Source organism: Scomber scombrus, chromosome 18 (genome assembly GCF_963691925.1).
Source record: "Scomber scombrus chromosome 18, fScoSco1.1, whole genome shotgun sequence".
In the NCBI taxonomy this organism is placed as follows: Eukaryota; Metazoa; Chordata; class Actinopteri; order Scombriformes; family Scombridae; genus Scomber; species Scomber scombrus.
The window spans coordinates 7,480,032-7,724,473 of record NC_084987.1 but is presented as its reverse complement, the minus strand read 5'-3'; the positions used below and the strand labels follow the sequence as shown (position 1 = coordinate 7,724,473).

The following is a 244,442-nucleotide window of genomic DNA, read 5'->3' as shown; positions in this document are numbered from 1 at the left end:
AAATGATAATGATAGATCAGTAATTCTTTTTATTAAATAAATGTGGCCTTAATTTCCTCTGTGCCTGAGGCAGATTTTGGACATTCAGCCCCACATAATTTTGAATGTAATATTGATCTAATATTAAGCTTAATTAATTAATCATGTGTTGTAAGATTTAGCCTATTCATATTTCAGGGAGTTTTTTTTAGGGTTTGTATATTTGCTGACCACAGTATTTTGTCATGTGGCAGGAGAACACATGGCTGGAGAAAAGAGTTGAAACTGAAATAAGAACCAATCAAAACATTTGTGTTAGGTCTATCATTGTTGGCTTGTATTTCCTTTAAATATACAAATAATGAGAACAATTTTTTCATTTTGTATTTTGTGTATACTACTTGCTAACTCTAAAATGGACACTAGCATGCAAACCTACCATGAGACTTTTATTTTTTAATGTGACAAAATGTAATTTACACAACAGTCATTTCCATCAATTTGTTATAGTGGTGTAAAAGACAATGCCACTGTTGTAAATGCACTTTAAATATCAAAAGAAAAGGCGAAAAGCAAGTAAAAGCAAAAGTTCTTTCTAGTTGAATTACTACACCAGAAGTTTAGTTTGAGGATCCTGAAGTTACAGTTATGCAAAAAGGGACCTTTTTGGATTGTTGAACCAACAATTACGGAGAGCGACACACGCCTTTGTAAAATACATGCAAATCTCCATTTTATGGTGGACAGACTAACAAATTTAGTAACATCACTTAGTCTGTGGCATGCAAAATTGAACAAAAGAGTGCATGTCCAGGGACTTCCCTGACTGGAACAGTAAAGAACTGCAGACCTATGGCTTTGATGCAGGAAAGCAAATTTAGTGGTTTGAAGCAAGTTTGAGGAGAAGGAGACGAGGGGAAAGAAAAAGATGGAACAAGAGTTTAAAGTTCACTTAAGGGCAAAGGAAAAAATGCCATGGGAGTCTACAAATACTGCTGCATAATTTTTTTCCGACCAACTTAAAAAATATGGTAAAACACATAGACAACATCAGACATCAGTATTCTGCTCTCAGAACCCTAAACGAAAATATAGAGGAGGATAATATCATCTTACAAATTGAAAACAGAAAAGCTGTCTGTGTAAGTATGGGAAAGAGATCCAAGCAGTCTATTTTGGTGATTCCCACCAAACAGACCACTCTACGTGTGGCTCACACCAAAACTGGGGTGGTGTCTGTTTGTTGTGTTGGCTCAACATTGCACCATGACCCATCAGCTATCTGTGCTTGTCCCAACACAATGCTCCCCTACCTCCCCTAAGAACTTAACCCAACAGCAACCACAGAGCATGTAATCGTTGATGGGCCAACCACACAGAAGAGGTCCAAGAAAAACTTATTTTTCTTGAGCAGAACCCCCTTTCAGATGGGATGTCAGAGATCACACACAACTTTCTGGAGGCAGGAAATGGAAAAGCCCTGGCTGAAGGATCAGGCGCAGCAGATAAACAGCAGGCTCACTAGTATCAAACAGCACTGATTTTCCAAATGCAAAGTCACATCATGAGCAACTCTCAAAACAGACATCTACAGAGATTGAGGAAATAGACAGTTTCCTCTCTGATGACTTGCAGACAATCTAAGGCGCAATCAGGTTTCATCTCTAAAGTGTGTAATTTGAATACATTATGCTACTTTAGATTGTCTCTGCAAGACCAGGAGACCTTTCTAAGTGAATCCTAGGTGCTTTTGCTCAGAGCTCCATCTCTTCAAATGTTTTGTTCTCCAAACAGTAGACATGGAAGGAACAGGTGACACTGAGACTCCTTGGAAAACTGCATCCTCAAGCACACCTACCACCATAGATCAGTCCATTGTAGAACTTCATGAAAATGGAAAATGGTGTGTCCTCACACATGATGAGGATCCCTACCCTGGCCTCATACAGAGTGTTGACTCTGACAGCTTTGGTGAGAACCATGAGTATGTTAATGGGAAAATATAATAAACTAGCTTATTTTGTTCGATGTTGTGATCAGATGGCGAGGTTCCAAATCTTTATCCTGACAGAAGTAAAGGCACACAAAATAGCAAAAAGGATCTCATCTATTGATTTATGGGATGATGATGGGTGAAAAATCATACTCCAATGTCCAGGCAGACATGTGCCAACTGCCTAGAGAGTTTTTGCAGCTGCTGCTACTGCTGCTGCAGCTGCTGCCATCTGCTTCTCCAGCTGCAATTCTGTAAATCTTGTAGCACCACCTACAGGTGAAATTGTATCAAGTGTTTAGTCGTGTAGAAGTAGTATTCCCTTCTACTTTGCTGAATTTAGTTGCCATGGAATATTACATTTCAGAATTATTTAGTGCCAGAAGGTGGCACTATTGGTGCCATGTTTCAATATGTCATGCATATTCTCATGGAAAACTTGTGTACAAAGTTTAATATAGACAACAGAATTGTAGAAATATCATCTCATATACTGTGGCATCGATTATGCGTAGAATTGTATGAAATCTTACACTCTTGTGCACAAAATTCCCAAATATGGTTGCAATTTTGGAGGGTTGTGTCACCTTTTGTAAAGGAGGGCATGCCCAGAACTATTGATGTTGGAACTGAGCTGGAGTGTGTGGTTATTGAAATGGGGACAGATACGATGAACTCGGCCATTAGAAATTTCTGAAATCCACGCAGAGAATTAGAGCTCAGTAGACTTGAGGGAAAGAGAAAGAATAAATAGAGGGAACATTGTGTGGTGTGGTGACTTCAGTGTACATAATACAATACGGGGGAGTGATAAAACGGATTACAATGGCCAGGTAATGGAGGAGTTGTTGGATGAGAAACACTTTATTCAGTGATAATGGCAGAAACACAAGGATTGACGTGAATACTGGCAAGTAATCAGTGCTAGATCTGACGTCAGTAACCGATACCTTAGCACCATTGAGCAACTGGCATGTATATCAGGAAGGGACCGTTGGCAATGACCATTATCTAATATACAGTTAAATAAATGCAGACCACAGAGACCACAGGTGGAAATTGGATTTTTGGACAAGCTAACTGGGGACATTTCACAGGTGAATCTGATACACATTAGATTAGTAACAATATGAATACAGACATTTTTAACCGTAAAATAATGCAGGGTAAAATGTCAAATGCATTAAGTTTTATTCCTAAAGTCACGGGCAGAACAAAGAAGAAGTTAGTAGCATGCTGATGTGATAAGTGTAAGCAAGCTGTAAAAGAATAGAAACAAAGCATCCAATCTGGTCAAAAGATCCCATAATTTTTAGCATTTGGTTCAGTACAAACAAGGTTAAGTCATTTTTGGGAGACCAATAAGACAAAGCAAAAGAGGACACATTGGTGGAGGTTCTTAGGACACCACTCAGACAGGGGAAGTCTGGGGAATGATAAAGAAAATGGGAGGCGATAGGAGCAAATTAAACTACCCTGTTCTGAGTACTGGAAATTAAGTTGAGAGTTGAAGAGGGCAACAGGAAAAAACAGAATATGTTATATTATGATTAGAGCTGGAAGATAGCAATTATAATTCCCATCAGAAAGCCTGGGAAACATCCTTGTACGGCAATAAACTACAGACCCATTGTTCTAATGGCACATATCCGTAAACTGTAAGAGGCTTGTGCACTTTGTGGAATTTGGTGGCTGCATACCAAAGTAGATTTAGGAAAGGCAGGAGCACAGTGGACCCGCGTCGAGGTTTGAAGATGAGGTCAGAAAAGCCCAGGTTGATAAGACTGTGTCTGTAGTGTTTTCTAGATGTGGAAAAGGCATATGATATGTTACGGAGAGAAGGATCGCTAATCAAGCTTCATCAAATGGGAATTGGAGGAAACATCTTCAATTGGATTATAGATTTTCTAAGTGGAAGGACTATCCAGGTCAGAATAGGGTCACAGAGCGCTCAGAAAAACATGTTGTAGAAAATGATACGCACCCTGGGAGTGTTAGACGTTCTTTGTTATTCTCAGTTATGATAAACGATATACTTGAAAGTACACCTTTAGGCATGGGATGAGCTCTGTTTGCAGATGATGAGGCTTTGTGGAAGAGGGTTATGGTTAATACTTCATCAAGTCTTTCCACATTATTTCCATTTCTCACATAAAAAACAATATTTTGGCAGTAGGTCACAAGTTTATAACACATCTGCTGAATACCTTACATAGTACTGACCTCTGCCTGTTTTTCCACTGTCAAATTAACATTTTTAAACATAAATATTTGTTCATAATTCACTAAACCAAATTCAAAGACATTTCTGTTTCATTGAACGTATTTATTACATGTCTATACATTGTTTCCTTGTTTTGAACATAGTAAAAGCTGTATTTTAATATGGAGTCATTGTAGATATTATGGGAAATTCCATAACTGAACTGCAAAATACACTAAAATTACAGCAATTGGTTTAAATATATTTATTGTTCATGCATTTTGATGTAGCATGTTTACTGTCCATTGTACAATGAAACGTTTTTTAACATTACAATCCTCTAAAACAACTAACTAATACTTTAAATGTGCAGAAAATTAAGTTTTGTTGAATGTACGTATTCTGTATTTATGCATTGTGTGATATTTTTATCTTGGGGAAACCATAATCTTGCAGGAAATCACTGTATGTAGACAGGACACTTTCATAAATTAACTACTAAATAGTCTAAATTTACAGTGATTTACCTTAATTGTAGCTTTTTCTGATGTACTGCTTGTTATTCCTCTGTCCAATGAACTTATTAAAAGTATAATAGTTCTCTAAAATGGCTGATTAATAGGCTACTGTAAATGTACAAATATTTGACTTTTTTATTTTATGTACCTGTTGTGTTTTTATGCAGCCATTTTTAGTTATTGCACATGAATTTTGTGTTACAGCCAAATACTGCAATTTGACAGTATCCATCTGAAAACTTTGCTGCCAGACTTTTACTTTTTTTGTTTTGTTATTTTTACAGTGTGAAGAGAGTAGAATGCTTTTGTTTTTTGGGAGTACATTTTGACTCCAGACTTATATGGAGAGAACAGAGAAAAGTAAGAAAGCCATTAATGTCATGAAGTGTTTTGCTGGGCTAGAATGGGGAGCTGATATTGCGTCATTGAAATATATGTTGTGTTAATCCAGGCAAGAATAGATGGTTGTGTGATGTATGGCTCAGCAGCCAAGACTGTGCTGTCAGACTTGGATGTTATTCAAGTTTGTGCTCTGAGGATTTACAGTGAAAACAGTATTAGTAAGGCAGGGAAATGCCACTGTGACTCTGTAGAAAACATTTGATGGCTAACAATTATGTAAACTTATCAAAAGTTTATATTCATGTATATTGAACAACTCTAGGACTGGAGAGGACTAAATCTCCTGACTCGCCAATTACATTACTGGTTAAATTATGTATTTAAAAAGTCACTTAAGCATTTCATTGTGAAGTTCTTGTCAACTGGAATAATAACACAACCTATTTCATATTTTTTGTTCAATCTGTTCCCACAGGATCAAACAGACAGCCGAGTGACACTTTCTAAAGCAATCCGAGGAATGTTTTAAATTAGATTTTCTCTGCATCAGGTTATAGGCTATTGAATTATTCAATAATATGTAGACTCAGTGTTTTTTATACTGAGCTATCAACAGATTGAAATTGCGTTAGGCCCTGCTTATTCTAACAGAAATATTTAGAGTGTTAGATTGAAAAAAAAGGTCAATCCTCCTTGGGATAAGTATAGACAAGAGAAAATGTTCCCAATATTATGCCCATAAAGTGGTATATATTGCTTAAAGAAAATAAGTAGGTATGAAGGATGTGATGATTAGATATTCCAACATTTGTTTATGTATTTGTTAAAATCAGCGTAACCTCTCTGTCTGACACTGTCTGCTGTGTTTATGGTCTGGATTACAGGATAGGGTGCTGATGGTCTTTCCAGCTGTGAATCTAATAAACACTTTGGCTGCCATTTTCTCTGCCAAAGATTCTGTATTTGCTCTCAGAGCAGATAGAAATGATGAAAGCGGTGGCTGAGTGAGGTGGGAGAGTCAGCCACAGTGCTTGTAAAGCTCACTTTTTGTCAGTTTTATATGCCATAAAAAACAAGGCTTTTGCATAACAGCTGGAAATAAAAAACTGCAACAAAAATACTCCTCTGCTCCATGTGAGCTACAAAAGGATGTTGTTAGAATACAGACACAATGTTTTGGGGAGCTATAAACAGAGTTGACATGGAATGTGCAATACCATAACTAGCACTGATTTCAGGGCTGGCATTGTTAGTGTCATGATCTCCATGTATAATCTCAGATGTCAAATATTTCACTGCCCTCGCAGCTGGTTTGGACGAAGGGAGGCGCCATACAGCTGTTGTCCAGTCAAACTCCAGTGGATGGTCCTATTTATATTTTTATCATTCACACTGATGGGAAAGAGAAGGTTGGCTGTTATTCAAAGAGGATTACCACATGGGAGTGCCAAACAGAGGGAGCATTATAGATCTAGAAATTGTGAATCTGTGTTATCTAGAAAAACATTGTGTCTCTGATCACCATGGCAACGCACGAACAGTACTGAGGAGGAGAGAAGGGGTGTAGTTAGAAACAGGGTGGTGTATGGAGAGAGCAAGATTCTGAGGTAGGAAGAGCCTGACGGGTGGAAGTGGGATTCAGAGAGAACGGTTTTTGCAAAGAGAAGAAGAAGAAGAAGCAGCTGAAGGAGAAGAAGAATAAGAAGCAGCAGCAGAAGGAGAAGAAGAGGAGAGGACCAGACACAAAGCAGTGTTCTTTTTTTGCCTTTTGCTGCCGAATATGTGTTTCAGCTTGGTGATGCTGCTCCTCTGTCTCTCCCAAACAGAGTTGGCGAGAGTTTGGACTCAACAGCAAAGAGGTGAGTTGTGTGCACTTTCACTCCATCATCTTTGCTAAGTGCCTCCTGTCTGGTCACACAGGTGCAAAAACCTACAAATGAAGCAATTCTGTCTTGCAGCGTATTCATTTAAAAAAAAAAATATTTTGTTGTATTCGTACTTTTAACGAATCTTCTGAAGCCTGTGCCATTAATCTTTGCATGTAAATGTTTTTTGCTGTCACAGTGGTGTACTCAATTTTCCCAAACTTTGAAAAATGGTTAATGGTTTTACTAATTTATTTACATGTCAAATCTGTTTCAATGTTAACTTGCTGTAAACCACAGTGGTTTAGTAGGAATCTTTATGGAGCAGCAGATGGGCATGCCATGCCCTTTTCTTTTTATGCACAAAAGTGAATGACCTACTTTACAATAAAGTGTACAATAAAAATACCCGATTCCACAAGCATGCGACTGAGTCCAAACAACAACCCGCAAACAGGCTGTCTCAGTTTTAAAATTAGATTTGGACTTTGTTTTTCTTCTTGCCTCCCTGCTAGAGTCTGGCACAAACTTTTGGGAGGCTGTTGAGGTGAAGACACGGATTTAGCAGTTGTTATATGTTTCTTGATGCAAATGCAAGTTGAAGTTTGTAATACATCTTTCCCTAAAGTTCACATCCGCTGGTTCACCAGAATCCAGAAATGTAAACCATCTAGTACTCCCACTGAGTTCAGGAGAAATCTGTTGTATGAAGGTTGTGTTGCAAATGCAGGGGGTCAGGCAGTATTGACATCGCTTTCCTTTTCCTAATTTGCTCTTATCTGCCTTGTCACTCAATGTTATATACTGTTCCCTTTTAAAAATATGACTCTGTCCCAAAGAGAGCCATGTACACCATCTGAACCAGACTGTAAAAACACAGACTGCTGAGCTGAAAATGAATTGTGTACCCGGCAATGACCTCAGTGTTTGGCCTCTTGTCTCTTGTCTTACTGAGAAGTTTGCTTAACAAATAACATGAAGCTGATCCAGACATTTTGGAGCAAAGTACATGCTGGAAGAATGAGAGAGAAAGTGAAATGGATTGTTTTGTAAGATTGAAACATAGATAGGATGTTATTGTCTGTGGATCCCAGATCGACTCTTATTTTATATAAAAGTCATGTGCAATTTGACTTTTGATAGCAAAACACATGTTTTAGGAAAATTAATGTGGCAGGAATGAAAACAGTTCTCTGCCAACAGCTGAGAAGCATATCCTTTTATGTTGTATGTTGTAATTTGGAACAGCGTTTGAGTGGGAATTGGTTTTGGCCTGAACTATCTCCTTCATTAATTTCTCTTATCAGACAATGAAAAGCAGCCTCTTCCATGCAGAGATTAAGTTTCACTGTAACAGAAGAGACCTGAGGCAATCAGTGCACCCATGTTTTATTAACAAGACCTGGTCAAAATTGGAATGTCACATGCTGTAATAGTTTTATGAAATATAACTTTGTTACACCCTCTAAATTCTTATAATTTGTATTTGTCATTTTAAGATCCCCAGGGGTGTTTTAGAACATTATTACCATGATAACTGCAGTCAGCAGCTCATTTAATGGCCAGAATATATGAGGAGAAGCAACACCTTATCAGCTTTCACAATATTTAATAACTTAATAGGGATGAGAGTTCACTGAAACACGCCACATCTATACGCCCAAATACAAAGCACTATTTGATATATATTATATATAAGTGGTTTTCTATAGTTTGGCCTTATTATCTGCAATGAAAGCTACTAAAAAACAGGAATCGCACATCTGTAATTCAACCACACTCCATCAAGTCAATGATAGATATTTATGTGGGTGATGTTGAGGAATCCATGCCAACTCCTTCAGCCTCTGCTCAGGAAGGGTGTGTCCTCTCAGTCCGCTGACCGCTCACAGCAGAAAGCAGCTAAATGTCGTGGTTTGGTCATTCCTAAAAGAGCTGGCAGAGGTCAGTTTTCTGACCAAAACATCTGCATTTTCATTGACTGAATTTGAAAGAATGCTTCCTGTTTTATCTTACAAGGTGTTAATCCTTAGTCTCCGTTCTGCTCTCATTGCCTCAAAAGTGTTAAAACTTTTACACCCTGAAATAAACTCGTCATATGGTGAATTTAGCCCAAACCTCATTTGTTTTCTTGACTGAGGGTGGTTTTACCCAGTGATGTTTTTCTCACTTTGACTCACCAACATTCATAGGTTAGCACAGTGAGATCCTTAGGTATTATCTTTGAACCGAGGCACCACCCTGTTGTTTTCCTAAAAGGCATGCAGATGTAAAAAAACAAATCATGCTGACAGAAATCTTTTTGAACCACTTGTGTCAATATGAAGATGAAAAATGATGAAGATGAAGACAAAGTTGACTCATTCACTTAGAAACGGTTTTGCAATCCTTTCCCACTGGATTTTTTCTTTCTTTTTTGTTTTGGTGGGGGGTATTAAATCATCTGCACAGGAATAAATGAAAAAAAATAGGATTGGCGTTATTGTCAATGTGATTTGCATGGACCATACAACATTGTGCAACTGTTACCTTATATGACATCATACCAAAAGTTTTGAAGATTTTACAGATATATTATTGTCTATATAAAAATGCATGCATGCAGTATATTATATTATATTATATTATATTATATTATATTATATTATATTATATTATATTATATTATATATAGAAATACATTTGATCAATTATTTCATAATTTATATGACAAGGGGATTTATAGTGTTATTACTGACTTTTATCAAACCATAATGTATTTCAAGGGCATCCAAAATATTTAGAATGTCAGGTTTTAAGAAAAGATTATCAATTCTTTCACAACTTTTATTGTACTATTTAATAAAATTCCAAGAAATGTTGTAAGATACCCAGCAGTAAGACCAGAGCTCACTCTACGTGCTGTCCAGTCAATAATTCCTATGAGAATGGTTTGGTAGAGGTTTGGGTTTTTTTTTTGTTTTTTTTGTTAGTTTAGCAGTTAGACAATGTAGTCCTAACTTATTGTTTTGGTTATCTGCCACCACTTCATACTCAGCATTTGCACCCCTCCCAGCTTTTATAAACCAGAATCTGCTGCACTGCAGACCTCAAAAACTGCGCACACACCATTTCTTTTCTTACCTCATAGATGCCATAACAGGGCGGATCCAGAGCGAGGCAATCACACATCTAGGTTTAATATGTGAGCTGCCACGAACACATTGACGCACCATTTAATTGAATCAAAGGGTGGAGATAAACACTTATGAACAAGCTCAATAAACTCCCAATGAGGTCAAAGGCATTTGGATTGTCACTTCAGAGACTTTTTAAAATGACGCATTGTAGTCTTCTGTTGAAAACATCATTATTATGACTGAGTAGATGCAGAGTGATATTTAGAGCAGGCCTCACCAGCCGATGTCCCACACAGTCTGAACTCTGGGGGTTTGGCACAGGACGTGAGGGACCAACAGGCCGATTTTACCCTCCCACACCCGGGATAGAAATGCAGGCATTAACATCAACTAACATTTCACTGGCATAAGAGAAGCTGCGCTGGATGCTGGCACCCACAAAAATATGCTTAAAGCATTTTGAAATGTTGCGAAAATTCGATATGTCAGAATTAATATTATGAAATGTGTTTCCTTGTTGATTTTCCAGTTTTTTGTTAAGGCAAATGCTCTGAGCTGACTTGAGGCTCTTTGTTTTTTCTCCTTGCTCCAATCAGTCCAATATGACCTTTTCTGGTGTTGGGAATTCCCCATATTCTGTGTCCCAGTTGAGTCATGGCATTTCTCAAGGGTCAATCTTTGCGGCTGTTACTGTTCTCCATTTATATGTTGCCCTTGGGTCAGGTCATTAATAAGCATAATGCATAGTACTATTGTTATGCTGATGACACCCAGTTATATGTCCCGTTACAATGCAGTAATCATAGAAGCCTAACCCAACTTACAGCTTGCCTTTCAGATATCAATTTCTGGACAAAATTTCCCCAAACTTAACGATGACAAAAAGGAAATTACCTTGTTTGACACACCCAATTCTTTCAGTTAGATAGCCTGCAAGCTTGGAGCCCTAAGATTGTAGGCCATCTGCAAGAAATTTGGATGTTTTATTTGATTCAGGCCTTTGTTTGGATGAACAAGTAAAAAAGGTTGTTTTAATCATGTTTCTTTCAATTTAAGTTAATTTAAAAAATTTGATCCTTCTTATCCTTAGAGGAATTACACAAGGTTGTCCTTGGCTTTATATTTTTTCTCTTTCAGATTTCTGTAATGCCCTCCACACAGGTATTACTCAGGCAAAGAAAATTAGATTATATAAATCCAATTCTGGCCTCCTTTCATCAGCTTCCCGTTCATTTTCATATTGATCCCAACATTTTAATGTTGACCTTCAAGGTTTTACATGATCTTTAAAAATATAGATTATTGTTGTTCTATTGTAATTTATCTTTTTGTGAAGCATTTTGTAATTTTTTTAAGAAAGGGCTGTATACATAATATTTCTGTTTAACAATTAACATTTGCAAAACTGTAATAAAGAAGGATTAATTTCTAGTTCCTGGTTAATTTTCTCATTAACATGGCCAAGTAAAACTGGCAGTAGGAGTGGGAGGTGCTTCGGTATGCAAGACCTGTTTCCTTTTAAGCTTGAAATGGTTTAATTCAAAGCATTTATTTTCATTGTCTCATTCAGGTCTGTCAGATGGAGCACCTGGAAAATAGGCATGGTGCTTTTTATGCCCATTTTTAGACCAATATGTTTACCTTGTGCTATAATGTGGGTTTGGTGGGAGTAGGAGGGATTAGGAGTTAACTTTTTACCATCATTTCTCACACACCAGGAGCTACTAGACTATATACACCCTTCTCCTCTTGTAACTGTAATTATTTCAAACTTATAAAGTTCTGCAAACCTCAGGATCCGGTTTTATTAAAACAATTTTACTGAATGTGCACCCACACTAAATGTATTAATCTTCATTTTTAACCCAGTCTAAATGTTTCATGATGTCAAACATGCACACCCTGGTATAAAACTCTGTCATGGCAGATTTTTTAAGATGTGGACCCATCTCAACCATTTCACAAGCAAATTGTCTCAAAATTAAAAATGACCATCAATGTGCTGCATGGGATTTGGGATGTCATTATAGTTTATTTGACTCAGGTGTGCAAGAAGAGAATTACAGCAAACACTAATGGGTACATCTCAAGTAACTCCAGGTGTTCTTTCTTCTAATGAAGGTGGCAGATGATCAATCTCTCTGCAGCCTGTTACCTGCTTGACAAACACCTGTACATGAATAAAAACCTGCACTCTGTATTTATACTGTGCACTGTGTCCTGCTCAGAGGCACATTGAACATTTTAACTGGCAGATTTGGATTTTTTTTGTCTGATTTTATTGATATTCTGATTATACATTCATTATTTAACAACTCAGAATATGCTTAGGGTGCCTTTTAAACAGCAAAATTATTTATGAGGCTAAATGTTTCAGGGAAATTTGAATAACTCCAAACTTTGAATATCAAACCTGATGCTCAGGATTTTTCAGCCCCACATGTGACTAAATGGAAATGTCAAATTAATCTAAAATATAAATGATTTAAAAAAAAATGTTTTGATAGGCAAACTCTCCTAATTGGGGAAATAACAGATCATAATATAAGTTGACATTACCAAGAATATATGGTTAAATAAATCTGGGATGACATAAAAGCTTTAACTCTGTCCCCACGGAGATTATTTTGTGTGCTTCGCTTTACGAAAAAAAAACAAAAAAAAAAACTTAATTTCACTCAAATCTGCGTTTGACATTTTTCTATACAGAACTATACAATATAGCACAAGGGGAAGAGGCTAACACTAATTGTGTTTCAGTAAACTTTTTATGGACCGATAATACTTTATTTTGAATATATATTACTTTTCTAACTTACTCTGTGCATAAACTGTTAGCTACATGTGCTCTTTAAATTGAGCTATTAAAAAAAAAACCACTCCCATGTGCGATGTTTAATTCCTAGGATAGCAAAGTCACGACTGGCCATACCTTGCCTTTGATTGGCATATCGAATGTTGGTACACTAGCTTTAACCAATCAAATCAGAGAAGGCAACAACGCACTTAGCCAATCAGAGACAGAGTAAGGCGGGTCATGCCTTCGCCATCCTAGGAATTAAAAAAAAAGTGTAACCTTTGCCTGCATGGCTGAACCGACTTTGTAGTAATGCCAAACTTAAAAATGAGGTAAGAACGTGTGTCCACTTGCCTTGTTGACTTAAAATACAGCTAAGGGCCGCTATACTAGCTACGTTAGCATGAGTTAAGGAGCAATCAAACACGTTAACACACACACAAAGACAGAAGATTAACAACTTTACATCAAAATGGGTAAAAATGTGTTTGAGCTTAGGCTTCCTAACCGGGCCACTGACAGATCCGATAGAGTCACCCATGCTCAGTTAATCTGCTCAGTTGAGAATAGCCCCGACATGAAGACACCGGAGCAGCAGAGATGCTCTCTTGGTGGCAGCCGAGCTGTCCACGGTGTTCACGGTGTTTCTGACGGGACACTGAACCTGACGGAGTGATTCCCTGGACTTTTTTTTCTCCAGTAGCTCGGAAACGTTTCCCCAACGACGCTTCAATCTCCTGTAGTTCACTGAAAGCCAGAGAGAAAGAAAACAGCAAACTTTAAGTACAGGAGGACAGCCTGACCTAGGGTTAGATCAAACACCCCGCCGAAGAAATGACCGTTTACGGGGGTTTATATATGATGCGTGACGTCATCTGATATGTACCGTAATCTTCCGAAAAGAAGCTGCAACGATCACCGTAATGTCCTAAAGAGACAACCAACAAAAATCCTACAAATAAATCTTAAATCACCTATACGCTTATATATCATTTTTCTTATGTGGGTGTAGGTATGTTTACGTGTGCATGTGCCTGTGATTATATATATATATATATATATATATGAGTATGTGAGTGCATGGGTTTGTATACATTATTTTTGGTGTATTCAAATTCAATTCAAATTCAAAATTCAAAATTCAAAATTACTTTATTTATCCCAGAGGGGAAATTCAATTAGTCTGTTAGCTCTTCTGTAAATTATTGAAGAATTAGACAGCCTGATGGCTGTAGAAGCGAAGGATCTTTCAAATCTCTCTGTCCTGCAACGGAGAGAGAGGAGCCGTCCACTGCTGTTTTTTTGGTCCATAAAGGTGTTGTGTATTTCAAGATGGCCTCGAACATCTTGACAGTGCATCTCTCCACCACCTCCTCCAGTGTGTCCAACCTGGCTCCAATCACAGAGCACCTCTATAGGTTTATGAGTGTGCATGTAGCCTACATATGACTATATACAGCGTGTCCATAAAGTCTCTTTACAATTTAACAAATGAATAGACAAATCTGTGGAAAATGTAATCATTTAATACACCTCTATAGGGGCACCAGTAGTTGCACGAAGCACATCAAGCAGGTACTCGATTTCTTGCCATGTTCGCTGTAGCATAGCCTCATCAATGGCAATGGCATCAGTGATCTTTTGCTTCAGGTCGTTGATGTCTCGTATCTTTATTTGATATACGATACACAAATGCAATGTCATTAAAAACTTTGATAACCACTGAGTACATAGAACAAATCTGATTAACATATCTCATCAATTGCTTTTGTAATGAATTTTTAGGTAAAGAGTCTTTGTGGACACCCTGTATATAATTTTCTTTTTTTTCTTTCTTTCTTCTTATTTTGTTCATTCGTTTTATTGTTGGCCTTGTCCGGGGCGGTTGGGCGGTGTTGACTTCTTGTTGTTGTTCATTGTTCCGTAACCTGAAAAATATTACAAATAAAGTGCTTAAAAAATAAATAATAAAATACAGTCACCGGCCACATTGTCGAAAAGGTGATAAGTTTACTGTTTTATTACTGAGGTCATACTAAGTGGTGGTGGCATACTGGTGTGCATTATATTGACTGGTCTTCCTAATATTTTTCCCCTCTCATTCAACATAATGCATTATAGTACATCACCATCACCCAGTATGACCTCAATAATAAACATAAAGTAGAATTATCACCTTACTGACAATTTCAACATAAACTGAAAATGTATAGGCTTTATAAAAGTGGAACTTATAGCAGAGCTGTTATATTGAGTTGAACTAGATTGCACAGGTGTACCTAATAAAGAGGTCAGTGAGTGTATATTTGTAATAGATTGTTGTCACACACAAAAAACATAGTTTTAGCCACACACAAATCGTACATTTGTATATGTTTATATCACCCAATTGTGAAAATATAGGAAGTATGACTGAAAAACAATCTTTATTTTTAACAAATGTGTACACTTTTTAAAGCTGTGCTCTAAAAGCTAATTTGTTTTTCTGAAACACAGAAAGGTATATTTATTTTGTGGGAGCCAAAATATTTCTGAAATTTACCAAAATTGCTGTCATTTGTCAATTACATAGTCTTCGAGTTTGTTAAGAAAAGACCAAGGAATGTAAAAACATTGCTTACATCTCATTTTGATTTACTGCATGGTATGTTTGCCTAAAACAACAAGGAAAACATTTAATAATATTAATTATCCAGGAATCTATTTTATTTAAACTGACTTAGAGTGGTTCCACAGATGAAACTTTTGTCAGACCGTCCCACAAAAAAATCCTCACAAGGTTTCTAGGTAAACATTGTCAGTGTTTTCTGCATCATCAGCAGCAATTACTTTTGGGAACACGCTCTGTGCGGCTTTAAAATCTACAGCTGTGTCCATGACTGAGGTTGGCTGATTCCTGCAGGTTCACATCCAAATCTTAGTATAAATGTACCAGCAGTCATCCATTATTCACACTCCATAGAAAATCATAGTAGGGTGCTAAAATAAACTACCTGCATCAACTAGAACCCTCGGTGTGGCTTTGAATCCGAGAATCTGTTATGCTTTGAATATGTGGCTTGAATAAAAGACAAGTCATCAATTAAAACACCCAAAAACTTTAAAACAAAACCTACCTACCCCAGTTTGCTTACAAATACATGGTTTACATTGTTTGGATTTTACATTCCCTTTGGGCACTAGTAAATATGTATTTGGTTTGTTTTTGTCTTCATTCAACAATGGTTTAAACTGACAAGGCTCAGATTGACAATTTCAAAAGCAAATTGTAATTCCTCATTTGGCTGAGTGATTAAGCTCTGAGCCACAACTGTAAACATCATTCTTAAGAGTATGAATAAATCTGGCATCTGAAATGTTTGCCTACATTGTGTGGCACTACAGGGTTGTTTTTTTTTATATTGAAATGGGAAAGTAGGAATAAATGGATTTAGAATTAGTAATACATGAATCTAAGTAGTTATGCATCACACCCCATAATGGCTGCTTTGTATTTTTAAAATGATGACCAGCACAACGTACTAAACCCATATGCATCATTTTGAACAGACAATTGGTACAGTGTGATCTCACAGCAGCATGAAAGGTCAACTACAGATGACAGCCATGCTCACAGAACCCGGAGGTCATCTTCAGGCCATGCCAGGATAGGCGGAGCAGTCCTGGGTGGAGAGCTAATCATTGACACCCTGCCAGATAACAAGACACGCGTAGTGGTGAGTGCTGAACCGCAGTGTTTCATATGACTGTAATGGTTTGTGGCAGTGATTATGTTTTTGGCTTTTAACATGTTTGATTTGTTTTAGTTGGAGTTAAACACTGCCCTCTTTTGGGAAGTAAAATGTATTCGTTTCCACTCTCTTGGAGAAGCATATGATAACATGTGATTTAACTGTGTTCACAGTGAATTCTTGATGCCTGTATATGACACGCTCTGTGAATACAGTCACGTCATTACATGCACTGATCTTCTGTGTTTTTTCTGTCTGGAAGGAGGATTCCCGCAAGTATTACACATGGCGTAGCTTTGGCCCTGAAGACCACCGCACACAGGAACTATGGGTAGACATGAGTGACATCCGACATGGCCAAGTCAGAGTCCATGTCATTCTGTCAAATACATACCAACAGGCTGTGGTGAGTCTCATACACACACAAGCAAATGCATTCACCTTCCTACTATCATTACAAGTTATCCATAAAAAATAAAATGTATATTGTTTTTTTCTACCAGGACATGAATAAGTAGTTTGATTAGTTGTGATCAGAGACTCAGCTTCCTTGTCTGTGTCAAGATATTAGCAGTGATAAAGATGTCCTTATTGGGGGTATAGCTCAGTGTTAGAGCATTTGACTGCAGATCAAGAGGTCCCCAGTTCAACTCTGGGTGCCCCCTACTTCTAAAAATGCCCCATCTGCAGTGTACTAACAGTACTGCATTTAAAGGCTTCTTGTGTGAAGTAGTTTAAGAAAGTACAATAATACTCAAATTGCAAGGTTTGTGTTGTTTTAAGTCCATCTTTCCTTTGTCCTTGGTCAAACACCAAAGTGCTAAATTGCAATACTGCAATACATGTACACAACCTGTCTCTGACCCTTCACCTCTCAAAGGAGGGATGCCTACATTTTAAATGCATATTTTTGTGATACACATTTTATGCAGCCTATTAATAAGAATCAATGCTTAGCTGAAAATAGGGGGTATAGCTCAGTGGTAGAGCATTTGACTGCAGATCAAGAGGTCCCCAGTTCAACTCTGGGTGCCCCCTAAATAGATGTCTTTATAGTGTTTCACCATAATGTGAATTTCTCCAGATACACCAGTATGCCCACATGCTGTTTTGGAAATTGTATCATTCATTTATATGACACCAGATCAAGAGGTGTCCAGTTAGAATCTGGGTGCCCCTTTTGAGCAAGCATGCTAATACCCTACTATTTTAGTTGTCTTTCATGCATGTCCTTGGTGAGATACAGTGCTTAAGTGCCACACTGCACTGCAGGATTTATAAGTACACAGACAGATATAGATGATTTATTCATCAAAGGGAAGAAGCCTGAAATTGTATCCTTCACATTTTAACTGAGATTAAGCCTGAGTGGAATTCAATCTGAAACATGCAGTCACACTGCCAGGGGAGCAGAGGGATGGGGAAATATTGGTACATGCCAATAGTCACAGGCCTGCCAGAGGCTGTCAGCACCTGGCCAGTCTGGACCTCTATTTTCCAACACCTGGCACCTGTATAATAAATTTGGCTCCCTTTAATCCAGACAGAATTGGTGGTTTAGACACAGGGAAGAAAAAGTCCTGTACAATGAAAAAGCTACTGAGGCACAACACTGATAGGTAAAAGTCAAGATCTTCCAAGTGGAAATTGGAGTGCCTCAGCATTGTAACAACATCCAATCCAGGTTACATTGTTGGAGAAACAGCAGAACTTTGTTGAATTTTTCAGTGCTTACATCAGGTTATAAGTGGATGAAGCAAAGAAGAAAAATGTGCATGAGATAGGTGTCCATAGTATATTATGATACTCAAGCTGGACTCATGGGTAATCATCTTTATCAATGGTTACAGCACAGTAATTTGCATTACTGATCTTGATAGTGATAACATATTTATATTAAATGACTCACTGTGGTGTTGTGGATTTCAGTTATTTAGCAGATTATCTGTTTTGGAAAGTTCAAACCTGCTCATCACAGCCAAGTTGTGTCTATGCTTTAACTTGATCATTGCAAAAGAGTTACATCAGACTGTGTGTGGGGGAAAAAATGTTTATCAAACACAGGGTGCCTGCTTAAGTAGAAGCAGAATTTGCTAGTGACCATAAATGTATATCTCTGAACAAACAATAGTGATAGGCCAACCACAACAATTGTCCAGGGGGTATAGCTCAGTGGTAGAGCATTTGACTGCAGATCAAGAGGTCCCCGGTTCAAATCCGAGTGCCCCCTTCTTTAGTGTACAAAGTTTAACATCCATTTAGTGTAATAGACTGCGTTAGCTTAGTGGATTTATAGGTCTAGTGCTCAGCCTCACAACAATAAGTGTTTACAGACTGCTTAAAGTCTGTAAATATGGATGATAAAGTTAGTAAGTGTGCAAGAAATGTTGCTAATAGCATGTCATGTGTTAATAAAACAATGAAGAGCTTCTCCCAGACATGTTATTCAACCTCAAAGCAATGCCTCCTCCTCCTCCTCCTTTAGTAGCTGATTAGGATGCTTAGCACTGCAGGACAGCAACTCAAAATGCAACCTCAAAACAGGAGGCTGCAATCTGGTGTATTGTGGCTTTCATACTTCCATACAGCATCAGTGAAACAGTATTTTATTTATTTTTTGTTAAAAAATCTTTATTTGTCGTTAACTTTAAGAGCACAAACTATAAAAATAAACATGTAAGGGAAAACTATTCATAGAAATATCCAGGGGGGAAAACCTGGGAGGTTTATCAAAAAGATCCACTGTAGTGAAATACATCCTCTACACATAGAACATGAAACAGTTTTAACATATGGAGTTTAAGAGGCAGTGCAGATCCATGAAATCCAAGAATACCAAAGTTTTACTAAACATTTTGGACATTTCTTGACAAACCTTTTGAAGTATATATTTCAAAAATGCTGTGTATTAAAATATCTCTTTCTTCTATTTTCTCTCTTTGCAGAGGGTTGCCCTGTCATTTGACTTTCCCTTTTATGGACATTACTTGAGGCAGATTACCATAGCAACAGGAGGTACATTTCATTTTGATTTTATAACAGATGTTCAAGTGACCTTTCCTTTCATATGTTTGGAGCGGACAAGTCTTCCTGCAATATAACTTATAAGTCTTGCATATTTGTCCATCTGGCCATTTTCAGGGTTTATCTTCACAGGGGATATTATTCACCGTATGCTGACCGCAACACAGTACATCGCCCCTCTAATGGCTAATTTTGACCCCAGCTACTCCAAAGAATCCACGGTGCAATACCTTGATAATGGTAAAAGTACCCCCTGATTTTTTTTTTTTACATGTTACTGATCCTTACATTGTCTGGTGTTTTATTTGATTCCTGCATGGCATCAACTGTCTTCAGGTGAGGTGTTTGTGGTCCAGTGGGAGCGAGTCAGACTCTTAGGTAGAGAGTCAGAAGGAGCCTTTACCTTTCAGACAGCGCTTTACAAAACAGGGGCCATCACGTTCAGCTACCGAGATGTGAGACACACCTTTCTCAACTCTGTCCACATAGTTTTCATTGTCATCGCATTATCCAGAACACAATCTTTTTGTCTGTTTACCAGATACCGTTGTCATTAGATGTGATCAGTTCAGCTGAGCATCCGATGAAGGTGGGTTTGTCTGACGCCTTCATGGTCACCTCACCCTCTTCTCAATCACAAGGTTAGCAACAATGTTAATGCCTGTTCTCTTATACGGAGTATGACCATCCGAAGACATAATCTGTCTTCAGTAAGTCTCATAAAAACCTTCAGGTATTTAACCCTGTGATATCTCTTAATCCAGATGCCCAACAGCGGACGATTTACGAATATCACAGGGCAGAGATAAACACCACAAAGATAACCAACTACTCTGCTGTTGAGTTCACTCCACTGCCTAGTAAGTGATCTATTTCCATGTTAAATAAGTGGAAATATATTTCCAGTGGAAATATATTTAAAAGATGTGTTTTTGCATTAACTGACACTCAAACTCCAAAATACTTCAGTATTTTCATGCTTGACTCTCTGTCTCTCTCTCTCTCTCTCTCTCTCTCTCTCTCTCTCTCTCTCTCTCTCTCTCTCTCTCTCTCTCTCTCTCTCTCTTTCTCTCTGTCTCTCTCTCTCTCTCTTCAGCCTGCCTGCAACATGAGAGCTGTGAGCTCTGCCTCTCATCAAACCAAACTTCTGGCTGTAGTTGGTGCAATGTACTCCAAAGGTTAGGTAGTTCAATACCTTGCTGGCCTCAATGTTAATAAAATGGAGATTAAACCCCTATGTATACACTTTTGTGTTTTAGGTGTTCAGATGGCATGGACAGACACAGACAGGAATGGTTGGACTATGCCTGTTCAGAAGAGGTACTGCTGGATGTCAAGAATAAATACCTGTTGCTTTGTTATTAAAGATGTGGAATAATCTTGAGTGTATCCATTTATTAAATGGACAGAGCAAAGATGCAACCTGTGACGATTACTCCATGGGTGACAGCACCATCGACTCCTCTATCACACCAGAGATCGAGGATGTGACCTCTTTGACTCCACAGAATGGGTGTGAAACTGATGGTAAGGCGTTGCCATTTTCTGTGTCTGAGCAATGTACAGTCAATAAAAGACATGTAAGAAACTCTGCAGTGTATCATCATAATATAGATGTTGCTGTTTTTTTCTAAAGTATGAATGCTGTGCTTTTTCTCTACCTTCAGATTACACCAAACATCATATATTCAACACTGGCAGTGGTGAGTTAATACTTGTATGAGTCATTATGGTAAAGCTTTATGAAGACATTTTTAACCATGTGTCTTCCATACAGATGTGAAGACAGATTCTACAACCAAGACTGAAGGGTTAGCTAACACGGGAGTGATAGCGGGTGTAGCAGCTGCTCTGGTGTTACTCTTAGCTCTGATAGTAGTAGCCCTTTACATCAACTACCATCCCACTGCTGCATCGCCACTTTACCTCAACCAGGTGAGCACACAATATGTCCTACGTTGACCCCAACTGTTGATGTTTGCCCACATCAAACATTTTTTTCCTTTTGCTTGATTGTATTTCAGCGACGCAAGCACTACTGGCCCTCCTTTAAGTTTCAGAAGCAACAACCTGGTTACACAGAAGTAGAGGGTGAAGGCCACGAGAAGGACAGCATTGTTGAAGCGGGGCCATGTTGAAACAGGAACGGAAACGTGGATAAGCAAGATATTTGCATTGGACTGAATTCTTCAAACATTAATTTACATTTCCCAAAGCAGTTTAACTTCAACATTCAGTTTTGTTTTTCAAGCAGTTCATCATTCCATAATGGGACAGTGTTGCGGCAGTTTTGGTATATTATAGCTGAATGTTATATGATGTTAAATGATTTCATTTGAAATTGCTATCTCTGTTAAAATAGCTGGACAACTTAAGAAAAATACATCAACTATGCTGTTTTAATTCAAACAAATAAAGATCTTGGTATGCTTCAGTTTCCTTTGATTGTGAAATTGTTTGTTTTAAGTCACATCCTTGGTTTTGCAACACTGCAGCGTTGTATGCTGTTTCCGATCCGTACTCCTGCTTGAAAGCCTTATGTTTTTGATGTGTTATGTCAGGAGAGAACTTAATTTACATGACAGTAGTGCACAAACTCACAAAATGTTGCAGCCACATCAGAGGAACTCTATGTATATATGCACGCACTACAACTCTTTCGTCAGCAGGTGTCGCCATAACCAAATATATCACACGGACATCCAAGTAGGACATGCAGTGAACGTGGCAGATGTGTAAAAATGTGATTTGAGATCACTCGTGTGGCAAAGCCCCTCAAAAAAAACCCACAAAAATAGAGATGATCGCATGAGGTTGACATGCAATCACAGGTGGCGCAAGGACACATGTATTGGACGTGCATACTGGGGTCGAGCTGGATTCATAGAGATTGTGTCGCTTGATGCTTGAACTTTTACGCACACAAATACTGCAGCCTTGGATGAAATCTGCACAATGCACGAATGTTCTAGTTCCTCTTCTTGAAAATAATAGTCAAAAAAAAGGACGGAACCTCCTGCTACTGCCTCTTCCCTTTCAGCACGGGAGCGCGCACTCGGAGGGAGGAAGAGAGAGAGAGAGAGGAAGAGAGAGAGAGAGCGAGAGAGGGGGCGGGGGCGCGCTTTCCGTGTCTGGTTAGTGGACTGACAGCCAGCTGTGCGGCTACAACGACAACAACAACCTCCTGGATTTTTTTGTTTTGTCGCTACTGAACAACTAGATTAGTGTTGGTCTGCTACCGAGCATAATCGCACATTATTATAGCCAGTTTTTATTTTTTAAAGTTGACTCCTCCTCGACCAGGAACACACACACACACACAGCTCTAATAACCAGTATCATCGGCGGGTTTCTGTGCTGACTAGCCTTGAAGAGCATTCCTCCAACATGAATCCGTTGTGTAGCAGATGTAATCTAGTCGTTTACCCCACGGAAAAAGTGAATTGTCTGGACAAGGTAAGACCGTGAGAAAATGCTCTCGCTTCTTATACTCCTCCAAATTATCTTTTTAAAAGCATTCCCCGTTTTGTTGCACCCCGACTGCACTTCTTTTAGCTCTCTTAAAATCACACCTTACACCGTTTTTTTGTGAATGAATTGAGCACAGACCGACAGGACAGGTATTTGGCTATAGCTAAGGCGAAGCTAGCAGCTAGCGTAATGTCTGCAAAGGCGATGGCACAGCTAAACGCGCTGGAAACTACATTAACCTGAGTCGTGTAGATGCAATGATTATCTCACTAGAGACAGGGTTTATATTATTTAAAAATAAATATGTATAATGGTTTTAGGCTACGATATTGATCAACCTTAAATGAGCGCTTCTTAGTGCTTCCGACAGCCCAGCCTGGTTTGGGCCTGGCTGACACCACTGATTTGAAGAAAACTGACTAATAACGTCGAAATCTTACTCTGAGATAAATGGGTTCACCTTTACAATTTCATATAAATTATATAATAAGTCATGGTTGCTCATTTATTTAAAAAAAAAAGCAGGGATAGTGCAGCTTTTCGTGTTCACTATCCAGGGCAGCGTGGACTGACTGTGTCTTTTTGGGCATGTCTGTGCCCAATTCAAAGGCTAATCCAAGTCAGGGATGGTTGATTTTCAATCAGAAGCAGTTGCCTAATCTCAGCCAAAGTGGTAATCTCATCAATTGTACCCATTGTGACTGTACCGAGATCACTGACTCACATGGGAGTAACAAGTATGAGTTAAAAGTGATATAAAACACATCTTAACTTTTTAGATGATGGGAGGGGATCATGTGTTGATTTCTGCTTTTATTGAACGCTCCTGCAGTCAGCTAGACTGTAACTTCCCAATATGTGACCTTACAAGATACAGCCTAAGTTAACACACTCAACTTCAGAGGTGGGTGGGGTCTGCTTAGTTAGCATGTGAATATGTTTGTATATTGTTACCAAAGCAGGAGCTTGGGGCAAGTAGATAATTTGTCTAATGCACATCTGAATGGCTATTGAAAATCAATCCCTGTCGAGACATGCTTATCTGTAGGGGGTTGACAGACGAGAAAGGTGGAGAAGAGTCCACAAAGCAAATTATCTGAAGTAGCATCAGCACTTGATTGGATGCATTATTGCCCTGCTGCACGGATGGTGTTCTTGAATGCACCGTGACTAATGTTTTCCCTGAAGTACTCCAGACAGGAATTGATTTCAGTCAAGATCCTCGTCTTCAAACTCACGCTATCAAGCAGTCCCTACAATAAAAAAAATGAATGAATAAATACAAGTCATGTTAGGCGGTTGGTATTGATGGGAACCAAAATTGCCACAAGTACAGCCCGAATGTGCTGTGGAATCTGGCCCGAAGCAGAGTGCATTCCAGCAAACAGACACTCCCATAAAAACGTGCTCTGTCAGAGGCCTGCTGCGCTGTCTGCCTGCTCTGAACCGAGCACAGGAGAGAGGAGCCTGCCGTCTGTCTTTGCTGCCATTCCGCATCAGCGCTCGCCCCTTCAGACATGCCAAAACAACCTCCCCTTTTCCTTCTCAGTGGCACACACATAAAGTCCTCCTCGTTTGTTTAAAGCAGCAGAGGCCACATTTTGCTTGGGGAGGGGGGGTTGGGTGGGTTTTTCTAATTGTCTGTGCTGCTAGGCTAGCCCAGGTAGAGGCAAGGGAGTCTAGGGCTCAGCCACCGCTGCGTTGGTCCTCTCAGCCGCAGATGAATACTTTCTACCTGACAGTCTTCTTAGTCTATAATAGCCTTTCTGTGGAGAGGCTGAGCCACAGAGGCTTGTTTGTCTGTCAGCTGCATTCCAGTATAGCAGGGCTGGGCCCAGCAGAGGGAGCGGGGCAGCCGAGCACATGTAAAGACAGGAAGTCAGTTTTGGTTGGTGAGGCTTTTTTTCTTTTTCTTTTTTTTTGGGGTGACGTTTTGCCTACTTCTTTCCAGCACCTAGAATGCTCTCTGATAGCATTGTGCTTTGTTAAGAGCTGCATATTTATTTATTAGCTCAGTATGCGGCTTGCATCTGTCAAATCAGCTTTCTGTGACTTGAGTTAAAGACAGCTGCTGAACTGGAGCCAATAAAAACTTGTAACAAGGATGTGATACAGCATTTGAATGCACTCCTGCTTAATGTGTCTTACCAGTAAAACAGGTCAGCACTCGCATAACAAACAGTTGTTTGTAAGGGTGAAATAATTTGTTTAGATTTGCGTGTCAGTTTTAGATTAATGCCCATTTTCAGCACGGGGGAAGTGTGCATTTCAAGTTAAATTTAGTGATCTGTGCTCACCTCTCTGTACTTTACTATCTCTACGTGCTGTCTGCAGCTTGTTTCTACCTGCAGGAGAAGGGGGTACGATCCTCCTACATCACTTTATGAGACTTATTAATTTTTAACTGTGACATATGTGCCATTAAACTCGAGATTAGGTGGTATAACCAGCCCACTGGGTAGTAAATCAGTGACTATTTCAGTGAACATAGTATTTCAAATGTCTATAAATAACATGAGAGGCTGATAGCTCATCTGTTAGTAAGTAAAGTTGAAGCACAAACATTTCATGTTTCATTTCATTCTCTTGAATATGTGTTTTCGCTCGTGGACGCTTTAGCAGTGTCAAAACATTTTGATTAGTGTTATATATATATCTGTTTATATATATACACATGTTTTTTTGTCCGGAAACAGGAACCGTTTGCTTGTGTCAGACATAGGTTTTATGCAACAAAGGATCTCCCAACATGGCGCCAAGTTTCATAGATAAGTCGCAGCCTGACTCAAAACACAACTGTTGGTGAAGAAGAAGGAGAAAAAAAAGAAAAAGCGTTGGATAAAAGCCAGTTTAGAGGTTATTTTCTTTTATATCAGCAAGGGAAAACTTTCACAGTGCAGACAGATAGGAAATAGCACTGCATTTGAAGTGATGTTCATGTCTTTACTTTGGAAACCTTGAAGTTATACTCACAGAATATATAATCAATTGCAGGGAGGCATTTGACCACATATTCACAAAGTTTGTACACATGTTGAAAGATTGGTTGTGGAGACTTAGTCGGGAAGGTAGAAAAGGCATTAGAGCTGCAATGATGAGACGATTAATCGATTAATTGATCACCAGAAAAAGAATCAGTAACTATTTTGGTATATTAACAGTGGTTTTAGTCATTTTTAAGGAAAAATGCTAAATATTAGCTGGTTTCAACCTATTAATGTGAAGATATGAAGCGCTTTTTGTGACATATATGATAGTAAACTCATTATTTTTGGACTCTAAAACAAATATAACAGCATTTTTCTATGTTTTCTGACATTTTATAGATAATATGATTAATTGATAATGAAAATAATTGTTTGTCGCGGCCCTAAAAGAGATTGTATTGTGTACTGGGATTGGAAACTACTCCAATTTTAAAAAAAATGCATAAAATCAATAATGTTATGCAGCAAACGGTATATTTACAACATCACTAATGCATTGGATTTAGGATTAAATGACACGAAACCATACATACATGCATAAAGAATCGAAGAACAATTTCAATGAGTTTTACAAAATAACCTTTTTTGCAGACCTCTTTAAGAAAAATCTCTTTATAGGTGTCTTCAAAACCTTTTCTCTAGATTCTCAGGATATAAAGCACAAAAAGCAGCTGCACTTCTAGGTTCACATGATCTCAAATGTTCAGACACAGATGGAATTAGCCAAAGTGTGTGTGATGTAATCTGATTTCATAGACAATTTGCCTCACACACTGAGATATCTGACATATATTTTTTTCTGTACTCGCTAGCTTACACAGTTACAGCAGAGTTGTGTCCATTTAAAAAAAAAAAAAAAAAAAAAGTATCATACACAACAAATTGGTTTCTGTATTGTTCGGTGCAGGATTTTCAGTGTTCAGATGTGAATCTTATTTGTATTACTTCTTCTCAATCCCAGGAAATTGCCAGGGAGGAAGAAGGGGGTTAAAGGTCAGAAGAATACAGTGCTCAAGTTGTGTAACACTACTGTACAGTGCAGTCGTTACTGTATGAAAGAGCTTAGCCTGATTCATGCCACCCCATACAGTCATGTGAAAAGAAATCCAAAAAATTGGTTTATAGGAAAAAAGTTGTTTAAACAAATTTGTTTAATCAGAGCTGCTCATGCTTTAACCTGTATCCTACATGTACTCACTAAATGTTTCAGTCTTAGGCAAATATTGTACTTCAGCCACTGCTAACTAGTGCTTGTATCAGCTATTTAAATGGGCGGGATTCGCCTGCGTTTCCTGTCTGATGATCTAGTGTGAACGCTTTTTCCTCTCACCCCCAGTTATATAGGAATTTGTCTACCGCCTTGCCTATATTTAGACGGCTTATTCTGAGGGCTGATTCATGTGGTCCAAAATGCCAAAAGAGGTGAGGAATAATGTCCAGGCCACCGCCGGTCCACCTCCCTCCCTTTTGCTGACTCACAGTCTCACACTCACACACACTCACACAAACACACATATTACAAGTCAGAATCACCTGAGTTAAGAGTTCAGGTACTTCTCCTTTTGTAAATTTAGTCAGAAAAGGGAACTAGTACACATATTCTCTGTTTGCTTTCCCAATCTATTACAGCTGTATTTCCACCTCTTGTTCCACCATATAGAAACTAAAAATAATAGAAATACAAACAGTTTTAACCACTGACAGTCATACAACACTTCCTTTATTGACGATTTGTAATGACAAAGCAGAAAAAGCATTTCATCTAAACATCGCTCATCGCTTGTTATTTTTTATTTTTTATTTTTTTAATGACTCGTTGCTAGGGTGGCAGGATGTGTATGTTGTTACTAAGTGCACATCACAGTCTGAAGTGGTTTTGGGAACTGTGTTAAGTGCATACTCCATCATAGTATGTCAGCTCAAATCACTGTCTGCCTGCTTGCCGGCAACAAAGCCTCTGGCTCGGGTAGAAATGAATGGCATCAGGTAGGCAAATAATTAACCAGTGTGCTTTAATGAGTTGGTTTCCTCTTTTAGTACCAGCCAGATGTGGGTACTTTGTCTTTAGGCATGTGCTATCGTACGCAAGAATAATCTTCACACTCACACAGCCTCAGACTAAGCTGCTGTAATGGCCCACTGTGTGTGTGTGTGTGTGTGTTTTGTTTTACTGAGCCACTATTGGATTAAAATAAACACGATTCAACAACATCTGCAACATCTTTCAGAGTCTGTTTAAAAGTATAAAACAAAGTGTCTAAAGTAGATTAAAGTTCAGTTAATTGCCACTGATTTGACCAAGCGTTATGAAACATTTCATCAGGGTCCAGAGGGGATGTCCTTCAGTGTTATAATCCCTCTGATGCTGAATTAGATGATTACCAGATGACTGGACCATGCAAATCCGTTTAACGCCATGTTTTTCGCCCCTCTAAAGTAAAAATGATATGGTCAGAAGTTCTCATCGTACCAGTATAGAAAAGAAAACAAGTCCTGGTATACTCTGCTGGGAAATGACTCTGCTATACACGGTGGTTGGTAGGTGACCCACCAATGTTTCCGACCAGTGTTTCTATTTTAATCATATGATGGTTTGGTTAATGTGCACCTGTGTTTAGTGGTAAGAGTGTTCTACCTTTTTAGATGACACATTAAGGATATGAGAAAACACAAACTTCTGTCATTCATCTGAATGTGGCCAGTGTGTTGACGTATCGGTACTCCGATAAAACAACGCACATCCGGCCAAAAAGTAGAATCTGTCCTTATTTTGCTGCAACGCAACGTGACATAATCCTGCAAGACGCTGCAATGGCCAATCACATACATGATTGGCCATTGCCCTACCCAAGTAGTATCGACACGTCTCCTGTCAAATGATACCTGCAGTCGATACTTTTTGCACCCAGATCTAGAAAATATGACTATTTGTATGGACTTACTCACAGCCAATCAACGCAAGCATTCTTTGATTTAATGCAACATGTGACTGTCTGAAAGTCTTAATAATAATTTGAACACTTTCGAAGTGCATTTGTGTAAAGATCAAATCATTTAGATGTGGAGGAGTGGTGGCTTCCATTCACATGATGGATATCGAATGAAGTACTCAATTGGTATCAGTATCGCTTTAAGCATACTTTGATTGGTACTGGTATCAAATTTTTTTAAACGATACCCAGTCCTTCTATTGGCGTGACATAAGATAAAATAGTTGCCACTGTGGTAACTTTCCAGAGTTGAGAAATCCAGTCTAAGAGTATTACAGACAGTTAATAATAGTTAAGCAGTGTTTAGGTGGCGGGTAAAGCCTTTAAATGCATTATCATGCTACTTCAACTGGACTTCCTGGATCTTATTTCTTTCTCCCACTGCTATCTTAAACAACACACATCCCCATCAGCATATCCCCCTGTGCTCTTTTAATGCAGGGCTGTTTTCTGCCTAAACGCAGTGGTTGGCACAACAGGCCTCCAGCATTTTAATTCCTTTTAGTCGGGATCTTAATTGTCTTCAATCAGTCAGAGCACGCTCACGGTCAGACTCTCACTTAACCGTCCCTGTGTGTCTGATGTGTGTTCACATTACAGTCAATGGTGCATACATGGTGTCTGGATTTAGGCCTCCCATCTAGCTGGGGTTTTTTGTCCGGGCCAATTTGCACTTGGTTCTCACCGAGAGGAAGCTGTGAGGCTGACTGAGCATTTTTACTTGTGAGTGGAGCCTCTGATCTCTTGCTGACACACATACATCATTCACTGAGACATATAACCTACATACAGGACTACACACATGTACAAACACACATGTAATGTCCACACACATATAGACACACATGCCCTTGAGCCTTGACGCTGAGAGACAGTGGTGTCCTTTTTTTTTCTTTCTTCTTTTATTTTTTTATTTTTTATGGGTGTTTTATTTCTAGGGCTCCGTCTCTGCAGTGTCCTCATTTTCCAGCTGACTGCCAGATCATGCCTTGGTACCCAACAGCCATGTTTTCATGGAGCTGGGCTAGGCTAAATGCTGGAATACCTCCCTAACAACACATTTGGGATATTTATGTTACCCCCCCCCCCCCCCCCCCCCCCCCCCGTCTGTGTTTGTCCCTTCCTCCGTCAGCTCGTGCCTCAGTTCAGATGAGATGGGTGGCGGTTAATGTCCGACATTAGAGCGCATTTCAAATGTGTCCCAAGTGACCACTTGTGATTATATTTCACCTCCCTGCACACATTTGATTTTATCTGTGGGCAACGGTCCTCAGCAGTGGTTGCAGTTTCAACCACAATTGGAGAAACCCATTGCTGTGAAATACATGCTAAACTAAAGGAGTGCATTCAGCAGGGTCCAGATCTCAGTCAGGTGTGGCTGGAGGCAGTTATAGTTTCGGTTTTCTTTAAAATGCACAGAGTAGCTTAATGGTTGTATATCTGAGCATCCTCCTGAGTCCACCTGTATAAACTTAAACGGGTAACAAAATAGGTCCAAACTTCTCAATTTGAACATTATTTATATATAATATTTTGTTGTAACACCACACAAAATAAAACCTTCCCTTTTCCCTCAAAAACAAAGAAGAGTTGAATCTCATTTAATTGTCCCTCCTGGCCAAGATGGTGTTGAAGCTAACAAAAAAAAAGGGATTTAATTAATCTTTTATTGTGCTTAACTTTAGTGGATAACATATCTGGGATGGAAGTAATCTGTTGATTCTCTGGTTTAAAATGAGACCCAACTGTTCTATGAATGAAGTTTTTGGGCCACAACAAAGACCAAATTGTGGCCTGCAGAAGATTTTTTTTTAGCCTGGACGATTGACGGAAATGTCTTTTTTTTTTTTTTGCTGCAGTTGTTCATCATTACTTGTTTTGTGGCCCATCACATTGTCATAAAATAGGTTTTTCAACACTTGTGAATCACTGCAACCACAATTGATGTTTGACCAGACATAAATGTGCACAGAAAAGGGTTCGGCAGATGGGTTTAGTAGTATGTGCGATTAGCTGCGGACAGATACACAGCCAAGTACATAATAAACACGTCATAAAAGTGGAAGTTCAGCCGGTAGTCTTGTAATGTGAATGGGATTTTAAGCTTTAAACATCACACTATACTGCAAGTGTGGACACATGCAGCCATGACCACCTCCAGTGTATTTTAGCAGCTGTATTGTCATCTGTTGGCTTTTGATGTTCAATTAAGAGGCAGAAGCCCCAAGATTAAACCTAAATTCTCAAATTGAGCATCATGACATTACGCTAGAAAATATGTACAACTAAACACTAAATTATATTATATTGACATTTAAATGGACTAAATTATGTCTGACTACTTAAATCTACTGAGATCAGAGGGGGTGTACTCTGATATCAATGTAGTATCTTGCATGTATTAAAGTCAGATTATGGATAAAGGCATTCACAGAGCTGACTTCAGTGTGCACTGCTACATCCAGCAAAACCACGCCTGTCCGAGTGAAATGCCAAGTCTTTTAGGGAGTCCCGTTGGGAGGGAGATGCGGGTTGTCCTGCTGGAATGTGAGTTAACAGGTTGGGCGAGGCTCAGGAATAGTTTGCTAAACAGTCGAGCTGAGCACGGTTGTTTTCTGGACTAAACCCAAGGTCAATATTTGTTCAGGAAAACAACAGAAGTGTCAAAGTCCACGCTCAGCTGATATGCTCTCCTTTTACTCTTCAGCATTTGAAATTTGCATTACACAGTGATAGATTATCCCTGGTTTACCATTATCACAGAGCTGGGAGTCACTCATGGGAAGTGAGAAGGGGACAACAATAGCAGAGGCTGCCACAAACTCTATGGCAGCCACCACAGCTGCAAATCAGCTGAAGCTAGAGGAAATGAGATCCGCCTGCACTATGCTGTTGTTTGTAAAGGGATTGCCATTGCAGCACAAGTCCGAACAATGACATGACTACTGCTGTGTGTCCATCTGAGATCTCTCTCAGGTCTTGATTGGCTTGTAGTTTGGATAAGGAGTTTGAATTTAAGGGCCGGGCTTCTTTATTCTGAGCTCAGGCCCAGTTTCCATTTTGAGCTTCCTCTGTAGAACATTACAGGCCCACAGCTACAAACATCATGTCAAACACAGACACATATGTTTGTCTGCTGTCAGCACATAAGCACCCTGGGTGGTCCATTACATCCAGTCAGTACAGACAAGACCTTTCTTAAAAACCAGCCTGAAGCCATATTTTGGATCATTCAATAATAGAAAGAAGGATGCCTGAAGTGAATCACTCATTGTGCCATCTTATTCGTCATGTTTCCATACATAGCACCGCCGTGATTGGTATTTACAAAAACCTCAACATCCTGATGATTTATTGCCAGCTGTGTGTCAGTGCTGAAACACATGCTTCATTATCAAACTGTATCAACACACACACACACACAGAGAAATTGTCCCTGATAAGACAGCAGGGAGTCAAACTTGCACATGTTTGTGAAAGTAAAGCAGAGAAAGTGATGGTGTACTTTTTTAGTTGTGTTAAAATCATCTTCACTGTGCTGTTTGTTTGGAAGATTAGTTTTGTGTGTGTGTGTGTGTGTGGGGGGGGCAATTGGTGTATGAATTGATAAAGAGTGGAAAAAAGAATGAGACGGGGTGACAGAGCACCCTGAGGCCATGTTAATAAGGACTCCCTCTTTATTTCCCTCTCTTTCTCTTTCTCTCTCTGCGTATCTTTGCACTCCTCCCTCCCTTCCCTTGACGATAGCAGGAGCAGCCAGATCATTGCTTCACTCTGTGGCGTTTTCTCTCTCTATCTTTCTTGCCCACCCCTCCCCTGCTTTAGCTTTCCAGCTCCTTCTTTCATGTTTCCTCCCTCCTTCTAGTTTTCTCCAATCCTCCCTCCCTCCCTCCCTCAATCCCTCTTTGAACCCTCAGGCTGCAGATCAGGCCAGTGCCAGGAGAGAAAAGGAAAGGAAAGGAAAGGAGAGCGAGAGGGTGGTGGTGGGTAGGAGAAAGAAAGGGTGGTGAGGAAGATAGAGGCAGAGCAGAGATGAATGGACGGACGGAAAGGGAGTCAAAATGAAAATATGAAATAATCATAATAATAAACTTTATTTTTATTGCACTTTTCTCAACAATGTTACAAAAGGCAATAAAAGCATGCAAAGCCGATGAAAATAAGGCAACGAGGAGCACAGAATTGATAGTAAATTATGTGTAAAATAATCATAAAAATAATAAAATGCACAAAAGTAAAAACTGAAAGAATAAGATCAATTAATAGGTGTAAAAACAATAAATTCCAAAAGTGTTAAAATTTTGGCCTTTACACCTACCAACTTTAAAAAAATCCAAATAAAATAAAAAATTGAAAATTTTACACGTGCATATTTGAGCTCAAACTGTCTAATTCTAAAGGTGTCATAACACCTTTATAATTAATCTAACAAGCTGACATCATCAGCTTGTTAGACGTGCCGATACGTGTCAATTACTAACTGCTACAGCTCTTCCTCACCGCAGCTTAGCCCTGCCTATTTATAAATAGTAACCATACAGTTTGCTAGCAGAAACGGAAGTTGCTTTGTTAACTGCTCAGTGGCAGCATACACAACCGCTGTGTTTCCACATTGCTGCACTTTGTTTTTTTGTTTTTTTTGGCTGGACCACAACAGAAGAGTCAGCCCCAATAAATGTGAATATCTTTCCCTGATGATGATGATGATGAAGCTACACCTATTATACAGAAAGATGCTGAAGTTTAGGCAAGCCAAGTATCTCAATAGGTGCAATAGTGGAGATCTTGAGCTAGGTTAGAGCTGTAAGTTTTTTTTATAGGCGAGAAAGTAACTGTTCGAATTCCTAATATGTGGTCAGTTTATCCAAATAATGTCTATTTGGAAATTTGCTCGGACATTTACTGAAGTGTGAGGCTGGACGAGACCAGCTGGACGTCTCAGCTGCTAGCAGATGATCAGCCGGTCAACGTCCGTCATCATTCAGGGAGAAAAATCTGATCTGTGCAGTTTTTTGGTGACTTACAGCTGGCTCTAATGTCTCCTCAGCATTTTTCTATATGATGTAATTCCTTTGAGAAGATAAATGTTGGGTCTCTAGATAAAAATCGTAACACTTGTATCTGCCACATTAGTTTGAATGTAAAGTGAAGCTTCATGTTTTTACTAGACAGATTAATAGCGCTGCTGCCTCTGGGGCTCTATGTAGACAATAATCACCACATTTCAATCAATGTAAATGCATTAAAATGAACAGACCAGTCTTTATTAAATGCCATTATATTTTATTAAGCTACATAACGGACTAAATTATATGGTTTACCACATCTCTCACTGTCTTTTCTGTGTGAGAGAGAAAAAGTGTCAGTGGAGCTTTGAGTTGAGATTATCTTGTCACAGTACAGTCAGGTAGTTGGGCTGAGTGTGTGTGTGTGTGTGTGTGTGTGTGTGTGTGTGTGTGTGTGTGTGTGTGTGTGTGTGTGTGTGTGTGTGTGTGTGTGTGTGTGTGTGTGTGTGTGTGTGTGTGTGTGTGTGTGTGTGGATCATGCTGTGTCTTCCTGCCCTCATAAGTTCGTACCCCCCTCGAGTCGAGTCCAAACTAGCAAGTACGCAAGTCCAAATTTGGTGTTTTCGGCCTGTGTCACATGAGTTCAGTCAAAGCCTGCCGCACTTTCTGTTTGTCACTTCCTATATCTGTCATATCAAATGAGAGGCTTATATGTGGTTTAACCATATTTGAGGTTTTAGTCTTATTTGACACACTCTTAAACAATAATTATTTCCTTCTGCATCCATCTCTTGTCCCCCTGAAACCTTGAAGGAATAGAAAGTAGTTCTGACCTTACTAATTTAATTAGCTTTCCTGTGGTAGTTGGTGTAATGGTGTTTTTGTGTGTGTGTGGTATCCTTTTTTCTTTTTAAGTGAATAAATGTGTCAAATTTCTGTTGCATTTTATAAATATGTTGTCTTTCTCTCTCTTTGTGTCTTTCTGACAGTACTGGCATAAAGGATGCTTCAGCTGCGAGGTCTGCAAAATGACTCTAAACATGAAGAATTACAAAGGCTTCGAGAAGAGACCATACTGCAATGCGTAAGTTGTCCCTAGATCATCATTTTGTGTATGTCAGTGCATGTCTCTTTTTTTCTTAAACTCAAATGGTTCAGCCTGCAAACCCAAAGACACTGACAGAAGTCTTTAATCTGTCCACAGACTGAAATAAGACTCTCTAAATGTGTGTGTGATCATGTGTTGTAACCCAAGTAAGGCCCCCTTCTATCCCTCCTCTGCTTTTTTATCTGTGACTATTCCAGCTCCCCCCTCAGAGAAAAGGCCTATACGTGGTGTGGGAAAGTGCCTCCCTCCCTCCATTCTCCCTCCTCTCAGTGGGGAAAGGGAGGAGGGGAGAGAGGGGGTATCAACAAAGGAAATTCCTAAAGTTCCTCTACAGTGACACAGGCGGACACACTGAAAGCTAGCATGTCCACTCACGTTTCAGCATATACTCAAACACTAAATACTCATCAGGAATCCATGGAATCCCCTCTCTCTGCTTATTTCTAATGATCCCTCCCTCGTATGTGTGTGAGAAAGGGAAAGTAGAGAGAAAGCGTTGTTTCATGTTTCAACAAGCTTTTTGCACATTTCTCCTGAATTGCCAGTTAAATAAATCAAGAAATTAATACCAGGGAGAAGTTATTCGTGCCAAGACTGGAGTAAATCCTAGTGTACGGGAAAGAAAATGGAAACTTACAATGAACTTTCCATTTTTACAGCATGCTTTTTCATACGTGTGAACCTTGCAGTCATTGTTATCCTGCTTGCTGTTGGGCTTAAAAGTGCATTAGATGAACCCGAAGCAAATTTTTTGGCACTGTGATGGTCCAAATTTGAGTATGTGAGCATTTTCGTTGCCACAGAGACCAATAAACACTTTCCTCATCAGACAACACGGGTGTAAGGAATGACTCCCAATAGTGTCCTGTCACTTTTCCATTTTTAGTTTTTTTGCTCCTGACTTGTGATATGTCTTGTGAAATGCAGTCACACATTTTCTCTCAAGATTAAACACTTGTCAAGCAAATGAAAGGTTACGTGTTAAATAACAGTTGTTACTTGCTAGATGTAGATAGGCAAAACTCCTCACACATGCAAATCATTTCCAAGTTAGCCAGATGTGTGTTGATCTGTTTCTGGAGTGCAACGGGCTCATGGCGGAGTGTGTGTGTGTGTGTCTGTCCTCACACACAAAAAGAAGGATGTAATAGGGGCTTTTTTTGTAGCAGACATTTTGACTTGTCACAGCAGGGAAAGCACAGATGTTACTAATAACGTTAGCAATGGCTCAGCTCTATTTAAGTGTCCCAGGAAGCCATAACAGTGTGAAAGTGAGCCAACATGGGAAGACCAACTATCCAGAAACTGAAACAACTCAAGGATTTCAGGCATTATTAACTTGACCGTTTACATCTGTGCTTTTCCAAATGCGACATATCAAAATGTCTTCCATTTAAAAAGGTTAGTGCTTCATTACTGTTCTTTCATCTTTGTACAGACATCAAATTGGCTTAGAAGGAGTACTATTGGCCATGACTTCTAACATACATCTGTTGGCTCTCTGACTGCAACAAACAACGTATTTCATCACTAATCTGCACATTATTTTCTTAATTAATTGTTTTGTCTATAAAATGTTGCCATCATGTATGACACTGAAAAGCTTTACATCCTCATGTTCAAGAAGCTTTAACCAGCAAATTTGAGTATTTTTCCTTCAATAATTGATTTAAGCAATTATTTTTATAATCAAAATAGTTGCAGATGAGTTTCCTGGCGAGACACTAACTGTTGTAGCTCTACATTTTAGAACATGGGGTTAGGTGACCACAAGAAATGCCACAAAAAGTGAATACACCTACAAGGTGTCTACAAGCCTAATTATAAACGTATATTGAAAGATGAAATATGTTCCCCTGATTTAATGTCTCACACTCTGTAGACTAGACACTGTGTCTATTTCTGATCTTTCACATCTAGATCAATGTGTTAACCGTCTACAGCAGGTGTCGTCCTACTGTCACAGTAGTTTGAATTAAAGTGGCATCTATTTTCACCTTTCCTGCTTTCGATGTTTCCTACCGTTCCTCCACGCCAGCAGGAGCAAGCATTCGAGAGCCTGTTTATTATGCCTCTTTCCGTTTGTTTAAAACGAGCCTTGTTAGAGTAAACATCATCAGTGGAAGAGCCTCCCACTTCAGGAAAGGAATGCACGCTACGCTCTCTGTTATTATTCTGTGGGATAACTGCTTTATCATTACTCTATATTTGTCCATAGTAATGGATATAGGCGTTGTTTGTTTTTACTGTACTCTTACCCACCTCTTCCCTGAGAATCCCATCCCTGATTAGATGCTAGAGTCACAGAGTGGATTGTGGGAGATTTAGAAGGGCAGATAAGCAGACAGGAAAAGTCTTCAGTCCCCCCCCCCCCCCCCCCCCCCCAGACTGCAGGAGTGCATCTTTGGGATGCTGCCTTAAAGACTGACATTTTCCTTGACATCAATGTGGTATTGTTAAAACGTGTGACAAATGTCTTGATTTAGAGTCATGGATGTAAACTCACCTGCGACTTTACATCCATCTCACACTATTTTGAATCATGGTTTGACAGGACACCACCAGTGACGTTTCAAGCTCAAAGCGCTTCTTCAGACTAAACATCAACTAGATAGTTGCCATCTTAACCCCTAAACAGGCAACCTGCACCAGGAGATACAATAGGGGCAACGTATCCTGGTGGAGATACAACTCATAAAATCCAAAGTATATCAAATATTTTCTAAATTATTTGTGGAAATGTTTACTTGGGTGCAAATGAAATAATTAGTAACATCAAAGTAAATTTAAAAAATAATTTTCATGTCATGTTCCACTCCTGCCTGTTTCAGGGTTAAATCCACAAAAGGCCCATGTCATGTGACAGTCACATGAAGTGCCAATCCCACTCAACATGTCACAAGTCATGATTTGAGGTCATTTGTTGATATGCTGTTCTTAGATAACAAATTAAAACCACTTTCACAGTGTGGCATGACACTGCAAGTTTGTGTTACTTTCTGTATTGATCTAGGAAAGAGTGCTGTCTCATTGAAAGCTGAAGAAGAAAGGCTCTGTCATTAAAACATGAAAATCACGTTTCGAATAAGGGACTAAGAAGCTTTTGAGGAACTCAATTCCTCTACCTGCATTTCCACCAGAGTCTAAATTAAGTTCTAGGGAGATTGTTTTGCCCCCCAAAATTGTTTTGATGGGTGAATGGACTCTCCAAAAGTACAGGAACATCTGGGGCGAGGTTTCTAGGGTTGAGTATTGCTGATTAATGAAACTGTACACACAGCACGGCTGCTTCAACTTGTGTTCAACTTCATAAGACAAGGACGTATTCTAGGACTGATTCAGGGCCAGTATAGGACGAGAGGAGGACATCTCTTAAAAGTAAAGTTAGGTTAGACAAAGAGAGGAACCGCAGCGGTGGACGAGCCAGCAAGCAAATGAATGAAGAGAGGGAGGAGCGGTAGCGAGAACAAAGCCAGCCAATGAGAGATATAAAATGTTACTTTCTGATTGTTTCGTGACAGTTACGTTCAAACACTCAACAGATGATTCACTGTGAAGACAGATGCTCTCAGTTTCAGTTTCATCTGTATTTCTCCTTTTCATTTTTCATTCATTGCGTCCGACTCCTGCTGCAGTAAATATATATAGGACAACAGGACAAATGTTTTTTCGTCATGTGTTAACGCTATATTTCAAACACTGCTGTGATTATTATTTTTTTGATTCCTCAAGATTTTAATTTGCATGATCTATCTGGTTCATCAGATGCAGTGCAAACAGGATTGCACTTGCACTGCAGTTAAGTTTCTGACATTAGGTCCTCTGGTTTTGGTCGAAACGGGACTATTTGAAATCACTGATATATGAGCTTGAGTGTGTAATGGATTCTGCCACTCAGGTACAGCTGATATCATCTTATTTGGTGGCTGTCTCTCACCAGTGCTTCCAACTACAGCTTCTTTACTGCAATGTGTGTTCTGTGATGACACTTCTATAATGATTCATTTCACACTTATCTGCCTCTTAATCCATCATTGAACTTTGTTGAGTTTGATAAATATGTACATGCAGATGAAATGTTCCTCTTGAATAATGCATTACAACCCTTCCCAGGTCTCACAGGGTCAAGCCGGCCACAACGTCTCCTGGTCCCAGTATGCAAACGGGTCTCCCCTCCTGCACCGTAGACGGTTTGTGTGTGTGTGCGTTTGCGTGTGATTTTACACATGCGTGGCCTCTCCTACACACCGGCCGTACCTCCCTTCCATTTTGATCACTCCCTCTTAAAGCGTTCACAGGGCTAACAGAGTTTGTGCATGTGTCACCCGTTCCGGCCTGCGACTTATTACCTTGTTATACAACCTGACAGATAGATGAGTGTTCTTATGACTCACTCAAACCATCAAATAGGCTCACAAAAACACAAGCATGGTTGCACACAGACACACATTGAAAGATCCTCAATGACTCACTAAGCTTATGTCTGCAACACTGTTGTATGTTTGTATAGCAATTTGCTGACCCTAAAATACAAGGACAGTTTCCAAAGACACATTGATGATGACAGGAAAAGCTGTTAACGCAGATGAAGGTTGTGAGGTTGAGGGTGTGGGACTGAAACTTGCATGCCGTTTACCTCACACACGCAGGGGCTTTCAGGCTCAATGATACTCCGTGAAAGGAAGTGTGTGTGTTCCACCACAAACCAGACACGCCCAACTCCAGAAAAAAAAAAGAATGGCTATTATTTGTTTCTTAGCTTTGGGATAAACATTTATGGCAGTCAATAATCTTCGCATATATGATATGCATTTGTCAGATGCAACTATCACGACATATTCAAGAGTTCAGCTTTATTCTCATATCTTTACACCACGTAGCGTGAGTTAAACATTTAGCAGAGAGCGCTCCATCTGTGTCTACGCTGGAGGCGGTCAGGTACAGTGGTGAGTGTAGGTCACCCACAATAACTGTAGTGTAAAACAGAGGTAAATAGACTTGAAGCCTAATATTAAGCTCTGAGATGCTGTTACGCCGGCTGTGTAGACAGCTGTATTGAGCATGAATTAGCCTAACTATGCTCTGCTATGAGGAGTGGGTCCTAAAAGATGTTTCTATCGATTTTCAGCCATGTGGCCTCGTTCATTATTCCTTTGAGATGTTATAAATAGTGCAGAGGGCACCTGTAAATGACAAAAGAGTGGTGTCTCCTTGTGTGACCTTTGTTCCTGAAATTATCTTATCGTAGAGTAGTTTCATTTGCATCGTTTGATTGAAGTGCACGGTCACCATGCACAGCCTCAGTTTCTCACCAGCAAACTAGCAAACCACTACATCTGAATGTTTCTGATAGCAGGCGTTTCAGGAAAATGAGTATTAGAAGTTGTGAAAGCCAAGTGTGAACATGCACAGACCTGCTTGAGTTCCCAGCATTTTGGATTAATGCAAGCAGGGATCAAGTGTTTGTATATCACAGAGCTTGGAACGCCGACATCAATCAATGTCTGCTCTTGTTCAGATCCAATTACATTTATTTTCCACCTCCCACTCCTTGAAATTGTCCTTGGGGTTTCTTTAAAGTGGCTCACATATCTTCTTTTTTTTTTTTAACAGTTCTTTATGTAAAATACATCAACCACAATCCTTTGTTAATTCTTTTACATCCCATAATTACATCAGGACAAATGCTAATGCAGTGTGTTTACCATGTTGTCAAGGAAACGGTAACCATATTGTCTAAAATGGGTTACCCAGAGGCTTGGATAGTGGCTGAAGATTTTTGAGGTCACTCAGCACCCTGAGGCAGGCTGAGAACTGCAGTCCATCTGAGTTGTTAATAAGCTGTGCGGCTCTTCCTCTTCTGCTGGATTTGAGCCATGTGTTTTTGCTGCCTTAAAGGAGGCCTATTATGCTCATTTCCAGCTCTATATTTTTTTAAATTTTTGGACTCCTCTAGAGTAACTATGATTCACAGTTCAATGAACTTGTTATTTATCTAATACTGGCCCGTAATGCAGCCCATTCAGTTCTGCTTCACTCTAAACAGGCAGTTTTAACTCCTGTTACCTTAAGGTTCCCTCTTGATGAGCCCACTCTGTTCTGATTCGACGAAAGGTGTACCTCAATGAATTTAGCAGTAGATTAGCCACTTTGTTAACAATGCTAAAAACTGGTCAGCACAACACCTTTAGATATATATATATATATATATATATACACACACAATAATAGCAATATATATAAAGCAATCTGTCTCAAGCTGATGTCAGCTCATGAATGTACTGTTTATGACTGAAAATAAGGAAAAGTATAATTGGCTCCCTTTAGTGGCCACAATGAACTGGCAGGCACAGTTATTTGTGGACCTGAAAGGCTACTTGTGCCCAGAAGCCTCCGGTAAAATAAAACAGACTTATGCTTCGCACACGCAAACCATTGATTGTGGTTTATGTAATCGATAAGCAAACGTGCGATGAATGGCTTTTGGAATGATGCTCGTGTGCCGCATGCATGCATGTCTGTGTGGAAGCAGCGTGTTTATGCTCACGTGTGTTTATATATATTTATGTTTGCTATATTTGTTTCAGGCAGAGCATTTTCTCCTGAGCAGTAGGAGGTCGGGGTGGTTATGGGTCTGCTGCTGTCAAGAAAATTCCCAGAATCCATTCAGAAAAGAGCCTTGCCTTCATGCTCCGCTGAAGGGGGCTCTCCATGACATCATTCACCCACTGTCTCTTTGACCCTGTTGCCGGGTGTGTTGTGCACTATTCCTCTTCCTGTTATCCCCCATAGGGCCGTGCCCATGAGTGTGTATGTGTGTGTGTGTGTGTGTGTGTGTGTGAATGTGGCTGTGTGTGCCTGTTTTTTTTTTTTTGTAAGCCTGGAAAGCTTTTTCTACACCTGCTATGGCTCGCCTCCAAAATTCTGCAACCTTGAGGCTCTCATCCCCCCCACACAGCCCCCTGCCTCACTTCCTCTTTTTCAGGCTACCTTGGCTCCCACTGACAGAGCATTGTGTGTTATACTGACATGCCTTTTGTCTACAGGGGCTCCTAACTCAACCTCAGGACCACCTTGAATAACAAATGCCCCTGCAGTGGGGCCACAGACTGCACACTGCTTGAGTTATGCTGTTTTTTCTCTTAGAGTCTAGGCTTGAACGTCACAGTGGGAGTCTGTGTAAAAGCTTGGCATCTGCCTATGTGTGTTTATGGTGTACTGACATTCTTCACTGCTTTGTTTGTTTATTATACAGACACTACCCCAAGACAAACTTCACCTGTGTGGCTGACACTCCAGAGAACCTCCGCCTCAAACAGCAGAGCAAGATGCAGAGCCAGGTAACTCCTCATGCCAGTACCTACCTGTAGGATTCATGGCTCAATCTAACTCAACCTGAGAGACATGTATAGAGTTTGTTCACACCTTGGCGCTGTTCCACAAAAGAGGCAGTAAAGTGAAATGCTTAATTTGAAAAGTCTGACTTGAGTTAACCCTCAAAATTGATCTTCACTTGAGTAAGCACTTTCTTAAAGCCAACTTCTGGATAAAATAATCAGTCTAATTCAGACCCAGTTTAATAAATATTCAAGATAAGTGCATGCTCACAGCTTTAAGACAGACCCGAGAAGTCAAGCATGAAATTGATTCACAAAGAACAAGTGAGAGACTTAGAGAGAGAGAGAGCTTAGGGGGTCTGTGGCCATGTAATCGTACGATAAATAAAATGTTATGGTGAAGCACAGTAAAGCCATTGCCAAGACAAAAAAAGGGAACTTGGCTGGTCAGGTTCAGGTCAGTGGTACACCGCCTCAGAGATGAGCGATTCTGATACAGTAATTTTAGACCCCTTTTTTAATCTTTCATCTTATATCTAGCTTAATATCAGTTCTGTCTTATCATTGGTGAGTTCAACAGAAATACATTACAATACAAATAGCCCTCAAGTGATGACAAACATCTTCTCATTTCCTTTTTTCTCCACCAACTGGAGAAAAATGTTTGTTACATAAGAAAGCATTGCAGCATGAATATCTTAAGACTGGTCACAAGCTCAATTAACCATTTTAATTTCAATGAAAGGTTCAAATGTTTTCATTGACAGAACTTAGTTGAGTCTATTGTTTGTCTAAGAGTCTGAACATTTGCCTGATGAGACCCAGGGTAGTCGGAAAAAATGGTGTGTTTTCTGTGGTAACTGAATTTGACCTCAGCTGAACCTGACTGTAGAAACAAATCTGCTAAAATTACCCACAGATGTACACACTGCCCCCCCCTGAAAAATCTGTGTAGACGAAAGCGCTTTCATCAGAAGTCTGAACATGTGTCCACTGAATAAGTTGTAGTAAAAAAGTCTGATTGGTTGGTGAAGTTTAAGGTGGGGCTTAGTTAGTAGACACACCCCATGCTCTAGATCTCTAGGACTCACCCAAAAATGAGCTGAATATGGTGTAACAATTCCAGCTTAACCTTGTGTAACAACCGTCTCTTCTCACACTGCTGGTTTCTCTGGTGTTCATGTGCATGGTTTGGTCATGCCATTGCTTTTTCATGAGGTTTGCAAAATGGATTATAGCCTAATAAATTGTGTGCTTTACTGCTTTTTTATGCCACATGATGGTTCCTCACTGCTGTGTGACCTAGTAGGGATGCACTTATTTTCTCTGCATCGTTGCTCCTTTATGTATATTTTTTTGCAGGGCCACCCAAGTGTATTGACGATGAATCCATACACATTATCTCCTCTTTTTCTCCGAATACCCCCCAGTTCAGGTCTGATTTGTAACCACTGAAAACACTACTACACCCGTTCCTGCAGACACTAAAATAACAAAGACCCAAATATATTCTAAGACAAAAAAAAAATCCTCAGACCAAAATATCCATCTGAACTGGGTCATGTGTTATTATCGCTTTAATGAAGATTGCTCTGATGGAGAGGGAGGGAAAAAGATTAGAACTCACTAGTAGACTTGAAGCAACTGTTTTTCCCACTTTGGCAGCCTGTTGTTAAAGGAAACATAATAAATTACAGACAGAGGGAACTGTCAACATGAAATACTGTAAATGTGAGGTTTCACTTCTCTTATTCATGCCATGATGTCTTAGGCATGTTAGTATTCTAGGAACTTGTTTATCAATGAGATCACTAAAGTCACCACTAAAAAACTCTTTGGAAACAACACAATGCATAATAATTTTTTTAAGCACAGTTTAGTAGAAACGCCATCTTCAAATTCAGTCAATTTTGAGGCTCATCAATCACAAAAAAACCTGGAGGAACTGATATAATAATCTGGATATGAAGAAGGAAGGAATCCATAGGGAAAAGCTGGAGAAAATAGTTTGTTTAATCAACATTTAGTAGAGGAGAGTGCTGTGTAGAAAGGAGGAGGAGCTTAGTGAAGAAGAGCTCGGCTAAGAAGGCGCATCCCCTCGTCTTATCTTGGTGTCAGTGTCAAATGCTGTAGATGAGAGTGATGTGTGTGTCTGTGAGAAGGGGCTTTGTGGGGTATTGGGGTTGGGGGTAGTGGTCATAAGGGGAGTGGGGGATAACTGATGGATCAAGGGACAGATGGTGTTTTTCTACATGGATTGTGCATCCTTACAGGCCCCCCCCCCCCCACCACCACCACCACCACACACCAAGAGACGCTGACATCATTATTCTCATGGTTTTATTGTTGACACCAAACTAAATATCAGATTATGAATAGACAAAAGATGTTTGCGTGTGACAATGAAGGATTCACATGATCCTAAATAAAGACTAGTGTGGGCCTTTGTGACATTTTCTTTGTCTTGGGTGAAGTCGTTGTGTGACCTCGCAGTGGACAGGAAGCTATGATCTCACAAACAAAATTCCCAAAGCTTTTACAGGAAGTAGAAAATTACTTACGATAAAATATAAAAATAAAAAGTTCCCCTTAAAATAAGGATACAGTTGAAGTATAGGTCGGGTTCCTGTCCTTGCAAAAACTACTCAAAATGCTTCTGGCTACAGAAAGTGAAAAAAAAAAATGGTTTTAGCCATTACATACTGTTCATATTCTGACTCATAATTAGTTTATACATCAGTTCACATTCATATATTCCCCATCGGTCATTAATAAATGTTTGATTAATCCTCAATGTGAAGTGACATGTTGAGAAATCAAGCCTTTGGACACTGACTGAGTTTTTTTTTTTATGAACACAGGTCAAATTTGTACATTAGCTGCACAATTTTTTTTTAAAGATGCATTTTATTTCCATTTTTTAATATTCTGCGTCACATATTGATTTTGTATCAGGTGTTTTTACAGCTCTCAAATGTAAACAATGAGTCAAATTTCACCCCGAACAATAGTGTGTAAGGTTTAAAAAAATAAAAAAGCTGCTGATTATGTTGCATGACAACCAGAGTCCCATAAAGAAAAGGTCATTTTTAGAGAGTTCCCTGTTTAATTAGACAATATTTGAGCTGCAAAGGGTATTTTCAAATATAATCACTTTCCTTTAACTTGTTTTGCTTATCTCTTATTTTTTAAATGAATAATTTTACTCATTTAAAAAAATAAAAACTGGATATAACTCACATTACTCAGACATGCACATATTGATGTAGATATGTTTCAATTATATGAAAAAAAGCCTCTTGCACTGTTATGATTGATGATTTGGTGCTATCACAGTATTTTGTCCGTGTCAGTGCTAGGAAGTTGTTTGTGAAGGACTGTGCCCATCTAACCCTTCGCCGCGGCCACTGCTGCGTTGCTACGGGAACCCTATTGCTATGGTAGCAGGGTAGAGGTTTGTCACACCTCATTACAAGACTTTGCAGGGGGAAACAGAAAGAAACAAGTAGGAGAGAAAGAGAAATAAAGAAAACGGAGAGAGCGAATTGGGGAGGAGGAGATGGGAGAGCAATGAGGCGCACATGACAAAAAGGGAGAGAGGGAAAAAAAGAAAAGAAGGAAGAGACAGGAAGGCTCCAACATAGAGAGAGAGGGAGGAGTGCAGGGTGAAAGAGGAAGAGATAAAAGTAAAATCCCCAGAGGAAGGAAAGCTAGAGGAATGCAAATAGAAGCAGGGAGAAAGATTATAATGAGGAAGAGCTCCGGCTCGGTGGGATGATTCTGTCTGTTGCTGTTGAGGCAGTAAAATATGAATGAATGAAAAAGGAGCACAGAGAAAGAGAGAGGGGACTGTGGGTGGGGAACGAAAGCAGTGACATGATTGGAGGAGAAGAAGCATAGACCCAAAATGACAAAGGAGATAAGACTTAAGAAATAAAAATAGGGGGAGGGATCATCATTGACTGATGAGAACGGAGCGAGCACGAAGGACAAAGATGGGCCGAGGCCACATTAATCATCTTCATGACTTATCTTTGTGCGCAAGGCTTCGAGAGCTGCGTATAATTTCCCGTAGAATGAGGATCAGCCATAGCTTTCACTTCATTTCTCGGCGGACGTCACGCCACGGGGTGACAGCGGATATGAACGCATCACGCTGCATCACACAATCACACACACACTTAAACATTAGCTGTGAATCACGGCCACGTCATGTCATCGCAGGGCGTCGGGAGGGGAGATGAGAGGGAGGATCGGTCAGCAACTCTGTACAGCAGTGTCAGACATTACGTGGACGTCGGGGGAGAATACAGAGCAGAGAGTATGGAGGGATGAAGCTTTGTTTCCTGGTAATGGACTGTGCAAGCTAGCTCCATTATTGGGTGGGGGGGAGTGCAGGAAATTGGTGCAGTCACCATAGAGGCAGGAGTAAGGCTTTGGTGTAGGGAGGTGGAATTAAGCGATTTGTCATTGTTGAGATGTCAGTGGCGCACACTGAGGAGATCAAATAAGAGAAAAGCCAAGAAAGAAAGTGAGGCTGTTGGTTTTAAAACCATAAACGGGTATCTGACTTCCTGCTTCAAAGTTTTGTAAAGCAGCACTTGTGGGTTTGAATACTCGAGAGCGCCCACAGGGCAGCAGGGAGGTAGAGCCCCATGCATTGTAATTTCTGATACTCATCTTAATGCTTGCATGGGCTGGACATTTCCTCCTCTGCCCTCAGGGTCAGGATAGGGTGGGAAGTCTGGAAAAACACACACACTCAACACTCCCTCACACACACAGACTTGTCATTCACTACCTCTCATTTTGACCATATATGGTTGGCATGCAAGGCCTTCGCTCCCCAGCAAACAGGAAGTGAACTTCGCCACAAAAGACTACACAATATATGTAGGGCCGACCTGACTTTGCTTGCACACATAATAAAACGCTGACACTGGTTACTTCCGTCGACGTTTATTCATAAGAAAACTGATTATTCCTGCACATGACTTCCACAAACATCTGCTTTGCTGAGTAGTTATAATATGCAGGAAATACTCTATACTCCCTTTTCTGTGTAGAGACATTCTGCTGTTACAGTCACTGCTTAACTCATGTCACAAGTGTGTTGTTTTCTCATCCATTTCCTGCTTAATAGTGAGAAATATGAGCAGCCTAATGAAACAAAAATGTGATCCACAGTCAACAAAAATACAAAGAAAATTTCATTAGAGATAACATTCAGCAATATCATGTTCGTTCATTTAATAGTGTCAAGCTTTAATAAAAATCAAGAGTGGCCATTTTCCTCCTGCTATAAAAGTATTTTATTAGGCCTAAATGTAGGTCATTAAAGCTCAGGACTGATCCATTTGTCAAGCCAAGTATAAGCACTTATAAGGTGAACACAGATCCTACAGATGTTATAGGTGAAAAGCATTACGTTCTTTCCTCTGAAGATACCAAGACACCAGTTTTCCTTTCTGATTTAAAAAGAAATCTGTATATGTTAAAAGAATCTAGGCCAGGACATCTATAAATAATCATTTGTACAGCATTTGTTGGATTTTCCTTGTTGACTCACATGTTGTTGATCTGACAGTGGTATTAATTCCAGCCAAAATCCATCTACTATGTTTTCACTGTTGCATGTTTGAAATCTTCTTTTTGTGTCTAACGTTGTCTCTTCTGTGTGTGTGTGCAGGTTCTCTACAGGGAGGACTTTGAGAAGAATAAAGGGAAAGGATTCCACGTTGTCACAGACACACCAGAGTTGCAGAGAATTAAGAAATCGCAGGACCAAATCAGTAATGTAAGTGTCACCCGTTAACTCATCTGTCTGAAGTCATAACGAAAGATCTCTGAATGTTCAGTATGTGGACAAAGACGAGCACCTGATTAGTCATTACACAGAAAATGATTCACAGACTATTTTTGATAATTGACTAATCATGTTGAAACTCTTCTCTTCTTTTCATTTAAAGACAAAAATACCAAAATTCTCTAACTCCAGCCTCTCAGATGTGAATATTTAAAGGTCCTTTAAATCATTTATGAGAGTAAACTGTTGCTCAGGACCAAAGAAGACATTTTTTAAAGGCCAAAAAACTAGTGGATTAATCAATACTCAACAGGTTAATTGATAATGGAAATAATCATTAGTTGTAGTCCTACACTGAACATTTGGGGCTCTTCTAACATTGCTTCCTCCTTGACTGTCTGCAATGAAGCCAGTGTGGTCTGAATTAATTAGTTTAGTTTCTCTATATGACTATAATCTCTTTGTCAATATTGAGAACTGAGAATTTGTTGTGAGGAAGATATTTAGTCTGAATCTTTGTGGACATTTTTAACATTACAGCAGGTCATGCTCATGTTGTACAAAGTTAAAAAAACTCTGGTTCTTATAGTATCAATCTTAATTTTTGGAGCGTGACGGTGTGCCCGAATGTTTTACTGATGCTGTATACAGATGCCAGCTCTGTCATAGACTTAATAAAATTCATTAGCGCAACTGCCAGCACCACTAGATTTTATCGTTTCCTTTATTTAACTCGTCGCCTCTTCTTCCTTTTTCCTTCAGCCTCTGAGAGCTTCGCCAGATTAAGATCTCAGGTCTTTTTTTATGATGATCTTCATGTTTTTTTTTAAGTAACTTTCATCCTCCTACTTAGTCACAGTAAATGTCAGGTTTCCTCTGCTCACAGGGCTCCTCATTTATCGTTGTGGAATTCTCCTCCAGTCGCTTTCCACATGGACCATTCTCCTCCTCTCCTCTCTCCCTCCTTCCCTCAGCTACAGTTATTGATTTGCCATTTCTGTGTAAATACAGAGCTGCGATGTAGGAATGCATGCAGTGTTTACCTTGCATCCCCAGACTGCTTAAGTCAGCTGTAAAAAAAAAAAAGAAAAAAGAAAGGGCCCTCATTTCCATGTGTAACACAAAAACATACGTCACCGCGCGTAGAACCAGTTCTGCATCGGTCTCACTAATGGTATAATTAGGGTGAAGGGTGATGGGTAATTACTGCTTTCACTTGATGAAAGATCTCGCGTGTCTGAGATCAAGGACATTTGGAAGACAGAGGAAGATACACGTATAAAACATGTATTTATGGGCTCATGCGCTCAAGCCACATCAAGATAGCACGTGCATCATGTGGATGGGTTCGGGCACATCGTGAAATGTTTTCAGTCTGATAAACAAGTGGTTCTCAAAGGTTGAGTTGCGCTTTAAAAAAAAAACTAAAAAAAACTACCCTTTGTTTTATGCAGCAGTCATGTGAGTCACTCTGAATAATACAAGCTCTTGACTAATGATTTTACTATCAACCCAGTTGTTTGAGGCTTATCTAAAGTACACAAGCATACGGAAAGGTTCGCAAAATGTCACCTGATGATAGCGAGTATTGGTTCTCCTACTGAACCTTTATGTAATATTGTGGTTTATCACGTTAGATCATTAGTTGAAAAGCTCCTTTCATATCTAACAGACACTGTGGACTTCATATCCAAACTCACATACAAGTCGGTGATCTTCTCCTGGCCATTATGAATGCAGCCAGCCTTTATAAGAATATCCCACGCTCATCCAGGCTTTGTGCTGTATGTTTTTTTTTTCTTGATGTCAGGTCGGATAACATTCCCCAAACTAACATCCTGGATGATATGTATGAAATGGTTTTCTTTTTTCTTTTCTTTTTTTAAAAACTACTTTCTTTGTGGTAAAGATTTCTTTCTCCAGAGATATGACACTGCTAGAGGTGCAAGCTTCACCCCTGACAATGCAAACTGTTTGATAAGTTGGTTTAAACACCAATATGTGTAGAAATAATAATACATTCTTGCAATCCTTTTCCTTTTGGAAAAGATAACACATATTAATAACATATTTCTGATTTGGATTGGTTGTAATTGTCATCTCCAGGCTATTTTTCCACAATATCTCTATAGTTGTATCGATTTGATTCAATATGAAATGTGACAGTCATAAAGTAAGTTTTGTGGACATATTGGGAATCTATAATGGAAGACACATTTACACCAAACCCTCAGACAGTAATAGTCTTTTACACTTCTCAAGATACCATACTATCCCCTTCAAAAAAAGGTGTCTGCCCTATAGTCCGTTTTTTAGGGCTAGACACATATGTAGAAAGGGTGATGGGTGATTTCCAAATGGAAGCTCAGAAACTCTCCGATCAGTTTCTGATGAGAGCGTATGTCCTTGATCACGCTTCTGAGAAAAACAGAAATAAATTATTCACTGAATGTAAACCCAAAAAAAACATTCTCCTGTGTATTCAGCATTTAACTGTTCAACACTAAGGCATGAGAAATGTAATTTTGTGAAAGAAACGCTGAAACATTTTATCTGCTGATGACATCTTTAACTGTTTAACTTCCACTTTTTCGAGAGCAAAGAATTTTCGAGACACACTGGTACACACAAGCACACATACAAAATAACTTTATCTGTCTGGGCCAGATAAGATGCCACACATTTCCTCCCTGTAAAAAAAAGAGAACAAAATGTAAATATTGATAACATACAGCTCAAGTAATGTTGTCTAATTTCTTGCGTGCATTACATTAGGCATCCAGTATCTCTAAGACAAAAGACAGCCTCGATTTAGAATCAGTGAACATAAAGAGCGCTATCCGCCGAGACTTAGCAGACAGCAATCAATCAATCAATCTATGTCAGATTTGGCATTCTGTAGCATTGACATTCCTCATCGTCGTGGTGGAAATATGGATCAGATTTTTTCTCCAATATGAATGCAGATATGTCTTCTACCTTAAAATGCTACACTCTAGTGGCTTAAATAAAGAATTAGATATGACCTATATTCTGTGACACTTATCTTCATTGTCTTTCGGTATCAATGGGTCCGTTTCTCAGTGCAAAAGCTAACATTTGTGTGTGTATATACTGTAGAATCAGTGTGGGTATGAGCATGTGTTGATGCTATGGAATTATATTATCCTAATGTGTTTGTAATGACTTGATCTGCGAGCATTTGGCTTCATGGGTTTTCAATCAAGCCCCTAGATCATTGATTAGATATCCCTGAAGAGTATCCCACATGGAGGCGGAGTCATCGTGCATGACTCATTATGCACAGAGGAAAGTCCAGCAATGGACTCAGTGCACTTTTGCACCTTTTTTTCCACTGTCTGTACAGTCCTGTAAATGTAACAAATAGACATATTTAAAATCTGGACTCGAGTCTGAATCATTTTATTTTTTTAGTTCTCTGTGTGCGAGTCCTTCTTGGCTCCACTACACTGAAAAACAAGACATCTGCTTGCAGTCAGTGCGTCATTCAGAGCCAATCATAAGGGAACCACTCCAGATGAGTGCTACATCAGTCTCTCTTTCTCTTCTTGTTCCTCAACAAATTCAGCACCCTTTGCTGAATGTCAGGCAATGTGTAAAGCCCCTTCTTTCACTTTCATTCGGCTTAAGTTGTCTTGTCAGTCATTCTTGACGTGGCTTTTTTAAAGTTTTTGGTCCGGTCTCTTTTCCCGTCTCTTCCATTCCCCTTCGCTGTACTCGTGTCAATCAGTCAGACTCCTAAATTCCCACCACACACGACATCCTGCCCACCCCCATGCTTTTGAATCATGGCTGCTGCTTTGAAATCAAGGCCCTCTCAGGTCATCTGAAATCAATTTATTCTGCTATTACCATTCATTTAGTTATTTATTGTTTTTTTGTCCTGGGATGTACTTTCAGGGGAAACTTAATTTAGTTTTTTATGTGTGCAAGTGAGTAAGAAATGACAACAAAAGGAAATATTGAGTCTTGAAAACCAGCAATGATTGAGAAGTTTGCAGGGAAAGGTTTAGCTCAGCAGCAGCCTAAGCACTTCCTGTAAGTACACACACTCATATATATACCAACACCATCTGCTCGACCTGCTCCTTCAAAACAAACAAAAATAATCTCATTCACACACTCTCACTTGGCATATTGCACTTGAGAACAGTCACTGTGTTCTCTCAGTCACTCGCTTCACTTGTCCTTTGCACAAACACTCCGTCATCTCATCCAGCCTGTGAATACACTCCTCGCTAGCTCCGCCAACACAGTGGGCTCTTTGAGAGAGGGCGTAAGCAGGGACAAAATCGGGGGTTGTAAATCTTGACCAAGGCGCTGTGAGTCAGTCTGTTATCAGCCCGGTAATGAGGGGCGCTGGCTATTTAGTGCAGTCACAGAACAGTCAGTCAGTTTCAGTTTCATCAGTGTGGCCTGGTTTTATGTTGTGACAATGAATGCTGCCTTTGTTACACTGGCAGGTTGATAATTGAGTGTTTGTGTCTGAAATTGTAGATCTAGTGCTTCCTCTTTTTTCCTTTTTTTGTTTTTAGTTACACAAAAGAAATTCAAGGAAAATTCTTGAAAACCCTGAAAATGTTTAGTTACACCTGTTATTGTAACCATATGAATGATTTAAGCCCCATTTTGGTGTGCTTAGTCATATGATTCTCCTCCTCCTTCTCTTCCTCCTCCTCTCAGTATTTCCTTTTGAATCTAGCTGGCTCATTCTCACCCAAAGCGTTGAAGCTTCGTGTCAGTTCCCTTTTTTTTCATTTCACCTGTTATTCCTGATGTGTCAGCAACGGTTGCCATGCAACTCAGAGCTCACACTACATCCGGCCCTCGAGATGTCATTTCCTCTCAGCGTCAAGTTGCTTCCTGAGGCTTAGTTGCACGTAGCAGCGCGCCCCACCTATCACCACAAACGCTGGGGTGCTGGAGAGAAAGTGGGAGCCCTCTGGTGGTTATAAAGCGAACTGCACACTGTGACAGACTTTCTGGAAAGATGACTGCATCTGTAGATCTGTATCCATTAAATAAAGTTGTATGCACTCTCAATCTTCATCTATAAACTGGTTGTGTACTTCTCTTGCAGATAAAGTACCACGAGGAGTTTGAGAAGAGGAAGATGGGAGGAGAGGCCCCACAGCCGCCGAGCAACCCCTCTTCAGGTATGCCCTCCAACACACCCCAACATGGCAAATTAGATTAGTTAGTACATACAAGATACTTAATGTCAAATGGAGTTAATAGTAGCTTTTAACATTGTAAACATTATCAGTAATTGTAGATTAAAGCAGGAGTTGTAATTGTTAAAGTAGTCAAAAAACAGTCAGTAGGAGAAGCAACAACCAGCAGAATATAATCGTAAATGTCTTTATGGTTCAATAGCACAAATCAATGCCTGGGGAAAAAAATTGTGTGTGTTATTTGGAAGAACATTTAACCCTTTAATTAATTATCAGGCATTTTCGATTTCCTAAGAAAAGTGCCCGATTTTTTTTTTCCCTTGAATGTGCTCAGTTCCCATCACGCCACAGGCTGTATGAGCTCATCAGGCTGGGTGTTGTCTGCTCGCATCACTCATGGATCCTGGTTGTAACTTGTCCGTTGCAGTCCTCCTCTCTATTCAGCCCACTGAGCTATAAATAGTTGCATTTACTACAGAAATTGTGGTAATTTAAAAATTATGCTAGTAACTCTTGTAATGCACAATCTGAAATTAAATGGTTAAATCAATGAACAAACAGGTTCATTTATTGACTCAAGCCAAAATATTACAAGAGTACTATTTTGTTTGCTTAAAACTAGCAAATTTAAAGTCATGAATCTAAACAATATTGTGACTATTATCAGAGCATTTCCAGTGGAAACGTTATGCATAAGTATTTGAATAACCGCTGAACCTGCTGTTTGTATTTTACATTCCTGGTTTACACAGGATGGCATTGTTCATGTGGTTGTGTAACAGTAAGTTCAACAGCTATTGGATGCACGTCATGGCTTGCCAAGATTTTGAATTCCTCACTCTCCAGAAGAGCTCATGCAAACACGCAGACAGGAGTAAATACACCTGGCATTAACATATATTTGCTGACATCTTAATTCTCCTGTTTGAAAACATTACAATACAGATAGCTCCTGGTGAGTCTGATGTCTGAGACGGAGAAGTAATAGGAAAAAACATGTTTCCACCTCAAACATTTGTCCTGTTTTTATCAGCAGCTTACCAGCCTCCTGCAGCCTCTCAGAACTACAACTATGAGCCAGCTGCTGAACCAGTGCGCCCCGCGGCTGCCGCCCCACCTCCAAGTGCTGGGGTAAGTTTATTACTGTCGCCCCCTCCCCTCTTTTTGCTGCAGGTGGATCCCCAATACCAAAATACAACAAAATCAGAAAATATAGTTGTAATTTGCTCACTATTGCAACAACATGTTTACTCTTCACACTAACATTAAGATTTAGACAGAAAGCCGTTCAGAAACCTCTATATCATCACATTCTTGTGAAAGCGAAATCTCAACAAGGAACGCCTTGATGGAATTTCTTCAAATTTGGCACAAACATCCACTTGGACTAAAGGACAAATTCATACAAATTTCGTCTTTAAAAGTCAAAATCACTGTGACCTCACAAAACACATTTTTGGCTATAACTCAGGAATTCATATGCTAATTATGACAAAGTTTCACACAAATGTCTGACACACAAATGATGACATTTTATATTCATTCATTCATTCATTTAAACCATGATTCATACAGATAAATGTTTCTCATATTTACTCTCATTGCCCCACAATGAGAGTAAATATGAGAAACATTTATCTGCAAATATAAACGGATAAGCAACATAAAAGTTTAAGAAACAATAAAAGCAGTAAAACACATAATATGAAACCTATTAAGACATAAAAGTTAAAACTGTTTAAAAACATGTCATCACATTGCCCTGTGTCAGCTAAAAGAAATTTAAATTGATTATAAAAGGGATTAGCTCGTCTAATTTTATTATCTTCTGCGAGTTGTTCCACTTGTGTAGAGCATAATATTTAAAGGCCAATTTCCCAATCTCACTGCTTAACACGTTGACTTTTTTCTTCAAGGATCAAATAGTCTCAGGACGCAGTGCAGTGTGAAATTGAACTCAAATTAATAAGACATGTCAGGTACCCAGGTAGTCTGCCAAGGGGAGTTTTGTATGTAAATAGGATGCAGTGCCGTTCTCCGCTTAACGACTACCACCCAGCTTCCTCTTAAAGAATACAGCAATGACTTCTGAAGACATCCTCAGTTCTGACCTTAAGGGCAGAATGATGGACTGCATTGAGAGGTCTGAGAGTAGAGGCAGGAGAGTGCACATAAATTACATCACCATAGTCTATAATGGATGAAAAAAAAGGTTGACTGAACAATTTGTTGTATAATTCATGGTAATGATGTCGTTATGTCCATAAAAGAATGCAAGTTGTGCTTTTAAAGACTTTTATCTGTATGTTTTTTTTGAAGAGCAGCTTGTCGTCTATCCAGAAACCAACATATTTATAAAAGGATACTCTTTGAATCCTTGTCCCATTAGGCATCGTAAAACTTATATACTTGGTTTTCTAGAAAACAGCATACATTCAAGATGAATCAATATATATATACTGTCATCCACACACAGATGAATTGCGCTGTTTGTCACTTTTTCATCTAATTCATCTCCAAAAGGTCGACTTCACTGTGATATCATAATGGCAGTTGATCAACACCATAACTCAGGAACCAAAGGGGAGATAGTGACCATATTTCACATTTAGTCAGACACTGAATAGGTGACATTAATCTTGGGTGCGCACCTTGAAATGATTACATAGATCTTCTTTGCTGCCGGGTTGAAGTTTCCACATTTTGAAAGGTGTAGCTTCTCTAACCCTCACATACTGTTCATATTGTGACTTATAATTAGTCTCTACACCAATTCACATTCATAAATTCAATCAATCAATGTTTGATTAACCCCTTTGTTTGATTAAAAGACATTCACATTCACTGTTTTATGGTCCAGGAGAATAAACACAGGTCAAATTTGTACATTTGTATATATACAAATGTGTGTCAGCTGCACAAATTTTAAGAAAATATGAATTGTATTTCCATTTTTGCATACTGGGGGTCACATTAGGAAAAGTTCAGCTAGAAGAAATGTATATATGGTGTTTTTACAGCTCTCAAATGTAAAAACAGTATGTAAGGGTTAAAGCAACATCCAAATCTGAAGCTTTGTTTACTGTCATTGTGTCCAGAATCTGCTTTATAGGCAAAGCATAGATTTAATATCCTTTATTAAACTCCTTCAAAGTCTTCACTACAAATATTATGAGTCTGGTTGAAAGAGGAATACGACCACAAGGCGGCATTTGTAGATTTATTTTACCCAATTCAGACACATTTTAATGCTGTAGTTCATTTAGTGGCTTTTTCTTTAGCTCTGTAGCAGCTGTTGTCTCTGTTTGGAAAACTAACCGAGCTACTCGTTTTGTGCCCACAGAAGCGGTACAGGGCCGTGTATGACTACTCTGCTGCCGACGAGGACGAGGTGTCCTTCGTGGACGGGGACGTGATCGTAGACGTTCAGCAGATCGACGAGGGCTGGATGTACGGCCGCGTGGAGCGCACTGGCCAGCAGGGCATGCTGCCTGCCAACTACGTGGAGGCCATCTGAGTGAGAGGGAAAGAAAAAAGAGGAAGAGAGAAAAAGGAGGAGGAGATAGAGAAAGGGAGAGAAAGAAGGAAAGGAAAAGCCCAGTGCCATCTCATCTTAATGCCGCTTTCTCTTGATTTTACTCTTGTTCCTTAATCTGTCCTGTGAGACCCTGAACGCCCCCCCGCCCCTTCCTTTTCTGCATCCCTGCTCTGCTCTCACTGTTCAGCTCGCTAACCACAGACTTTCTCTAACTGTTGGTCTGTCTTTATCCGTCTGTCTGCCTGCCTCTCTGTCTGTCTATCTGTCTGTCTGTGCTGATGTCCGTCTCTGTTTTGGATGTGCCCGTCATCCTCTTTATCGTTTTCCCAATCCTGGCTCCACTCTCGTGCTGTCACAACAAGTGGAAATTTAAGTCTTAAAAAAAAGAAAAAAAGATAAACTCACAAATTTCATTGAAGTATGTCAGGGGTCATGTCGTGTCACACAGCTCCATCCTAGTTATAGCACTTAATCATCATGCAAAAGTAAAGAAGACAAAAAAAAGAAATGTAAAAAAAAACCAACCCTTTTCCCCACGAGTCCGTCAACACGTGGTTTCCATGGCAGCAAACAGCTGCAGACATTATTCTGTGGACAAAATAAGTTTGGAGTGTGGGTGGGTGTGGCATTTTCATAGGCCTGCTTGGCTTTTTTTTTTTTGTATTTTGTTTTTTTTCTCTGTCTTTAATTTTGCAGCGTGATCTTGGCCAGACTGGAAAACACAGTGCAGAATCTCAGTCTATCAAAACTAAGCTTGAATATTTTGACTTGTGTACATTCCTTTAACCTCTAACCCTGTTGCTGTTGCATCAATCAGCCAGTTATCAGTCTTAACAGAGAGGTTTTTAATATATTTATAGATAGATGACGCAGTTTTTTGGTTTTCTTTGCCATTGTGTGCTAAACTACGCACCCTTATGTGTTCAGCACTGCATTTGTGTGGGTATTGTTGTGAAACTGGAATCGTAGCCTAACTGAAGAGCACCTCCTGTGGCGGCCTCTCTCTCAGGCGTGTCGCGTACAGGAGGGATCAGGGACAAGTTAGGGGGACGTTATCAGTCCGTCTACGGCCGCACTGAATATCGCATCACCTCAGCTGGTGTGGATATACAGTATATACACCGCTATTCCTGTTTTTTGCAGCCTGAATGCCTTCAGTCCTGATTGAATCACAAAGTTATGGCGAACGAGGCTTAAACTGCTCGGAGAACGGAGATCGGTCAAGTCCTTCCCCTTTGCTACAAAATCACAGCCAGAAAAAAGAACCCATTTAAAAAGGAGGAGGCCAAGCACAACTCTATATTGTGAATCTTTTTTTTTTTTTTCTAATTTTAAACTTTTTCCACTGTTTTTTTTGTGAGTGAACATTCCAGTCTTTTCTTTCCATGAGATGTGAGTGAAATTGTTGAAATCCTCGGCTGTGGTAAATGTTGTTGTTTTTTTTTCTTCATGCTGTTCTTCCTTTTTGCCTTTCTTGTATTATTGTAAGATGCTTATTTTGAGAGAGAGAGAGAGAAAGAAAGAGAAAAAAAATTCAAGTGTATTAAATGAATAAACAAACCAGCAACCCAGTGATGAAATATGAACCAAGGCAGAGGAATTTATGGAGACTGGTGCAGTCACAGTATTAGATTAGTCATGGGGGTTTAATCAACTTGCAGAATTTTTCGGGGGTCAAGAGCAAAGATGGCCCGCCTGTTGGAGAAGTCAGATGAATGCCTGCTCGGTCAAGCCGGATCGTAATTATTCTATCTCCATTCTGCTGTTTGTTATTCTGGAGCTTCTATTAAAGAGAAATGTTACGGGGATGACATGTATAAATATCCCTGAATTAAAGAAAGTTATACTGGATGCTCTGGTTATTAAATAAAACATCAGACCTGTGTGTAGGAGCCAGGCTACTTTTTGTGGTCCTCCTGGTTGGTAAATCTGGTAAAACTGTCAACATTGGGTGATATTTTACCAGTGAGTTAATATTAAAAGTCTCCGCCAACCAACTTTATTAGGATTTGGTTGGCAGTGGCTCTTAAGATGTTAAGACGGTTGGTTCATAAACACAAAATGAAGCATTTCAGTTGCTGATTATTACACAGCAATGCTGTATCCTTCTTTCACTCGTGATACTGTAGTGCTGCGAGGACCTTTATCAGACTATAAAAAATGATATTTGACCATTTCTCAGTGGTGTAAATAGTCATTGGCCCCTGAACATACACACCTCTTCGCCTTTTTCTCACCATTTTTCATTCTCCTGTGATGCACTGTGACTGTCACAGATATGAGCGATCAGGGTGGTGCATTTTTAGGCAGGGGAGAGGGAGGGGGGGGTCGAGGGCTGGGTTGGGCTGGGGTGGGGCCGATACATTTTCAGCTTTATTAAAAAGAAAACAAGGCTCTCACTATGTAGCTAGATGACATTGTACAATTGTATATGTATCATAAAGGTGAATTAGGGAAAAAAAATGTTTTTTACAGGTCATGGTGCTCTGGGATGTGGCTTGCCTGCAGATATTATTAATAAAAAGCGGATCATATTTTTTGTGAATGTGGCTGAGTGGGGGGGGGGGGGGGGGGGGGAGTAATGTGATTTTAAAAGTTGAATCATTGGGGAGTGGGAGAAGAGAAGAAGAAGAAAAAAAAAGCCAGTGGTGCAAGTTGTCAGTTGGTGTTGATATGAACATTCATGCATTTTGCAACTCTAATGTGATGAATTGTGACAGTGCTGATGAAAATAAATTGCTGAATCAGAGTAAAAAAATAAATAAAAAACACCTCAAACAGGTTGCCAAACTAAATGACTACACACACACTGTATGTACACCTGTATTTTTTTGGATTAACTCTCTACTTGACAACAGGACAGTTTTATTTGCAAAGCAGATGCTCGATTGGAAAGCTGTTTTAGAGCTAGAACGGTTGCGCTTCTCTATTGAAGAATCGGTGGTTTGGCTTGAAGTGAAATGGTGACTGTTGTTCCTGGCTTATGATGTTTGCTCAAAATCTTATTTAATAACAAAACTTAATTCACACTGATCGCCTCTGTTACTCTGCGGATTACATTTGATCCAAACTTTCCTTTTTTGGTTTTGTGTCTGGAGGTTTGTTGGTTGGTGTTCTGGGTGAAAAATGGAAAGAAAAGTGGCCAAAGACACAGCTAGTGTTATGTAAGTGTGGCTCAGGATGGATTTGTTAAGGCAAAGTCAGAATTGAGCGTGTGATGATGTAAGCGTTTGTAGGGCTCGAGGGGGGCAGGGGTGGGGGGGGAGCGTGGGGCAACAGGGCAGAGATCTGATGCTCTCAATCTCTCTGGCTGTGAGGCAGGGCAAGTTGTTTGTCTGACCTGGATATTAGTCAGGAGTTAACCTCTATTTGCGCCAAATGTGGCTCTACTGCTCTGGCATCACTCATCTATCTACTGAACCGTAACGTCATATCATAACCACCCCCAACCCCAACCGTTGTCATCCGTTTCCACTCCGTTTCTATCTAGTATCCTGTTCCCACCCCTCCGCTGACATCCCTCTTTCCTTCAGCCTTCATCATAGGCTGCTGTGCTTCTGATAAATCATCCCCCCCGCTTCTATGAATACTGGTTATATACCGTAGACTTCGCAGAGTGAAATCATGTAATCCACAATCGCAGGTTTTTTAGCATTCAGACCAGTTTTTTTGTGCATTCCATCTTAAATCGTTTTTGTTTTTGATATAATTTTGTTATTTTTTAAATAAAAAAAAAATAAAGATACCATTATGCATAATGACATACCACGTTGTATTCGAGACTCAGAATACACGCTCAGAATTAAGGACCTGATATCATCTCCTGTTGCCCTGTTTCAGCACTTCAAATTGTACTTATGATTCTGCAGATTCAATAAAATGTCATTTTTCTCAGACTGTTGTTAGTGCTACTTCTTATGTTATTGCAGCATAATGGTGGTACAAATGTAAAAGTTCTTTAGATTGTAGGGGCCTCTGGGCAAATATTTGCTGTCGGGCCCCTATCGATTGTCCCCAACCTGCTGCTCTCTATGCAGGTTCCCAGTTATATCGCATGGAGTACCGTAGAGATCCAGAAACCAACAAATACTCTTGCATTGGATTGCATTTTAAGTTTTATGTAAGTCAATTAGTTTGCTGTTACTTGAATTAACACAAAACACACCATGTGAGCACAATATAAACTAAAATGACCAAGTCTTGTAACTAGCCTTTGACACAGGACCTCAAGAAAAGGTCATAATTTAATAGAAAGCACCTGATATTGTCTCCTGCTGCCCTGCAAGATCTTCTCTTGTATTTTCCTTCTTTGAATTGGGGCAAATTGGTTGGTGTGGAAGATTATAAAGCTGGTCCTGGCAGCTCAATCAGATGAATTTAATATTTTAGTGTATTTAAAATTACCCAAAAAAAGTGTAATATCATTATTGTGGGTTAGTCTGCACGCACCATATTTGGTTTAATTAGAAATGTCCAAATATGTTGTAGCCTAAATTATAGTGGACCATTGTTGCCCTAGCAGCATGGTTCTGTGTTTTTACACTCAGAGTTTGGTCTGTCAGGTTATAATTATAATCACACTCACGCGTTGTGTATTGCTCTCAGAAATCCCATTTTATTAGTAAAATAAGAAGCATACGATTCATTTATTGATGTTTAAAAAGGATTGGAGGATATTTTTTAAGATAAAAAAAAAATCCACCTGAAAGGCTAAACTCGGGGTAAAACACCTTTAAGCATCTACCTTCCCTTCCTGTTTTGCAGCAGGAGGGGGAGGGGGGAGGGTCGGACTGACTCGTCTCCACTCCGAGCGTTTCCGAACTCTTCCGATCTCTTGCACCGGCTGCTGTTTTGTGTGCTGCCTGCTACGTCTCGCATCTGCACCGTCCATCTCCGACATTACATTTCCACCATGGTGGACATTCTGATGTTGATGTTTTTCGCCATCATGGGCCTCGTCTTTCTCTCCTACATCATCTACATCCTGTGATGTGGCGTCCGGCTCAGAGACACAGGCGGCCGATGCTCGATGGCAGAGAAGATGCGTGTTTTCCCCCTCTTTCATCCCTGGTTTCCATTACGGACAGTGGTAAGGAAGCGCTTAATTGCATTTAATGAATTTGATATTTTTTGCATATATTATTGCTGTGGCGATCCTAGAAATCTACTGGGAGCAAATATTATTGAAGAAGGCCTGTGTAGCTTTATTTATATGATAGACTAAAGCCTTTTAATAGGTGACAGCCCTTGACATATGCTCTTTTTTGTATCAGAGGGAAATAGCCACACCAAGGAGCAAATATAATAGCTTTATGTGTCTATAATAAACTGCAAGTGCATGAGCTGTCAGCTGTCATCTGTTTCAGGGGAAGGGGCCACGGTCGGGCCATGATTCCCATTGGAGCTCACATGTGGGATGTGAAGAGCAATCCAGCAGTGAGGGAAAACAAATGAAGAGGAAGTGGAAGCCAGACTCTTCTATCTTTGCACTCTGACATCATTTCTTCCTCCCCCTCCTCTTCTTTAATTGGGTCTCATCAGTTTGTCCAACCCCTACAGCCCCATCCTCCTCACACACACACCTACATATCTGCAATTAATCAAACCCACTGTATTTTTGTAATGCTACTAAAGGCTGTGCACGCCCCATGTTTCTCTTTAGAGGAGGAGAAATGTTACCTCTGCACAAGTCCAGTAGATGTGGATGCAGGATGGTTTTGTGGGTGTTTTTTGAGTGTAATACAGGTGTAGAATTTGCCTTTTTAAATAGCACTGTGAGTTAAATGTAATGCATAGGGTTCAGTTTAACAGTATTACCTGTATGAGTGTGTGGCCAACCTTGTTTTAAGTTAGTCGTAATGCTTCGGTTGGCTCGGCCTTGACATGCTAATTTAGTTCCATTTAAATATTGCCAATATGTTTTCCTCCTCACTACAATCAAAGATTCCCTGTTGGGTCCAAAGAGGGAAAATGTCAGCACAATAACTAAGTGTTCTTGCCTCCATTATGGAAGCTCGAGGTTGGACCATATCGGCCACCCTGATGTCTTGAAACTTTAACTTTTTTATTTTATTTTATTTTTGGCTGCAAATGACATCCGTGGATACCAACGGTGTCATTTCAGAAATACTGTACGTCTTCTCAGTTGTTGTTTTTTTCACCAAACCTCAAACCTTTTATGAATTATCTATTACTGATGCACTGATGCTTTACTGAGGTTAATGGCAGTATTTCACATGATATATCAAATAAAGATGATTTCAGTAAACCCAGCTGTCTTCTCTTCAATTAAACACACTTCACTGTATTTTTATTTTATTGACAACCATAAATCAGTCTTTTTTTTCACAGGAAACTCGAAAAACAATTACTCACTTCTTATGCTCTAATAAGTTCGAAAGTTTGAGTGATGTGTAGCCTTCATCTGTTATTTTAAAGTGTCACTACAGGGTTTTGTAATTACTTTTTTATTTGACTGTTTTGCATAGTTATTGTAGAGATGTAGACAGTAAACACCAAAAGAGAGAGTGAGCCAGTGATGCTGTAACAACATCATACACAACTTAATCACACTTTGTAACCAGGATACCCAACAAATATTGTCTTTGAAATAAGATTATTTTCCAGGTGTGGACAGTGAATAACATTATTCAGACTTTTGATTGGACATTGAAGTCATGACGCCTTTGCTTTATTAGATTTCTGAGACCAAGTACTGCCGCAGTGTCTCTGTAATAGTGTAATATGATGTTATTGTATGTTTGTGGAGGGAGAAAAATTGCAGCTGAAAAGTGGCATACAAGGAGTCATGACTCTTGAGGGAATGCAAATAGACTGCACTGAAATGAAGACTGTTTTTCTTAACCATTGCATATTGTTAAGAGTTCAATTTGACCCATTTTTACATTTGAAAGCTGTAAAAACACTATACACATTTATTTTAGCTTGATTTTTCCCAAATGTGATCCACAGTATACAAAGATGGAAATAAAATGCACCTTTTTCTTATTTTTTGCGCAGCTGATACACATTTATATATATGCAAATGTACACATTTGACCTATGTTTATGTTTGAGAAAAAAAATCAGCATTCAAACATGTAGATGTATTAATCATGTTCTATAAAACTCCTTGACCATAAAATTGTGATTGTCTTTTTTTCCCATAAGATTAATCAAACATTTATTAATGACTGATGGGGAATTTATGAATGGGAATTGGTGTAGATGCTAATTAGGAGTCTGTTTAGAACAGCATGTAAGAGTTAAACTGACCTTTCTTTTCCTATCAACAAAGTAGTATTGTATTTATCAATCAATCATTCAGTCAAACTTTTTATATATATATTTATATAGAACCTTTCCTGCAGGTTAGTGTAATTGCTTTACAGCTCACAGAACAAATATAAACAGCAAAAACAATTTGAGACAATGTACAGCAAAAGCACAGCAACAAAAATGTGCCACCAAACAAATAAAATGGATTCAAGTAAATTAAGAACTAGATTAAATGAATAAATTAAATAAATTAACACATAAGAATGGTCCATTTACATCTAAATATGTCTACAGAGCCCTCCATGTTTCCCAGCCATTTTCTACAGTGGCCCATAGCAGACAAATCAAACTCTAGAGAGACTCCAGAGAGGGACATTCATCTTTTTCACAGAGTTTCACAGCCACCATAGGTTCTCCTTCACGCATGGATGTGGAGGGGGATGGGAGGTGTATTCATATGGATGCAATCTGCAACCTCACTGCTAGATGCCATTAAAGCCTTCACACTAGTCCTTCAAAGCAGTGGTTCTCAAAGTGGGGTCCTTGAGGAGGTTTCCGGGTAGTCCCCAGCAACAAGGGTAATACTTTATGTCCACTATTATATCGAAAAGTAACAACAACGACAATGTATGACTATTTGGGTCATGGGATTCATGCACTTTCCATAATAAAACATCTGAAAGCAAAGATTGTATTAAATTGGGGACCCTGGGACAAAATCTAATTAAATGTGGTCTAATTTATGTCAGTTTAGGGGTCCTTGATGTTAAAAAGGTTTGAGAACCAATCAACTTTAAAGACATCAACACTTTGAGCTGCTCTCAGTTCCTCAGGCTGTTTAAACTAAGCTAAAAGCTGCCTGTTGTCCTCCACTTTGAAGCAACTACAAGACTTGTGCCATTGGACCTGAGGGGCCGTACTGCTTCATACAATGCAAGCATATCAGGCTGATGCTTTAAAAACAGGTAAAATAATGTTGAGAGTGAGTGGTTGCCTCCATAATCATAACAAAAATATCATTATAGCACATCAACTCATCAAACCCGAGTCTGATTAATGCTAATCTGTGCAGTAGATAATAGAATATAGACGAGTTTTGGGGTGATGAGCATGTAGCTAGTTGACAAAACCAACCATGCTGTTCAGTAGAGCAATGAATGCATTGATCACATTGAGGTGGAAGGTATTAATATTCCTAAAATTAGTAGTTTATAAATAAATTGGTTGCCATATGTGTTCCTGGTTATGCCTTTAGCTGCTCAAGAACCATATGTCTTTCTGGTTACTTTAAACTTTTGGGGAATATAACATATTCTGATCATAAAACGGACTCCCACTGACATATTTTACAAATTGAAACACTTTGTCGAGCATTTTCTATCAAATAAGACACGCTGGCATGCTGACATGAGCATTGCGGATTATATTCTTCCTATTGTCCAGCAGATGGCGCCATTTACCTACAGTAGACTCTGGAGGATACTCTGAGGGAAGTATTCATGCTTAAACCCGTCTCTTGCCAGATGTGTGGAAGAAAACAGGTTAGACGAGACAGCATGGCAGCAGTGTGATTTCAATTTAGCCGTCACAGATGATGAAAAACAGCAGGTTTAACATGTTCTGAATGCGTCAAACATGAATAATAGATGAGGGCACTTTGTCTATGAGATTGAGACGCCATTGTGAATTAGATTGAGGAGTAAAGGACTTATTTATCGTGTTACAGTGTATCATTTTGGATCAGTTATGCTTGAAAATAACCTTCTTGACTATGGCTTTGCTAAAGAGCTGATCCAAGATTAATTCATACATGTCAGACCTTGAGTTAATTATCGTTTAAAAATGAATCACTTTAATACTCATAAAACTGATATTGTGTCCACATGAATTCAGTTTTATTGTCTTTTAAAGAGTAATGTCTATGTTGTCATGTCATTTAACAGATTAAGGATTTCCTCTTGTCTCCATCCTGTTGAGGGCTTTCCGATGTGTCCAAAGTCACAGGTCAGATTCTCTCCCGCCGGTCAGGATTCATGTATTTTGAGAATACTCTTTAACTAATATTAATAATTTAACCTTTTTAAAAATGTAAATGTATTCTGAAAACCTTCTTCCCTCCTTAAAATGATAGTAATGGGAATAATTCCCTTTGTTTCAAGTCCTTATGCTAAAGTTAACTAACTGACTGCTGGCTGTAACTATACAGACGTGCATGAGAGTGATGTCAACTTTCTCACTTTACTCTCTGCAAGTAAGCAAGTATTTCCCTAAAAAATGTTGAACTATTCCTTTAAGGTCACCGCCTCACAGTGTGTCACCCTTCTCCTCCCCATGTCGTCCAACCACTTAGCTAAAGTTTCTCCCACATGTGTGTGGACAGACCCTCTCTGGGAAATAATCGGAATTCCTCTGCTGATAGTATAATCTACCGCTCTCACCAATACAATACTCCCGCTGTTATATCTGAGAGTTCACACACACACACACACACACACACACACACACACACACACACACACACACACACACACACACACACACACACACACACACACACACACACACACACATACTTTCACTCATCTCACTTCAAACAGCATCTTTAGCACAGATCAAATGACACTGCAGTAGAGAGTGTTCATTTAGGTAAAAAAAAAAAAAAGAGACAGATGCATTGAAGCCGGACTATAGAAAACAAGGAAAGGTCTGTTTTGGTGTTTGTTGCATGACCTTGTTGTACTGCTGCTGTAACTTAGACCTGCATTCCTGACCCCCCACCACCATCAACACCACCACCACCATCCCTCCCCTTCACGTACTGGCCTGTCACACTGCTCCGAGCTACCATATCAGATCATGTCACGGCTATGTTATGTGTCCATTGAATCAAAATAAGCCAGAACAGGTGCTCTTTTGTTTTTAAGCTCCAGAGGCCTTGGGTTTCCCCTGGAGCTGTATTTTTGGGCAGATGCCGTAGTACAGGACATTTTTAAAGTGTTCATGATTTCTTTAAAAGGGAAAAACCTAACCGTGGAACACTTTGGCACCGTTACAGCTGTTGGCAGCGTGCCTCTCATTTTTTAGACCATTTTGTTGTCTTCTTGTATTTTACTTGCATTTTCCATACTCTTTTGAAAAAATGAACATGATGTAACATCACTGACAGATGAAGATTTTGATGGCTGATCAAAAACATAAGTGATAAACACCAAAACAAATAAAAAAACAAAGATGAGGATGTTGCTCGGATTCAGAATTTATCCCTAACATTTGACAATCATATTGGGAGAAATCCATTATATAAAAAGCAGTGATATCAATTTCTTCACTGACAGTCGCCCCAATGGACCACAAGATATATTGCCTTTCAAATAGAATGAGGTACTTTTGCTTTCTCTGGAGCAGATAGGATCTGTTCCACAGCTGATTTTCTGGTCTTTTAAAGTAATTTTGAAATAGCCAATCACTCACTTAAAAGACGTAGATGACATACACTGAGAAGTTGTCCAACTATGTTATAAATTGCAACACATCATCACATAATTCCTATTGGAATGCACTGAACCTCACAAACGGATGATATATAACATTGTAAGTAGATCTTAATGTGGGAGTTTTCCTTAAATTGATGCTGCATAATGTTACTCATGACACATGCTGCTAGTCTGTAATAATATCTCCCCTCTGTGGCACCTGTAACCTCTCACAACCTTTTTTGGAATACCAATGGGACAGAGTTGAAGGGGCGAGGAGGAGGAGGAGGAGGATAGAGCGGCGATGAATTGAGTGTAATAATACAATAGGTTGAGAGGTGGTGGGAGGGGGTGGTGAGGATAGAGACAGAGCAAATAAAGAAAAAAGGAGGCAATGAAAGAAAAGAGAAAGAGGGAGAAGGAGGGAGGGAAGGGGGTTGCATCTGTGCATAGCCATGGCCTTCAGCAGTGGAGTTCCTGTTGTTGAGGGGAGGGAGTTTCCCTCTGTGCGGGCCGAGAGGGAAACGACAGAGGATGTCTTTTTCCTGGCTGACCAAGAATGCCCGGGCCTCGAGGTCTTTCCTCTTATACGAGTGTGTTTCGTACAAGTTTATGTATAAGTTGAAACCTTTTATGTTAATAATGTGAGCTTCCGTTCTCTATCTTTCAATCTGGAGCTCAGCCAGTGTAGCGCTGATGCATAAACATTTCTGCAGAGAGAGAATACATTCCTCTCGGGGGGCAAAGGGATGCCTGCTCTTAAACACCCAGTCCACCCGCACCACAGAGAGGACTACACCTCCCAACATTCACGCTCCCCTCACAATAGGGGGCGGGGGCCATAAATCCTGCCAGCCAATGGCTTTGTGTCTGGGGAGCTGTGGTTGGTGTGTTGCACGGCAGCTGTTGTCAATGGCAACAGAGGTTTTCAGGGAAGCATGAGCTGGACAGCTGGTAGAGGGTCCCTGAGTCATCTGCCGGGAGTCACATGGTCCCCCAGCAGCCAATCTCAGCCCTCCGCCCTCCTCTCTCCCTCGCTTCTTCTCTCTCATTTGCTCGCTCTGGCTCTCCGCGGCTGCAGCAGGAGGGGGAGGGGAGATGGAAAGAGAGGAGGGAAGTGGAGAAAGAGAGGGAGGGAGGGAAGGGAGGCGAGGCAAGGGGCCAGCTTACACAGGGAACGAGTGAAAGAGCTTGAGAACGAAAACGGAGAGCGGGAGTCTCTTCCCTCCGTGTGGTTATCAAGGAGATAGGTGAGGATCCCACACACGCCCTGTTTGCCCTGCAGCCTCCACCCAGAGCAGCAGCAGAAGAGGCGAGGAAAGAGAAAAAGGACAAGAGGGGAGTGTTTGACTGGATGTATCTGACTGTCACACTCAGAGACACAAGGAGAGACAGAGTCATGCTTCTGTGGAGAGACGCAGCAGCAGCAGCAGTCAGCTGCCAGGCTGCCTCGCCTGTGTGAGGAGGGCAGGATCGGATTGCTGTTGGGAATACTGAACAAGGAAAAGAGAAGGAACAAGAGAGGCAGCCGGTGATCTCGTGCCATGACTGGGAACAGGAGGAAGGAGGAGGCTCGCTGAAATCATGGACCAGGTGAGGATGGAGTGGAGGAGGAGGAGGAGGAGGAGGAGGAGAGGAGGGAGGGACTGAAGGGGAGGTGAAGGGGACCACAACTCGGGCTTCACGTTATCCACACCTTGCTGACACAAAACACACAGAGCAGCAGAAGCAGCAGCTTCTGGTGCATTCATAACATCCATCATCCCCCTTTCTCTTTCCCTCAAGGCACAAACAAACAGCACAGCATGGGGGAAGGGGGCCCCAGCAGAGGTGCTTGCCATCAAACAGCCACCGGCAAGTGCCAGGCCTCTGGAGAGATGACACAGCTCAAAACATCACCGGCTTAACTCTGATATCAGGCATTAGATCAGCACTTGAGAGACAGAGAGCGAGGGAGAAGGAAAAGAAATGTATGAAAAGAGGGGTGTGGCTGAGTTTGGTAGATTAACAGGCATCCTCGATGATCCGTCTTAACATGTCATGTACCAATTTGCTCCCTCGCCCCGAGTCAGGATGGAGGCGGGAGACGGGATGTCATGCAACAGGGTTCTTTTCAAAAGCATCACATCGAGAGCTGCGTGTGTGTTTGTTTGTGTCTGCGTTCATTCATTGATGCTCAGACGAGTGCGCTTTGTGACATTGTGTACTCACGCCACCTGCCTTTACAGCGGGTGTCATCCACAGCTCCTCTTGTTTACTCTCACTAATGAGAGCAGAACTGTGAGAAAGCGAGGATGTTTTCACCTGATGCTTGATGAATTCGTCTCTCCTTAACTTTCCGTGTCTTTTGGAGCGGATAGTGTTTATGAGTGTTTTTAAATATTTGGTGCGTTTTACAGCCTGTTTTGATGTTGGCTGGAGCTCTGCTTGGAGCTTGATTGCTGCTGCTATTTGGTAATTTGTCCAGGTTGAAGGCAACCAGCTGCTGGGTCGTTGAGCGGGTGATGAATGGTTTAGAGGACGAGAAGTCAGAGACACAGAGAGTAACACCAGACCAGTCCTACCCCTCATAACTCCCCCTCTGTTTCCATCAACCTGCTGGCACTGTGTGTCCTGCTCATTGATTACCTCATTCCCCCCTTTTCCCTCCCTCCCTCTGCCTCCTCTGTTGCTTTGCGTCCTCTCCTCTCCTGAGATGGAAGTGGTGTGAGCATCAGGTTTGTGTAGAGGTGGAGGGGGGGGGGGGGGTGACACACCCAAGACCAGCCCTTTTCTTAGGGTGAATTATGCATGTGGTCCATACGGGGAACATCTCCTGTCTGTGTCCGCAGGCTCAGGTCGGGGTGACATTAACCCCCCTGTACCCTATAGCAGAGATGATGTCACCCCTGCTGCCAGCCAGACAATGTGTGTTTTTTTGGGTGTGTTTGGGTGACTACATGTGTATGTAGCAGGGGTGCATCTATATTCATATAAATGTACACTTGTTCTTTTGTTTGCGTGTTGTTGTTGTTTTGCGCTTAACCTTGTTTCCTCAAATGGGAAGCCTGAGGCGATAACACAGAGTACACTGTGTTTTGGAGAACACATGTATGGATTATGGCCTCAGAGTCAGACAGACACACACACACACACACACACACACACACACACACACACACACACACACACACACACCACGTATCAGTTCACATTGTGCAGAACAGAACATTGTAGCTTATAGAACAATATAGCGCACAGGAAACAAAAACTATTTATAAGACTGCGCAGTGCCACGCAGTGCTGACACGGCGTGGCCTCGGTGCAGCGCTTAAGCTGGGTCGGTGTCATTTTAATAAATGGACCACATTGTGATGTAACTGCCAAATATGATTATAGCATTTCCTGTTTGTCATGTGACTGTGTATCATTGTCATTTAGTGTTGCGGCCGTGAACCTTTATCTCCTCTTGTGTTTCCTGCTGTAGGCTTCTGTGTGTGTGTTTACACTAATGTGGCCTCATCAGCCAGATGATTCTGGATGTACTGTATGCGTCTGAGAAACATCTTAAGATCTCCTGTCATTTGGAAAGATAAACACGCACTAACATTGCTGTGTGAATGTAAACAGAAGCATGTAGTGTTTACTATAGTAATGGAAAGGCTGCGGAGGATTCAAGACATCACCACGCAGTATCCGTGCTAGCTCTTTTTTTGGTCTCCGAGTTGTAAGGGCGGTCTCTGCAAGGGCAGACACACACATGCCCAGTGATAAGGAGGGCAGTGGCACAGTGAGGAACAGGAAAAGGCTGGTTATATAAAGTGTCTGTGAGAGTGAATCAAGGGCAGCAGTGGGACATCTCTCTCTCTCTCTCTCTCTCTCTCTCTCTCTCTCTCTCTCTCTCTCTCTCTCTCTTCTCTCTCTCTCTCTCTCTCTCACCCCGCAAGTCCATCAGCACTGCATTCTTCTCCGTCCGAGTAATGCATGCTCCATGCTCCGCACATGATGCAACTCATCCTCAGTGGAGGTGTCTGGTTTTCTTAAGTTTACAAAACACACCGACTGACACCATGAAAGTTGTCAGCGCAAAACACTCGCCCGCGGGGGACTATTAAAATGCCAGAGTCACTGCATATCAGTTTGGGTCATTAGTGCTTTCTGATCAATAGTCATTAAGGCAGACCTGGGCAGGGATGTGGTGACCGCTGCCCTGTGAACTCTGGGGTTTTGGAGATGGAGATGTCCTCAACCACATCCATCAGACAGAAACTAGTAGTTGTCTCTCTGCTTTAAGAGTAAGAGAGCTTAAGAGAAAAGTCAGTCAATTTTATAGGTTAGAGAGGAAAAATTCCACATAAAAGAGCAAGAAAAGCGCAACTTTAAAGGATAATATTATCCTCAAACATGATTTTAGTGTCCTTACTCAGCTTAATATCTAATGATATGTACTACTGTATGTATGCAAGCCTGATACTGTAGATATAGCCTGAGTGATGTGGACGGGGTGACTCAGTTTTGTTTATGCTGCCGTCTGAACACGATTCCCTGGAGGCTCCATTTGGGCGGCAAGGCGACATATGTCTAACTGTACTGTGTGTGTGTGTGTGTGTGTGTGTGTGTGTGTGTGTGTGTGTGTGTGTGTGTGAGTCACTGTGGCTCTCAGCCGGGGTTATCTGGTAAATTGTTTTGTCTGTTTCCCATAGATGCGACTAAAATGGAATGCAGTCAAAATTAGCTCAGAGCAGAGTAGCCCCAGAGAGCAACAGGGAACTATTTTATGAGAGTGAAAGTGTGTGTGTGTGTGTGTGTGTGTGTGTGTGTGTGCGTGTCCGCGCGCGCGTGTGTGTGTGTGTCAGTCAGAGAGAGTAGAAAGGATCTTATTAAGTTACAAACGAGATAGTGAGAGCGAAGGATAAAGGAAAAGAATGAGTGTATGTGTGTGCCTCATGGTGGAACAGGTGGTCTAATCTGACGCCCCACCCATGGTACCCCCAGGCCCCCTGCTTACAGCCCTTCCAATCTTTGGACTCTCAGGAATTTCTTGCTCTATTGTCCTGAGCGGTGGACACTGAAGGGACTCTAAAAGAAAGAAGAATTTGCATCTAAATTGAAATTAAACACACGTCTATAAGCATATATCGATCTTCTCACCCATGCAGAGTGCTCCTGCGGTTTCTCTGACCCTATCTGTCAGTTTTACAACAGCGGAGTGAAGGAGTATTACAATGAAAATTAACCACGCTGTAGGAAGGAAGTTTTTCAGCTGTTTTTTTCCATGCGGTAAGCAGAACACACATAGCTCTCCGGGGACGTTTTGTGGGACACGGAGCTCTGGGAGCGCTGGATTGACCCTGGATACCATTAGCGTCTCTCTAGCAAATGAAGCATGCAGTCTGAGCAAGAGAGGACATCAATCTCAACAGTATCACACTGAGACAAAGGCATCAGGCTTAGGTTTAAATATGTATGGTACTTGTTATCATGCATTTCTTGCAGAATCATTAAAATCAGATTTTCCTTAAAAGTGGATTTACATTTTAAAGCTCAGCTTTCGTTATGAACTTTTATATTAATAAAGAGAAGTCTTTTACATCTACTTTTTCTTCTGCTTGTTCATATGATAAAGAGACAAGACTTTGAGAAGGGCTTAAGCAAATTGACATGAAATTTTGTATATTGAACAATATATATCGAAACACATGTAGAAGTAACAATCACGTTTTTAGGATTTGTCATGTTAAGTGTAAGATGATGATGTTATGATGTGCGTCTTTGCATGTGAAGGTTAGTTCAGAGTTCATGTTCTTAATTCAACCTCTATTGGATTGTCAGGCAGGCGATAACCAATTGGTAGATGCCTGCAGGCAAACAGTGGGCAGATTGCCCTGTGAAAGAAACTAGGACACCCATCTCCAGGAAGTAAACAGCTCCTGTTCCAACCCAGGACAACTACTTTGGACCTCAACCTCAATACACTTGAGTGGCATGCGGTGAATGCAGATGGTGGGTGGGGGGTTGGAGGTGGAAAGGGTGGGCCTAGTCCGGCAGGGGGCAAAGGTTAGCCCGTGTGGTTAAAGCCCTTCCTGTCAGCAGTACTTTGCATGAGTCCAGCCCATGTCAGGGATCTGCGGGCTGATGACACAGGATGAGAGCAGCTGAGCTGAGCAGGGATAAATGCAACAAAACAGAGGACGAGGTTTATCAGTAGCATGAGGCAGCCATCCAATTAGGAGACTCACAGGCTGTTTGCTACCGACTTGGTCTAATTTAGCCTAATGGGACATGTTTGGCGTGCACAGCGTTCCATTAGACATGTTTTTGACTTCAACCCATGACCCTGGCAGTCTGTTTCTATCTCTTGGTATTAGTTTTCCAACCTCTCGCTCCTCCTCTTTCGTCCTTGAGTCTCAGAGCAGTCAACTTCGGTGTCCAGGTGCCGTGTGAGGATGTCAGCCTGGAATGAACAGCTGTGCATTTGATGCCTGCTGTTTCATTACTTTTGATCATTAAACGGGCCACAGAGATGCCCTAGTGTTAGTGGGGGCACCGCAGCTGCATTTCAGTAATGAACTGTACGCTTCATGAGCCACTGACCTCTTGGCCTATTTTTTAAATCACTGAAGATATGATCCAGTTTTTAACACACACAAAAAGAGACGTTGTAATATTTATCTATCTTGATTACAGATAAGCAGTGATTTTTAAGAAGATTTCTTTCTGTTATGAACATCTGCTTGAGCATCATTAAGGCACTCAGTTATATTTTGCTATTCTCACACCCAGAACAGAACACACTGTTCCTTTACATTTTGCTCGGTCAGCTTTTTGCCACATCATGAACTGAGGTTGTGAGTATTATCAACATAAATCCTGTTAGAGCTGCATCTGAACTTGTTTTTTTTTCTTTTTTTAATTCCTCATCCCTATCCCGCCTTGCCTTGTAAGTACTGAGCCCCCTTGTGGTCTACAAATGCAACTGTGCGTCAAATGATATCTTTTCAAGGAGACTGAGGATTATCTATTTAGGGAAATCTCTGCAGTGGGCAGAAAAGGAACAGATGGTGGTCTTTTTACAGAATTCAACCTAGAATAAGAAGGTGTTTGTTTGCTTTGCTGCTTTGCTGACCGAGCACAATTGTGTTGATTCAGCAAGTGAAATATATACAATAATCCTTTCTGATTTGGTGGCTTTTCACCCTCATTGATCACATTAGAAAGATTATTTGAATGTCTATTGATGTATGTGTCACTGCTCATTATAAAAAGATAATGTCCGCACTCACAGATGTACTTTTTAAACTTTATTGAACTTTTTTTTATATGAATCTCTTTAGTATAACATAAAAAAGCATGTTTCTGTGAGTGTTGACATTCCTTTTGCAAATTCTGTACACCCATGCAGGTGTATCCAGTCTGTTTCTAAAGGTTTTAAAGGTGAGCAGCGCCAGTCTTTTCTTCCCACTGTTTTTATCTCTGTCTATGATTTAGGTTCAGGCATGAAGTCTAACAAAGAATTATGATTTTTACGGGGACTGGCAAGAGCTTTTAAGACGTGTGGGCAGAATGTGATCGTTGGACGGATAAAGACGGAGGTCTTTCGTGAAGGTTAAAAATCTATCAAAGCATTCCTCTCGTGTGGCCTGCTGTCCTACTAAAGGAGAACACCCTGCTTTAAGGCCATGTCTAGACAAACTTATCTCTGTGTTTTAAGGCCAGGGAAATGCTTGGATTAGGATATGATCCCCTCAGGCATACTGGATTACTCAATTTACTGTATATACTCCTGTAAGAAGTGTGGCATACACCCTTTGTTGTACTACAAATTCTAAGGAGATTTGTCAGTGGCTATAGGGTCTTTTTTGAGATCACAGAAGGAGATTACTTATTAATTTGGGAGCATTAATCCTCAAATGAGGTCTGTAATAGAAATCTGTGCTGCATCATAAAATTAAACAGCTGTAATTGCTTTTTGAGATTTAAAAATGTGTTTTTTAGTAAGTTTTGTTAGATTTTTTTTTTTAAACATTAAACCTTTAATAACAAGCTAAAAGTTACATATTAAGATTAAAACCTCTTTTTCTTAATAGACCCGACCAAGAAGGAAACACAAATCATATTGTTTAAAATCATATTGTAATTAATAATTGTAATTGTCATAACAATGCTTCTGTTTGAGCAGGAAGTTACTGTCAGCATGAAAGTAAAACTGTCTAATTAATACTATTTAAAAGGAAGTAGCCACCCTGACACAATGAAAAATGTTAGCTTTTGTTTTTCCAAGAGTAAACAAAAAAACAGTTGTCCGTTTTCCGCAGCAATATTTAGGCTGGTGTATTCAGGGAACATGCCACCTAAAATAATCTGATAATATCTCTTATTACGAGTTATTTTAAGAGGTCCCTGACTCATCAGTAACCAGCAGTGAAATCTGTTGTAAATATTTTTCCTCATATCTGATAAACTGGTTCCCGAATGTGACTTGAAGACATATTTCATCCTTAGAGCTCATTTCCATTGTCTGCCAGCGGGCTGCAGGAAGTGATGCTAGAGGCAGGAAGTGGAGCTGTGAAAGGTAAAGAGTCTGCAAACACATTCGGTCTCAATGAAGCGGCGGGGGGCAGGAAGGAAACTTGCAACACTGCTACTGGAACTATGAGTATCTGTTTATTTTCCCTCACTGTCTCTCAAAAGACATTTAAGGGAAAAGAGAATGTGGAGGAGGTGGAGGAGGTGGGAGGTGGGCAACTACAGGGATGTCCTTTGAAGAAACGTGTGCCAAGCATTTATAGTAACAGCTACCATTTATAGATACAGTGGGATTCCTTGGCTGTGGATGTGATTCACTTGTCTGTGTTTGTCTGCAGCTTTGAGGAATAAACAGATCGAGACAGACTGGAGACTTTCGGGGCGTTGAGTCAGTGGTCATTGGTGCAAACTGTGACACCTGAACATCCACTACTCTTTTTGTTAGATTTGGGGTATTTCCTCATCTTTGTTCCTTTATCACAAACACTACCACATGGCCTCTCTAATCAGCTCTTGTCATGTTAAGGCCTTCGTCTGCGCCAGAAAGAAAACTGCTCAGCGGTTTGTGTTTGGGGATGAGATAGCATATCGGCTTGTATGGCCTGATAGGACTTAACTGCCCTGAAAGAGTTTCGACAATAGGCTTACTTGACCCAGCAACAATTTAAGATCGAGTGAATTGTTGATACAAGTGTCTGTATCAGCGGCGAAAACCAGTGGAAACATAGCAAAAATGAAGGTTGAAAACATTAATAAATCATGCTCAGTAGGCTTCAGGATGTGACAAATCACCATAACCAGTCGAGAGCACAAGCTGGTGAAGTCCATGCATATGTGTGTGTCTGCATTCTTAGCCTCAGTGAGTCACTCTCTCCAGCGTCCGACCCAGTCGAGCGTCCTCTGCAGGGGCCCCAGAGCTCTGACTTGAATCTACCTCTGTGTCTTCAGCCGTTCAGCAGCCAGTCACGTCCACATGCTCGTATAGTTGTATTTTGTCTGAGTTACAGCATGCTGCAGAAGAATGAGTGAGGCAGCTGCAAGAGCGAAAGAGTGGGGGGATTAGAGTGAAATGTAGTGTGTGGGGTGAGGCAGGGAGAGAAGACAGGTCAGCAGAGGAACAGAGATGACAGACAAGACAAAGTGTAGCGATATTGGTTATGATGGATGTTGCTTTTTTTGATCACAGTCACAGGAAAACCACCTAGAAAATCTGCAGTGAAAACATCTTTACTTTCATTTCTTTCAACACTCTCCTAACAGACTTGTCATAGGAGCAGAAGCACAGGTGTGACTCACAGCATTAATGATTAAAGTGTGTCTGTAGGCCATGTTAAGTATGAAATTAAGGTTATTAATCATAACAGAGATTTTCCTGCTGTCAAAATTTACAGACTTCTTTAAATCATAGTTAACCATTTTGCAAACCCCATGACTGTGTTTTATAAATTTGAGTGCCTTTTATACTTTTCCATATTTTACCTTTATGATATGAAACTGTATCTTATGTTGCCACACAAGTAATAGGAAGGGAAAGAGTTTTTAGAGAGTGCAGCAACCTGTGTCTGACTGAGCAGAAGTACTAAGGCTCGACACATTAAGAAGCCACAACCTCTGAAATCTGCTACGGGTTTTCAGAGTTTCAGTCTTTGCTGAATTTTCACAGTAAAATATCCTTGCAAGTGCTTTTTTACTGTTCAGTCAGCCATGAGTTTGAAGGAGGACTTAATTTATCCAGACATACTGGCAAATGAGTACTTCAGATAGATGACTTTTGAAAACTCCTATGTAGTCAAAAGTTCAAGTTGTTACAATGAGAGCAAACTGATTCACTTTCGCTTCTAATGTAATTAGAAATGTCCACTTTTAAGTTTCTGAATGGTGCGTTATAGTGTAGTTTGTTGCAATGCCTGGCCTGTCTGTACTGACCAGTCAGCTGTTTCCTCCTCTCGTGCCAGTTGTCCAGCCAGACAAAAAGGACTCCTCCTGTCACGCAGGGAGAGGGGGGGGATTTACAGCTTTGGCTGGAATCCATGAAGGCCGGGGTCGATCACCCCCTCCCCCCCTCTCACCCCACCCAGGCTTCCCACAACTCCCTTCAAAGGAGTGCCACAGCAGCCTCTGTGTCAACAGGCTGCCTGGGACGACCAGAGTGTAAGACTTACAGCAGAGTCACAAGCACATAAATATCCAAATGTCCCCCTCGATCATCAGGGACATGCACATCTCAATCACACGCCTACAATCACGTATGTGTTCATGCTTAGCAATAAGCAGCTGAACATTACTTCTTAAGCCCGAGCATATGCGAACATACTTGCAGATATTCCTCTAAGCTCACAGTCCACATTGCTCTAACTCCTGACTCTGATTCACTGCTTGCAGCTCTCATCGGTCACATTTCATGTTATCAGGCCCAGACAGCGATAATCAGCTTCTTATTACATTTGAGACAAAGGCAGAGAGAAGGTTAGTCTTTATATTAGATCAGCTGAGAGAGGAGAGCAAGAGATACTGTAGCTTGGCAGGATTCTTGGCTCTTAGCAGTAAGAAAGAATATCCAGGCACCATCATTAAATGCAACTGTATCAAATGGAGGGATAGAGCAGCCTGCCTGACAAAGACACAGTGTGTCCAAGTGGAGTGTAATAGTCTCCGGACAGACTTAAAGTAAATGATGTTGAAAAGATCTGGCAACTACACTCCTAAGACTTAAAGTATGTGTGTGTAGAGGGGGGGGACGGACATTTACTGAAAGGACAGACTCAATAACTTGAGGGAAGTGGAGTGAAACAGAGGAGATATGAAAGAATGAGGGGGAAGAAGCCTCCAAGGAAGGGGGAGGGGAGAGAGGGGGGGTAAAGTTGGCCACAAAAGGAGGAAGCAGAATCAGGGTATATGAGGATAAATGGAGTGGCTGCAATTAATAGTAACGTACCAGCTCACACGCACTGTGAAGTGGCCTAGAATGATATGAGGATTGTCAGGGGATGCCCACCCACCACTCCCTCCCTCCCTCCCTCTATCCCTCCCTCCATCCCTGCCTCATCTCACATCTCCGCCACAGCCTCAGCAGCAGAGCGGGAATCTTGTTAATGCCGATGTACCACCGAGGCCAAGCCAGGCCAGCAGAGGGAGGTGGGAGTCAGGGGCGGGGGGCAGTGCGGTCGAGCGAGTAAATAGGATGATGGTTGTTTATGGGTTTGTCCTACAAGGCGCCAGGCTGTGTGTGTGATTATGTAATGACCGGGAGAGGCCTCTCGCAGTCTCTGGATGGTCCCTGCTCATCCCCAGCCGGCCCTCAAGGGAAAGCAATCGGGGCGTGTCGCCGCGCATCATTGTAAGATCCGGGTTTACTCAGTCAATCACGGAGGGAGAAACCCAGCGCCTTAGGCTGTATGTCATTGACTAAGGCTGACCCAGAGAAACAGTACGAGGGAGAGGAGGAGCAGGAGGAGGAGGAGGAGGAGGATGCTCAATGTAAGCAATCAAGTACAGTATTCCAGATAGAGGATGATAGGATAGCTGGATATGAATTACAGTTCTTCCTGTTTTTCAAAGATCAGCATTTTAAAATATGCTTACCCACCTGCTCAATATGTGACACACGACACCTCAAACACACAAATCTCTCTACGTCTCTCCGTCTCAGCCGACCAGCAGCCATCAATAACAGAAGGCTCGTTTTGCTCGCCTTGACAAGCAAATTGATGTGTAGCGTGAGCACGTATCTGCATGCAATCTGGGATGAAATGTGGACAAACCCCAAGACAGCAGGGGTTCACTAACATCAAATCCTTCTTCCCACAGAAAAAAGTGTCAAGGCACAGACTGATTTATACCCCTGTCTCCTGGAATAGAAAACACATGGAGAGCATAGAGAGAGAGAGAGACCGAGAGGCTGCAGAGATGGATGCTGATCCCAGGTCAGAGAGGATAGAAAGTGTCCAGCTGTGACAACCCCAGCGCTCCTTGACCTCCAAAAGCTCTCTAGTCTCATCACCCTCCTTTTTTTCTTAGGGGCCATCTGCCTCACTCTTCCACCTTAAGACTAGGATACTGCTGCTAAGTCTCTCTGGGCTCTCACTCCGCCACGGTGGATTTCAAGAGCATCTGATATTCACAGAAAACTACTTTGTCTGCCCCTGTATGAGTAACCTGAAGGGGATTTGGGACACATGGCAATTATCCATCTCAAATAGCATCGAGTTGGAGATGAGCGCAGGTCATGAGTAGGACTTTTCGAGCAGTGTCCTTGGTAAGCTTTTGGCAAGGATTGTGTGTCTCAGAGCGGTGCGAGAGGCAGAGGTTAGGTAGCCGTGAAGAAAGAGTGAGCAGACAGAGGAGACATGTTGAGATGGAGGCTGAGTTGGCAGCTGCAGCCTTTAGCGTGGGAAGGCTCCCGTAAGCTGCTTTTTCCCCCTATGACTCCGGTCTGTTTCCCCCCATAGGCAGACAGGCTTTTGAAGTGGCACTCTTTGCCTGCTCTGATACTCGCACCCCTCAGAGTAATAGTAGCCACATGGGCCTCCAGCTTTGAGCCATCAAGCCAACACCATGATGTCACATTTCTCCTTTTTTTTTAATCTTTATCTCATTTCCCCTTTTTAAAAAAACATTCTTCTCACTTTTATTTTAAGAAGCCCTGATTGAAGGTGATGTATACACTTGCTATTTTTAGAAGTGTGTTCACATATATGATGTTGTGTTACTTCTTGGCAGCAGCCTTAAGTTCCTGTTCTATTGATGAGTAAGCTTCCCCTGACTTGATTGATTCACATGAGCATTCAGTTTCAGCCTAGGTGGCTAAAAATACAATTTTGTCAACACTTTTCCGAGAATATATGAATTATAGCCCAGTCTGTCTGGGCGTGGAAGGAATTCTGAATGAATGATTCTTTTAGTCTTTGTCTCTGCTGTGTTTGTCTGTTTATCCTGAGTCACACAAGCAGTTATGCCTTTTGTTGGTGGCAGTGATGATAAGGTTATGAGATTTTCCATCGCATTGTCTAAGCTTGTGGTTTTCTGCTCTTACAGTGCATCGAAATTACGAGGCAGTGATTCAGTTTCGCTGTGAGGTTAACAAGTTGCTCCTTTGACTTCCCATTTTACAACATAAACACCACTCGATCACTAGAAATCATCCTTTACTCCACAGTGTTGAGAGATTGTGGCGATAGTGGAATGAACCTAAGCACGTTTACTCAATTACTGTAGTTAAGTACAACTTTTAGGTAATTTACTTAAGTATTTCCATCCTTTGCTACTGTATACTTATGCTGCACTACATTTCAGAGAGGAATGTTGTAATGTCACTATGTTTATTTGAAAGCAATACTCACTAGTTACTTTCAAAAACCTGTAATGATCCGTACATTTGAATACATTATTATACAGTAAATTGAATTATTCTTAAGTACAATAATTTTAAGGAGCTCCACCTCAATCAGAAATAGTTCTATTAAATTGTTGCTTACATCTAAATGCTTCACAAACTACATTACAATAATATAATAGATAATGTAATACTGGGATGGGCCATTCTGCATAATGAGTACTTTTGACACTTTAAATTAATCTTCGTGATAATACTTCTGTGCTTATTGCTAAAGACAAAGTATTTTCTCACTTGTGGATGTCAAAACATCCTCCATTGTTAAACTGTGGCACTTTAAAGTCTCTTTTTTTTGCTGCCAGCTCATCAGATGACAGATTTGCAGGTTAAACTCAATTTAAACTTGCTTAATTTGTCCTATTCTTATTTAAATTGTACATTTATTTCCTCAATGTGCCGAAATTCAGTTTTAAAAGACTCCCCCTCCCCCCCAACAATGACTTTTACTGACTGTCCTGGTGATTTCAACCCCCCACCACACCTCCCATCCATCACACAAACGTCTTGGCACAGCCAGAGGGAGCCCGCACGCTGTGGGCTCGCAGGGCGGAGCGCATAGATTTACCCAACGCACCCTCCTCTAATTTGACTCCCTTCACTCCACCAGTGTCAAGTCAAACCTGATGCATACAGCACTTCCGGTGAAGATATGTAGCATAAAAGCCTGGACTATGAACTATAAATTAAATGCAAACGTGACGACACAGAGCACATAAGTGATGCTTTTCCCCCATTACACAGGCTTGACATTTAGCTCACTTCCACTAATGCAGTGGTTCCCAAAGTGTTGTCAGGAAATCCCCTGCAAAAAAGGGAATACATTTAATTTCACTATCATTCCAAAACCTTATCAAATATAGGTCCCTGGTCTAATTTGTGTCAGTTTATGAGTGCTTGAAGTGGGGGAAAAAAGAAGTTTGGAAACTACTCTATTAATGAAATGTATAAACTAGGTTTGTGTGTGTAACATGAGCCCATTGTTTGTAAAGTGTTGGACAGTTTACTTCAGGTATTGAACGCTAAATGGAGAAATGTGTGCCCCTTTAAGACGTTTATACAAAGTTTCAAGAATTGCTACAGCGTTTCTCCCAGAGTTTACTCATATTCAGTCATGAGTAATGAGATAAAACCGCGATCATTTACTCACAATAACCCCGCGCCTATTTCGGGCTTAACTGTGAAGGCACGGTGTCCAGACTTCCTGTGTTTTGACGCTGCTGCAGCCAGTTTCCAGGCAGGCCGAGCACAGAGGGCTTTAGTTATGTACAACTGATGCGGTCTGGCGGAAGAAGAAGAAGGAGAGGAGGAGGAGGGGGGAAGCGCACTGAACGGCCCGAAACAACGGGAACAGAGTGGGGTTTTTTTTCTTTAGGGGGAAGGAAGCTGGATAAGTCTTGAAGATATAAGTTTGCGTTTTGACCGGAGCATTGTTACTCTTTTGTTGCTTCTGCAGCAACAAATCTGCCTCTCCTTGCTGCAGCCAAACTGTTTCTGCTGTCCAATGAATGGAGTTGCTTTTTGCCTTGTTGGAATACCACCCTACTCTGAGAACCACGTAAGTACACCACACGGAGCTGACAGCGATAACTTGCTGCTTATGTATCATGATACCTGGACATTATTGCGTTTGGGCGGTCTGGAGTGCGCTGTGGGGCTGGTCAGAGAGCGTGATTTCCTAAGAGGATTAACACTAGTTTACATAGCCACTGTGTACACACACACATACACACACACACCGACAAACTGTACAGAAACCAAGTGTTTGATCAGTGTTTTTCTGTAGCTTTTGTTCACTATTGTGGACGGCAAATGGTGCGCAATCGATGAATGAAATTAGCGGCTGCTTTACAAAAGTGGTCCAGAGTTACATTTTACGCCCCGGTTGTTGCAGTCTTTTGTCCGCCTGTGGCTGCATCAGGAGGCGGACAGGCTGTCAATGCAAACGGGACGTCCCAAACAAGGATCGTGCTTGGAGAGTTTATGAGAATCATTTCTACATCAGTGTTGGCTTTCACATTTATTTGCACAAATAAGTTAACAAACTGGCTAATGAGACTCATTTGACTCACATCTTTCTGATTGCTCCAACACTTAAATACTCAGTCAGCTGCTTATAAAGTGTGAAACTCTTACAAACATGTCATCAAACAATGATTTGACTGTGCATGAAGGTGGAGTTGTCTTCAGTGGTGATGTAACAGCAAATGAAAAGATGGGAAAAGTATGACCTCTAGTCAGTGAACATCACAAGACTTCAAACAGCCACCAGTCACTTATATTTATCTACACTTCTCCTTTATACAACTCCAAAAGATGAATTTGAACCTAAACAGCTGCTTGATATATCCTGTAAAAGCAGTTTTCCCTCAACGGCACCATTCCTCTAAAGATAAACTAAACAGCAGAGATTGTAAAGCTTGTAAAAACCTTTTTATTGTTCCACTGTAGAGGGAATAGTGTTTGCTTTACCTTGTTAAAAAAAACAGGTATATGTTTTATTCCTTATGGTCCTGGTCTGACTCCAGGAATGTGTAGTGAAGGGCTAATATGTCATAGTGAAGTCATGAGGTAAGATATGTCACTCTGGGCGGTGGTCTGCCTGTTGGAAGTGTGTGGGTTGGTATTTTTGCCTGATGGTGCTGCCTGTGTGTGTGTCTGTGTGTGTGTCTGTGTGTGTGTGTGTCTGCTTTGATTTAACCTCAGCGAGTCCTTTGCCATGTGTGTAATGTTGCTGAGATAGCTGATACTTCCTTTTCCTTTCGCCCTTCGCTGTATGGATCTGGTGTAGCGTTTGTGTGTTTAAAAAGCTTATATGTGCCTTATATGTTGCTCCGAACTCATCGCCCTCAGTTGTCACTTTATTTTTCTGTGTAACCATATAATTAATAATTCGTCATGTTTGTTTTTTTCCTCACATTTCCCCTCATTTGCTTCCTTTTTTCTCAAAGCCTGTCTTTATTTTATTGGCTCCTTTTATTCCCTCCAGCAAAGAACGTTTCCTCTTCTGTGGTCACACTTTAATTGAACCTCTCTTTCTCTCGGTTGTATGTTGCTGTAATAGGACCGTTCCTTCAAACATGTTGAATTCACTTTTAAGCCTGTTACGTATCGTCAAACGCTTTGTAGTAAATGTGTAACAACTTCCGTGCCAATAAAACTGCTACTTTAATCAACGGCTACTCATAAAGCTCAATTCTAAGTGTTTGATATCCTCCAGGTTTGACTCTCACTTATCTGTCGGCGTGTGTATCTTCTTACAGACGAGCCTCTATCCTGACCTCAACTTGTCTAATCTCAGTCCCAGACTTATTTCATACCTGACCTTTGACCTGGCATGTCTCAACCAACACTCAGCTCTTATTTAGCACAGCCTTTCTCTGCATGTCTTTTTACTTGTCTTTAGCCAGAGAGAAGAATGTACCTCAGCTTTTTTATTGTACACTGACTGGACTAAATGAACCCTTCTTGATGATACATGCAGGAATATAGATCCACATTCTAATTCCTGAGTGATTCCTGGTGTTTTATTGAACTCTCATCCCTGCAGATAAAGCGATAAAGACCAACAGCGAGGTGCAAAATTACACTAGAATCTGATTAAATGTTTAATTTGACAAAATGAGACACAAACTGAATCAGCCTTCGTGTGTAGATTCAGCATCTGAGCAATAGAGGAAAGGGATGGAAGTGTGTTTGATGAGGCAGTTATTATGGTGACGGTGATGTCCGGCGGGACTGGTTTAATGTTGTTAGCAGGCCCTGCTCTAATGTAGCAGTGCAGGGCTTCGTGGGCGAGATCAATAGAGCTGTTAGTGGAGAGACAGTGGACAGCAGGGTGGGGCAGAGGGCAGGATGAGCAGAGACCCTGAAGTCTAATGCTGCATTGTGCCACGTGACGCCTGAGTTTATTGATGACAGGAAACACGAGACCGTTTTTATGAGAATCTTTAGCTAAGTAGGTTGATGTTAAAGCCCCTCTTTTGTCGCTGTCTTGTAGCAGTTCGCCGATGTGCTTGAACTCTGATACACTGCAGTAATGCACACTGCTGACGACAGGTTTTAGTTATTTTTTGTGCTGATCCTTGAACTTTTCTGATCTGGGAACTGTTTTTACATCGAGGTCCAGCCCCAGAGACCTGCTAATAGCCTCCCCAGGATAATTTGTAACAGTCAATACCCAAACTTCAGTCAGAGGCTTCGTCTGATCCACAAACTGCCTTTAAGTCCACTGTCGATGCCTGCTGATCCAGCTGATCACACGACAACCACCTCAAAAAGGTTGCAGACCACAGAGGCCCATCCAGTCAGCAGGTCCAGGATCAGTCCCTGGTTAACTAAAAACAGCTGTATGATGCTGCAGAGGAAAGCGTTTCTGTGATCAGTAGCAGATGCCTTCACCACGTAGTAGGCACATAGCTCAGATAATACTGCGATGCTTAGAATTTATGAGATTTAAGGAACTTTACGTCCTTCATTCTTTCCATTGGTCTTCGTACAGTTTGTCCCATTTGTGCACTGACTGTACACTCATGTTTTCAAATCTGGGGTCCAGAAAACCATCAAGATGTTACAAAATAAATCCAATAACTGGATTTGTCTTTATTCACTTCTAGTCCTCCAATCTTTGTGTTTGATTTTCTTATTTTCTTGTGAACTACAGTGAATTAGTGTTCACAGCCTGCTGAATTAGGTGGCCCTGAGGTTAAGGTGCGAACCATCAGGTGCAACATTCCTGGGATGTTTTGTTGCGTGTCATTCTTCAACTCACTTTACTTTCATTCGCTGTCATTGTCCATTAAGGCATAAATTAGCCAAAAAATAATGAAATAGATAAATACAAGGAGTCACAAGCCAAAACGTGTAGGAACCAATACTGCATACTAATAGTATTATAACATACTTTCTGTTAAGGACTGAAAGAAGGGCATCCTGATTTCCAGGTAATATAATGAACAATAAAAACACAATAAAACACTGGAAGAATCCAATAAAATTGTAGTTTATTGTATGTTTTTGTTGCAGGTATTGTGGCAGTTTACAGGCTGATATACACAGGTGGTAGCTGATCTGACAATATAGTAGATATATAGATATAGTAAAGGTTATGCAAATATATTTGGCTGCCAGGTAACTGATAAGTATAACACAATAACAAGAACTTACATTTAAGAGTACAGACTAGACCTGCTTTTGTTGTGATTTGTTGCTCTATAAATAAAGATTGATTGATTGATTGAACTAATAAATATACATTAACATTAATATTCTCAGTATCACATTGCTGTGAGTTACTAATTGATGAATTGACCAACTGTTGCAGCTCTAAGTTGGTATGCTGTTTGGACCACAGAAAGTCTTTAGCAATGTCAATGCAGTGGACACGGAGCAGTGACAGTAAAGTGTGCATTACAGAGTGACCTGCATAAGTCTGTAAACACCATTAAAACACATCTCACACCTTAACACCTCCACCCTCGCACCACCAAACACGACACCGTCACCTCCGCTGCATTCCTCCACTCCAGGCCCCAAGACGACAGCTGCACCGCCGCTCACACCTCACATTCACAATCATTAACCTGGAGAGTGTGTTTGTTGACACACTTTAATCACTCTGACTTGCAAACACACACATACACACACACACACACACACACATGGCCAAGCACATGTGTTCATAAACATAGGCACTCCGGCACATAAATGGTAAGATTTACACATCCTCAACTCATAAGCTGTGCGCAGGTGCATGAAAAGTGGTCACACACACACACACACACACACACTAATCTGGCCTCCCCCTCGTGTTTGCGTGAGGAGGTCCTTGATGTTGTGCAAATACAGCGCAGCCATGTGTAGGTAGGCAAAGGACATCAGTCATCATTGACCTTGTTTAGTGGGGGTGAGAGGGGGGAACGGCTGGTGTACTGCAGCTCTGCAAAGCAGGCTCGCTTCTGTTGCTAATGGCTCTTTATTGATCTCATGTCAGTCAGTCAATTGGTCTTGCTCTTTCTGTTTTTCCATCACATGTAAAACTATTGCATAAATTTGAATTATCATGATTCTATTTGTTACTAATGAGAAATTACGTATTTTTGGATATTCTGTATCAGCTTGTTCCATCAGTTTAAGTAAAATATTGAAACCCAAAGGTCCCATGTTTTTACAATTGCACCATTTCATCAAACAGTAATATTGTAGATGTTTTGTGCAGAATTTCTTTCACTAATTTCCCCAAATTTCAGTCTGGTATATTTAGATCTGCAACTATTTTTTTTGATTATCCAAGTTTAGTTCAAATTTCAAAGATATTCAATTGCAAATGCAAAACATTCTCAAATTTAAGAACCTGAAAGCATCAAATGTTTGACAAAAAAGACTTCAACAATTCAGTTGATTAAATATGTGTTGTGGATGTATGTAGTATCTTCTTTTGAAACTCTGGGATCTCAACTATAATTCAAAATATGTGGCTGCGGAAGTGTGGCTGCACAGCATAGCTTTGTGACGGGTGACCCAGTTGTGGGTCAGCAGGGTTGACAAGGTTAATTAGATTTGTTTAGGTTACTGCGAATGTGTGGTCGATTAGATGTGCACAAAATACGCTCATGTGTAATATGAGCAGGGGAAGTTATTTCTAAATATTCTTGTCTGAGAGAAGCTCAGGAGGGCTGTTTTTCTTTTATAGGAATCAAAAGACAAAGAATGTTAATAAACCAGTATAACCAGCCACACATTTTCCAGTAGTCGTTATTGTGAAAATGTCAACACAGATAAAAGAACGCGTGAATATTTGAATACAGTTTCTCTCATTCTAGATGTACTTTATGACACATATTGTTCAGTATATATTAGCTGGATGTGAAGTGAACCTGTCCAGAAGTGACAGATGCAGTACCCAGTCATCTCGCTGTCGTTCTGGGAGCCTCTCATCGTCTCTTGGTGCATTTCATGTAGCGTCTGACGCCTGGCTGCTGGGAGGTTTGGTGTGAAACAAAGCCTCTCTCAGAAACAGATGAGAGCTAATTAGATTCAGCCTGTTGATGGTCTGGCCTGCGTCAGGGCCTCTTTGTATTTGTGCCTGTACAGATCCTGTGTTGATATGTGTGTGTGTGTGTGTGTGTGTGTGTGTGTTGTTTCTATGCAGGAAAACATGTTGCACAGTACAGTACGTGAGGGGCCCCCTGTTGATATCAGGCTCAGCACATTGCAGGAATGAATAACAGGTCAGGTCTTGTTCTGAAATGCAGACTTGACTCTGTCTGTATCTGTCTGCAGGATCAGCCTGAAGGCAGCGAGGCAGGGTTTGAATCAGGGTCAAGGTTCAGAGGTTAGGGGCCCCCCTCGTCACACACTTGGCCCCCGGTATGGAGGCTAAAGAGGCAGGAGGGAACCCCTTGTTACTGTGTGCAGCAGGGGCCACAGGGGTTAAGCAGGGGCTGCTATTTGACTGATCTCCATTCAGATGATAAGATCCTGCATCTTGTTGTGTCTTTCTCACGCCTTGATATCGACCGTGCACATTGTTTGACTTGGGTTCTTATCATGTTTTCATTTTTGTGGAAAGAACCGAGGATGAGAATGACTGAGAATTTCTATGTTCAGTAAGCTGAAAAGCGCACTGTGTCTTCCTCAAATTTGCTGTGCAGGCTTTTAAGGAACAGCAGGGATTGCACTGGAATGTGAGAAAGACAGAGAAGGATGGGGTCGGGAAGAATAGGAGGACAGACGATAACGAAATAGAGAGAATCCCGATGAGTCATGGGGGGAGAATGATGGCTGTGTGACAGCCAAAACACAATGCGGCAATGAAAAGTGAAGGCATGCAAAAAGTTGGATGGTTCTCTATTCATAACCTGCATAGAAGCTGCCAGATATTTAACGCTGCTCTAATGTGAACCACAAGTACAAGAGTATTTGCTCGAGAACAATGTTAGTGTTGCCAGATTTGCTTGTTTTCCACCCAGTTCGGCTACTTCTTATTTGATTGGGTGAGTAAAAACAGTTTCAAGATACTTTGGGATACTTTTTGAACCATCTGGGCGTTTTTTTGTTGGTTTTACTAAAAGTTAGACTCTATTCCAATCCCCTATTCTTCCAGTTACCACAGGCCTATTTTTGAGACTGACAAGGACCAATGCAAGGCTGAAACTTTTCTCTTCCACTTTAAATTGTTCATTCTGTTATAAATCTGTGAGAAAGAGTCTTTTTTTTGTTGAATGAAACTTGTGGAGATCATGTTTTAGTATGGTAACTTCATTTTGGTACACGTATACATGTGTGTGTGCTTGAAATGTCCCAAATAAAAAGCTGGACTACTTTAATGACTGGGCAGGTTTGAGGCTCTGATTGGGTTACTAGTGTTGGTCAAATCCATCGATACTGACTATAGTTGTAGCACAATGCAAACTTACTTTATATTAAAAGTTTGTGAAGTTGAATTCATTTAAAGCCCAGAAGACACAACAAGATATCTTAAATAAAACAGAAATAACATTGCATTTAATATCAGGTCAACACATTGTTATGATATTATCACAAACCGGCTCGAGGATGGACAAAGGAGGTGAAACCAAATGCAGTGCAACTAAAAATAGATTAATCCTACATAACTAAAACATAAATGAAACTAAACACAACCAAAACTAAACATGGTGGAAGCCAGAGGAGAGAGGACAAGTGACTGAGTGCTAACCAGCTGTCAATCTGAATCTCCCTGATGACCCAACTCTGCCCACCAGGCTCCTGCAGGGACAGGACAAGGAGTCTGTCCTGAGATGGTCGTCGTCATTTATATTTTAGTTCAGTAACTTGTTTATTATTGGTGGCCTCCAACCAGGGACTACAAATGGAAATAAGCTTTTAGCCATATTTGGTATAAAAATGTATTGTGCATTGTTCCTGTTAAATATGCAATAAAAGAAAACAAATCGTATTGTACTGAAACAGATGATCTATATCATTTAGTTGTTGGGCCTACAAATAATTTTACAATTAACTCTCAATTAAAAGTCATTTGTTAAGAGAAAAAACGCCAAGCATTCACCAGCTTCTCCCTTTTTTTCTTTCTTTGTAAATGTAACATCTTTGGTTTTGGACTGTTGGTCTGATAAAAACAAGGAATTTTAAGACGTCATTGGCGCTCTGGGGAATTCAAATGTTTATAGACTAAACAATCATATAATCGAAAATAGAACTGACAGATTTATTGCTAAGTAAAGCAATCATTGCCTTAAGCCTTAAATAATAATCGTGCACTGCTTCAGCTAAAGCATTACTGAATTTCTTTCAGTGCTGTTAGTGTGAAAAGATTTGTTTTATGGGGTAAAATTATTCATAAGGAAAAGGTCATAGTCATCTACTTGTTCAAAGAGATTCACTACGTGTTCTGCTCTGGTTTTTGTAGCTCAGCCTGAAAGTCGTTAAACAGAAGAGGAAGAAGAAGAAGAAAAGGAGTTGTGAGTGGTGGACATCGGATGATGTTTCCTAACTGTACCATAACTTTCCAATCAGGGAGGCTCCTCTTGCCTTGTTTATACTGTACATGGCAGTCGGCCAGCCAACTTGCATCAAAGCGCTATTTGAGAGTTGATGAGCTGTGAATTGCAGGTCAGACAGTGAATTGCTGTTGTTTCATTGGATTTCGTGAGCTGACTCACTGACCTCAGTCTCTACTTCCTAAACAAGAGTGATGCAGTGTGAATGTATGTCTTTCTCTCTATTTGTAAGCAGCAGTCTGACAGAGAGAGAAATAAAGAGGGGGGGGGGTTGTTTTGACATGCAACATCACGGGACAGAGATTATCGAGAAGCTAATGAGGAGCTGTGGATGCTGGGAAGAGATAGAGCCTTGTGGTTTTCCTGGTCCAGCACAACACTGCTTCTGTTTACATGCTCACTCTCTCAGATTCAGGATAAAACTGCTGTTTTTGTTTGTATGATCCAAGATGTCATCTCTCTCCATTATTTCACAGGCGTTGTAGTTTTAAAGGAATAGTTTGTTGTTTTTGGGAAGTGCGTGTTATGCTGCGTTCAGACATAGAATAGACAAAGAATACCATTATTGGGCGTGACAATTCATCATTTTAATCCACATAGATAGAAAGATTAGTACCACACTCCATTAAATACGAAGTTTGAGCCAGCAGAGAATTAGCTTAGCTTAGCATAAAGACTGGAGGTAGTTTTTATGCTAACCTGACTCTGTTTCAGCATACCAATCCCATTATGTTAAATCTTGTTTGCTTCATCTATACACAACCACAGACACATAAAACATAGACAAAAAGTTGACAGACAGTTATATGCTTTTGACTATATCTTGGGAGTGACTTCCTGGTTCTTGTTGTTATAGTATGTGGGGTTGCGAGGCAAAAAATGGCATTTTTTCGCCTCTATTTTTATTTGTAAATCACATTCACGGAGCAGCATAGACCATCATGGTAGACGTAAGGAGTTAATATGATTCTGTTTAAGTTTTGGAGCCAGAGCCGAGTTTTACATCCAACATATCAGATGTTATATTATGTATAGAAATTAAGTTCAGGATGCAAAACTTACAAAAGGTGGCATTATAAAAAAAAACTGGTCACATCCATGTCTGTTTCTGTAATTAAGGACAAATTTGTGTCTTACTTACTACAACAAAGAAGGGATTATAGTAAACTAGCCATACGTCTAAATGACTCAGCTACTCTCCATACAATAGTATCTTTGTAAGTTTTTTTCTGAATTGTGTATGTAAATGCATCTAGCTCACAATAATAAGCCAACCTGCATAAATCCTGTATTTTCCAGGATACGCACACAGGTGAACACCTGTATCAGTCACTGTCACGGTCTGCTTCAGATCTATTTGCATTGCACAACATCAAATGTTACTCTGTTTGATCATAACACGGCAGTAAGCCTCTCGTTACTCCACATAGATTAGATGTCTGTCTGTTAATTGCTGGTGAAATATACAGCAGTTCTTTTTAGTTTGTCAGTTTGCTTGAAGAGATGTTCAAAAACTCACTGCTTACCTCAAGTATCACCTCAACCAAAATACGGTACATGCAAATACAGTCACTGAGCTGTGTTCTCTCTCCTATCTCCCTCAGTTTCTTCCTCTCTGTTTCTACCATCCGTGTTGATCAGATTGTTTTCCCCCCTTTTAATCCTTTTATACCTTCCCCCAATTCCTAGCTTTCTTGTTTCTTCGTTTGCTGGCTTTGAGCAATTACTCTCTGCTTTGATCCTCTCTTTGCTGCCTTCTTTGGTCATCTCCTTTTGCAGGGGGACTCCCGGCTTTTGCTTTCATTTTTCAAACCCTGTCTGAATGTGCACCCGAAGATGTTTACATTTTGATTCGGCTGTACTTTTTTTTTTGAAAATACCTCTCTGAGCTAAATGTCATCCGCGAAGCAGTAAAGCTTCCTCTTGTAGGTTTGTGCCATAAAAGGTTTGTTTCTGTATGATTCTCGTGTATCCACCTCCCTCTCTATCTGCTTGCTCAGTTTACAGAATGAAAACTAACAGTACACTATGTTTCCGTTAGCGCTCCTCTTTGCTCTAAGCAGTGTATCTTCCATCTGAATAGCAGAATGAGACCATATGTGTGTGTGTGTGATTGTGCGTGTGTGTGATTCCCATGTCAACAGTCAAAGTCATTTTCTGTCTTCCCATTGGGCAACTGCAACAGAGAGACAAGCGAGACCACAGCAAGTTGTTTCATCCCTTGAGGCTGCACATATGACCTTTTCTTCTGGGGTGAGACAAGTCATGAAACCACAGAGGACGGTTTCTATCTGCGGGGTGAACTATCTCAGACTACAGATATCTCTGCAATAAGAGGCGGCTAATACAGAGTGACAGAGGCTAAAGACACAGAAGCGGCATCAGCATCGGCTTGACATATGGATCTCATCAGTATATTAAACATACGAAGGGCAATGCTTCTGGGACTGGCATAAAAAAACAGTGAAAACACAGACACCAGCAGCATCCCTGTCCTCCAGAGTTGTCCTTCTATACAGCTGGGTTTTACAGTCCGAAGAGGATCAACAGGAAGGAGAAGGCAGATGAAATGATAGCGTGGGCCGATCCTCCTGTATTCAAAACATACCGTTCAGTATCTGTGTATCATCTTTGTGCCACTGGGGAGCGTAGAAGAGAAGGGGGGGTGGGGGCAAAGGCCAGGATTGCTTTGGGTATAATCTCTGGATCATCAGGTTTATCAGTTCATACAGTGCGAGAAGCAGAGCTCACATAAATGAACTGTAAGTTCTGCTTGCATCACATGTGCGAGATAGAGTTTGCTTTGCTTTGGGCTTCAGGGTTTACTAGATTGGAGCAAATTCAGATTTTACGGGGTAGGAGATTTGATTTGTCAAACTCAAAATTCACACAATAATTGATTATGTTGTGTGAGCATCTTTCGCCCAGTGGCACGGTCTTCTGCTGCTTGAAGAAGCTTTAAAGAGGTCAGTGTGAGCCTGCAGAGTCATGAGCATGAGAAATTTAGGATGGTTGAAAAAACAAATATTGGAGATCTGAAGTGGAGTGAATAACTCCAGCTGCTTGAGTACATTTGCAAAAGCTGTGTATATATTATATACCATCAAATCTCAAAGTCTTTTACATTAACATTCCCTCGATACGTAGACATAATTTAGAAATTCCTAAGTGATCATATTGCCAGCTGAACCTGAACATTGGAGTATCTGATTAAATTAAACTATTCCTCGCTGCTTTGAGGGCTCCCTAAATGGCCACTCTACACCCCCAGACTCCCAATTTGAGACTTGCTGGACTGGGGGATCGTGTGTGAACAGAGCGATGGAGGACTTCCTCAGCGTGGTGTGAGCAGTGGTGCATGGCAGGAATGTAAAAACCAGATGACCTCAAATGGAAACTCCAGGTTGCCATCTCGCTTGCTCTAATAAACACTCAGACTCCATTCTTGCAGTCTTGCTCTCTCCTTCTTTTCTTTTTTTTTTCTTCCTCCCTGGCTCAGAGCTCTTTCCTCCATCAGTTAACCTCCAAAGCTGGCTCAGTTTGGGCGCCACCACGCCCCAAATGTTGGACAGCTGCCTGGTTTTGGGGCTATAGGCTGAGATGGAAGCCTGGGTCCAGCTCCAGGTTTAGCCGAGGAGAACGACAACGTCATCTTCGAGTCCCAGAGTTATAATTTTCATCTGTTAATTACACAGAGGCAGAGATGAGCTAAATATATACATGTGGGCCTGCAGAGGGGGAAGAAAGCAGCCAAGCAAAGGGGGGGAGGGGGGGGGGGGGGGCTCCAAGTATGGCCTTCCTTCGCCTAGACTGAGACAGGGGGTGGAGAGATTTGAGAGGCCTGCTGGAGCCCTGTGGTTTTCTGGAGCTGCACGCCGCTGAGGCCTGCTTCTGAAAACAACCAGGAAAGAAAGAGAAGAAAAGAGCAAGAGGCAGAAAAAAGAAGAAGGGAAAGAGGGGGGTGGGCTCTTATTGCAGTGGAGCTCAGACGTGACGCTCTGATTGCTCCCAGCGGTTGTGGTCAGTACACGGGAGAAGGGGGGGGTACAGTGCAAGGAGAGCAGGGTTAGCTCTTTGCCAGATGTCGTCATTGGGCCTAATGTTGTTAAGGCTTCATAGTATATGGTACACACCCATCGGGAGACAGTTGTATCTACTGGAGAGACAAAGCACAGCTGGAAGATACCTGACCAAACCAAGCCGCCGCCTCATGGTAGCGCTCAGAAACAGCAGGATGTGGCAGTTGGAAAGCATTTGAATTTTTAAGATTGCCTCGTTGCTTTGTCCCTGTTTTTTCAGGTTAGTGTTTAGTGTTTAGTGAGAGGGCACGCTGAACAAACTGTGAGAAGATATCATACATTTAACTTTAACCGATTTGTTTTCAGTTAAGCATTCCTGGCACCAGTTGAGCCTACGACCTCTCACGCAGCTTCAACATGAAAGAGAAACAAACACAAAGCTGGAATATCTTTCATTATGTCTGTAGTCTTTTTTTCTCTTTCATTTTCACAACTTTGCTGGTTATTGCAGGTGTCTGTTCAGAATTAAGTGACAATCTGATTGCTGCTAAATCCCAGATTAAAGTTGTTAATCAAACATGTATCAAATAATAATCCTAAAGGTACAAACTGTTTCTAGATTGGAAGTGATTGAAGTCCTGAACTTTTCCCGCTTAGGTAAATCAGCTGTGAAAGCCAATTTCTGAGCATAAACATCTCTGCCGTCAAACTTGTCTGCCTGCAGGCTTTTTTTTCTCATGCTCGAACAGAGGCACCTTGTTGGTTCTCATGGCAACTGTCTGCATGGAGGTGATGGGTGATGGGTGACTGTGATTAGGGTGAAGACGGGTGTCAGGATGAAGCTTGACAACCTGGAGAGAGAGGCTGAAGGAGGTCAGAGTGACTTGATGATGATCACTTTTTGTGGTATAAATGCCATTAAAATGATAAAAGTCTTGGAAGCCTAATACATAAAATTAAAACTATCAATAGGTGCAGCTTCTGGTAACACAGAGGGTGGGGGGAAATCATGTATGTGAGGTGAAGATCAAATCTTTAATCGTGTAAAAGATGCTTTATTTTCATTTTAGTCTCCATTGTTTCATTGTATATTAGACCTGAACATAAAGAAAGCTCTCTCTGCTGCAAGAGACACTCCCTGCTAATTAGGTTAAAGTGGAGCACCATGCCTCCACTTAGTGCCTGCTATGCTAGAAAACATAAAGTGTGTGCTTAGCTGTGGTATTCTCTATCAATCTCTCTTTCTCTCTCTCATACACACAAACTCCCTTTCTTTCCAACATCCAGTTTGAATAAAAAGAATGATTACATACCAAAAAACAACTCTTTAGACTATGAAATGTTGCTCAATTGAAGATATAACATCACTTATGAAGCAGGGTCGAATGCTTATTTGAAACACATACACACACACACACACACACACACACACACACGCACACACACACACACACACACACACACACACACTAACTCAAGTCTAATAGCATTAAATAATTAATCAACATACCAAGATTCCACTGAATGTGACCTGCACGCATGGTAGAAAATGTGTGCTAATGTGTTCTCGTTTAGCTTTCAGTCATGCAAGTGAGTCCTTCGGCTTCAGCGTGTTGCGCTAAAGTCAAAAGAATCCATGTCGCAGTTGATGCAATGGAGAGGAGGAGATATACGGGAGCTAATTAGAGTGTATCTGTGAGTAAATAAGTGTGTGTGTGTGTGTGTCATCGGTGTCTCTGATGAAATGTCTGAAACTCCCTTCTGCTCTCTTTTTTACCATCTGCTCTCTCCAATATCCTGCCTCTTGTTTCTGCTTTAGATCATTCTCTGCCCTCATTTTTTTATGCACGGTAAGTTTTCCCCTCCCGGTGTTCACTCTACAACATCTGTTACCTCCCCCCCCCTCCTCATAAACGTGCAGTCGTTCCCACTCTGTATCTCCTTTTTTTTGGCTTACGTAGATGCTTGGCTGTCTGGCTGACTCATGTATGCTACAATTCTTTGTGGCATGTGTAGCATGATGGGCACATCCACACTCCTCCTGAGTCAGCCAATCACATATTTGTGTTATAAATCCCAAATGGTTTGACTTGTCTTTTGGCTGGCTTTGCAGTTACAGTATATTGTGTAAGTGGACACACATAAATTAGAGTTGCAAATTGATCATTTAGTCTGACAAACTATTGATAAATTGTCATTTTAAATTTCCAAAGCCCAAGGAGCCCAAAAAAAAAATAAGCTCACCAAAAGGTCAATTTTTTTGTAAGATCTTCAACAGCAGGGGGGTGTAGAAACATTTTAATATGAAGTTTTACTAAGATATAAAGAAGCAACTAATCCGCACATTTGAGAAACTAGAACTAGTGAATATGTGACATGTTTGCTCGATGAGTGAGGAAAAAATGTCAAATATTTATTATCAAAACCGAGAAACTAAACTAAATGTCAGTGAGTGCACTGATGGTTTGTAGTATTATGTTTGAGTTCAGGAATAACGGAAAGTTAAATGGGAATTGAATAATTTCAGTTTCAGGAAATTTGACTCACATGGCCTGACCTCACGTGGTTGTACTGTAAAACACACACGCTCATCAACAGGCACATTTAAAGAATGCATACATAATGAGGAGGAACACATGGTCAGGTGGGCTGCTTTAACTGCTTTAATCCTCCAGTCTGCAGGAGTGAGCCGTGCATTGTTGTTTTGTTGTTGTTGCATCAGTCCCGGTCAGGGAGGGATAGAGAGAGGGGGGGTGGACCACCCAGCTCCCCCTCAGCTGTGGGTTGATGGGATATCTGACCCTCGAACATTTCATCTCCGACTCCACCTGCTCGTGTCTCCGGACTTCTCGAGGCTGTTTCCACCTCAAAGCCCACAACAGGTGTGACCTCTCTGATCTCCTTTCCACAGTCTCCCACCCTGACTCTGATGTCATCTATTAGTGCCGACATTAAGACCACAGATAGCTGCTTTCTATGTTCACACCTTGCAACTTTCCCATCCTGCGCACATACCCTTATGTCTGCCACCGTGGTAAAAAACTGTGCAGTTGTATGTGGCTGCATGTTGAGTCTCCACCCTTTGCTCTGTCCCCTATGTCCCAGTGCCCTCTGAGCTTCTCCCCACCCATCTGCCATCAGCCTCTGTGTTGTAGCTGCCCTCTAGTGGCTGCTGGGTGGTAACTGCACTCAGAATGCAGCTAAATAGGCCTATAGGTTCTGCAGCAAAGGGATTTACTGGAGATTATAGTTAAAATTAACCTGCTTAAAACAGCTGCGTCCTTTTTTCACTCAAGTGCTTTTGTAGAATGCTTTTGTAGAAACTGAAGATTACTGTTAAGGTCTGTCTGGACATGGAGATAATCTCCTCCACTATAACTTAATTGTTTCCCACCTTTTTGGCTCAATTAAGACAAAGTATAATCTGAATGTGTGAGATGTCTATGATCAAGTGTTCCTCCCTTTGTTAAACTTAAAAGAAAAAACAATACAGCTAAGTTTAGACGTGTGTTTTTGATTCCCTGCTCCTACATTAGTCATGTCGTGACCACTTAGATTCCTCTTGTGAACCCTTTGGGAAGTTGTTACCCACTGCTGTGCATCATGCCTATTTTTGTGGTACAATTGCATCATTTTTGTCATTTATGGCAACGGTGCGATGACTAGATAATTTATGTGGCTGCTGCTTCAACACATGAAACCTCCCGCACCACATGTTGAGTCAGGACTTAGTCATTACAGTGTTTCTCCTACCAGTAGGGGACAGGATTCACACTCTGAGCTGAAGACTCTTTGTATTTATAGGCTTCAGATTCTCACTGTCTTTGTGGTGTCAGTTTTTAGGAGTTTCATTTTGAGCATCAACTCCAGCCTGTCCTTCGCTGAACCTTTTCCCGTCCTCTTCTGAACTGTTGCAGCCTGTGTTTAGCAAAAACACCCCATGGTTGTGTCTAGGACTTGGTTTATTTGTGACCAACTAAAGGCTCACTCAGCAGTCTCCGGCTGTTTTCACTGAATCTCCTCACTCTTCTCTTTCCTGTGTATTTCCTGTCATCCACTAACCCAAAGCATCAAGCATCAGCCTATTTCTCTATCTCACAGCTTTGTTTCAATGTGTAGATGCAGCAGGGAGGAGGAAAACTTTGTTTTGTCTTCCGCGGCAGCCGCAGTGGAAAAAAGAGGGGAGGACTTGAACCTGTGTTAATCTGTTGGCCTGTGGTCATGTTATGAGTATGAAAGGGATTAAAACATATCACCAAACTAATCTGTCCGTTACTCCAACAACCGTGCTCTGCTCTGCTCTACCCTGCATTACCTCCCTCTCTCGCTCCCTCCCTCATGCCTTTCACTTACCACTGATGTGTTTGTTATCAGAGAGCATGAGGGGCCCGGGGCAGGAGGCAACGAGGCATCGCTCCTCAAAGATTAGCAGCGCGTGTCTGCCTTTGATTTCCTGACCTCTAGAGCTTTGTGCTGTCAGGTTATGAAACTAAAATGTTTAATATGAAGTCGGTGCTGTCTGCAGAGTTTAGTGTGTTTGGCAATCCAATAGTGGTCAGATAAGGGAGGTATTCTCTGGTGATGTATGTACATTAGGCCCACAGGCAGATGATGGATACGTGTCTGCCTGCTCAGGCATGCTTGAGCCAAACAGTAGGCAGTGTGGGTCAGTGGTGGGAGGGGTGCTATTGTCACAGCTCCTCATGTGTGACCGTGTGTCCTCCATGTAAACTGTAACTCAACACTTTTTTGTTCATTTCTCTTTTGTCAACCTCCAGGTTTTTTTTCCCTCTCTTCATGCTCATTCTCCTCTTTTTTAAATGCTTCCATGGTTCATGAAAGGGAGAAAGAGAAAGAGAGGGAGCTGGACAGATAGAGACCTTTTGTTTCCAAATTAGGCACTGCTCCCACCGTGCCAAAACTAACTGTTATTGTGAATAATGTGATATGAAATCCTCACTCTGCGCTGCCACTGTGAAACGGAGCGCTTGTGTATTTTCAGATATTAAACCTGACTCTGGCTTCCCACCAGAGATGCACTGTGATCTAGTCACTCTAGTTTCCTAACACGGGTGTGGTCGTTTCTCACATCTCTCCCTCCTGGAGAAGAATCGGACCTCCTCTTGCGCTCGCCGGTGATCTGCTCGTCTCACTGCAGGGCGGTTCCGCTTGGTGGTGCGTCGAACCCAAAGCTCTGGTCTGAACCACAGAGAGAAGAGAAACCCCCCCCATAGCCACAGCCTTCTGACTTTATGAGGAACCCTAATTACATAGCCTAGTATATTTATACTCAGCTGTGACTCAGTGGGACATGTGGCGTGTGTTTGTGTGTGTGCGTGCGCGAGAGAAGCAGCCTTTGTGTTCACACATACAGTAAATGGTGTGCGTGTCTGTGTGAGAGTATATGTGCATATTAGTGAAAGCCTGTGCTGACTCAATAAACTATTTAAACTGGGGATGATGTTGAGCTTAGATCCTTCTTAACCTAGTCTGTTATATTTGCAGAAAAGGTCCAATTCATAAGCAATACAACCGTTTTTTAAAAAGTTCAATACATTCAGTAGTTTTTCTTCTACAGCCTTACTTCTGTGTTAGAAAACTGAGGTTAAAGATATAGGCATAGACAGGTTGCATTATGGGAAATGTAGTAACCAGCACTTTTGGATCTCGACCCATACTTGGGGATATATCAGCCTTTGGTGCACTTTATTTGTAAAGCCAATTCTTGTTAGTCTCCAAATTTTTATAAAAGTGAATTATTTAAGTGCTTAAGTGCACAGAAGGAAAAAAATATTGTATTTTCTTTGTAATTTGTATTTCACTTTTATTTTTTGTGTTTTCTTTAAAATAAATCTCATGTACATCCAAGTGTTACAAATACGATAATTGTGGTGATAATGGAGTATGAGTCATTGCACAGCTATGATGTGTACCTGTTCCCATTGATATAACCTAAAGACATTTTTAATTGATCACTCCTTCATAGATCTGGCAGTTTGCATTGTGATACCTCAGATTACCTCACTGTTAATTGATCATTTCATTATTTTTCGGTAAACTATTAAAGCCTGCAGTGTGGGTTCTTGTAGACGAAGCGCAGCATATCCAGAGGGTATAGTCTCTGTATGCGGATGACAACTCTCTCCAATCAAGTTGATACTTGCCCAGCTCTGCGGCAGGTGAAACCTGTCTAACCTTACTGGTAGCGGATGTACGGCGTATTAACAGGGATGAGCGTTGGATGGTGAAAGTCAATCTACAACATGGGCACCTGTCTGCCGCTCTCGCACATATCCTGGACGCCTGGCTGTTTGGTGAGAACTTTGCTGTGTGGGCGGCTGGACGGAGGGGGGCAGGTCACCTTTACTGACTGATTTAGTGGCGTGGTGTTTAGGTATCACTGTGGTGTGTGGGTGGATCCTGTGAATAGTTGTGTGTGTATGTGAGGGAGTAGATTTGATAAAGAGGTCATGTTGACATCTAGTAGCGGCCGTTTTATTTTGAGAGCATTTCCAATGATGGTAACGCTTGTGCCTCCGCTCTCTCCTCCAGCTTTTTTCCATTTTCTCCTCCCATTATTATCTTCCCTCCTCTATATTTTCCCCTCTTAAGCAAAAAAAGAAAAAGGGAGTGAAACAGTGAACACAGCAGCAAGGCAAATGTTTTCTTTTCTCTTTGTGCTGGAAATTGGCCACTTTTTTTGTTTGTCTCCCTCCTGAGTGGAGGGGAGGCGTTGGAGGCAGGGCCGGCTTTTGTGGAGTTTAGCGCCGGGATCACAGCTTTGTCACTGTGTTTGTGTCGCTCACACACACACATGTAGTACACGTGCATCCACCGGGCTTCGTCTTTCTTTGCGGCACAGGAGAGATCCAGAGTGGATTTCACCTATCAGCAGCAGCCACAGAAGATATCTCCATCAGGACTGTTAACCGCTGCAGCCAGGCACCCGTTCACCCTCAGCGTCTGGAGTTTCAGTTTACTGTGCGGCACGGTTGTTTGTTTTCCGATGACTGTCAGACCGGTTCATTTGGATGTTGGAAAGATTGTTTGGCAGTAATAAAAACAAGGAAGAAAGAAAAAGGGAAACAAATAAAAGCAAGGACAAACTGAAGGATGAAATAACTGATGCTTGTTGAGATACAGAGTTAGAGATGGGACTGAGATGAAGGGATTTTGTTTTGGCAGATATAGAGGGAAGAAGAGAGAGAAAAAGAGAGAGAGAGAGAGAGAGAGAGAGCAGTGGGAGGGAGGAGAGACAGAGAATCCAGCCCTCTGGGACAGCAGTGTGTGTTTTGGGGGTGGACAGAGTGGCTTTGTACGCAGAACATCACCGGACACCGAGGGGAGTGACGCTGTCAGTTGTTCTCTGTGTGTGTCTGTAGTGAAACCAGACCTACCTCTGATCCCTGCGCCACACACACTCCTCCATCTGCTGCCCAGGAGCCTGCCTTCTGCCTCCTCTGGACTGAACCCCCTCTGAGAGTGTTTTAATGTGTGTGAGAGTCTCAGAGAGCTGATTTGCCTTCTCCCTCGGAATGATGTGGAACTTGTGGGATTAAACTTGGTGGATGCTCAGCAGCGAGAGCGATGGATTGGAGCCAGGAGATGGAAAGTTTAGACTCCAGTGAATGACCAGAGGATCCAAGAAGGAGGGTCTGCAAGCTCCACTAAAATCACCCATCCTCTCTTGGCTTGATTATAATTCTATATTTCGGCATTTGGACATTGTCCACGATCCTGGTGTAGGCACCTGAGTGTGTGTGTGCGGCCCATGTGGGCAGTGAGCGATGCGGATCTGAGCAAACTCCGTGCCCCGATGCCCGCTGCTATGCTCCCATGCCCTGCGCCGGCCGGGTCTGACTGGAGCTTCCAGAACCCGGTGGGGGTGGACTGCAGCTCCCCTGAACCTCGCTGCATCTGGCTGGCGGTGCTCCGTAGTGCTAAAGGGCCACTGCCATCCCCACCACCCGCAATGCCCACTGGGCACAGCCAGAGCTCACATCAGCCCAGGGTAAGGAGAGGTCACCCATCTACCTGTGGTCTACCTGGCCAGATATGGAGCAACTGCATAATTTCAGTCTGATTGATTGATCCTTAATGATTTTAAATTAAATGTTTTATATGTAAAGTTTATAAAAAATAATCTGGAGTATTTGTGCATTGCCAAAGAAGGTAATGATCAATTATCTTTCAGATCACACCATTTTATTGTTTAGTTTATTCAATTTTAACACTTGAACCCAAAAGGATTGATTTCATATCATAATAAGACAAAGAAAAAGTAGTTTTCACATTGCAGGAGCTAAAGCCCACCAATGTTTTCAGCTTTTTAAATTATATATTAGTTATAACAGTCAAGCAATTAGTAAAATTGCAGTAGATTCATTTTCTTAAATTGTTCAGTTGACTACTAATTACTCCAGCACAATGTAGTTGACTTGAGCATCTAAACCATCCTGCATTTGACCGACTGAGTTGATGCCAATGTATTGTTACTGTGGTTCTCCAGAATTAAGATCACAGCAGAATGCTCTCCAGAAACCACTGTGTGGGATTTGCCAGTCATGCAAGTCAACAAAGTCTCTGTTTGTAACTGTAACCATTGTGTGCGGCGTCCTTTAACCACTTAGTTGTTGACATATTCTTTAACCTTTCGGTGTTTCCAGGCAGATTTTTGTTTTGCCTGCAGGCTGTTTGTGTCTGGCGCTCACTCTGTCTTAAAGCTTTTCCGCAAATGTTTTTGATGTCACTTTGTGGTTGATGGATTAAGATCTTAAATTAAGAAAACTGTCAGTTTAAACATTTCCATCACCTGTCACCTAAAATTGCTCTGCTGAACAGGTTGTCATAGGTTTATATCACCACATTTGGTGTGTATTTGTTATTTGTGATTAGAAAGAGATTAATTTTTCCTGTTCATTGTCACTCTGCCTTACATTTCCAGATTATAATCAGTGATGTAATGGTAAACGGTTGCGTAACAAGTGACTAAAAATCAGTAATCATCACAAGGCAAACAGCCACCAGAAACAGGCTGCGTCCAAAATCACCTCCTTGACCACTCATTCACTACTCCCTACATATACGGTAACTTTTCCATCTATAAAATGTGGCACATTGCATTGTGGGATTGTTAGCAGAATAACATGGACGCTGCTGAAGTTTGCTTAGTTGTGGGATTTTTAAGGACACAATACAGTGTGTATATATACACACTTAAAATTCAGACACTCTAAAAATAAATGGCAGACAGTAAATGTAATGTAATAAATCAGTGGCATTTCAGAGAATCAGTTATATATTCAAATATTTAAAATGTAAACATTAAATGATTCCACATTATGTCTTTAAAGCATTAATCTTAACACACAATGATATCATATGAATTACAATGAAGATATTACCCTAAAAAGAATGGATGAAGCCATCGTAAATATTGATAAACCTGACAACTGATTTATTGACAGAAAATGTATCTATAGTTGACTTGTGTTTTCTTCAGTGCGATACTAGATGTGTGGCCTGTTGACCCTCTCTTCCTCTGAGCGGTTTCTAATTAGTGGCTAAAGACAGATGAAGGGAGCTGCAAAGTGCCACTTTTAGCAAGGTGTTGTGGGGGCAGCGACCCGTGAGAGCTATGCGATTGTGTGTCCCCGCCCCCAATGCCCTCAGAATTCAGGGCACCGCTTCCCCCCATATGATCTCATTTTATTGTGGGCATTTTTGTGGAATATTTCTTCCATTCCTTTCAGCATTTTCCTGCTTGCTACATCCCCCCACTACTTGCCTCACTGACACAGTTAAGAAATGCCACAATCGGGAATGTGAGTGTGGGGGGAGGAGAGAGAGAGAGGCTGTACGTACACAGCTGGGACAAACACTTTTTTTTGTAGGACAGAGGTGTACATTACAGAGAAGGAGTTGGAGGCAGTGATATTCCACTTAACTGTCACCTCCGTCATCCTCTGCTGATTATGCTAAGTTGTACAATGTGCATTTCAGCGATACTTATCCACATGCTTGCAGCTTTGCATCATAAAAGTTCTGTATCTGTGCGTCAGATCATAAGTCTGTAATTTTTGTTTGTTGTGATATCTTTGAGATCTTCTTTGTTGCGTGAAAGATTATAGTATTGGCTCTCATCATCTTTTTTATGTTCCCAGCGTTGTCTTTATTTACCTGAAGCAGTCTGCAACTGGAAAAATACCAGCATAGTTTGTAAAGATAATTAAAACCAAACATTGGATCAAATTTATATAGATCTCATAATATAGAACAAATAACCATAGAAGAAGTTCTTAAGATGCAAAAAAAAAGGACAAACGTTCATATTCTATACCTGATAAGCTGTTAGCGTTGAGTACACACTGTAAAAACACTCCTTGATAACTATCTTTATTTCGAACTGCAAAAATACCAAGCACCCATAAATCATAATTTAATGTGCTGTTTTTATGGCACTTCCCCTTCTTTCAGACAGTTAAAGGAAGAATAACAGATCAGGGTCCAGATTTAAACTCACGTCATACACTGACTGAATGCCACATGCCTCTGCCCACTCAGCTACCACATCATGCCGGAAAAGTTATTCTAAAACTGCAGCTATTTGTCTAAATGGTCTTGGGCTCGGGATTTAAATTAGAAAAGCCAAAATATCCATCACAACTGTAAAACAAGACCATTGGCATTGCTGGCAGACAAGCAGGTTTCAGTTAGACAAAAAAAAAGTACAATATGTTTTTGCCGCTCAAGTAGAAAACCCTGTTTAACTGACATTGCATCACCACCTGTTAACCTAGTTGAACCGACAATGGTGTTAGACTGGTTTTTGTGCACACATACTTTATTCATATTGACACATAAGTACGTGCAAACACACACAGAGGCTGCATGGCTAATAAACGTCTTGTGTAAATTACAGAGGGATGTACAGCATCTAGACTGGAGCTGCATGCACTGCTCTTTATTTTGAATCCTCGGTTTTCAGGCACAGTGTTTATTTTTTGGTGATAAGAGCATAGCAGGATATTCAGACACATCATGCATCTCCCTCTCAAGACATAGGATGCATTTAGACCTGCAGAGGTGGTGGAGCGCACCCTCCATGTGGCCGGTGAGTCCAGAAATGATCAGGCTTGACTTTTCAGCTTCCCTCTCTCGTTCCCTCTTGGCAGCCCAACTCTGGGCTGCTGGGTGCAGACAGTGGCTATCAGGATTAAAGGCTCGTCAGCATTTGTAACATCCGTAAAGCTCCACTTTTCAAACAGGTTGCAGCTCTCAGCTGTTTAAAAGAGCATTATTGTTCTGTCCTGCTGGGGTTTAGCAGGAGCCTAGCTCCCGACAGCCGCTGCATTCCTCCATGCTGCTTTACCTCTGGATGGAGCGAGGAGAGGAGTGTGTGCTAACCAACACGTACGCTGTTACTGACGATTATGACTGGAGCATGACAATATTATCATGTCCTAGAAAAGCCTCTTACGAACAGAAAAATCTATTTCACAGGATTTTATAGAAGATTAGCAATGACGCTGTTTATGTTTAACATTTCTATATTTTAACAAAGCTAAATTTTGCCACTGCTATTTAAATCTCCAACATTTCAGCTGAAGATGTAGATTTACATCTCTGACTAAACATGAGTTGTAATCGTGTTAGCAGGACATCTTTTGGTCTCCTCGGACCATTCTTTATTTTATCTTTTCAGTCATGCATCTTAATGACACGCTCTCTAATTGAAATCAGGAAGAGATGTGTGTGGTAAACACATGTATGTGTGCACTGCTTCACCAACTAAACACCCACTCAAAGCAGGAAGCCGTTGTGTGGCATTACAAGCTGCTCTGCATATTCAAGAGCATTTGTTTCCAGTTTGGCTCTGCTTGTGTGTGTTTTAATGACATCATATCGAGGCAGTAATGGCATCCCTGAGGGTTTTATAATGTCAAAAAGGCAATCAGAGTTTGTTTGTTAATGTAATTGGCTTCAACAGATGAGAATGTGACCAGATTTCAGGCAAAAAGAGTGTTAAAAGGAAAAATTCCTAGTATGAATGGAGGAAATACCAAATGTCTTCTTTTCTCAGCATAACAAGAGCGAGGTTTCCCTTGTCTGTGCCCTAAGCCTCCAGAGGAAGTCAAGTTTAGACCCAAAACCACAGAAATTTTTTTCCAAGTGCCTTGTTGATTGTCCAACTGCCTTGACAGACCAGAGCGTGTCAGCATTTTTGGAAATTTTGCTTTTGGGTAAAAACTAAACTGGTAGCAGACAAACTGGTTATATGAAGGTGACAGGTACAAAAGATGAGTTTTTTTGGCTGCAGGGGACGAAAGAAGACTGTCGACTCGGCAGAATGGCCAAGCAGAAACGCACACCCCACACAGTCCAGACCAGTCGAGTGGGAAACGGTACTGGCTCAGAGACCCAGTCAGACCCTGTATGTTTTGGGTAATCACAGGGTTTGGTATTCCCAGCGCCGGGAGGGGCCATGCGGTCGAAACCGGCGTGCTGGAGCCTGTCCCTTGCTGGGGCCTGATACTCCTCCCCCTCGGCCCTCCTCATCCTTCTCCTCTCATTCACTCTCTCTGCGCTCCCTGCCCTCCTCTGCCAGTTACAGTGTGTGTTTCAACTTGTCCAAGCCAAACCGCTCCCTCTGAGGAATTCACTCTTCGTCTCTTCCTCCTTTCACCCTCTTGCTCTTTCATTTCCTTCCCCCTTTTATTTTTTCCACTCTTGGCCATTCTTTCTTCTTTATCATTTTAATTTGAGCACTCCTCCGCCTTCTTCATGTGTGTCTTTATGAAGCTCTCATGCCACATAATAGGCCTCACTGCTCGCCTCTTTGAGAAAATAGTAGGGTTCACTCTACATTGTTTAGACTGAAGATCAGGCTTTAAGTGTCACTTAGATTTATGTATCCCAATCTGCAATAGACACACTTCATTTAGGCTTGAGAATATGCTTTGTGGTGCCACTGAAAATATGCAAAATTGGCCAAAAATATATGTACAGAATATGCAGAAGAGAACATTTAGTTGAAGATGTTGGAGTTTTCCCTCAATGTATATCTGCTAACTCTAAACATACAATATTTCAAAATCAAATCTTACATACAAACTTATTTTTGGTCTATTTTTTCCTTGGATGGAACATAAAAGGAGAGGAGAAAGATAAAGTGTGGTAAAAATCAACACAGACGGATTTCCATTACACGAACACATGTGGTGAGAGAGGAAGAAGAGGAGGTGGAAGGGAGGGAGAGGTGAGTGAAGGAGAATGGAAGGAAGGAGAAAAAGGAGCGAAGGAGCAGAGGTGCCTCCATGATGGAGAGCAAGAGTAGCGGTTATTTATAGGAGCGTCTGGTTATCCCGCTCTGCAACGATACCCCACTTCCTGCCTCCAGCCTGCCACTTCCTGTTGTTATGTGGCTGCGTTTGTGCCTGCCAGGTCAAGTGTGTGTGTGTCTGTATTTGTGCCTTTTATTGGGGGGGGGGGGTTTAGCATATGTGTCTGCTATGTATCAGGGAGTGTTAGTGTGTAGAGGGGGCACAGGAAGTAAGTCGTGGGGTGTGCTCGCTGCTTGTAGTCTAGACATGCTCAACTCTGGCCCACTGACATAAAACACACATACTCACAGAATATGAAGAACTACAAACATTTGGGGGGAAATGTATTTTGTATTTATTTTATTTTTGACCCATTAAATGAATGCTACCTAATCTGTCAGAACCTGTCAGACTTTGTTGTGTATCTTCACCACATCTAATTTGGTTTTGATTAATCCAAACACTGGAGTGTTTACTGTATTACTCTGGTTAAATTATGCAGGTAGGAAAAAATGTCAAACCACCAAACCACTCCTCTTCCTCAGGGCTTGAGGTACAGTTTGTCGCCAGATTTATCTTCTAAACATGGTCACCCTTTTCTTCCATCATGTCTGTAGTATTTTGTTCGACCATGTTCATATTTAGCAGTTTTCTTGTGAGCTTTTGGCTGTTTAAACCATTTTAGAAGATGTTGTTTAGGAGCACAGATAAGTGCAACTTGATTTGATAATGCAAATCTGTTGGTTTCTCTTAAAAGGCAGTTTGAGTCCTAAACTTAGAACATTAAAAGGTTTAGCATGATTCAATAAAATCAACTAGAGCAGTTATTCCAAGCAGCGGTTACCTACAGTAAAGTTCATCCTTGGAGCAGCTTAAGTTGCACCGATCCCATTATGAAGTGATCTGCATAGTGAACTCTTATGTCAGCAAGCAAGAAACCAGTGTATTTAGTGCCACTTTGTCCCGTAAGGAAATCATACTGGATAGGCACAGACAGATGTCAGTCATGCTGCAAATGTGAAAAATTACTGTGAATGTACATTTATTTTTTTTGCAAAGATTTAATACTTTATTTTTCATTTCCAATCTCATTCTGGGGCTGTCATGTATTGTTTTTATGTAAGAAAAAGGTCAATTTCCACAGTGCATTGTATTGTTCAACAGTAGTTCTCATCAAAAACACAAACACTCGCAAATCAAGTACATTTAATGTGCATACTGATATTTTTGAGTGTACTTAATCTGTGCACTTTCTCAGTGTGAATCAAAAATATTTTAATCCGCAGGTCATTATAATGTGGTAATGAAGAGCTGAGTTACAGCTTTAGACAAAATAGTCAATGCTTAAGTGTTAGCATGCAGCACCACAGTGATTGATTGACTGGGCAGGAACGACACATAGATAATTATAGTGTTACTGTCTCTCTAATTGAAGATGTTCAGACTTTACTTAGTTCGGGGAGTTCAGTTGTACAAAGAAAAGTCTGATAGTGAACATGTAGAAGTAGATAACTAAACCACAGCAGACTTGACCTCTGAGCTGACATGAGGATTCCTCCCTCCTCCCCCTCCTCCATCTCTTCGCTCCTGCCTGTTTGGTCAGGTGATTGTGTTTGACTGACAGATGTGGGTTGACGGGGCAACAAGAGGGTGATAGTTCTCATGTGTGTCTGTCAGCTGAGCTAGCTGGGATTATTTACTCGGCACCAGGAATGAGATATTTAGAGAGAGGGTGGAAATCAGCCTTTATTCTCCACTCTCTGAGTTCAGACTCTCCCTGGACCTTCTATCCCTGTGATAAGACCAAGATCAGTTCTCCCAAGTGGCTCTGTAGCCCAGTCTAGACATGGGCCCTTCCTGATAGCGGATCCTCCAGGTGTGTTTATGGACTATTGTTCTGAGGCTGATGTGTAGCACGTAGGGCTAACCTGACTCTGAGCTCCATTCAGGAATCAAAGAGGAAGCTGCTAATGTAATATCCAGCAGCTGAGGGTTGATTTCACTGCTCTCTTCGTCTGGAGTCTGATTGTAGAGTTGCCTTGTGCATCTCCAGGGAGTCATAAAACTTTAATATTTTTTTCCAATGTCAATGCTAATTATAGGAATGCTGTACACAGGAGATCCTAATTAGGATTTGATGAAAATCTGGTTTGAGATGATGATTATATTTAAACGTTTCCTCCATTTGATGTTATAAGGTTATAGCTAAGAATGCACGTGTTCTCGCCGTACAATAACCACACTTGTACACATTTCTGTAGATTAGTCATACCATAATTGTTATGGGAATCACACACTCCAACTCACAAATTAAGATGCTCTATCTTTATCTGTCTTAATCAAATCAAGTCTTAAATATGATAGAAACTGACCTGAGTCTCACTGAATCTCTCTCTCTCTCTGTGTCAACAGGCTAAGGGGCGGAGGGATGGTCTCTCCTCAGCCGGTGACAACCCTCGGCCGCCGATGGCGGCCAGGCCGGGAAGGGAGGGAGGCGGCATGGGCTGGAAGGGTCCCCGGACGCTGGTTCTCCATAAGAACTCCCAGGGTTTTGGTTTCACACTACGCCACTTCATCGTTTATCCTCCAGAGTCCGCCCTGCACACCAACCTCAAGGTGAGACATATAGGTGTCTACATGTCCTTCAAACATTCAACAACGTCTTAAATCAAGTTGAAAGGTATTACATTTGTACAGTTTTATAGACATATCTAGTGATTTTCTTTCTTTTAATCTAGTTTTAAGGGTCATTAAGTAATTTCTTCAACTCCCATGTTGATTTTTATAGAACACATGGTCTCCATTTCATCCTAGCTGGCATTTGAAAGGGTTTTAGAAAGCCTTATGTTTAACTTGGCGAACCAAGGACAGAGCCAATTGGAGCTCAGAGATAAAGCCAATCATACTGCAGCTGAGGGTCAATGAGGTTGAGCTGAGAAAAACGAACACAGACAAAAGGAGAAACCAACCCTAGCCGATTAGAGATTGGACTGAGCCAAGCAAGCTTGTTAAAGGGGTTATTAACAGAGGGTGCAACAAGTTTTGGTTTCAAAATTGAGACACCGGTGACGACAAACAAATTTTACGTTTGGTAGCATATAATCAGCATGAGTGGACCTGATGCACATCCTGTAACCTGCCAGACAAACCAGTTTGAAACCTGTTACTCCTTGTGATTGTTTTCCTCATCCCGAGCCCTGTTTTCAGTCTTGGTGAATTCAGGATTGTTCTGGTGTTTTGGAATGAGCCTCTATATGAGTGAGTGGTTATTTAGCTCTTTGAGGTGTGGGGGCAAACGTCTCCAGATGTGAAATTGAGGGATATGGAGAATGGGGTGGGGTGAGCCAGCTGAAACAAGGCTTCTATTATTATTCTACCACCCCACCATCCAGCAGCTGCAGATAGGAACACAGATTCAATGAGATCTGTTGTCTTAGCCTGGTACCACTCACTGGCAGCCAGGCCGTACCAGGCCAGCCAAGACAATAGTCCCACTGCCGGCCTTTGGCCCTGGTTCCGTCCTTGTCTCCTCTGCCTCAAGGGTCACATGGTGTATTGGGACAATCGGAGCCACAGAGCCACCCGCTCTTATCTGAAGAGACTTCATGGAAGTCTCCCAAATTACCCTCATAGTGTCCAATTATCAGAGGCCAACCGGGTTCATGACCCAATTGGAAACTCATTTCATGGTGTCTGCAGTTTCAGAAAGTCTTCAAGTGTCTTCAATCATACAATTTAAAGAAAAGATGATGGAGAAGGAAATCCGACATTGCACATGCAGTTCTAGGCAACTGAGACCCTTTACTACTGAATTGGGAATGCATAAGGATGAAAGAAATTGAAAAGAGTGGCAACATTTTGTTGATTTATTGATTAGTGGATTGAAAGAAAATGTATCTGCAACTATTTTTATTGTCAGTATTTTGTATAATTGTTCTCTATTTTAAATAATAAGAATTATTAAGATTTATTTAGATAATTTTAAAGCAAAATACCAAAGATTTGACAAGGACTAGTATGTTGAATTAAGTGGCACCTAGTGGTGAGGTTGCACATCTCCAGAGCCAGTGTTTGGTTTGTCCGTTCTGCGCTACTGTAGAGACATGATGGTGCAACATGGTGGCCTTTTATGGAAGAGGACCCGCTCCCTCTGTAGATATAAAACAAAAATACAGCAATTCTTTTTTTCAGGTGATTATACATTAATGAAGACATACTTATGAATAATATATCATTTATGCCAATAGATCTCCTAATCTTGCACACTGGTCCGTTAAATGTGAGAATTTGCTTCTTTTATGGTTCTTACATTATAGTTAATTGAATATGTTTGGGTTTTAAACTGTTTATTGCACAGGTCTGATGTATTAAAGGTAATAATTGGCAAATTCATTGATAATGAAAGTAACTGTTTGTTGCAGCTCTAAAATTGATTGCACGTGTATGTCTGCTTAGCCCGCAACACAACTAATTTACTCAATGAACTGATGAATATTACACTGCTGACATCAAATTGTTTTCGTCTGCATGTGAGACATGCAGTTCCCATTTTCTTTTGAATGAAAACAGACAGTCAGAAGAGAGAAGTGTTGCATTGGCTATTTACAATTGATCTCAACAGAAGGCTTTGTATACTACATTATGTATATGCCATTATAAGTTTTCTCTTTAAAATGTGGTTATTTCTCTGTGAACTGCATGGCAAATCATACAAACCCATATTATTTCTTCCATGGTGCAAAATTGGTGTAAAACTTTCAAGAAATGTATGATAAAGTCTTATATTTAATTAGATAAAACACTCTATACTGTATTTCCATGATCATACAGTTCCTTAATTATTTTTATACCAGTTTCTGGTATCTGCAGAAATAAGGGGAAGTGTATTAGCTGCTTCAGTTTGCGCAGGTGTATGCCTGTTTACAGTGTTTGACCCACATCACATATCTTGTCACCACTACTGTCTCCTCCTTGGTCCCGGATGTGATCAGACTGGGGCTGGTCCGCTGTTGAGTGTCCCCAGTGCAGAGCTCTATTCTGGGGTCGGCAGCTATCCTTTCTCTGCCTCTAAACCCCCCACCATTGTCTGCAGAGCCAGGAATGAGCCCACTCAGCGCAGCATAAAGCCAGGCAGCAGTCAGCCCACCGTGCCCCTAACCCCAAACTGTCCACTCAGCTTAGTACACGCGCGTATGTGTGTGTGTGTGTGTGTGTGTGTGTGTGTGTGTGGAGATGATCAAACAAACTGCAGCTATCAAATCTCACCACCGCCATCCTCACTGCAGACAGCTGTGTGTGTTTGCTTCACTGTATTTCACATGACGTCATTAGTACCTGAAGGCTGTCTAACCTGAAACTCAGTCTCTGTGTTGGAGCTGCACTCCAACATTAAAGCTCATAAAAACAAACAGCGCAGTCTCTGGAGATTTGGCTCAAGATGTCAGGGAGGTCTCTGGCATTTTGATGTATTTTGTAAACACTTCCTCTATCGCTGCAGTTTAAAACGACATAGAGAATATGTGGAACATCCTGTGATCTGCAAAGGATAGAGATTTATAAGAAGTCCTCCCCATCCAACACACCATCCACCACCAACACACACCTGATGTTTAGCTAAGGAAACATGCAGGGGATTTTTTTTTTATTTGAGATGGTAATCTTGGTTAAATCTACTCAGTCTTGTGACTCATCATGTCAGATTTGAGACTTGGGCCAAGTTTTGCTCTGCTTGGCTTGACCGCTTTAGTTTAAACTGTTTTGGGTGGTATCTAAACCTGTAACTTGCTTTGCTTGTTCCAAAGCTGTAAGGTAAAATTGCTCAGCGCAGTTCCACATATGAATAAGTGGGGTAATTTGTGCCCTACATGAGATAAACCTGAATCAGCATCCTGTAATAAATCAGCGATGGAGTGTTTCAGCCTGAATTTGTGCAATAATTATATCCCTTTCTTTCATTTTCAGGATGAGGAGAATGGTAATGGAAAGGGTAAGTTATTTCTGTCTTTCCCTTTCTCTTTTACTGTCATCAGGCAATGATTAAAAGCAAGTACAGTTGGATGATGATGATGTAATGGAGTGAGACCTCCTGTATTCCCTCCTGTCACCTCTGCTCTGCAGCCTCTCTGTGCCCCCTACAGGACACTATGTAGAACTGCATCCAAAGTCAAACTTCACATATAGATGATAGATACTGATTTGTTAACTAGCCTTGACGCACATAATCACCAAGAAAATCATACACTCAACTATTCAAAAGTGAAAATATGTTGTCTTTCAACACAAGGAGCAATTTAAAGGTTAATTTCTGTGAAGGAAAGTTAATGTGTTTTTTACATTTTTGGAATTCTTCATGTTCATTTTGACTGATCTTTGCCTGTTTTTGTTTTGTCTCTGATCATCCAGGGTATCAGAAAGGTCGACTGGAGCCGATGGACACCATATTTGTAAAGAATGTGAGAGAAAAAGGTCCGGCCCACCAGGCGGGCTTGTGCACAGGTAACGAGAACATATGCTGTAGGAACATGAACATACTGATTTGCATTGGAAATCTCTTGGGGAAAGCGCCAGTCACATGATGCTGCAGACACAAGCAGATGCACAGTGATATGAAACAAGCAGGGGGGGGGTTAGCCAAGAGGTTTGCGGTTTTCGATTTGCAACGTCTCTGTTTATTATATAATGCAGAATACCAGTATGACAAGTCAATTTGTGAATAAAATCTGAATGTGACAGAGCTATTGAGGTTTTCATGTTGCGTCTTGCTGCCTGAGCAGGGCACCATTCCTCTCCCAGCAGGCCAGATAACCCAAACTAGTACTTCATGCATGGTTTAATACAAGCTGTCACATCCAGAAAGTCACATGCCAGCACAAACATATGCAAACAGCTACTCTGAGCACTTTGTATGTGTTTCAGCCTGCATAAAGCCAATGTGCAAACAAACTTTGAGAACATAGTTATTTAATGTCTTTCCTGGGGCCTGAGTTCATAAAACGCTAAGCTGTGGTGAGCTTCCTGCATTCAAATTACGTATAACTTTACAGATATCTTGATTTGAAGAAATCACAAAACAAATTAGAGAGAACATTTGTTTTAGAGGGAGTCGTGTTTGCTGGATTTGAGACAATAATCCTTGATTTTCATTATTATGATCAAACTGTCGGATTAAATTTAAATACATTTAGGTTACTTTGAATGCATTACCTTTCCTCACACCCGTGTCTCATACAGATAATAAACATATTTGTTATGTTTTGCCTGTATGTTTTTGGTTTTATTGACCCACTTTAAGACACACTTTAAGAGATTATTTGAATAATTGACCAACAAAATCTGTAATAATTTTGATAATCAATTCATTATTTCAGCAATTTTTCAAGCAAAAATGCCAAATATTTGATGGTTCCTGTTTCCCAAATGTGACAATTTGTTGTCATTTATCGTCATATTTTACAGTAAATTTAATATTCCTAACATTTTAGTCTCTCTTTTAGACAAAACAAGCCAATTGAAAATATTAAAGTGGCCTAATTTCATAGACAACATGATTTATTTATTATTTGATTAAATAATGATTAATGATTTATTAATTGATCATAAAAATAATTGTTAGTTTTCATTTTTTGCTTATTCTGCCTTAATGCTTCTTAACACAAGCCTTGTTCTGTCAAGGAAATCTGTCTTTTCTTAGTGTCTCTTTTGTCCAGCTTGGGGGTTTGCACCTGCTCACGAGGCCAGAGATCAACATATGGACCAGGACATTGTCATATGTGCTGGATGTAATCTCTGTATGTTTTTTCAGGGGATCGGTTGGTGAAAGTGAACGGAGAAAGTGTTTTAGGAAAGACGTACTCCCAGGTGATCGCCCTCATTCAAAACAGGTAAGACCTCCTGCCTGTCAGCACTTTGAGCCTTTGGTGTGTTGATTTACCAAACGGTGTGTTTGTTCTTTCTCTGCGTGCTGAGCACGTACATGACATACACACAGTAACTTTGAAAAAAGAGTAGCCTTAAGCAGTGCACATGTGCTACATGTTCACAAAAGCAGATACTTGGATGCTTTAGAGGGGGAATTAGGTGCTGACAAAAGTGACATGACCAACACATGTTCGACAGATATGTGTCTGAACATCAGAACGTTTTTATTTTGTTCACCTGTTGTTTTTCTATGCAAATTCTTACATTATATTCTTAAGTCACCAGATAAAATAAAGTTTTCATTCATATAAACCTGCTTAGTTACTGAGAAAATTCCTCAGCGAGGTCAGAGGTCAAGCACAAATACAGAACAGCTGGCCTACAGCTGGAATCACTGATCTGACTTTTTCTCTCCCGATACCAATCCAATACATATTTCAAATCTGTGTCATGTACTGTGTGAAATTCATTTGGTTTATTTTCATGTAAGATAACATGAGGCAAGGGATTTCTGTGGTAAATTTAAATTACAGCAGAAACACTGCTTTTTATAATGACATTGATAATTAAACTGAATCGGTTGCACCTGGGCCAATACTCATTCCACTTGATAAAGTCAATATTGGCTCCTGTTCCAAAGCAGCGTCCATTGCTGGTGTACTTTTCGACAAGACTGAAGCTTGTTATAATTAGTTTAACCTTTATATAAACTAGTCAGAGGATTAATTATGTTATATGTTATATCAAGAAAAAGGCAAAGATTTTGAATGTGAACTCATCGCCTTGTGGTGGGATATAGAATTTTCCCTCCGTTTCTAATCTGTTTTTTGACATCTATCTCTTGTTTATCTCCATTCCTCCTGTCCTCCCTTCCTCTTCTTCTCCCTCTGTATGTCTTCTTGCAGTGAGAGTGTGCTGGAGCTCTCCATTATGCCAAAAGATGAAGATGTGCTTCAGTTGGTAAGTGTGAGTATGGGATTTTTTACACACCTTATCCCCCCCCAAAAACCCCAAACACCACTCATGACTTGCACAAACTATTTAACGACATTGCAGGAATTGGTATTTTCTGCTTGCAAAGTTCAACCATGATTCACCCCGTCATTGTCAAAGAATGTACAAATGTAGTTAGAATGGCTGCAGAATGACTCAGAGGCTCTCTGCTCTGTGTTTAGATTACAACACGCATTTATTAAAAACCGTCTTGACTGTTGAAGTTTACGTTTTGTTTTTTTTAAAGCAGCTCTGTGCTTCGTACACACACCCATGTACTGTACAACACATTTTTGTCGCTCCACAGGTTGCTCCATGTTTGCTCACATGATCAGACATGCATCATCCCTGGCCCCTCCCATTAACATGGAGCAACATGTCAACATACAACACCAAATCACCCGATTTAAACAATCCTTTTCACACATCCAGAAAACATCAGTGCTACTGCTAAAACGGCCTGAAACTAGGTTCAAAATTCAAATAAAGTGCATGTCTTAACACTACAAACCCACTCCTATGTCCTCACACTCCTCCCCTCACTGCTACGCCTGTATCTACTGCATTCCTAGCATGACATCACCAGTGCTGCGCCTCCTTCCACACTCCCACAGGGTGGAGTAAGACAGAGAATGAGAGGGAGGAGAGAGGGACTTTGGAAGGATCCGAGAGAGGAGAAAACAAGAGGATCAACAGATAGAAAAACTCAAAAGATTGAATATATCTGAAAGAAGGAGGGAGTAAGATCAGAAGAAACGGCAGGTTTTAGCAGCAGGAGTGCCGTGGCAGGAGTGTTGGTGAGGAGAAGCTGCAGTCTTGTCCTCTGCTTGTCCTCCTCTCTGGTGTCTGTTTATGGTGACTACAAGTTTAACACGCAGACTGAGGAAAAGGTTTTGGATTCTGGTTGTCGGCCTAAATTGATTAAGTAAATCTTTTAAAATGAGTCATATTGTTTTTAAGCTTTTCTCGGTAATGTGAGATTGTTAACAGGATTGTTTTTTCTGCTCCTGGTCTTATTTAGTTGAGTGAAAGTTGTCATTGATGCTTTAAATGTGACAGTGTGGCTAAATGATAAAAGTAATCAGTTCATTTTACGCTTGTTATTTGCAATGGATATTCTCATAGCAGCACAAAGTGTATATATAAATATCCTGCATGTGTGTACACAACATTGGTAGGGACATGTGTATTTGCAGCTGGCTGCGGTGTAGTTGCTGGCGTTTGCTGAAGGTAGTTCATGCAGTTTGCTAGCTAGCATGTGTTTGTGTTGAGAGCTGAGGCCCTGGGGACAAACTGTGGCAAAGTGGTTGAGCTGAGAGACCATTCCACTTTCAGGATTGTTGTGTAATGTACACAGGCATGAAGCTGTCTTACAGAGTTAAGGCTGTGATCTGCGTTTTTGTCGAACTGGAGCATATTTTGATTTAAAGTCCTCACTCCTTACAAACACTCACCTGTTCAAGCTTTCTTTCTATCATGTCATGTCTCACTTCCCTCCCTTTTTTCCCTCCTCTTCCAGGCATACTCCCAGGATGCCTACCTGATTGGCAACGAACCCTTCTCAGGGGGAGCTGAGAATCTCCCTCCGCCACCTCCCGTCTGTTACCCTCGTACCAAGACTACGTCCCCCGCTGGAGCCTCTCCGTCTGCCCCCATGGGCCAGAACCAGCTGGATAACTGGAGTCGCTGGGCAGGTTCTTCTAGCCCCTCTTCACCCTTGGACAACCGCTCCGCAGTGGGCAGCCCCGCCAGCTGGCAGGAGGGGCGAGCAGGAGAACCGGGCGGTGTGGGTCACAGCAGCCCCGCCCACCGCACAGAGGAGATCCAGTACGGTATGACCAGCCAGCAGCCTCAGGGCCAGACCAGGGGGCGCTCCTACTCTTCCTCTTCCTCGTCAGGAGGCCCTTTGTCCAGCCCGCTGCAAGTCCACTACCCCAACCACCATGCTGCCAGCTCCTCACAGGCCCAGCCACGCAAGTCCAGCTCAGCCTGGACTAGTCCCCCACCACCCCAGCTCAGCCACGGCCGAACCGAGCGCTGCCAGCAGGCCCTCTCTGAGTGGTACTACAGCCAGCTGCCCGAGCGCTCAGGACGCAGCATGCAGACCCGCCACCGCAGCTACTCTCAGGACCGGCTCAGCGAGACAAGGAGGCAGCAGCAACGTACAGGTGGCTGGCCACACAGCGCCTCCCAGGACACCCTTCTATTACTACAACAGTCAGGACCAGGGCCCCAAGGAGAACCCTACTGGTCATATGGAGACTGGGAGGGGGGTCCAGGTCGGGGCCAGCCTGCTCCTAACTATACCCGAACTCGCTCTGAAAACCTGCTGGCTCAGTACGATCGCCACGGCCGCTCATTAGAGACGCTGGACCGAGCAGCAGCTGGACTGGTCTCGCCTCGGTTTGAGAGGCCCTCGTGGCACCAGGCTCCCCAGCCACCCCCCAGGACTGATGCCTATCCAAGGCAGGGGAGCCATTACGGCGCCGCGCAAGCTCCTCCAATGTCCCGACACACACAGTCCCACTCTAAACACCACCCCCAGACTCACTCCCAGGCCCACCCGCAGACCCACACCCAGACTCACTCCCAGTCCCAGCAGTCCGCCCCTCAGAGCAGGCGGCTTCCTCCTGGGCAAAGCATGGACGACCAGCCGGTGGGTTACCGTAGCTACAGCCCCTCATTTTACCGTAAGACGGGCCGCATCATGCAGCAGGCGCACTCATTCAGGGACCCTTCGTATTCTGGCCCCCACTTGAACTGGAACCCAGCACCTAAAACCAGCCCACCAGAGGGCACCCCAGCACCTCTCACCACCTCGACCGCGTCCCCGCTGGCCTCCACCTCACCCGAATCCCAGGACCGAGCGTACAGGCCCACGAACCACGAGAGGGAACGGGGGTCAGTGGAGGGGCAGACAGAGGTGGTGGCACAGACCCAGGAAGTGGTAATGAGACAGAAACCTCCCACCGGGCGGAGGAACGCCCATGGCATGCGTCATCCCCACTATGCGCTGCCCATGGACGGGCTAGAACCCTCATTATTTTCCCCAGATCCCCAGGACTCAGCCCCGGCCCCCGGCTCCACAGGAGACAGAGCCCCACGTAAACCAAACGGCAACCTCGCCCCCCTCCCCATAGAGGATGACTCCCTGGCCTCCATACCCTATATAGGTAAGCAGGGAGCTTCTGAGCCTCATCCTCTCCTCCTCCTCCTCTTCTTCAACGCCATACTCCCCTCACAAAACCTCCGACTGACCTTTTTTGATTTCACCGCTTTCATTCGACAACATGCATTCGTTCATCGAGTGTTTATTGAATGTTAGAGAAAGCTTAACTGAGAGGAAATGCAAAGCTATAATTCAGATGAAATTATGAGTTTGGGGAATGTGTGTTTGTGTGTGTGTGTGTCCTTAATTTCCTTCTTGTCTGTCCATTTGGGCTTCAGGCACTTCTAAGATAAAGTTTCCATTCTCTCATTGAGACTCTGCTGATGTGTGTGTGTTTGTCTGTGAATGTTTGTGTTGGGTAATACGGGCACTTCCCACAGTCTTACAGGCAGTATATTAGTTGTTTGATTGAATCATATCTGAAAGGGTTTCTCTAATCCCGCTGCCTGTCTTCGATCTCTAAGGTCACCTCACTGTGCTGAGGAAATGAGGTGGCTTCTTACCTCCTGAATGTTTGTGTTTGTCTGCAGCAGAGTGATAGAGCTTGGCCATAATTCCTGTAGTATGTCGGCCTCTCTTTATTTGCAGTGTAGTTTATTAGTATCACAAAAAGGGTTTATTGAAGTATTTTAAATTGATGAAGAAGTTGTGTGATCCCACATAACTGGAAATCCACTTTATAAATTACTGGCATGACTTTGCATGCTTGCCTGACAAACTGTGCTCTTTTATTACTGTTCATTACAGTTCAGTTCAGTTTGGACATTATGAAATTTCGCCTGTAAAATATTTCCACGAAAAGGAAAGAAAGATTTGATTGATGGCAAAGCGTTTAATTTGCATTATATTTTGCAATATTTTAGACTTTTTCATAAGAGTTGAATTAAGTAATCTGATTTAAATGAAAAACTGACAGTGCATGCATGCTGTGCAGTGCTGCATCTATGTGAGATTGTTTGTATGAATATGTACAGTTATGGCTTCATATGTTGTTGTCAGTGAGATGAACTGTGATCATGTCCCGACTTGCTCCCTGTTCTGAAAAGACTCAAAGACCGGGGGGGCTCCGCAGGGTTCAAATCTGCTTCTATCACTTGACGTGGACAGTAACCTTTAAGTCAAACCGTAGGCAAGCAGAGTTAGTCAGTCATACGAGCTGTGCCTGCATCACCCTCTTCCAGCCTGAGGAAAACAACCGCTGCTTACCCTAATGCCAGATAGATTCAAATCAGCTGACTTGGTTGGAAGCTTTGGCCCAACTTGGAATGACCGTCGATATTTGAGCCAAGCCACGCTTGGCCAGAGAAAGTCATTTAAAGAGAGAAAATCCAGAGGATCAGCAAACTAGCAGGCTTCTCTCTCTGCTTCTCTCCTGTCTGTCAGAGCACATTCTTGCCTCGTACCTTCACCTGAATTACACAAAACCATGCAGAGCTGCAGGCCGGGACACGTTTAATGGCCATAAGCTAAAACGAGGCTAGTTTCTCCCTGTAGACAGAGAACTAGCTTTTCTCTTCTCTCTTCTCTGTTCACCTTTTTATCTCTCTGACAGAGAAGCTGATACGATCTGGGTCTGTTTGGGAACATGCGATTTAAGAGGCGCTTGTTGTTCTTTTTTGTCTGCAAAGCACGGATGTCGGTGAGGTGGAGAGCAAAGGAGCACAAAGGCGGGCTGTGTCTTTACAGCTAAAATGTTTTCATGACGTCTTCTGTAGCGATATTGAACACTCGCTTTATTTATTTTTTTATGTCTTATCCAAAAAGCGATAAAGTATTCAGTGTTTTTGTATTTTGTTATCTCTTATAAAGTGAATAAAACAGGAAGAGGCACATCAACAGATCCAGTATTTCACTCGGAACCCACTTAGAGTCTTTCAACATGAGTCTAAGCTGTAAATTACCAGGAGGTTTTTGTGGCGCTTCTTGTGGGGAACAGTAGGGGCCCATACACTCAGCTCCCGCCCTCAATGCTGCTATTGTACTACTCTGGAAGATGAAGGGGTTTGTGTGTCTGTGTGGGTGTGTGGGGGTTCAGTCTATTACTGTCTTTACAAGCTGGAGCACACAAGAGACCAGGACCAAGACCTTCTGTGCTGGCCTGTGTCCTTCTTTTAAAAAAAAAAAAGCCTTCCTGTCCCCTCAGTCTTGTCTTACAGGCACCGGAATCCTGTTTTCTCTGCCTTTCAGTCTTGTTCCTTTTCTTTTTTTCTCTTTCTTCTTTCTAAAATCCTTGTTTGTGTCTCTCTGTTTAACTTGGTCCACTTGAAGATGTGTCTGTGTTACATCAAGCGTAGAAAACTGTCAAGTGAATTACCCAAAGTTGGCACTGAATGCTTTGTTGGATTCATTCATCCAGTGACGTTTCCTTATTCATTTTTACACAGTTTAGGTAAAGTTCTTGTATAGCTGTACTACGTTTTAAATTTGAGAAGCTTGACTTCTTTTAATCAAGTTTAAAAAGATGTTCATAGTTCATACTGTTCAAATGAAGGTTTCTCTATGCATTTGGTAATAGCACTTTTTATGTAATCCACTAAGATATGAATACATTTTAAAACTTCTCTAAAAGCATAAAAAGTTAATTGATTTTAGCCTATTTTATTTAGCTCTGCATCTATCTCTTATCTCTGACTGTTGTACTCAATCTATGATATACAATACAGTGGAGAGTAGCAGTGTGCTGTAGGCAGTATGTTGCTCCCCTCTGCTGGTCCGTCTCAGAGTTCACTTCCATGGCTGCCTTTTAATGACGGCCTTTGTTAAACCCACAGCCCGGCTATTTCTGGGCCGCGCTGTAAACAGCCAGATTCCTCATCCCAGATTGGGAATGTTTTCCGCCTTATGTCGTGCACTAGTATGCGCAAGAGTGAAGAATAGAACTACAGGGGTGGGAGATGGAGGAGAGCCAAAAGAAACTGAGACAAAAAGAAAATGTAAAGAAGGTGAAAAAGGGGGTGGGGAGTGATTATTGAAGGAAAGGATGCATAAGTAGAGAAGGAGTGAAACAAAATGAGAAACCCAAAGCAAGAATTTTATAAAATGTGATGTGTCTGTGGGGGTGGATCTCAGACCTGCAGAGCTGTCTGAGGCTGTGCTGCCCTCTGTTGTTTCCACGCGGAGCAGACCGGAGCCTCGCAGCAATTCAGCCCTGACAGTTTAAAATGTCACCCAGAAAATCTAGCTTCTCCTCACTTTATGCAAATACCAGGCCGGTCTCTAATCTTTTCAGTTGTCAGTCAGGAAGTGTGAGACTCTGTGTGTGTGTGTGTGTGTGTGTGTGTGTGTGTGTGTGTGTGTGTGTGTGTGTGTGTGTGTGTGTGTGTGTGTGTGTGTGTGTGTGTGTGTGTGTCCATGCACGTGTGTGTTTGTGTGTGTGTGTGTTTCATATCCCTTTGTAGCAGCCAAAATCTTTGAAGCTTAAAGCCTGTGTGAAGCTATTAAAACTGCTTTATGTCTTTGTGCTCCTCAACACTTAAGCTTCATTCAAGGCATAAGAATTACCACATATCTACATTCAATTACCCACTATATTCACTTTTCTACTTGTTGGATTGTGGCATATTTCTCTTGCATGTGTCCTGACACACAACGACTGAATTTCATAAAGAACTGAAACCTCGAGCCAGTAGATCTCTTTTCCAAAACCCCCTCTGTTATAATGACTGACTAGCTCTTCCTATGGCAGCAGGAGACACAGGTACTGCAGTATCTCTAAATTATTTGCTTTGACTTCTATTTAGTGAGGTTGTATTTGTATTTTTTGTCCCTCCTAAGAGAGTTGCACATCTTTTAGCCCTTTTAACCTCTTTGGATCCTTTTTTGGATCCTCTTTGGATTTGGAAATGACGGTGTTTACTTGTGTGTTTGGTCTGTGTACTTCTCACTGGCTTCTACAAATGCCTCATGCTACAGTATGATTGTTGTGTATCTTTCTTTTTTAGTTGAGTGAATGAACTGTAATGATAAGGTGAAAGAAATGTAAATGGTTAAATTCTCTTTCTTGTTCAGGAAGAAAGAATTTAACCGTTTCTCCCTTAAAAACCTCTCCTCTTCCGCACCTTCTCTTAATCTAACCCCCTGATCTCCTTTCCCTCTTTCCCTCCTGACATTTTCCTCTAACACCTAACCCTATCCCATCTTTCTCTTTCACCCTCTCTCCTCTTCCTGCTCTTCCTCCTTCCTCTTTCCCCTCCTCCAACCTCCCACAGATGAGCCGACCAGCCCCGGCGCTGACTTGCGTGCCCGCCATGTGCCGGCGTCCTCCGTGGTGTCCAGCGGCATGAATTCGGCGCCTGCCGTGGTCACCAGCCCCGCCTCCCCCACCTTCACCTTCCCCCTCACTAGGCTCTTCTCACACGACTGCAGTGAGTTCCCCCTCCCGTCCTCTTCCCCACTGCATGCAGCCGAAAAGCGTCTGATCTGTGGTTTTTACCTGCAACGTGGACGATTTCTCCATTTCCTTCAGAGAGCGATTTATGAAGCATGCACAAACTCCTCAGTCTCTTTACTCTATGTGGTTGTTATACTTGCCTGTAAATTGCAGGAAGGTGTAAGCACCTCTGCTTTCCTCTGCTAAAATGTGTACCTCAACTACCTAAAAGTCTTTTTTTCTCCCAAGAAATATGACCAAAACGCTTGAATCAAGTGTAATTATTTTATTATTATAATACAGTAATGACCCGTGCTGTCTTCTTTCAAGACACTAATTTCTTGAAAGGTGATTTTTGTTCGAAACAGGCTGAAATAATCTAGCTGCACTAGTAGATTATTTCACTTCAAAACAAGACTTTTAGGATTCAATACTGGAAAGAAATTACTTGATAAAAAGAGGACAGTATTGTTTGTATTTACTTTTTGCATGCTGGATTTATAGCTGCATGTTTGAGACAAAGAAAAATTGTTAGCCCTGCATGAAAGACCTAAAGGCTGGTCTGTGATTTAAATTAAGTGTGTTTAGATATATTGAGTTCCCAGTCTGGTATAAACTGGGCGTATCTCCTTGCATGATAGATTTGGCTCAATGCATGACAGTATGTTTCTACAGAGGCTACACCTGCATGCCAGTGGTGAGAAAAGTGACCAGGGATAATTAAATCTAACCCACCGCTCCAGCTCATCTCCCCACAGTCCATCCTCACCACATCACCCGTTCACTCGCCACCTAAACTCCCAACCTCCTCCTCCTGCTTCCTCCCTCGCTATCCCCACTTCCTTAATCCAACGCCGTTGACTCTGGTGATTGGCATTACATCAACATTCTGTCTTTCTCTCTCTCTTGTCTGTCTCTTTTGTTTCTTTTTATTTTTTTTCTCTCTCTCTCTCGTCTTTTTTCTCTCCACTCATTCATCCTCTCGCTGAGCAGGCAGTATTAAATCCAGTCGCCGTTCCTCCTATCTTCTAGCCATCACCACAGAGCGCTCCAAGTCGTGCGACGAAGGACTCAACACGTTCAGAGAGGAAGGGCGAGTCTTCTCGTGAGTACTGTGGAACGTAGAAAACTGGCTTGTTATTGGATTTAAATGCCATCTAATAAATTAAATGTGTAGGTCACCATATTGACATTAAACCCTCTGTTTTTTTTCCCGCAGGAGGCTACCAAAGAGAGTCAAGAGTTTCTTCACAGATGGGGTGAGTTCTGCTTCTTTGATTAACATGCAGAAAAGAAACTATATTATAACTTTTTGTAAGCTAAACAAGCTCTCACAACCAGACTATATCGACTACTATTGACTGGATGTAGTATGTGCAGAATACAGTTTTAACAGACAAATTTACACTTATTAAAAACAATAAAGTGTATATTTGAATTGCAAGTTAATGCTTAAGAATTACATTTTTTAGAGGTTTTCGGAGTGCAAAAAATTGCAAAAAATCTATGTCGATTTTTAATCACAAGAGCACTGACTTCAAAACACATTGCCTAAAACCTTTCTGCTTATTTCAGCCATTAGGTGTGAACATTGTCTGCTCTTTCTGTGCCTTTGGTGATTTCCACACATCAGACTGTAACAGACATTTTCATTTTACCACTCAGTGTGCTTCAGACTTCCAGTGTAGCAACTTAAGCGATTCACATTGAATTGAATGCCAGTTGTCAGCTTGAATAAACGTCCAACATGGACCGTTTTTATGTGACTTTTAAAAGCAGCATTTGGCAATTTACAGAGGCACAAAGAGGCTAGATGGTCGCTGTCTGAACTGCTGGTGCACAAGTTGCAAAATGATGTAATGTGGCAAGAGGAGAAGTCTCAGAAGCCATGACAAAATCTGTCTCTGGAAACACTGGAAATCCCCTTTGGCCAGAAGAGACAGGGCTGCAAATAAAGTTTGACTAAAATAAAAGAAAGATTTTGGAATGAGCACACAGGGTCACATTCAGTTAAGGATGTTGATATATTTACGACTGTGATTTGGGGTTTAATGTCTAAGTACACCCACTGAAATAAAAGGGTGGGAAAAGTCTAAGATTTTATGACTTTTCATTTTCAGGTCTCAAGACAATAAGAACTTTTAATAGTCTGTCCATTAACAGATTGCATATGATATCAATCATCACTCTGAACATTTTCCTGTGTGTGTGTGTTTCAGTCTCTGGACAACCTCGGGACAGCAGAGGAGGTCCGCTCCAAACGCCACTCCACCTCAGAGCTGGGAAACATCACCTACAGCGACGTACGGCGAGAAGGATGGTTGCACTACAAACAAATCCTCACAGAAAAGGGCAAGGTGGGCAGATTGAGCTGGACGAGGAATGACTGAAGGTAGAAAAGTGTTCAAATAGAGCAAACACTCACATTGCATCTTGTCTTTCCCTCACAGAAGGTGGGCAGCGGCATGCGTCCCTGGAAACGAGTCTTTTCAGTGCTTCGCTCCCATTCGCTGTTCCTCTACAAGGACAAGAGGGAGGCGGTGCTTCGAGGGGCCACCATTGGAGGGGGGGCTGAGGACGAGCAGCCGATCAGCATCCGGGGCTGTCTGGTGGACATTGCGTACAGTGAGACCAAGCGCAAGCACGCCCTGCGGCTGACCACCCAGGACTTCTGCGAGTACCTGCTGCAGGCGGAGGACCGGGAGGACATGCTGGACTGGATCAAAGTCATCAGGGAGAACACCAAGACGGACAACGAGGTAAGAGGACACATCTTTACCTGTTAGATTTTAACCCCTGTAATGTGTTTATACTAGAAAAAGGAAAGCTCACAGAATTTTTGTTTGCTACAGGAGCTTGGCTTTTCCAGACAGGCGCTCATCAATAAAAAGCTGAATGATTACAGGAAACAAAGGTGAGCAGCCTGATAATAGATTCCACTGCTGTTACCATTCTCTGCACTATCCTGTCTTGTTGTCATGGCTGGGAATTTGAATTGAACGTGTGTCTCTCTGTCTCCCCCTGCAGTCCAACAAGTAGTAAACCCGACTCGTCTCCCAGGCTGCCCCGTATGAAGCCTCCCTTCCTGCTCAACAAAACAGAGAACGCTGCTGGGGCGCCTCGCTCCCCCAAATCAGACGGCAAAGGTCAGTGGATGAAAAATCAACAGTGCTGGTAGTATGTGCTGCATATCAAGGAGCCAGTACTCAGACAAAAGTCCTTATTTAATAATTTACTTTAATGTAGAATAAATAATTCTATCAAACCTCCAGAATTGCTAAATAATTGATCTCTTTTCTTTGAAAGTTGGTTTAACTTTACGACTTAACCAAACAGCATTAAATTAAAGTAGTGAAATTGGCTTCTAGCTGGAGGAAGAATATTTTTCATCATTTTCTTGCAAGAGAAACAAAGGAGATCGCTATGGTAGTGCAGGTTAGGATGATTTATCTTCAGTTTCATATTTAGAGGCAGTAATAGCCAGACTATTCTTCAAATTTAAAGACTTATGTGTTACTTTGTGGATAAGTAATAATCCTGTCAGGCTTAATGCAAATAATGACACAGGTAAGTCTCCCTTTTTTGCTGTTTGTCTAAAGTATTGTTCCATCATTCCGTAGATGAGAGCAGCCCTCCAAAGTCTCCGTGGGGAATTAACATAATGAAGAAGGCAAAGAAATCCGGGCCTAAAGCTTTCGGTGTGAGGTTGGAGGAATGTCAACCGGGTGTTAATAACAAGGTCAGCCTCAATATCTCCATCTGAGTGCAATGAAGCCAAAACAATAATGATTATTGTTTTTCTGATTTTAATGTTTCTGTCTGTGATCTCTCCCCCCGTCTGCCGTCTCAGTTCATCCCGCTGATCGTGGAGATCTGCTGTGGTTTGGTGGAGGAGATGGGTCTGGAGTACACGGGAATCTACCGGGTTCCCGGGAACAACGCCATGGTGTCCATGCTTCAGGACCAGCTCAACAAGGGCGTCGACATCAACCCTGCAGAGGAGGTGAGGATCAAACGATACACCCTGGACACTTTCAAAACCACCCTAAACTATAATAACGCAGCATCAGAGGTCGAAATATTCTAATCTCTTTTCTTCTTTGCCATCAACAGAAGTGGCAGGACCTCAACGTCGTTAGCAGCTTACTCAAATCCTTCTTCCGCAAACTTCCTGAGCCGCTTTTTACCAACGGTGAGTCCAAACGTGTTGCGACAAGCCACATACTTTACTGCCTCGCACTGCGTTGGAATAAAATCCTAATCTTACGTGTATTTTAATATTCAAATCTTTATAGACAAATACAATGACTTCATTGACGCCAATCGGATGGAGAGTGCATCAGACAGACTAAAGACCATGAAGAAACTGGTACGCATTTGTTTAATTATGAATTAATTTGAACCGGATTTAATCACGTGACTGACGTGTGTGTGTGTTTGTGTGTTTTACAGAGGTGTGACAGGTACAACAGGTTTATCAGTATTGTCATTCCTCTCTCTCTCTCTCTCTCTCTCTCTCTCCCTCTCTCTCACAGATTCGAGACCTTCCAGATTATTACTACCACACTCTGAAGTTCTTGGTTTGTCATCTGAAGACCGTAGCAGATAGCTCAGATAAAAACAAGGTGTGTGAAAAGAATTGCGTTATTCGAAGTGCAATCATGTGTCACAATCATCAATAACTGGGATGTTATCGGGATTCACTGAGGGCTTTTTAAAAAATGTGTTTACTTGGTGTGTTTTCTAGATGGAGCCTCGTAACCTTGCCTTGGTGTTCGGGCCGACCCTGGTTCGGACATCCGAGGACAACATGAAAGACATGGTCACACACATGCCCGACCGATACAAGATAGTAGAAACGCTCATCCAGCATGTGAGAGACACACACACACACATACACACACATACTTTATATATATATAATACAACAATACTCAGATTTTCATGCTAAACATTTATTTCTCTCTCTCTTTCTTCTAGTACATTTGGTTTTTCAACGAAGAGCCAGACAAAGATGAAAAGGTATTTCTCCCATATGATTGTAAAAGCATCATTATTTATTTAGACTTGTACAACAGAAACAGTGATATACAGTAGCTCTGAAGACTGCATGGGAACGTACAAAATTACAGCTCTGATAAGAGAATCTTTTCAAGCTGGTGTGAAATCACTTTGTATAACATCTCTGTTACAACTAGTTGATATTTTCTGACACAAAAAAAATCTGCTTTCGAGGAGATTGTTTTATCTGTTTTTGAGATACAAGTAAACCAAGAACAAACCAAAGCTGTGCTGCTCTCTATTGGTATTGCTTGTGTAATTGTATAATTTTCTAAACTCTAATGTTTCAAATGGACTTTATGCTAAGTGAAATCATTCCTCCCAAATAGCTGAAATGTTTGTGTTTAAGAAAGATAAGAGTGGAATCTGGCTGAATCTGAGATGAAATAACATGTTTTTGTAGAGTTAATAAAAAATATTAATGTGATGAATAAACATCACTTAAAGTTTAACTATCATTCCCTCATGACTATGATTCAGCTATACAATGTATTCATCGTTTATGATCTTTCTTTTTATCAAACAATGGAGTGATTATGCTATTTTAAAAGAACAATAAGTCACTGATTTGATCACACTTGGCCAGAAGTCATATCTGAAAATAAATTAGATTAAAGACAAAAACTCCTATGTTGTGTGTTTCTATGCAAGATGATATGCTTTTGATAACTTATGTAATGTGATTCATCAATAAAAAGCTCCCTCTTTCATTCCTAGAAATTTAGGCGAACTAATAACTGTTAAGGAAAACACACTGCTTAGTGACAGATACCTAAAATCACTGTAAATCCCACCCTTTTGTTGTGTAATTGAATGTTTTGTGTCCTTTGTCTGTCCATCTAGACGCCGGTGGACACAGAGGATGTGCAGCCCGCCCCTAACATCGATCACTTGCTGTCCAACATCGGCAGGACCGCTCTGCTCGGGGAGGCCTCAGGTGAGCACGCTGCTTACTGCTGACTTTCTTCCCACCAGTAGCATTCGTATAGCTATAATTCTCAACTTAGAGCTAATGCTGCGTTCTGCTCAAAGGTGGAAGCAGGAAATTCTCCACTATTGGGTCATAAATTAAAAATGATGTGTTCCAGTGAACTCAGAAGAAAACTCCCGCTGTCAGACCAGATTTATGTTAAAGCTTTAAAATAACAATTCTTCAGCTGCGATCAATACAGTTTATCTTATTTATAGTATTTTTAATTGAGTCTCAAGAAAAAGACACTAAATTAAACAAGTATGTTCATTAATTTTGTTTCAATGAAAGACTTTTTTATTGTCTACATTACTCTATGTTACTAAATGACTTAAGTTGGCGCTTTTAAATAACATGTTTAAATGAATTATCTAATGTTGACTGTCTGCTGCCATGTTGGCATAACGTCAGATAACTTCAGACTCCTCGCTTGCTTGAATTACGTCCCTGGAAGTTTGTCCCCGTTTAAAGCCAGAATTCCCTACTTTCCGCCAGATCTGGAACGCAGCATAAGAAATGAAGTCTTACATCCGTTAGCACTTGGAGTGTTTCTGTGTTTGATAGCGTGCCGATACTTCTCTCCTCTTTGCTGACCTCTTTTTTTCCCTCCACGTTGCTCATCTTTCACTTTCTCTGTACGTTTCTGCATTTCCTTCTCTCAGCTGAGCCTGTGGAGCAGCCACTGCGGTAGGATGGGAACTCCCCTGGCAATATGTGTGTGTGTGAGCGTGAGTGTGTGTGTGCGCACAATCAAGTAAAGCAGATCACATTGTGAAAGTGAAATAATGGGAATGTGTATGTGTGTGTGAGGGAGTGGTAGTGGTGGTGATGGTTTATGTCTCCATGGTCTTCATTACCCCCCCCCCTCAAAGTCAGCGTGTCCCTCTCAGTGTCAGACTGAGGTTTCTGTAAGAGCGTGTCCCAGTCTGACTAATAAATTAACGGACGACTGGATGCTCTCTGCCTGTCAGAGCTGCTGTATCTGACACTGTGGTCTATCACTGAGAGACAACTCCAGTTCCACCCATCCTTTGGGCAATTTCAGTCAAGTGCAGTTCAATCATCGGGAATCCACCCCAACTGTTAGCCTCTAGGTGGCGTCATTTCTGATGTGCCTCAAATTGCATCAACAGTCAATTTCTGTCAAGATTTTGTGTGTGACTTCTCCTCAGTGACCTGAAATCCCTCCTTCCTCCTTTTGTTTCCCAAAATACAGCTTAGGTCAGCAGAGTGCTAATAATAAAAGTAAAATCATTCACAGTTCCTCGTAAATGTGAACTAGGAAGATTTGAACAATGGCTGTTATGTTACTTACTTGTCTAAAAGTGTTGAAATATGTTCATAATGTTCTGACAATATTGTATGTAGAATATTATTGATAAAGTTGTACTTTAGAGGAATGTATTTTCATATAGAAGTTAATAAATGAACAAACTAAGGAACTATCTAAACATAAAAGAACAGCTGATGTACTTCCCATCAAATACTTTGACCTGTCAGGACTTTGAACTTTATACAGAAGTTTCCACACTGCTCTCGTTACTAAAAATGGTGTCAACTTAGTGCGAAGGACAGCAATAATGGCTTTGTTTATTTGCAGTTAATGTGTGGAGTATATTTTTACATTCATCAAGAAATTGTTTAGTCTATAAAATGTCAGATAAAAGTGAAAAATTCCTGTCAGAGTTTCTAAGCTCTCATGTGACATCTTCAAATTACTTAAAAGAAACAAAATATATTCAGTTTGCAGTATTGTGAAACAGAGAAAAGCAGAAAATCCTCATAGTGGAGAAACCAGAGAAGCTAAACCTGACTCAAACAGTTAATAATGTATTTAAATACTCGCCAATAACTCTTTTTTTAAATTTACTAAATTACTATTTGTTAAATCAACTTATCATTTAAGCAATAGTAGTGTATAGTTCTGTTTGTGGAGTCCACTGATGGGTCACAGTTTGGTGCGACACTGGTAAAGTACTGATTTCTTTCAGGTTTTGCTACCATGACAGGAAGTGTAATAATAGTTGTGTCACAGGTGCCTGAGCTAAGCTGCATTTTGGGAAAGCTTGATTTAAAAAAAAAAATTAAGCATGTTGTATGCATGATCTAATGATAAAGTGGGTAAGTTTGGGTCACTGGAGCCACCGTATGTAAGAAGAACACACAATAAATCGGCTTGAAATTTACAGATGATGTCGGCATTTCAGAAACGACTCCATCTACAAAAGAGGCAGCTTTCCTCTGATGCCCCCTTATTCCTCAAGAGAGTTGGATATATATGAAATATGTATGGGAACGACCAAAACAGAGCCTTTATCCTGCATCAGTGTGTGTATGTCTGTTTGTGTTTGTGAGGGATCGCTCCTTTTCACACCCTCGACTCAACATTATTTCTGCCTTCACGTCTCCTAAAGCTTCGCTCACCGATTGATGTCATCAGTGTTTTTTCGGTGATGTCATTGACGTGTGCCGTGTTTTCCTAATGCAGTTTTCCTCCAACACCCTGCTTCCCAATCATTGTTTCTCCTTCACATTCACTCAAGTGTGTAAATCAGTGTTTGTTGTTCTTGGGGTCTGTTAAGGTCAGAGGGCACAGAGGAGCACAAATTTAGGAGAGGGATTTGACTTTTAACCCTGACATACTGTTCATATTCTGACCCGTCACAGAATTTCCTCACAATAGGTCAAAATAACAAACTTCTGAACCACAAATCATTCATAGATACCTCATCAGTCACAGATAAGTATGGGATTAATCCTTAATGAAGCTTTCAGAGAGCAGAAAGAGGTTTTATTGTTTGTTTTTTATGAGAAAAAACTATATAAAAAACACTACATAATGGTCCAATGTTTCATAAAATAGTGGAAACTATTTAAACAAAATGATATTAAATGTGAGGAATGGACATTTTAGACATTTTGGATAAATGTGTTTTGAATATATTTCCTCCTTTTTATGTTAAGTACATAAAATTTCAGGCTAAAGGAAAAAACATGTTTTACTGATCTCAGATGTAAAAATTGGTAAAATTTGACCCTGAACAGTATGTAGGGGTTAATTAATATTTTAAATCTGGAAGAGGAACTGCTGCAGCACCGCTCCCTATGGATTTAAACTTTAAAGCATGTTGAAATTTTAGCAACAACTCAATTTGTGATGTCACAGCAGGTGTTTTCACTTTTACAGCTGCTGGAAAACACCACTGTGATATCATTTATTAAAGTTTCAGTCCCTGCAGAGTGATGCAGCTGCAGTTTTCTGTACAATGGGGTTTTTTTGTGGCTTTGTCCTTTTTAAAAACAAATTTAAAAAATGATGATGACCACAACGACTGTCTCTGTGTCCTCCACCATGACTGTTCACTGCTCTTTCCTGGCCCTTTGTTATCTCCAGTGGATCTGATTTTCATTCTCTTTTTCCTCAGACTCAACCAACAGTGACTCAGCCAAATCAAAGGTAACATCTTTACACGCACAAGATTACTCAGGTCGTTCACACAGTACACAACAATAAACAGTAAGGTTTCTTTCTTTTTCAGGGGTCATGGGGGTCAAAGAAAGACCTCACAGCGAAGGACTTCCTGACTCTGTCCATCATGTCAGCTGTAACGGGCCGCAAACGCAGGAAGCGCCATAACGGTCGCCGTGTGGGCAGCAGCACCGACGACGACTCAGAGCACGAGCCAATCAAAGCCGGACATCTAGGGGCGGAGGAGGAAGAGGAGGCAGAGTCACCTGTTGGTGACACTGCTCCTCGAGCAGAGGGAGAGGAGGATGACGATGAAGAGGAGGAAGAGGAAGAGGAGGAAGAAGATGAGGAAGTTGTAGAAAGCCGAGTGAAAGAGGAGGTAGAAGAAGAGGTGGTGGAGGTTATTCCCAGTCGACCATGCTGTAAAGAGGAAGAGGAGGCAGGAGGAAGGCAGGCAGCCATGCTGCTGCAAGAGGAGGAGGCGCGGGCGGAGGTGAAGGGGCCGCAGTGGCGAGCTCCAGATGATGCACGCTCTATCGTTTCTGGTTACTCTACCCTCTCCACGTTGGGGAGGAGCCTGGGGTCAGAGGGGAGGGGGGACGATGCTGATGACGAGCACAGCGAGCTGGTGAGCGAGACGGACAATGAGAGCGGCTTCGCCTCACGCTCCCTCACTCAGGAGAGACCCGACAAACAACCACCGACACCTGTGAACACACAACAACAACCGCCAGCAACCCCACGCAGCTTTCTTTACACACACTACAAACCCCACGTTCTCTCACCCACAAACATTCTCGCCCCGCCCACACCCCTCACACACACACCGGACTCTGCGGAGAGGAGTGAAGGAGGGGCGCGATCCACCACGCCCTCGTCATCCTCCTTCTCCTCCTCCTCCACTACTCACAAACTGCATTCGCGGCCTTCCTTTAACTCCCATAAGCTGATCCAGTGTGACACTCTGGCCAGAAAGAAGCTGAAGGGGGAGAAGGCCAAGGCTCGCTCCCTGGACCTGTTGGAGTTGTCCGAGGCCGTGGCACAGGGCGACAGGGCCGGGCCAGAGGGTGCGCCCAGAGTGAGGAGGGACACCTCCAGAACCAACCCCTCCTCAGGCAGCAGCCAGGAGAGCCTTCGTCTGTCCCGGCCCAAGCCAGCCCTGCCTCCCAGCGAGGCCGCCTCCTTCACTCCGACCGGCCCGGGCAGCAAGTCTCTGGCAGAGCAGGTTCGCGCTCGACTGCTGGGCTCGGCCGACGACCTGCGCAGCGTGGGACTGCGAAAACCGCTGTCGCCCGAGACGCGGAGGAAGAGACGAGCCTGGCGCAGACACACCGTGGTGGCCTCCCCGACTGAGGTGTGCGAAAAAAGACCCCCAATGACTGTCACTGAGTTCCCCCTGTCTCCCATCACTCAAAATCAGGTCAAAACACCAGGGCTGCCTCGGGATGCAGACGGGCACGAACAAGGACCGGCTACCCATCAAGCACCCACCTCAAGATTTCACCAGTACCTGTGAGCCCTGCCAGCTGACCCCACCATTCAATCCAAAAGCTGACACTGAAGGGGGTCCAAGCCAAGCTGCTGACTCCCTGCAGGTCAGTAGACTGGCAGCAGTGTGAACACGGTTGTGGTTCGTTGCTTTAAGAGCAGCCACCCTTTTTGTTTTTGATAAGCTCCATTTGCATGGCAAGGGGCATTCCAGTGTTGCCAAAGCTTCTTTTTTTTTTCCTATATGTGTGCTTTTTTAGGAATAATACAGAAACAGGACAGAGACACACACAGACCTCATCACATTCGATGTTACAGCCAAGAAAATTCTCATTTGAGTAATAATCGAGCATCCTTCCTTCCCGTATTCGCTTCCCTCCTGCGTGGCTCACAGACCACATAAATTAAAGGGTTTATTTATCCCTTCAAGTGACCAGAGAAAGATGCAGAACAAACGCAAACCTTCCTCTGGTTCTTGAGAGAATGGTGCTTCTTATCAGTGGGGTCAAGTGGGGTTTAAAATGAGCTATTAAAGAGTATCTCCAAAATCTACTTCGGTGAGCCAGAAGAGGGAATACACACACACACACATAGTTTATAAAAAGTAATAGGTCAGGGTGAAACCATTTCAAGAAAGGTCTCAGATGATTTTTCATATCAGTCTTCCTAATTTGTTACTCTTCTGACCACAGACACTGTAATACTCTCAATTTATACTACAAAAAAACAATAAATGCAGTCGGTTACAAACACACAGAAAAACACAGTTGTCTCTCTCTAGTTGTTAATAATGTTCATGTGTGTTTGCGCAACAATATTCGTGGTCATGTCTGAGTGTGCAGGTGTTTGTGTTGAACAATTTTGTAACATTTGTACAAAGCCTTGTTAAGTTAACCTTGTAAATATAAATATTATGTTATCATATTTGTTTTTACTTTTTTAGTTCTTTTTTATGGTTTACAAAAGTGCGTACAAGTGCACAGTCATTTCTTTCAAGATGTTACTTGAAATGTTTCCCTTAATATATTCTTTTTTTTGTTTTATATTCAATATATATATTATATATATTTTGTATTAAAGTCAAAAAGTACTTTTATTGTAAATTCACCTCTTGGGTGTACCTGTTCAAAGGAGACAAGATAAACATGACTAAACCTGTTCCTTATTTCCTCATAGATGGCCTTTCTCTTATTCTCAGCACTGTGCAGAAAAACCTTTTATCTTACATGAGATACGGTGTTAATAAAACACTTAGAAAATAAGTTTATCTAGTGACGATACTTCCAACAATGTTGCATCAACATGTACAATCTAGTAATTACATGTAGTAGGATGAGAAATGTCATCTGGCAGTTTTATTACATTATATTGGAAAGTTTGCAGGCAGCTCAGCGCCACACTGTGTGATGGCTGACCTCATTTGTTTTGTTATTCATGTCTGGGATTACTGAGCGTTGCCTCCACAATTCAGCTCATATTGACTAGCGCAAGACAAAGTATGTTCCTTCTTGTACACGAGAATGAGAAAAGGCCTTACGACGGACTGTTTAAATATGGTGCAGTGCATACAAACAACTACACTCTCACTTCTGTCAGCTGTGACGTACGTGTTTTCATCCTGTCGCCTCTGAGGGCTTCATCCGTCGGCAGATGAATCCTCTGAGATTTATTACCTTGGGGTTAACATGACGAGGAGTTTTCCATAAGGTCAGGCTCCAATAAATCCTCCCCATCACTGGGGAAATGGTACATTAGATGAAATGAACACACAATGCCCGCTAACATTATTCTGTTGTTATCGTCTCTCGTCTTAACCGTGGAACCAATTTGCCATCAGAAAATCACACAAACAGGAGGTCCAAAGTTATGAGAGGCTTTCTACATCTGACCAAATAACCCAGTGGAAAAATAATAATAATAATAATAATAAATGATAAGTTGTCTTGTCTTACCTCAAGATTTTTTCTACAAGTGCCTGATTTCTGGAATGTGTTTTTGTTCTGCAGTGCCAAGGTCGGTTCTTCTTCTCTTTCCGTTTCCTTTCGTTGTTTTTGGGTCACCTCCCTCCTCTCCTGTGGTTGATGGTATAACTTTAGGCACTGACCCAAAGATGTGTACATTAAATACAAGCGGCCTATCTGAGAGGCTGTGAAATATTGAAAAAAAAGAAAGAAAAGAAAGCACAGTTCAAAGCCAAGGACATGTCTATGCACTCTCTTTTTATGCCTTTAACACAGGCATTAACAGCAATTACGGATGCTGCTCAGAGGGAGGAGGCATGGTATTCTCTCAGCTGCTTTTCTAAACAAACTGAGGTCATCTCTCTTTGCCTAGTGATCCACAGTGTGTGAATATGGTACACCTAACAAGCCCTACTCTTAAAAAACTGCATTAGGTTATACCAGACAACATTCAACTTCCTGCGATGAACAAAAATGACCATGACTTCATCAGAAGGGAGCAAAAACTCAAACAAGTCAGTCGGTGTGTGTTGTCTGAAATGTGATTTACCTGATGTCTCATTGTTGTATTTTAAAAACCTTTTTTTGTACATACTATCTTTAATATGTAACATATTGTATTGTGTACATTTGGAATTGCTTTTGAGTATAACTAATATGAAAATGACTGGACTTAAAAAGGTTGTCCGCTTGAAACCATTTCCCTCATGGCTGTGTGCTTTAAAGCAAGGTTATATGATGTAAATAAACAGAACTATGTTTAAAAAAAAATCTTGTTTACGTGCCTGTTTGTTTATGAGATTATTGTGTCATTTTTTTTGCAAGATGCACATTTAAAGCAGAGGATGTGGCTCATGATGAATGATGCCCTCTAGAGGCTGCAGACGAGTAAAGTCTCCCCAGCAGGCCCTGTGGCACTGATTGCCTCTGTAGAACTTCACCTCAACTATTAACCTTCTTTTATATGAACAGCACAAGATTCATGCATGCTGTAAAAAATTAACTGCAACACTGAAAACTTGCTGAAACTCATAATCCACCCATCAACATATATATATTTATATAGATATATAAAGCTTTAAACACCCTTCGCAGATTTCATGGCGTCAAACATGCCCAGCTCATCTATTATGAACACAGTTTAGCTCCTAAAGTGACCATAAATCCAATTAGCATTTCTTCTTGCATCATTTTCTAGCCTCCGCTTAATAGATTTAACTCCAGAGTGGGTTAACCTTCATAGGGCGCATCTCAATCACGCCCCACCCCCCCTCCACCATCTTCCCCCCTTCTGCTGGGGCTACAGTCTGTGTATTCTTCCTATTCAGAGCCCGCTGATGTCGTCTTGCCCAATTCAGGATCCTCACAAGAAAAGCTTTGTGATTATCAGAGTAGCTGACAACAACAAAAAAAAGCCACATACAGTAGTTTCACGCTGCAGATCTGCATGCTTCCTGTTTTACAAAACGCTTCACAACACATCAGTTACAATCAGAATTTCAAAATTTTATTTGAACTCATGTTAAACACACAACTGTTAAAATTTACCCCTGCAAAACAATCTTTTGCAATCATGGTCCAATTAGCTGCAATTTTGTTATTCAATTTCTTTTTGAGTGGGAAATGCAACATACAATGTTTGATTTTTTTTTTAATTCAAAAAATCCTGTGATTTATGTCAATGGTGATAATCGACCAGGGAACCAAACTAGATACTCTCGTGTTGTCAAATACAACTCTTTACAAAAACAACATTTCTCATTTTTTGAAATATTTACATTTCCTCTTGAAAAATGAAAAGAAAAAAAATTAACAGGACACCCTTTACAGTCCAAATAGAAAAGAAACGTCAAGTATTGCATTGCAATGCAGGGACTTCGTAGTCCAGATGACAAACAAATTACAGAAAACGGATGACATTTTTTTTAAATGCAGTAGTCCCGTATTTTTTAAGGGTTTTTTCCCTACTTGACATGTGTCCTTAGTTGGTAGCGACCTGCCCCCTGTCCTTGCTGGGGTGGTTTTGCAGAAGGAGCTCCGTGTTTTGGGCCCTCAGTCTTTCCAGTTCCCTCTCCAGCTCTCTGAGCCGGACCAGGGAACTCTCCACGGTCGGACCACCGGGCTCCACGGCGCGTCTCAGCCGGTTGTTCTCCTCCTCCAGCCGGGACATGCACTTCTCCAGCTCCAGGTACTCCTGCACCAGCTCCTGCTTGGTCATATTCTGCAGGCTCTCGACGTGGTACATCTCGTAGGTCTCGGAAAAGTCTCTCTGGAGAAACTCCCCACCTGCGTTACCGGGCCTCCCGATGCCATCGCTGCCTCCGCCGCTACCATCATCCTCACCTTCCTCCTCCTCGTTATCGCAGAGGTCCTCCTCGCTGCCCGTGTCCTCCATACGACCACCGACCCCCGAGGGCCGCCTGACCCCGGTCTCGGTGTTGAGGTCGGGCTCCTCTCGGTCGTGCTCATCCATCAGGAACTGGGTGGTGTTGTAGGGGGCCACTGGGAGCCCTTTGGCGAACATCTCCTCTCTCAACCGGGAAGCCCTTTCCGTCTCTCTCTCATCCAGGGCTTTCTTTTCCTCCCAGGAAAGTTTGAAATAAGGCTTCCAGTGGCGCTTCTTCCTGGTGGTCCGGCGCCTGTGCCTCTTCTTGCCCGGACGCGCCTCCAAGCCAGTGTCGGAGTCGATGTGCAACTCCTCCTGCACCTGGCTCAAAGTCTCCTCCAGCGGCTCGTCTTCACCGTTTCCCTGCGAGGTGTGATTACTGTCGCCTGCTGCAAGAACACGAGATTTCTGGAGAGGCTGCTGTGCAATCGGGCACTTTGTGCGATCGTTTCCGGCTGCGAAGGCAGGACACACCCCCCTCTGTCCGCCTTTCATTTGCCATAACTTGTCTGTGTTGATATCCCCACAGTTCTCCGCCCGCTGTTGCAGCTTGTGGTCTCGGTCTCTCTGTCGCCCCCTGTCGCCGTACTCTGGCCTAGCACGGTGGCTGGCTGGGAGATGCTCCAAAGCGGCTCCGCTGCTCCCACCTGATGGGCTGCCTGAAGTTTTCAGGTGATGGGTCTGCTCCATTGGCTCTGTCATCCTGATCATCCGCTCTGCTTGCTCCGCTTTTAACGCATTTTTAAATTATGCTCAAGCTCTCAAAACTGAGCTTTTAAAGTCCGTTTAAAAAAAACAACTTAAATTAGAACAAAAATATACGTATTCCAGAATGAGCAGGAGTCACCAAAATAAAGTTTAAATTTCACGTTTGGAAACAAAACTATCGCAAAGTAAAAGTAAACTTGCAAACAGTAAACACTTGTTACTCCTTCAAGGGTTTGTCAGAGCAACTGTCGCTAACTACCATTAACTGTTTCGACGCTGTCAGAGCTTTCGTTCAACCGGAGACTGCGTTCCGCCGTCACAACAGTGTCCAGTGTGCTACTCAAGAAGAGGGAGCCCGTGTTTATATAGTGGCTCCGCCTCCAGTCGTGCGCATGCTGCTGCCTGCAGCGCCCGTTGGATTGTGGGACATGGGGTTTGGAATTCAACGTAACAACTGGCTGAGGACTGCACACCGAACTACAAAGTCCACAAGTCGACGATAACTGACGGACGTGTAAGCCAATCAAATGTCAGAAAGTTGGCCACGCTAAAGCCCACCCTCCTCTTTTCTGATTGGACAAGAGTATAACTTTGCTGTTGCTAAGCTTATGGTTTTTAATGATTGGACAGCTCAATTGTCAATCAAAAGTACGTACACTACACCAAGAAAGCAGTCCGGGGCATTTTTAAGGACGCTACTATCTGCAAATGAAGGGGACACGATTTAAAGTAACGAATGACAAATTCATTAAAATACTTTAAAATGATAAGGTATTGATCATGGAACAAATAAACATGTTGTACACGTCAGAATGTAAGTCGACTCCTTATTTGCTGAACACACGGTCTGAATCCAAATTATTCAAACAATTTTGAAAACCCTCTGTGTTGTAAGCGAAATGAAGTCAGCCTCTCGCGGAAACTAGTCCGCTTTAAATGTTCACATCATAAATAAAGTGAATACGGTTAAATATTAAGATGCACATTTTGTACATGTTTATTGGTGTGTAAATGTGTCCTCCCGGAGCGATTATAGGTATTCAATGTTTCAAATAAGGGTGTTTTGTGTGTCGTGCGGAGTGATACGTTTCTGGGTTAGGGGCTGGAGGGGAAGTCTGGAGGCAGCGTAAACAAACGGCAGTTATTGTCAAGCAGCCGTTACGAGCAGATCTCCGTTCCCCTCGTTGTTGACGGGTGGGTCAGGCGAGCTCACCATTAATGCTCGATAATCCTGTAACCAGTGGACGTGGAGCGGTGTAGATCCGTTTTCGAACAATTTCTGCGTAAACCCATTTTCTAAAAAAAAAAAGAAAAAAAGAAAAAACGCAGTGTTCGTTTTACACTGATGTTGTCGTCTGCTAAGGATAAGCTAGCTTAGCAATGTGAGCGCTCCGTGGTGCTGCTCCCAAAATTAAAAACACGTAATCATGTCATAAAGTGTGAAGACAATACGCACTATAATCAAAATAAATGTTATCGTTTGCTGGTATATGTGCCATAGCTGACGGTTTTTGGCGTTAGTCAAGATCAATAAACGCCACACCATAGAAACGGTTTATGAGGCTAGGATAGCTAATGCTAACTGGCTAACGCAACGGTCTAACGCTAGTTTGATAGAAAAGTTGATTTATGTAACGTGTACAATATTTAATAAAGTGTGTAACATCAGCGGATGGTCAGATATAACAAACGTTTCATTATTCCTTCGTCGATACTGTCAGAGCGAACAGGGAACAAAGTAAAACAAAATGGCCCTACGTGAGCTGCTAACGTTAGCTAACGGCTAACTAGGCCAGTGTGTTTATACGGGGTCAGCGTAATTGCTGGAGTGTAAGTGCTTTCCTTGAGAGTTTCACATTACAGAGTTACGACAAATTTAAACATTTGCAAGGTGACATTTAGTCAGAAAACTATGGGCCAAATCATCCATAGATACATAAATAAATTGGGGAAATAATCTGTTCGTACTAATCCATGATATGGAAGCAACGAACTAGTTTAGATTCAGGAAGTAGACAGGCCCTGATCTTCCAAGGCAGCTCTTTTAGTTTACTGATGATTAGCAAACTACTTCTAAAATACACCCGTAGATGAACTAAAACTATTCTTTCTTGTCGATTTATACACGGATGAGCTGCTGAAATTAATAACTGTTATTAAAAGGATGCCAGCCTTGTTATGGTCTATCAATATTTTCATATTGGTTTTGTATTATTTTGTTCTGCATAGTCTTATCACACACACAGTATGTTAAAAGACTGTTTTCACACTCAAACATAAAGTCAATACTTGACTCCATCTTTTAACAGAGTATGTTTCCCAATATCATGCACACATTTACTTAATTCCTACACAGTTTTCACAGAGCACTTTTATTTCTATAAGTGGAAGAGATTCATTTCTCAGTCTTTGACCTCTAATGGTGGGTGACTGGTCTCTCCTAACACTGTCCGTAAAGACTGGGGATCCAACAACACAGGTCCACTGTTTCTACTAATAGAAGCAGGCAGAGTTTCAGCACTGGCAAATAAGCAAGCTGAGCTGGGAATCCTTTGAGGAAGAGGTGATATGTTCCAGTTATGAAACCTAATGACCATGGAGATTGAGAAATCTTACCAAGGGTTCCCATATTCTCAAATCAATGAGCGGTGCAGCTAGAGAACCAAAGCAGCTCCTGTATAGATCACAGCTTGTGAGGATTAGCAGGCATGACTTAATCTCTCACCCTGTCTAACATGGTTGTTGCTGCAAATGAGAGGAGATGAATGATAGATATTGTTAGGAGCCTATGCATGGCTTTGAAGTGTGCAAGCAATGGCTGATATGCATCATGCAGCTCTAGATCTGTGTTTTTGCTAAAGTGAACAAACACTTGATATATCAGCTGCATTAAAAATGACAGTGAAAGAAACATATCACTTTAAAAGCACCCTCCACCCACACCACCAAACCTGTGTGAGTAGGGAAGGCTGCAGATCAGGGAATACCACATTTTTATGCTCTTCCTGACCAGCTCCAGATTGCCCAGAGCTCTGTCCCTCTCTGCTCTCTGTTATAACTCCATTACAAAGACTTAATCAAGTTTCCAGCCAGTGCTCTGGCACTGTGGGCACCTCTCTATCTTCACAAAAAAAGATTAAACTCTAGGCTTTGTCTTTCACGCACAGTACATCAGCAGTGTGGTCCACGCATGCACACAAACATCTGGCCTTAAAGGATGAATTGGACTTCAGCACAATCGATTGTTGTTGTTTAGATGATAGCAGTTACTTTGAATGGCCAACAGGGGGCGCTGCACACTAATTGATAGACAAAAAGAAATGGACAGGGAGTATTGTTGTGGTTGAAGTGACTTGTTTTTACTCTCTATGAGAAAAGTATTTTTTAATGATGTAATTTATTACACCCCCCCCCCCCCCCCTTTTTTTTTCCTTCTAAATTCTCATCAGTCGTCATGGATGATTTGGATTTGCCCAAGGATTTTTTACTGTGCCCTCATGAAGCTCACCTGGAAGCACACCTGGATTTCAGCCACTGTGGCAAATGATTGGCAAACCTTCAGGCACTGTTCCTCAATACACAAACAATTACGAGCATGCTGGTAAGTACACATTAGTCAAATTTTACGAGGTTTTCACTCTTTTCCCTAAAAGGAGGTTATGCATGTTTGTACTTGCGTGAGTTTAGCCAGCCCTCATTTCAGCGTGGATATTAGGAAATGTGTGCTAATTTAAAGCGCACATCATTTAAATGTGTATCTTTCATGCTCCTGTAAGAACATGCATGGGGCAGTAAACCTCCCATGGACACCACTTACATTCCGTCAAAAGCTCAAAATAGTTTGTCACTCTTATGTGTTCAATACACTTTTTAAAAAGTTTCTATATTTTGTTGACCATCCCTGATTTATAGTCGCTCTGTGTTTGTTGGGGCAGGGGGAGGAGGTAGGGGGTGCGTAAAGTGTGCGCCCTGTTTGGAGTCATATTACGCACAGGCATGGAGAGCAGCGCCAGGGAGGGACTTTTTTACATGTGGAAAAGGGATAACTTGCGCTCGCCTGCCTCTCTTCCTCTCCCTCTCTCTCCCTCTCTGTCGCTGCCCGGAGTGTTTTTTTTGGTGGAAAGACACCTGCACGCTCTGACTTAGTGTTACTTCACAGTGCATCGAGTATTAAAGCTGTAGCCTGCAGTTACTTCGCTGGAGTGTCCATAAGTTGTAATCATGTTAGGCAGCGGCAAGTCACCGGCCACCAGTCCCAGACAGCAGAAGGGGACAGTGGCCGAGAAGACGATGGATCCCATCAGGAGGCTCGGTAAGGAAACCTCCAAACTTTTACCCCGAGGTTAAAAAAACACTACAATGATATTTAAGGGCTTAAATATGTGTCTATAGTATTCAGTGTGCAGTTTTTCTTCTGGTGCAAATTCACATAACATCCTTGCTATGAATGTATGAGTGTGCAGGGATTTTAATGCTTATGATGGTTTATTATATCGCTGTGGCATTCCTATCATGTTAATAATCTTCTCTTACACTTTTAAAAGAAGTTATAGGATTGCTTATTTACTTTGTGGGCTTGGCTACTGACAGTCTTACTTATTTGATTATTATTCGTTATAATTTAAAGCTTAAAATCTGTGTTGTTTGTTTCTCTGAAGCTCTGTTTTTACTTTCCTTTTTGTTTGTCCTCATGCTTGACCTAGTTACCTGGTCACACCCCAAGTAAAAATGTTGCTAGAGAAAATCACAAGGCTGATTTGTAATAGCCTCCTCTTAAAATGACAGTTTACTGGTAATCAGCTTATAATGAGGAGCTGCTGACACATCAAACAGAGCTGTAATGGACAGTGTATGTGGGTGCAGCTACAGCGATCATGTGTTAATGAAGAGCCGGACTGCTCACTAGCTCACTAAGTGTGATTCAGGCTCCTCACCAATCCCATCCCAGCCTACACCAGCACTCGCAACTCACACCCCACCCAAAATAGACACCTGCCGGGCAGCAACACAGCACCTGTCAGAACCTCGGAAAAAAACTCTGGATGTGTGGAAATCTGGATCACGGTACAGTCTGGCACCCCCACTGGCACATTTGCCCTTTCTTGTAAAACTATTGAAGCTGTGCCATTTGACTATTTATTCTGCACACATATAAAATGTCCGTGCAGCAGACAGTGTTGTAATGTAAAAAAAAAAAAAAAAAAAGGTAATATGTTGTTTATGTTCTGTGGCAGATTTACAGCAAGTAAACAGCATGACTTCATGAATCGGCAAGTTCTTTATAAGACTTGCATAACAATGACTACATTCATAACTTCAAAATTAAATAATGTGCAGCATTTTACCCCCAGAGTCTCTCAGAAATCCTACGAGTAATAGCTTTTTGTTCATCAAATATAACTTAATGAAAGCTGATAGTCTGTTTATGTTTAATATAACCATTTTGGCACTGAAGTGACTAACTTCTTGCTCCAGAACATTACTTGAAATGATTTTTGCAGCAGTTCGTGTGTCCTGGGATCCAGATCGTGTCACTGACGCTCTAGACCATGTTGAAACTCTAGCACTATGCAAGCTCTTGTTTGAGAATTACTGCTGTTTGAGTTGCGAAACTATATCTCTGTGAAAACGTAACACGCAACTGTCAAATCTATATTTGAGCGTCCTGCTAATACTGAATAATGAAGCCAATGGGGTCATCCCTCCCCCCGACCCCTTAACGCCATGTGTCTCCATAAATCAGTCAGGTGGCCTTTAACCCAACGTGCCCTCATGTTTAATCCTCACTTACATCAAGTGAAAAACACTGCATAGTTTTGTCTTTTACAGGCTGGAATGAAGTGAATTCAGTAGTTGTGTGTGTCATGTGGTGTCATAGGACTAAGTCCTGTGTTTTTCTTGTTTTTCTTTTTTTCAAAGGTCTTTCTAACATATCTGTGCGCTTACTGTAAGGCTTTTTCTACAGATTAAGAGGTGAACGTCATCTGCGAGGCTGAGATATGTTAGTTTTGAGATTATCTGTGTTTGAATTAGACAAGTGCACATGCATGAATATATTCGTTGCCACAGACATCCCATGGGGGGGTTTTATGGATTTAATTTCAGCACAAGTGTCCAAGGTTGTCTGCAGAGTTAACTCTGGAGCTCTGTGGCACTGTGACAGTGGGACACTGCAATTAGCTTCTTGAGAACAAACACTGAGCCAGCTTGTGCCCAGCAATAACACAAACAACCTCCATATCCACATTTTTGTGGGTTTGAATTGGAACTACTGTATCAGAGTTCAGAGCTTCATGTATTTTCTTTGGGAAACTGTCTATTTAAATGAATAAGTTAGTTGTCTTACTGATTAAAACAGCTTAGGAGGTCAAATTCTTTACAAGCAGGTCCATTCTTTTATTAGCGATAATTACCGTTTTATAATCTATAAAAAGGCAATTATATATTGTTCTTAGCACCAATAAATCCCATGCAGAGCCAAACCAATCATGTGAGCTGCATTCATTCATAATTGTAATGATTTTACTGAAATGTGTCTGTAACACTGATTATCAAACACTGTCTAGTACTGAAAGCTGATTGGATAGTTCTTAATAATCTCAATTAGGGCTGCAACTAACAATAATCTTCATTATCATTATGGCCCAGCAGAGGAGGGGCTGCTCCTCAGTTCAAGACTCAGCAGTTTGCCTCCTCCTGAGAGATAAGGGAACCTCTTTCAAGGACAACTGTGTACGTTGGAGGTCTACGGGGCCATTTATCCCCCCCACCTACAATACAGTCCTTTCATCTTTTCCCAGGAGATTTAACAGTTTCATGTGACAACTCCGATAACTGTGGTTTACACTTGGCCTCAGGTGACTCTTAACAACTCTGATGACTGTCGGAACAATATCCAGGATGTGACGAACCGCGTGTTAACGACCTCACAGAGGGGTAATGGAACTCCCCACCAGTCAGTTAGAACTGAGGAAGCCCCCCTAGATGAGAGAGAAAACGTCCTCAAGTATCTACAACCAAGTCTAGTTAACCTAAACCCCCCTTAGATAACTACGACCTGGGTGACAGAGAATCTTCACAGACTTCTTGATTCATTCATTAGTTGTTTGGTTTATAAAATATCAGAATATGGGAAAAATGTTGATCACTGTTTTCATAACCCAAATAAACTGAGTTTATTATCACAGAGGACAAAAGAAATCAGAAAATATTCACATTTGAGCAGCTGGAATCAGGGAAATGACTCTGAAAAGGACTCAAAATTAAACATGTATATATACTGATGCTCTGTACTGTCTCTCTGTGTGTACATATACAAGTATATATATAGATATACTGACTGACAGAATTACAACCATATATATTACCACTGACTGACTAGTGTAAGGTACTTTACACCAGGACCCATCGCTCAATAAATAGTTCCATCTATTAAATCTGCATAGGCAGAAATGGGTGTTTTTGAGTCCCCAAAATACATTGTTGTTTTTTTTTTTAAATGCACTAATTAAAACAGAATCCGAAAACAATGGAGTGAATTCATTAGGAACAACTTGCAGCAACAAAATCATTAAAACTGGAATGATACAATCATAAAGCGTCTGTGAGATTTGACAAAAAGTATACCTCTGGGGTCTGTGAATACCCCAGCCGGGAGGATTAGGGTTAATGGTTTTTGAACAAAAGAGCTGTAAGGCAAAGAGGAATATCAAGCTTTGACTACACTAACGCTTGTCAGTAGGATCAACTCATTGGTGGTTGTGGTCTATTTATTGGATTTTCTTTTTACATAAATGAAATGATAGAAGAACTGCTTTATACACTGCAGGGTCGTATCGTGTTTATTAATGAGCAAATGATTGATGTATCATTCATTACAGTAGACAAAGAGAATATGTGACCAAAAACGGCTTAAATTCAACTGAATACAAAGAGGCTGCATGGCTTTAATGTTCAACTCTGTGCTGTCCAAAAAACCACTGGCAGTAATTCTGCATTTCCAAATAACACTCAGTTTTTTGCTAATCCTTTTTCCAGGAATGTGTTGTCAGATCAGGCAAGGTTTTAAGGTTAGGATTTCATTTTCTTTAAAGACAGGACCTTTCCTTAAGAGATGCACAGAGAGGACTGCCCTACTTGCTGACTGCAGCATCTCATGATGACAGCTGTGGGACTGAATTAAGAAAATTGAAGTGGCCCTTCAAAAGTATAATGACAACACCCTAACTTGTCTATCTTTATGCAAGTATAGAATCCTTGCTCGTTGGCTCTCGTGACAGTTGTTATGCCGAGAGAAACGTGAACCGTGTCCCAGGAGGAGCTGGTATGTGGGTCTGAGTGAAGAGGACTCATGCAGACACAATCTATTACTGACCAGCTGATACGGTTATTTTTTTTAACTGATGCTCCTCTCAGCCTGGAGGCACCCCGCCACGCCTGGTGCAGATACACCCTTGGAGAAATATGTCTTTTGGGATTCATTTGTTTGTTGTTTTCTTGCAGCTGATTCAGCAGACGCCTGTTTTCTTTCTTGCTCGCGGCCACTTGTTCACACACAAAAAGCTGTTAAGAGTTATTCACCAGTTTTTTGGAACTTCCTTCTCTCATTCTGGGAAATGTTTTTTTTTTTCTTTCTACGCTATGTTGCATCAGCATGGTTGCTAGCCAGTCGGCATGCAGGGCTTTGACCATCTGATGAAGTGGATGTCAACAAGATTTTCTGCGGGAGACGATGAAAAGAAAACACAATTCAGCTGTCTTGCCTCAAGAATCATGCCCATCCCTCCTTTTGCACACTTATGAAGAGGCTTACAGAAGCACATAGTGGATTTAAAATGTGAATGTGCCTCTGTTTCCATGCATAGAAAACTCTAGTGGCTCATGCTTGCAGACTTGTTCCCACTTGTTCTGTTTTGGTTCGATATCAAAACAGCGCAGGTAGGAAAGCAAGAATGTGGTTGAGGCTGGATAACCAATAATAAAAGGTGGAGCAGTGGGATGAGACAGTTGAGGCTGTTTGGGCAGCTTAACGTAGTCAGTGACCTGCAGTTAATCAGGTTCTTGTGCTCAGCTTGTGGGAATGCCTTGCATGTGGTAACAGCTTGGAAAAACAGGGTTGTCATGGATGGAGGGCTGGCAGCGGGATTTCTTTGTGTTCGACCCTGTGAGTGGGGAGAAATCCACGGCTGCGCCCACTTTGTTTGTAGTCGAGGAAGGGGGGGGGGGGGGGGGGTGACTGAGAGCAGTGTCTGTTGTGCTGTAGCTTTGGGGGCCCTCTGAGAATCTCTGTCAAGCCATTTGGCACTGACAGTAGGACGACCTAATTGATTTTAGGAAAAGAGAGAAAAGACAGTATGCCAACTGCGTCTGGACAAATCTTTAGAGGTGAGCAGAAGAGACGAAGAAATATTTGACAAGAGTGAGAGTTTGTTTAGACTTCTTCTTTGAGAAGCACTGAAAGAGAAAAGAGCTCTGTGAGAGGTTCTATTCATCCTTGCAAAAGAAGCAATGAGGCATAGCTGAATGTCCTTTATCAACAGGTCTACTGTAAAACTGTAGTTGACCTCTGTCTGTTATAAGAAATTACAAACAGAGCTCAACCAACTGGTGTAAGACTGTTTTCTGTTACAAGGACAGGATGTTTAAAAATGAAAAATTCAATTTTTGCACTAAATTTTGTGACATATTTTACATCTTCGTTGTCATGCATAATGTGAATTTGCACAATGCAAAACATTCAGAAACCTTTTTTGAACCTGAATGTCTTATTTCAAAATATGCGCATCTGCTCCCAGATCAAAATCATCTGGGAGTTCATCCACGTTGTCTGTCTGCACTCATTTTCTTTCATTTCCATTTCCTCTTCACTTGTAAAACAAAGCCAAAACATTGCTGTAAAAACACCAGATAACAATAGATACGTTGGAGAAATAAAACTCTCCATACCACTGCAAAAGTAATAATTGTTATATTTGGGAAAAAGTTGAGTTGATTTGACACTGGTTTGGTTTGCCTTCAGTCTGGCGTGAAGTGTCTATAGATACAACATTGTCCACTCCAAAGTGTTGGATTGCATCATGCTTCCTCTGTGGGTCTGACATATTTGAACCTTTGGAATGAGAGTCAGGGAAACCACTGTGTAAACACAACCTACAGGTTCTTTCAACTTCAACCTTGCAGTCTACAATCATCAGCAGCTAGAAAAATAGAAAAATGTCCATCATGATTTCCCAGAGCACAAGCTGACATCCTCAGTTATCTAAATGTAATTACATTGTTGTCTGACCCTCAATATAATAACAATAAAGTTACTGCTACTACTTAAAATTGCTGGTTTTGCCCGACTAAGAACCCAAAACTGAAACATATTCAATTTGTAATAATAAAGAAAAGGAAAAAACAGCACATTTTGACTTAAATATCAACTTATACATGAATCAACTATTCATTTCTACTTTAGAGTTAGATTATGTAATTATAATTTGGTCAATACCAGTTAATGTAAAAATGTCTTTGTATAATACATGCAACAAACCCAGTATAGTTCACAGTGTAGTGTGTATATCATGTGAAACCACATCACTGGGTTTTAACGTACTCTGTCAACTTAAACCTGTATTATATGTGTTAACCATGTCTATACATCGCTTATGTGTCTAACTTTAATCTTTTATTTACTCCTATAACAAGCCTTGATTCTTCCAGTGCTTAATACAAACAGTGACACTCGCCTCTATCCAAGGAATCTGCATTTTTCTAAATACTGGTCGTGTCAAAGTCATTCATAATTAAATTTCCATCACTGATAATAGCTGGGGAAAACTAGTATGAACAGCACAGGCAGACAAGCACTTCCCTTGCAACTTTCCACACAGTAACTGTAATAACAGCCCCGTTTTCTGCCGTCCGTTGGCCAGCTCCCGTCCCGAGAGAGAAATAAATCTACAAATTACCGACCCATTCACACGCACAGCATTCAATTTCTCTTAGTCCTCTTCTAAATTTAAGTTGGTCGTCGTTCAGAGGCCATAACCAGAAGGGGCATTGCTTTTAGAAACTTGTCTGTGTAAACCTTTTTAAAGCATGAAATCACCTGACAGGACACTCCCTGACAGCTTCACCTGGTCTGTTGTGAGGTTTGTATAGAAAACAGAAACTTGGGTTTAGGGTATAAGCAGACTGTATTTATGAGGTCAGTTTGACGAATCCAGTCAACAAGGTGTGTTTTGAGGGAAATATTAGTGCTGAATGAGTGTTTGTCATTTTTTACCTGCTACCACTGCCTAACTCTCAAAAAAGAAGAAAAAATAAACAATTATGAATTTGGGTTAAGTGGCACTTGAATAAAGTAGATGCATCACTCCCTGCTGCCATGGACAAGAACTCACTTATAAAACTACAACATTTCTTTGACTTTGAATTTGTCAGATATTTTTCATGCAGTTCTTCACTTTTGTTCTTTTTCTTGGCCTTTCATGCATTTTGGAATTTTACAAAACTTTGTTATTTGAAACAGACTTCACTGCCATTGTGGAAAAATGAGTCTGGGAGGGAATATGAGTGAGTGACCAGACAATATGAACTTTTGATGAACCTCATTAGACTCATGCAAAGTAAAGCTATATTTCCCCATCTGTTTGTTTTTGTGTCTAAGAGTGTAATGGGGACAACAGTTTTTGAAATTGTATTGAGGAGAGAATTTAATGTAATCATTTTGGGCAACAGCACACTGTCAATGTACCAAGTCTCACTGAAGGAGAAGTCTCGTACAGAAACCTAAATATTCAGCTGTGACTTCAAAGATCTTTTAGATTACTAAAAACCCAGCTATGCTTTATGCACTCCAACACAACTCCTCTCTCCACTTATTTAGGAAACAAGTCAACTCTTGCGAGACTTCTCTTCGAGCGAAACTTGGTTAGACACAACAAAAAATAGACCAGTTGAATTGAAATGTAAAGAATAAAGTTCTCTTACTCTGTAGGATCCTTTCCATATAGTTGTCAGACACTTTTGATCACAATCTGAGCCTTTAAGTGGCAAAAATAAGTGCTTTTAGTGGACATAAATTGACAGGGTACTATCAGATTACATTGCAGCCTGTTTCACAGCTGCTCGCTGAAGCGTTCTCACTCAATACTGGACCAGTTTCAAGAAATGTTGTCCCCATTATTCACTTAGACACAAAAAGATAGGAAAATAGTTGGAAAATAATGAAGTTACCCATTAAAAAATTATCAACCTGCTGATGAGACAAAGTCAAACTGAATCACATTTTTTTGCATTTTGTTTCCTTGTGTGATCCAGGGCTGCTGGACAATGAGGACATACGTGTGATGATGCAGGGCTCCAACATGGTGAAAATTCGCTCTTCGAGGTGGCAGAAGAGCCGAACCCTGCGGCTGATGGAGGACGGACTTACCGTGTGGTGCGAGTCCACTAAAAGCTCCCGAAAGGCCAAAGCCCAGCAGACATGTAAGTATGACTGAAATCCGGCTCTGTGGTGAGTGAGAGAACAGAGACAGTGTGTGTGTGGGCTTTCCAAAGCAGCAAACTCACCAGGAGAGAGGATTTAAGCTGGGAAAGAGTCAAAGGACCAAGAGGGAAAAGGGAGTTAGTTATTAGATGTGGCGAGGGTTAAGGAGGAAAAAGGAGTGCTGAAAGTGAGAGTGCTCATGAATAGGAATTCATCTTCTACATTGAAAGGTTTTCATCTTGCAGAAAGGAAACTTAAGCATTATCAGATTAGAGGGAAAAGGGCTTTGCCTGGAGGGAGACTTATCTACAATGGAGTAATGTAGAAACAGACGATCAGGCCTTCCAAAAGTCCAGTAAAGACTGGGATGTGAGTCAGCACGCTTATTGAGCCAGCTTATTGTTCAGAGTTGTTGAGCTGTTGTATCCTGGCTTTATCTCATGCCCTCTCCTCTACTTTGCCTCATTAAAGGGATTGCTTGTTTCCTTGGTAAGTGAGGAGGCTAACCATGGGCTCTGCAGCCTGGCTAATTAATGATCATTGGAAATGTATGCACCAGTTCATAAGACTGATACATAGACTTGTAAAGAGTCAGATACAATATGCAGGATCACTTCTGACATGTTAATACAAGATCAGAAGGTGAAGCTGGCATGAGTTCACTAATGAAGCCAGTTCCCATATTTCACAAAAAGTGGTTATTATGTATGATTATGTTCTTTTTTTTATTTTATTTGGGAGATGTCATATTTCATCTTTATATTTTGCCCCAAGAACTGCAGATGGAAAGCAAATCTAATCACAGATGAATTTGAAGGCATGCAGCACAAAAGCCATCAAAGGGTCAATTCACTGGAACTGAAAAAAGAAAAAAAACAGCATTATCATTCAGCCTTGATGGTTTCAGTGCCCGGCACCACACAGAAACTGCTCTAGTCAAATATGTGAATGTCTTTATAATGAACACTAATGAGAAAAAGCTCTATGTGCTTGTCCTGTTAGATCTCAGTGCTGCATTTCATACTGCAGATCATAATATTCTGCTGGACAGACTTGAGCACTGGGTCAGTCTCTCTGGCACAGAGTTAATTGCTGTTATCATTGACTCTGACCTAAATTCTGAATGTCATATTAGAAATGTGACTAAAGGGTCCTTCCTCCATTAAAGGAATATTTCCACAGTCAGACCATCTCTCTCCCAGGCAGAGAGAGAAAAGTTGATACATGCTTTATTAATCCATTGTAACACTCTTCTGTCTGGTGTGTGTAAGAAAGCTATTGGTCAGTTAAAGCTCGCAGCACATGTTTCTAACAAACCTTCTTTTTTTTCTTATCTGCCTGACATGGTTTATATGTGTGTTCTATGTGCCAGGTATTTCAAACCTCTCGATCGTTCCTGAAGTCAAACCTAAAAGAGACAGTGAAGCAATGTTTGTTGATATGATGACGATGATAATTATTAAAATACTGTATGAAGACATGTAGGTAGTGCCATTTTCATTTGCCATGGTTTTGAAATCGATCCTGCTGAGACTTGTTCCACTCAACACCGCCAATGCAGTGGAGCAACATGGAGTTTTGTTTGTGTATGTTTGAGACACTGAAAATTTCAACAGCGGTGTTTCTTCCCAGAAATAATGCCGCAGGCCCTGTTTCAGAAAGTGGATTTAGTGAAAACTCTTGAGTTTGTTCACCCTGAGATGAGGGAAACTCTTGGTTTTCAACTTCAGAAACTCAAAAGGGTCATTTACTATGGTAACTGAGGCAGATCTTTATCAATAAACCCTGAATTCATCTCTGTCTCTTTCCTCTTACAGAGCTGGACACACTGTTTAATTTCCTCATTCATTCAGTCCATATCGAAGCAAATTAATTAGCAAGTTTGCTGTCTGTCAGAATCTAAATCCTGGTTGGATATTAGTTTGTTACTCAAGGACTTTCCACTGCTTTCATGCACATCAGTCATTTCTTTGAACAGCAGTTTTTGCCCTCACATTCAAATATTCATTGCACAGCGTGAATTCAGTCTCAGCTCAGTATAAAACATCTGCATGTCCTCCTGTTATTACACTGTGACACAAGACAACTGCCAGTTTCTTACATTTCCTCCTGCACTGAAATGTTTATTGCACATAATGTGTAATCTCAGTTTAAATGTAGTAAAAAAAAAAATCAGTAAAGCATTAGACACATGGGAGCAATGAATAATTATTTCTATCACTCAGGATGTGATCAGTCACACTAGTGGATCATCATTCCTATAATATCTGAGATTATATGTTAATATTTCCGAGTGAGCCGGATCGAGCAGCATCACTTTATGCTGTTGAGCCGAGATATGTAAAATTTTAAAATCTACTGTATTTTAACCTTTAAACCTTTAAAGTGCAAATCACCAAACGCGCTGTTATTGGATTGGATTGTGAGCTTACAGTCATGTCTGTCTTCCACCTATATATATATTTAAAATTTGTACCTAATTTTTCATCTGTAGTTGCCAATATACAATATATTTACTGTACTAGAGAGGAAGAGACAGCTTGAGCTTGACATCCTGAATTTTAATGTGTAACTATATTTGCTTTTATCTATTGTGTTTTTATAGTTTTATTTTATCTTGTACAGCACTTTGGTCAACTGAGGTTTTTAATGTGCTATATAAATAAACTTTGACTTGACTTGATTACTAACTCATAAAATGACCATGATATGTTATCAGAGATTACAGCAACATGCTAAGTTGAAATACTGTCTTCTGCAGCCAGTATGTTCTCCTTTGAAATTTCCATTCTGGTGCGTAGTGTCTGTTTTAGTTTTGACCTGTGTGATTCGGCCCTCTGCCGATTCAACCTGTTGGTGGCGCTTGCATGTCATTTTAACACATTACAGTGTCACCACCATTTAATGCAGTGTTAAGAGGTTGTGGTCGTTTCACATATTTCTGTGAGATAAGGTTGACACCCCCCCAGATGTGAAACATTGGCACACAAATATAGCATGCTGCAGTCATGGAAGCAAGGAAACAAACTGGATCAACTAAGATAGATGCCACCCGACCTAAAAACCCACGTGAGCTTTGAGTCTGGGGAGGAGGGGACGGGGGGGAGACAACTCCCTCCTATATTTTGAATTTGGACTGCACTACCCATTTTAAATGCTTGCTGTCAGTGTTACTTATTTCTCCTTGTACTGTATGTAGGCTGCAGCCTGATACACAGTCAGAATCCACTTCATCATCATTAGTGAAATGTAAGTCTGGTAAATAATTAATGAATGGACAACACTGAATAAAACGTTATTGTGTTAACTCTTTAACATTTCCCCCTTCTCTGATTCAGGCTCTTTTTTTTTTAAAGATAAATGTCCACCGTCCATATACACATTCATTAATATTACCACATCCAATGCATTTACCTGTTGCCATGGCTTTTTTAATTCATTACACACATGCTTAACTCAGAGTTGATTGAACTGACTCTCATCAGCTGTTATGGAGCCAACAAATCTTGAGTGTCCTATTTTGGAGTTGGTGAACTCAGAGGTCAAGGTTTGACTCAGAGTTTGTTGAACCACTATCATCAAAACAACAAATGAGGGAATATCTTGTGGATGAATGGTCCACAAGGTAGAATCAGGCAAAGGCAAAGGTGCATTGAAGCTGTTTTGGCAGCATGTGGTTGCCCAACACCTTACTAAGACACTTGGTTTTTCATTCAATTTTTCACTATTCATTTGTCTGCATGTTTAAAAGGACCTGGCTAAAATTTCCATGGCAGAAGCAATATTCTTGTGTTACAGTGAGGTCGGATCATTATAATTAGTTGCATGCTACGCAGTTACCACGAGTGCAGATGCAAAAAGGGGAGTGAGTGAAGCCTCTCACTTACAGGGAAAAAAAACATGCATCTGATTATATCATGTCTACTGAGTTAAATGGTTTCTGTCACAGCAGGAAATGAGAAACATAAATCAAAAAAGGTAAAAATCAAAGCATGGCGAGTTTTAGACAATTTCTCAATGGTCATGTTCACAGTCAGACATCCTTTAAGCTCCTATCCCTTTTATTTGTCTTTCTCATTCACATACAAACCCAGGCCTGGCTAAAGTGGAAATACAAAGTTACCTTTCCTGGACTAAAATTACAAACTGCTGTTAAACTAACTTTATTTTTATTTTTATTGTTAATTCTTTCTTTATTTTGGCAATTTAAAACTGCTTCCCAGAATATTTAAGCCATAATTTAACTATAAATGCAGTTTATTCTCAGCAAAGAAGTAGTGTAAGAGGAACCTAATACACATCATACCTAGTGTTCAGAGTCACCTTTTATTTTCAGTTACCTTCATTTTCAAATGCACCCATTGTTTCACACTGCCAATAATGGGAGTAATGTAATGGGATGTTATGTCCGAGCATGCAGAGTGGAGATCCAGTTATTCAAGGAATACATTTTAGGGTGTTGGTATTTTAAGGAGGGCACATGCAGTATCTTGTTATTGCTTGCTATTGCAGTGTTTCAGTTACATTAGTGGCCTAACTTGTAGAAACAAGTAAGACTAAATAAAGCAAAACAGACACTTTAAAATTGATTTTGTTATTAATGATAAAAATAGTATAAATTCTAACAAGATTGTGGTTTAATAGGAGCTTTTATTATCTTTTTAACCTCACCAGAGCTGTTTCACCTGCCTCAAAAAAACGATTTGACTCTGTAAAGAAAAGTCAAAGTGCAGATGCATTTATTCAGTCTTGAACTGACATTAAATTTCTATTCTTGGATCTGATTCTCATTGAGAAAAAAAAGTTACTATAAGAGGGGTTAAAGGTAGAGAGGTGTCAGCTGACATGCACAAGATCAATCCCTCTTCTGTCTTTTATTATCTTCCTTGTTGCTTGACCTTTATCTCTCCCACCTCCCCTCTGTCTGTCTCCTCCTTCCTGATGTTGGAATGCAGTTAAATGCGAACACCCTCTAGCCTTATAGATGGGGTGGCTCGGTCAGGTTTGTGGGTCAGTGAGTGTTGAGGGCCGTCTTGATTATGCTGCGACCGCGCCAGAAATAGATAGTGGTCGAGTTGCACCGTGTAACACTCCTTACAACGATGACAACAAGCAGTGTAGCTCTCCTCAAGTTAAATCACAAACACAAGGTGTCAAACATGCCGTGACAACTAGATCAAATCATGAAATGTTTCTAGTGCAGAGCATTCACATAGGGAATAACCATTACATCTCACATAATTCATTAACTTTGACGGCTATAAGCAGTTAAAATTATGGATAATTAGCTTGCTAGACATTCACTGAAACATAGGAAGGCTGAATCATGTGAACTTTGATAGCATGTTAGCCGTTAACTAGCCCATTGGCATATCCAATAGCTATAAGGATAATATGGTAACCTACAGATAACCCTGCATACCTCATTAGCTGCATTAACTCAAATTCCAATTGTCATGAAAATTACTATACAGCAACGTAACTTAAAACCGTAGAACACGTGCTCTGCCTCTCGTGGTAACTGCGTAGCATGCAACTAATTATAATGATCCGACCTCACTGTGACACAAGAATATTGCTTCTGCCATGGAAATTTTAGCCAGGTCCTTTTAAACATGCAGACAAATGAATGGTGACAAATTGAATGAAAAACCAAGTGTCTTAGTAAGGTGTTGGGCAACCACATGCTGCCAAAACAGCTTCAATGCACCTTTGCCTTTACCTGATTCTACAAGTCTCTGAACTCTACTGGAGGGATATCTTGTGGACCATTCATCCACAAGATATTCCCTCATTTGTTGTTTTGGTGATAGTGGTCCAACACGTCAGTCCAAAATCTCCCACAGGTATTTAGTTGGATTGAGGTTTGGTGACTCCGAAGGCCACAGCATATGATTCATATCATTTTCATACTTAAAAAACCATTCAATGAACCTTTGTGCCCTATTGATGGAGGCGTTATCATCCTGGAAGAGACCACTCCCATCAAGATAGAAATGTTTCATCACAGGATAAAGGGGATCACGCAGGACAACGTTGTATTGATTTGCAGTGACCCTTTCCTCTAAGGAGACAAGAACCCAAACCATGTCAGCAAAATTCCCCCCATAGCATAACAGAGCCACCAGATACCCTCACTGTATGGGTCAAGCATTCAAACCTGGTGAGTGCTGCACATGCCCTCGTCCACTTGTCCAGAATAAGGTGAAGGATGAATCATCTGACCATATCAATCATTTCCACATATCTGTAGACCAGTGACTGTGGTTTTTGCACCACTGAACTCTCGAATGTGCATACATCTTCGTAATGAGGGGTTTATGCACCGCAGCCCTACTATAAAATCCCTCTCTATGTAATTGTTGCGGACTGTTCTCGCTGAGAGTCTGATCACGTCCTGCATCGACATTCTCAGTCAACTGAAGAAGAGTTGCTCTTCTGTGCACGAGCATCACAGTCAGCAGATAAACACTGTCAACCACAATGTCCAACCCTATTTACTGATGTCTTTCTCATGGATCTAAATGCAGATGTTACTTTAGTGACTTCCTAATGAAACTGCCCGTTGAGCTTTATTTGTGACTGAAGCTCCTGTCTCCTGTGCCCCAAAAATCAACCCTCTTTCAGAGTCACTTAAATATTTTCTTCTTGTCATCTTGAAACAAATCACAAACAGCTGGGCATGCTCAGCATTTTTATACATGCCACATAGCTTGTTTGGATGTTAGTTGCTTAATTGTACCATGCAGTGCACCTGTGTGGAAGCATCTACATTCGGTATGTTTCTTTGCTCATTTATTCAGGGTTTTCCTTTAATTTAGATTCTTATGTGCATGATCTTAATCTTTTTTTATGTTAATTAACAAGAAATGTCCTTTCATTAAAAATGTAGTTTATTCTTATAGTCAACTCGAAATTATTAAATGGACTTAAACTGTAAAACTGACTCTGATGGCAGGTACATGCAGGGTGAGGGCAGGGTGACCACTTCAGCAGGCAGAGATGCGGATATTGCAACACTGGCAGGCTGCTGAGCACCATATCTGTGTGTGTCTGTGTGCGGGATGAATGCTTGGCTTGGTTCCCCTTTTCCTAGCTTCAGGTCTGACGCCTGCAGTTCAGTGCTGTGCCTTATGCTCAAAAGCACTTGGCAAAGAATACAACACTTAACACTTCTGCTGTTACACACACACACACACACACACACACACACACACACACACACACACACACACACACACACACACACACACACACACACACACACACACACACACACACACACACACACAAACATGTCACTTTCACCATGTCTCTGAGATAACCGCAAAGGAGGAATGTGGAGTAATTTTGAAGAGGTGGACAGCAGAGGCTTAATGGCCTCCAGCAAGATAATGAAGCTATTGTCAAGACAGACACTTCTTATTGCCCAACTGAGTGAATACCCCACTGCAGGCATCCTTGCGCAGAGATAGACGAGCGCCTGTGCTGAATCCAGTGTGTTTTGTGACACTCAGCTCAGGAGCCAGGGTGTGTTTGTGTTTTGGCAGAAAGCGTTGCCCAGTTTCACCAGAGCCCTGCAAATATGAGATTTGGATATCGTATCAAGTTTTAAATCTCTCTACGCACTATTTTTGGTGTCGGATAAAATGTTACCTCGATGGAAAACTCTGTTAGAAGATCATGTACTCGCGTAGTGAAGGGTTATTTCAAAGGATGATTTACTTTCAGCGTAAGCAGAAAACGTACTGTTGGTGTAAAGAAGTTAACTGAGAGAGCTGCCACATTGCGAGTTAAAATTATCCTGTTGAGATGTGTGTAAAGCGCATATTATATTTTACAATCACCTTCCTGTGTCACTCTGCCTGGGGAAATTTATGATTCCCTAAAAAACACTTGACCTTTAGCCTGGTTGCTTCATGTGTTATTTTGATCTCAGACCAAAGCTGCAACTCTCCTTTCTTTTCTTTTCTTCTCCTCGTCCAGTCGCAGTGACGGAGGTGGAGTGCGTGCGCGAAGGCTGTCAGTCTGAAGCGCTGAGGCGGCTGTCCGGGTCGGTGCCTGAGAAACAGTGCTTCACGGTGGTCTTCAGGGGAGACAGGAAGAGCCTGGACCTGCTGTGCCCCTCTGAGGATGTAGCTCGGTGCTGGGTGCGAGGGCTCCGCACTTTGAAAGCGCGTGTGGCCAACATGACTCAGAAAGAAAAGCTGGACCAATATCCTGCCCAATTTTCAATATGCTAGAATAAATATAGTGCTGCTGAGACCGCATTGCTATGGTGACTGACTCTGCTGTCACATGCACTATCCCACGTCCACAGCATAGCAAAGATGAGCAGTAATGACTAGATAAAAAAGCCCTGTCTAAATATAGTCTGACTATCACTGTTAATTACAATCCCCCATAGCCAGAGGATAATGTGAGTGTAGGTATCAGGTAGTGCATAACATTAGCTCTTAATGTTTTTGTCTCCTGTAGTGTCTGTTGATAGCTTTGTGAACATACCATACATTATAAATCAACAGGGCAGTTATCTAGTTTATGCTATCTTCTATCTTTTGCTTTCTTGGTCTTTATGTTTCATTGCCCCAGAGATATTTATCTTAAATGGTCTAATGTGTATATGTAGACTTCCTCTGTTAAAATTAGTCTCTTGTTGCTCACCTAAAATTAGTCTTGTTACTAACAAACTGATTGACACATTTATCAGAGATTTCATGGCAAAAGCTGAGTTGTAATTGTTAGTTTTTAGAGTTTAGACATCATCCTGTTAAACAATACGAACCTCAACAAAATCTGGATGATTCTTTTGCTATATGGGACTTTAAATTGAGTGAAATTAATTAATTTAAAGGCCCTGTTCTTGTATGGCTGCAAATTTGGGCAGGTTAATGTTAACTAATTATACCTCTTTAAGTCAAGATGAAATACAAAATAAACCACATTCCAGGTCATATTGTGCACCTATTTAATAATATATTTAAATATTTAAAAATGTATTTCTTCAAAATCCAATCAGGTTTCTTCCTGTAAAAAAAAAGTGCTTACTTTGGCTTAAAAAAAACAATTTCAGCCAATAATATCATGACTTTCACTCATTGATCAACCTCTAACTTTTAGCAGCACCTCTTTCAACTTTAGCCCACTTTTCAAGGAAAAAATCTAATTCCTCCCAACGTTATGTCTATCCCCTTTCACTCGGAAATCCGCCATGATACGGAAGTTAGATACTCTCGAAATACTGTTTCAATTGGACTTTAATCACAGGTACATTATCAAACAGATTTTTATTGGCGCACACTGAAACAACAACCCTTAGACAGGAAAGGGAAGAAAAACCATTTGACAGGGACACACTTCCAAGTCAAACAATAGGTTGCAAAATGGCAATAACAATAAAAAGCCACATTATGACAGAACAAAGAGTGTCTGCCGTCTCTCCTAGACAATAACACCCATATCATGAAGCATAATCCAACATAGATTTGAGTTTATCTCTGCACATTATGTACTCAGAACCTGCCCTAACTGTATGTTTATATCATATGTCTTTGGGTTTATTCTGGTTTTATTCCTTAATCCTCTGAACTTGGATCCGTGGCTACCTGCGGCGAGCGGATCAGAACCAGGACGGCAAGATGAGCTACGATGAAGTTAAACGGCTGTTACAGATGATCAACGTTGACCTGAGTGAGCATTATGCCCGCTCCTTATTCAAGGTCAGGGTCACGTGAATTTTAAGTATCTGTACAACATCTTGTGGTCAGTAAATATAATTCATATGAACTGAGTTCTGAAAACTTCAGAGAGTAAGAAGAGAGGGACTAACTGCACAGGGAGGATATTTTTGCTAGTTAGGGTCGTATCAGCTTACTGTGACACCCTGGAGTCCAGAGTCTGTGTTCAATTACCCAACCAGTGGCAAGCCAACCAGCAACCCCCCTCTCTCTTATCTTCCCCACAAGAAATCAAGAGCCATTTTTTTCTTTATTGTGGGGGATTACTGCCTGCTATGTCCCCCAGCTCTCTATTACAGCCGAATTGTTGGTTTTACGCTCCTTCCCGACGTAATTTCCAATACTGAGCCTCCTCAGAGAACCATATTCTTAATGTAAGTGAACACAGCTGGGTTGAATTATTGCAGAATTTTCCCCACAGGGAATTTGAAGCACTCCCATAACAAAAGCACACCTTGATAAATATGAGTATATTCTTCCTTGTGTGTTCAACTTTTTGTCTTTTCAACTCATCCCTCTCCCTTGTATCTCAGAGGTGTGACCGATCCGGTGATGGTCGCCTGGATCACATAGAGATTGAGGAGTTCTGCAGAGAGCTGATGCGACGGCCCGAGCTGGATGCCGTGTTCAGACACTATTCAAGTAACGGTTGTGTGCTCTCCACTGCTGAGCTCCGCGATTTCTTGGGAGACCAGGGCGAGGACGCCTCGTTGAATCATGCTCAGAGCCTCATTCTCACCTATGAGCTCAATGACTGGGGTAGGTCCTGAAAGCACTTATTAAAGGTTTTAAAGGAATAACAAGAAACATTTTTATGTAAACACAGCAAATTCCCCTTTTGTTTCTGTCTGTTGATTAACAAAATAGTAATTTAGGCTAAACCTGTGAAAGCTTTTGCTATAATAAAAACTCAGGCAAAATCCTCTGCTGCACAAAAAGTGATGAACTTTATGTTTTCAGCAGTGAGAGTGGTTATTTTAAAGGAGGAACTAAATAGCATGAATATATGTAACAAAAAAGAACAAAACACAACACATAAAGAGTTTTCAAGGAAAAATATTTAAGAATTTGAAATAACAAAGAGAGGAAAAAAGTCCAAAAAGGGTAATTCATTATTACAATAAACATAATAAAAATTTAAAAAAAACATTCACAATGTAAATAAATATGATACATATAGGTTATATATCAGAAGTTAAAACATTTTATGTGTTATGTAGGATATTTAGGAATGACAACATATCATTGTAAAGTTTGATAAATTAGTACCCATTTCATGTTATGAAAATTTCCTCTGCTAATGAGTTTGGTGAACATGATGAAAATGAGATGTTTTGTTGATTAACAGTGGCTCTGGGAATAAGCTTGACAACAAGACAAGAAAAAGTATCCCCCTCTGTGAATTGCATCTTGCATGTTAGAGTAGATAAAAAATGAAGTTTCTTAAATAAACGAGCCGATGGGGAGCAATGATTTGACAACTGTTTGCCTGCTGTTAGGTGTAGTAGTAGCTATATAAAGTAATAATATATATATTTCTAAGTATACTGTGTATATATTTGGACTCCTGCCAAAGAGGAGTACAAAGCCAGGCTGGAGCGTGCAGCGGGCTGGAAAACACTTGTCACAATTACAGATTACAATAAGAAAAGCCCCTTCAATCACCCCATTCTCTGCACTGGCTGAAAAACTCAACACAGAGGTCCCCAATCACACAAACTGATGGCCCATTGTGTGGCCCACCCCCATCACCTCAAGACCATCAGCCTACACCCGCTCCTTCTCAAGGATACAATCTAGAGCCATTAGCTGTGGACTGCCTGTCTAACATGCCCAACACGTATGTCAGGACTTCAATGCTATCTTTCACAACCATCTGTACACCAAGCTGCTACAGTTGCAGGTACCCCACCCAATCTGCAAGTGGTTTACAGACTTCCCGGCGAACAGGAAGAAACAGGTGTGGCTTGGCATCCACTTGGCTGCCTTGCAACACTGGAGCTCCACAAGGCTGTGTTCTGTCCCCCTATCTGTACTCTCTGTACACCAGTGACTGCACCTCCAGCCACCCCTGGTCGAGTTTTCTGATGACACGATGGTCCTGGGCCACATCAATGACAATGATGAGTTGGAGTACAGGAAGTGTGCAGAAAACAACATGGAGCTCAGTGTCAGGATGGAGATGGTCATGGACTTCTGGAAACATACACACACACACATGTCCACACCAAACTCCAGGCCAGGCTCAGGTCTCCATAAGTCACATGCACTTTCACAAACACACTGCATGGGATGGTACAACCTCTACTGAGCCCAACAAATACGTAGCATACATTATTACTTAACTGTATATTATTCTTCCTAACTCCTATATATAATCTTATTTACCATTATTTTATTGTGTTTCTCCTTTTACTGTCTTATTCTGCTTTTTTCTTGTTTCACTGTGCTGTATCATCAAGCCACATTCCTGTGTACATGGTATGTGATGAGCGATTCTGATCCTGATAATGGATGTCAAGTATGAGATTTCTTTTGTGAGAGAAGTTGGCTTTAATTAAGTATAAACCTTCTCATATCTTGGCTTGTATTTTAGTAGTTTTTTTGTTTTGTTTAACCACCAGTTTTTCTGATGAACCCACTTGATGAGCAGCTTGATTAAAAACATTTTGCCATTTGTTGCAGCTCAGAAGAACCTTTTCATGACCCAGAATGGTTTCACTATGTACATGCTATCCCTGGAGAATGATCTGCTAAACCCTGACCATACCAGAGTCTACCAGGACATGACTTACCCCATGGCTCACTACTTCATCTCATCCTCACACAACACCTATCTAACCAAGGACCAAGTCACCAGCGCCAGCAGCACCGAGCCATACATCAGGTATTCAGACACAGACTCACCAAAGAGCACATCATTTATTGCTTTTATACCTGCTTGAAAATCCTACACTCTGTAACCATCCTGTGGTGTAATATTAAGTATGTGTTACTGTCAGGGCTCTGAATCAGGGCTGTCGCTGTGTGGAGCTGGACTGCTGGGATGGAGATAAAGGTGAACCTGTCATATACCACGGCCACACTCTCACCTCCAAAGTGACGTTCCAGGAGGTAATTGAAACCATCGCCCAGTACGCCTTCAAGGTAAGAGAAACCTGATTTGTTATCTTTTGCTGCTATTAATCCTGAGCTGTGACAATATGCAAGCTGCTCGTCCTTACTGCTAATGAAATAAGTGAGGAGTCAGTCAGTAAACACATCCAGATTCCTAACTTCTGGCCTTCACACCTCCCTGCACTTCTGGTGGTTACAGTTGCATACTTGGCTCTGAGGCAACACTGCAGCGATTAGTTTTTGAGATACTGTTGCATTACAGTGTGTAGAGGCTGGCGTTGCTATTACGTGAACTAATTGCAGTTTAATGGCCTGGCATCAGATATTTCCTACGTTCTTCCCCACAGGCATCGCCATACCCTCTAATCCTGTCCTTGGAGAATCATTGTTCTGCAGAGCAGCAGGCTGTCATGGCCAAACACCTCCGCACTATCCTGGGAAGCAAACTGCTCACCAAACCCCTTAGTGGCCAACCACAGAAAGATCTGCCTTCACCTGAGGTACAGAAACAAACACACACATACAACTGGAACCTTGTTCAAAGACCTCTGGCTGTCCATTTTTGTAATGAAGTAATTTGTTCCCATGACCTTCCTTGCAGGAGCTAAAGGGGCGTATTCTAGTAAAAGGAAAGAAACATATTCCTCACCTGGGCCAGCTGGGAAAGACCAGCAGCTTCTCTTCAAGCTCAGATGATGAACTAGCAAGCAGCAATAAGAACGCACCCAAGAAGCTCCCTGCAAAGGTCAGTTTATGACGACAAATCATTAAGTCCTCGCAGGCTGCCCGAATGACGTGTACTTTCTAGATAATCGATCAATTTTCCTTCATGTTTTCATTTGCCCTTCCCAGGTGTCTTGTAAAGTGAGCGCAGAGCTATCAGATCTGGTGGTGTACTGTAGGAGCGTCCCCTTCTGCGGGTTTGAAAACACATCTGCAAAACTACCAAATGAAATGTCCTCCTTCTCTGAAAGTGAAGCCCTCCGGCTCATCAAAGACTCTGGTACAACGGCGGAAATAATTGCATCTTGACATTATAGAGAGAAAGTCAAAAAGATTTGAAAGCGTTACTGCAGCTGATTCTACACAAAATATAATCAGCCTACAGTGTATCCTGGCATGTGGTTTTCTATCTTTTCATTTGCAGGAAAGCTTTTTGTAAGACACAACAGCAGGCAGCTGAGCCGGATCTACCCCTCTGGCCAACGCCTCCAATCATCCAACTATGATCCTCAGGAAATGTGGAATGGTGGCTGCCAGATGGGTTAGTACTCCAGTGTAGAAGCGAGGATGTTGTTCCGATTGCAGCAAATTGAGTCAATGTATTTGGAAAACACGTTGTGGTCTCTCAGTAAATTCCAAAGAAGTGTAATATTGACCCTCCTGAGAACACACTCCTGTTACATCACAAGACATTGATGTCACTTGAATTTACTGATTCACACATGCTGAAATGTTTTCTGTTGGTGTGCCTGTGCCCAGGTTTATCATGTTACTGACTTCACCCTTTTCCATTTGCTGTGCAGTGGCTCTGAACTTTCAGACGTCCGGGGAACAGATGGACCTGAACCAGGGTCGCTTCCTACCCAACGGTCGCTGTGGATACGTACTGAAACCCAGTTTCCTGCAAAGTCTCACGTCCAACTTTAACCCAGAGAACACAGGAGGAGGCCCCGGTCATGTTCCCACCCAGCTGACCATAAAAGTGAGTAATAACTTACTGGGGAATATTCTTACACAGAATCAGATGACTTAGTGTCATCTCAAATGATACTCATTGGATATAACCAATGACAGCATGCTATTATCTGATACAGACAATACTGCAATGCAATGCTGCAAATTTTGACATACATTGTTTTTTACTGATTTTTATTATTCATATATGTATGCACTTTATTTACCTAGTATTGTCCTTATTTTTCTCCATTGTGTAATTTTACTGTTGTTATATATGTTGTCTTAGTACATATGCATGCCTGTCTGTTCTGAAAGAGGAATCCCTTTTCTTTTCCTCTTTAAGGTTTCTTGTTATTTCTGTAAACATGTTTTTGGGGGAGTTTTTCCTTTGACCAATACAAAGGTCTAAAGATGGAGTGTGTCACATGCTGTACAGATCGTAATGCCCTTCAAGGATTTGTGTTTTTGGGCCACATGATCAAGAATGACTTGACTTTAATGTAATTTTGATACATTTTCAATCAGAACTTGACTGATTACCTTTCCCTTTCAGATCATATCTGCACAGCAGCTGCCAAAAATCAACACAGACAAGGCTAGCTCCATCGTGGACCCACAGGTGTGGGTGGAAATTCATGGGGTGGCTATTGATAATGCAAAAGGCAAAACCCCTCGCATTGACAACAATGGTAATCCACAATTAAGCATTAATCTTCTATTATAAGCTGTCTGGATGTTTTAAGCAGATGGTTGGTGCATGATAGGTTATGATGAATGATTACTGTAAATGAATGTAATGCTGTATTATTATTTTCATAATGATTTGTCATGATGCAAAAGCAGGAGGTAACAGATGACACCATTTAGTTTTGCAATGCCTGATTCAGCGCAGTGCATTTCTTATTTCTTGACATATTTTTGAGTATTTTTGAGTCTTTTCCTGTCCAACGTCATGACTGGTTTGTTTGAAAGGTACATTACTGAATGATTTATTTACAGCTCTTGTGCGCCCTCTACAGGTTTCAACCCACAGTGGAACTGTACTCTGAGCTTCCAGCTGCAGGTCCCTGAACTGGCCTTGGTGCGGTTTTTAGTGGAGGACCACGATCACACTTCGAAAAATGCCTTTGTGGGACAGTTCACTTTACCTTTCACAAGCCTACTCACAGGTGCTCATAAACGTCCCCTCCTTATATTAAAAACAGTCACAACAGTCAGCATGTTGTTTATAATATGTGTACCATATTCTATCTTCTCAGGTTATCGACATGTTCACTTACTGAAGGCAGATGGTTCCAGTCTGTCCCCTGCCACACTCTTTATCCATATCAAAGTGACTCGCAGAGGAGTCCCCATCAAAACTGTGTCTGAGCGTATAGCCATTGCCAAAGGCAAGGCATGACATGCATCTGAAACCAGATGGAGAGCTGCTTTCTTCTAACAACAAAAGGCTTTGGAAAAGGAGCTGTGAATGTGAGGAGAGAGACTTCTGCTGCTGCTGCCTGCTTGCTGGTCTCCCAGTCCAGACCTCAATTCGTCCAATTTACACTGAATCCCCAATGCAAGATGTCGTTTATCAGAGATGAAGAAGCATGTTGGCTCTCAGCAAATGAATTGCCTCAGGCTGGATAATGAATCCATGATACACTGTGGGAGTATCTGGTCTTGTCAGCGCTGAGTGCTCTAGAAACAGCAGCGAGGCACTGATGACTGTGGTTCATCAAACACACTGATATGTAATGCTCTACAAAACAGTTCTTAATGTTCATTCACATGTTTAGGAGGTTATTCCATATCTGAGTGATGTTATGTTATCTTATACTTTTGCATTTTTTGTACTTCAGTATTTTGTTTTAACTTATAGAAAGATGGTAGTTTAACTCAAATGACACTTTTTTGACTGAGGCTGCCACGTAAGTGTTAACAGTTAGATGAAATCACGACAAGCAGTTTTGTTACAGCTTGAGTTTGAAAACAGTATAAATATTACTGTTGTTATAATTAATTAATGTTTCAGCACTAACTGTGATGTAATACAGATGTAATACCGTTTCAGTGATTGCCACGGGATGTATAGTTCACGACGGTTTGACAAATTCTCAGAGTTTATTTCAGCTAGTCTTACTTGAAACTCCAGATACTCTGGCACTTTTAATGTCTCTTAAGAAAAAGACTTTCTTTCGAGATTTCCACAGTTTATGAATGAACTTGAAATATAAACAGTATTAGGTTGCAGATAGATCTTAAAAAATGTAACTTGCTGTATTTGCCTTCACATCATTTCACTTAAGCTTATGACTTTATTCAGTTAAATTGTGTTATACTTTTGAAGATAACTTGCATGTTGGCTGTTTGTTTCTTTTCTATTGACAAGCTTGTAACATTTCTTTGTTGTCAGAATTAAATTAACCAATAGGTGTTAAACACTGATTGCAATAATCTAATCCGTCCACCAATTATTGTAGGGTACAGTGGATCATTTAATACTCTTATAAGGATGTTCCCTGCTAATAAAATGGTGCAGTAATGAAAGGTGCTGCACATAGATTACTGTAATTACAGTGTGTATGATAAAGATGAGATTCTAGCATGTGGCTAACAAATGGTGAGTGAAGTATAACCTTGCAGTGTTAACGTTGTTCTGTGAATGGCTGTTTGTATTATGTATGCAGGAGAAAATACTGTTTTCATAAAAGAACTAATAACACATCGCTGTGTGAGGCCTTTTGTTGTTGCCCATGAAGACAGAGAGGCGTGATGTCTGTTGGAGAGGTACAGAAAGATAAATATAAAGGCACACAGCCATGTTGGGTTTACATTTAACAGTTCTTTAAGCACTAAACAGCTAAACTCAATGCAAGTCTTTAAGCTGCAGGAGATCTAGAGATCCAATGAACTGTATGTGGGCGAAGGCCGAGCCAAAGCCATACATTAGGCTATTTGTAATTAAGCAGGGTTTTTCTTAATTAGTTGGAACTAATAGCTTTATTAACGGGTTTTAAATAATTGACTCATTCTTAATATATCACTTATAAGGTTTATATATATTTATACATTTGGATTTATAGCTTGTTAAAAGTCATACTGTGTGTTTATCCTTTCTATTTGGTAATAATGGCATGAATGTTTTATAAATAAATGTGGGAAGACAATAAATGTTCGTGGGTTTATCATTTTCTAATGACCCATCAGTTGTGCAGGTATGTATACCTAGTAGATTGATAACAAATGGCTTTGGGTGCATGTCCTCGGTAACCCATTACAAAGGTAAGTGGTAAAACTGTCCAACCAGGGAAAGGGATTTTTCACAACCTGCTCATGAAATTCAAAAGGTTTTTTGTTATTGTCAGCAAATCACATGAAAACACCCAAGTTGTCTGTGTATGCCAAGCCCGATAAAGCGCATTCTTCTCTGCTGTAGACCTCCATGCTGTCCAAAAACGATTAAAAACACATCAATGAGACACTTTTTTTGCACTAATGACATGTTCCTTCATTACCATGAACCATGGGCATTTTAGTTTGTTCTGAGTCAATCCAAAATATGCTGTCCTGCTGCTGAAAATGCTCATTAGTGCACCAAATCAACAGCTGTAAATAGTCCTACCCCCAAAGGCACTATTTTCTCATTTTCTGAACATTTACTAATGGATTGTTGTTGGATTTGTATCTGCACACTGCAAAATCCTTCAATCCAATCCTTATGATCTATTCAGCAACACTACCTCGGTTATGAACCATTGATAATATACTTTTTTGTTTGAGCTTCAGTGTGCAGAGTGATGTATGTGAAGAGTTTGACACTAGAGGGCTGTTTTCACATTCATCTGCTGAAAGTGGAAAATTTCTCTGTGCTCACTAAACATTTGACTTTAAGGGGCACGCCTACGAGCATGATTTGTGACATTACAACTAGTTTGGATCCAATCCTGGTTCAATATTGAACTTGCACGAGTCTGATCTGGAAACTTGAAGCCTTGAAGCGTATTAAATAAAGATATTTCATGAAAAAAGCTAAAAGTCTAGCATGTGTGCTCCGAATAAGCCCACATCATGATTTATTTACAAGATATTTTTTTTAAAGAATTAAAGTATTCAAGTAATAAAAACAGCAATATATGCATTCAGTAACATGTTAAACATTAACAAATGAGGAAAATCTTAAAGGTCTGACTTCAGATGTAACCCCCTTTGTAATCGTTAACATTTTCATAAGTAACTGTATTTTAATTACATTTTTTTATCCGTAACTGTAACAGATTACATTAACATTTATTTTGTAATTAAATTACGTAACACCGTTACGTGTAACTAATTACTCCCCAACACTGAGTATTACTTTAGAAATTAGTCCAGCTTGTAAACCATGCACATCCACTCCTCACATGCTTCCTGCCTTACTGTTTTTAATTTGCCTTTTGGCCAAATCACATGGCTTTAATGCCCATGTGTGAGAGTATGTGTGGTGTGTGCGTGTGTGTGTGTGTATGAAAATAAAAGAGATCATCATATCATTGACATCATAACCCTGAACCTTTTAATACGAGTGCAAGACATTTAAGACTACAGACATTTAAAAACCAAACTATATCACCCCCTTATAATATGCGCATGCTGTGCTTATTTTAACTTCTTGGAAACAAGTCCACCACCCAGATCAGTCAATAAGAGACAACAGTGCAGACATCTCCATGCGCGCTCTCAGCCAATAGCATCGAGCAGGTTTAAAGGCGTCGAGGACACGCGGTGGGCTCCGTTCTCACTTCCTGGTTGAAGATGGCGGATGAGAATGAGACAGCACCGATGCCGGAGAAAGAAGATGTAGAGGACCACGGACACTGCAGCGACTGTGAAAACGAGGAGCACCACTCTGACGATGGGTAAGAAGAGCATGCTTATCGCCACGGCGGTGTAAACGGTGTGACTTTTAGTATATCATGTTGCAAAGCGAGCGTGTGTGTGAGCCAAAAAGCCTCGGCGAAGCAGTCGAGGGGGGGTGAAGAGATAGCCATCGGGTGGAATTTGTCCTGCCCACTTGCTTGTACCCGATTGGCTAGAAGCGGCGTTCGCTTGCCGGTTCTGCCATGTGATTGGCTGAGAGTGCGTTCTGTCGCTAAATGTGGGCGGGCTTTTGGCGTCGCTTTCCTTCAACCCTGCGTTTTGCTAGCAAGGCGTTGTAGCCGGGGGTAGAAGACTAAAATGCGAAGCTAATATTAAAACCCAACATTTATTTCCACTTTGATGACATGCAGAAAATGCACACTGTATTATTTATTAAGTTGGCAGTATTATATATAATCTACACGCCGCTGCTGACGATGCAATTCATGGCAAAACCCCAGCTGACATTTTAGCTCCGGGTTAGCTCGCAGGCTAACGTAGCTGTCAAACCCCTTTTGTCTGTGAGTGGAGCTGGCTTCAAGACACAAGTCGAATTAAAAGTGAAAGAAGCAAAACATGCATGTTGTTACACATGCAGCTTAATATTTGATATCTGACTTGGTTGACCCTTTAGTTAAAATGAGGAGTCAGAGAAGCTTTTAATCCCCCCCTCTCCACCACGCTTTAATTGCAGAAATATGAATGGTTGTAAAAGCAGCCATAGCCTCGAGTTATTTAAAACGGGCTTTGATGTATATTCTGCTTTGCTTGCCATTGGTTTCTGTTAATGTTTATCAAGTAAGGAGACCAGGCTTGCAGATATCGAGGCGTGCCCCCCGCCCCCCCTCATCTCACTGCAAGTGCCTTTTCTTCTTAATTGGGGTAAATGGAGAGATGAGGTGCTGCCTTTCTGGATTTAAAAGAAACCTTAAAATCTACTTGTGACCTCTCATCTCAAGTTAATGTGGTCATGAGCTTTCCTTCTTAGTCTTATTTTTAGAGATCTGACATATCCAGCATGTCACAAGAAAAGGAGATATTATAGACAAATTAGAATGAATAACCCTAATTTTATATATTTTTTTCTTCATTGTTCCTTTTAAGCATTTACTGACTCCTCCAGATTTATTTCAAGACGCAGGTTTGGAGTAGTAAGGGTGGAGAAAGTGATGACCCTGTTTTATTAATTGAAGTGAGCTAAATGTGAGAGCTTTTCGAGCAACACATGCAACCCCCCCACCCACCCTGTACGAACACACACAAACACACTCAAACAAAGAATAGTCCTGGCTGTCGACTGGACTACTCTGGTGAAGTGGAAGCCTGTGGAACAAACTATTGAATGTTTTGTTGTCCATTGTCCCAGTCACTCACTCACTCGCTGACCCCTCTTACATACATATGTACACAAGCGTTGATACCACGTACTCTTCTCCTGGGGGTCATGTGATTCACCATCTGTGCTGGTGTTACAAATACAAGCCAGTGCTTGGCCTCTCTCCTCTCTTGGACACTAATGAGATTATCCTCTGTAAGTATGCAGTCTCTCCCAAGCCAGAAGATCGGATAGATGGGTGGGGGGGTGTGTGTGTGTGTGTGTGTGTGTGGCTCCTCAGCTTTGAACTGATCAGAAAAAGGGGGCGGCTTCGGGACTACCTGTGAATGGCATTTTATATGTATCCCTCTCTATAATCTCAGCACAAACAGCTGACACAGGTGATGATAAGGGATACGTACAGTACATGTGTTACCAGTATTTGACCAAATTTACGTTATGTGACTTTACCGTGTTTCTTTCTGACAAACTTAAGAGCTCGTTTCTTTACCTTGTTTTATTTTAAAGCAACACCTTCGATTGTCACTGTCTGTTAGTGAGAACTTGTTCACAAGCTGGATAGACTTCACTAGATGGACCTTTTCCAGATTACCATGTGACTTTGTTTCACAACTGAATTGTGTAAGGGAAAATGACAGTGATATTAATAGTTTTAACCACCCTGGCTTTTATAATGTCTTCTTTTTGGTCAGCATGGCACATCTTTTGATTTAGGCTGGTGTATGTGTAGTCATTTATTACAAAAGTGTATATATAATGCAGCCTTAATGATCCAGGCTTTTATGTTTTACAAGCATATCCCAGGCAAAGAACAAAATCCAACATTTTGACCAGAACATCTCTTTCCTCTGGGATGGCAGTCTAACATGGACACTTTCTATTTCTGTCCTGTTTAAGTGACAGGGATCTCGGTGACGACACTGGTGCCAAGAAGAAGAAAAAGAAGCAGAAAAAGAAGAAGAAATCTGGTGCCACAGAAGCTGCTCAGGACCCTCTTGCCAAGGCATGAGTTTGTTTATTTATTATGTTACGTGTTAAAGTATATGGTAAATAAAAGTCTAGTGCAGGTGTGATTTACTGAGGGTTGGAGTTAAAGTTGTACCTATTAGAGAGTACTGTTAAAAGATGGGAAAATGACAAAGAAATCATTATATAGTTGCAATTTTTCTTATGTGTGGCTTTGTGTTGTTGTGCACTGAGGTTGTAAATGCACTCTTGAGGACTGCTACATGTATAGATTTGTTTACTATTTGTTCACAATGCAGTGTTCAGCTGATTAGACACTACATGTCTAGGCCATAGTATCAACGGCTAGCATGTCTCTCTTTCTTTGGCCCTCACAAATTATACCCAACTGTTAAGATAGCCTGAGAAGACACTAGGTAGGAGAAATTAACGATTTATCTCTGTGAACTGTCCCTTTTTGACATTGTTTGTGTTCCTCCTCTTAACTTAAATCCTCTTTACTCTCCAAACAGGTGAATTCATTGCCAGCTGATAAGCTACAAGAGATCCAAAAGGCCATTGAACTGTTCTCTGTTGGCCAAGGTCCTGCCAAAACCATGGAGGAGGCAACTCGGAGGAGTTACCAGTTCTGGGACACACAGCCTGTGCCTAAGCTAGGTACGACATTTGACAGGGCCTCCGGGTCATGGTTCAGCTCATTGTCATGCATCCCAGGTGTGCCTCATGTCAACGTGTTTATTTTCCTCCAGGGGAAACGGTGACATCACACGGCTCCATTGAACCTGACAAGGACCACATTCGTGAGGAGCCCTACAGCCTCCCACAGGGCTTCAGCTGGGACACCCTGGACTTGGGGAACTCTGCTGTGGTAAGAAGTGTATAAACACACACTCAAAGTAGGGATGCACAGACGAAATCAATCTTTTGGTCAGTGTTTTCTGACCTCTGGGATTATAAAATTCACGAGTGTTGTGTGGTTGAATACTGACCTACAAAACTTGAAAACTTAACGCTAAGATTTCTTTCATTCTCTCTTAAACCAGCTCAAGGAGCTTTACACCCTCCTCAATGAGAACTATGTGGAAGACGATGACAACATGTTTCGATTTGATTACTCTCCTGAGTTCCTGCTCTGGTAAATCTTTTCATACTGGATCATTTTGTTCTTTGGCACCTGAGAAGGAAATGCCAAAATACTAAAATGGTATATTTTTACAGCTAGTACAATGCTTTGTGGCATTTTCTCATAAGGCACTTGGATTAATGTTATTATATTAATACAGGTGATGGGATGAGACTGATCTTTTTTTTTTGTCTCAGGGCCCTGCGGCCCCCTGGCTGGTTGCCCCAGTGGCATTGTGGGGTGAGGGTTAACTCTAACCAGAAGCTGGTAGGCTTCATCAGTGCCATTCCTGCCAGCATCCAAATCTATGACATGTAAGTCAACACAACTTTTTTCAAATTTAAATCATGAAATCAAACTTTCATTTTATTGATAATACATGTTTTTGTCAGTTCAAAATTTTAAAAACAATGAATTGTTCTTTTCATACCGTAATTAGTTGAAGAAGTAAACTGTATTCAGTGCTGTAATGTAAATGCTTTTTTATTCAATGTCATTCGGATGAGAGTTGGTTGCAGACTTGCTCAGATTAATATTTGTCTTGTGTTTTTAGAGAAAAGAAAATGGTTGAGATCAATTTCCTCTGCGTCCACAAGAAGCTTCGTTCCAAACGAGTCGCTCCGGTTCTGATCAGAGAAATCACCAGACGGGTCAACCGGCAGGGCATCTTCCAGGCTGTTTACACCGCTGGAGTGGTACTGCCCAAACCTGTGGGCACATGCAGGTGGGTCTGACAGAAAATGGCACACGTTTTTTTTTTTTCTTCCCAACAGAATCCCAACAAACCCACTTTTATGCGCAGGTACTGGCATCGCTCTCTGAACCCACGCAAACTAATCGAGGTGAAGTTCTCCCACCTGAGCAGGAACATGACTATGCAGCGCACCATGAAGTTGTACCGTCTGCCTGAGGTTGGTGGAACCCCCCCCCCCCCTCACACACACACAAATTTTACTCTCAATCAAAACATTCCTCCACCATAACTATATGTTCTTCCTTCCTGTCCTCTTTCCTCCAGGCCCCGAAGACTTCGGGTCTGCGGCCGATGACCAAGAAGGATGTGCCGCTGGTACATCGCCTCCTCCGTGATTACCTGAACCAGTTCAACCTGGTGCCTGCAATGAGCCCAGAAGAGGTGTCGCACTGGCTGCTTCCCCGGGAGAATATTATCGACACTTTCCTGGTGGAGGTAAAATAAACATCACATATGACACTTAAAATGCGTCTCTTTTTTTTAAAACCGTCCTTTCAGTGTGTTGTAAAAAGTTTTTTTTTAAGTGTGTGTTGTTCTCTTGACAGAATGATGGCAAGGTGACTGATTTCCTGAGTTTCTACACACTGCCTTCTACCATTATGAACCACCCTGTGCACCGCAGTCTAAAAGCAGCGTACTCCTTCTACAACGTGCACACCACCATCCCCCTGCTTGACCTGATGTCTGATGCTCTCATCCTGGCCAAATCGGTGCGTTCCCCTTTGATCCGTGCATCTATTTTCTCCTAAATGCTTACCTTCAGTGAGACTAATGAGGTTTTTTTTTCTCCTCCATTTTTTATCTTTTATACAGAAAGGGTTTGATGTCTTCAATGCACTGGATCTAATGGAAAACAAGACTTTCTTGGAGAAGCTTAAGTTTGGCATTGGTGACGGGAATCTTCAGTATTATCTGTACAATTGGAAGTGTCCCAGCATGGGGTCGGAAAAGGTACATTTCTTCAACAACTGACACATAATGGTGATATCAAAGCTTAAAGGTTTCCAAAAAAACACTTGTCTGTTTGCTTTTCTTACACTTCCATCTTTTTCTGTCTCAGGTTGGGTTAGTGCTGCAGTGACATCCCTACATGCCATAAACAAGTGTCACCAACAGGCCAGGAGACCGCACCATCGCACTGACCACCCAACAGATGGAGTGACGACGTCCTGCTTCAGGAAAGGAAACCCCACCGCCCATTTTTACTTTTTGACCTTTTGAACTTTGACCTGCACTACCGCTGCCAGGCAGGGAGGCGGAGAGAGTCTTCCTCCTCCCTCGATCACATGGACCTTAAGCCATTGTAGTTACCATCCCCAACAACTGCATAACATCTGAAAGCTGTCTTGATTGTACCAAACACGCATACACACTGACAAACAGTTTGCACAGATTACTGTATACCAAACACTCTGTTGGCATACCAACGAACGTTCAGTACATGTAAATAATATCAAACATAACAGCAAATTATGCCCGTCACACACACACACACACACACACACACACACACACACACACACACATACACATACACATACACATACACATACACATACACATACACATACACACATACACACACACACACACAAACTAGAACCTACTGTTTTATTTTATTCCTAAATGTTGGAAATGCTTTTTGCAATTTAAAGATCTGTCATCCTTAAGTTTTAGAGATAAAAAAAATTCAAAATGATCAAAAAAGATTTTAAAGAAGAAAAGGCTCAAAAAGATGAGGTAATAAATACCAAAAGTGGACACCAGATAAGGGCTTCTGATTTTTCTTGTCATGCTTGACCCTGTCTTTTTTTTTTTTTTTCATTTTTTATTTTAATTTTTCTCATCAAACCCCTTGTTCTACCAGTCATTATGGTGTTGTTTCAACACTGCTTGCAGAAGATGTACATGCTGGAGTTGGCATTCATGTTCTGGAGTTTTTCTCATCTGTATTAACTTTTATGACTCTGCTGTCCAGCTTTACTGCACTAACACAAGAAGCCCTGCTCAGAGGCAAATAAATCACAGACTTGACAAAAAAAAAAAAAGGACCAGCTCAGTTGAAGAACATAATCTCAATCATTTTGGACGAGGCTGGACTGCCACACATAGGTGGAAGGCATTCTGACGGGGTTTACTCGACACGTTCATCAGCAGGGATCAGATTTGTAATGACACCTCTCGAGTTAACTGCGTCCCAGTTGCAATGTCCACTGGTGTGGACTCAGACTTTTTGACTTTGGTCTGTGAGGACAGTGGAAAGTTGTTGAGTGCTTTGACCTCTCTCTGGGGGCTTTCATTTATCTGCAACTATGCAGAGAAAATCACAAAGGAAGTCTTAAATAGTCACACAAATTAAGATGAGAGAAAAACTACAAGTTTACATGCACCTAGCAAACACTGTTGGGCTCTTTGCTGTATAAATGATTTTGTCTCATTTGATTAAATATGATCACTACTAACATGCTTCAGACATGCAGTTTTACTAACATGAGATATAAGCCTCGCTTGTAACATTTCATAAAGTGCGGTCTTCTTCTTCATACAGTATTCAGAGCGTTACGCAAATCATGCAGGTGTTGTCAGTGAAAGTCTGTGAAAGTTCAAGGTGGATGTTGGAGCTGGGCCAGTGAACTGCAGTCTGGACAGCTGTGGGTGGGTGGTAATGATGACTGGGGAGGGGGGAGAAATGCCCCCAGTTTAAAGTGTTTCTTATGTAAAATGTTGATTGTGTTTGCAAACAAATGTTAAAGAATTAATGGGTCTCATGGTGTTATGATGCAGGAGAAGAATGTGATGAATGCAGGTGATTTTTTTTCTTTTTTTTTGAGCAAAAAATAAAATCTAGAAGTTGCTGTGAGGTTTTTGTATGTTTTTTTTTTTTTTTGGTCAAAGTGGGGAGGAGGGTTTCATGCCAAGGGTCAGATCAGAGTCGTGGCACCAGTGTGCTAAAGTGCAGTACAACATTGACAGAAAAATCTTACCTCAAGGTCTACTTATTAGCTTTTTGCTGGATCTCAGTGGATAGAGTTCCTGCTAAGGAAGCAGTGTGAAAAGCTAATAAATAGACCTTGAGTTAAAATCTTTATTTTTTCTGAAATGAATGTCTAAAGTCAAGGATGAATTTTAATGCTGAATTGCTGTAAAACTTTCTTTTTAATGGCATGTCTCAAGCAATAACTTGTGCTTTTGGTTCAGCTGATACCACTAGCAAATGTTGTTCACATACAGGTAAACACACATCAGGCAGATAACATGGAGCACTCTTAATCTGATGCATCAAATTTTAATAATTTAAATCAGATACATGTTTAAAAGATACACATGCATAATAGAGTGAGAGTGAAATAAACAAAAACAAAATCATTCATGCATGCCTTGTAAGAATAATATAACAAAAAAAAAAAAAAAAACTGCCTATGTATAAAAAATAAGGAAAATAAGGCTTTTTGATTATAAGATTATTGAAGGCCTATAGAAAATAGATAATAATAATAATAATAATAATAATAATAATAATAATAATAATAATAATAATAATAATAAAGTGAAATAAAGAAAAACAAAAAAATCAGACATGTACACTTTGTAAAATAAATAAATAAATTGGGAAAAAACCTAGCTGTTTAAAAAAAAAAGGAAAATATGGCTTTCAGAGATGGTAATTTTAATACTTGTAATAATTATCAGTGTTATTATTAAATATACTTTTTTCCCCCATAGATGTATTAAATAGAGTGAAATAGACAAGCAAACAAGGCAAGGTTTTTGTAAATTTAAAAAAAACTGGATGTGGTTAAAAAAAAGAGGAAAATATGGCTCTTAGAGATGATAGAAATATGTTTTAATAATTACCAGCGTTATTATTTATATATTTTGATAATAATAGTTCTATTGTTATGTTACGTAACTCTCTAGTGAGCCTGCGCAGTTTGTTTTCAGGAAGTAGCTTTAGGGCGCCTCCTCCATGCCTTATACCTCTCCTGACACTGAAGGAAGTGTTTGACATTTGGTTCGATTAACAGCGACGATGTGGATCACTGTGGCGATTATCTGTGCGGCTTTGGTCATTTTCATATTGAAATATGTGTTCACTACTCCCGGACCAAACCCCTTTGACCTGGACTCCCGTGAACCGCTTAAAAAAATGGTTCATGACCGGAAAGTGAAGAATAAAGTGCTGAAACAAGGTGAGTTAACTAACCGAAGTCGCAACTTGATTTTAATTAAATTCCAGTAAAGTAAATTTAAGTTCAATGTATGCTATTCAAATGCCGTTTTTCCAATGCAAGTATTCAAGTTAAACAAGTTAAACAAATTCAAAGTATGTGATAAATCAAAACCACTCCTGCACACCTGAGTAGTCATGGAGACAGGTGAGTTGGTATTAAACCAACATAGGTTTTTAATGCAATTATTCAAGTTGAGCAATTCAAATTCAAATTCACTTTCATTTGACATATTTCTGCTCGTCTGCCTTTTAATACAAATTAAATTATAGCTATGTTGCTGCAGAAAATGCAGTTCCTTCAATTGAGCGGAAGTAAAGTTGACTATGTCTGCAAAAAAGCAATCTTAGGACATTTTATGACTAATATTTCTCAAATATCAAAAGTGACAAAAGCTCTTTAGAAACTTGCAGAGCTCACGCTTATGTCTTCTATTTTATGGATGACCTGCAGCTGCTAATAAAACAAAAGGAGAAAAGCAGTACATTTTCACATTTGAGAAGCTACAACTGCAATAATTCATAAGATTTATTGCCATGCCAAATATGCGTAATATTTTTTGTTGTCACCTCCTCCAGGTTTTTTGGAAAGTAAAGTACCCCAGGACCTGGATGCCGTTATCATCGGCAGTGGGATTGGTGGACTTGGACTTGCGGTGCTGCTGGCCAAAGTCGGGAAGAAAGTCCTGGTTCTGGAGCAGCACGATCGGGCCGGAGGATGCTGCCACACGTTCACAGAGAAGGGCTTTGAGTTTGACGTTGGTGAGAAGAGTGACTTTTCATTTCATTTGTCATTACAAGTGACCACACTGTAACTAACACTAGAGTTTGGGCAAGTAGAAAATGGTGCAAGTATATCTGTAAAATTCCAAGCTTCAAAGCAATGTTCTGTATTGCAGTCCTTTCTTTGTGATTCAGCCGAATGAGATGGGAATATTTCCACATCAAATCATGTCTTTCTACATTGGTCTAAAATAAAACCCTGCTCTATTCTTGTTAATATTGTGTCTGCTTTGCTCCCTCCCTCAGGAATCCACTACATTGGTGACCTACTGGAGCACAAGCCATTCCGCTGCATGCTGGACCAGATGACCAATGGACAGCTGCAGTGGGAGCCTCTGGAAAATCCATTTGACCAAGTGGTGCTGGGACCGCCAGACAACCGCCGTCAGTACCCCATCTACAGCGGCAGGAACCGCTTCCCCGATGAGCTGAAGAAGTGCTTCCCCGGAGAGGAGAAGGCCATCGATGAGTACATGAAGCTGGTCAAGGTGGGATGAAAGCCTGTGATCCAGTGCTTTAAAGTGTTGGGACAAAATATCATCTGTTTTTCTATGCATCTGTAGCTTCTATACATAGACTCCAAAAACTTATATTGTATCTGTCAAGTTACTGGAAGTAATTTGGGAGTAAAAAAAAAGGTACATTTCTGGCCACTTGACCAGACTTATCTTGATCTTTACACTTTTCTCTCAGTGAACTGTTGGTCTTGAGCTGCACTTTAGCACAACATGATTTCGTTAAGCATGTGTCCATTTGTGTTATCACTGATAATTCTCAAAAGCTCAAGGGTTGCTATGTAAAAGGTCGGAGTAATTGGCAAGGCCTCTTATTATATCTGAGATGTTGCATAATTTTAGCCAGACAAAGTACTTGCAACATGCTTTTGTTTCGGCACACAGATAAAAATAATTTTGCTTAATTGTTGTGTAATCAGTTTAGTGCATCTGAAACCATATTTCATCATAAGGGCATTGTGACAAGCCGGTTTTGACACCAGTACAACTTTGATAATGTGCATGTTCCAGTCTCCTTTCCCGTCTGTTTAGCCAGTTTAGCAAGTTTGTGTGTCTTGTGTGTTTTGTCTTCAGAAAGTGGGACGCGGCATTTGGCTCCTGGCTATGCTGAAGCTCTGCCCCGTTCCCGTGGCGAAGTTCCTGGTCTACACTGGCTTAGCCAAACGTCTGTCCTTCTTCTTCAAAATGGCCCCGCGCAGCCTGACAGAAGTGGTCAATGAATTGACAGAGAACAAGGACCTCAGGGCTGTATTCACCTACATCTTTGGCACCTACGGTAGGTCATGTCCGGCTGCGCTTAATCAGATCGACTTTATTTGCTCACTTCTTATCTCTCGATTACGCTGCTCATACCTTTTTCCATCTCTGATCTGCAGGTAACATGCCCAAAGATGCCAGTTTTGCCATGCACAGTCTGCTGGTCACTCACTACCTGAATGGAGCCTGGTATCCTAAAGGCGGAGCCACTGAAATCGCCTACCACATGATCCCAATCATTGAGAAGGCTGGGGGTGCTGTTCTAGTTCGTGCCCCTGTCAACCGGATCTTGTTCAATGACGCCAAGGAAGCTTACGGTGAGAGTGATTTCCTCTGATACACAGTTACACCACGCAGCTCTGGCAGAGGTGATGATTCATTGCGTTTGTGTCATTATTTTTTTTGTGGTTTCAGGTGTGAGTGTTATGAAAGGTCAAGAGGAAATACATATCCATGCCCCTATGGTCATCTCTAACGCTGGCATCTTCAACACCTACGAGAAGCTGCTGCCCAAAGAACTCCAGGCCATGCCAGGTTAGGAGGGAATTATCAGTGCAACTAATTACTAATGTTCCCTTTTCTCCAACTTATACACTAAATGGTATATCTATAAAATGTTAAAATATAGTGGAAAACTACCTATCACAATTTCCATATTGCTTGTGTTGTCCAGGCAACAATTTAAAACCCAAAAGTGGCAGCCTGTTGTAGCAGCTGTGGATCACTGTTGAGCTTTTTTTTCCCTCTTGTACATAATGTTACTATTTTCTCTACTACTATTGTTTTTATTGCTTGTGTACTTACTTATTTATTGTTCTTTATTCTTTTTATTGATGCTCTTTCTATTTTTGCTATCCATTTGCTGCTGCAATACTGTAAATTTCCCCACTGTTGGACTAACAAAGGAATATCTTATCTTATTTAAAACAAAGAAAAACAGCAAATCTTCACATTTGAGAATTTGAAACTAGAGATTGATGTTTTTTCTTAACGGATGAGTTAAATAATTAAATAGTATGTGCACATTTTATGCTTAAATTCTCTTTACCATCTACAAATGTTGTCAGTCGAGTCTGTGTGGATTAACTGACTCATCGTTTCAGAAATCTGGGAGTACACCCATGCTTAAATAGATTATACATGCTCATACTTGAACTATTAAATTAGTTTACATGTGGCTTTTCCTCTCTGTAAGCTGTTTTTGTAAACTCATACTGTACGACGCGACTCTCTTGCCTCTTGCCAGCTATCCAGAAGCAGCTGGGCATGATGAAGAACGGTGAAGGTGGCCTGAGTATTTTCCTGGGCCTGGATGGAACCAAGGAGGACCTGGGCCTGAAAGCCGACAACTACTGGATCTTTACCGAGAACAATTTTGACGAACTGTACGTTGCCTTGTATCTGTTGCTTGTTAAAATTTGCTGTTTAGATTGTAAGATATCTATTTTAGTGCCACAATAAATTCAAATGAGCAAAAGTTAGTGCTGCAAGCTGTTAGAAATGTAGTCTTTTTCTACTTCAGCTGTTTTGTTCGTCTGTGAATCTACCAAAATGACCTCCTGTTTTCTTTTGCAGGGTGGTAAAGTATTTAAATGGAAGTCCGGAAGAGTCTGCTAAGAGTGTGCCTCTCCTGTTTGTTGCGTCTCCATCAGCGAAGGATTCAACCTGGGAGGAAAGATCACCAGGTACACACACACACATCAGATACAGCACAACAGTATTTCATGCATGAGTTTCATTTTAAAACTGTGTGTGACGTACATAAAGTCAATGCTGCTGATTCAGGAGCAGTGTCAGGTATTTTTTGGGGTTTTGTTGTTCAGCTTAAATGATCTAATGTTTTTTTGCCTTCACCACAGGCAAGTCTACTTTGAGTCTGGTCAGTTTTGCAAACTACAAGTGGTTTGAGGAGTGGAAGGACGGCAAAGTGACGAACAGAAGTTCTGAATACAAGGAGCTGAAACAGGCTTTCATCGACTCCATTCTGGATGTGATCACGGATGTTTTCCCCAAGATCACCAGAGACAAGGTAAAGCTTCTGAATCTGCTGTCTGTAACACAGCAAATAAACTCAGTCACTCCCTGGTCATATTTTAGAACAAGGGTGTCAAACCAGTCTGCCAAGAGGTCCGATCTGGCCCACTGAATGAGTTTGCAAGGTATGAAAATTGGAGAAAAAGGAATTCCAGTTGTTCTGCTGCTTCAGAGGGTTTTTTTTCTGCCTTGACTAGAATACAATTCTCTGAAAAAAACAACCAATGAATGCATTTTGTGGTCATATTTAAACCATGCATATATTAAACATCAATCAGCAGCTATGTGCAAAATAATCTAATATTGAAATTTTACTCATTTTTCTTAAGACATCTCGAGCTCTTCATCTGTTTTGTAAATATATGATTTATTAAAATAAAGTTATAATATGTAGGTTATTATGTCATTGTTTTATTGTCCGACCCACTATAGATCAAATGGGCTGTATGTGGCTCTTAAACTAAAGTGAGTTTGACATCCTTGTTTTACTAACTCGATAGGAACTATTCTAACTTCTCAGATGTGTGTGTTTGTGTAGATTGAGTACGTCGACGCTGGAACCCCCATCACAAACACACACTACATTGGAGCTCCTAAAGGTGAGATCTACGGAGCTGATCACGGCGTCGCCCGCTTCAGCCCTGAGCTCAACGCCACAGTGAGACCTCAGACTCCGCTGAAGAACCTCTACCTGACAGGTCAGCCCATCTCCAGATTGCTCTAAATTTCCTGATGAGATTTGAAAGCATCCTCTGCATTCAGTACGTTTTGTATTTTTCGTGTCGCAGGTCAGGATGTGTTTGTGTGCGGCTTCGCTGGCGCCCTGGCTGGAGCTCTCACCTGCGGCTCGGTCATTCTCAAGCGCAACCTACACCTGGATGCCATCGGCTTGGCAAAGAAAATGAAATTTATTGACAACAAACTGAAAGGGGAGTAAATGTATGCAAACAATAATATGCAATACTATTTAAAACTGTGTGAGGAGGCTTTGAGCAACTCAGCAGAAAGAGTGCCGAGGGTGAATTAATGCATCATCTCATCTAAAAAACAGATTAAAAGCTTTAATTAAGTGGAAAGATTGATTTTCCACACCAGCTACCACCAACACTATGTCTGTATTTTGCTTACAAACACTAATTTGTGTTTTTCTACTTGAGGTTTGGTCAAATATGAGTAATGTAAGACGTGTGATGCCACGTCTGATTAATGAAGCTGCTGAGCTTTCAGCAGTTAAACTGTACTTATCTAAGCTAACATTACCTCAACTGTTGATCCAGGGACTTTTGTAATTCCTTCACTATGCTAAAAGACGCGTGCAACATGTGTGCCGTTTTCTCCCAAACATTTAACACTGTGCCTAAATTATGCAATACGTTTAGTTTACAGAAAATGTAGTAACACATTTAAAGGTTGCTCCCTTTTTTATTAAAACATATGAACAAAAAAATCGGTTGCAGTTTGATCTCTGGTGTGTCACGTACAGTTGTATCACAATATCTGTCCATTGTCTACCTGCATCAGTTGACATCTATCCATCTATTCTTTTTAGTGCTGAACAATTAATGGAAATATTGCCAAAATCGCAGTATGGCCAAGTGCAATATTCAAATTGCAGGACCTTCAACATTTTACCTTACCTACCTAGCTCTATGGTGCCACAAAAATGCCCCAGTCCACAAATCATATTGTCCAGACAGAAGGGTACATGTTAATTTGGTACAGATCCCATAAAAATCACATCACCATTTTTATTTTTTGGAAAATGAAATGCAAATATTTACCATGACCCCCTCTTGTTTATCATTCAGCCCTAGTTCTCTTCAACAGGCTCAATGTTTGCAACATGTCTGCAGCTCAAGTGAGATAAAGCATGTTGTAACAACCACCAATATAAACAACCTATTTGTTTGTCCTTTGAAATAGAATCACTTTGATAGTAATTACTGTTGTGTTAACTCACTTTTTGCATACATACATTTACTTTCTGGTTAAGGTAAATACTAGGAAATCTATTCTTTCTACTTATTTGTTAATTTGTTTTAAATCTTGTGCACTGCAGTCAGTAAATTGCCTCCCTTGTGTGCACATGAACGCAGCATGTGTTGACAGTGACAGACAGCAGCGGGGAACACGTGGACAAGGAGGAGTGAGCTCACCAAAAAATGTAAATTTGGAGCTTTCTGATTAGTTGGCGAATAAAAGGGGTGTGATTTTCTCATCATTTTTCTGATGCTACTGTTCAGTTCATGCGACGACATTTCCTTGCAGCTAGCGGCATGGAGGCAAAAGTGCAGTCAGCAGTCTGAGGTAAAGAAAAAACACCACATACTGTCTCAACAAGATGTAAAAGTCAGCACTTATTAACCACATACAAACAGTGTTATAACAGGTGGTTTGTGGCTTGAGACAGCTGATAATTACCGGCTAGATAACCTGCAAATTTATTTAGAGAAGCTTGTTAGCTAGCTTACTCTCTGACATAAAGTAATGGCGGCTGATAAATACCACATACCACCTTTAATTACTATCACCCTAAAGTAGACATTTCTCTAAAAAAGTTCAGGTTAATTTATCCTGAATTTGGAGGACCATGGGGGACGGCACTAAATCTCTGCGCTACGAGCTCCTGGCAGAAATAGGAGAGGGCTCCTATGGTAAGGTGTATAAAGCCAGAGAGGTGGGAGAGAAACAGCGCCTCCTAGCGGTGAAGAAATTCAACATCCGCGGACACACGTCAGAGAACGGGATCCCTGCCTTCATGATCCGCGAGGTGGCGCTGCTGTGCAAGATGAAGTACTTCAACCATCCCAACATAGTCAAGTAGGGTTATGTCTTACATGTTACACATATACATCAAAATTGATCAAAAGCTGTATTAAAAATAATCCAAAAGTGGTTATCAAACACTTATGATAAAGACATGTAATAAAAGCATGATATTTTACAGGTTAATAATAAACTTTATTGTATAAATTGACATCAGTGCACTGAAAGAGAAAACTTCACTGGTTATTTAATAGCTACAAATGACTATTTCAAAAACACAGAACAAAAATTAATGAATCAATTAGTTGCAAACTAATACATTAATTGACATCTATTTTGATAATCAGTTTGTCATTTTGACTAATTTTTAAAGAAATTAAGGCAAAATTCTCTGACTTCAGCTTCTCAAATTTAAATATTTTCCTTTTTTTTTGTCTTCTAGGATAGTAAACTAAATATGTGGTTTGTTGATCGTTGGTCCGGACAAAACAAGAAATGAGGACATAACAACGAGCTCTACTAAACTCTAATGATCAGTCTTTACTATTTTCTGAAAGGCATTTGAGGATAACGATGATTGACACTTTCGATATTCATGATGCTCTGTCGCGTTTTTTTTTTTAGGAATTATTGCTTATGTAAAATAGTCACATGAATAACAGAGTTGTACATATCTGTTTGTTAATGCATGTGTTTTCTTACCCCCATGTTGATTGAACTATCCAGGCTGTTGGATGCGTCTGCCGTACGAGTGGGCCTGAGCTTGGACCTCACTCTGGTGTTGGAATACATTGACCAGGATCTGTCTACGTACCTCTCTAAGGTTCCTGCTTCTGGACTGAACCGAAACTGTATTAAGGTGTGAACCCCCAATTTAAATGTATCATAGTATAACATCATGTATTGTATGTATTTCAGTCTTCAAAAAGCACTGTTTGGGCTTTAAATGTTCATCTGGGACTTTTTGTTAGTTAGATTGTGATCCCTGTGGGGCATCAGTAAGATCCTCCCCTGATACTTGTTTTCCTAGGTCCATTAATTTTAATCCAGGTAAACATGCTTATACAAACACTCTGAAACAGGCCAGAAATCCTTGTAAACATCCTAATTTCTCTCCTCCTTATCTGCCACAAAATCAGTTAAACATCTTTTAAATCACACACAACAACCGTAAATGTTTAACTATAGCAAAGCTGGTCTAACATAACACATAACCTTCAAATATTTCATCTTTCCACTCAAAACAACCCCCTGAGAGAAAGCAGGAAACTGTTAGACTACGCCTGCACAGACATTAGGTACTTCCCAACCTTATTAGCTCTTGTTTTTGAAAGGTTAAGAAGGAGCCTCTCCTTCCATCCTCACCTGCGTACCCACACTTAAGCACTCTTCCTACAAAGATGCTCAGATCCTTCCAACAAGTTACTTGGCCAACTTTTTATTCAACACGGGCCGACAACTATATCCATACATCTATTTTGCTGTCATAACGAGTGAAAGCAATAGTAATGGCCTTCGTATTATTTAAAAAAACCTTGTGGTACATCTACAGTTACAACAACATGCCCGGCAGCAGCTTTTTCCTCATGAAAACCTAAATGAAAAAATCTTTTAAATAACACTTTGAATATGTAATGTTTAATGACTTTACAAAAAATGACTATTGAGACACAAACGGCTTTCAGCATCTTTTCACCAGGTCAACACATTATGACATATTCAGTCTAGACATGCAGGCATTGAAGGAGTCAGCGTCTGAATTTGGACACAGCCATTGAGGCAGTAACTGCTGCCATGTTGCTTTCTGTCTTTTCAGGATGTGATGCTGCAGTTGCTGCAAGGATTGGACTTCTTGCACACAAACATGGTGCTGCATCGTGACCTAAAACCAGAAAACATTCTGGTCAGCAGCCTCGGAGAAGTCAAGATTGCAGACTTTGGGCTGGCACGCATCTACACCTTTAATATTGCTCTCACTCCAGGTGTAAGTCAAACCACACATAACTTATTCATGCTTCTGGTTCGGCTCTTTATTTGATGGGTGATGTTGACATTTTAAATGAGTTAACTGTTTGGTACACTGTTTTCCTCCTGAGGCTCAGTGAAACCTGTTTTTCCTTTATTTGGCACAGTATTCTGGCTGTTCTTAAGCTTGGGGTAAAAAAATATTCTTTTGCCACTCCTCCCACCCCTGCTTGCGTGCCTTCATTTTGTACATTTTCTCTTCATATGTCTCTCTTTACAGGTTGTGACGCTGTGGTATCGTGCTCCGGAGGTGCTGCTGAACTCAGTGTACATGTCTTCAGTGGACATGTGGAGTGCTGGCTGCATCTTGGCTGAGCTCTACCTTTTGAGGTAGGGATAGCTGTGTGTGTGTCTGCTCCTTAGCTAGAGGACATGTGTAACACTGAAGTGTAAGTAATGAGAATATTCTGTACAGTTGTCAAAATAGAGATAAAGCTGTCAAATCACATTGGTTTTGACTCTTGTATCCCACAGACCACTGTTTCAGGGATACACAGAGGTACAACAGCTGCAAAAAATCTTTGAGTGAGTGTTTTTCTTCTTTCTGTATATCTACAATTGAGATAAAGATCTGCCTTCATGGGTTATCAGTATTACTATAAATCTTTATTTAGTCAAGTAGTCTCATTGAGATCAAGATCTCTGAGTACAGCAGGAGAAGTAGAACAGAGATAAGACACACATAAGCATATTGAGCAATCACAAAAGCCATCTCTAAAAAGGTTGAAAGATTAAATAAATCCAATGGGATGATCCTTTCAAGTTTCAGTGTCCTTTGATTTACTGATATAGCATTTATATAGTGATAAGATCAGGAAGTCAGTCTTCCTAAGTTCTTTACTCGAGGGGTATCAAGAGTTTTACAGTCCTGGTATTGTGAGCAGCAGTTTTTAATTTGAGAAGAGATATACTGACGCAGCTTTACTTTCAAATATTTACAAACAAGAATGTCAGTGTACTACTTTTTCATGCAGTACACATGGTTGTTGGTGCTGCTCATCCTTGCTTCATGTTCGTCAGGGTTATCGGTTTGCCCAGTAACGAGGAGTGGCCTCAGGATAGCCCCATCTCCTACTCAGTCCACTGGGGACCAAAAAGCCCCTGCACCAAGCTGCTGCCCAACCTGGACCCAGATGAGACCGACCTACTATCTGTGAGCATTTCTGTGTTTCTCTTTTCATGTAAATGTTCTTCCTCTTTCCTTTCTGGAGTTATAGACTCATCCAGAGAAGCTGGTGTTGTGCTTTTGACCAATAACACACTAAATATTGGATTGACAAAAACTTCAATGTTCTTTAAAATAAACATTTTTTCGCTTGCTTTCCTGTATTTCATACCTTTATAAACTGAATACTTGGGGAGGAGGGGGTAACACTTTAGTAACACTAAGACTGTAAAAAAAGAAGTCTCCACCAGATAATTCATAAAGTGCGACATTTTCTTGCCCGCAGCAATGTCTGGCATTCAGACCAAGTAATCGCATCTCAGCTGCAAAAGCCCTGGTTCACCCTTTCTTCATGAAGCACTGAGGATGTCAGTCGATTGACGAGCGGGGAGCAAAAAACTTACGGTTTCTCTGCTAGGAGCATCCACGATCTGCAGTCAGCCACACTAACGAGTCACGTGCCGTAAAATAATCGTACGCTTTGTTGAGAGCACTTGAAAGCTTTTAACATCAGTTCATCAGCATCATGAGAGACTGTGGTCACGATGGAGCGGAATAAACCTTTTGTACCTTTTGAATATTAGATAATAAAAATACATCGTACCTGACTTATTGGACGTGGCTCTTACGGCACAAAAATCTGTAGCTTTAGGTGAGAGTGGAAATGTCCTAATGGCAGCATACATTGTACCAGCACATATGTTTTGATACTTTTTCTAAATATGTATTTGGTTTTCAATGTAACAGTTTTATTTACTTAGTTGTTTTAATTTCTAAATGTGACCTGCCTTCATAAAAACTGGGTAACAGTATTCTTTGATTTTGATTTTTTCTAGCACAAAAACACGATGTTTTCAATCATACTTTGTTATTGTTAAGTGTTACTATTGAAAATATGGATGCTGTTTGCTGCTAACTGCTGACAACACTTCTAATGAGCAATTTTATGTTGATTAATTGGTTTATGTTGCTTAACGAGAAACTTTTTGTTCTACACCTGTATACATTTTGAGGAGATGCACTGCTTTTTTTCTTTCTTATTGAAGGTATTTATGGTGTAATCGCTGGATTATGTTACACCTGTTTTTCTACTAATGCATGAGTTGCACTGTTCATTCACTGTTCAGTATTTCTATAAATAATTATCTCACAAACGTCTCTGCCATCAGTCACTTCTCCTTTATTATTCATTTATGAAAGATTTGCTGTTTTTGACTCGATGACTGAAAACCAGTAAATCTGAACAAAGATATGATGTTCACTTCAGTTTGTTTTCTGGTCTTGTCTTTGTGTGAACTGTGCCCGTGACATTTGTTTCCTTGTAATTTCACACTTTGAACAGATGGTGGCAGTGCTGAAATATTTCTCATACCAAGAGAGAAGGACCAGTTGGATAGAAATTCCTCACCTACTATCTTAGGGTCCTCAAATGTAACTTCAGTCAGCTGTAACAGAAGAATAATTTCATCACTCCTCACCTAAAGGGGCCAGTTCACTCAAATTACAAAAGCATTTTCACCACATCTTTATAGGTACAGACAGTTTTAGGGTGTTTATGTGTGATATGAGGTATGGGAAATGTTGGATCCGAGATGGATTATGATACAGAGTGGAAAAAAGTTTGAAACCCCTCTTAAATTAATTTAGCAGAATATTTTTAATTGGTGTCAATGCATAACTTACATTCTTCATTATATGGCCAGAAACCAACCGGTTCTCCCAGGCTGTCAATTTGCTGCCGTGAAAACAATATAAACTATAATAATTCGTAAGTCCTATGTGAAAAAATGTAGGCCTCTCCTTAATGAATACTGCCATTTAATGGTGCAAAATCCCGGGAAAATTAGCAAATTATTATATTACCCTAAACAAATGTCATACAGGGGATTGGGGCTTTGTGGCTTTTCTGAGGCTTTATCCTCGCCTACTGTGAACGCCGCACTAGCGCGTGAGACCTCAGCTCGACGAGAGGAGCGTCTCACAGTTGCCATACTGTCGGCAGCTTCCTGGAGACTGGAGAGGTCGCCCCACGGTTTGCCCATCTATTTATATTCTCCCCCCTTAATACGGAGTGCCCTCCGCAGCTGCGAGTGTGACTACATTTGGACTGACAGTCGGTAGAGAAGGTCCGGTGGGGAGGGGACCACCGGTCTGAGGAAGGGCAGCGGCGCGCTCATGCCCACTTCGCCCGGCGCGCAGTGCATGTAAGTACTCATGTGGGACTTCATTGTTTAACAAAGAGCTTAACTGTAATTGAACTCCAACAATGAAATTACAACTTAAAAGCCAATTTAGCATAATAAATAGTATGGTCACTCATCAATATACAAGGTATTTGTTCTATCCGAGTTGCCGTTCTTTAACTTCGGAAGTTATGGCTGTGAATTAGACATGTAGTAATGTGATTGTGGCTATGTTTTCAGTCACCTTGTGGGTAAATCGTTTTCTGTGTAAGAATGCTTGACGATGTAGTGTTTTAGATCGCCACAACATGTTTTACGCACGAATTACGCACTATTTTATCAGTCGGTTTAAAAGTTTATTTTGCTTTCAGGTTTAATACTTCATATGTGTGTTCACCATGACTTACTATCAATAGTTTAGTTTGATATGTCATCAAGCAATTTGTCCAATTTAGCCTACACTATATCTAATTTATTTGTTGCTCTAGTCCTTAAGGAAAAGTTGTTTCTTACTATTAATTTGCCCAAACCACATAATAGGAGTTTGATATTTTTGTGTTTGGATATTTGTTGGGTAAATAAATCAAATGTATACATGTGATGTATAAACTTCTATTAGAGGAATTACCTGTTAATGTGTCACATCTCAGTGGGAGCTGTGGATTATGGTGGGTGCATGACGAGAAAGCCTCTATTGCTCTCTGCCCTCTGGCCACATGCCTTTGATGTAGAGATCAGTCAAAATAATGACAGAGAAGCTGCTGATCAATTTCACACATCTCCGTCTTCCTTCCTGGACAATCCAAGGTTGTGTGAACCCATCCACAGTCATGATTTATCACAGTACATGATGTTTGTGGTATGAACTAAATGCTTGTTCTTGGATTATGGCACTCCATGGGAGGTCTTAGTACAGGTGGCTCAGTCAGGACAAGTGTAATTGATCATAGGCTTCTTTTTGGCCAGCCTTTTAATCTGGTTTACTCTGCTGTCGCTAGACAGAGACACTGTTATTATGTAATGCTGGATATGTTTGTACTTATAAGTCAAGTGAGTAAATAATTAGAGCAAAAGCATGCAAAATATATTAATTCCAGGCCCATAAGTATGTCTTTAAAGTCCTATTGTGTAAGATTTGAATTTATATCTCCTCTCTTTGAGCCTCTGGACATTTTTATTTGAATATTATAGCGTTTTAAAGATAAGAGACTTGACAGGGTACGTTGAGAATGGGTCCTGTGTGCTCATCTGCAGGCTTTATTTCAAGCCAGTGTCAACTTGTGTCATTGGATTAGAAGCCCATGATCCCTGTTGAGCCTCCATGGCATTCTCCCATCCAATCGACAATCCTCCAGCGTGTCACATGACTTTTGCTCTATACAGAAGTGTGGCCACTCTCAACTCTTACTCATGTTCTGCCGGCAAAAACATAAAGGAGTGTGGCGTCAGTGAGACTGGGGATGCTTGTGGCTTGCTCTCTCTGCGCCTGGACAGGGAGGTGAGTTCTCCTGCTCTGGTTGGCTGACTGTTTTTGTTTGAAGCACATGTAAACCTGTAATGAGGTGACAACACCGATGCAACACACACACTCTAATCTTGTTGTCTCACATAAGGATCACTGCATCTTACAGTTTAGCTCATTAAAACTCTCTGTGACGTTGTCTTTTTTGGATCCGTGCTCCCCTGCTGATATTGTTGCCTTCAGTTTATTCAATATGGACTGGATAATTTGAGTGTTTTTGACCAGATCTGACCAACAGTTGTAGAGACAGTTATTCTCTGTATTGCGTCTAATCTGCTTCAGGTTACTGTTTTGTCTTTTCTGGCAGTGTAAGAGCAGCAGCGAAAATTAAAAAAATAAATTTAAAAGCTGCATCTATAACAAATATTTTGTGAACTCGACTGTCACCAGAACCATTCATCCCTGCAGCAAATCTATCTGGTTTACTAAGTCCGTGGCTCACGTCTCTTTGTTCTGGCCCCATTGTGCTTCCTGTGTGGGGTAACACACGAGGAATGCTGACATCCACAGTTTTGGACAGCACACACACAAACACACACATATGCAAAACACACATTTATGTTTGTACACAGTTGTGAACACACACACACTCAAGCATTTGCCAACCAAGCTGATGGTTAGGTGCTGTCTTTAAAAGTGTTATATCACTACTATTTATTTGTGGTTTATAGCCTCAGACTTTGTTAATGTTGTGTATTCACTTCCAGGCAACCGTGTAGTCAACAGGGACTATCTGTGTGTGTGCATGTTGCCTGGAAACATGTCATCATTTAAATAGTTCATTATATGTGTATTTAAACAAATACAATTTATATCTGATCCGGTTGCCTGTGGGTTTTTTTTTTTTTTTTTTTACAGATAACATGCTCTATGTTGACATATAATAGTCAGACTGGCTATGCAGCTTGTTAGATAACATTTGAACAAGAAACAGTGGCTGTTCAGCTTAAGTTACTACCAGGTTTGTGGAAAAGAGAAGGAAGCCAGCAGACTCAGTGCCATCAAGGCCTGGACCCAGAGTGGAGCTGAGCTGCTGAGGTGTTGTGTTTCAGTGCAAGGGGATATTCCTGCATGGCACTGGAGGCTGGTACAGTTCATCTTACATGAACTCGCACAAGAAAGAGAGGAGAGGATGTACTTGTAAATTGTTTTTTGTAGCAGCTTATGGATGCTCTCATGGACTTTCTAAGAAGACTACTACAGAGTGATGAAGGGCATATAAGTCATGTGAATGTGCCGTTTTGGTGATGAATTCACCTTTCTTACTTTTCTTTTTGTTTGCTTGTTACCCTCCTAGGAGAAACACCTCAACCGTCCGATTGATGGACTCTACAAGCACAGCAAAACAAGAAGTCTTTAGGTCCGATGGAATCTGAGAATTTTACTGGAAGAAAGTTTGGCCTCATTGTCTTGCCTTAGCTGAAAAGTGGAGAAACAGCCCATCTGCTTTTTGTTCCTAAATGCTTTGCACTTATCTGTGGAGCAGAAAATCAACTGAATCCTTCTGAGGGTCATGGATGCCATGGAGAACCCGGTCCTGGAGCCCAGGTCAGAGCGGATCGCTCGCTACAAGGCTGAGAGGAGGAGGGAACTGGCTGAACGCTTCGGCAACATGGAGGAACTACCTTCAAAGTGGGTGAGGAGGGATGGGAAAGAGGTGCATGACCCGGCGACCCAACCCCTCAAAGAGATGTTGAACTCAGAGGGCATCTTGTCGCTCAGTGAAAGGATTAACGGCAGGACTGGCAAGGTCACAAATGGATTAGAGGCAGATACTTCTGCAGAATCCAACTACCTGAGAAGGTGAGTCATGTGTGGAGTCAGTGATGACTTAGTGCATAATATGGAACAACTCTGTAATCTACAACCATGGTTCATTAGTACTGTCTTTAACTAAAAAATGATATACATGATATTGTCTGTGTCCGAGGTGATCAGTGTCTTCTTGCAGGAAACCGGGACCTAAAATTTGTATAAAAATCAATTGAAACTGTAAAAACTGTACAGGAGACAGCCATCATAAACACCTATAAAGCATTATCAAAAACACATTTAGTCATCAAAAGTAAACTGAGTCGTGATTGCGTAATGCTGTAGTGTAGATGGTACGTACAGCATAGTGATGGTGTCTGATGTAGAGAGCAGCAGGTGTTTTAGGCCTAATTTGTCCAAACACTATTAAAGCACATGTCATCTGCTTCAAAATGTTCCACCTTGACATCAATAAATACTAAAATAGTGCAATGGATTGTTATTATTTTGGTAAATGCTAATTAAAGCATTATATTAATACAATCACAGAGGACAAAGTAACTAGAGGAAAAAAGTATTTAATGTAGTTATACATTCTTGCACTGAAATCTTTATGTAATGAATGTACGTGGGACATGATTATGTAGTTTCTGTATGTAAATATTGAAGAATATACATATGAAGAGGGGATTTTTTTCTTTAGAGCCATGAAAGCAGTTACTAACAGAGGGTAGTAAAGGAAAGAAGTAACAACCACATGGGAATATCTTTATAAAATATACATTTTATTTATATTATTATAACAACTTGAAACTTTCTTTAGTTTAAAATGTAAATCCTACTCATTGGTTAATCCAAGCAGTTACACTATCTGTTTTTAAACTAGGTCTGGTCAGCAACATTGGATCCTTGACTTTGCAGTTGCTTTGCAGCTTTTGTAACTAATTGAAACTGAGAGGTCTAAATCAGTGGGTCCCAGCGGGGAGTTTTAAAGCCAGTCTGATTCTTCCCCTCCATTTAGATGGTAGTCTCCCAGCTTGACACTGTGATCTTGGTGCTTTTTTTCCTGGAGCTGGCACTATAGAGCAAAGACTGGCGTCATCTTTGCTCTCAGAAAAATAAAGTACAACATTGCACCTTTCCCCCCAGGGGCTTCATATTTTGGCAAAATTTCATGGAAAGGTTCAATGTTGTACTTTATTTCTGAGTGGGTTTCTTAGCCCATATTCCCCATTCCTGCATCCTCACCTCCTTCCCCTCACTCCCGCCCCCTCCAGGCAGGGTTCCCAGGACTCTGCCAGCATGCTGAGTGGGGAGGGGCACCTCGTCCCTCATGGACTCGATGCCCCGCAGCTCCACACTCGAGTGTCAGTGGGCCAGTTGAGAAGTGCCCTTCTGCGGCAGACCGGGAGTGGAGCGCAGCCCGAGAAAGTGTAGGGTCACCTGCATGTGTGTGATCCAGACTGTCACCATCAGCCTGTGTACCTCTGTGACAGTATTTGTTTTCGCCTCAACATCTTCTTCCCTTTCCTCCTACTCTTTGTTTGCTTGGAAACCAGCAGCCCTGATGCTGGTCGAGCCACGTCCTCTCTGGACCTGGCAGTGAAGCCGGGCCCTGAGGGGAGCCGGCGACGCACCCGGCGTTACCTCCCCGGCGGGTCAGGCGGCGGTCGCAAGACCAGCGAACGCTTCAGGACACAGCCAATCACAGCCAATGAGATGGAGGAGAGCAGCGGGTAGGGGCTGTTTGCTGTGGTTATGAAGATAGAAAGAGCATCCAGGCTCTGTGCAGATCGAGCAGTTGGTTTGGTTGCAAAGAAGATGCTGTTTGCAGTGGTGTTTGTTTTGCACATTTTAAACAATGTATAACTACATTTGCCGGCAAAACTTCTAAACCCACCGACATGAACTTGACGGACATAATATTATAATTTACTGCATTATAGTCTTCAAAATGTCATCTCTGTTTTTAGACGTGACTTTTAAGTTGCAGATAGTGTGTGTTTGATATTTGCTCTTCACTAAAAAAAAACACGCAGTCACACTTTGACTCAGGTGTGTCCAACGCTGCTCCTTTACATAAATGGGTGCTGTGGTTTGCATGCGTTTCTCTTCTTTCGTGAACTCCAGTTTCACTTTCCCGAGCATGCAAATATGACACAGTGTCTTCATTGTGTGCACTGCAGACTGAAGCACAAAGACATGTATTGTAAGCTCAAAGCAGGATCTGAGGAGTCAAACTATAAAGTCAACGTCATCTTCCAGTTTTTATATTTCACCTGGTGACCTCATCGTTTGTTTCCTGTCACTCCTCTAGGCTGTTGGATGCAGACGAAGAGGAGAACTCTAAAGGTAAAGCTGTCTTCCCGCCCGTCTATGATCTCACAGTTTGTGATGTTTTTGTGTTTAGAGACAAACAGATGACCTTTTGTGACACAGGGAGGGAGAATACTGGTCTCCACTGACACCAGAAAAACACAACAGTGAAAACATGAGGGCAAAGGGCAAATGTTACATCTCTTGAATCAAGGAAATAAATCAGGTTATATTTTTAGGCTCACAATGTTTAATATGTTCAGTGATGACAGATTCATGTGTCACAAAACCATGTGAGCAGCAGAGCGCTGCTAAGTCAGTCCAACTCTCAACCCCACCATAAAAAGATTACGAGCACTTCTTTGCAATGATTGGCTTATGGAGAATTTACAACACAACTAAAGAAACAAATAGTCTATGTTAATCTAGTTTTCATTGCTATTGGGACTATTCATTTTATAAATGGATATGTCAAATACAATATACTGAATATTATCTGATTTTCTAAAGCTCAAGATTCGGAGGAATTTATGTTTTTTGAGTGTGACCCACACATAGTTCTGATATCCACATTTAATTATTTAATTTCTTCCAACAAACTGGCAGTACAGAGTTTCATTATCTACCTGACTATTAGTTTAGCTCCTCCACATGAGACATAGTAGCGTGATGCTTCTGTGTAAGGCCGGGTGTGAGACGGCCTCACACGAAGCGATCAGTCTCAAGGCTGTGCCTCATTGTGTCCTGATAGCTTGTTTACTCCATATGCTAATTATCTACAGCCCTGCTTTCATAGCCTGTGATGAATAGGGATAAACATACACAACATAAGTAGGTAAGGGGATAAAAGGTGTTTTTCAGTGATAGTTTGTTATGGTGTAATCGGTAATTAATATCGCTGACTTCAGTGGTAAACAGCAGTTTAATTTCATATCTCTCATTACAAAATGTAGAGTGACTAAACACCAGAAAGCCACACTTTAATTGGCCAGCAGTAATGAATCTCACCAATCAAAGCCAAATGTTGCTAGCATTTGTGTGCTATTCATCACTGACATCTTTCTTTACTGACAATAACTTTCTAAAGTATGTAAAATATTTGAAAATCTTCTACTGACTGAATGATTCATCTCTTTATCTTACAGCGGATGTGAAAACCGATGACAGAGCCAAAATGAGCGTAGCAGCCAAGATGTCTTTGTTCAAAGTGAGTCTATGTTAGCATCAGCACTGAAACAGGATCCCTACTGCTGTTCATGACCTGCTTATTTTCTCTTGTTGTGTGCTGTCTGTCCTGATGGCTGTGGCTATAAATGAGTCTGTGTGGAGATCAAGGTCTTTCCTTGTTTCATCTAATGAGACAGCATCTACATGCATTCATGTACTGTCACAGCTTTTGTAAACGTTTACTTATGACTATTAAGCTGTTATCAGGATGTCAGATCATAAATGAACATGTCTAACCAGAATTGTAACCTTCCCATTAATAAAGCTTGCCCATGTGTTGCCCTAATACTGGATTAAAGGATTATAATGTGGAGGTGATAAATTGCTGAGAAATATATCGAACAGCTAAAGATAATCCGTCATCAGTTGACATCTCAGCTGCTCACCTTACAGTCTGAGGTGTACTGTGAGACAGCACTGAGCATGCACAGCCGAAACTGATCATGTTGAGGGATATGAATGGTCAAACAGGTGCTGTCCTTGGATCCACTGTTTAGTCTGATGTGAGACAGTATCTGTACTTATTAAAAGAAAGACTAAATTTATAGCGTGGACATCTAAAAACAGTGCTAAAGCTCTAAGAGTTCATACAGAGGACGAAACACGCTGTAGTTAGAATAAGCATTAGCAATTCAACATTTCACCTGAAGCAAAACGTTAGTCATGAAGCATCAGGTGAAAATGTGCTAGACAGTGTACGGCCATTAACAACCATAGCAGCTGTGTTATAATTAGCGTGCTGCTCTGTGGAGGCAGGCGGAGAGGTAACTTTAGCCAGTAGGTCTCTGGTTACACTGTGACCTGTTGGGCTGGCATCCTATCCACGTAGCCAAGATGCTCCACCTTACAGCTAGCTGCTTTATTCACCAGCTATCCGACCTTCGTGGTCTTACTTATTACTTATTTAGCCAGTTTATATTAGGTCCACCTGCGTCAAAGGCACTGTTGAACTAAACGTGATGGTCACATGTCACGTGTCGATATTAACATCTCTCCCGCCTCCCCTATAGGAGCTGGAGAAGTCTGCCCCCCCCGAGGCCTCGAACTTCCTGAAGCCTCGTTCAGGGAGTGTCTCTCATGAACGGAGGGTTCGCCGTGGCAACGAGCAACGCTTTCTTACTCAGCCAATCACCTGTGAGGAAATGGTGGCTATCAGGTGGGCTGTGCCGACAACCTTGTGGCCTTACAGTGTCCATAAGTGGGCCAGATATTAGCAACAGGAACACACACATAGAAGTATATTATTATATTAATAGGAATTCGTTTTTTTAAGCTTAGCTATTTAGGGATGTCCTTTATGTGGTTAAAGGATAACAAATAATGTGTTAACATATTTATTACTAATGAAGCCCTAAATATAAAAAAGAAGTCTAAAAACAGATCCCAAATATATCATTTCATCTTTTTTTTAAAGTGAGTAATTTCATAAACCACTGGGCACTGTAGTTTTTAACAAAAGTGACTCAGCATTCTCCATTAATCATGAGCCTGTTTTATATCATATGTGTTTAATATTTGCCTGCAGCGCCCCCAACCCAGCACCACCAGTGGAGGCCCAGACTGAGCAGGCTGACTCAGAGGAGGACGGTGATGAGAACTGCAAGCTGAGCATGAGTGAGAAGCTGGCCCTCTTCAACAAACTGTCTCTGCCGGGGAAGCAGGGGGACGGCCATGCCGAAGGACCCCCAGAGAGACGGAGGCAGAAGGGGGCTCGATACCGTACACAGCCCATCACTGTGGAGGAGGTCAACCTGGTGAGTAGATGAGCTAAGACGGTATAGTCAAGTCAAACTGTATTTATGACACGTTACAAGAAAACTCAGTGTTTTATATTTAAACAGCAGAAATAATGTAAATCATACCTTTTGAATAATTATCCTGAACTGTGTGTCTGTTCAGCTCCAGAAAGGCCCCGTACAGCTTCCTGCGTTCTGTTTGTCCCCTCATCTGTCCGACAGACAGCAGGCCTCGTCTGTCAACCTAAAACCTAGTGAGGTACGCCTTTCCAAGCCAAGACCTGATACTGGTTCCGAACCTGTGGAGCCCAGTCCTACCCAGCAAAGCTTGCCGCGCTCTGAGTCGGAGCCAGGCTTGAGAGGAATCCTGAAGAAGAGCCGATCTGGGGGCCCAGAGTGGAGCATGACGGAGAGCAATAAGCTGGACGCACCTTTCAGCCATGAACAGAATGGTGGAGGCTGTGGAGAGGCAGGCATTCAGGAGAGGATGGAGGGCACTGAGAGGCAGGAAATACCTGTAGCACCACGGAGACAGAGGCGCCAGGCTTCAGGTGTGGAAGGAGGCTCATTGACTGCCGCCCCCTGGAGGCAGAGGGCTCGAGCCAGGAGGGAAACCATTGCCTGTACACCAATAAGAGCCTTAACAGATCAGGACGCTCCTAACGAGGAGAGGTCCTGTCAGGTCAAGCCAGAGGAACAGTCAGTTTCTTCTGTGGAACACGACCGGGATTTGACCGGTAGAGTCCAGTAAGTATCTGAAATTAAGTTAGAGGGGCTGAGACTTGCATCTTTATAAGTGAAAAATTAGCATGTTGGTGCTTCCTTTGTCTTGATTCTAATACATCCTACAGACAGATACATTTTGAAGTGTGCATGAATGTGCTTTGATGATAATAATCTGTGGAAAACATTGAACACTTAAAATTAATTATCAAATGTACCAGTGTCATCAGTACAGATGTCAGCCATGAGCATTTTTACAATGAGAATTGAACGGGGATACAGTTTTTTGTAGTATTTTGATATGCTCTGTGGTTTATATTCAACGTGATCCGTCTCAAAAGGAAAGAGGATGGGCAAGAGAGTGCAAGACAGAGGAATGAAGAAACCACAGCAGTGGGACATGTTCAGGTCACCCTGGTGGATGGCACTACTACTCTGCAGGAGACAACCAATAGCAGCAGTAACAAGGTAAGAAACAAAGACATATCACACTGTCACTGTGAAAGTCTGTACCACATAATGGGCTCAAAGAGTGTTTCTAATGCGGAATCAAAACCTTTACACTCTGCAGTAACACTTGCCATTTTTTGCCCTTCCATAATCTTCAATCCTCTGAGTGTCCTGTCTGTATCCCGTGGGTTTAAAAGACTGTCAGCAGAGATCAATAAAGTTTAATGGCAGAGGCAGAGGGTTGACAATGCAGCAGTAGAGTCAACACAGCGAGGGGCGTCCATCTTTAAAAAGTCACATAGTCTTACATAAACCTTGCAAGGGCAGAGCCAAGGATTATATGGTGGGTTTTTTTGTTGTTTTTTTGTTGTTTTTTTTTCAAAGCTGTCCACTACATTCGCCATCAAAAACAGTGCTGCCATTTGGATCACCTATTTTTTTTATTTTTATCTTTAAGCAGAATATAAATAAGTAAGTTAGTGAACATTTAATGCATTGTGCAGGAATTACATTCAACAAATTTAAGCTGAGCCCAGGTTTTTGTACATGCACAGTGTCGATGGAGTGTATATTAATGTGTTTAATCTGAAATTCACTTCTTCCAAATAAAGAAATTTGTCATATAATTTCTGCTCCCAAAGGCTATTAAAATGTATCCAAACACTGGCTGTAAGCAAGCATCCCCTAATCTCTGGTAATTGAGTGAAATTCAGACAGGTCACTCCATTACTTTTGGTTTAAGAGCATAATGAATCATATTAGAATTTAGTCGAATAATCTCAGATTTTTGCAGTGTGTCAATCTAAATTCTGTGATAAAGCAGCTCAAACTGAGGAACAAAATGAAGTGTTGCAGTTTGAGGCTTCTGGGTTCACTCTTCCTGTTATCTTTATGTCCAGAGAGAGAAAAGGCCGGTGGTCTGATCGAAGTATTTGTCATTCCAGTGAATCCAGATATAGCATCTCTTAGCAACAGCACTCTAGATTTGGTTCGTGGTAAATGTCTTGGGATCAGACTTGAGTTACTGGGGAATATATGCAGGCTAGCTGGTGTTTGAGTGGTTCAGAATGTGCAGAGGAATGTAAACAGGACAATTATCCGGGGGTTAAAATTTGACCCTTTTATGACCCCATGATCACAGCTGCACAAAGTTGACATTACGTGTGTGTACATGTATGTGTGTGGATTGATTTTAATGTTCTTTTACTGCTATCATGTGTGTGTTTCTACTTTTATTACACCTTTTATTTTCCCCCCTTTTCTTCTTTATTCATTTACGTCCATGCTTTTCCCTGTGCTGCCCTCTGTAGGAAGAGACAGAAACCTTTCATGAGGAGCGCGTCAACCCTCAGTGCTGGGTAAGTCTTCTAAACAAATAAATCATCTAAAATCTCCTACATGGAGACTTTAACTATTTTTTAAATAGCTTTAGCCGACCCCCTTTCTCTCTCTAATCCCTCTTCTCCTCCAGGAACCTGTCTTTGCCTCTGTCTATTCTAGCACTACACCCCAATATATCATGTGTTTCAATCAGGTAATTGTTTAAACTGTTGCATGGCAGATTAATAGCTGCTTTCGGTTTGAAGTTTTTTATTTATTTTTTTGTCTGCAGTGAAGAACTTTTTTTTTGTCATTGCACACATTCAGGTGTTTGTGATTCTTATTTCTGATGTGTGAAGTTTCACTCACACTAACGAGTCACCTTCACAGTGTTTAATTATGATCCTTTTCCTTTAGTGATACATCGCAGCTCTCATTTCAGTTGCTATGTTGTTTCTGTTACTTCTGCACTCTTGTTCTTACAGTTCTCCACCTTCACAAAGTGGTACATAAGCTTTTTTTTTCTGTCATGCCCCCTTCTGGGAGCCAGAAAAGTTTCAAGTCTCACCCTACCTCCCTTACTGATGTGTTAATTGTACAAAGAACTGCTAACAATACTGGGGGTACTTGTAACAAAAGGAGCCTAGTTGAGTTGTATTGAAATAACATGATCAAAAACATGAAGAAATCAAATCAAATAAACTTTACTCTAACTGCCATCCTCTTTATAACTGTATTGAGATTAAATCTGCTTCTTCACACTCATCGATTTGACTGCCGTGGTTGCTCGATGATAATTGCCTGTTTACCGTGTCAAGATTTCTATGCATTTTGTACTCTCCGTGTTGTTTTCTGTCTGCTAACCTGAAACTTGACAGCCTTGACATCATCAAGTTAACTCCCTTTTTGTTCATCTTTGTCAAATTAATCAGATTTATTTAACTTTTTCAACCACTCCACACTTTCACCTCTGGTCATGCGAATCCACAACATTCCTCCTGGGTGTTCCCGACTTTCCTACGTTGAAGAAGTCACTGATTTAACTTATTATCCCTACATTGTTTTTCATTCCATCTATAGACCAGCATGTCCTTTGAGGCTCAAGAAGTCTGCTCTCCCACCAAGAACCAGATTCAGCCTCAGTGGAGGCAAAAGGTGACGTACGCTGGCATTTTCATCTTAAGATTTCTTTATATTTATATGATTTAAATCCACAGAGGAGCCCATTTGCCCATCTGTATCTTAACACATCTATCTCTCTGTCTGTGTAGGCAAAAGAAGTTGAGGATGAGCAACCTCAGATGGTCGAAACGGAAGAAATGAATACACAGCAGAAACTGGAAGAGCAGGATGGATGCATGACTAAGAGAAGTGAGTTTACTCTCTTGCATTCTCATATTCTCTGAATATTTGACCTCAATTTTGTGAGGTTTTTGTTGGTTTCTCTGACTCTTTCTCTTTGTGTTTACAACCTTTTAGGTCTTGGATCTCCAGAATCAGACAGAAGAAATGACACCTCCCATCACCAGAGGCACTCCACTGAAGCCCTAACATGCACACATGATGGTTAGAGCAGTTCATATAATACTAACTATGTTCAGTCTTTCCTGTATATGTCTCTCTAAATTGTCTGTTTTGTCTTCTTAACAGACATCTCTGTGCAGCCAGTGATGGAGTTTGAAGGTAGGATTAAAATATAAACAGCCTGGATGTTATCATTCAAAGGCTAATTGATACTTTTACAATATTTTAAGTTTGCGTCCCCTATCTGGTCCTTCCCAGCAGCTCAGCAGAGTGCGCCACTCTCAGTAGCTACACAGGAGGTGAAGGAAGTGACACCTGTGGATGATTCGAACACGTGTGATGGAGGTTTCTACATCGAGCAGTCGCCTCCCTCCGCCTGCGAACCCCCACCATGTAGACATACTGCTGCCACAGAGAGTGAGCAGGACCTGGATGTCCTCTGCCAGACCAACACACCCATGTGAGCCTGATTTTACCAAAGATTGTAAGATTATTAGCCTGCCCTTTGATATAGCTGTACAATGAATATCTGAAATATTCCGGAATGTGGTGGAGGAAAGATGCACCCACCTGTTTTTGGAAAGTATTTCCTTCCTGTCTAATATAGTCTATATGTTGTGGTCTCTAACAGGTCCAAACATTTAATTTTTTTTATGATGACAACCTACAGAAGGCCTTGGTTTTCACATCTTTTTAATTAATACTACATCACTGACCTAAAACATACAACTCACTGACAAACACAGAGCTAGTTTGAATTAGAGTAGTAAGATATTATCTTAAGAATGGTCCTAATTTTTGACTAATAAGCCAAAGATGTTTTAACACAATCTACAACTTACTAGACTTAGTTTGGACTGGACTGACTCCCAATTGTTACTTTATAATATACTTCAGTATATTGGAGAATGCAAGAAGTAAGTTTATATAAGTTATGATTATAGTTATGTCAAATATATTAGATAGGATATTTAGTTAATATTCATAGAAATAAAAGTCTTAAATGAGTTAAAGAAGCACAGATTAACAATTTAAAGAGATAACCATCAATGGAGGTACGATATTGTGTAATTAGTCATTTTTTCTCTGTTGCTAAAATTAATCAATTTTTTTTGTATTTCATAGCTCGTCCAAATATAATAATTATTACACTTTTTTGTAATTGATTTAGATATGGAACAAAAATTATCTTTTCCATTTTGAAATGTGTGTGTACCCTAATTTCATAACTGTCTTGAAAATGATAAGAAAAAGCAAAATGTATTAATTTTTGTGCATTGAACACCACATCATGCTCTGAGTGGCTAAATACATAGTAGCCCTTAATCACAGTGATCTCAAGTTGTAATTTATGTATATAGTCATTTAATCCCCATGGAGACTGTCCATACTGTCTGTGTGAAAGCCTGTTCATCACTTGTGTGTGTGCAGACTGACATCAGCAGTAGCAGAGCACAGGCGGTCGGTGCGTCCGTCCCGTCGGACTCAGGGCTCCAGAAACCCTCTGCGGGCTCTGGCAGCCCGGGAGGACATCACGCAGGACTACATGGGGGAGATGGGTAACACAGCCACTGAGGAAAGGAGCCAATCAGAGAAGAGTGAGTTTGATGATTTCTCTCCTTTTCTGGTTCCTTTCTCTGACTTTGTCTTTCCTCACAGTTATCCTCATCTTATGCTTTTATCTCCCTGCAGAGTCTAAGAACTCCTCTGTGGCAGATTCAAATCACGCCAGGTCAGAAGACTTCTCTTCCTCAGATGCTGCGACTAACCAGTCTCATCCTCCATTCAGCAGCCTGATGCTCTTGCATGTCAAAGGTCAGAAAAGATTTGGTTCATCTGTGCCTCTGTGATTTTCTCTTGGTGCTCAGGTGTTTATATTAACTAGCGCCTGTGGTGACAGGTAGGCGGCATGTCGAGGTCCGTCTGGTGGAGCCCTCGGTGCGGTCGCTGAACAGCGGAGACTGCTTCCTGCTGGTCACTCCGGAGCACTGCATCATGTGGAGCGGAGAGTTCGCCAACGAACAAGAAAAATCCAAGGTATCAAGGAGGACAGAAACATGTAGTTTTTATTCATGAGAATCTTGTTAGACTAAAATGACACCAGGGTATAATAGTTGCAAAGAGTTTAATGCACTTTGTGAAAATGTGTAAAAAATGTAGTGTCACATGCCAAAGTGCTATGAAATATCACCTCTCATGTAAAACACTGGAGAAGACTCTCTCTATACATTGAAACTGGTGTTGATATTGTAATTATTTAATGAATATTCCATGTTTTACTCTCATGCCACAAAATTTATAAAATGGCATCAAATATGACACTCGCTTCCACAAAGAGCAATGTGTGCTTGAAATGCATTTTGAGTAGGACATGCAGTAAAATACAATGTTTCTGGAGTTAGTAAGCGACAACATCTTTGTCTTTCCTTTGTTATACACGTAGGGTTTAATATATTTTGTTATAATGGATCACCTAAACTGTAATATGCATGCTCTTCTATTACACATTCAATGAAGATGTACAACAACTATTTAAGTTACATTCTGGTATTCACACATTCACTTTAAAATAATTTCCTGGTTGTAAAACTCTCTATGCTGTTTCACATATTCGGCTTTACTCAATCCCCTATGACTGTTTGCAGTGGTATTACAACCTGAGGTTTTATTTTTCAGGCCTCGGAGCTGGCGTCATTCATCCAAAGCCAGAAGGATCTGGGCTGTCAGGCTTCCCAGGTCATCCACTTGGAGGAGGGGCTGAACTCTGACAGCAGCCTGGCTGCAGACTTCTGGAGCCTTCTGGGAGGAAGGACACATTACAGAGGTTAGAGGTTAAAATGTTTACTTTGTGAATGTCCCAGACAGTAGATTGTTCACATCACATTTATCGTTAAATACACAAAAGAAGTGGACAAACGATAAAAGATCCATCTGACCACAAATCAAAGCAGCTACCCATCTGAACATGTATTACCTTGTTATTACTTATTGAATTTAACTGATGTTTTTATATGATGTGATTCCCAATGTGCACACACTGTTGTCTGTTTGCTGCTCTATACAGGAGCGGGTGCACCAGAAGAGGATGAGCTCTATGAGTGCGGTGTGGTGGAGTCCAACTGTGTGTACAGGCTGGTGGAGAACAGACTGGTGCCCCAGGAACAGGCCTGGGCCCGCATCCCCAGCATCTCCCTGCTGGGATCCTGTGAGGTCTGTGGTCTCTTATGGATTCTCCTGTTGCTTAATCATTTTTAATGCAGACTTTGTGTTGTTTCTCTTCTGCAGGATTGTAATACACACACACACTGAAGAAGTCATGAATTAGTTTTTGTCATTCAAGTCAGTTTTAATAGCTGACATCTTGATTTCAGGTGTGTGCACTTACTGTGTGTGTTTTTGGGTTCAGGCTCTGGTGTTTGATTTCGGCAGCGAGGTGTACCTATGGCACGGACAGGATGTCTCCCTCAGCAGGAGGAATGTTGTTCTCCAGCTGACTCACCAAGTGTGGGCCGGACCGTATGACTACAGCAACTGTCGAGTCAACCCACTGGATCCCACACAGAGTAACCCGAGCACACAGCTGTAAGTCCACACTGCAGGCAATGAAACGATTAAAGCTTTCAGCCTGTAATACACAAGGAAAAATAACAGCTGTATATATTAATCCACATTACAGAAACAACACTACCAGCATGCTGGTAGAAAGTCCACAGTACACAGCTGTTGAAAGTGGGCAGAAACCTCAAGTCATAAGAGCAAATAAGCAATAATTTAGAACACGTTAAACCACACTGAGAACCAGTTATTATAGATGTGTTTTTGAATTAGTTTTTATTTGTATTTTGTTTTTTATTTTTTATTTTCAATTCAGTTTAGTTTCAGTTATTTTCCAGGGTGGGTTTTCTTGTTTTAGTTTAGTTTTTCATAGTATAAATTGTTTAGGTTTTATTAGTATTTAGTATTTTATTATTATTATTAATTTGAGGGGTATTTGCCAAGTGCAAGGTATTATAATACAAACACAACGCTTGACCAAATTCACAAGGACTTAAATGAATAAAAAGTAATTTTCTGTATATTTTTCATTTTATTTTAATTAGTTTTGTAAGTACACAATATTGTTTCAGTTTTAATTTGAATTTTAGTACACCATGATAACCTTGCTGAGAACTAATATTTAAGTAAACTGTACAGCTGCACTCTATATTACCCATATGTGATTGTTCAACATGTCTTCTTTTAGTGTTATGACATTTTGTACCTTTCCATCGGTCTTCAGGAGGGGAGAGGGGCGTCCGAGCTGGGCCCTGTTGGGCTGCATCTCAGAACACAACGAGACGGCTCTGTTCAAAGAGAAGTTCCTGGATTGGACGGGCAGAAGTGGCGACGTGGAGGAAGCTGTCTCAGTGAAGGATGAGTCACAGGTTCATTTCACTATTTAATGATTCAAAGTCATGCTGCTGCACACACAATATTCAGAGATGGATGTGCTCAGAGTGATGATCGGCTTGTTGTTTGATACTGGTGATTAGGCAGGTAGAAATATCTGGATTTGGAGATGTATTTCCCAGACTTTACTCTGTTTTGGAACATTGTAGAAATGTGACTGGCATAAAATCCATCTCGGAGAGCCAGAAGCGTGTGTCGAAGAAGTTTGATTGATGGTTTTTACTTGTTGCAATACAGACCAGCTAGTAAGGTCATATATTGACATGGCACATTGCATCCCTGAGATCATTTGTTTTTCTTTCTCTTTCACTCTGGTTGTAAATAATACAATATCTCTCCAGGATTTTACCCTTACAGTTTTTGTTTCCACAATTTAAACATGAGCAGTTACTCAAAAAAATGTTTTATGGTAGTTTACATTGATGGTCAAAACCCGGGCAAGGAGAAATCCATGAAAGGGCGTCTGTTTTTTTCCCACTGGGAGTAAACAAAATAGACTAGAATGCAGAGCAACCACAAGACATGTTGCATTTTGAATAACAGAGCCTAACTGAAAGCCTCCTCTCACTCTTTGTCTGCCGTCCATCTCTGAACAGAACATCCCAGTTCGGCCGTCCTCGCCTGTCTCCCCATCGTCAGACCATCTGAGCCCCTGTGATGCCAAGGTTCTAGTGTCCAGCCAATCAGCGGACAGGGATGGCTTAATCCACAATGTGCTGGCAGGCGTCGATGTCCAAAGGGGTCACGGGGTCATCACACTGGAGGAGGGGCATCAGATCAAGCTTGAGACGGTTGCCGTGGACACCTGGCACGTCCAGGAGTTTGATGACAGTGAAGTTCCCGTAGAGAGCACCGGACAACTTCATGAGGGAGACTCCTACGTCATCCGCTGGACATACAACATCAGCACTGTTGGTCAGTGGCATTCGCACATCGTCATCATTATTATTATCATCTTCACATCATACCTTGCCATCACAATGCAAACTCAGTCTTTAGTTTAGATCATTGTAATCTGATTTAGAACTACAAAAATGACTAAAAACTACATTTGAATTGATGTTTCTTCATTTAGTCTAATGACGATTTGTTTTTACTTATCTTCTGTAGATGAGACAAACAGCCCCGATGATTGTGGACAAAAAGAAAACACAGTTTTCTTCCTTTGGCGAGGCCGTCACTCCAGCGTCAGTGGGCGGGACACCGCTGCTTTTCTGTCCATTGGGATGAACAACCATGAAGAATCCCAGGTAAGCACACAACCTTTGAAATGGATCATTGACTCTTACTACAACTTCAGACTGAAGTTACAACACTCAACACAATAAAACAACAAACTAAAACAATAATATAGGGTCAATTACTCAAGAAATGTATCAAAGTACAACTTCAGTACATTTTTGGGCTTTATAATTCACCTAATTTATCTGATTATTGCAGTTTGTAGATACTGTGCAGCATCAGGTTTTGCATGTAAAACATAAAAGTTTGAAGTCATGAATGCAAGTTTTTTTCATCCCATGCACCATCGTTTACGGCACAGTGTTCAGTTAAATGCTTTATTATCATTTCCACACATTTTGCAGAGTGCAAGTACAACACAATAGAGAAAGATTATACATAACAACTGGAATATTGTGAAGTGCATTTTAAGGCCAAAGAAAATAAGCAAAAAAAGGATAAAAGTTCTGTAAGTAGTGGAGTAAGTATGTATTTAAAAAGTAGATACGGAACAGTTGAAATAAAATTTGGAGCAATGTGGTTCATGAAAATACCAAATGAATTGTGAAAAAGGATATTGTAAAGAATAGAAGTATAAAGAAGAAACAAAGAAGCATGAAAGAGAGAAGCATTTGTTAGCAGTCCTCACTCAGGATAAGATGAATGAAGGTTATCAATGCATTCATGTGTCCTCTCATCTTTTCCCTTTACAACTGAACCATCTGAAACAATTTACAGCCTATTGCAACAATAATGTAACACTAAAAGGAGCCATTCTTTAAAATAACAGCTTTCACTTGAGTACACATTTTTCTGCAAATATATGTCTATACTTCTGTAAAAATGTCAAATGGAGGACTTTTATTGATACTTTTACCGAAGGAATGGATTTTTGTACGCTTTCTCTCACTGAGTTATAAAACCCAGGACTATACACTGACATTTTCAGTGCTCCTCCAGCAGGACTGGTGTTTACAGCCTGTGAATTCGTGTTGTGTTTCTGAAGGTGGTGGTTCCTCAGGGACAGGAACCTCCTTGTTTCCTGCAGCTTTTCCAGGGAGGTCTGGTCATTCACAAGGGCAAGCGAGAGGAGTCCTCAACTAATGCAGGTACAGGTATGGTGTTTCACCCTCCTCTTCTTGCATCTATTTCCCTCCGTTTCTCTTGTACAGTCTTTAAAACATTCTCATGTATCTGTTGTAGCAGAGTGGCGGTTGTTCTGTGTGCGAGGGGAGCTCCCAGAGGAGGGCTTGCTGTTAGAAGTGGATTGCTGCTGTGTAGGTCTGAGGTCCAGGGGCTCTGCTGTCCTGCTCAATAGCCAACAAGGGGTGCTGTACCTCTGGACTGGCTGTAAAGCTCAGGGTAGCTCCAAAGAGGTTGCCAAGAGGGCAGTGGATCGTCTTACTCAAGTGTAAGTTTCATATTCTGGATGCCATTTCAACAGATTTTAGCAGTGATCATTTTAAGTTTGTCCAGCCTGTGAAATTCTTTTGCATGGTGTTTGTGTGTGTATTAGGTGTCCACCAGAGTTGGGTCTCAGCAAAAGCAGCCCTCTGAATGTGCAGGTAGTTGAAGAAGGTTCAGAGCCTGCAGACTTCTGGACAGCACTGGGACAGATGGACAGGAAGGCCTATGACTGCATGCTGCAAGGTACGCAACAACAACACACTTTTATTATTATTATTAATGTTATTCTCAAGCCTGTGAACTTTCAGTTAATATTTATGAGCTACACATCTGCCCTCTGTCAGATCCAGGAAAATATAACTTCACACCTCGTCTCTTCCATCTGAGTGCCTCCTCTGGGAGTTTCAAGGCTGAGGAGCTGCAGAGTCCAACGCGGCTGCCGGGGCTCGTGATGGCAATGCCTTTTGTCCAGGAGAGCCTGTACGCTGCACCACAGCCAGGTGAGAGCAGACTGAATACTTTTATACAATTCACAAAAACCTTGGTCTCTTACTCATTTTGACTCCAATTTTCATTTTTTTCTTTAAATAGTCAAAGCAGTAACATTTTCTGCCTTTCAGTTTATAAAGTCTACTCATAAAAAAGTCTGAAAAATAACATTTAGAGAGCCAAAACTTTTGGCTTTTTTAAGTTTAAAAGACAAAATTTGACTTTAGGAGTTTTATACTTCAACATATCAAACGCCATGCAGTAATACATTGCATGTTTTTTTCATATTTTCACTGAAACATTTTCATCTTTGAAATATTTAGTTTCTTCAGACCCAAAACATTTTTCATGGCTGTATTCTTTTCTGTTTTTGATATTTTCTTTGCCATATCCAATTAAATCCCTGCTGCTTGAACCCAAATATCCCACAGGAAGTATAGAGTCAGACTGAATCTAATGTTGTCTAACTCCACTTATCGTCTACTGTGTGCCTAATCTTTCGTCTCTATCCTCCAGCCTTGTTCCTGCTTGACAACCGTCTAGAGGTCTATATGTGGCAGAGGGGTCAGCCTGAGCAGACAGAGAGCTCGGCTTTGGCCTGGAGCCGCTGGCATAATGAGAGGCGGTGTGCCATGCAAACGGCGCTGCAATACTGCAAAGGTAGAAGGAGGCTGCTTGTTTGGAAATAAAGGCATTTCTGGTTCCAATAGTTTTAAAATTGTACTGTTTTCTCTCTGTATCTCAGAGATGAACCCACTACGCCCACCGCAGGCCTACCTCATCTTTGAGGGGTCTGAACCTCTCACCTTCACTAATGTCTTCCCTCGCTGGGAGAGGAGCCTGGGTCCCCACACACAGGTAGAGTACGAGCAGCGTCAGTTTATCATTTAACACAAGGCTAGATGTTGTTTAGTCCTGTTGCATATGTATGTGTGTGTGTGTGTGTGTGTGTGTGTGTGTGTGTGTGTGTGTGTGTGTGTGTGCGCACATGAAAAACAACACTGGGAGAGTCACCGCGCCACAGAAATGGTCCGACACATATTCTTTTACAAGTATTTATTAATATTTATGCACCACACCAGTATAATAGATGCTCCTTGGTGGCCACAGCTGCAAACATTTTGTTTTATTATTAACTCATTCTTCATCTGAATGTTCAAATATATCTTAGAATTGCCTTCATCACTCATAAGTAAAAGGCCTCACTGTGGTTTAGGGGCATTTACCCCTAAAGGAGTTTGATTAGTCTGGATTAATTAGTCTAAGTCCAGGCTGCCACATTGAAAATAATTTAAATCGTCTGCCAGAAAACCTCAACTGGAGTTGTCATTCTCTCAGTTGAATCATATTTTTTTGAGAGAGTCTATAAGAATTGGCAAGAATAAAAGTCTAGGTGGAATTACTTAATATTTGTCAGGTTTTTTTTTGAGTACTGACACCACATACTAGCAATCTGATTAGAAATATAAATCCATATCAAATAGAAAGTAATGCACAAATCTATGATACTGTGAATATTTCCTATTTTCTAGTTCAATAATCAACACAATCACATCTGACTCTTACCTCGTGTGTGTGTCTCAGGGTGACGCATGGCGGGTGAAGCTGACCTTGGTGCAGGACGCCCTGGCCCAGCTCATGAAGACCCAATATCCTCTGGAGGAGCTGCTACGAAGCCCCTTGCCTGAAGGAGTAGACCCCCAGCACCTGGAGGTCTACCTGTCTGACCAGGACTTCCAGGTATGCCGATAGAATCAGCTGCATGCAGTGGCATCTTTTATCCAGCAGGCTGCACTGTTCACCAGATTTTACTAATACAAACTGATAGTCTCATATGTTTATAATCTGAGGATAATTTATGAGAGGAAGTTGTCTAAACATTACAAATAACATTAACATTTTTTATTCTATTCATGAATTCATTTCCACGTTATTTAATCCATAAATAAATCACTACAATTGTGTTTCAGACAATTTTGGAAATGAAGAGAGATGAATATGCCTCCCTCCCAGACTGGAAGCAAATTGATTTGAAGAAAAGCAAAGGGCTGCTTTTCTAGAGAGCAATAACAAGTGGAAGCTGACTGATGCGCTGTAGCAGGGACTTCCTCCTCTGCCAAGAAGGGATGACGGCGGGGGGATATTAGCATCATGCTGTTGCACAAAGGACTGCTCACAACGTAATAAAAAGAAGAAAAATTCACTTTTATTTATGTCAAATTAGTATGAGTGTGTGGACTTTTTAATCGGACATGGATTTCTCCGTAGCTATTGTTCAGAGCACAAAAAAAACAAAAAAAAAACAAAAAACCAACAACAACAAAAAAACACAAAGCACATTTTGCTATGAAACATTTTTCTCTGTACAAATCAGTGAAAGATATAAAGGAAAGGTGTGTGGGAGTAAAGGAAGAACTTCAGTAACAAACAAGAGTGCTTACAAAAAAAGGGTCAATTCTAATAAACAATGTAAACAAGAAAAAAAATAAAAGGCTAACCACTTTCTAAATGTTTCCTCCTCGATCGATATACGGGCATGCTCAGAGCTACAGTTTTAAACAGAAAGAAAAACTGCTGCTTTTCTTCTTCGGCGAAATCTGAAAACAAAGCGTGTTTGAAAGCATAATCTATGATGTGTATTTTACAGCCGTGTGTCATAATGTAATGATGTGTTCATTTGTCTGCAAACCTCGTGTGCCATGGTGATTGTAGCTAGAGCCCATGTGTTCATTCTGACTGTGGTTAATGCCTTATTAGGACTCCTTGGAGGTTTACTATTAGCTATGCATGGGGGAGCCAGTAGACATGCTCCAATAACATCCCTCTGGCCCAAAACAGCATGCTAATTCTGCTCCACCTCAATCAACACACTATACAAAACATCCTCCTAACACGCCAGGACACAAATGTACCCTCAAATAGTGTGTGACAGGAAAAAAAAATCAACTGTGTAACGCAAATATTCTTAACAGCTAATGGTGATGTACTTAAAATGTCTTGGTCTACTTTGATATTTGTGTATTTTTCTTATTCTTGGCATCATGTAGATAGAAACAGCAGCTACAGTTGAATTTGGCAGCAAATTTGAGCTTTCTTTTTTAAAACCTTTTGATGTCAGAATTAAAGAAGAAGCATCTCTTTCTTGACTCGCTGTCTTGCACTGACTTAACAAGTCATACGGGGGGGGGGGGGGGGGGGGGGGACAAGCTTTTAAGAGGAAGAGATACCATTGATAACGGCCTCAGTCAATCATAACATAATGCACAAATGGGACACAACGGGAGTACTCAACTGGAAAAAATGTTAACTTTACTGCTGATATGCTGAAACTACAGCTGTTGTTCTCTAGAGCTGCACTAAAAACTCACAGACCGGTGATTTCAAACAGTGTAAGAGTTACTGAGGGAGGCTTTTAAACAACCCCAAGTCACGCTGACCCCCACAAATTGTAAATAAGTCAGGTTATTCTCCCATTGGTCCACTGAGTTGGAGCCTCTTTGGACTTGCTGGCTAACTGGGTGTTATTTTCCTCAGAATGGATTAGCTGACTAAGCCTCCATGTGACTGTGCAGTGCTGGTGAGATTGGATTTAGGCCCACCGCTGGGTGATGGTGCACTCAAAGAAGACATTTCCAAAGATCTTTTTTCACTCGCAGGCAGCTTACAACTTAAACAGAGCAACCCTAAAAAGCCTGTGCTGTTAAAACCACCTGTGTCTGATGTGTGACATCTACTTCAGAGTTATTACTACCCAGCTATTGAATGCACAGATTATGTAATCAGACAAGATTAAATTACAAGGCCTTTTCTTGACGTGAAATGTGAAAATGAGAAATACAGTCCCTATCCATTTACTGCTCAGAAGTGACTGGATGATGAGTTGGACAAGCAGAACCTGTGCCTAAGTATCAATTGAATACAGAACTTTGAAAAGAAGCAGCTCAAGCATAAAACAGACCCATTTTCACACCCTGCTGCTGCAGTTTGTTTGAGTCCGAGTCTGAGTTTGCTCTAAATGGCCTGCTCTCTCTGTACGTCAGCTCCAGGCATGATCCGGTCCGGTTCGGAGGCCAATGCCGCCTCACGCAAAACCACCATATGATCTTCGGCCGCGTGGAGCGACTGGTCGATCCAGTCCATACTGCCGGACATGTGACAGGCGTTGCGGGTGACCAGCACCAGGTGGCTGACTGAAAGGAGGAGAGCAGTGGCCCTGAGGGAGAAGAATAGAGCAAATGGGTTTGAGTTATCTAGCTTTCTTGCTGCTGCGGCTGGACGATAAAGAGACAAAGCACTTATTTCAAAAAACTATTTTTTTCTAAAGTGAGCAAAAACAGATTGATGGCAGCGTACAACGGGCTCAGAAAGAGCATGGATGTAACACAACACATGACGGATTGCATAAACTTTAAATTCAATTTGATTTAATGATGAAAAACACCATTTCTTTAGCTTTTTGAAAGTTTTTCCTGGTAGCATCAATTGCCTGTGACACTTGAGCATTTACATCACCGTCCCTATCATATGTCTGTAAATCTCAAAGGTTATTAAATTATGGATAAATCAAAGTCATGTGGTCGCTCCTCTCCAGCTTCTTCAGACGCGGAATCAATCAGCAGAGCAGTAGGTCTTTAGCATTATGCTTTCACGGTCATGCAAAAAGCCCATTTAAGTAATGGGAAAAAGGGACGTGATTACCTGGCATCGAGGAGAATTGGATCCAGAGGGGGGTACATGGATCTGACCACGTCGTCCACCCTGCGAGACAGGTCAATGAGGATGTGAGGGGGCGGGTTCGCCAGAGTCAAATGCATGAAGTAGTGGTGAATCGCATACGTTACCTCGGGCTGATGCGTTTGGCTACGGTGATAATGTCGCTCAGGCTGGCTGGTGCTTTGACCTTTGCCCCCGAACCCATTGTCATGGCAACCAACTTTTCGGTCAAAGTGTGGCAGATCTGAATGTGGAATTAACTGTGTTAGTATCGGTCCATCACTTTTAATAAATGGACTACAAGGGCAAGTACAGTTCAGTTACCTTTAAGATGGAGATGCAGTGAGAGACCAAACCACTGTTTAAGAAAAAAAACAAAACAGAATTAGTTTCATTGAAACACTGAACTACTAAATCTCTCTTTATGGTATGTCTTAAATTCTGCCCAGGCAGTATTTGTAGTTCATGTCATGCCGGTTCTCAGTGCTACTGCTAAGACGTACGAGGCATCTTCTATCCAGTCCTCGTTCTCCAAGATGGCCTCGATGTGAGGGTTGGTGATAACCACATCGTCCAGCTCCAGCTCCGACTGCTCGCTCTGAGTCTCCATGGCTCCAATCAGATCAACCGTAGGCCTGTAGGACAAGACAGGAATGGCAGAGGAAGGTAAGCTGAATGACTAATAACTAAAATTGATTATTGATTACCATTTTTCTGTATCTGAAATTGAATCACAAGTTGCCACCACATCAAACTCCATTTGCAGACTCCCATGAAATTATAAAAGCAGTTGGGTCGATCAACCTTCTCTCTCCAAACGAAAGCTGAGAAAAGAAGTAGCCAACAGTATGTAATTCAATTTAAGGACTTTTTTTAACCTCTCATTTAATCTGATAGAAAGTTTATAGAATTATTTGAGTGCTTTATTGATTGTTTGGTAAGGGCTGAAAAGGCAACTGAATCCCAAACTTATGGATGTATAATAATGGATGTAAATGGCCAGTGATGACCTAAGTTCCTTTTTAAATGGACTTCTTTATTTATTTCTAGTGTTCTTATTTGAAATAGTTTCTTTGTAATATCTGGAAAGGCTTCAGGTTTACATAAGCCACCATCGTTGATAACTAATTACAAGTTGTGAATCATTTATATGAAAAAGCAGTGGTAAATCTGCAGAAAGAAAGACATTTTTAAGGTTAATGAAGTCCAACTGAGACAGAATATTAGGCTACATGTTGCACATAGCTGGTCATTTCAATACTTTTATAGACCTTAAAGTTTTAATATTTTGAAGGAAACACAGAAATGAAAACTCCTGCCTACTACAGATTTACAGGTTTTGTACTGATTCACTGACTTTGAGTCAAAGTGGTGAAGCAGGTCGTGCGGGTGGCAGTAGCGGTGTCTGCACACCACCACCAGGGCAATGAAGGAGGCCAGGAAAATGGTGGCCAACACCCCAATGGCCACGATCACCACTGTCTCCATGGCGACTCCGGCTCCCTCAGCGGCTGCAGGCAGCAACTCGTCGAGAGGAAAATAGAGTCCAATCAGGGTAGGATGATTGTCCGAGCACGATTACGGATGGGTGCTCATCTGTGGAGGGGAGAATAATAGGTGGTTTCGGTCTGATTTGGTGTAAGATCGAACGGGAGAAGAATGACATTATCACCTTATTTTAGGATAGCTCTGAAATAAAGTTCTGTTGAAAGACAAACATCTGAATCCTTGGCGTAGAGAATACAATCAGCTGCATTTTCTCTGTTTCTAAATGTGGCACACCTTCAACGCACACATAAAACTGATCTTTATCTGAGTACATACAAAGCCGAAGTGTGCTTGCCCTTTGTTTGTGATTCATACGCTGAATGAGAACAATGTTTCTGGTAAACAGAGACTGGTAACGATTTACAATAAGGTACACGGAATTTTGAGTGGTTAGGAGGGGGCGAATGAGGAACTAACTGCTAGTAAACCGTTAATTAACGGGCAGTAACTCCCAATCAAATTTCATAAAGTAGTTAGTTAATTGAGAAACAAGTCAGAAACAAATCAGGAACGACCTGATAATTGATAAATTGTCAACAAGTACTCAAATAATTCCTAATGGAGGACGACGTGATGAGTTACTCGAGGACAGATGGGAAGATCTCATATTAATGAATCATTAGGTAATGATTATTTCATGAATATGTGGGAATCAATCATACTGACCATTTTCTTGATGAGTCATTCCAGATTAACTCTAAACCAGCTGCTAAGAAGCACTCATTCATTACTAATTAAAAATGAATTAATGTTTTTCTGTACCCCCAATTAAAGTGATACATAATACTGAGTAGGTACTAATTAGTCCCTCATTACATCATCATTATTTTACAGTTACTTTTCCTTTTTGTGCCCCCTCAAGTAAAGTGGGGTAACACTTTGCAATAAGGTACACCTGTCTGGAAAACCACAAACAACAAGTGATTTTATTCAACTTAAACCAGCAGCCATGAAGTCAACAACTGACTGTAAAATGTGGTGATATCCTGACAAGCTAAACACACAGTCTAAACGCTAACAAACAACAAAGCTTGAATACAAAGCTCTCATAAACTTTGACCTCTTACCATCTGATGTTTTCAGTCCAGACGGAAGTATTTTGGGATTATCCGCGGTTTATTTAGTTTCTCTCTCTTTTTCGGTCTGAGAGGAGTAAAGTATACCTGCCCTCTGCCCAGTTTAGTCACTCATTAACCCATCCTGCCCAACCTGAGTGATCATGTGTGAGTGACTGTAAAATCTGTTGAGGGAGGCTATCATTGAGAACAAGGAAACTCTCTGGCTGGTGTAAAATTGATTTGTAATTAAACATGACATTTTCTTTTTAAAGCAGAGATACAGTTTTGTCCGCTGGTAGAAGCACAAATTTCAACAGGCAAGCTGAACTTTCAGCATTACAACATTAAACCTGCATTTTTGCCCGGATGAAAGTGTGAGATTGGGCCTTGGAATGCTATAATTCTATAATCTGATTAATTTGTGTTACACTAGCCGTATCGTACAGAGCTTTCTCCTGTCTTTCTCCTGCCTGAGAGCTTTTCTGACTCCTTTACTTTTCACAGGCTGGTGTTATCTTGAAATGTTACAATCCCACTGCCAAAAGGAAACACAGAAGTATTTTAGGGTACAGAAAGTCATTCAGTTCAATTAAAATATATCTTCATAGTGTGCCTTATAGTGCAATCTGTGATGATTAGGAGAAACACCACAGGTTTCTAATAAGTTTTGCTCTTCATATTTAAACCTAATTTAAAGAAATTGGAAAAACAATCTTAAATTGCTTCTATGGAGCACTAACTGTTCCCCTAAAGCCTAACCAACCTACTTCAAGTTCTCCATTAAAAGGGTTGTATATTATGTACATAAACAGTTGTGGAAAGTAACTAAGTACAAGTCTGACATACTTCTTTGATTATTTCCATTTTCTGCTACTTTAAACTTCTAAACTTAAGAAGAAAATGTTGCATGTTTTGCTCCATTGCATTTACAAGTATGGTTCTATATAAAAACACACAATCTTCCATGATATGATCCATTGCTCTAGACAAGACTAAGCAACAGTTTATAAAGGACATGCATCTCTAATGACAGTCCTGAAACACATTAGAAACAAAGCATTCTGCATAATAAGCTTTACTTTTTATACTTTAAATCAGTTTTGCTGATACTACGTCTTTGTTAAAGTAAAACTGTGAGTGCAGGACTTTACTGTGGTATTGCTACTTTCTTTTAATGTCAAGTAAAGGATCTGATTACTTTTTCAACCACTGTAAACAGTATGAGGAATAGTTTCTGAGATGGGATAAACCATAAGAAAACAAGTAACAATTCAAATAAACTAAAATAATCCCTTTTGTTGGTTTAAGTGGTGTGTGTGTGCGCTTTGCATTTATAACACACTTGTATAGTGTAACTCTGCTGGGTTTGGCACCCAAAAACTCATCAAAATGAGGAGTCTTGAGCTTCATGCCTGCCATGTCTAGATAACAATGTGGAGCAGATAAACAAAACATACATCAAACCTGAAAAGTGAAATCATATTTCACCATGTTAAGTATTTTTCCTCATTTGATATATTACTAAAAACACACACACAGTAAGTCATATGCACACATAAAGGTAAAGTTTTCCCATTTCGGTGTATTTCACGAATACATGCAGCGCTTTATAAAGTCTGGTAAACATCTCTAATGTTACGTTTAAACTGTCACAACATTCATAGCTTTAATAGACCAAAAGAAACACTCTTTTTTTTTGTAGTTACTCACCCAAACATTTTGTGCTTTTAGTTGGATTCCTTTTAGAAGACAAAATACTTTAACCTCCGCCACCAGGAGCGCGGAGACGGCACCGACATCCCCAAACCTGGTACGTGAACGCGCCGGAGCTGACGGGCAAATGACTGATGACCAAAACTTTTCTTCTTAAACTTTTCCAGCGCGCTCCCGGCGGTGTGAGTGGGCAGAGACGGCCGCGCGCATGTCCGGACTAGGGTTGTTGGAGCTGTGTGCGTAATAACGCTGCTCGCCGCTGTGGTTTTAACGAGGAAAAGCTACAGTGCAACCAATATGAAACACAAGGCGATACTTTTAACGCTAGGTGGCGGACGCTAACCAGTTATTAATGCACAGTGAGACGTGCCAAAAGTTGATATGGCTGCGTTGAAGTCACATTTTGAGGGAAAGTAAGGCCCACTTTGACCATATTAAATGTTTCCGTGGTGCTCTGAAGTTGTAGGTGTAGCCTGCTGCAGTGTTTTATGCTACATGCTACGTAGTTTGTTTTAATTTTTAAATAACTTTGTTGTGTCTTTATGTCTCTACAAATCACGTTGGTGCAAAAACTGTTGGTTTTAGATGTGCACTGCTTATAAATTGTTCTGTTCATAAACGTTTAGCTGTGTCAGCCAGGGAGGACAGTTTGACTCGTCATGGTAGGAAAAGCACAGGTGTAGCGAGGCTAACAGTGTTAATTAATGATGGTCCCATTTGATTTCAGTGTCCCGGCAAGCAAACATGTACTAAATTAGGTCCCTGGAGGTAGAAAACATAAACCGAGTGCAGCCATCTTTAATGTAATTAGTTACACCTGTGCTTCTTCTGCTACGACCAAATGTCTGCTGTGGAAAAATGTGTGTTTTTATTGCTTCAGCAGAGTCGAATGAGGCACAGAAGTTATGGTCAGTCACACAGTTTATTTAAAAATATAACTTTTTAATCATTTCAGGTTTCATTTTTTTTCTTTGGAAACAATAGTTGACAAAACAAACACATGTCAAGGGTCAATTACAAGCTGTTGCTGAACTTTCAATCATATGTGCCCAGTTTTCTAAGTTGAAATTGCTTCATAAAACATTCTCAAATGGTCAAATTTGTTATTTCACTTTTAGGATTTATCCTCATTTCACAGTTCATTGTTGAACTGGGGAACATAAATTAACACAAGAAGGTCAAATCATTAGCTGTTTTTGAAGCTCAATCATCAATTGATCAATGATGATATTGTTGAAAGCCCCAGTGCAGCTACTTAATGGACCTTGAAGAAAGATGATGAGATTTTTGTTGCCTTGCCAAGTTAGAGGATAAATGCTAAACTTTTAAGCCAACACTGACAAGAAGTCTTGAACTGCTAAACAGAAATGAAAATTTTAACATTTACAGTTCCATGAGCGATTCATGATTCACAAGAGACTTTTGCTCAGGTTTACAAAATACTAACTTAATAAATTGAATTAAAAAGGAGTTTGCAGTGTCTGAGAGAAAGTAGCAAAGTGTGGGATAAAACTCTTATATAATATTGGCTAATAATAATGCTCCACAAGAACTACTGGACCTTGAGGTGAGCTTGTTTTGTCAACTACTGTGAATGAAAAATCGCTTCATTGACATAAGAGATAAATGTGAAAAAATGTAAATGCCATTTGGCTTGGAAATAAATGGTGATCCAATAAGTCCTATCCGTCTTATGATAATATAATGTTCCTTCTTGTTTGCAGAGCTTTGAGGTATCAATAAATGGATGGGTTAGGCGCTGAGGTCTGCTTTCCACCACAAACACGCACAGGAACTGAGAGAAAGCAACATTATAAAGGTACGACCACCGTTTAACTCTCTATACTCTCCATTAGCTCATTCAGCTTAACTCATATTGCCCCATTAAGATCCACTTTCCCTGTGTGTTCCACTTTACTGGAGCAGCTTCATGCCACCAGCAGAGATAATTATATCCTCTTCAGCTGAATCCAGAAAGCGGCATAAAAGTAGAGTACATCAGCGCAGAGCCCGCGAAAGCTGGTTAATGTTTGAGTAACCCTGTCAATCACAGCGGTGCATCATTAGGTGTGTCTGTGCTGAGTTCTGGTACGGGCGCACATCTTTTGAAGTCTCTCTCAGCACAAGAATGGATCCCAGACTGCAGATTGGACCCAACTCTCACCTAAAAAAAAAAGTATATTCATGTAACATCAGTTTGGATTGAGGAAAAGGAAGAAAGTCTCTTACAGGAGGGCGACCAACATAAAAATAAATCCTCTCCGCAGACAAACACAGACATTCACTCTTTCATCCACTTTGCTTTAGGACAGTTTGTTATCTTTCTCATGATGTAAGAGGAGTGCTCCAACATCCCCATATACTGGTCTCCGCTCAGCCTTGTAGCTCTTATTGTTCATCATCAGCTAGATAGCTTCACAGTGGCTCCAGTTAACAAGCGGGCGGGTGTTATCCAGTAGCTATATTGAACAGAGGCAGAGCTAATCAGCCGTTAACAGTCGATTCCTCCTGAGTGCGTACCTGCCAAACAGTAATTGAACTATTAACTGTCCTTGATGCTGCGTAGGTGGCTGACTGGAGTACAGGGGCCTCAAAGGAATGTCTTCACTTCATCCAGAGTACACTGTTTATGTGGAACAGTTTCTCTGTGATGAGTCAAGGGCTGTCGTATTCATTCATTTTACTTTACAATATTAGCATGACAAGCAATATAAGCAAGCACACTGAAAATCAAAAGAAAAGTGGAGCACAAACTAACCCAGAAGTGTTGCTGTATTTCCGTTTCTAGAGTTTAAAAAAAAAATGTAAATCTTGAATCTTTGATGTTACTTCAGGAGGAGGATATATACTTTTTATTTTTACAGAAGCAGCCATTAGTCTGCCATTAGTCCATACGCAGGTTTGGCTGCCGTCGATAATCAGAGTCAATGGATTGTATCGCAACAGAAATTGCCACCTGGTGTCTCGCCTGAATCTGCGATAGACAAACTGGTGTGCCAGCTGCTGAGCCCTGCAGTCGCCAATAGGTAGTAAATGATGTTTCTTTGCAGTGCCTCTTTGTTTTATTTCTCATTATACCAACTCAGGCATGCTCCTCCCAGCATGGATCGATTCATGATGAAGGAGAGAGACCACCTCCGTTTGATTTAGTTCTCAAACCCTAAACAGAAATTGACATTGCTCAGGGTTTATGCCTTTTCTTATAGTCATCAGAATGGAGGCTCATCACAGGTGCTTAGACTTGTCTGCCTTTGACTGATTGATGAGGAGTGAGGATGTGGGTTGTTTACAGTCCCTGTGGCCTTTCGTGACATCTGTAGCCCTGCGCAGCTCTGCAGGCAACGGGAGGGAGGAGCATTTAATGTGTGTATGTGTGAAGGGGGGGAGACTTTCGTCAAACAGATGGCTGAGGGTGGCCTTTGAGAAGCCGGGGATCTAGAGCAGCACTCTGATGATTTATCTATTACTTGCTGTCTCTTAATCAGAAACAGTCAGGAAACATTCTTCATTGTCAAAGCTTGACAACAGTCTTTGTGTTTGATGCCTGTTGTTGACAGAGTGGCAGGCAATACAAATATATCTCCCCCAGCCTCTCTGGCAGGTGTGGTCATTACGCCAGCAAATCAATCAATTTTGGCAATTTCTTGCTCTGTTATTTCACATCATTTTTATGATTAGGTTTCTGATTAAATTCAGTGCCTTCACGAACTGCTATATATTAAAGTAATGTAAGTTTTTTTGTTTGCCTTGGTTAGCTTTATTCTCTCCCTCATATTTTAATGCATGAGGTAAGGCTTTGCTTCATCGTGGCTGAGACTGGAAAATAGTGAGAATATGTGCGCTTGAAAATAAAGATGGAGAAATAGTTGCAACACTATATTGGAAAATATTACTTACCAGTCTGCAAGGAGAATTGTTCTTGAAGTCCATATACCCCCCTATTGTATTGTCTATGCCCATTTTATGTGCTTTGTGGGGGTGGTAATGCTTCCAAGATTTAAAAAAAAAAAGATGTTTTGTTTTTCTCTGTTTTATCAGCACTTTGAAGCCGGGGGGAAAACCATGACAGCACCATCTGTATCAGAAATGCCGGAGAAGCACAGAGAGAACTCAGAAATGTTGGTAAGGAGGCTTTACTCTGAAAGATGTAGTCTGAGGCAAAAGGTAAGATAAAAGAACAAACCGCTGTGAAAGGAAAATGTTCTTTACTTTGTTCTGAGTTTGGTTTGTTTTACACCTAAACTCAGACACTGCACCACTACCTGAAGAGGTGTGAGTGCTGGTTTGTTTGTATCTTGTGCATACCAAGCACCCACCTGCTTACTTTGTGTTTTACATGTGCACTTTTAAACCACACCTTGACGTTTACCTTACATTGATTTTTGTGTAGCTGCATTCAGCTTGAATGAGCTCACATGGATACAAACAAACATGTTGTGTTATTAGACATCCAGTAAATGTCACAGGTCTCATTTAAATTCTAGGGGTTATGTGCAGTGTAGAAAGTGGTTTGAGGGTTGTCAGTCTAACCGTTGTCAGTACAAAGAGAGCTGAGGTTTATTTGCAGCTGATGAAGAGTGCTGTGACACCATAAAGTTAGTCCAGCTTTACAGTCAGTTACATTTAGTTCCTCAGGTCAGTTTGTATGAGATGGTCTCTCTTTTTAGTTATTCATTACTGAGAGTATGTGTGAGATGTGCTTGTGTGAATGTGTTAGCTTATGTATATATATATATATATATATATATATTCATATTTTAATTTATTTTATCCTATGCTGCTATCTGAAAGAGATTGCTCAAACTGAAATTTTGTTGAATCATATACAATGACAATAAAGATCTATCTATCTAAGACTGGATCCAGTCCGGTACCCAGGACCATTGTCATGAACTCTGCTGCCTGACAAAATGAGATCAAGGACACAAGTTGCTAAATTCAGTTTCCTTTACAAGATGGGCTCATCTGAAGGGAGAGAATGAGTAGCTTTTATAACAGAACCAGGGAGGAGTCACTTAAGGTGGTTTGGTCATCTATGAGAATGCTATTTGGACGGCTCCCTGTGCATTTCGTAGACCCTGAGGCAGACTTATAAAATCCTGAGGGATTACATGACCCATCTGACCCAGGGAGCACTTAAGAATACCCCCTGAAGATTTGCAGGATATGGCTGGGAATGTATGCCTTACCTCAAGCTGCTGCCACCAAATACAAAGTGTCAGAAATGGCAGAAATGTATAGTTATGGCACAATTTAGACAACTTTTCATGGTATAATGAGCTAAATTTAATACTAGGCAACTCAATCCTTTTTGGTACATAAACCATAATCTCTGAATTTGGTATAATGCCCCTAAAACTTAGTTGCTATAGTGCCTCCAAATCCCAAATGTGTCCTTGTGCTCTCAAACTTAGTTTTTATTATAGTCCCAGAATGTGTTAATGCACAACTGGGGCCTAAAATTTCACCCAAGTTGAAAAATTCAGATTTAACTGTTCTTGAAATAGATGACTTATAACAAAAATCAACAAAGGAACCCATAGTGAAATCACATTTTCCTTTCAGTTGGTAGCTGCCGAGCCACCAAGGGATCTATTAAAAAGCCTGTGATGCTCTCAAGAGATTCGCAGTTTCTGAAAATAAATGAGAGGCATCGGTTCTGCCTAATTTGCCACATTTAGCCTGACCGTACCCTGAAACTATTTGAGACTTGCAGTATAAAAACTTGAGACCAGAAGTGAAAAGATCATTGAGCGTGAGATTAAAGAAGTAACAACAAAGAAGAAGACAGCCATAAACTAAGAAACCATCCATTGACAAACTTTTTATTTAACCTTGACAGAACAATACATTGCAAAGCTTTACCTGGAGGAAGAGGAGAGGGGAGGCGATGACATCACTGAAAGTCTCTGTTATTACACCCACTGCATATATCTGACGGCCATGGATAAAAGGGCTCTTTTCCTCCTGAGAACATGAATAGATTCAATGGTCTGTTCATTGTGAGTTTCTCTGCAGTTGGAAACAATATAGCACACAGAATTGTTTTGTATGATCATATATTTCAGTGTGTTTGCGTTCATGACGTAAATAGGTTGCACTGAATCACTGGCATATTTCATTATGTTTTTGAATAGATCAGCCTTTGAATACACTTTCTCTGTGCGTACAGAATATTTCCTGTTCTAAGTGCTACTTATGATAATGTTTCCTTTTTAATGATCCTGTTTTATAAGACCTGCGCTACTCGCAAGGTTCTCAAATCTTTAAAAAGCCTATTTTCTGTGAAGAGCGACTTAAAAATCTCTTGACTCTCAGAATGGGGCTTAACCAAAAAAAAAGTCCAAAAGCAAAACTAGAGTTTTTCTGAATGTTCCCAGCTTTACCCCAGGGATCTCCAATCCCTGCAGCTCCACATGCTTACATGGCTTCCTATTTTATAAGCAGCTGAGCTGGAATTGCGGGAAGCTCTCTGCGACAGAGAGTGATACAATGGGGTTGGGCGGGGTGGGCTCAGATAAAGGGTGGAGGACTCAGCGGAGTATAGGACATAGAAATGTCCTTGAGAATCAGAGAATCCAGCAGGCTTTTAGCCAAACAGCTCTGCTTCTTTATTTTTCCCGTGGTAGTCTCTTCAGGCCTGCTGAAATCCCTTTCTTGGCAGGAAAACAGAGAAAAACAGAAAACGTTTTTCTTTTGTTGCTTTGCTGGAGATTACAGGATGATGTAGGCTAGTACTGCATCCCAGTATTTGTGCTGGGAGGTGTGGGTTATGTTTATAGTTATTTTAGTTGTACAGTCATCTTAAATCTCAAACATGTTTACAATACAAAACAATTGGTTTGTCCTCTCTCTATATGATTCAGTTTAATGACAATTTGTCCACATTTTGATCAAATCATTAGAATTCAAATATATACAAACATTTGGGAGTGGAAAATCTGTACATTGTTTTAACACAAGAAATAAATTTCTACGTAGTTTGAATGTCTTTCCCTTTTTCTAATTTGTTAAATGTTATTTTGATAAATACACTAAAACTAACTAGAATGTATCAGCATCAGGTTTGCTCAAAGTATCCATCACATTAATCTCTTGTTGTTTTTCCCTGCTATCTAGATAGCTATTCCTCTTCTGTTCATTGAGAAGACTTCCTCTACTCATCACATCCATGCATCTACAGTACTTCTTTTTTGATGTGAAACAGAATAGACTAGATCAATAATGTTACTTCAAACAATCCTGTAACTGTCCGGTCTATGAAAGAACTAATTCATACTGTGTGTCGTTCAACCACATTGGCAGGCAAAGTGTTATTGTCAAGGTGAAAAGTCAGCTTATATACTTTGTGATAATAACTTAAATATGGGGATAATGCTGCACACTTTTGGACAGTCTGTCTTGGAAGGCATTCATAGTGTTGCACATTTAATTGTACATGTGGAAGTCAATAGGTAAAGAATCAAAATGGCGAGCTTAGGAAAGAATTTCATGCCAAGTGAAGTGAACGTGAAGATCAGATAGGAAGGCACTGGGAAAGATTGGAGGAACGGGTTTCATACCATTAGACAAACACTTCTGTTGGAGTATACTGAACTTTTGCCACTGCTGGAGCTGCATTTTTCTTTATTCTGACTTGTTTGTATGTTCGGTCGAGAATGTCATCTAAAAAGCTTGCCCTGTGATCAGAGTGATGTTTCCTCATTATGCGTTACCTCGAAATAATTTTGGTGGCTTGCTTATGTTCAATCCCCCATGGGGCTTTAAAGATCATTACACACTGCTCATTATACAGTAGAAAACAAATGCTGTCAATATTTCTCTCTCTGGACCAAAGTGTGGAACTGACTAACTGGTTGATGTTGCTATCAATGCAGCCACATGGATAAAAATACTATGACATACTTTGCTTTAGGTCCGTGTTGGAATTGTAAATGTATTTTTAGCACATGCGTGCTTACAATGCATCTTCCTCTCTTCTTTAGTGGTGAAATAAGAACAAAACAAAAAATCTTGTTCAAGGTGATTTTTGTCTCAAAAGGCTCTCATCTTTGTGAGCAAAGTCTTTTAAATCTTAGTCATCTTTCACTAACGCAAGAAAAGCTATGATGTTCTCACATGTGGCACACAGTTTTTCTTGAACATTGAATTTCATAATAATAATAATACTAATTAATATTTTTTCCAGCTAGGAGTACAAATTGATTTTCAGAGAGAGACAACATAAAACAGACAGCAAAATAGCATAAAAGACATTCAGAAATATATCATCCATAAGATAAAATGATGAAAATAAACTTAAAATCTGGCAGGAACACAACAGAGACGTATTATGTAAAAGGAAAGTTTAATAGTCCAATAAGAAGGCAAGTCTATAACGATATATGTTTAAACAGGGTGGAAAAGCTTGATCACCCTTTGACCTGAACCTGAACCCAGAAACAGCTAACAGGCACCCAGCTGACCTAAGAGGCCTCCTTAGACAGTAAGGATTTAAAAGTTCACTGACGTCCTCAGGCACCTGGCCATGCATGTAAAGCCTTGTAAGTCATGAGTGGGATTTCAAAATCATTTTCTTCTAGAAATCTGTAACCAGTGCAAACAGGTTAAAACTGGGGTGATGGGACAAGTGAGTTCAGTCCGAAGCATGGCTGCCAAGTTCTGCACAGTCTGAAGCTATGCTATAGCATGAGCATTAAGACAGGTAAACAAAGCATTATATTAAGGTGTGAGGATATAGAAGTGTGATATATTTTTTTTCTATTTTTCTAAAACACAACCTTTACCTCATTGTGTTAGCTGATAATGCGAGCAGTGCAGCTTCTGCTGGCTCTTTATGTTCGACCTGTGTCTCCCCACATACATTCAGGCTTTATGCTCTGTTAACTTGCCTTGGACAGAGCCTGCTGTGCCTCAACATAACCAGCAAAAATATCACTTCACATTTATTCAACTGGCATGCAAGATCATTTCCTTGTCAGAGTAGGTTTATTCAAGACAGTGCTTTATTATAGGCTTCATGGGACTGTCATCAAAGCTTCCCTTCAAGATTACCATGGGACACAGTGTTTCTGTAAGCCAGAGGCAACTTTTGAGTTTTAAGTCTAAACTATGACAAAACTCCCGTAAACCACAGTTCTGAAAATCCTATATAAATGTTATTAGGGGCAGGGAAATTATAAAGTGAAGTCACCCTGAAAATGTACTTTTGTTCAGCATCATATAGAGCCTCTGGCTGTTTTCAGCTGTCCATGTGCTCCACCCCTGTGCTCTGTTCCTGCTGACTTCACATGAGCTTGCAGGCTTGCAGACAGAAGGGATTTATTTAATGTTAACAAATGTGTGCAACATCTTTCTACTGTTTTCACCAATTAGCAAATTATTGTTGTGATTCCTGAGAACATTTTGCTCCAGAAGTTTTACGTTAACTCTGATCTTACAGAGTAGTTTACCTGGAAACTGACACAGATGAATATTCTTCACTTCCATCTGTGTACTCCGCTGCTCTGTTTGCAAGAGGCATTTCTTTTGGGCTTTTGATTGTATTGTGACTGTATTTCTCTGTCCATCAATACTGAAGACATTGCCTTGATTTTTGTATTCCTCTCAACATTTCTAATTTAATTTAATTGAATGAAATTTGATTTGAAGGATTACTCCCCTCTCGATTTCTTATCACTGCATCATAGAGCTGAGAAATTGCTTCCTCCTTAGATTCTGCTCCTAATCTTTGAGCAATTTCATGCAACCTAAAAGCCTAGGGGAGAGTGTGAAGATGTGAGAAAGCCGACACTTTAATCTTTGACGCAGGTAAATTGATAGATCCACTGTTCCCGTGAAAACATTCATATAGAAAGGGAAAGACGATGGCCATCTCATACAGATGAATAAATTAGACTGAATTAACACAACAAGAAAAGTTGATTTTAGTCCAGCAACCACGTTTTATATAATATTGTGAAAAAGAGATATTTAAACTGGAGTTTTAGTATTTCGTTGGGGTAAATGAGAAACTATTAATAACCACAGTTTTCCTAACCAAGTAGACTAAAGCTTTGTGAGAAGCCAATGAGGTGGAAAACAAAGTGAAAACCAGTTGTACAAAGCTACCAAAATATCAAAGTTTGCAACTTAGCTTAGCATGGCATTTAACGTTTGACTTAACCCTATTAGCCTGTGTTCAATATTTATATATGTGAAGTGGTTAAGAGAGCCTGCTGACCTTCCAGGATGTCAAATAAGTCATTGACATTTATAGTTTTTATTTGTTTGGGCTGCTTTCTGCTTCTTTGCCATTTCAGATTTGCCAAAAGGTTTTTTTGTGGCTCTGCCCATTGAGATTTACCTCAAAGTGAGTGATTGAATGTCTGTCTCTGTGTAAATGTTTGTATTATGAAAATTACAATGTGCCATCTGTCAAGTGAGAAAAGAACATGCTGAAAATGTGTGTCTGTGTATTTTGGTGGCTCAGTTAGCATTGTGTACCCAAATGAACCTGGAGCTTCTGTCGCATGGCAACTTTCCCCTCATCCCCCTGCTGCCTCTTTCTACAACTGTCACATAAAGCCAAGTGTCTGTGTGTCTGTGTGTGTGTGTGTGTGTGTGTGTTTGTGTGTTCGCTTGTGCATGTTCCAGTCAGCTGTGTTTCTGATGAGGATAAATGTCTACAGTGACCTTAGCGTTTTGTAAAATTATTCAAATCTTGACTGGTTATCAGATCAACCTAATCAACCATGTAGGGTCACTCAGTCCTGCGTATAGAGGACACACTGCCATTACAAACACTAATCCCTTTAATCAGATTCTATCACTGGACAGACCTTCCTTGGTTATATCACTCTGGTCTTGGTCGACTGCCCCGGCTTCAGCTGAAGCTGACTGTGAAGCTCGGTTGAAGTGAAAGGAAGCGATGTGTGTACCAAACCCTGCTCCGTAGCGCTGATGAAATCCACTCTGTGGTCTATTGATCTGGCCTGCGGTTTGATTGATGCTGTCTTTAAAAATTCATTAGTTTGAGGCATGGGGGAGCTGCAGGGCGGCAGGAGTTCCTGTAGGGCACATTTGTCTATGTTTACAGAACCAAGAGCATTCAGTCAGGAGCGAGAAAAGAGGCCTGACGGGGCCACCCAGCACCCAATGAGTCACACTGCCACTGTGTACAAGCTGCACACAAAAAACATGCACATACACAGTCCCACAAGGTTAGAAAGGAAACTGATATTTAGCACATTCTCATGCACCTACATATCTATGTTTGGTTATTATTGATTTCCTAGTGTGAAGCATCTCATCCTTCCCTGTGTGCTTATTGCAGAGCGGCTGCAACAAGGCTCTTGTTCTGCAGCAACATCACAAATCCTTCATCTTAACAGATGTAAAATACATACACTTCATTTAGAGGCTGGGGTTGCTCAATTATCTCTGAGTCCTGGGTCATAAATCAGCTGTAGGGAGATTTTATGGAGTGTTATAAATAATGTATTGAGACCAGAATATTACTGTTTATATTAAACAGTTTTAATGTGTTCAAATAATCTCCGGATCTTTTGAAAAAGGTGATAATTAAAGACTTTATTTTTTATTGTTATCTTAACTTTGTTGTGGCAAAACTTTTCTAATTAGCTCTCTGATTTGACAAATACACTGAGGCTACAGAGCAGAAACGCTTTCTCTAGCCTGCATCTTTCCAAATGTGTTTATGAGGCACCAAGAGGCGACATTTGGCAACAGTGTCTTGTGCTGCCAGAACATTTTAATGCCCTGATTTTTCCTCACTTCCACTACCCTGCATAATTCTTCTGCCTTTTCTCTCACAAATTACCAATCACTCAATTACTCCTTTCAGTAATCGCATCTAATTTTCTCCACAAAAGAGAGCACCGAGGTCTGCTTGACGTTAGGCCAGTGTAAGATGCACACTGGTGCCATGTCAGGTGACAGTGACCCGTTTCATCACAGGGCTTAGTAAAACTGTTTTGAATAAAAGAGAGTCAAGGAAATGATAATAGATTAATTATATTAAAACAATTGGAGGAAAAATGGAAATGTTAATTGAACCCCCCCCCCCCCTTTTAATTTCTTGTTTCATATTGTTAAATTTATTTGTGAATGTAAGTTTTTGTTCCCCTTATGTAACTGTCCTTTCAAGCAGATCCATCAACTCCATTGTTTATGATTTAATTCCATTTTTAATTGATGTTCTTTTGTTTTTTTGTGATTACATAATAATCTATTTTATTAAGTGTCATACCCATTCATGATTTATTGCATTTGGAAGTTTTTGCATAGCAGATTTCTTTCTGGTATGTTTGGAGTGTTTCTCTGCATGCTGAGGATGCTGCAGACTTAACAACCCTGAATAAGAAGGGACAAAATGAAGTGAAACTGAGATAAATTTGATTAGCTTATTGAATAATAAACCAAAAAATATTCTTTCTATTGTTTGTATCTACAGTTTTTGTATTATACAGATAGTTCTTACAGTTTCAATAGCACAGTATGTTATGTAGTGGTAACAATACAATACAATATATAACTTATTTTTGTTGCCTACACTTGCACAGCTAATTGGTGTATGGAAGCCTATTTCTGCCAAGAAAAGAAGAAAAAAGAAAGAAATGATACCAACTTAAAAATTGACTTTTTAGGTCAATATGAAAAAAAAAAAAAAAAACTGAATTAAGAGATATTAAGTTAAAGGTTTTACGTCATCATTTTGAAATCTTTCAAAGTTTGACGTTTGAGGAAAAAAAAAAAGAATTGATAATAAATATGTCTTTAAAGTAACAATTCTGTGATATGTCACCAATGATCCTCATGTTCATATTCTTATTTGTACATGTTTTTAATTTTCTTCTCTACTGGAGTTAAAATTCTCTCTCGTATCTTAGAAAGGAAAACATTGTGCATGCCCCTGCAGATGTAGAATACCACTCAAAGGTTTGGACACTTTCCCAATCACTTCAATAAAAAAGGCGTGTGTCCAAACTTTTGAATCTTACTGTACTCTTTATGTTGTTGTTAATGTTGATCTCAGTCCCTATATTATGTGTCCCAAATGAGTTTACTGTGATCACTGTGAGCATGTGAGATATATTGATCATTAATGTTCTTTCTGAATCATTAATCTGTGATCATGAACATGTGAACATAAATCATGGAGCTACTACAGGGGATTCACCCAAATCGATATGTCCCCATGTGGGGACAGCAGCCGTGGACCTATCGAGAACTGGCAGCAAATGAAAAGAAGTTAATTACCTGAAGAACGTCATGTGTTGGAAAATACCCTGACTTGATAAGTAGGGCCATTCAGATGTGCCAATTAATGCTTGTTGTTAATTATAGCTGTGTTCTTCAATTAGTGCTGATTGGAGGCAGGTCCAGTCAGTATTTAATGGTGAACAAGGGGTCAACCACACAGAGCTCTCGTCTTGATAAGTGACGAGAAGAGGATGAATGAGGGAAAGCTTAAATAGCTGTGAGGAAGAAAAAGAAATTAATGCCAAGAGAGAGAGAGAATAAAAAGGAGTGAAACAGGCAGACTGAAGGAAAATGGGAAGGAAAGGCTAATCATCCTGCTGCTGTAATTGTACTTGTGGCGAGTATCACAATGACTACATTTACATGCATGAAATATTCAGATTTTCACCCTTATTCCAATATAGCGCTTACTGCCATGCTGTTTACATGGCAAATGAAAATTAATATTCCACTAATATTCCTGTTTACATGCAGCCGTGCATACTCTGTATATCATGTCAAAATGTGGGAAAGCAGAAAGCAGCTGTGCTGTTTTGCTTATTTGCGTCAAAATAGAGGGTTTTTTTCAGAGTTTTCCACCGGTGGCGGATTTGTTCAACCATATAAAAACAGCCTTCCTCTTTTCATTCGTTCAACAACCTTCTTGGTGTTGCGATATTTGCACAGATACAAAAACCTGTTAATATCCAAGTCTTTCATAATGTTTAAAAGTTAGTGTGTTTCTCCTTCTGACCAGACATGTGGGCTTTTCTCTTAGGCAAGCATCTCTATCCAAGCCTTGCAAACTGTTTGCCATGTGTCATAAACTGCAATAAAAACCCAATTTGAGACAGATATTCCAAATCCGCTGTATACATGTCTAAATAATGCTCCTTTTAAAGCTGAATAATGTCAGCATATCCCACATGTGGTAGTCAGAAAATGCTACATTTTGAGTAAGACCTAATCCCAAATATCCATAACGAAATACGCTGTTTACAAGAACCCGTATCAAATTGGGAATATTTGTCACATTCGGAGTACCAGTTGAATATTGGTGCACATGTACTCATTGAACACCTACTACACCCACTCAGCTACCACCACAGACAATTGTCCACAACGCTCTTACTTCCACATGAAAGCAGAGACTTGAACAGGAGGTGATCCCTGCAGTCTGAGCTCGCAGCTCCCCCGCAGTGGATTCTGGGTCAGGTTATATTCACCAACAGAGCAGAGGGAAAGCCTCGGCTGCCAGGACATAAAACACTACAGAGCTGCCGGCTTTTTGAAGCAGGGAAATGAGAACTTGCCTCTGCCTGAGCTTACATCACCCCTACTCCTCGCCCACTCCCACCATGGAGTAGGAAAGAGTTCAGAAACACCGTTCCACTCTGCCTTTGTCAGCACAGACCAGAGCCCACGCTTTGATTGTGTGTATGGATGTATCAGTGACAGACGTACTAAATTCTAATGCTGAGTTATACCATGGAGGATATATTGTTATTTATCTGTGTGTGGCAGGCAGCTCTGATATACTATATTGTAGCACATGTGCTTGTTTAAGTGATGAATCTGCCTGCATGTGCATACGTTAGGAGTGAGAGGCTGCCCCTGGCTAACATCATCACAATACTGTTTTTATCCTCATGACTCAGTGGAATAAAATAACACCTCTGGCTTCAACGTGTTACACAACAGGCTTGTGTGAGAACACAGGATAGTAATGACTTCTCTCTTCTGCAAATAGGAACGTGCATATCCTACCGACCAGAAACCCTCAAAGGTAACATAGATGTCCTCAGGGGGAATAAGTGTGTACGATGCTCATGCATTAACACTGATTAGCTGTTGGTAGAAGGGCGAGGATCTGTGGGAGTGCTGTCTCACACAGGTTGGAATAATGAGATTGGAAAACGACTGACTATAATCTAACTTTATGCTACTGAGCACTGATTCATTTTCCCGTCATGGTAATTGGGTACCAGTGGGCATTGCACGCTTGAAACAATGTTTATAGCGTTCTTCTGTCATGCGTGAACTCAAACATCTACTAATATAATGCTATAAACATTTCTCTCTCTCTGAAACATCATTTAAGTGGGGATTTTTTTTGTTGTATAAATATATTGCAGAGGTAAATTGCGCATTAAGGATTCATCTGAGGGCTTTACTGCTTTAAACATTAATTCTCTCTGTAGCTGTAGAGTATGTAACGAATGACGCAGAAGCATTCCAGTCTTTGATCTCTATTCTCTCACCTTGTTGGCTTTGTGTTCTCTCGAAGACATATTCACTGCAGTAGTTTGGTGACGCACATGAAAAGAGCCAGAAACTTGACTTGATGTAGAAGAGGACCGAGGTTTCATTTTGCTGGAGCTGTTACCCATTGATTCCCAGAGAAACTAATGAAGACTGGAACACCAGTGTGATTAGCTAACAGCATCACAGGCCCCTTAGCTCTTTGTTTCAAAGAGCAGAGAGAATGACTTGCATAACCTCGTCCAGCTTTCGTATTCATTGTGAGTTCCCATATTTATTCTCAGTGTGTTGCCAGTACCTTCTACCAAATCTTATAAACAGGTAGAAGTTTTGCCAGTTATACACCATTATCCTCTCTCTCAGCCTTTCTCTCTAAGGGATCAGAACATAGACACCACAATCAATGATGTTTCCCTGCTCTATTCTCAGATGATCCATGTTGGATCTTTAGCATTCATTATAGTAAGTAATAAGAGCCATTTGGTTGCTTGAATGCAAACAGACCTTTTTAGTTATCAATACACAGTAAGAATCCCAGTAATAATAATAATGGTCCTTGTGTTGTTGTAGTACAAAAACAGTTTTTCATGTTTATCATATAAGTGCATGTAAAAACAAGATAAATAAATGTACAAATAGTGTTTCAAATGGATTTGTGAGTCTTCAGTATATTTATCGTCACAATAACTAATAAACGGAGTAGACCAACATTACAGGGCACGCTTCCCACCAACGCAAGCCTGCTGCAATACCTGAACTCCAGGTCTCGCGGTTGAGAGTGCATGAAAACTAGTGAGCAAGTGAACAGTGATGCTGAAATAGATATCTTTAGGAAAAATTGCTGAAACCTGCTGAGAACGCCTTTATAGTTTGTCCAGATCATGTTGCCTCTGCAAATAAAACCGAATTAATTTGTTTGCGTGATTGTTCTGTTTAAATCTGCCCAAATGAAATATACCAAGGGGAGGACGGGGAGAAAAACTGTGTAATTCTATCGAACTAAACAACACAGATGTAAACATGCCCATGCTTTGGCTCTGTGAGATTGTATGTATGATTTGAACTAAATGTGAATGTCCGCTCACAAACACAATGCTAATGTGCCAATGCTAAGCAATTAAAACAGTAACTGCACACCATTAATTAGCATTGTGTCAAATAATATCCAGTTTGAAAAAACTCATTTGTGGAACATGATGGATGTTCTGACAGTATGTAAAAACTACAAAGGTTAGGAATCAATGATAAAGCAGATTTAGACAGGTGTATTGATTTCAAGTGGACAATCAGATACTCACATGTGATACATTGATAATTAGCTGTCCAATGTGTTCAGTTGCTCTTCACCTATTTCTAATAGCATTTGACTAGCCTCCAATTTAAAAACACTGACCCAAGACAGTGATCTCCTCTCCAAACCAGAATGGCTTCTTAAAAGAAAAAATGAAGCTAGCGTACATTAACCTTTTTCTGTTTGTTTCATTGTAGTTGCAACGTTTCATTTCATTTTCATTTTTTCTTGACTTGACTATTTCTTAATCAATGGATTTTACACATTCCCACAAAGCATCTCATAAAAATTAGATCATTGTTTCATTCAGAGGTTGGAGTTTCTACATGTCATTTTGTGATTAGATGCTTGAAGATTGTTGAGGATGTGAATATGAAACTCGAGTGTGGCTCAGAGAGAGGTGTTGCAGGCAGAGGACAGAGGTGGGTGGGCTGCTTGAGAGGCGTGCCCTGATAAATCACTTCTGTTCTGGAGACGTGAGCCTGATGCCTGAACTGAAGCGTGACCAAGTGGTGAGGGAAGAAGAGCTGATCAAACGAGGGAGAAGAGAGGCGGAAAATTGAAACTTAGACTCTTGGCTCCTCCTCCTCCTCCTCTTTCTCTTCTCTCTTTGAGTTGCCTCTTTGCAGACAGGAAGCTTCTGTGACTACGTTCAAGGTGTATGTATCGGTAAATTAATGTCGTTATGTGTAGAGAATAGCAGGGGTGAACAAATGGAGCATCAGAGAGTGTTACATAACTGCTGTTCTAATATTGATGGTCACCCCAAATGCTAGAAGTGTCGGGATACAGGGAGTGTGTATTTGTGTGGAAGTATTTATTTTAACATGTATTCAGCCAGTCAACTATACATGTAGACATGGTGTGAACAGCTCAAAATATATGAATTATACACATTCACTGCAGCAGTAGGACAGTTTCTGGTTCAATGTAACACCTGATTAATGATGCTGGCTTGAGAGTCCACAAGGTAAGCCACTTAATATGTGTGAAGATGCCACCGGGGGTTCGGCTAAGGTGTCTTGGGATGTTTTGGTATTTCACTTTCTTTGTTGTTGCTCTCGATGCAGTTGTGGCTGGTGTTTAAACCATGGCTTAATTACCATACTTTAGTTTTCCGGGCCAGAACGCTTAAATTACCAGAATCACCTGCCCGTGGTGTCACATTAATTGTGAGGCAAACACTTGTCACTAAATAAGGTAATTAAAAAAAAAATCTTTTTCAAAGATAAATAGAGTGGGAGGGAGTGTTTGGATGCAAGAGGGAGCACTAGACCCGAGGCATTTGCAGACCCATGAGAGTTAAATGTGCCTGAACTCTTTAATGGTACCGCCATGCTTCGAATTTCTAATGAGGGTGCACACAAAGAACCTGCTCTGTTTGTGCTAACAGGTGAGCCTGCACCACTGTCTGTTGGCCACATGTTGATTTATCAATTTAAAATACCAACAACAGAACAGGATATGGCAGCTGAAACATAAAGCTACACAGCGGAGGGAAAAAGAAAAGCAATATATATATTGTGCAAGTGTGAGAGAGACCACAGGCTAAGAACATAGGGGAAAATGGGGTTTATATAAAGAAATATTTGTGTTTGAGGTCTGGGAAGCTCTTACTGAAAAGTCTGCCCGACCAAAAGCAAGATATATAACCATAGAGGCAGCAAAGTTGTGCAGTGTAAGATGGAGTGTGTTGCATCCTTCATGGTGACTGTGTTGTTTGTTCTGCGCACTCAACCGTGGTAATTAAAAGACTCCCTCCCCCTTCTCCCCCAGAGTGCTCACTGTTTCCTCCACACTGAGGGAACAACTTCTCTGCTTTTCCTAACATCCAGAGACAGACACGGAGAGACACACAGTGTATAGTTATACAGCTGATCAGTGAAATCCACTTAAACTAAAAAATGTAATCATTATTTTTATTATTATTATTATAAAGCCATGTTTGAACGAGGAGTGCTCCACTGTTCTTTTTGGCAATTTCACCTCACAACTATTGATTATAAATTCTGAAGATAATAACTATGAATTGGTGGTTTGTGTCTAGAAGGAACATCTCAGCAATCTTGTTTTAAATTAGGAATCATTTCTAGTTTAATTGTATTATTCTCTGCTTTTCTTTTTTCTTCTATTTTCTGTCTAGTCCTTATTTGTTAACATGTTGAACATATAATCATAAAGTGTTAATTTAATTGTGTTCCCACTCAGATACAGCACATCATATCCATCTGTTGTACATCCTTAAACACAATCCCAAGCTGCATGTTTTTGTTATATGGCGTCATCATTTTTTTGACACAGACTCCTGTTGCACCAGCACAAAATTCCCTCATATGTAAAGCTGTAATGCAGTTTAATTAATGGACCAAACAACAAATCAATTTTCCTTTAATATCCCATTACCTCAACTTAGGCTTTCTGTAAATGCCAATTCCTGATCCACCTGAGCTGTGATTTTTCAAAATGTAAAATCCATTTATCCAGCTGTGTGAGTTAACAGCTTGCTGTGACTGAATGAAAATGTAGCAGAAACATTGAATTTTATTTATTGACACTGATGTGAACTGTAATTAACTGTGGATCGCTCCGTGAAATAATTTCAGTAGTGGGACCTGATAGCTACTGAGCAGCCACATCAGATTGGAGCATTGCTACTAATAATGTCATCTAGACACATACTCTTTTTAAACTCCATTAATGAATTGGTGTCTGAAACAGCATTTTTTTAAAAACCTGTTACATAAACTGTACTTGAAGAATAATCAGTCTATATGTCCTAATTTATCATTTAAAAAAAATCAGGTTTGCATGTGGTCAAGGATCTTGTTTTCCTTGTGCATTCAGCTTGACACTAACTGATGTCCCTCTCCATTTTCCACATCTGGGGCCTCATCTGGGGCTGTTTCCAAATAAGAATTCATTTATTCATCCTTCCTGGAAAGACAGATTATTTTGGAGGCAATCTGACCTTGTGCAGGAGCAGAAAGGCAGTTGAATATATTCATTACGTACTGCAGGAAGCATACTTGTTGTTACTGTGAGATGCGCTGAATTAGCTTGGCCATATGGCATGCATTCAGTCAATCTATTTCATTATATGGAAATGTGGCTGCTACTCGTTTAAGTGTAAGCTGATATTGTCTGTGGGGAAATGAAACCTCGTAGAATTCATATTAATCTCTGCATAAATATACAAATAGGAATGAGTGAGATGGAGTTAAAGTCAGGCGGTGAAGGTAAGAGTTAGTGACAGAAAGACAGGTAAGGAAAAATGTCAAGCTGCAGTATTTCCTCTGCGGGTGTGCGCTAATCCGGATGTTTACCTACATACAGCTTAAATGCATCTGATGCCATTTGCATGTACAGGCTTTCTAGTGTCAATTATCAAACCTCTGACAGCGCTGCACACGTCAACTGTAGTTTACATCAGCTGTGCTGTGTGGAGAGGGACAGGAGAGCAAGACGTTTTACACCACAACACATGTGGTGTTAGGCTCCATCAGCCCAAAGCTTAAAGGGACATTTTTGTAGTTCTTCCATATTGCAGAAAATATAACAGTCATGTTTATAGTTTAATTTAAGATACAGAATTGTAGTATGATATTAAAGAACAGTAATCCAACTAATTGGACTTGCAATTTCATCATAACCAACACACAAAAGACATCACAGGCAAAAAATCTAAACAATTAAACTTTTATTCAAATGAATTACTATCTACTTTTATTTACTTTATAGATTTTAATTACATTTTCAGAACATAAATCAGCAAGCAATACAGTAGAAACATTAACACAAGCTTGTGTCCATCACATTCATACAGTGAATACCTTATAATATCAGGGAACATAAAAAAGGAAAAAAAAACGGGAATGATTCCTGTTACGTTGTACTCAATAAAGGAACAGCTTGACATTTTTAGAATTATGCTGATTTGCGTTCTTGTCCAAAGTTAGAAGATAAGAACATTAACACTGATGGTTATACAGAAAATTAAGCGACAGCCAGTAGCCAGTTCGATTAACGTACCATAAAGACTGGAACAAAGGGAGACACTTAGCCCAACTCTCTCTGAAAGTAACAAACATCATTTGTTGAGTATTTAAAATAAAAGGTTTTCCTAGATCTTAGAAAACCTTCCAGCTGAGCAATGAGTTGTATGCTTAAACCCACTTTCACTGATTTTCTGCCCACTTGGGGTCAGTGGAAACAAATTATGAACACAACTCTGGCATGATCACTTCTTAAGGTATTATGTTAAACTCGTTAGAAAACAGTTGCTTATTTACATCTCCAGCAATTACAGAGCAGCATTATCATTGATTTTGAGTCACATTTCTGTCTATCTGGTTAATGTCAGTTCAATATTCACTCTGTTTTAGCTCTGTTATTGCTCTCTACTAACTCCTGAGGGAAATATCCGGCTCTTAATCTGTCTGCTAAATGCTCTACTATGTTTACCAGCTAGTTGCTAACTGTGTCTGTTTGTTTGGTGGTGAGCAGCTGCCTGCTGCGGGGGCGAAAATGACCCTTTGAGAGTGGTGAGAGTGAATCAAAACAATAAAGTTGCCGCCCGGACAGCTAAACAACGAGCTGAAACTCTATAAAGCTCTGTAAAGCCGAGGGAAGCTGCAGAGTCACTGATAATTCTCTGCAGATTAATCGCTCTGAGAGTACACATTGTCATTTGATACATGACAAATTTGTTATATGAACATCTTTATTATAGCCTATTGAAGTTTGACTTTGAGGACTATTATCTCAGTGGTAAAGTAGAATCTTACTCAGCTTTTGCTTCAGTCTGAATACACAGGGGTCATTGGTTAAAACCCAAATGTGAGTTATTTACATCAACATATCACTCAGTGTTTTTTACAACCTTTTCCCCCCACTTCAGGAGAGTCGCCATAATAATATGCAAAGGAAACTGTGAAATATATTATAAACAGCAGATGAAACTGAGAGGTTT

The 244,442-nt window shown here is 40.8% G+C and overlaps 10 protein-coding genes and 3 non-coding genes across 22 annotated transcripts; 11 read left to right on the top strand and 2 right to left on the bottom strand.

Moving 5' to 3' along the window:
• Positions 1-6,759: 6,759 nt before the first annotated feature.
• On the top strand, positions 6,760-21,924 carry plxdc1 (plexin domain containing 1). The gene is made up of 14 exons (XM_062437951.1): positions 6,760-6,894; positions 16,366-16,532; positions 16,810-16,953; positions 19,493-19,562; positions 19,689-19,811; positions 19,908-20,026; positions 20,113-20,212; positions 20,336-20,431; positions 20,668-20,749; positions 20,831-20,891; positions 20,981-21,098; positions 21,239-21,274; positions 21,349-21,506; positions 21,596-21,924. Exons 1-14 carry the CDS (start codon positions 6,816-6,818, stop codon positions 21,707-21,709), a joined length of 1,467 nt encoding a protein of 488 aa, XP_062293935.1. The 5' UTR covers positions 6,760-6,815; the 3' UTR covers positions 21,710-21,924.
• Positions 17,141-17,212, top strand: trnac-gca (transfer RNA cysteine (anticodon GCA)). Its single transcript has one exon. It is a non-coding gene; the product is annotated as a tRNA-Cys (tRNA).
• trnac-gca (transfer RNA cysteine (anticodon GCA)) lies at positions 17,514-17,585 on the top strand. The gene has a single exon. It is a non-coding gene; the product is annotated as a tRNA-Cys (tRNA).
• Positions 18,706-18,777, top strand: trnac-gca (transfer RNA cysteine (anticodon GCA)). Its single transcript has one exon. It is a non-coding gene; the product is annotated as a tRNA-Cys (tRNA).
• A 740-nt stretch (positions 21,925-22,664) lies between the features above and the next one.
• On the top strand, positions 22,665-60,903 carry lasp1 (LIM and SH3 protein 1). Of its 2 annotated transcripts, none has more exons than XM_062437949.1 (7): positions 22,665-23,027; positions 35,015-35,109; positions 42,389-42,473; positions 48,160-48,267; positions 53,378-53,453; positions 54,505-54,602; positions 56,815-60,903. In XM_062437949.1, the coding sequence occupies exons 1-7, from the start codon at positions 22,959-22,961 to the stop codon at positions 56,986-56,988; spliced, it is 705 nt and encodes a 234-aa protein (XP_062293933.1). In that variant the 5' UTR covers positions 22,665-22,958; the 3' UTR covers positions 56,989-60,903. The 2 variants fall into 2 exon arrangements, with proteins under 2 accessions (XP_062293933.1, XP_062293934.1); XM_062437950.1 differs by having other exon boundaries at positions 22,667-23,027; positions 54,508-54,602.
• Positions 60,904-69,115: 8,212 nt separating this feature from the next.
• arhgap23a (Rho GTPase activating protein 23a) lies at positions 69,116-138,663 on the top strand. Of its 7 annotated transcripts, none has more exons than XM_062438228.1 (24): positions 69,116-69,353; positions 110,908-111,111; positions 114,457-114,481; positions 114,898-114,990; positions 116,297-116,375; positions 117,318-117,378; positions 118,925-120,578; positions 124,783-124,938; positions 125,937-126,048; positions 126,163-126,202; positions 127,163-127,300; positions 127,394-127,702; positions 127,796-127,857; positions 127,971-128,089; positions 128,564-128,682; positions 128,794-128,946; positions 129,057-129,135; positions 129,239-129,312; positions 129,479-129,568; positions 129,691-129,816; positions 129,924-129,965; positions 130,848-130,941; positions 134,400-134,431; positions 134,514-138,663. In XM_062438228.1, exons 1-24 carry the CDS (start codon positions 69,345-69,347, stop codon positions 135,957-135,959), a joined length of 5,316 nt encoding a protein of 1,771 aa, XP_062294212.1. In that variant the 5' UTR covers positions 69,116-69,344; the 3' UTR covers positions 135,960-138,663. The 7 variants fall into 7 exon arrangements, with proteins under 7 accessions (XP_062294212.1, XP_062294210.1, XP_062294211.1 ...); XM_062438226.1 differs by lacking the exon at positions 69,116-69,353 and adding an exon at positions 82,978-83,212 and having other exon boundaries at positions 117,318-117,372; XM_062438227.1 differs by lacking the exon at positions 69,116-69,353 and adding an exon at positions 82,978-83,212 and having other exon boundaries at positions 125,976-126,048.
• Positions 138,664-139,377: 714 nt separating this feature from the next.
• hexim1 (HEXIM P-TEFb complex subunit 1) lies at positions 139,378-141,329 on the bottom strand. Its single transcript, XM_062438786.1, has one exon. It carries the CDS (start codon positions 140,987-140,989, stop codon positions 139,874-139,876), a length of 1,116 nt encoding a protein of 371 aa, XP_062294770.1. The 5' UTR covers positions 140,990-141,329; the 3' UTR covers positions 139,378-139,873.
• A 3,669-nt stretch (positions 141,330-144,998) lies between these two features.
• On the top strand, positions 144,999-171,190 carry plcd3a (phospholipase C, delta 3a). The gene is made up of 15 exons (XM_062438836.1): positions 144,999-145,298; positions 153,293-153,460; positions 161,448-161,676; positions 163,051-163,180; positions 163,732-163,957; positions 165,884-166,085; positions 166,201-166,345; positions 166,663-166,815; positions 166,917-167,060; positions 167,168-167,318; positions 167,463-167,579; positions 167,842-168,020; positions 168,549-168,684; positions 169,015-169,164; positions 169,255-171,190. Exons 1-15 carry the CDS (start codon positions 145,208-145,210, stop codon positions 169,395-169,397), a joined length of 2,364 nt encoding a protein of 787 aa, XP_062294820.1. The 5' UTR covers positions 144,999-145,207; the 3' UTR covers positions 169,398-171,190.
• A 1,580-nt stretch (positions 171,191-172,770) lies between these two features.
• nmt1a (N-myristoyltransferase 1a) lies at positions 172,771-179,915 on the top strand. Its single transcript, XM_062438834.1, has 12 exons — positions 172,771-172,875; positions 175,110-175,215; positions 175,691-175,835; positions 175,928-176,046; positions 176,222-176,313; positions 176,499-176,615; positions 176,855-177,025; positions 177,104-177,212; positions 177,320-177,490; positions 177,601-177,765; positions 177,869-178,006; positions 178,116-179,915. The coding sequence occupies exons 1-12, from the start codon at positions 172,772-172,774 to the stop codon at positions 178,134-178,136; spliced, it is 1,458 nt and encodes a 485-aa protein (XP_062294818.1). The 5' UTR covers position 172,771; the 3' UTR covers positions 178,137-179,915.
• Positions 179,916-181,054: 1,139 nt separating this feature from the next.
• Positions 181,055-186,811, top strand: retsat.2 (retinol saturase, tandem duplicate 2). Its single transcript, XM_062438833.1, has 11 exons — positions 181,055-181,245; positions 181,863-182,045; positions 182,313-182,554; positions 183,155-183,356; positions 183,457-183,654; positions 183,752-183,871; positions 184,584-184,722; positions 184,913-185,022; positions 185,197-185,366; positions 185,910-186,069; positions 186,160-186,811. Exons 1-11 carry the CDS (start codon positions 181,086-181,088, stop codon positions 186,306-186,308), a joined length of 1,833 nt encoding a protein of 610 aa, XP_062294817.1. The 5' UTR covers positions 181,055-181,085; the 3' UTR covers positions 186,309-186,811.
• Positions 186,812-187,654: 843 nt separating this feature from the next.
• Positions 187,655-192,428, top strand: cdk21 (cyclin-dependent kinase 21). The gene is made up of 8 exons (XM_062438832.1): positions 187,655-187,678; positions 187,930-188,191; positions 188,864-188,996; positions 189,954-190,121; positions 190,383-190,492; positions 190,637-190,687; positions 191,183-191,315; positions 191,614-192,428. Exons 2-8 carry the CDS (start codon positions 187,962-187,964, stop codon positions 191,689-191,691), a joined length of 903 nt encoding a protein of 300 aa, XP_062294816.1. The 5' UTR covers positions 187,655-187,678; positions 187,930-187,961; the 3' UTR covers positions 191,692-192,428.
• A 4,117-nt stretch (positions 192,429-196,545) lies between these two features.
• svilc (supervillin c) lies at positions 196,546-216,792 on the top strand. Its single transcript, XM_062438504.1, has 33 exons — positions 196,546-196,835; positions 198,062-198,217; positions 198,344-198,520; positions 199,102-199,136; positions 200,246-200,307; positions 201,338-201,483; positions 201,853-202,081; positions 202,227-202,810; positions 203,128-203,254; positions 204,547-204,594; positions 204,708-204,770; positions 205,637-205,711; positions 205,828-205,927; positions 206,036-206,122; positions 206,207-206,239; positions 206,342-206,540; positions 207,512-207,678; positions 207,773-207,895; positions 207,981-208,117; positions 208,757-208,904; positions 209,145-209,290; positions 209,487-209,662; positions 210,360-210,504; positions 211,126-211,444; positions 211,640-211,779; positions 212,757-212,859; positions 212,954-213,161; positions 213,267-213,400; positions 213,502-213,657; positions 214,163-214,306; positions 214,392-214,504; positions 215,231-215,386; positions 215,617-216,792. The coding sequence occupies exons 1-33, from the start codon at positions 196,546-196,548 to the stop codon at positions 215,704-215,706; spliced, it is 5,016 nt and encodes a 1,671-aa protein (XP_062294488.1). The 3' UTR covers positions 215,707-216,792.
• Positions 214,048-222,791, bottom strand: tmem98 (transmembrane protein 98). 3 transcript variants are annotated; one of them, XM_062438831.1, is made up of 8 exons: positions 220,975-221,081; positions 219,717-219,955; positions 218,863-218,994; positions 218,684-218,717; positions 218,488-218,603; positions 218,345-218,404; positions 217,629-217,859; positions 214,048-214,057 (listed from the first exon to the last, which is right to left on the bottom strand). In XM_062438831.1, exons 2-7 carry the CDS (start codon positions 219,845-219,847, stop codon positions 217,658-217,660), a joined length of 675 nt encoding a protein of 224 aa, XP_062294815.1. In that variant the 5' UTR covers positions 219,848-219,955; positions 220,975-221,081; the 3' UTR covers positions 214,048-214,057; positions 217,629-217,657. The 3 variants fall into 3 exon arrangements, with proteins under 3 accessions (XP_062294815.1, XP_062294814.1, XP_062294813.1); XM_062438830.1 differs by lacking the exons at positions 214,048-214,057; positions 220,975-221,081 and adding an exon at positions 222,676-222,791 and having other exon boundaries at positions 216,949-217,859; XM_062438829.1 differs by lacking the exon at positions 214,048-214,057 and having other exon boundaries at positions 216,949-217,859.
• Between the last annotated feature and the right edge of the window lie 21,651 nt (positions 222,792-244,442).

What these genes read in the sequence shown, in the direction of transcription:
- plxdc1 (XM_062437951.1), top strand. Translation starts at nt 6,816, where the DNA reads ATGTGTTTCAGCTTGGTGATGCTGCTCCTCTGTCTCTCCCAAACAGAG. An exon ending in TATATTCAACACTGGCAGTG is followed by an intron (nt 21,275 to 21,348) that starts GTGAGTTAATAC and finishes TCTTCCATACAG; the next exon opens with ATGTGAAGACAGATTCTACA. An exon ending in CGCCACTTTACCTCAACCAG is followed by an intron (nt 21,507 to 21,595) that starts GTGAGCACACAA and finishes ATTGTATTTCAG; the next exon opens with CGACGCAAGCACTACTGGCC.
- lasp1 (XM_062437949.1), top strand. Translation starts at nt 22,959, where the DNA reads ATGAATCCGTTGTGTAGCAGATGTAATCTAGTCGTTTACCCCACGGAA. An exon ending in AAGAGACCATACTGCAATGC is followed by an intron (nt 35,110 to 42,388) that starts GTAAGTTGTCCC and finishes TTTATTATACAG; the next exon opens with ACACTACCCCAAGACAAACT. An exon ending in CCCCACCTCCAAGTGCTGGG is followed by an intron (nt 54,603 to 56,814) that starts GTAAGTTTATTA and finishes TTGTGCCCACAG; the next exon opens with AAGCGGTACAGGGCCGTGTA.
- arhgap23a (XM_062438225.1), top strand. Translation starts at nt 83,159, where the DNA reads ATGAATGGAGTTGCTTTTTGCCTTGTTGGAATACCACCCTACTCTGAG. An exon ending in AACCGGGTGTTAATAACAAG is followed by an intron (nt 128,683 to 128,793) that starts GTCAGCCTCAAT and finishes CTGCCGTCTCAG; the next exon opens with TTCATCCCGCTGATCGTGGA. An exon ending in AGCCAGACAAAGATGAAAAG is followed by an intron (nt 129,966 to 130,847) that starts GTATTTCTCCCA and finishes CTGTCCATCTAG; the next exon opens with ACGCCGGTGGACACAGAGGA.
- hexim1 (XM_062438786.1), bottom strand. Translation starts at nt 140,989, where the DNA reads ATGATCAGGATGACAGAGCCAATGGAGCAGACCCATCACCTGAAAACT.
- plcd3a (XM_062438836.1), top strand. Translation starts at nt 145,208, where the DNA reads ATGTTAGGCAGCGGCAAGTCACCGGCCACCAGTCCCAGACAGCAGAAG. An exon ending in AGCACCGAGCCATACATCAG is followed by an intron (nt 166,086 to 166,200) that starts GTATTCAGACAC and finishes TGTTACTGTCAG; the next exon opens with GGCTCTGAATCAGGGCTGTC. An exon ending in CCCTCGCATTGACAACAATG is followed by an intron (nt 168,685 to 169,014) that starts GTAATCCACAAT and finishes CGCCCTCTACAG; the next exon opens with GTTTCAACCCACAGTGGAAC.
- nmt1a (XM_062438834.1), top strand. Translation starts at nt 172,772, where the DNA reads ATGGCGGATGAGAATGAGACAGCACCGATGCCGGAGAAAGAAGATGTA. An exon ending in ACTTGGGGAACTCTGCTGTG is followed by an intron (nt 176,047 to 176,221) that starts GTAAGAAGTGTA and finishes CTCTTAAACCAG; the next exon opens with CTCAAGGAGCTTTACACCCT. An exon ending in TCGACACTTTCCTGGTGGAG is followed by an intron (nt 177,491 to 177,600) that starts GTAAAATAAACA and finishes TTCTCTTGACAG; the next exon opens with AATGATGGCAAGGTGACTGA.
- retsat.2 (XM_062438833.1), top strand. Translation starts at nt 181,086, where the DNA reads ATGTGGATCACTGTGGCGATTATCTGTGCGGCTTTGGTCATTTTCATA. An exon ending in GAATAAAGTGCTGAAACAAG is followed by an intron (nt 181,246 to 181,862) that starts GTGAGTTAACTA and finishes CACCTCCTCCAG; the next exon opens with GTTTTTTGGAAAGTAAAGTA. An exon ending in AGTACATGAAGCTGGTCAAG is followed by an intron (nt 182,555 to 183,154) that starts GTGGGATGAAAG and finishes TTTTGTCTTCAG; the next exon opens with AAAGTGGGACGCGGCATTTG.
- cdk21 (XM_062438832.1), top strand. Translation starts at nt 187,962, where the DNA reads ATGGGGGACGGCACTAAATCTCTGCGCTACGAGCTCCTGGCAGAAATA. An exon ending in CAGCTGCAAAAAATCTTTGA is followed by an intron (nt 190,688 to 191,182) that starts GTGAGTGTTTTT and finishes CATGTTCGTCAG; the next exon opens with GGTTATCGGTTTGCCCAGTA. An exon ending in ATGAGACCGACCTACTATCT is followed by an intron (nt 191,316 to 191,613) that starts GTGAGCATTTCT and finishes TCTTGCCCGCAG; the next exon opens with CAATGTCTGGCATTCAGACC.
- svilc (XM_062438504.1), top strand. Translation starts at nt 196,546, where the DNA reads ATGGATGCCATGGAGAACCCGGTCCTGGAGCCCAGGTCAGAGCGGATC. An exon ending in AGTAACCCGAGCACACAGCT is followed by an intron (nt 209,663 to 210,359) that starts GTAAGTCCACAC and finishes ATCGGTCTTCAG; the next exon opens with GAGGGGAGAGGGGCGTCCGA. An exon ending in GTACGCTGCACCACAGCCAG is followed by an intron (nt 213,658 to 214,162) that starts GTGAGAGCAGAC and finishes TCTATCCTCCAG; the next exon opens with CCTTGTTCCTGCTTGACAAC.
- tmem98 (XM_062438830.1), bottom strand. Translation starts at nt 219,847, where the DNA reads ATGGAGACAGTGGTGATCGTGGCCATTGGGGTGTTGGCCACCATTTTC. An exon ending in CTTCACCACTTTGACTCAAA is followed by an intron (nt 218,995 to 219,716) that starts GTCAGTGAATCA and finishes CTTGTCCTACAG; the next exon opens with GCCTACGGTTGATCTGATTG. An exon ending in ACTGCATCTCCATCTTAAAG is followed by an intron (nt 218,604 to 218,683) that starts GTAACTGAACTG and finishes TTCCACATTCAG; the next exon opens with ATCTGCCACACTTTGACCGA.